Raw genomic sequence first — 288,358 nt, forward strand, 5'->3', positions numbered from 1 at the left:
AGTATGTCAGTTACATTTCCTGATCTCAGAGAAGTGGTCTTATGTAAGAAACATTCTACAAGACCCAGAAGCACACTCCTCTCTATTCCTCAGAGCTATAATCTCCAGAGGTGTCACCTGTGTGGGCCTTTCTGTTGTGGTGAGGCCATAGCTACTGTGAGTGCATTGGTAGGCAGGGCTGCGCTGACTGGTTGGCTACCAGGCCCTGTCTCATGTAGTGGCTGCTGGCTCAGTGGTGAGTGGGGCCAAGCTAAGGAGCTGCTGACTGCATGACCTGGTGTGTCCTGGGATGTGTACCAGTACACTGGTGGTCAAGACTGACTCCTGTTGTTTCCTATGCAAATTGTGGGTTCCCTGGACTGGTGCCAGTTAGCTGCTACTAAGGGTTGGGTCCCAGGGCAGCTGATGTGGGGCCTAGGGCTGGTTCCAGTCCACTGATGGGAGGGACTGGGTCCCAGCTTGGCAGGCAATGGGACCAAAAGGAGTTTGGGTCTGGTGCTGGCCTGACAGCAGACAGGTAAGTCCTTGACCCTTATAGGCTATAAGAAGGAGTTCAAAATGGTACTTACCAGTATCAATGTCCCTGTGGTAGAAGAAGCTCCCCCAAATGGAGCATCTATGTCCTCAAGGGGAGTCCCAGTTGCCACCTTTCTCTTCAGGAGTCTCTCTAAGATCAGCAAGTGGATTTGATTCAGGCTCCTTTCAAATTACTGCCTTTATGCTGGTTATGAGTTTGTGAGATATTCTGTGAACTTTTAAAAGGCACAGTCTCTGTTTCCTATAGCCCTCCAACTCTCCCATACTCAAGCTCTGGTTGCCTTCAAAGCTAGACATTCTGGGGGCCTCTTTTCCTGGTATAGGACCCCTGAGCTGGAATGCCCAATGTGGGACTCAGATCCTTCACTCCTTAGGGAAAACCTCTGCAATTGTGATTATTCTCCCATTTATGAGTCACCTACCCAACTACATGGATTTTGATTATACCATATCTCTGCCTCTCCTATCTATCCTGTTGATATGGAAAATCTATTCTGCTAGTCTTCAGATTGCTCCCATTGATGGCTGCTCTGTAAACAGCTATAATTGTGATGTGTCTGTGGGAGAAGGTAAGCTCAGGGTTTCCTTACTCTGCTATCTTGGCCACACCTCCAGAAACAGTATTTTGTTTAACAATGCTCCAGATGTGTCTTCTCTTACATTTGGTAGACTTCCAGGGTGGCTTTCAGGGTGACCAGGAAGTGCAAGCAGAACAGGCAGGACAGTGGCCAGGAGGCTGTTGCAAATGTCCAGGACCTGCGGGAATAGCATAGCCATATTCCAAAAGATTGGTGTTTAATTTTTAAGTTATGCTACACTTCTTTCAGAATAATTTTATCTAGCAATCTTGGGAAATGCTAGATATGAGGGCATGAACAGTGAAGTCACTGCCTGCCCTGGAGGAGATAGATATATAGGGCAATAATGGCCTTGTTTTTTGGATCCAATTTATCACAGGCAGCATCACTACAGAATGTTCAGTGCGTGCATGCTCTGTTGCTCAGTAGTGTCTGACACTTTGTGACCCCACAGACTGTAGCCCATCAGGCTCCACTGCCCATTAGATATTCCAGGCAAGAATACTGGAGTGGGTTGCCCTTCCCTTTTCCATGGGATCTTTCTGACCCAGGGATTGAACCCACATCTCCTGTGTCTCTGCACTGGCACTCAGATTTTTTACCACTGATACACTTGGGAAGCCTGGAGAATGTTCAGTGCTAAGCCCCAATTCTGGAGACACTTTTAAAGACCAGAATCTGGGTATAGATGGGTTGCCCGAAATGATTATCCCGGGCTCCTTTCAAGCACTAGGTTGGCAAGAAGGGTGGGTTAAGGCAGGTGTTTTAACTGATAGAGGATAAATGTCATTGAGGGAAAACATGTGAGCTGCACAGGCCCCTGAATGCACCAATTATCTGCTGAAGGCTGCTGCTATGCAGACACCTGGAATCTCACACACCTGACAGACCGTCTCTACTGTAAGACACACCCACTGAGACATGAGCTCAGCAGGCACTCAACAGCCATCATAAACTTTTAAGTAATCTTTCAAAAAAATCTCTCTAGTTAAATAATCTTTACCCCATATGAAAGTAAAAAAAAAAGAAATGGAGTGTGTACACACATGTATGTGTGTTTGCATATTTGGGTGCAGATATATCACTGTTATTTATGCTGCAACACATAATGCAGAGTACAAACCACTATATGATCATGGTAATGCTGCTACTGACAGAAGCAAACTTCACTTCATCACAAAAGACAGCATATAGGCACTTGCCTAACCAATCCCCACTGTGATATCGACTCTTCAGTTTTATCGGCTCCACAAAACTGACTTATGAAATGTAGTCATACGTTGTATATTCCTATTATTAATATCCTACATGGGCAGATTATATATATAAACATGTAGGGATAGAAGCACTTCATTTGTTGTTGTTCAGTCGCTTAGTTGTATCCAACTCTCTGTGAGCCCAGGTACTGTGGTACAGCAGTGTTCCCTGTCCTTCGCTATCTCCCAGAGTTTGCTAAAACTCATGGCCATTGAGTCGATGATGCCTCCCAACCATCTCATCCTCTGTCACTCTCTTCTCCTCTTGCCCTCAATCTTTCCCAGCATCAGGGTCTTTTCCAATGAGTCGGCTCTTTGCATCAGGTAGCCAAAGTATTGGAGCTTTAGCAACACTCCTTTCATTGAATATTCATGATTGATTTCCTTTAGGATTAACTGATTTGAACTTCCTGGAGTACAAGGGACTTTCAAGAGTCTTCTCCAGCACTGCAGTTTGAAAGCATCAATTTTTGGTACTCAGCCTTTCTACGGTCCAACTCTCACATCTGTACATGACTACTGGAAAAACCATAGTTTTTAAGATAGGGACTTTGTTGGCAAAGTGATGACCCTACTTTTAAATACACTGTCTAGCTTTGTCATAGCTTTCCTTCCAAGGAACAAATGTCTTTTTATCTTGTGGTGAAGTCACCTTCCATGGTGATTTTGGAGCCCAAGAAAATAAAATCTATCACTGTTTCCACTTTTCCCCGTCTATTTGCCATGAAGTGATGGGACCAGATGCCGTGATCTTAGTTTTTTAAATGTTGAGATTTAAGCCAGCTTTTTCAGTCTCCTCTTTCACCTTCACCAAGAGGCTCTTTGCTTTCAGCCATTAGAGTGGCATCATCTGCATACATCTGAGGTTGTTGATATTTCTGCCAGCAATCTTTATTCTAACTTGTGAGTCATCCAGCCCAACATTTCACATGATATACTCTGCATATAAGTTAAATAAGCAGGGTGACAAATACGCAGCCTTGATGTACTCCTTTCCCATTTTTGAACCATCCAGTGTTCCATGTCCAGTTCTGTTACTTCTTGACCTACATACAGGTTTCAAAGGAGGCAGGCTCCTTTGTTTAGTTCCCACAATGTGGGAGACCCAGGTTCCATCCCTGGGCCAGGAAGATCCCCTGAAGAAGGGTATGGCCACCCACTCCAGTATTCTTGCCTGGAGAATCCCATAGACAGAGGAGCCTGGCGGGTTACAGTAGTTGATGGGGACACAAAGAATTGAACACAGCTGAGTGACTATCACACTAGGGATATTAACAATTTGATCTCTGGTTTCTCTGCCTTGTATAAATCCAGCTTGTACATCTGGAAGCTCTTGGCTTATGTACTGTTGAAGCATAGCTTGAAGGATTTTGAGCATTACCTTGCTAGCATGAGAAATGGGGGTGATTTTACAGTAGTTTGAACATTCTTTGGCATTGCCTTTCTTTGGGATTGGAATGAAAACTGACCTTTTCCAGTCCTATGGCCACTGCTGAGTTTTCCAAATTTGCTGGCATGTTGACTGCAGCACTTTAACAGCATTATCTTTTCAGATTTGTAATAGCTCAGCTGAAATTCCATCACCTCTACTAGCTTTGTTCATAATGAGGCTTCCTAAGGCCCACTTGGCTTCATGCTCCAGGATGTTCTTCTCTAAGTGAGTGATCACACCATCATGATTATCGGGATCATTAAGACCTTCTTTGTATAGTTCTTTTGTGTATTTTTGCAACCTCTTCTTAATCTCTTCCATTTCGGTTAGACCCTTACTGTTTCTGTCATTTACTGTGCTCATCTTTGCATTAAATATTCCTTCGGTACCTCCAGTTTTCTTGAAGTGATCTCTAGTCTTTACCATTTTATTGTTTTCCTCTATTTCTTTGCATTGTTCACTTAAGAAGGCTTTCTTATCTCTCCTTGCTATTCTCTAGAACTCTGCATTCAGTTGGGTATATTTCCCTTTCTCCTTTGCCTTTCATTTCTCTTCTTTTCTCAGTTATTTGTAAGGCCTCTCAGACAACCAGTTTGCCTCCTTGCATTTCTTTTTCTTGGGGATATTTTAGGTCACCACCTCCTATATAAAGTTATGAACCTCCATCCATAGTTCTTCAGGTGCTCTGTCGACTAGATTTAACCCCTTGAATCAATTCGTCACCACTTCTGTATAATCATAGGGGTTTAATTTAGGTCATACCTGAAAGGTCTAGTGGTTTTCCCTACTTTCTTCAATTTAAGCATGAATTTTGCAATAAGGAGCTGATGATTAGAGCCACAGTCTGCTCCTGGTCTTGTTTTTGCTGACTGTATAGAGGGGAGCATACTCAATTTTCATTTGCTTGTATCAGTCATCACTGGGGGAAAAAAACTGAAGGAGAGAGAATTTGTGAATGATTAGGAAATAGTTACTTTGTTCTCTTTTTAGCTGAGAAAGGTGTTACACTCCTTTCCCACCTTTCATTGATATGGAGTGCAGAGATGCTCACAGGTAGGAGGGCACGTGGCCCCACACCCAGCCTGACTTCTTTCTGCATTTCAATGTCCTCTCTTCTGCCATCTCCTGAAACCAAGACAGGGAAAGAGGAGAAAATGGGGAAAGGTTGAAGTTTGACTGTTCTCATTCATAAAGGCCACAATTAAAGTCCATGGGTTACTGTCTCAGAAGCAGGAGGCCTGGAACCAGCCCACAGGCTCTGTGCTCTCTTTGATCAGCCCTCACATTCCTCCAAATTGAAGAGGAAAAATGGAAACAGTGACTACTTTATTTTTTTGTACTCCACTGCAGATGGTGATTGCAGCCATGAAATTAAAAGACACTTGCTGTTTGGATGGAAAGCTATGACAAACCTAGACAGTATATTTAAAAGCAGAGGGATGGCATGGGGAGGGAGGTGGGAAGGGGGTTCAGGATTGGGAACATGTATACACCCATGGCGGATTCATGTTGACGTATGGCAAAACCAATACAATATTATAAAGTAATTAGCCTCCAATTAAAATAAATTAATTTAAATTAAATAAATAAATAAAAGCAGAGACATCATTTTGCCAACAATGATCCAAATAGTCAAAGCTATGGTTTTTCTAGGAGTCATGTATAGGTTTTTCTAGGAGTCATGTACAGATGTGAGATTTGGACCATAAGGAAGGCTGAGAACCAAAGAATTGATGCTTTCAAACTGTAGTGCTAGAGAAGACTCTTGACAGTCTCTTGGATAGCAAGACGCTCAAACCAGTCAATCCTAAAGGAAATCAACCCTGAATATTCACTGGGAGGATTAATGCTAAAGTTGACACTCCAATACTTTGGCCACCTGATGTGAAGAGCTGACTTATTGGAAAAGAACCTGATGCTAGGAAAGATTGAGGGTAGGAGGAGAAGTGAGCGACAGATGATAAGATGGTTGGATGGCATCACTGACTCAATGGCCATGAGTTTTAGCAAACTACAGGAGATAGTGAAGGACAGGGAACACTGGCGTGCTGCAGTCCATAGGATGAAAAATGCTGGACACAACTGAGCAACTGAACAACAACACACCCCTTCACGTGTGCTCTGGCTGTTCAAACCTACTCTCAATCGCCTCACTCCTGGAACTGAACCTCATCAGCTTGGTGTGGAACAAATGCTCCAACACCAGCAAAATCCTTTGAGTACCCTGATATCTTTGCACATCAATGATGATTTCTTGCATCTCTGATGTCAGTTCCCCCATTATTCTTACATGTGCTCAAAGGACTCCAACCAAATAACAAACTTTCTGTGATAATGTTCACATCTTAATGCAGGTGGGATTTCTATAAAGAGACAGAAAGAAACAACCAGAGCCAAGAGCCTCACAGGGTCACCCCTTACACATAGAAAACTCAGGTGAAAGGACGGATTGGGAGCCCCAGTTGGGTCCAGGCATCTTCAGGGGGAGGATGAAGCATCTGCTTAGCAGCCTGAGGCATGCATGAGTAGACTGTGCCCCTGGATGCTGGCAACAGATAAGGAACATGTGAGTTGAGACTCCAGTCAATTCTGTACCTTGGAATCAGTCATCATCCTCAGGAAGCAAAGAATTTCTGGATCACATTGGCAAACAGATCAATACAGAGCTCCTCTCTTGTAGAGGTGACAGAAGGGGTAGGGAGCTCCCAGCTGCCTGCTGCTTCAGTGCAGGCAAAGTGGCTCTGAGGTTCTGATGCCCTGACTATGCAGTGCTTGCTTCTTTGAAAGGGCCTGAGGATCACATTGCTCCCATGTTACTTATAATAGACCAGAGCCCAGATTCCAAGAAGTCCCTCAGGGCTGTGTTCACCCAGTTCCCCATGAGCATGCAACAAAAGTTGCAGGAAGCAGGTCCACTGTCTGTTTACAAAATTGTCTGATTAAAGACCTGCTTCTATTTCCCTATTAAGAAAGTTACCTGCTTACATCCAGGAGGAGGATCGGCTTACACAACTATAATCTTTATCCACAGAAAAAAAACAAAACCACCAGTGTCCAGTTTACCATCAGTTAAGAGTAGAACCAACATTGCAACTCAGGGCTGATTGACTTACCAACTATGTCCTAGTTTCCCTCTAGAAAAGCAGGAATAATAATATCTGTTTGCTCCTGGATACAACAACATGAGATGTGATCAGAAGTGTTTGTGGCTCTTCAGAAGAAAAATTACACAGTGCTACACCTGTCCTCAACCTGGTACTTAGAGACTAACTTATCTGCATCTGAAAGCTCCACACAATTTAGGAGGCCAAATCACCAGTCTTACTTAAGCACTTTAGATAAACCTCTATTTCAGAGTTTAAAAATAAGGTGAAAAAGTCTTTTTATTGGTTTTAAGGCTTGAAGAACTTAACTGGGTATGTATCTGCATCTGTGTCATGTGTGACTCCGTATGTGCATACATGCATACTCGTGTGTGCAGACATATGTATATCTGTACATATATGTATGTGTTCCTGTGTGGGAATTTGCATGTCTTCATGCATGAGTACATGTGTGTGTGAATATGTGTCTGAGTGTATGAATATGTGTCTGAGTGCGTGTATTTAGTCTAACAGTAGTCATTTATGGTGCAGTTTCCTTACCTGTTCAAACCAAGTACTACCTTCCAAGTCATCCACTGAGACCTGATAATCTATTGACTCCAATAGATATCTCTCTCTGCATTTCCTTTTGTTTTGAGGAGATATCTTCAGCTTTCTTCCTATTTTTTTATTTTTTTTTAATTGAAGTATAGATAATACAATGTTGTATTAGTTCTAGGTATACAGCATGGTAATTCAGTTTTATATATACACACACATATGTATATATATATTTTTTCAGATTCTTTTCCATTATTAGCTATTACAAGATATTAAGTGTAGTTCCCTGTGCTATAGAGTAGGTCTTTGTTGTTTATATATTTTATGTATAGCAGTGTGTATATGTTAATTCCAAACATATATGGAATTAATATGCTAGTTTATCCCTCCCCCAAACCCTTTCCCCTTTGGCTAAACATAAACTTGTTTTCTATGTCTGTGAGTCTATTTGTGTTTTGTGAGTTCATTTTTATCATATTTTAGATTCCACATTTAAGCGATGCATGATATTTGTCATTCACTGTCTGACTTCTTTTAATATGCTAATCTCTACATCCATTCATGTTCTGCAAATGATATTATTTTATTCTTTGTCATGGCTAAATAATATACACACACACTGAAATATTATTCAGCCATGACAAAGAATAAAATAATATCATTTGCAGAACATGAATGGATGTAGAGATTAGCATATTAAAAGAAGTCAGACAATATATCAGAGAAGGCAATGGCAACCCACTCCAGTACTCTTGCCTGGAAAATCCCATGGATGGAGGAGCCTGGTAGGCTGCAGTCCATCGGTCGCGAAGAGTTGGACACGACTGGGCGACTTCATTTTCACTTTTCACTTTCATGCATTGGAGGAGGAAATGGCAACCCACTCCAGTGTTCTTGCCTGGAGAATCCCAGGGACGGTGGGGCCTGGCGGGCTGACATCTATGGGGTCGCACAGAGTCGGACACGACTGAAGCAACTTAGCAGCAGCGTGTATATATATATATATGTGTGTGTGTCTCACATCTTTATCCATTCAACACTTTATAAACATCTAGGTTGCTTCCATGTCTTGGCTGTTGTAAATAGTGCTCGAATGTATATTGGGGGCATGTTTCTTTTTGAATTAGAGTTTTCTCTGGATTTTTAAAAACATTTTAATTTCCTTATTATACTTAAAATGTGCAAGAACATTTTATTTTTTCTGCTTTATTGAGGTATAATTGACAAATAAGAATGTAAGAAATTTAAAGTACACTTCCCAAGATTTGATATCTGTATACATTATTAAAGGATTTAGTTAGCTAACACATCCATTACTTTATGCATTTATATTGCCAACATCTGCTGAATCATTGAAAAAGCAAGAGAGTTCCAGAAAAACATCTATTTCTGCTTTATTGACTATGCCAAAGCCTTTGACTGTGTGGATCACAATAAACTGTGGAAAATTCAGAAAGAGATAGGAATACCAGACCACCTGACCTGCCTCTTGAGAAACCTGTATGCAGGTCAGGAAGCAACAGTTAGAACTGGACATGGAACAACAGACTGGTTCCAAATAGAAAAAGGAGTACGTCAAGGCTGTATATTGTCACCCTGCTTATTTAACTTATATCCAGAGTACATCATGAGTAATGCTGGGCTGGAGGAAGCACAAGCTGGAATCAAGATTGCTGGGAGAAATATCAGTCACCTCAGATACACAGATGACAGCACCCTTATGGCAGAAAGTGAAGAGGAACTCAAAAGCCTCTTGATGAAAGTGAAAGAGGAGAGTGAAAAAGTTTGCTTAAAACTCAACATTCAGAAAAACTAAGATCATGGCATCTGGTCCCATCACTTCATGGCAAGTCAATGGGGAAACAATGGAAACATTGAGAGGCTTTATTTTGGGGGGCTCCAAAATCACTGCAGATGGTTACTGCAGCTATGAAATTAAAAGACACTTGCTCCTTGGAAGACAAGCTATGACCAACCTAGACAGCATATTAAAGAACAGAGACATTACTTTACCAACAAAGATCCATCTAGTCAAAGCTACAGTTTTTCCAGTGGTCATGTATGGATGTGAGTTGGACTATAAAGAAAGCTGAGTGCCGAAGAATTGATGCTTCTGAACTGTGGTGTTGGAGAAGACCCTTGAGAGTCCCTTGGACTGCAAGGAGATCCAACCAGTACATCCTAAAGGAAATTAGTCCTGAATATTCATTGGAAGGACTGATGCTGAAACTCCAATACTTTGGCCACCTGATGCGAAGAGCTGACTCACTAGAAAAGACTCGGATGCTGGGAAAGATTGAAGGCGGGAGGAGAAAGGGATGACAGAGGATGAGATGGTTGGATGGCATCATTGACATGATGGACATGAGTTTGAGTAGGCTCCAGGACTTGGTAATGGACAGGGAAGCCTGGCGTGCTGCAGTCCATGGGGTCACAAAGAGTCGGACATGACTGAGCAACTGAATTGAACTGATGTATATATCCAGCCCCTAGCAAACACTTCTGCTCTCTATTTCTATAAATTTGACTTTTTTTATATTCTGCATGTAAATGACATTATACAATATTTGTCTTTCTTTGTCTGGCTTATTTCATTTAATATAATGCCATCAAGTTCCATTCATGCCATTGCAAAAGCAAGATTAATTTCTTTCTGAATAATGTTTCGTTATATATGCTTGTGTGTGTATGTCTTTGTATGTATGTAACATTTTCTTCATTTGTTAACGGTCACAGGTTGTTTCCAATTCTTGACTATTGTGAATGATGTTGCAGTGAACATAGGGTGCATATATGTTTTCGAGTTAGTGTTTTTCTTTTCTTTGGGTAAATACCCAGAAGTGTGATTGTTGGATTATATGATAGTTATCATCTAATTTTTTGATGAATCTCTACTGCTTTCCATTGTGGCTACATCAATTTACATTCCCACCCATAGTGCATCAGGATTCTCTTTACATCTCAAGGAACTAGAAAAAGAAATTAAGCCCAAAGTTTGTAGAATAAATAAAAGAAATAACAAAGATGAGAGTGGAAATAAATAGAAACTAAAAAAAAAGACAATAGAAACGATCAATGTAAATAAGAGCTGCTTTTTTGAAAAAATAAAATAGGCCAGCTTTAGCTATTCTTACCAAGAAAAGGAGAGGGAATTCAAACAAATAAAATTATAAAATCTGGTAGATCCCTTTGCAGCTTTTTGTGCTTTATGCAGAAACACCTTTTATTATTGATGATGCTGAGTTAGTTCTACATGGTGTTTAGAATATAGATCTTCAATGGGAAGCTCCCCACTCCCTCCATTCTCTCTCCTGCAGGTAGCACAGGTGAGCATCTTGGAGCAGAATTACTGGAAGCTTCACAAGTGCTTGGCTCTTCACAAATGTTGCCAGTCCACTAGTCTGCTATGGACCCACACCCTGGCCATTCTGCTTCAGTCTCCAGTTACAGTGATTGAAAACAGAGACATCGGCCGGTAAGGGTTTCTCACTCTGACCTTTAAATCTTCCCTAAAGCCCAGCTGGGAACAGTGACCTGGAGGACATGGGTGAGAGTTCTCCAGTTAAGATAATCAAATTCTGGGGCCTGGAAACACCACTCTCCTTATAGCCTTACAGCACTATAGTAAGAGAAATGCAATTACACTTGAAAATTGAGTGTTGCTTTACGTCAACAAGATATGTGGGATTAACTGAGTCCTTACAAACAGATGCCATTTTGGATTGCAGAAGCTAAGTTAAACCTTTTAAATGAAAGTCAACCTTTATTAAAAGTGGGTAAGGGTGGGATTATTGAATTTTAAAGCAACTGATAGGGATTTTTCAGAAAAGATGTATGAAGGCTATTCTTTGTGATATACAGTTCTTGAAGATGAGTCCAAGAAACCTTATTCTTTATGATTAACTAAGAGGGTGTCAAATAATTGTCATAGAAGGGATTTGTTTAAAACACAAAGGTTGCTCAAATGAATAAATAGCCATAGCTGACTGACCTTTAGTAATCCATGAAATGAAGACAAGCATTAACACAGATTGGGCTTCCCTGGTGGCTCAGATGGTAAGGAATTTGCTGCAATGCAGGAGACCCAGGTTCCATCCCTGAGTCAGGAAGGTCTCCTGGAGAAGGGAATGGCTACCCACTGCAGGATTCTTGCCTGGAGAATTCCATGGACAGAAGAGCCTGGCGGGCTACAGTCCATGGGGTTGCAAAGAGTCAGACATGACTGAGCAACTAACGCTTTCACTAATACAGATGATGGAACAACAGTAACCATCTTTCTTCATGTAACAGTTTAAAATAAAAATGCTTAATAAGCTAATATTATAAAACTTATAGTTTCAGATATTTAGACAACTGCATATTTTATTTCAACCTGCTTGTTTGACTTGCCTTTAAAACTGCATTTGGCAAAACTAATACAGTTATGTAAAGTTTAAAAATAAAATAAAATAAAAAAAAATAAAAATAAAAAAAATAAAACTGCATTTTAAAGATGTGCATTTTAAAGGCACATAACGTGCTGGAGTAAGGAGGAACTTAAAAGTCTGAACACCTGTGTTGTGAACCTGAAAGCCAAGTGACCTTAACCACCTGTGACACTGAGCAAATCACGTCACTTCTCTGAGAATCAGAATCCTCCTCAATACACAAAAACATCACTGTGACACTGTGATGTACCGCTCCCCCCCCCACCCCCGGCCCCATTGAGTTCCCAGTGATCCAGTGAGATAAGGCATGTGAAAATATTGTGTTGTGACTATTATTAGTTGTGATGCTATTAGTCATGGTAATGTTAATAATTACATTTTAAACGTGATATATTTAACTCCCATCAAAAACATCCAATCTCTGTGGTAAACACAGACATGCTAATATCCCACCTTGCTAGCCCTGAAATGAAAACAAAACAAAGCCTGCATTTAGCTGTAAGGTAACCACCTTCACTTGGAGCACTTGACATGTTGACAACAATCAGTTCAGTGAGTTTACAGGAGAAAAAAAAAAAAATCAGTCATGCTATTTGGATTTACCATAAAGTAGCAGGTTGTTTATCTGAACTACACACTTTCTGACATTGCAAAGGCACAAGTCTGGAAAATGTCTTCATTTTAAAAATTCTTAAAGATCTATATTAAAGTATTTATTCAATGTATAGACTTAAATGAGGAGAAATTAATGTTAATAAATTAACATTATTGCAACTTAATGCAATAAAACTGTTGTATGATGTGAAGTTGCCTGGAGGTTTTGATTCTTTTGATTACCTCCTGATGTTCTCTGTTCCTTTTGTCCTTTGTGAATTTTTGCAGGTTTCAACAGCTTAGGTGGGCATCAGAAGTGCCATCCAGCAGGGGGACTTTAGATACCCACTGGGAAGGACAACAAAGCAGACCTAAGTGTGCTTTTCAAGGATATAACATTTCCCATTATGAAGATCCAGCAAAAGATATGAGATAGTAGCTGTTGACAATGGAGAAGGCAATGGCACCCCACTCCAGTACTCTTGCCTGGAAAATCCCATGGACGGAGGAGCCTGGTAGGCTGCAGTCCATCAGTCTCGAAGAGTCTCGGACACGACTGAGCGACTTCACTTTCACTTTCACGCATTGGAGAAGGGAATGGCAACCCACTCCAGTGTTCTTGCCTGGAGAATCCCAGGGACGGGGGAGCCTGGTGGGCTGCCGTCTATGGGGTCGCACAGGGTCGGACACGACTGAAGCGACTTAGCAGCAGCTGTTGACAAAGGAGATATGAAGAGGGAGGGTTTTCTCTTTTAACCCAGAAGTCATCCACTCTTCTAACCCAGGAGGGTGAATGTCCTTTCTATAGGCTGACAATTGTTTCATGTTAGCAGTTTTACTTGTTCATGAGCTTTATATACTGTCTAAGAGGCTGGGCCTTCCAGGCTATGTGGGGCCATGTACTGAGGCCCAGGGGATCATGTGAGTTAGAAGCCTGAGGGTAAAGAAGGATCCAGGATCCATTTACCACTTCTTGGCCCAGCCCTGCTACGCTGAGTCTGACTGTGCATAATCAAATTCAGTCAACACAATGTCAAGATTTGAATTTTAATGAGACAAAAATATACAAAGACAAGGAAACCCTCGGAGACCTGAGTCATATAGACTCAGAAAGAAATTGGCAAGTGTAGTAAAAGGTCAGGGCTTACTGTGTAACTTTGCTCTAAAGCCAGTTCTCCCTGGAGCAGGCCACAGAATCAAGGACTGTTGTCCATATTCAGACATTCAGAAGTTGCATTCTCCAGCATCAGCGTCTCACCTGAAGAAGTCCAGGCGGAACTGGGCCCCTGGCTGCTGGATCCCTGGAGTTCTCACACTGTGTGCCAGGGGCGCTTCAGGGAGAATATTGGCAGCCCTACTTAGTGCCATGGAGGGATACATGGACAGGCAACTTGGATCCTGCTGCCAAATGGCCCATTGCCCAGCCTGACAGCAACCTGTATCCGTCAGAGAAAAACCAATGCATGTCTTGATTAGTTTAAAATCTGGTCTAATTGAGCAAAAAGCAACCTCCCATTGGTCCTGGAGAAAGCTTCTATGATGGAGAATTGCATAATGATATTGGGCAACCCAGCAGTGATGTCACAGTGAGGCCCAGAGGCCAGCATCATGGGGAAGGAACTGAGCTAGCCAAAATCAGGATATAACCCATAGTCAAGGTGCGGTTGCTCACTCATGACAATTTCCCTTTACCTGATGCTTAAAATTCTCCAACCCAGGCTTCAGCAATACGTGAACCATGAACTTCCTGATGTTTAAGCTGGTTTTAGAAAAGGTAGAGGAACCAGAGATCAAATTGCCAACATCCGCTGGATCATTGAAAAAGCAAGAGAGTTCCAGAAAAACATCTATTTCTGCTTTATTGACTATGCCAAAGTCTTTGACTGTGTGGATCACAATAAACTGTGGAAAATTCTGAAAGAGATGGGAATACCAGACCACCTGACCTGCCTCTTGAGAAACCTGTATGCAGGTCAGGAAGCAACAGTTAGAACTGGACATGCAACAAGAGACTGGTTCCAAATAGGAAAAGGAGTACATCAAGGCTGTATATTGTCACCCTGCTTATTTAACTTACATGTAGAGTACATCATGAGAAATGCTAGGCTGGAGGAAGCACAAGCTAGAATCAAGATTTCCGGGAGAAATATCTATAACCTCAGATATGCAGATGACACCACCCTTATGGCAGAAAGTGAAGAAGAACTAAAGAGCCTCTTGATGAAAGTGAAAGAGGAGAGTGAAAAAGTTGGCTTAAAGCTCAACATTCAGAAAACGAAGATCATGGCATCCGGTCCCATCACTTCATGACAGATAGATGGGGAAACAGTGGAAGCAGTGTCAGACTTTATTTTTGGGGGCTCCAAAATCACTGCAGATGGTGATTGCAGCCATGAAATTAAAAGACACTTACTCCTTGGAATGGAAGTTATGACCAACCTAGATAGCATATTCAAAAGCAGAGACACTTTGCCAACAAAGTTCCGTCTAGCCAAGGCTATGGTTTTTCCAGTGGTCATGCATGGTTGTGAGAGTTGGACTATAAAGAAAGCTGAGTGAAGAAGAATTGATGCTTTTGAACTATGGTGTTGGAGAAGACTCTTGAGAGTCCCTTGGACTGCAAGGAGATCCAACCAGTCCATCCTAAAGGAGATCAGTCCTGGGTGTTCATTGGCAGGACTGATGCTGAAGCTGAAACTCCAATACTTTGGCCACCTCATGCAAAGAGCTGACTCATTGGAAAAGACTCTGATGCTGGCAGGAGGAAAAGGGGACGACAGAGGATGAGATGGCTGGATGGCATAATCGAGTCAATGGACATGGGTTTGGGTGGACTCTGGGAGTTGGTGATGGACAGGGAGGCCTGGCACGCTGCAGTTCATGGGGTCGCAAAGAGTCAGACAGGACTGAGCGACTGTACTGAACTGAACAGATGCCCTCTCCCTATCTTGCTTACACTACAGCTTTCAATGGATCCCCCATGTATTTTCATGGGTAACTGAGATGGTATCAGGTTGGCCAAAAAGTTTGTTTGTGTTTACCATCTTATGGGAAAAACTTGAATGAACTTTATGGCCAAACCAATAGATTTGTTTGTATGAGTTAGCTTTAGATTTTTATATTTTGGATAAGCAAGACTTTCTTTGCTCTTCTGCCCAAACAAAAACTGAGTCTTCATATATGAAAAGGTGTATTCCTGAAAAGGAATCACATGAAAAGGAAAGATTTTCAATCATATGAAATTTTCAATCACAGGAAAAGGAAAGATTATTTTGAATAATATTGGCTGACCCTTCACAGGGACTTGGTGTAATGCCCCAGGAACCTTCAGTCCTAATCAGGTTGCTTAGTTAGCTTTCTGCCTGTTGAATTTTCTTGAAGCGGGGCATCCCTGGAACATAACACTCTGAACTGTCAGTGACCTGCTTTAACAGCTCTTCTCAGTGATCCAGCAGAGAAAAGGCAAATGAACAAAAGCTGCTTCCAGGAGCCAGATGTGTCCTCACGTTGGAGATCCCAAGGAAGGGCAGGCCTGGGGAGGGCAAGGCCAGTTGTATGAAGCAACATGGCCTCGACAACCCCAAACAGACTTGCAACTAAACTACACAAACACTGACCTGCATGGCAGAAAGGAGATTTCTATCTCCTTTGAAAACAGGCAAACAGCCAAACACCCTCTGAGCTTTCTGTTTGCAAGACTGCCACCCCAGCAGGTGGCTAATTGGCACTTGGTGGCAATTCTCAGCATTCAGCTCACCATAACACCAAGAATCCCACTCCTGGCTTAGGAGGGTGGTAACCCAAAGGGAGGCTGAACGCCCAGAAAGGGAAGAGAATACCTTTGGACTCCTTCTCACCTCAGAGGAGTGTCACTAGGTTTACTCCCTATGGTGGTTTTCTTTGTTATTAAAAGAAAATAATGATTAAACATAAAAATAAAAACAAAGCCAGCAGCACCTCAGCTGTTGCCACAGCATCTTCCTACAGACATGCAATGTTACTAACCCAGCACAGTTTGCCCCATGGTTCTTTCATTGTGTGGACATTTAACAAATATTTACTACATGCCATGGAGACACAGATAACAAGACATGCTGTCCCTCCTCTGAGGAGCGTGCAGTCTCATGAGAAGACGGACATTGAACACTTTCAACACAGTGTCAATGTGTTGTAATAAACACAAGGACCATGGGAATGCAGTGAGAGCAGGAGTGTTAGAAACACTGCCCAGGGGCTGTGAGAGGGCACATGGGCTTGAGGAGAGACAAGGGGTCCCAAAAGCAGTAATGCTGCAAATGCATGGAGTGGCTTGGGAAACTATGGTCCTGGCATGTTTCAGAACCAGGGCATAAGGTGGCTGGGAGGTGGGAAGGTATGGAAGGCAAGTAGACGTGGGCCCTGACAATGGCAGTTATGCAAAGGCTTTGAGCAGGCAATGCCAACACCATCATCCCAGCCAGCATCTGGAAGAGGTGCAGGCAGCTAAGGGGAGGCAGAGCGCCCAGAAAGGAAGTTAGTCTGAATGAGAAAGGAAAGGTTTGGACTAGGGCCCTCATTCTGTCCAGAACTGCCCTGATTGCCAGACAGAGCACATAAAACATATCTTTAATTGCACATTTTCTAGAAGCCACATTTAAAATGCACAAGGAAACATGTGGAATTCACTTTTATAATAAAAGGCATTTTACCTAATATAGCCAGGATATTATTATTTCAGCATATAACCAGTACTAAAAACACATGAATGAATTTTTTTCATTATTTTTCTTACACTGTCTTCAAAACCTGTATGTATGTATTTTACACATACAATACATCTCTGTGGGACCAAACATAATTCAAGTGCTCAGTAACCACATGTGACTGGTGGCAGCTTTGTGGGCCAGTTCTGGACACTCCAATGTGCGTCAGAGATTCCCTATTTGGGCCACAATTGCTCTGAGTGGCAAGATTGCTGATACTTCTTTCTCACAAGATATATTAAAATGGAACAATTTCCATCGGCAAAAGGCATATAGTACTCCAAGACTTCCAAGGCAAGCCACAGGACTAGATTGATGGGAAAAGTTGTGTTAAAATAAGCATGCACTCCATAATTCTCTTTGATTTCCAAAGCTTAGGGGAGAGAGGGTGCCTAGGACAATTTGCATTTTAATAAACACTGCCTCTTGCAAAATGATTCTCAACGTTCTTAATGAATGCTTCCCAATAACAATAATTAACATCAGAAGATGCTGTGCCAGCATTCAGTAATGAATGCCCTCCCAGGCAGACCCTGTTTGATTGACTTACAGCAAAGCTTTTAAGTAACTCAACTGGCACGGGGCCAGACAGGGAGTTGGGTTTTATGTAACTTGTTTCCCAGAAGAAAAGCAGCTTAAGTAACTTCATATCTAGTCCCAAGTGGGATAGGTATTAGAAGCAAGACTACAGCACAGGAAATTTGTAGCAGTGTTTTCAGTACTTAAGATCTCAGGAGGGGCACTTAGGTGTCCTTTATAAAAGTGCTAAGCAGGCCATGGGGACACTAATAGCCTCACATGGGTGTGTTGGCTCTACCATATCAGCTCCCCTGTCCCATGACTAATGCTCCACCCAGCTCAGGACACGTAAGTTTACTTGAGGATTTGGCCATATCCAAGGGGTTCCTCAATACTTGCTACAACTCATCCCCTCAAAGCTTGGACCTGGCTTGCAGAATTCCCATCTGAAGATCCCTAAGGTCCTTGGCTCCTTTCCAATACCCAGTTTGGACAACAGTGTGGTGGGATTTACATGTATGTGATAACCTTCTTACATATGCTGCCATGGCCCTGCTGTAACTTCAGAATTAACAGTCATGAAAGAAGCTTACTCCCATTGACTTAATACATATGTGCCAAGCACCGAACAAAATGTTTTGTGTGAATGAACTCAGTAGATCTTCTCTACAATCCCATGAAATCAATGTCTTCATTATCTGCATCATATAGAAAGGGAAATCAAGGAAGATGAGTAACTCACTCTGGTAGTTCAATAAAACATGCTGAAGCTGGTCCATTTCAAGGGAAGATGTTTTAAGGTCCACTTCATTTGGCTGTGGTGAATTTCTTGTCTTGTATAGTAATGGGAAACATACATTGTGGTAGACAGAATTCTAAAATGATCCCTAAGATTATCACTCCATCTTATGTACTTTCTGAATAATTCCCTTCATGTGAGTGAGGGCAGAACTTTTAAATATGATGGGGCATCATTCTCATGACTGGATTCCAATCAGTTGATTCTGATTTGTTCAAGAGGGAAATTATTCAGGTGGACCTGACCTAAAGTTAAAGCTTGAGCTCAGGTGGGCTTCCCTCATAGCTCAGTCGGTAAAGAATCCTCCTGCAATGTAGGAGACCCCAGTTTGATTTCTGGGTCAGGAAGATATGCTGGAGAAGGGATAGGCTACCCACTCCAGTATTCTTGGGCTTCTCTGGTGGCTCAGCTGGTAAAGAATCTGCCTGCAATGTGGGAGACCTGGGTTCAGTCCCTGGGTTGGGAAGATCCCCTGGAGAAGGGAAAGGCTATCACTCCAGTATTCTGGCCTGGAGAATTCCATGGACTGTATAGTCCATGGGACTGCAAAGAGTCGGACACGGCTAAGCAAATTTCACTTTCCAGTATAATAATGAAAATGAATGGTGGGAGAGTTCACCCTTGCCTTGTTCTTGATCTTAGGAAAGATTGATGTTTCTCCACCATTAAGCATGATATTAAGTGTAGGTTTTCTGTAGGTAATGAAGATGTTTCCCCTTTGTTAATATGCTGAGAGTTTTTGGCATGAATGGATATTGAATTTTGTCAATTGATTTTTCTTTATATACTGATGTGATTATGTGATTTTTCTTCTTTAGTTTTTGATGTGATGGATTGCATTAATTGATTTTCAGCTGTTGAAACAGATTTGCATACATGGAGTAAATTTCATTTTGTCATAGTACATGATTCTCCTTATACATTGTTGGATTCAATTTGCCTACATTTGTTGAAAATTTTTGCATCTATGTTCATAAGACAGTGGTCTGCAGTCTTCTTTTCTTGACATATCTGGTTTGGGGAGTAATGCTGGTCTCAAAGAATAAGACATATTACTTTTCCTTCTAGCTTCTGGAAGAGATTATAGAGAAATAATTTAATTTCTTCCTTAAATGTTTAGTCGAGGTCACAGGTAAGCTCACACGGCCCTACTGTTTTCTGTTTAGGAAGGTTATTAACAGCAGGTTCAATTTCATTAATAGATATAGGAACACTTTAAATTGCCTATTTCTTCATATGTAAGTGTGTTAAATTGCATCATTCATGGAATTGGTCCATTTCATCAAGGTTATTCAATTTGTGGGCACAGAGTTGCTCATAATGCTCTCTCATTATCCTTTTAAAGTCTATGGTATTCTAATAATTCTTGATAATAGTAATTTATCTCCATTTTTTTTAGCTTTATAAATTTCATTGATCTTTTCAAAGAACCATCTGTTGAATTTTTTTGATTTTCTCAACTGATTTCTTGTTTTCAATTTTGTTGATTTCTCCTCTCATTTTTGTTATTTTTTTAAAATTCTGCTTACTTTGAATTTGGGCTTCCCTAATAGCTCAGTTGGTAAAGAATCCATCTGCAATGCAGGAGATCCTGGTTCAATTCCTGGGTCAGGAAGATCTTGGGCTTCCCTTGTGGCTCAACTGGTAAAGAATCTACCTGCAAAATGGAAAACCTGGTTTTGATCCCTGGATTGGGAAGATACCCTGGAAAAGGGAAAGGCTACCCACTTCAGTATTCTGGCCTGGAGAATTCCATGGACTGTATAGTCCATGGAGTTACAAAGAACTGGATACCACTGAGTGACTTTCACTTTGAATTTAATTTTTTCTTCTTTTTCTAGTTTCCTAAAGTGGAAGCTTAGGTTGTTAATTTTAGAACTTCTTTTCTAATATATGCATTCAATGTTATAAATTTCTGTATTAGGTACTGCTTTTGCTACATCCAACAAGCTTTAATAAGTTATATTTTATTTTCATATAGTCAAAATATTTTTTAAATTCCTGAAGTTTTTTGATCTATATTTTATTTAGAAGTATGTTGTTTAATCTCATCATATTATTGAATCTCCAGCTATTTTTCTGTTATTATTTTACAATTTAATGCCATTATAGTCTGAGAGCATACACTGCATGATTTCTATTCATTTAAATCTGTTCAGGCATGTTTTATGGCCCAGATTGTGGTCTATCTTGGTGAACGTTCAATGTAAGCTTGAGTGGAATGTGTAATCTGCTGTTATGGTCTAGAGTAACTGATGTCTTCTTGCTATATTAACTCTATTATGTAATGCCCCTCTTTATTTCTGATAACTTTCCTTGCTCTGAAGTATGCTCTGTCTGAAATTAATGCAGCCACTTACACTTTGTTTTTTTTTTTTTTTACAATGTTGTGTTCGTTTCTGCCATAACAGCAATGTGAATCAGCCATAATTATATATACATCCCCTCCCTCCTAAGCCTCTGTCCCTTCTCCCCATCCCACCCATCTAGGTCATCACAGAGTGCCAGACTGAGCTCCCTGTTGATACAGCAACTTCTCACCATCCATTTTATTCCTATCAGTGGGTAAAGAATCTTCCTGCAATGTAGGAGACACAGGAGAGACAGATTTGATCCCTGGGTTGGGAAGATCCCTTGGAGAAGGAAATAACAACCCACTCCAGCGTTCTTGTCTGGGCAATCCCATAGACAGAGGAGCCTGATGGGCTATAGTCCAGTGGGTTATAAAGAGTCAGACACAACTGAGTGACTAAACACACACACAGTGTTATATACATTGAAGCTCTTTTCTCCATTTGTCCCTCTCTCTCCCACCAGGGGCAGTTTGGGCCCCCAGAGCAGGCAAGTCAGCTAGGCCAAAGCAGGGGGGAACTTCAGGGATCAGAGGATCCATTCAGGAAGTCCCTGAGGTTACCCTTACACTTGGCCTTGGGGAGCCTCCTGGGGCCCCTGGGACCTGGGTCTCCAACCTCCAGAACCCTCTCTAACCTTCGCCCTAGCCCTCTGCCCTCCAGGGCACCATCCACTCTTCAGTGACCTCATGCTTTTTTTAGATCAGTATTAACAGTGATATGTCTTCCTCCAGAGGCTTCCCTCATAGCTCAGTTGGTAAAGAATCTGCCTGCAATGCAGGAGACCCCGCTTCGATTCCTGGGTTGGGAAGATCTGCTTGAGAAAGGATAGGCTACCAACTCTGGTATTCTTGGGCTTCCCTTGTGGCTCAGCTGGTAAAGAATCCACCTGCAATGTGGGAGACCTGGGTTCGATCCCTGGGTTGGGAAGATCCCCTGGAGAAAGGAAAGGCTGCCCAATCCAGTATTCTGGACTGGAGAATTCCATGGACTGTATAGACTATGGGTTCTCAAAGAGTCGGACATGACTGAGCAACTTTCACTCACTCATCTTCCTCCATTTATTTGCTTTTAATCCATATGTGTCTTTACCTTTAAAGTGGATTTCTTATAGACCTGATGGATAATTAGGTCATGTATTTTGATCCACTCTGACAATTTCTGGTTTTTAATTGGTGCATTTCAATAATTGAAATTCAAAGTTACTATTGATATAGTCAGAGTAATAGCTACTATATTTATTACTGTTGTCTATTTTTTGCCTGTTCCTTGTTCCTATTTTTGTCTTCCACTCATTTTCTTCCTTTTTAATTGAGCATTTTGCATGATTCCATTTTTTCTCATTTTTTAACATATCAGTTATACTTTTTTTAAGCTTCTTTTAGTGGCTGCTCTAGAGATTGCAATATATTTTTACAGCTAATCTAAGTCCAGTTTCACTTCATGGGTAATGTATAACAACAAAATAATCTTAATTCCTTTTTCCTATATCTGGTATCATTGCTCCCATCCATTTTACATATATATAAGCATATATTGGCACCGGGGGGCTTCCCAGGTGATGCTAGTGGTAAAGAACCCACCCGCCAATGCAGGAGATGGCAAGAGATGCAGGTTCCGTCCCTGGACTGGGAAGATCCCCTGCAGGAGAGCATGGCAAGCGACTCCAGTATCCTTGCCTGGAGAATCCCATAGACAGAGGAGCCTGGTAGGCTACAGTTTTTAGGGTTGCAAAAATTCAGACAACACTAAACAGATTTAGCATGCACACACATATATACATATTCAAATACATCATTGCTATTATTATCTTGAACGAACTGTTATATGTTTGTTAGCAAACTGTTATCAGTGAAGAATAAGAAAAATAAAAGTTTTAACTAACTTTTACTTATTCCTTCTTTGATGTTTTTCCCTTATGTTGGCCTGAGTTTTTGACCCAATTATTTTCCTTTTCTCTAAAGAACTCCTTCAAACATTTCTTGCAAGGAAGGTCTACTGGTAAAAAAAAAATTCCCTCAGACTTTGTTTGTCTGAGCGAATCTTTATTTCTCTTTCACTTTTGAAGAATAATTTTGCAGGATTCTAGGTGATTTGTTTTTCTCCCAACACTTTAGATATTTTATCCCACTCTTTGCTTCCAAGCATGGCTTCTAAGATGTTAGATGTGATTCTTGTCTTTGTTCCTCTATAAGCGTAACATTTTTTCTCTCTGACTTCTTTCAGGATTTCTTTTTTTTCCTGTGCTCTGAAAATAATACCCTTAGTTATAGGTTGGTTTTTTTTTTTTTGGCATTTATCTTGATTGATGTTTTCTGAGCTTCCTGTACCTCTGCTTTAATATCTCATATTAATATAAGGAAATTCTTAATCATTGCTTCAAATAATTCTACTATTTTTCCTCTTTTTTCTCCTTTGAGTATTCCCATTACATGTATGTTACAACTTATGTCATTATCTCAAAGTGTTGGTATATTTTATTCAACTATTTTCAGTCTTTTTTCTCTTTACTTTTTTGGTTTTTGGGTTTCTATTGACACATCCTCAAGTTCATAGATTTTTTTCCCCAGCTGTGTCCAGTCCCCTAATAGGTCCATCAAAAGCATTCCTCATTTCTGTAACGGTTTTTTTTTTTTTTTCTTTATAAGGATTTCCATGTCTGCTTTTAAAGTAAATTCTTTTGATGAATAATTTTAGATTCACAGAAAGTTTCAAAGAGAAACACCTGATTTTGTTTGTCAAAACTAAGAGACCATCATTTGTGTATTTCCATTAACTAATGCCTAGATTTTGTTCAGCCTCTATTCAGTTTTCCCATTAATGTCCTTTTCTGTTTCAGGTTCCAAGACAGAGCAGCATATCACACTTAGTCATCACATCTTACATCTGTGATGGTTTCTTAGCCATTCTTTGTCTCTCACACCTTGACAACTTGGAGAAGGTACTGGTCATATATTTTGTAAAATGTCCCTCAATTGGAGTTTGTCTGTTGTTTTTTCTCAAGACTAGACTATGTTTATGGGTTTGAGGAAAAAATATCACAGGAGTGAAGTGTCCTGCTCAGTTTATCAGATCAGGGAATACATGCTGCTGCTGCTGCTAATTCGCTTCAGTCGCATCTGACTCTGTGCAACCCTATAGATGGCAGCCCACCAAACTCCCCCAACCCTGGGATTCTCCAGGCAAGAACACTGGAGTAGGTTGCCATTTCTTTCTCCAATGCATAAAAGTGAAAAATGAAAGTGAAGTCGCTCAGTCATGTCCGACCGTTAGTGACCCCATGGACTGCAGGCCTACCAGGCTCCTCCATCCATGGGATTTTCCAGGCAAGAGGACTGGAGTGGGGTGCCATTGCCTTCTCCAGGGAATACATGACACCCACATAATTGCCTGTTTATCTTAATCTCCATCATTTTCTTAGGGTAATTATAGCAAAAGTTTTATGCTAGACCAATTTTTATGAATTCTGTAATCATATTCTCTACGATTTTGATGTCACTACAATTATTATGACTACTAAACACACAAATCTAATTTTGCCAATTGTCATTACTATAAGAAAGACATTTAAAACAGGGCTGTGAAACACACATAATCAACTGATCCACCAGTTGACTTTGGAACTCACCCCACAGTGTGGTACACAGATTTGGGGTAACTCAATGCTACTAATGGGCGTAGTTGGCCAGACCTTGCTTGAGATGCAGCTGCAATAAGAGTACTCAGTGTTGGAGTATCCCCGGTGCCCCCACTGTGGCTGTAAAACTAGTGGACAGATTGGCCCTGCATGACCTGTCAGCAGTCAGCACCCCCTCAGCCTACCTGATGATAGGATTTACCCTTCATGTAAGTCAGAAAAATATAATGTTGGTCTTCAGAGAAACCCATATCTGCCATTTCTGACTCTCTTTTCTCACCTAAGATACTTCTTATATTTCAACTTCCTGGTAACCAGCACTTCTGGGGTTTCTCCCTCTTTGCAGGAAAGAAAAAGTGAAACCTGGTTCATCTCTCACAAACAGGTTTATTTTAGCCATCTTTCAAACTGGAAAGGAGACTATTTCAAGTATCACAAAGCAGATGAGCCTTTTAGGGGAATGAAGAGTCTTCCAGCTAACCTGTGGTCATCATGACATTGAATGATACTGGAACCTGACGTATAGGAAGCTGACCAGGCTAGTGGACAGCACTGATCTCTCTCAGGTCCTTGCATCTCCTTCAGGTATCTCTTAGTGGGCCATGAGGGGCCCAGGGACTCCATGACCCTGCCCAGCACTCTGCATGGAGTGGCACAAAACCCTTGACAGTATTGGTCTCCTGCACTCATAGCCCTTACCTGCTATGCAGTTTCCCCATTTGCCACTGTGACTTGCTGGCCATGACCATGCAGTGATCTCAGTCCTGGTCTTCAGGGGCCCACTGATCTGCCTAGTCACAGGCTTCCTGAGCAGCTCAGTGCCTGGACTGTGCCAGGATCCATTTTAGCCATCCTTCCTGAGTCAGTATGAAGTCTGAATGAGAAGCAAGGTGCTTGGTTTATTACCCTGGAAGTATCTGCTCTGCCATATTTTCTCTCTACTGTGCTGGCCAGCCTAGCTGATGAGTTTTCCTCAGGTCAGTGTGACTTGGGGACTGAGTCCTTGTGTGGCTGTCTTGCCCTGTGACTGGCGATACACAAGCCAATGTACATGCCATCCCTTGCAGGGCTCAGAGGGTTGGAACCATGCATTTGAACTGTGTGGTCCAGTTTTAATTTACAGGGCCCATGTTTTAAAAGTTCTTTGTGTAGTTAGATCTGAGAATTTAGTGAATTAAATAAATTTTTGATGGTTTCAACCATCCTCAGTGCTTCCCCAAAATATGCCTTTGGCATTTTAATACTCCAACTAACTTGTCTTATTATTTAGTTATTGAAAAAAGAAAAGTACATAATTGGTTCTCAGAAGTATTAACAAAATGCTTTACCCGTAATCAGAAGCAGTCATTTTATCTCACAGAGGGGGAAAGGGGGTTAAATTCAGAGTTTTCTAGTGTTAACGCAGAGCATAAGTAATGTAGGATTAAACATGAATATAATCAGATACATTTATACCCATGTTCACAGCAGCATTATTAATCTGAAGGCAAAAGTACATCAATGGCTGGATAGATAAACAAAAGGTGGTCCAGCCATGCAATACAATGTTATTCAGTCTTGGAAAGGGAGGACATTCTGACACATGCTTCAACATGGAAAAACTTTGAGGGCATTGTGCTAAGTGAAATAAGCCAGTCACAAAAGGACAAATACTGTATAAGTCATTTTATATGAGGTCCCTAGAGTAGACAAATTCATGGAGACAGAAAGCGTAAAGGTGGTTGCCAGGGGAGGGGAATGAGGAATTAGTGCTTCCTGGGTACAGAATTTCAGTTTTGCATGATGAAAGAATTCTGTAGATGGATGGTGGTGATGGTTGCATAATGATGTGAATGTACTTAGAGCCATTGAACTGTACATTTAAAAATGGTCAAAATGGTAAATTTTATGTATAATTTACCACAATTTTGGTCAATAATTTTTTAAAGTTAAACACAGAAAAAATAATGCAGAATTAAACCTATTACCAGAAAGTGTTGCAATTCATCTAATAAACTGAGAAAATCCTCAGCTGAGAGGATAATCAGACCAGATGCCCACTCCCTGAGGGCATGGGTATAGCCCAGAACCTGTCTTGGTGGCAGCGTTGAAAGACTGGGCTTTCCATCTGGAAGATGTGTCCAGACTCAGCCAGAGCTCAGCTAACCCACCAAGAGTTCCTATGATCTCTGCACCAAGTTCAGAACCTCTGTGTGTACACAACCATGGAGGGATTTTAGCAGTGAGATGGTTGTGAGCTCACAATACAAAATACAGGCCCAATTCCATGTTAACTGGCCTCAAAGACACTGAAGTACCCAGTAAAAGAGCTGAGAATGAGTTTCTTAGGTGTTCATCATTTGAAAATCTGCACACCCTGTTCTCCCGGCCCCTCATCCATTGCCCTCCTACAGTCACCATTCTGTTAGTTCATGGCCCACAGGAGGGGGAGCTACCACTGGTGGCAGCCCAGCCCTGGTGGCTGAGCAAAGGTTTGCAGGCGCATTTGTGGCCCAGGGTGGGCACCAGCAGCAGTAAGCACTTATCTTGTGAGAGACACCTGCTGGGTTTCCTCACTAGCTGTTTCCCAAAACTTTTTTAAAAGATACTATAAATAGAAGAAGGCTGAGCACCGAAGAATTGATGCTTTTGAACTGTGGTGTTGGAGAAGACTCTTGAGAGTCCCTTGGACTGCAAGGAGATCCAACCAGTCCATTCTGAAGGAGATCAGCCCTGGGATTCCTTTGGACAGAATGATGCTAAAGCTGAAACTCCAGTACTTTGGCCACCTCATGCGAAGAGTTGACTCATTGGAAAAGACTCTGATGCTGGGAGGGATTGGGGGCAGGAGGAGAAGGGGACGACAGAGGATTAGATGGCTGGAGGCATCACTGACTCAATGGATGTGAGTCTGAGTGAACTCCGGGAGTTGGTGATAGACAGGGAGGCCTGGAGTGCTGCGACTCATGGGGTCGCAAAGAGTCGGACACGACTGAGTGACTGATCTGATCTGATCTGACCTGATTATAAATAGATCTATATATATATATATATATATATATATTGTATATTTGATATTTATATATTGTTGTTTAGTCACTCAGCCATGTCTGACTTTTTTGTGACCCCATGGACTATAGCCTGCCAGGCTCCTTTGTCCATTGGATTTCCCAGGCAAGAATACCAGAATGGGTTGTCACTCCAGTGGCAAGGATCAATGCAGGGATCAAACCCATATATCCTGCATTGGGAGGCAGGTTCTTTACCACTAAGTCACCAGGTAAGCCCTATATATGTGTGAATTACATGCATAATATATATACATATATATCTTTGTTCTACTATATTTGTTTAATTAGAATTTGTGCAAGCCTTTCCATGGAACTGGAACATCCTGACCCTCCTGTCCCTTCACCCATCAGACTCCTCTTGACTTGGGGATTTAACCCAGCTGCCTCTCCAGAGGAATCCTAGAGGACACTCACAAGTCCTGCTGCCAGTGCTCCCAGTGCAAATTTTCATCGCAGTCTGTATCATGGTTCACATGTCAAATGGAGATTCCCTGTAAGACCTTGAGTTCTATGATGACAGAAATAAGAGCCTTCTTTGTTTCTTGGAGACCTAGCATAACACTGGAACGTAAGATATAGTGACTGAGTAAAAGGAGGAGGGAAGGAAGGGAAGAAAGACAAAAAAGAAAAAAGGAGGTGAGGAGGAAGAGAGGAAGGAGAGAATGGGGAGGGAGCATAGGGATAAAAGGAGAAATGGCAAATGGCATACAGGTGGAGAAAAGATGAACTTGGTACCCGAAGCCAGAGTTGACAAATTTATGTTGTTAATAATAGATTTTGAAGCCATACTTTCTGCACATATTCTAGATGCAATGTTTGAAGCCTGTCTCATTATCCAACTCTCATCTAGGTACAAAACAAGAGAGGAAAAGCCACCAGTTCAATTGCTGGTCCGATTTAACAAATTAGTCCCAAATTCTAGAATGGAATACAGATCTCTTGAGTCTTATCTCAGAACCACTTATAGTTGGACATTTGACTAGTGAACTTGGTTTCTTAAAGGAAGTGATGCTGACCTGCATAGATGTCTTCCAGATAATCACATCCTCACCAAGACTGTTTAGAAAAGAAATGGAAAATTAGTGGCTTGTGCTCAAAGACTAAGGGCTCCTTCTGCAAAGTGACTCTGCTTTGAAGATCAGGCTAAACCTGTGAAAAGTTTTGGCAGTGTTGTTGTCCATCTAGAAGGACAACTGCCTGATAGGATGCAGGTTTGCCTTTTGTGCGGCAGTCCTGCCCTGGCATGAATAGTCCTAAAGTGGGTCAGCTGCATGACATTGTGAAATATGTTACCTGTGACCATGTAGGGGAAATGTGGTTCCCATGGCAGTGACCTCTGCTCTCTCATTTCTGCTAAAACCCAGGTGTTGAATTTAAAGTGCCAGAGTGAGAGTGTGTGAGCTGACTTTTCTTGTGTGACGCTTCATCTTGGCAGTCAAGAAGGTTGCCTTGGCAACTTTGATGGATAAAACCCTTCTGGGGCCAAAGCAGAGGCTCCATCTTCCTCATATTTAGCCACAGGGTGTAATTGTTGAAATGAACTGCTGCAGTAAGGCCATGAGACGAGAAGTATGGGTTTGAAGCAGGAAGGAGGAACAGAGCCCCTATGTAAGGGCTGTTTGAAAAGTGTAATGAACAGAATTTTTCAAATCTCAATCATGTTTTAAGAGCCAACAGGGCAGGGCCCTGATGCCCTACCTCTCCTTTCCTTACTCTGAGCCCGGCTCCTGCCACCCCAATTCTGTCTGGGCCCTGGCCCATATGACACCATCATCTGCTCAACTACTACTCACTCAACTCCCCACCAGGATGGAAGCAGGTATTGAGTAAGGCAATGCATCACTCACTCAAGGCAGAAACTTCTACAATCTTCTAGGCTTAAATGAATGAAGTGGTTAAGAAAAAAAGAAAATGCATCACTGAGAGAGAAATCTTCAGATGGGATTTTCTTCCTTTTCATCCCTCAACTCGAATGGCTTAAGTGGCCATGTTACACAGCTTACCACCTTCTTCCAAACACCCAGAGACAGACTTGTGAACCCAGGAGTCTCAAATGATCAGCTTTTACCCAAAGGGTTTTCATAAGCCCTAAATGCTGGAATGAAATAGAAATACAATCTGTCAAAATTATACGAATACAAAGGGGAATGAAATATATAAAATTGTGGCTATGTTCTAGATCTCTGTCTCAACAGATGACACCATATCAACTGGTCTGAACACAGCGTACTGTCTTCATGGTGACATGCAAGATTCCCTATCGATTTTGGCCCAGGACTCACAAAGAATATGGAAAGACAGGCATCCACAACAAGAGGAGAAATGAATAAAAATCTAAGGTGCAATGCCAGGCATATAAGCAAATGATGCCTAAATGACGAACCCAGTATTAAGAGTTATTATAATTATCACTAGTAATCCACCAAACCACATTGAGAGGTATTCTTGCTCAAATAGTGTATTAGGCTTCCATAACAAAAAAACATAGACTGGGTGGCTTAAACAACAAAAATTTATTCCTCATTGTTCTGGAGGCTGAAAGGTAGTTTCCATTTTGAGACCTCTTCCCTTGGCTTTTAGGTCACCACGACCATGCTCTGAGCTTCCATGACCACTTTTCTGTATGTCTGAAGAGTTCTCCAGTGTGTCTCCTTAAAAGGACACTAATCCTGTTGAATCAGGAACCTCCCACCACCCCCACCCCTCACCATAATCTCATTTAACCTTCCTTCAGTTCATTTCAGTTCAGTGGCTCAGTCATGTCCGACTCTTTGCGACCCCATGAATCGCAGCACGCCAGGCCTCCCTGTCCATCACCAACTCCCGGAGTTCACTCAGACTCACATCCATCGAGTCGGTGATGCCATCCAGACATCTAATCCTCTGTCGTCCCCTTCTCCTCCTGCCCCCAATCCCTCCCAGCATCAGAGTCTTTTCCAATGAGTCAACTCTTCGCATGAGGTGGCCAAAGTACTGGAGTTTCAGCTTCAGCATCATTCCTTCAAAAGAAATCCCAGGGCTGATCTCCTTCAGAATGGACTGGTTGGATCTCCTTGCAGTCCAAGGGACTCTCAAGAGTCTGCTCCAGCACCACAGTTCAAAAACATCAATTCTTCGGTGCTCAGCCTTCTTCACAGTCCAACTCTCACATCCATACATGACCACAGGAAAAACCATAGCCTTGACTAGATGAAACTTTGTTAGCAAAGCAATGTCTCTGCTTTTGAATATGCTATCTAGGTTGGTCATAACTTTCCTTCCAAGGAGTAAGTGTCTTTTTAATTTCATGGCTGCAGTCACCATCTGCAGTGATTTTGGAGCCCCATAAAGATAAAGTCTGACACTGTTTCCACTGTTTCCCCATCTATTTCCCAAGAAGTGATGGGACCGGATGCCATGATCTTCGTTTTCTGAATGTTGAGCTTTAAGCCAACTTTTTCACTCTCCTCTTTCACTTTCATCAAGAGGCTTTTGAGTTCCTCTTCACTTTCTGCCGTAAGGGTGGTGTCATCTGCATATCTGAGGTTATTGATATTTCTCCTGGCAATCTTGATTCCAGCTTGTGCTTCTTCCAGCCCAGCATTTCTCATGATGTACTCTGCAAATAAGTTAAATAAGCAGGGTGACAATATACAGCCTTGACGTACTCCTTTTCCTATTTGGAATCAGTCCATTGTTCCATGTCCACTTCTAACTGTTGCTTCCTGACCTGCATACAGATTTCTCAAGAGGCAGGTCAGGTGGTCTGGTATTCCCATCTCTTTCAGAATTTTCCACAGTTTATTGTGATCCATACAGTCAAAGGCTTTGGCATAGTCAATAAAGCAGAAATAGATGTTTTTCTGGAACTCTCTTGCTTTTTCGATGATCCAGCGAATGTTGGCAATTTGATCTCTGGTTCCTCTGCCTTTTCTAAAACCAGCTTGAACATCAGATTCAGATTCAATGGGAGTTGGACTTCAACATATCAATGGGGACACATGGACATTCAATCCATATATGTAGGCGCCGTCCAGGAGCACTGGTCCAAGATTATTTGACGATAGGTGTTTTTGGCTATATGGTGATGTCTTATTCATGACTTATCCCTGGGACTTGAGAACAACTAGGTATGCATTGTTAAAGAAAATCTGTCTTGTTCAAGTAAAATCGTGGATAAGATGGATTCTGTGAAGACTACCAATTAGATTTTGATTCCAGAGTTATCTTTTAAACTTGCAAAAGATAATAAGGAAAAATATATGGGGAAAAAAAATCTTTTAATGAACTCATGGCCCTCTTTGGAGATCCAGATCACAAAGCATGGTTTGTGGACATGACACTCAGATCTTTTTCTACCTGTAGGTATCCTTGGAAGATGGGACATTGGGAGGACTGTCTGTGCACACATTAGAGCACTGAACCCTTGTGACACTCAGTACCTGGCTATCTAGGCCTCTTGTCCCTTACTGATTCAATATACCTAGAAATTTTCCAGGCAAGACAGAATGATTGAGATCTCCACAGTCTCTTTCTTTTTTAATTAATTTATTTTTAATTGGAGGATAATTGCTTTACAATATTATGTTGGTTTCTACAATACATCAATATGAATCAGCCATAGGCATGCATGTGTCGCCTCCCTCTTGAACCTTCCTCCCATCTCCCACCCCCTCCCACCACTCTAGGTTGTCACAGAGCACTGGGTTTGAACTTCCTGCATCATACAGCAAATCTATTTTACATATGGTAAATAAAAACAAAAATAAACAAATGGAACCTAATTAAACTTAAAAGCTTTTGCACAGCAAAGGAAACTATAAACAAGGTGAGAAGACAACCCTCAGAATGGGAAAAAATAATAATTAATAATTTTTAAAAACTATAAAGGAATAATTTCTAAAATATACAAGCAGCTCAACCAATAAAAAAGTGGGCAGAAGACCTAAACAGACATTTCTCCAAAGAAGACATACAGATGGCTAACACATGAAAAGATGCTCAACATCGCTCATGATTAGAGAAATGCCAATCCGCTGGCTCTTTCTGCAAATATATCTTCCAGGGCTCACGCCAGTCTGCTTGAAAACATTTCACCTTTGCTTCTTGGTTATTTCCATCAAGACTGTCTTTCTAGGAGTGACTGCCCACAGACATTCTGTACTTTGTGTTTTGTTGAGATTGCTTTGTAAGTACTAGCTTTCCTCGGCCTTAGCACACAGAGACCTTGAACATGGGACTCCCTGCATGCCAGTCACTGTGAGTTCCCCAAGTACCAGGAAGGGAGCAATGGGCTCAATTTCCCTCCCAACGTGTGCCCTGGAGGTAGGTTTAGATCAACACTAGGACACACAGCACGTGACACCTCAGAGCTTCACATCTAGCTGAATACTTAGAAGGGTAACCTTTAGACCTTTCTTGAAATAATGTCCTAGGAGGAGATCCAGGAAGTGCTTGCAATATATTCAATATATTTAGTGTGTTCTCAGGTCATGAGATGTTTAATATTGATCATGTAGCTTTGAATGCTCTTTGAGGCTATTTCCACAAATTCAATGAGAAACTTCAGTTGGAGACTTGATTTTTTTCTTCCTCCAAGGTATTTTTGCCTCCAGATTACCCTGGCCCTTCTTTCAATAGCACACGCCCACCATGACACCCTGCTTTGTCGTCCTTCCTGATGTTTGTCCTAAAATCCCCCTGCTGGGTGGCACCTTTAATGCCCGCCTAAGCTGCTAAAACCTGCAACAACTCACAAAAATGCAAAAAGGAACAGAAAACATCAGGAGGTAATCAAAAGAAACAACACCTCCAGAAACTGTTCATCATACGACTCGGTTTTTATTGCATTTACTTGTAATAATGTCCACAGTTGATTTCTCCTGATTTAGATGTTTGTCTTGAATAAATATATTATTGCAGGTCTTTAAGAATTTTTAAGAGAAATCTGTTGTTGATTTTTCTTAAGCACTCACCAGTTTACTATGAATATCCTGACTGAATATGCTGCCAAGAAATGAACCCAAGACACACCTAAAATAGAGGCTCTGGCAAAGGTCCCAGCAGCGGGTACTGGTGACCGGGGAGAGCTCACTTCTCAGAGATGACTAATACCAAGGCGACAGCCGGTCCTTCAGCCAGTCACATTCCTCCTTTCCTGTGCAGAGAACTCCAGTAGGCACATAATTTAACAAAAAATCCTTTAATTCTGACTTTGGCAAGGAAAGAGAAACAAACCTCTAGAGCCACAAACTTGCGCAGCAAGACGCACTCAGGCTATGTTTATGTAACACTGGGATTCTCCGAGTCACACGTGACGCGACAAGCAGCCGTGCCATGCACAGCAGTGAGAATAACCTGAACAGCCCACAACAGGCTGGGTGCAAAGTTGCTGAGGCAGCAGCACTTGCAAAACAAGACGGAACACAGCCATCACTGAGAGAGGTGCCCTGAGGTCACCAACAGGTCTCCCAGGGCTGCTTGTGAGACCTGGGGAAAGCGCTGTCAGAAACTCGGTGGAAAAGAAACCAGTGTCTCCTCATTATCCAGCATTCTCAAATATATTTCCTCTCCTTTCATTTTTCTAAATCTCCTATGACATCTTCCAAACTACAGTCCCAGGGTACACACATGGGAATTACAGCTTTGTACCCTTGGAATCCTAATACAATAGTAAAGTTCTCATTAAGGAGGAACCCTGAGTCCTGAGTTCATCTGTGACTCTTTGAAAATGTAATTTAATTCCTTTTAAAAAGGAAAGAACTTAACATTGGAGGTTTACTTTGTTAGAGGGTAACAGGAGCCCTTAGAAATGTGCATATCCCCCCACATATGCTTTGGTGTGGGTGACACACACGGCCAATGCAAACCCTATATTGAATACCAACCATTCTAGCCAGCTGCTCTGACCCTCTGGGAAGCAGGTGCCAGGAAGGCTTGCAACATATTCCCCTGCTCAGAGCCACGGACAATCCAGAAGGGCAGCCGCCATCTACCCCAGCTCTCTGAGGACACAGCTCGGGGGGCAGGGCATCTCTAGGGAGTTTCCTGTACTAATCACTGACTCCACAGCATCCCATGGAGAGTGGTCATTTCACTGACCCCCCTCCCCCTACATCCATTCCAGCCCCAAATGATTGGTTTAATCATGGAATCCCAGTCTTCTTGTTGGTTACAGGTAAAGGAATGGGCATATGACCCAATTCTATCTGGCTGGATTAGGGAGATCTTCACTTATGGATGTGTCTGGGTAGAATTTATGGCTTCCATGGGGTTTCAGAAAAAAAAAGAAAAACCCTCAGAGATGGAGTTTCACGTTCAGGTGATTTCTTGAGGGGTTTTCTTGGGAGTGACAACTATAAGAAAGTGAATAAAGCAAGACTAGGTTGAAAGAGAAGTTCACTGGTAGAGTGGTCTACATGAAGACCTCTGCCAACACAGTGCTCACTGTGGGACTGAGATAGCTGCTCTGAGGCAACCACAAAAGGGACTCAGGAACTGGGGTATTTTCCTCTTGCATCTGCTCACTGTGTGGGCTGTCTGTGGGGAGCAGGCATCACCTGCTATGAGACCCCTTTCCTAGGAGGGATTCAGCGGTGAGCCATCGGAAGCAGGACCAACAGCCAGGAGAAGGAGCGCCTGAGTCCTGAAGGGGTTGTCTGGGCATCACACTGCCATCTACTACAGTATGTCCCTGTGCTGCTCAGAGTCACCAGCTTCATGTTCTAAGTTCACTTCCTGGGGAGCATCTCCTCCAGTATTCTGCTTTGTCTTCTTCCCAGGGAAACAAGCTAAGAAAATTGCTGGAGGGACAACAGCCCCAGTCACTACAACTTGTCTTCAGGCCACAACCAATACCATCTCCCTCCTCCATTATCCAGCCAAGATTCTCCTCACTCTGGGCTAGCACCTCTGCTGGTCACATGTCGTGTGCTGGTCCAGAACCTCCTCCTTGAGGAGCCAGGCTTTCACTCACCAAGCCCTTCTCAGACTATGGTTACAACAAAGTCTATTTACTGTCAAAATCAGCCAAGTACCAACTGGACCACCTGGATGTACACACCCTACTCTTACCAAGTGAAGCAGTCCTGTTTCCTTCTGACAATCAGGACCAATGCCCCTGTCAGGATGCCAACCTCTTGGCAAATAGAATTCAAAGTGACTGGGCAAAAAACTACACTTAAGTTTAATAAGACTCTTGCTATGACTCCTGTTGGAAGCATCTCCACTGGGAATAAGATCTCTAGAGCCACAGAACTTAACACAGACTATTCCCCAAATGAGTCATAGGAGTGATGATAAGCAGGTACATGCCCACTTTCTCCCCTTGTTTCCTAGACTTGCATTCTCAAGCACCATATTGGAGACTCAGTGCCAAGAAATGGCAGAGTCTGTTTCTAAATTGGCACTATACTGGGCCTTCTCAAGTCATTTTTTATTAAACATTTATTTTGTATTGGAGTATGGCCAATTAGCAATGTTACACCAGTTTCAGGTGGACTCAAGTCTTTTTAATGGTCCCATCAGGTCATAGGTTTCTGGTTGATATGATAAGCAATAAGATCAGAGGATCCCGTGGACATGTGTCCACTGCCCCATACCTCTTTTGCTATAAACCGGGTTCCTTTGTCTGAAAGGACATGGTGTGGTATTATTTGTAAGTCATCAGAGGTTGAGGCTTTACAAGCAGGAAAGTCAAACCCTTAACTAGAATTTAAATCAATTTTAGTTACCATAAATTTTTCCCTTCTTGGGTGGAAGGGATCCAATGTAATCAACTCATCATCAAGTGTCTGGTTAGTTTATTGAGGGCTGACTATGTTCATGCATCAGGTTGGTATTCTGACAGCAACGGAAGCTAGGTCAGTCCTGGTTAGTGGAGCCAGTTCCGTGAGACTCATGCATGAGCTCGCTCCTAACACCACTGCTATTCTGTGTACTCACTGTAATAGGGAAGAAACTTTTGTATTCTATTACAAGTTAATCACCAAAGAAAAATTGCCTATAAGCTTAAATTAGACATAATGGTCCATCTTTGGGAACCTTGCTTCCCAGGTAATGAGAATTAAGCTAAAATACCTTTGTTTAGCTTACAGGAAACATCCTAACCAGGCCCACCTATGAATGACTGCAGGGAGGAAGAAATTAACGCATCCCCTCCGGAGGAACCAGGAAGTGCTTGACTTTACTCCCTCCCCTTCTGTACAAAAAGAGCCTGAATTCTAACTCAGGTAAGATGGTTCTTTGGGGCACGAGTTCACCAACCTCTTGGTTTGCTGACTTTCTGAATAAAGTCATTATTCCTTGCCTCGACAACTCATCTCTAGATTGTTGGCCTGTTTGGCAGTGAGCATTACCAGCTCAGGCTCAGTAACACCAGTGTGCAAACACCAAGGTGGCTCATATAAAAGGCTGGTTGATGCCAACTGGCCAATCTTCTAATTGGTCATTTTGTTCTTTGTGTGACAAGTGCTCTTTGGTGGGTGTCAGTGCATAACTCAGAGTTTTTCACACATCATAATCACACCCATAGATCTGTACACATGTCTACCTTCCAGACCTCCTCGTGCCCAGTCTTTTAATCACTCTCTTTAGGCTCCTCATCAAAAGCCAAGTCATATAAAATGGCCCATGATTCCAAATATATTCTCATAAGTTACTTCTTTCTCCTCATAAGGCAAATTTCCAAGGAAACTACTCAAAACTCTGACCTCTTGAAGAACTGCCAATTACCATTTTATTTCCAGGTGAAGCTGTAGTGTAGTAGAAGCCCATTTTGGCCTTGAACCCACAGACCAATCTATTGGTTTCTATTCATAAATCAAATGCTTCTTCCTCCATGAGTTGAATCTCCCATTTGGTGGTAGGTGTGAGCTGAGGGAGAGATATGGGTGCAGAAGTTAGGGGTAACATGAGGACCTGAAATGAATAGTCACGTTGCTTACTTTGCTCTTCATCCAAGCCTGTCTCCAGTTCCAGAAACATCACATTCATGTCATGGTGGAATACTGTTTGGCCCATCCAACCACTGATGTAGTCAATTGGACAGAACCAAGTACATGGGGGACAGTGCTAACCATATAATAAGGCAGCACTTCACCTCTGCCAGGGTCACCCAGCATCTTAGGAGCTGGTTTTTGAATGGCATATTATCCTCTTCTGTAAGATGCATGATCTTGCTCCAACACCCTAGGGAGTCTATGTCTCTCTTGCGACAAGGTGTCTTTTCCCACCACAAATATACCTATATGGAGTGCTATGTGGCATATGCTTCAGCCCATTTTCACCTCATCCTGAACCTGCTGCAGAGATCTTTTCTGCTTTGGACCTCACTCAAAACTGGCAGCCTTGTGTGTCATTCAGCATATGGGCTAGAAAATCCTTCCACCCTATGGCCTATGCTTCTGACAGAATGTCTTGAGGATACCAGATATTGTGCTTCCTTCTTTGTGCTGCAAAGTTCAAGAATCAATGACTTGGCTACTTTAAACAGATGTCTTGGCTTATCCCAGTCTTTCAGAACCCAAAACATCTTACTCTGCAGTGGGCCTTTGAATCCTCACTGTATTTATTTCATCCTGTGGAGTACATGTGTCTTGCTGAGATCTCAGGCATATTTGTCACTTCTTGCTCATCTAGTCTGGTTAACAGGATGCTGCTAATATAGTAGACCAGTGCAAGGTCACAGAATGTTTTGATGGTCTTTGTCACTTTAGACTATATTATGACTGAGAGAAGGAAAGCTAACAGCCATAGGGAAACACTGTTTATGTGTCCTATTGTTCATCCCATGTGAATGGAAATTGCTTCTGACCTTCCTTCCTAATAGGAATGGAAAAGAATGCATCCATCAGAATAGTGGCTGCATACTATGTACCTGAGTCCATTTTAATATACTTTTTCAAATATACTTAGTTTGGCACAGCAGTTTCAACTAAAGCCACTATTTGGTAGATCTTGGAATATTCCTCTGGCATTCCCCAGAAGTAGTTTGATGGTTGTTGGGCATGACTGGTAAATGGGGATGTGATTAGTGATCACCACTTTTGCATCTTCTAGGTATCTGTCATTTTCCCCAGGATGTGATACTGTTTAACTTTACCACTCTCTTCACTGAAACAGGGGATGATTCTACTTGGCCTTCCTCAACGTGATAGGTCTTATACCACAGGCCAAGGACCTATTGTGAAAATTCTTCCAACCATGCATTTCAAAATCATACCTTCAGGGACTTGTGAAATGCCTACCAAATGGATTTGCAGGCCCAGTGGACCCATCGTGAGACTGATTTGGAGCAGGAGTTCATTTGTTTACCAGATATTTCCACTCTGATAGGAAGGTCATAAAGATGCTTCAGATTTTGGTTATTAATGTCAACTCAGGTCTTGGGTCCCAAAGTCTTTAAAATGGCATGGTCTTCTCTTTTCCCATAGAGTTAACTGAATAAAGCATCACAAGTCAGTCTGGGGAAGGATTAGCACAGGGGTCAACAAACTTTTTCTGTAAAGGTCTAGCATGTACGTATTTTTGGCTTTTCAGGTTACGTGATCTCTGTTGCAACTATTCACCTTTGCTGGCATAGCACAAAGCAGACATAGGCAATATGTAAATAATGGGAGTGACTGTGTTCTACTGTTCAAAAACAGACAGTGGGCTGGATTTGGCCCATAGGCCGTAATTTGCCGACCCCATAGCCCTCTGCTGGCCAGATCCCCGTGTCTGCTATCCCGACCTCATTGTTCATTGTGATAATTGCACCCACCTTAACTTGGGCAGTTCAGCACCTCCACCTAGTTTCTGTTATTTCTGGATCCTATTGTTTCCATCTCTATCAGAGAGCTTGATTCTGTAACAGCATCTCCGCTCCTGAGACTCAGATGTCTTTAAAATGTCTCTTCTGTGGGAGTGTGAACTGATGCAGCCACTATGGAAGATGTATAGAGATTCCTTAAAAAACTAGGAATAAAACCACCATATGACCCAGCAATCCCACTCCTAGGCATATACCCTGAGGAAATCAAAATTGAAAAAGACACATGTATCCCAATGTTCATTTCAGCACAATTTACAATAGCTAGAACATGGAAGCAGCCTAGATGCCCTTCAACAGATGAATGGATAAAGAAGCTGTGGTAATATACACAATGGTATATTGCTTAGTCATAAAAAAGGAACACATTTGAGTCAGTTCTAATGAGGTGGTTGAACCTAGAGCCTATTATACACAGTGAAGTAAATCAGAAAGAAAGACAAATAATGTATACTAATGCATATATATGGAATCTAGAAAGATGGTACTGCTGAATTTATCTGTAAGGCAGCAATGGAGAAACAGACATAGAGAACAGACTTATGGATGTGGGGAGAGGAGAGGAGAGGTGGAGATGTATGGAGAGAGTAACATGGAAGCTAACATTACCATATGTAAAATAGATAGGCAATGGGAATTTACTTATGTCTCAGGGAACTCAAACAGGGGCTCTGTATCAACTAGAGGGGTGGGATGCGGAAGGAGATGGGAGGAAGGTTCAAGAGGGAGGGGACATATGTACACCTATGGCTGATTCATGTTGATATTTGACAGAAAACAACAAAATTCTGTAAAGCAATATCCTTCAATTAAAAAATAAATTAATCACCTCTGAGGTCCTTAATGATGCCCTTTCACAAGGCACTTCCTACTGATTTTGAAAGAAGTTCCTTCTGAATTCTTGCATGGATCCTATTTGACTCGTGGATTCCCAGCCTTACTTTATATCCACTCTACCATGTGACTTCTCCCAGCCTGTTGATCTCTTCTGCCACTTCTTGCCAAGGTGGGGCTGGTATTTCCACATCTCTTAGTATGGGCGCTTTTGCAAGCTTCCAAGAAACCTCCATCAGAAGGTCAGCATCATATCCTGGAGTCCTCTGACAAGGTGTTAGGTACTAGATCAGATTTCCCAGGTGGTGCGGTGGTAAAGAATCTGCCTGCCAATGCAGGAGCCACAGGAGACGTCTGTTCAATCCCTGGGTTAGGAAGATCCCCTGGAGTAGGAAATGGCAACCCACTCCAGTATTCTAGCCTGGAAAATCCCATGATCAGAGGAGCCTGGTGGGCTACAGTCCATGGGGTTGCAAAAAGTTGGGCACAACTGAGCATGAGCATAGATCCTAGATCAGGGAGATTATTTCTATACTAATAAACTCTTCTTATCCAACTTTGTGTTCCCCTTTTCTTGAGCCAATACCCTCAGGATCCACCCACTAGATTCTCTTCTGCTTCCTAATGGTTCATGTTGGTGAGATTCCCCCAGCTCTTGAAGGTCATGGTCTCTCTCCTCCTTTGCACTGCTTCCCTGGCCAGATGAGATTGTGACTTGATCTTCATTATTTGCTGGGTATCCAAGAGGATACAGTCCCTTGGACTGCAAGGAGATCAAACCATTTGATCCTAAAGAAATCAATCCTGAATATTCACTGGAAGGACTTATGCTGAAGCTCCAATACTTTGGCCACCTGATGCGAAGACCTGACTCTTTGGAAAAGACCCTTCTGGGAAAGATTGAGGCAAGAGGAGAAGGGTATGATAGGATGAGATGATTGGATGGTGCCATGATGGACTCAATGAACATGAATTTGAGCAAACTCCCAGAGATGGTGAAGGACAGGGAAGTCTGGCATGCTGCAGTCCATGGAACCCCAAAGAGTTGGACATGACTGAGCAGCTGAACAACAACCAGGAGGATAGGAGTGGTAGATCCTGAGAAAGCCATGTGTTATCTTGCATTCTCCTCCCCAGTATCTGATTCTACTTTTCTACTGATAAAAGTTTAACAATTGCAGTGCTACTGATTGCCAAGGGCTATTATCAATGATGATGTCTTATCAACAGCTGAGTGACAAGTGGTCTTTATCCAAAATATCATGTTAGATCAGCTTCCTAGGACCACTCCTCATGCATACTGTCTTGGAGTGAGTTCTTCCGGAGAAATATTCAGTAGCAGAGTTTTAAAGACAAGAGATTTATCAGGGAGTGCCCGCAAGAACACAATCTGTAAAGAATGGAGGGAAACAGCATTGAGCGGAGTGGGAAGTTGAACTGCACTTGTTGCAGCAAGATGTGAGTCTGTCTAGAGGGGAACTGGGACTAGCACTGGTTACGAGGTACCTTGGGGTTCAGATCCCAGGGAAAGAGTGTACCCTTGTGCAAGAAGCCTCGTTTGGATGAGCTCAATTCCTGGGGAGAAACTCAGCAATGAGATATCATCAGTCCTAGAGACTGGGAAGTCAAGTCTCCATAACCAAAAGAAGTGTTCAGATGGCATAGCCCAGTGTCTGCTGCAGATGCCTCATTCTTTAGAGGAAGGTCCAACAAGAGAAGGTCCCTATCTTCCTTTGGAAATTGCCATGCCTGGATAAGGTGCTTACAATGACATAACCTGTATTGTTCCCATGAAGGAAGCTGCTCATGGCAAAGCTGCAGATGTCAGAGACAGAGAAAACCTGATCCCTGTGATTCTGTTGCTGGAGCTGAAAGGTCCTGCTGCTTAAATAGAATTAGGTTTCTCTTTCTTAAAGAGGCAATCATTGTGACTGCTATGGTAAAGAACAGGTCACACTAGTGGTAAAGAACCCGCCTGCCACTACTGGAGACATGAGATGCGGGTTTGATTCCTGGGTCGGGAAGATCCCCTGGAGGAGGGCATGGCAACCCACTCCAGTATTCTTGCCTGGAGAATCCCATGAACAGAGGAGCCTGGCATGTTATAGTCCATAGGGTCGTAAAGAGACAGACGTGACTGAAGCAACTTAACGCCCACACACACCCAGTTTCAAAATTGAATTTACAGAAATGATGGATGGAGGAAATGGAAGAGAGACTAGGCAAAAATGATTGAATTTTTTTCTGATCATGGTCTTGCATTTCAAAAGAAAATACTATAATGAAATAGGGAATGATATTGTTGAAATATATTAATGTTCTTTTCTTTTTTTGCTTTTGATCTCACTTCACTCTGCCAAAGGCATTCATTTGCACCAGCGATTGAATACAAAAAAGAATGATTCAATATCAGACTCTAACATCCAGAAAAGAATTTTCAAATCCACAGAAAAATATTCATTCTGAAAGCCAAGGATTTTCTTTTTTCTTTTTTCTTTTTTTTTTTTTAAGTTTCCATTAAGATCCAGATGTGGGCAATGTGAGATTCAAATTTAGTGTTAGCCAGGGCTGGAGAGACAAGGATGTGATACAAAGTAAAATCTGTTGTTACAGATCTTCATGAAGAGAGATGAGATAGAAACAGAGGAGAAGAGAGAAGGAAGATAGGAAGAGAGACATCTGCATCCCATCTTTTCTCCCAAGTTACTCAAGGACCTAAGGGAGCGTGGTAACTGGATGAAAGGAAAACTCAAATCAAAGACACATTCCCCATTTGGAACCCCTGGTACTGCTCACTCATCTGTGTGCAGGTGATGAAATAAAATAGCTTAAATGTAGTGAGATGAATGAGATTAACATAGTGTCCTTGCTTCCTCATATGCATTCCCTAAGGGACCCAGATGTTCCTTTGTGCTCTGGAAAAGAGATGCCGTTGGCCTCAGGGAGGTTATGGGCCACAGACCCTAGAGATGAGTCAGAGACGTTCAAGGATACCAAGGCCTGGGGATCAATAAGAAAGGCTGGAGATAGGGACTCCAATGAAGGTGTAGACAAAACACCCCAGGGAGCCAGATGAGACTAGAGTTCATTGACAAGCCACAAAGAAGAGAAACCAGGTGAATTTCAAGGACATCAGAACTAATGCTCTATCTTTTCTGTCCATACAATTTTCCAGGCAAGAATACTGGAGTGGGTTGCCATTTCCTCTTCCAAAGGATCTTCCCAACCCAGGAATCAAACCAATCTCCTGCATTGCTTACATTGGCAGGCAGATTCTTTACCACTGAGCTACTTTGGAAGGCTTTTCCTATCACTCAGTCAGTTCAGTTCAGTTCAGTTCAGTGGCTCAGTTGTGTCCCACTCTTTGTGACCCCATGAATCGCAGCATGCCAGGCCTCCCTGTCCATCACCAACTCCCAGAGCTCACTCAAACTCATGTCCATCGAGTGGGTGATGCCATCCAGCCATCTCATCCTCTGTCGTCCCCTTCTCCTCCTGCCCCCAATCCCTCCCAGTATCAGAGTCTTTTCCAATGAGTCAACTCTTCACATGAAGTGGCCAAAGTACTGGAGTTTCAGCTTTTAGCATCATTCCTTCCAAAGAACACCCAGGACTGATCTCCTTTAGAATGGACTGGTTGGATCTCCTTGCAGTCCAAGGGACTCTCAAGAGTCTTCTCTAACACCACAGTTCAAAAACATCAATTCTTCGGTGCTCAGCCTTCTTCACAGTCCAATTCTCACATCCATACATGATTACCGGAAAAACCATAGCCTTGACTAGACGGACCTTTGTTGGCAAAGTAATGTCTCTGCTTTTGAATGTGCTATCTAGGTTGGTCATAACTTTTCTTCCAAGAGTAAGAGTCTTTTAATTTCATGGCTGCAATCACCATCTGCCATGATTTTGGAGCCCCCAAAAATAAAGTCTGACACTGTTTCCACTGTTTGCCCATCTATTTCCCATGAGGTCTCAAAAATATATTGCCTGCTGTTAGATTGGAGACAGGAATGAAAAAGAGGAATTCTTGAAGAAACAGTTTCTCAAAAGAGACTCTACTCTCATCAAAACGATGCAGTTTAAATCTCAAAAGACTATTTTTTAAATTCACTTGAAATTATATTTTATTGTTGTTCACCATTTTAAAATTTTCTTTTTTATTCACAAAAGTAAGATGTAATCATTGCAAAAATTAGTTCATTTGGAAATTAAGAAAAAAGATTAAAGAGGAAAACATGTGGCCTGTCCTCTTATCCCTATTAACATTTTAGCCTCTCTTTTTTCTCTTATGAACATTTTAACTTTTTATTAGTTTTTATTGTTATTGTTATGTAAAATAGTTATTTTACAATGTTGTGTTAATTTCTGCTATACTGCCAAATGAATCAGCTATACTTATATATTATCCCCTCTTTTATTAATTTTCTTCCCATTTAGATCACCATAGAACATTGAGTAGAGTTCCCTGTGCTATATGTTCGATTCTCATTAGTCATCCATTTTGTGAAGTGAAATGAAAGTTGCTCAGTCGTTTCTGACTCTTTGCGATCCTGTGAACTATAGCCCACCAGGCTTCTCTACCCATGGAATTCTCCAGGAAAGAACACTGGAGTGGGTTGCCATTCTCTTCTCCAGGGGACTTTCCCGACCAGGGATCAAACCTGGGTCTCTCACATTGCAGGCAGATTCTTTACCATCTGAGCAACGGGGGAAGCCCCCATGATATCTAGTCAGTTCTCATTAGTTATCTATTTTATACGTAACAGTATACATGTTGATCCACCTTGGTATCCATACATTTGTTCTCTACATCTGTGCCTCTCTTTTTGCTTTGCAAGTAAGTTCATCTGTATAATTTTTCTAGAGTCCATATATAAGCAATTTATATGATATTTGTTTTTCTCTTTCTGAAATACTTTGCTCTGTATGACAGTCTCTAGGTCTATCCACATCTCTGCAAATGGCACAATTCTGTTCCTTTTTATGACCGAGTAATATTCCACTGTATATATGTACCACATCTTCTTTACCCACTCCTCTTTTGATGGACAATTAGGTTGCTTCCCTCTCCTGACTATTGTAAATAGTGCTGCAATGAACATTGGGGTGCATGTATCTTTTTGAATTATTATGGTTTCCTCAGGTTTGCCCAGGAGTGGGATTGCTGTGTCTTACAGTAGCTCTATTTTTAGTTGTTTTTTTTTTTTTTAATGGGAGGATAATTGCTTTACAATATTGTGTTCGTTTCTGCCATACATCAACATGAATCAGTTTTAGGTGTACATATGGAAAGGAGAAGGAGGGACGAATTGAAAGAGTAACACTGAAATATACACATTACCATATTTTTAGTTTTTAAAGGAACCACTATACAGTTTTCCATCCATAGACGGAGATAGACCTCAAATATGCAGATGACATGACCCTTATGGCAGAAAGTGAAGAAGAACTAACGAGCCTCTTGATGAAAGTGAAAGAGGAGAGTGAAAAAGTTGGCTTAAAGCTCAACATTCAGAAAACAAAGATTATGGCATCCAGTCCCATCAGTTCAGTTCAGTTCAGTTCAGTTGCTCAGTTGTGTCTGACTCTTTGCAACCCCATGAATCGCAGCACGCCAGGCCTCCCTGTCCATCACCAACTCCCGGAGTTCACTCAGACTCATATCCATCGAGTCAGTGATGCCATCCAGCCATCTCATCCTCTGTCGTCCCCTTTTCCTCCTGCCCCCAATCCCTCCCAGCATCAGAGTCTTTTCCAATGAGTCAACTCTTAGCATGAGGTGGCAAATATATGGAGAAACAGTGGAAGCAGTGGCAGACTTTATTTTTGGGGGCTCCAAAATCACTGCAGATGGTGACTGCAGCCATGAAATTAAAAGATGCTTACTCCTTGGAAGGAAAGTTATGACCAACCTAGACAGCATATTAAAGAGCAGAGAGGTTACTTTGCCAACAAAGTTCCGTCTAGTCAAGGCTATGGTTTTTCCAGTAGTCATGTATGGATGTGAGAGTTGGACTATAAAGAAAGCTGAGTGCCGAAGAATTGATGTTTTTGAACTGTGGTGTTGGTGAAGACTCTTGAGAGTCCCTTGGACTGCAAGGAAATCCAATCAGTCCATCCTAAAGAAAGTCAGTCCTGAATGTTCATTGGAAGGACTGATGCTGAAGCTGAAACTCCAATACTTTGGCCACCTGATGTGAAGAGTTGACCCACTAGAAAAGACCCTGATGCTGGGAAAGATTGAAGCAAGAAGAGAAGGGGATGACAGAGGATAAGACGGTTGGATGGCATCACTGACCCAATGGACATGAGTTTGAATAAACTCTGGGAGTTGGTGATGGACAGGGAGGCCTGGCATGCTGCAGTCCATGGAGTCTCAAAGAGTCAGACACGACTGAGCGACTGAACTGAACTGAACTATACAGTTCACAGTGTCTGTATCAATTTGCATTAAGACAGTGATATTTTAAATGTGCATTGTACTGTCTGAATGCAAGGGAGTCAGGCAGCACCCTGCTTATATCCCCTCAGGCTGTATCCACATCCTGCAGAATCCCCTCCAGCAGGAGTAGGTTTGAAATGCCAGAAAACCAAAAGGTCTCAGGAGCAGCCCTCAGCGGGATGGTCAGGAATCAACATGTTAACACCCAGCTCCTCCCTCAGGTTGGGGTAGTTCTCAGCACACATGCTACACAGGCTCCCAGAACTCCCCAGGCTCCTGTCCCCTTGGTGGTTAATGTGCTCATAACACACATCTCAGTAGCTGCCTGCCCCTCTCAGCTTCTTGGGATTTCCCCTCTCACATAAACTGCTTGCACTTACATTTTCTGAGTTTTCCTCTGGGAAGCCTAGGCTAAGATACTTGAAAGCCATCACTCCTTTACCTAATGATATGGGAGCCCATTAGGACCATTAGATCTGCTACTATCAAAAGAAGCTATATTGGTTTTGCACACCCAAGGCAACGAGAATAAATCTTCACAGCATTTTTTAAAGCATTTTTTTTTGTATTGCAAAAGCATCATTCATTTAGGCAACAAAGATTGATTTAGTTAAAATTCATTTCAGTTCAGTTCATTCGCTCAGTCGTGTCCACCTCTTTGCGACTCCATGGACTGCAGCACACCAGGCCTCCCTGTCCATTACCAACTCTTGGAGCTTACTCAAACTCATGTCCATTGAGTCTGTGGTACTATCCAACCATCTCATCCTCTGTTGTCCCCTTCTCCTCCTGCATTCAATCTTTCCCAACATCAGCGTCTTTTCAAATGAGTCAGCTCTTCACATCGGGTGGTCAAAGTATTGGAATTTCAGCTTCAGCATCAGTCCATCCAACGAATATTCAGGACTGATTTGCTTTAGGATGGACTGATTGGATCTCCTTGCAGTCCAAGGGACTCTCAAGAGTCTTCTCCAACACCACAGTTCAAAAACATCAATTCTTCAAATTAGGTATAACCAGTTATGTAGGTCAATTTGGAATGTTCTGTAGTAATATGAAATTAGAATACACAAAATTCTCATGACTATATTCAGTCTTCTTCTCCATCACTGTCTTCTGACCTGATCATTTGAGCCCATGTGCTCTTGCTTTTCTATTCACGTCTGGTAAAGAATCCAACAAAATAGTCAATATTAAGTATAGAAGTTCTTTAATGAATAACACAATCATGCAGGACTTCCCTGGTGGTCCATTGGTTAAGAATGCATTGCAGGGGATGTGGGTTTGATCTCTGGTTGGGGAACTAAGATCTCACATGGCTCTGGGTAACTAAGCCCATGTACCACACCTGGAGAGTCCATGCACTCACCGCAGGCCACAACTAAGGTCTGACAGAGCTAAATATATACATAAATAAATAAAAATACAATCATACAATGCACAGTCATTTATTACAGATCCACCCTGTGACAAATTCTCTGTGAATGAATGAATGAATATATGAATGGTGGGGTCTCTGCTCTAAGGACTGTCATCCTAAAATAGATGTAAGCATTAACTTAAATTAATTCAGTGTGACAAGTGCTCTAATGGGGGACCACAGCAGAGAGAGAGAACTTCCCCTTGAGGCATAAAGGTTTGTTAAGGAAAAGAAGACATCAGTCAGTTATTTCCCCAGTTTCACTAGAAAGAGTTATTCCAAACGCAGTGGCCTAGACAGTAGGCATTTATTTTTCACCGGTAAGTAGACAACAGTTTGCTGGCTTTGGCTCAAGGCTATGGCTTGATTCCAGGTCTGTTACATTTCTCCTGCTCAATGAAGCATTGTCTCACTGTGAAAAAAAGAGTACAGTATCCAAAAGAGCACATATAAACCTGCAGTGCCTCTCCAAGCATCAGAGCTGGCACTCTGTCACTTCTGCCTGTATTTCACTGGCCACAGCACACATTTGGCCAGTCTTAAGGTCCCTAAGATAGGAATGTAAACTGCACACCAAGGGTAGAAGGAGGGCTGGATATCTGTGCGCATAATCCAATATATCCCAAGGACTGATGGAAGGAAAAAAGCTCCAGACAGAAACAACAATGAAACACCATTCCTCTCACATGTCCAGGTCATTTGTTTAGTGGAAACAGGTGTAGACACATATCAGCAAGTTTCAGTCATCCTTTCAGATCAGATCAGATCAGATCAGTGGCTCAGTCATGTCCGACTCTTTGCGACCCCATGAATCGCAGCACACCAGGCCTCCCTGTCCATCACCAACTCCCAGAGTTCACCCAGACTCATGTCCATTGAGTCAGTGATGCCATCCAGCCATCTCATCCTCTGTCGTCCCCTTCTCCTCTTGCCCCCAATCCCTCCCAGCATCAGAGTCTTTTCCAATGAGTCAACTCGTCGCATGAGGTGGCCAAAGTACTGGAGTTTCAGCTTTAGCATCATTCCTTCCAAAGAGATCCCAGGACTGATCTCCTTCAGAATGGAGTGCTTGGATCTCCTTGCAGTCCAAGGGACTCTCAAGAGTCTTCTCCAACACCACAGTTCAAAAGCATCAATTCTTCAGTGCTCAGCCTTCTTCACAGTCCAACTCTCACATCCATACATGACCATAGGAAAAACCATAGCCTTGACTAGACAAACCTTTCTTGGCAAAGTAATGTCTCTGCTTTTCAATATGCTATCTAGGTTGGTCATAACTTTCCTTCAATCTACTGCAAACCAATGAGCACCACATCAGTAGCCCCCAAAAGATGCTGAAGTAGCTTCAAAAGCCACCTGGAGAGTCACGGTAGAAGAAATAGGGGCCCATCCCTACTGTGCTCTAACTTAATTTGCAAACCTTGAAGACCTCAGGATTTTCAGAGAATCCCAATGTGGTACAATAAAAAAAAAAAAACACATTTGCTTGTTCTTCTGCCTCCTGGAACACAACTCCTAAAACACTTGAAATCTCCAGGGTGATAAGAGTGGGTGCAATGACTGGGGCCCCTGTGTAGCTTCAAGATGGGGCCTATTTTCCATAAATACCAAAGTATAATCCAAGGGTTAGAATTTTTGACTCCAACCCCTGACTTCTCCCTCTCCAGGGAGGGGAGATTGAGTTCAATCACCAATGTCTGAAGATTTAATCAATGCTGCCTAAATTATGAAATCTACATGGTGGTTGCTGGTTTAGTTGCTAAGTCATGTCTGACTCTTGTGACCCCATGGACTGTAGCCCAGCAGGTACTTCTGTCCATGGGATTTCCTAGGCAAGAATACTGGAGTGAGTTGCCATTTCCTTCTCCCGGAGATCTCCCCAACCCAGGGATTGAACCCAGTCTCCTGCATTGCAGGCAGATTCTTTACCAACTGAGCCACCTGGAGCAATGAGGTTCAGGAAGCTTCCAAGTTAGTGAATACATCAAGATGCTGAGAAGTCATGGGTGCCCTGAGCCCCTTCTGCATGCCCTGACCTACATATCTCTTCCTTCTGGCCATTCCAGAGTTGTATCTTTTATCACAAGCTGATAAAAGTAAGTAAAATACTTTCCTGAGTTCTGCAAGTTGTTCTAGCAAATTATCACATCTAAGGAGATGGTTTTAGGAACTCCCAGATTTTAGCCAGTTGGTCAATTTAGGTGATAACCTGGCATTTGCAGCCAGCATCTGACAGGAAGCACTCTTGTTGGACTAAACCCTTAATCTGTAGGGTCTGCACTAGTTCCAGGTAGTTAGTGTCAGAATTGAATTAAATTGTTACACGCCCAGTTGTATCCACAGAGAACTGGAGAACTACTTGGCCTGAGAAAAAACCCACACATTTGGTGTCAGAAGTGTGAGTAAAAACAACTAAGAGTTACTTTATGAAGGTGAGACTTATGAATGAGGCCTAGGAGAGAAGTGGGTGCAGCAAGACAGAGGGTGTCCCTGATGGAGACAGCTCATGGCAAACAGCCTTCTCATTTTCCTACACCAGCCAATGAAATTCCATGAGCCAAGCAGCCAAATCCCGGATATGGAACACAGAGTCATGTTAGCCAAGACAACAGACTCGAAAACTTTCAGTAAACAGGGTGTTTTCTCTAGAAGTATCTAAGGGGCTGACATCTCAGCTTCCCAGCTCCTACCTCTGTGCCCCTGCAGCCATCAGCCACCTCACAGGACAGCAGTCGCTGCAGATTGACAGTCAGTGAGTGAAGGAGACAGGCTCATATCTTGGCTCACTGAGTGCAAAATAGTGTGATTTTGACAGCTTCTTGTCAATCTCTCAGCACCTGAACTCTGAGGACTGGATCATTCAATGTGTAACTTGTGTTTTAATAGCCCAACCATTTTTACTGGACATTTCATATGGGGGCTTCAAATAGACCACAGACAAAAGCTTAGCTACTGCAATTTGAAGAGGGTTTGAGAACGCAGAAGTCCTGAGCATTTCATCTCGCTCCTCTCTCCAGAGTGATGCGTATAGAATTCCAGGGAACTCTGGGCAGGACACATGCAAAGATGCATGGGAAATCTGGTGCTTACTCCCCCTCCTATTCCCACCCTGGGCCAGGAGTTCTGATGGATGGAAGCTAAGATGGCTAGAGCTGAGGAGATGGGTGCCTTCAGTGTAGGGGTCTCCCTGCTTCCCAGGCCAAGGCAGCACATTGTGATTTATTGACTCAGTTCATGTCAAAATATTACCATGGTTCCTCTAAATACATGATTTCCTATCTGAGTCTTACGTAGATATCTCTAATCACAGGGATTTTAACTATCATCAATATGATTTAAATATTTTTAAAGTATTTCCCTAATGTAAGTGTTTCTTTCAACTCACTGAATATCTATTGAGTGCTTACTATAAAAATGTGAAATAAATGCTAGCAGATATGATGCTCCTAAGTATGATATGCATGTTATCACATCAGAAGTGCATTTATTGAGCACTTGTTGAATACTAGACACTCTCGGAGGGGCTTGCCATCAGTATTAGCCCTCATCCTCATGAAACATTTGCTAGTTCCCTCTCACCTTTGCTTACAACATGAAATGAGAGTTGATGCAAAGTATGCATCATTGCAGGCTTCCCTGGTGTCTCAGCAGCAAAGATTCTGTCTCCAATGCAGGAACCACAGGAGATGCGGGTTTAATCCCTGGGTTTGAAAGATCCCCTGGAGGAGCACATGGCAACCCACTCCAGTATTCTTGCCTGGAGAATCCCATAGACAGAGGAGCTCGGAAAGTCTTCTGTCATCGGGTCACAAAGAGTCAGACATGACTGCAGCGGCTTAGCAGACAGGCACACATGCATGATTACAGAGCGGGAAAACTTGAACACAGTTCTTTTGATTTGTAAGTGGAGGATTTCTCTCTACATACATGAAACTTAGCACATAAAATAATGCATAAATGCAGGGCTGAATGTATGGAAGGTCCAGTCCACATCCACGCAGGTGTGGCTGGAAGCATTAGGAAGGTCTCCAGGCAGCAGCCTTTGCTAAAGCAAGACAGTCACAGATGCTGAGGGGCAAAATGTGTCCACGTTTTTCCCCCAGAATGGGGGAATTTCTTCATTCTTTCAATGAAGAAATGAGTAAGGGAAAGTAAGACCACCCCACACCTGATTCTCTGAAATACTGGTTTCCATTTTCTGCTGCCTTGGAGGTAACTTAGCTAACTTAAAGAAGTCTTGTGATATCTGTGATAAACCATAATAGAAAAGAATATTTAAATAGCATGTATGCTTATGTATAACTGAATAGTTTCTGTATAGCAGAAACTAATACAAAATCGTAAAACAACTATATGTCAATTAAAACATATACATCAGCTGGTAAAAAGTCCAAGTCACAGGACTGGGATTCCCATTATCAAATGATACCCTGGAAACAGGGCTGTGTGCTACAAAATGAGTTCCCAAAGGCTCTAAAAAATGATACATGTTCTATTATTTGGAAACACTGTCTAATAAATACGTCACTTTCTCAAATAATCACATTTGCACATGTTACATTAAACATAGAAGTCTTATAATTGCAGACAGCTTTTTATGTTATTGTACTTGTTCCCAGGTAATGGAAAGAATGGAGCATCTTTCTAGACTAGAAGGCTAAACAGACGGTGTCCTTGTGTGCCTTAAGCAGCTAAGAAAGTATCCTTCCATCTCAAATTCAATCGTCATTAAACAGTGAAGAATCTGTGTGAGCACATGCCAGGCTCTTATGTTTCACCAGACTATGAACTCTCTGGAAGCTCATGGCTACTCTAGAGGATCTGGGATTTTCTTCCAGTTCCTCCTTTAACTTTGTGCTCTCTTGCTGTGGTATCAGCTTCTCTCCCTCACGTTTCCTCATTCCAGGCTGGCATCTTGCAGACTCCCCTCTAAAGTGAAACCTTAATGGGACTTGATTTCCAATTTGCATTTTTATTCTTGGTGCCACTTCCTGGATTGCCCTCAGCCCTGTGCCCTGAATCCTACTATCTCACCCTGCTGAATTATCCCCAGACTTCCAGCCTGTGGCTCACATCTCTCTGTACCTGATAGGAGCCTGTAAATGTTGGTTATTGATAGTGGCCACCAAAGATGCTTTTTTTAATCATCTTGAGACAGGACTGGGACCTAGGACCTTTTGCTGCAGTGCTGCATGGCTTGCACCTGGAAGAACCTCTCCTCTAGCAAGAAAATACAAAGAAACTATAAGGAACTAAAAACAGCCATATGCATGCACAGTTGGGGAAAATTCTGGACAAAAGATACAAACAGAAAAAAAAACAAAACCCAAATGCCATTTTTGAAGAGCCTGAAGCAAAAGCAGGGTACTGCGTGTGCCCCCTGCACACCACCACCTAAGGGTGGGAAAATGACCTAAGCATCATCTCCAGCCCCACCCCTGGACACATCCCTACCTTCACCCCATATGGGGAACAAGTTTGCCCCCTCAGAGAATGAGTGAGCAAGGGAACCCATGTTTGTTTCTGCTCCCCACTGCTGCAGAAGGGACCCCAATAAAGCCTTGCCTGAATTTCTTGTCTGGCTTCTGGTCGATTTCTATTGATAGGAGAAGATCAAGAACCCTGGTTGATACCAATCTTGTCTTCTGGAAGGACTGCCTATCTCAGCCTTCGGGAGAAGAAGGTATTTTTAGCTTGTATTTTCCCCCTTTAATAATTATAAAATATCACCTCTTTTTTAAATTATTTTTGGAGTTTTAAAATTAATCAAATGCCATGACTGAAAAGAAGATAACTTATGTCTGCAACTTACTCTGAAATTTAACAACAAATAAGACACATTGATGAATGGATAGTGGAACTGATAGAGAATAAAGCACACACTGTATAGCAAAACATTGTTTTAGGGTGCAGGGAAATGGGTCTTCACTATAATATTATTTCAGCTGTCAATAGCATTAGTCGCTCCTTCAAGTCTGACTCTTTGGGGCCCCATGGACTGGAACCTACCAGGTTCCGCATCCATGGATTTCTCCAGGCAAGAATATTGGAGTGGGTTGCCTTCCCTTCTCCAGGTTATCTCCCTGACCCAGGGATCAACCCCAGGTCTTCTGCATCACAGGCAGATTCTTTACCATCTGATCCACCAGGGAAGCCCTCAACTGTCAATATTTTTGAAATTTTTCATAATAAAGTGTTGTGGAGAAATCTGAGCAGTAGTCATTTCAGAATATGTCTTACAAAATGACACCAGCACCCCTGCTGCTCAGAGAGGAAGGAGATGAGCTTCAGGGAGAAAGGATCTTGGGCACCCACTCAGCTGGGAGATACGGCTGCCACTCTTCATTCTGCTTGACTTAACACTTCTGCTTTGGGGAAAGGATTGCTCATGCCTTTGCCTGAAGCTCTAAGCCTCTCTTGATCTTCTGTGTGGGGGTAGGGGGCAGTCACAGCATATTTTCTGGACTTATCTCCTGGGATCTATGCTCAGAGCCTCATCCCTCTGGGCAGCTTGTCTGCCTGTGTTCCTAGCTCCACATCCCCTCTGTTGGAAATCTATCCTTCCAAACTCTCCTGGATCATGCTTCAGCCCCCAGGGTAGAGGCCAGGGGCTGTTTCTCCATGGGACAACTTTAAAATTCATTTCCCATCCATCTGCCCCTGGAACAGACAGTCACATCAATATTCCGACTCTGAGGAAAGGCTGGTCCCTGTGAAATGAATGTGTTCAGAAAAACAAATGGTGTCCGATTGATGCCTGGGTTAACATTGGTACCATAGGGAGATGTACATAAAATTGACTATGAGGAGTATTGAACTAGTTCTTTCTGTTCCTCCCTCTGTGTGAAGAGTGTGACCTGTGGTATATGTGGATGAGGTGGGGCAGGACCTCAAGGGGCAGAATAGAAAGAGCCTGCCATTTATACCAAAGCATCTTTGAAACCAAGACACCAGTTCTGTAGGTTCCGAAGTAAAAGGAACCTCAAGGGTCGTGAGAAGTAACTGTACTCTGAAAAGTAACAACTCTGGTAATGACTCCAGACCCTTGCAAAGTGAAGGGTCTATATTAAGGGAAACAAAATGTCTCAAATGCCCATCCGTATAGCCCTGGGTTCGGAGAAGGCAATGGCACCCCACTCCAGTATTCTTGCCTGGAAAATCCCATGGACGGAGGAGCCTGGTAGGCTGCATTCCGTGGGGTCGCTAGGAGTTGGACACGGCTGAGCGACTTCACTTTTACTTTTTACTTTCATGCACTGGAAAAGGAAATGGCAACCCACTCCAATGTTCTTGCCTGGAGAATCCCAGGGACCGGGGAGCCTGGTGGGCTGCCGTCTATGGGGTCACACAGAGTTGGACACGACTGAAGTGACTTAGCATTTAAAGCCCTGGGTTAAAAGTAAGTCTAAGTGGATTGGGAAATAGTCAAGGAAGCCAAGGGGACAACCAGCTCACCAAGAAAGTGAGTAGGATAATGATTAGAAGGCTGAAGTCCCATATGGCTTTGAATGTCCAAATGGGTATGTATTAAATTAAGACTTAACTCGACAGCCAAGGACAGCAATTAGAGCTTTCTGAACCATGCAGTACCCAAGAGAAGCTTCTGGAATCTGAAAGGAAAGGATCTATTTGGAGGAAGAATGGGCCCCTAGGGGTTCTTCATGGCCAGAAAGCACTATGTGGTCTGGGGAGCTCTCCATCCTGGCCAATCTGGTGGTTGCCGACTGCAGGAATCATGTTACCTAGCCTGGGTGTGTTTGTCCAGGGACAGATGGTAGGACCAGAAACCCAGAAACCAGCGTGGGAGAGTCAGCAGGGCCTGGTCTCCAAAGAGTCAGAGCATAAATCCCCATGGAACGTGAGAGATGAAAGGGAGGCTGCTCAGTTAGCTTCAGAGTGATATGATAAGCAACAGGAGATAAACAGCTACTGGATCCACCAAAGCTCCCTTCCAAGCACCACAGCCTCACAGTAGTCTGAACAACAGACCCCTGGCCTCCGGTGAGTGCTGGAGACCTGTGAGCAGCACGTGTGATGTTGCATGTGAGCACTCCTCAGCAAGGAACTGCAGATGCCTAACAAACACAGCACTTCCAGTGCGAATAAGATACAAACAAACAACATAAACACAGCTGAAGGAGAAAAAGGGCAGGGTGATGGGGGAGCAAGGAATGAGGCAGGATTTAAAGCATCAGAAGCACAAGATCCTTGTTACAAATTTACATTCCCATTCTAGTGCCCTTGCCTGCCATTCTAAAATCTGAGGTCCACTTCCCTGGGGAAGGAACCAGGAACTTACTCAGCTCTTGGGTATTAGTGTAGACTTTTGTCTTCTGAAATGATTTGGAAGTTAGTATTTACCTTCACTTTCATTTTCTAGTTAGAGAACTTGAACGATCATCTGATTATCGAAACATCCCAGGGCCCAAAACCTACTAACCTTTAACACCATTGCTCACCTTTCTGCAAAGCCAAGGGAAAATGGAACCATGCTCAGATGATATCAGATTTGAAACTTATCAACAGCTGCTAAATACTTACAAAAGATCAGTGTCTGGGCTAAGCCTGCCCCATGGACTATCTCATTAGTCCTAGAGGCAGGCACTATAACCACTGACATTAACAGATGAAGAAGCAAAGCTTGGGAGATGAATTTCCCCCAGGTAGTGCAAGTAGTCTATTGCAAAATTAATTCCCAGACAGTCTGGCTCTAAAGTAGTAAATGTAAGAACTAAATCCATCTCAGCCACATTGCAGGTTTTTCTAAACGTAAAAACACACTAGGATCTCAGAGGAAGCTCCACTGCTCCTTACCAGGAAACCAAAAAGGCAAGGGGAACTTCTGATTCATGTAGTATCTGCACAGTTCTTTGTATAAAATGGGCCTTATTAGTTTTATAGCAGCTGGTATATTTTTAACATTTCTTAAAAATCATCTTCAAGGAAAGGCTTATTTTCAGAACAACTCATTCAAGGAAATGTCAAAGTTGCAGATCTGTAAATCACTGGCAGCATGACTCTGGCAAGCAACTCAGGTTTTTTGTCCCTTTTAGTATTGTTTGTATTATTACAAATATTAACATATACACATACTGATACTATGTATATGTATTTTCCACAGTATAAAAGAAATCATATCACTTCACTTTATGAAGCATGTAAAACCCTCAAAACAGTTTTGTTTTTTTTTAATGGGAGGTGGACTCTTTACCAACTGGGCCATCAGGGAAGCCCTAAATATAGACAGACTTCTTTAAATACAAATTGTACAGTAAGATGCCTACCAAAAAAAAATCAAGTTATACAGTTCATTATAAGAGTAATCCCTGGAGACTAAGTCAGATATATAACAGAAACACAGGATTAAGAATTGCATTAATATAGTGCCCCACATCAATAAATAAAATGATACATTGACATAAATTCTGAAAAAAAGTCTTACTTTTTAAAAAATGAATAAATTATGACTATAGGAATTGTTCCTTAAAATAGCAACAGCAACAAAAAAATAAGCTCAAACCTACAGTTTATTCATTTGTCTACATGCCCTCCTTCAGGGATTCTTCCTAACCCAGTGATCAAACCCATGTCTCTTGTGTTATATCTCCTGCATTGCAGACAGCTTCTTTACCACTGAACCACTGTGAAGCCCCTAAATTAATGCATATTTATTCATTTGTTCCATAAATGTATATTAAGCTCCATGTATTGTTGTGGGTGCTTAGGATACATTTGTGAGCAAAACAAAGATCTCTGCCCCATGGAGATTCATTCTTGCTATGAGGGGAGTCAAAGAGAACAGATGATAGCTAATAGTATAATATGCACATAAATTATATAATATCCATGCTAGTAGAGAAGGCGATGGCACCCCACTGCAGTACTCTTGCCTGGAAAATCCCATGGGCGGAGGAGCCTGGTGGGCTGCAGTCCATGGAGTCTCGAAGAGTCGGACATGACTGAATGACTTCCCTTTCACTTTTCACTTTCATGCGTTGGAGAAGGAAATGGCAACCTACTCCAGTGTTCTTGCCTGGAGAATCCCAAGGACAGGGGAGCCTGGTGGGCTGCCGTCTATGGGGTCACACAGAGTCAGACACGACTGAAGTGACTTAGCAGCAGCAGCAGTAATCTATTGCTATGTAATAAAACCCCTCAAACTGGGGGGCTTAACAAAAGCAATATTGTTACCACTCATGATTCAGTGGGTCAGCTGTGCTCAGCTGAGCAGTTCTTCTGCTCCACATACTGTCACTGGTGCCACGGGTATTTGGGAGCTCCTGGAAATCCATGTCCAAGGTGGCCCACTCTTATGGATGCTGGTGGATGTAAGCTAGCAGGCAGAGCTAAGCTGGGCTGTTGAGTAGAGGTATATGTTGGGTGAGACTGGAGCTCCCCAGGGAAAGGAGTCTGGGTTCCAGTGGAGATCATCTCTCAGCAAGTTTTCCATGAGGGAGGAAGCTAAAGCTGCCAGTTCTCTTCAAGGTTTAGCCTGACTGAAAGTTGCATGACATCACCTCTGTCATAATCTATAAGACATAGAGTCACAGACTTATCCCTGAATCAAGAAGTAGAGAAATGGGCTGTCTCTGGATAGGACTCATGACACCTATGGGATCAATTGGTGGTGCAGCAGAGAGAAAGGAAAAGAAAACATTGTCAGAGGAATCAAGATGGAGCAGTGATTTAAATAAAGTGGTCAGAGCAGGTCCCATTGGGAGGTAATGTTTTGAGTAAAAGACAAGAGGCAGTAATCTAGGGAGGGTGGGGCTCTTGATATATTCTGGAGGTAGAACTGAAAGGATTCATCATCAGTTGGGGATAAGGGTGGTGAGATGGCATCAACAAGAAGCAGTCTGCAGAATATAGAGGGGGTGGGTTGGTGTGGAGACCCAGTGATTAGCCTTTACCGGGTAGTTAGACACTGAAAGGATTTGACCACAGTTTCCTGAAGGCCTGGAGTGGAACCAGGCTGCAGCTGTAGACCAGGGATCTTTAAGCCACGAAGCTGGTGAGCTCATCATGTGCTTTCAGGTCCCACCCCACCCTCGTCCTCTGTAAGGAGAAAAAACCGGAAGTTCAGAGGAGCTGCTTTTCTGAAAACTGGACCCCAAGGCCCCTCCCAGCTGATGGCCCCCACCAGGCCACTGGTGGTCACTCCTGAATCCACAGGGTGCTCTAGCCATGCCTTCCATCTGCCCGTGGGGTAGATAGAGGTGTGTGTCACTGTCCACCTGAGGGTCCTCCTGCCTTCCCCGTATCCACCTCGTAAGACATGGGAGGATGCTGAGGATGACTGCTTGTTTCTGGTGGGATCCAGAAGCTTTTGAGCTCTAAGGCAAAGAGTGGCCTCCGAGGGGGATGGAGGTTCTCTGACTCAGTATGGAGTCCCGTGGGTTTTCTCTGCACTTCCCTGAGAACCAGATACTCTTCCCAGGCAAGCACTAAGTTATGATTTTTTTCTGCTCTCCTCTGATAAAAGCAGATTCTTCAAGCACTTGATGTCACCAAGAGACTTCATCAGTGGCCTCACCCTCTGTTCATGAAGTACCTAGCCAAACCATCCTCTCTTTTTTCTTTTGGTTATGACATCCACTTTACTATTTTGTTAATTTTTATTTTATATTGGAGTATAGCTGATTTACAAAGTTGTATTACTTTCAGGTGTACAGAAAAGTAATTCAGTTATACATATATATGTATATATTCTTTTTCAGTTCTTTTTCTATGTGAGTCACTACAGACTATTGAGTAGAGTCCTCTGTGCTATACAGTAGGTCTTTGTTGATTATCTCTCTTTTTCCAGACCCTAGCCATCATCACAGCTTGGCCAGGAGGTTCTTTGTGATCCCTCTGAGAGGAGTCTTTGCAACCCCATGGAATTCTCCAAGCCAGAATGCCGAAGTGGGTAGCCTTTCTCTTCTCTAGGGAATCATCTTCCCAACCCAGGGATTGAACCCAGGTATCTCAAATCACAGGCAGATTCTTTATCAGCTGAGCCACAAGGGAAGCCCAATACTGGAGTGGGTAGCCTATCCCTTCTCCAGTGGATCTTCCTGATCTTGGAATCGAACTCAGGTCTCCTGCATTGCAGGCAGATTCTTTACCAACTGAGCTACTAGGGAAGCCCGAGAGGAGTGAACACCCCAAAATATATTAACACCCCAGAATCATAATTTTTAGGTTGGGATATTATATGTATCAATTATGTATATTCTTTACTTAGTTATTTTCCTATGCTTTCCTAGTTTTCCATGCATTTGTGTCATTTTTACTTTTGGAAATTAAAAACAGCTTTCCGCATAAATAGCCCCTTGCCAAAAAAAATCCCCATGCACAAGAAAGCCTGGGTCAAGACTTTGTGGGAGAATCTAAACTTTGAGCTGGTATAAATATTATAAAATGCCGCTTGTTTGCTGTTAAAACATCTCTCTTGACATAAATAGCAGGATGAGTAGCACCCAAATGAGGTTTTTCTTCACCAGAACTTTCTCCCAGAATAGAAACTGCCCACAGTATTTTTCTTGAGAATAGATGTGTATGGCAATGTTCACTGTGGACATTTTGAAGCTAACCCACCGTATCATGCAAAACTGAATAGAAACAGCAAGGTTCTATTTGCCACTTTCATTGTTACTCAAACTCTGCCGACTGGGGTAGGCATGCAGTAAACACTTGAATTCTTTGCATGTGCATTCCTGAAATGCCAGCAGCTCTCATGCTGGCCTGGTTGGCTCAGCATTTTGGTCTCAAAGCTGAAGCAAGTGGCCCAAATCCTTTTCTTATCCTTCTCTGTGGCACTTGAGGCCCACAGCAAAAGGAAAATTTTGGTAGTGGTCTTTAGGTGAGGATAAGGTTTCAAATGCACCAATCTCTCCAGAGGACTGCCGCTCCATAGATGAAAAACAGCCAACCAACAATTAAGCAGCTGGCCCCCCTGTAAATCCAGATTCTGGGGTTTGGGTCTTAAAAAGCAGCACCTGTTGCAAGTAAGCAGGTGTTATGGGGCTGCAGTTGTGGGGTGCTGTTATGTAGCTAGCTTGTATCAACAAACAGGGGGCCTTGTCAGTCTGTCACGTGAGGGTAGGGTGATAAATGAATTTTGTTACAGCTCCTGCCACTTCAGCAGAGAGAAACTAGGCAGAATTAAACAGGATCACTGCAAGTAATAAGGAAAAACATTCGTTTGCCTGGGTAGACCAGACTCTTGGTTGTCTTTTTGCTCGTTTCTATGGTAATGATGTTCATTGTACATGCAGAATGGTTACCAATTCAATCTCTGGACTGCATTCCCATCAGCTGCAAGCCCACTCTTCCCACTTTCCTTTGGCATCATCGAATCACAAGGAAAGGAATGCATCCTGGAATGAAATATTTAGGCACTTGGCCTTTGTAGTCCCTCCCAGAGAGAAGCGTGCAAACTGAAGGTTTCTAAGGAAGTAGGGGAGAAGAGGAGATTGGTATTGGATCCAAACCAATGGTAATAATCCAGATGTTCAGCTTGTCTTGGGATACAGAGTAATTATTTTAATCCTTTCCACCATTATTGAAATTCTGGCTAGATGCATTTCCTAATGAAAAAGTTTTCCTAAAGAATTTCTTTTATAGCAGAAGCTTGGAGCTGCTTCCATGCATGTTTGCAAACAAACCCAGGGCAGTTGTGCAGACAGACCATGAATCTCTGTGAAAGATATGTGCTTGTATTATCAGCGTCTCATCTACTACTTAAATACAGATATGGAAAACCCTGCAAAGTGGCCCTAGGGTCAGAAAGAACCACTAGGCACAACACTGCAGAAAAGGCTCCTGATCATAACTCCACAGGTTCACAGCTGATGCAAAATAACATGCCAGCAGGAATTCACCCTACTGCCTAGGGCCCTCCAGACATTGTCCATTCCTCTGGCTCCTACATTGTCAGACACGTGTCATCTGACCAAGTGACAGGGCAGACTCGTCATTCTTACACAGGCCTATCTTTGTTATTGATACTACTATTTTTCTCGTATTAACACTAAAAGAGGGCTTCCCCGGTGGCTCAGTGGTAAACAATCTGTCTGCCAATGCAGGAGAGACAGGAGACATGGGTTCAATCCCACATTCATCCAGTCGGGAAGATCCCCTGGAGAAGGAGATGACAACCCACACCAGCATTCTTGCCTGGAAAACATCATGGACAGAGGTGGAAGTGACAACCCACTCCAGTGTTCTTGACTGGAAAACGCCATGAACAGAGGAACCTGGCCAGCTACAGTCCATGGGTTCGCAAAGCGTCAGACATGACTTGGTGACTAAATGAGAGCAATACCACCACCACTGAAAGAATTATGACTTTTTAATTAACTTGTTCTATCTGCCCTGTGTATCTTTAGTTCCATATAGGAAAATGAGATATTTTACTATTTGTAAGCCTGTATTTTGGTTTACTGTAGTAAAGTCAGACTCAAGCAAAACTCAGAACATCACCCTATCAGAACATCCAGGGGAGAAGGTGTCTTGTACCAGCATCATAAAGGTAGAATAACCTAGGGATTGCACCCACTCCTCTTCAGACATAAGCCATGGTTGGCCCAGGGCCTCTGCTGATAACAGAGAACTGTGACAAGCTGGAGGATTACAAGATGAAGGTTGTATTTGCTACAATGTTTGATCTTTGAAGGTCAGGCTGTGTGTATGAGGAGGCAGAGGTCAAACTAATATTTCTGGAGCTTTTCTTGACAGTTCTGAGCAAGCATGTTCCAGGAAGCTGTTTTGTTATTTTGGTTAGTGACTGTTTATCATGATGCATTTGGGGGTCAGGTTTTCGGTTGCAGGGAGTTCTGACAGATCTTCATATTTACATAAATAAGCCTTCAAATATTGACTAAAGGTGTAATGTGGGAAAGAGGATTTCAACCTGCTGGGATTGAAAGACAGAAAATAATTATGAGGACACAAAGTTGAGGACAGTGAAGTTCATAATCTGTGACACTTCTTGGAATCCACAAGTAAGAATTTGCCACCTGAATTTTTCTTCTATGCAAAAGACTTAAAGTTCCAAAAGCCAGCTAAAATGTTTAGAGATGACCCCTAAGTTCAGACTCAGTTTAATTGTTCTAATACAGTCTGTAACCACAAATCAAATAAGAGACTACTTTTTCCTTCAAAAAGATAAATTAAGAACCATTTATCCTTCATTATTTTTACAGACATTCTCATGTCGAGTGATTAAACACAATGTAGGCATAACCCCTAAGTCAGCATGTGTCTATAGGTGCCACTCTTTAAAAATCAGTTCCCTTTTCTTGCATTTAAAAACCAAACCAAGCTAAACGAAAACTCTGGCCAAAATTATGGTGAAATAGAAACTTACCTTCAGAACTGCAGATGAAATAAACCAGCCAAAATAATAATAATAAAATAATTCAAAGAAAAGAACCTGTAAATAGTGTGATCTATTAGAACACCAAAATGTTGCTCACTTCACCTTTAAAAAATGTCAAAATAACACTATCTTGCTCTTTACAGGAACCCTGAAAAACTGGCAATACAGATACAATCCCTTTTACAGGAATAGTCAGAAAAAGCGAAACAGCCTTTTTTAAGTTTACACGTGGCTTAAAATAGATCCAGAAGCCCTGGCACTGACCGATGCTCAGGCACAGCTCCACCCCCACCTTTTTGCTGAGAGACCATTACTGGCATGTCACCCATGGGTCACGAACCGGGCAGGACCTCCCAAGGGCACTCAGGTTGGCGTCGCCAACGTCCTTCCTTTGGCGAGCTAACAGGATTTCTTGATCTGATGCTTACTTGATTTTCCAGTGACTTGAAGCCCCTTCTCAATCATTTTCACTTTCTGGACAGGACAACAGGAATGTTTTTTCAGGCCCCAGACACAGCTGTCCCGGTCAGGTCTAGAAAGTGAAAGCTTGCTCCTGAGAATGACTGCCTGCCCTTCAGGAAGGAGCCCTGCTTTCCTTGACCCTAGACCCCTTTATAGGATAGTGGCTGCAGATGCTGGGGTATGTCTGGAGCACTGTTCCTCCAGCCCTTCCCTTGGGAAAGATCAGAAACCCCTGCAGCCCACGGGAAGCTCCTGCCCCCTCCCACACCCTGCTCCCTGGCACATCCTAGAAGAAGGTCTGCTTCCAGGCAGGGCAGTCCATCCTCAGATTTGCTAGGTCAGAAACCCATCAGGGCCACGTTTGATAGCTCTACATGGCAGGAGGCCGGCGGGGGCAATTCTAAGCTAATTCTGTTTCTGAGATGTCTGCTCTCTCTGCCCCAGCAGCTGCCAGGTGCCTATTGAAAGGGGAGCATTTGTACCATGCAAGTAGGTCAGAACCCTGCAAGGCATCTTAGGGCCCCTAATTCACAGAAAGCACTTAGGCAATGCCTGCAAGCCTCCGAAACTCTTGGACAAACTGGTTATCCCAGCTGGACCCCACAGTAAAACCTTCTGCCAACTCCAATTAAATAGAGACAGTATATATCTATACTGTGTGTATATGTATATGTGTATGTATATGTATATGTATGTTTACACATACATATACATATACACACACACACACATATATATATGTGTGCCTGTTAAGTCGCTTCAGTCTTGTCTGATTCTTTGAGACCTCATGGACTATAGCCCACCAGACTTCTCTGTCCATGGGATACTCCAGGCAAGAATACTGGAGTGGGTTGCCATTTTCTTCTCCGGGGGATCTTCCCGACCCAGGGACTGAACCAGTGTCTCCTACATTTCCTGCATTACAGGTGAATTCTTTACCACTGAGCCATGGGGAAGCCCCTAAACATTTTGACACCATAGTTTTAAAAAATGAAACCGCACATGGGACCTCAAGTATAAGCCCCGGAGAACAATTCCTCGGAGAAATTCTAAGCCACACCCAAAGCCACTAGGATCCTCTTGTGTGCCCCATTACTCTTTTGCAAAATTCACCTGAGAGGACCCTAGTGAAATAGTCAGCGTCTCCAAAAACTCTCCTTTTCCTTAGGACAGAGGTCTGTCTCAGGGTGGGAAGGACCTCATCATACCACAGAGCAGGCCAGCCAGAGAGACCCAGGGGCATAAACAATAGACAAGCATGTTAATAGCCACAGTTTGTTAGTATAAACTAATATAAGCCACACAGCTGGCTTATGTCTGTTTTTTGGAACTGATTACCAAATGTTCATGAATTTGAAAACCAGTTGTTAGGCATGTCTGTTATTAAAAATTAAAATGTATGCACTGATAAATACATAAAAGATATTAAAATCCAAGGTATTAATAATAAATGCTGATAGTTCATCCCCTCTATTTCACCAGGCTGTATCATCTGTGATCTTCAGGTTATTCGTGTCTGTGGCATCTGTCTGGTGGAAAGACTTAATGATGGTGACTATGGCAGGCCTTGTTCTGGCTCTGTTTGGTGACATCATGCTGGTAGCTGGAACTCTGACAGGAGGATTTAACATTGTGGAAACTGGCAAATGCTACAAACTAAAAGCCCACTACTCTTTGCGACCCCATGGACTGTAGCCTGCCAGGCTTTTCTGTCTATGCAATTCTCCAGGCAAGAATACTTGAGTGGGTATTCCCAACCCAGGGATCGAACCAAGGTCTCGTACATTGAAGGTGGATTCATTACTATGAGCTTCCCTGGTAGCTCAGCTGGTAAATAATCTGCCTGAAATGCAGGAGACCCTGGTTCAATACCTAGGTTGGGAAGATCCCCTAGAGATGAGATAGGCTATCCACTCTAGTATTCTTGGGCTTCCCTTGTGGCTCAGACGGTAAAGAATCTGCCTGCAATGCGGGAGACCTGGGTTTGATCTCTGGGTTGGGAAGATCCCCTCGAGGAGGGCATGACACCCACTCCAGTATTCTGGCCTGGAGAATCCCCATGGACAGAGGAGCCTAGTGGGCTACAGTCCATGGGGTCACAAAGAGTCGGACACGACTGAGCGACTAAGCACAGCACAGGAGCCCACTACACACACACACACACGCACACACACACACACAAACACACATTCAAAGAATTCCAGTTTGTCCTTCAAAGCCCCCAAATATCAAGGACTAGAAACCAAGCATTTTCTAAATTAGCCTTCCCAACATGAAGCCACTCCAGAGAGGAGAAGGTGCAAGCCATCCCAGAGCCAGAAGCAGGACTAATGGAGGCCAAGGTGTGACCAGACCTACCTGGTGGGGGTATGAGAACAGCTTAGAGAAAGTCAGGAAGGCAGAAGCTCACCTCCTGGCTCCCTCTGGCAGGCAACAGGGACTCAGAATCCTCTCTGGCCCTTCCTCCCCCTTGCAACCTCTGTCACCCCTGGAAATGAGAGTGGGCCTGTCCAGCCACCAGCCATGCAGCCCCCTTGGTCAACCTGGTGTTGGGGCTAAAATCAAGAAACTTTCTCCTGCTTCTGATATAGTGCTATGCTATAATAAGAAATAAAATAAAGAAAGGGACTGGATATAGAGTTACCTGACAATGGCCAATGACGTAATCAATCTTGCCTATGTGATTAAACCTCCAAAAAAGCCTCTGAACTACAGGGTTCAATGAGTTTCAGGGCTGGAAATGCATTGATGTGCTGGGAGGGGATGCACCTGGAGAGAGTACAGAAGTTCCATGCCACCCCACACTTATGCCTTACTCTATGCCTCTCTTTCATCAGGCTTTTCCCACATTTATCCTTTATAATGAACCAGTAATAGTAAGAAAAGCACTTTTTTGAATTTTGTGAGTAGTTCTTGTGAACTATTGAACCTGGATAGGGTCTTGGGAGCCTCCAAGCTTATAACTGGCAAGTCAAAATTGTGGGTGATTCCTGGGATTTGCATCCAGCATCTGAAATGAGCACACTCTTGTAGCTCTGAGCCCTCAGCCTGTAGAGCCTGTGCTAACTCTAATTTGTTGTTGTTGTTCAGTTGTTAAGTCATGTCTGACTCTTTATGATCCCATGGACTGCAGCACGCCAGGGTTCCCTGTCCATCACCAACTCCCTGAGCTCACTCAAACTCATGTCCATCTAGTCGGTGGTGCCATCCAACCATCTCATCCTCTGTCGTCCCCTTCTCCTCCTGCTTTCAGTCTTTCTCAGCATCAGGGTCTTTTCCAATAAGTCAGCTCTTCACATCAGATGGCCAAAGTATTGGAGTTTCAGCTTCAGCATCAGTTCTTCCAATGAATATTCAGGTTTGATTTCCTTTAGGATTGACTAGTTTGATCTCCTTGCAGCCCAAGAGTCTAGAGTCTTCTTCAGCACCACAATTTGAAGGCATCAATTCTTTGGTGCCCAGCCTTCTTTATGGTTCAACTCTCACATCTCTACATGACTACTGGAAAAATCTCCATTTGTGTGGGAAGAGGGAAGAGACAGCTAGTAAACCAAATAACTGAAGTGAAAAGAGAATAACAGCAAGATAAAAGCAAGATTCTGAGCCAACGTGATCTAGGGTAGGGATTGAGCTCAGCTACTAAATAGCTCTGTAGCCATAGGCAAGTTGTTTACTTGATTTCATAGATTCTCTTTAAAACAAAGCCAATATAAAATACTGATTGTGTGATAAAGTGAGGAGACCCCCAAGAAAGACCCTTGTAGATGTGATGAACACACAATGACAGGAAAGACAAGATCCATAATGGATGGCTGAGGCTGCCCAATGCCCAGGGCCACCCCAGACCCTCAAAGCTCCAGCTAGCCATGCTCCAAGTGAAGACCCCTGCTGCTGCTGCTAAGTCGCTTCAGTCATGTCTGACTCTGTGCGACCCCATAAACGGCAGCCCACCAGGCTCCCCCATCCCTGGGATTCTCCAGGCAAGAACACTGGAGTGGGTTGCCATTTCCTTCTCCAATACATGAAAGTGAAAAGTGAAAATGAAGTCACTCAGTCGTGTCCGACTCTTAGCGACCCCATGGACTGTAGCCCACCAGGCTCCTCCATCCATGGGATTTTCCAGGCAAGAGTACTGGAGTGGGGTGCCATTACCTTCTCCTAGTGAAGACCCCAGGGGTGGTCAAAGATGCCTGTCAGAAGCAGTGGCCAGAAGTTGCTGGGAGAGAGAATTGGAAATGAAACAGAACAAAAAAAAATTGAAAACAAAACAAATGAAGGGCAAAGGGGACATGAGACTACAGAGGCATCTTGTGTTCACTAAAGTGATGAAGCTTCAATCAAAGAGAAGGGGATGCAGCCCAGTGACACCAAGACCTGGTGTCAGATGCCTGACCTTCTGTAAAGTAAGGATAAATATATGTATTTAAAATACATTTTCTCCAATGGACAGGAGAGAGGAGGGAGGTGGGATGAATTGGGATGGCGGATGAATTGGGAGATTGGGATTGGCATATATACACCACTGATACCATGTATAAAATAGATAACTAAGGGGAACCTACTATATAGCTCAAGGAACTCTACTCAGTGCTCTGTGGTGACCTGAATGGGAAGGAAATCCAAACAAGAGGGGATACATGTATACATATAACTGATTCACTTTGCTGTACAGTAGAAACTAACAACATTGTAAAGCAACTATACTCCAATAAAAATTAATTTTTAAAAAAATATGTTTTCTCCCCTCATCTCGACTGTTCCCTCACCCGGGGAAAGCAAGCTTGAAGACATGTTTTCAATTCAGGGAAAGGGACTTTAACAAACAGAATGAGAACAAAATATTTGAGTGTGTCAGAAACAGCTTGTTTTTGTCTGAAAGGACATGGCTGCCCCTGCAGGTCTATCCACCTATATGTTCTGTTCCTTTCACTTTGGGAACAAAACAATGATGTGATCAGCACTTAACAGTTTTCCACTGAGTGTTCTATGTGCCAGGTCCAAACAGAGTGGCTGTCACAACTTAGCCCAGGTTCACCATAATTGATTCTGGACAGCTGGAAACATGTTCAAGGGCATGTTATTTCATCAAGGTTTTCTCGCAACCAAGCAGCCTGTGTGAGACAAACATTCAGACAACGGAATCCAGGGGAGGCTGAAGAGGGCCTGAGTGTACCCCAAAGGTGCTGCAGGCAAGGGGCTGGTGGATGCCACGTCTGGATCAGGTGACAGGTGGATGCCACGTCTGGGTCACATAGAATCTCAAAAGCATGCATCCTTTAGAAATCACATGCAGACAATATATGTAAAAATTAAGTCAGGTTTCACAATATAGTGATCAGGCTCTCTAAGTAAAGCTATGGTTCTCCAACCAAGGTGCATAACCCTCTAGTGGTGGGGGGAGGGGGCGACTAGTTAAAATGCAGATTCCCATGCCCCTACCCCAGAGGTGACTCTGGATTGGGACAACACTCAGAATTCCTGCCTCTCTCACTGACTAGCTTGTTACTTTGTCACCTTGTGTGCCTGAGGGTACTAAGTTAATGGCATCATTTAGACCCCAGGGATACTAATGGCTTTCTATAGCTTTCCAGAGACCGTAATGGTTTGATGATGTGATGTCACTTGTTTGGCACACAAAAAGAGCTCAGAGCACATTGCTTTTTATGATATGATAAGGCATCATGTGGTTCTCAGATTCCATGGAATTCTTGTTCTAAGTACCCATCCCTTTCCATCATCGCCCTCTTTCTTGGATTGGTCCAGTACACAGATTCGGGGAAGAAATCTTGTTGTCAGTGTCCTTGCAGTTTCCGTCTCTTAGCAACAGCCCATACTCCTGTTTCTCTGCCAGTCCCAACTGAGCGACTGAGACCTAACCTGCCCTTTGCCTGCAGGACACAACCAGGGGTGTGTTCTGAGATGGAACAGCAGAGGCCAGTCTACAACACAGTTTCTTAACTGAGCCTGTATTTGCAAACAATCCTCCTTGCCCTATGTCTTCAAGAGAAGACTTTTGAGAGTCCCTTGGACTGTAAGGAGATCAAACCAGTCAATCCTAAAGGAAATCAAACCTGAATATTCATTGGAAGGGCTGATGCTGAAGCTGAAGCTCCAATACTTTGGCCTCCTGATGTGAAGAGCCAACTCATTTGAAAAGAACTTGACGCTGGGAAAAATTGAAGTCAGGAGGAGACAGGGGGCGGGGGCGGGGGGCAGGTACAGAGGATGAGATGGTTGGATGGCATCACTAAATCAATGGAAATGAGTTTGAGCAAGTTCCAGAAGACATTAAAGGACAGGGAAACCTGGCGTGCTGCAGTCTATGGGGTCACAAAGAGTTGGAGATGACTGAGCGATGGAACGACAACTCCTTGCCCTCGCTGAGTCAAGCAGGAAAGGCATTTATAAAACAGCAAAAGAAAGCATGCATCTCAGGAAAGGCCTGAGGACCAGGTAGGGTAGCTCTGAGCCATGACAGTACAGGTGGTACAGGGGGCTCGGGTACAGGACAGGATGCCCCTCTGTGGCCTCTGTCACCCCTGCCCTTCAAAGCCGCATGCCTCCTGGCAGCCTGCCAGAGGGAAGGTGCAGAGGATCCTTGATCACAACACCTACATCTTCTGAAGCCAGGTTGGTGGACCACAGGCACGGTAGGGAGAATCTGCCCCTTTGTTGCAGGGAGCTGTGAAACTAGCTTTCAGCTCCCTTGGGGTCATGGCTAGTAATCCTGAGCATGGACAGAATATAGAATACATCCGACATCCAAGGCAGCTTAGGCATGGGAGCATTGGGGAGGCACCCCGAATCTGTTTTATCTTGTTCCCATCTCATCCCTGCTGTGCCTCTTCCCAGGCAGGAAGTCAGTAACTCTTCTAGGGGTACAATTCCTTGACCTTTAGCTCTCTCAGATCCTGATCACAACCATGTCTCACAGGGCAAGTAGTTGTATGAGCCCAGGTTCTGGGGGAACCCCAAAGACCTTGGAAAGCACCTGATTCATCCTAATGCCCCTAATGATACAGCCATCCTCATAACTGCTCTACCCTTATCTCCCTCCCTCAATCCCCTCACCTAGCACAGCATCACTGCTCGCTTTGCCAGACAAACAGGTGCTAAGCAGCTCCCAACCATACCCCTACTCTTCCCTCCCCTGAGCAGCAAGTTCCACAACGATACTCTCTATTTTACAGCCCCTCCATATGAGACTCCCAGAAACCTTGTTCATGCCTCCTGTTCTCCTGATCAGTCACTGTGGCTAAGAATAGGGGTACTGGTCAGCTCTCCCAGCCCCGGTGCCCCTTCTCTTCTTTCTCTGCCCATGTGGGGTCAGGCCACCCAAACTGGCAGCTCTGAAGGGACCACATGGGGCTTGAGGGTGGTGCCCCAAAGAAAAACAGCATGCAGCTTGCTGCTAGAGGAAGAGGCAAGAGGTGCTGATACCACACATGCTCACTCATGCATGCACTCATACACATTCATAAATACCCACATTCTTCTCACACGCTCACACAAAACACACATGCTAATACACCTGCACACAGTTACACAAATACACATGTTTAAACACACACCCTAACACGAAAGTGTTAGTCACTCAGTCATGTCCAACTCCTCACGATGCTATGGACAGCATCCCACCAGGCTCCTCTGTCCATGGGGTTCTCCAGGCAAGAATACTGGAGTGGGTTGCCATTTCCTCCTCCAGGGGATCTTCCCCACCAAGGGATCGAATCCAAGTCTCCCACTTTGCAGGCAGGCTCTTTACCATCTGAGCCACCAGGGAAGCCAGCTCATACACAAACATGCACTCAAACACAGATGGTTGCTCAAACACACATGTGCTCACATACAACTCATATATAGTCACACACAACTTATCCTGACAAATATACACACACACTCACATGCACATTTACACATATACAATTGTGCACATTCTCTTATACATGCTTACACGTTTATACACTTCTCTACACATGCATACACATGTATTACCCTCTGACATCGCCCAGATGCAGGGCACTCGTAACTAGAAGCAGGGTTCCCCAGAGTGGTACCCAGCCCATCAGGCTGACAGAGGCGCCTCATGTTTCTAGGAAGAAGAAACAGAGCAAGAGAGCAGGGCTGGGTCCTGCCTGCTTTGTCCCAGGAGATGAGAGGAGTCACACAAGGGACTGTGGAAAGTCCCAGCAGAAGAAAACAGGAATCTGGGGTCGAGGACCAAGTCTGTGGTCAGCTTGACCTAAGTGTAGATGAAGCAGCCACAAGGGCTCATTTTCTTTAGGAGGATTTCTTCTTCCCCCTAGAGTAGGGTGCCAATGTGAGTCATTAACTGAGGAAGCAGCCCCTGGAGGCAGAAGGGAGTGAAGACAGACAGGGGAGGGGAAGGAAGCAGGGAGCCAGCTTGTTAAATTTTCAGGGTTTTGCAAGCTAGTTGTTAAGGCCAGCTATGATTAAAAATTGTGATATCAACATGCAATTACATCAACTATATCAAAAACAAAAAGCGCTGCTAACACTCCTGGCTCCCTAACTATTTTAGCACGTTTTCCTATCAGCTAGCTCCCAAAGCTGCCAACCCCCTAGGGTGGCGTTGACACAGCTGACACTTTGAATTCAGCTGGGTGGGAGTGTTTGTGTGGTGGGAACCAGCAAAGTCTATGAATGCCAACACTTGTGCTTTTCTGGAGAGCCAGCTGTTAAGGCTTTCTCAGCACATGCCTGGGTGGAAGGTGTATTACTGACTAGGTTACCTGGGGAACGCTCTAAAACACTTGCTTCTGAGTCATTGCAATATGAGCAATTGTCCACCGGATCCTGTCTCTCAGTACAGTAAAGTGTTAGTTGTTCAGTCATGTTTGACTCTTTGCGACCCCTTGGACTAGGCCCGCCAAGCTCCTCTGACCATGGCATTCTCTGAGCAAGAATACTGGAGTGGATTGCCATTTCCTTCCCCAAATTTTATGCCACTCAACATTGGGCTAGAACCCATGACTCTGAGGTTAAGAGTCTTATGATCTACTGACTGATCTAGCTGGGTGTTCATTGGCTAAAGCCAGTTTTTGGGGTATTGGAGGGGGCTTACTAACTCCAGAGAAGTTCTGCCCCACTTCTTGCAGCGGCCCAGTGCCATAGCATCCAGAGAAAGTCAAGCCTGAGACAAGGGCTGTGGGCAGAGCACCGACAGCTTCCGCTACCTCTCAATGCTCCTTTTTATTCCGTCTGCATCCACCTACTGCTTGACATGGTAAACATGTACGATTTGCCTACTCATAAGTCAGTCAGGTCCTCTCACCCCTCATTCACATCTTGCAGCTCCCTGGCCAGGCTGGCCCAGCTGTCTTCCAGCACAGCCCTTTTCACGGAGGGAAATAAATACCCCCTGTCCCAAGAAAGGAAGACCTCATGTGGTGCAGGTGTAATGGGAAGAATGAAGCTCGGGATCCACCAAGTAGTTTACAGATCGCAGGAGACCAGAGCCCAGAGAAGATAGCTCTTTCTCCAATTTCTTATCCATTCATGTTAAATGCTCTGCAGCTCAGTGCACTCTGGGACTCTGCCTTTGGACAAGTTCCTGTGGTCAGGAGACAGCAGACACCACGATGAAAGACTGTCTAGGTGAGGAGGTGGGGACATTCCTGGCAGCTCCTGGCCCTTTGCAACCCATCACACCTCTTGTCATATCATCTCAGGATCTGGGGACTCAACCATCCTCTGAGTTTGACAACTCAGACTCAGTAGAGATCAATGGTGTGCTCTTTGAATGCATCTCTCCCTCATCTAAAAACACAAGTCTAAGATGATTTCCTGACTCACCGATGACTTCCCTTGCAATCTGTGTACTGTGTTAGCAAACCTATTCAGTTGACTAATTTTCTTTCTTGTAAAGGAGTACAGTAGGCTGAAAAGAAATAAAGGGATGAAGTGGTTGACTCAGAAGGACCCCACTGGGGCTTTCTTTCAATGTGACCATAGGTAGCATTTAGAGAAAATAAGGCCATTGGACAGCTTTGCTGGGGGAAAAAAAAAAAAATAGTGATTCAAGTTCCTTGTGTTCAGACTTGGTTCTCGGCTCTCCAGGCAGGGGAATGAGTCAGAAGGGCAAATTAATCAGATGTGAACGCCCAAACTCCAGCTCTGAATGCAACAACACAACCTCCTCTGAAACTATCATTACCTGCTGCAAACCCAAGCAAGCTTGAACTCCATAACCTGTTCCCTGGGCAGGTGCAAGTGCCAGGCAAAAAGTGCCAGGGAGCCAGCCTGGCAGAATGTGACCTCTGTGAGTTCACACACAGCCGGGCCCCAGACAGTCATCAGTACTGTAACAGCAGTGACAACTGGTCTCTGTGGCTGTCTTGCTCCACCAAGCCTAATATGCATTAAGTCACTGATGCTAATCAGGCCTCTTTAGGGGTGGAGGTGAATGCCTCTGCGACCATTATACAGATGGGAAAACAGAGGCAGAATCCTCTGAACATCTGCTGAATGATTAGAAATTGGGACTGGTACCCCCCCTCCGCACCATGTGTGGTTTTAAATATTGGGGGAGTAAACATCTTACTTAATTTCAAGTGAGAGGCCAGTGCTAGATTTGTATATGGGCTGTCATACACGTATTACTTACATCAAACTCTTTTTCATCCTTGACTTCAGATGGCAAGAGGTCAGATATCTGTCTTATCTGCTATGTCTGCCTTTTTTATGTAACTATGATGTAGTAAAATCCATAATAGTTTCAACTTACTTAAAAGACAATCACTAGCATAAGCTGTCTTTTCATGGAGACCATTTTTCTCATAAGTCATGCTCCTGTTGTCGAATACATCAATGCATTAGCTACACCCCCATCTAGTAGCCTCTGATTGCCTTCTTCCTCCCAAAACAAGACCAAAATCCTTCCATTTCATACCAGTTTGGTTTTCCACTTTACCTTCCATTCTACAGACAAGGTAGCAGCCACCCTGATGAGCCAAATACCAGATGCTTTCCACCACATTTTCTGGGCATATCCAGAGATATGTGTTATACTTCCCTGCATCCATTAATAGCTGAATTTCTTACCAAAGGCTCAGTGGGACTTGAAATTCATTTCTTATTGATTTCAAAATATAATGTGATAGTTCCTGCATTTGAGAGCAGTGGAACATATCAGCTAGTATTAGATTAAACTCCAAAAAACAGAAGTCATATGTCAGAAGCTTAAAGATAGGGATTGCTTTTATCCTGCATAAACAACTTTAAAGAAATCCCAGACTCCTTCTGAAGTTCCGTTTCACCATCCCTGGTGAATGGCTTCCAACTTCAACCCTACCTCCTTGTCATCTAATATGACTGCCAGAAGGTAGCCATCATGTCTGCATCCCAGGCAGGAAGAAGTACAAAGGTGAAAGGGTAAGAGGAAATGTGACAGTCATTCTTCCTTCTTTTAATGTGCTTTCCTGGAAGCCCCATCCAACATCTCCTGCTTAAATCTGTGTCCAAAATTCAGGCATAGCCCTACCAACAAGCAGTGAAGGTTCAGAAATTTGGATTTTACAGTTGGATTTGTTATGCCCAATAAAATAAGGATTCTATGGCTAAGGAAGAAAAGAGAGGTGATTATTGACTGAGAAAATTGCAATCGTTGCTCCACGAAGTAAAATTAATGATTAATGTGTGTGTCTACACTCCAATTTTTACTTACAAATTTCTCAGATACCAGAAAGTCTATTTTCAAAACTCCTGATGTAGCGACTGATAGTATTTCTTTATCTTACTTGTATTGTTATTTCGAATCCCCTTACATTAAGAGTACATTAAAGTGATACTATAAAAAAGAATTATAATATTTACTTAGTTATTGACTTGTGGAACTTGTAGAATATCCCCAGGACTCGATGTGCTTCTCAATAAAATGAAGTTGCATTTAACAAGCACAGAGTAAGCCATGGAGAACAAGATCAAGACACATTTTGTACCAAATACATAAAAGAAGATATTTTCCATTCTTAACATTCTTCAAAGGGGTGCACTTCTGCTTCAACTATGATAGAAGTCAATTTTTGATCCACAAATAGAACAGAAAGAGAAAAAGAAGAAAGGTTTTGCAGAAACATTTGGATGAGATTTCAAAGAGAAAACAAGAGAGAATAAAAAGGTGACAGAGGTTGCTTTTGAGCAAATGAATTTTTGGAAGTGAAATTAATTTAGCTGTGATAAATGTACCACAAGTAAAATAGGAACTCATTCATTACTTATGTCTCATAGCTCAGTTGGTAAAGAATCTGCCTGCAATGCAGGAGACCCCAGTTTGATTCCTGGGTTGGGAAGATCCCCTGGAGAAAGGCAAGGCTACCCACTCCAGTATTCTGGCCTGGAGAATTCCATGGATTATACAGTCTGTGGGGTCGCAAAGAGTTGGCCACGACTGAGTCACTTTCACTTTCATTTTGTCCCTGAGGGGGAAGGGAAGACATGGGCCGGGGGGAGTCTTCAGGCAGGATGCCTATGGAAACCAGAAGGTGGCATGAATCACCAGAAAGACTCGGCTGCCCTCCCAGCTGAGAGGACAACACTGGGGCAGGAGAAAAGAAAAGCCACAGTCTCCTCCCACGTCCAGAAAGGAAAAACCAAGATGCTTTTATATCTGACCAAATGACTTCTGTCAATAATTTTCAATAATTTGCATTAATTTTCAGGCATGTTGTCTACCTTTGAAAATTTCCAGATAGATTCAGGGTAGTTTCAAAATCACGGCAGATGGTGATTGCAGCCATGAAATTAAAAGACGCTTACTCCTTGGAAGAAAAGTTATGACCAACCTAGATAGCATATTGAAAAGCAGAGACATTACTTTGGCAACAAAGGTCCGTCTAGTCAAGGCTATGGTTTTTCCAGTAGTCATGTATGGATGCGAGAGTTGACAAAGAAGAAAGCTGAGAGCCGAAGAATTGATGCTTTTGAACTGTGGTGTTGGAGAAGACTCTTGAGAGTCCCTTGGACTGCAAGGAGATCCAACCAGTCCATTCTAAAGGAGATCAGTCCTGGGTGTTCATTGGAAGGACTGATGCTAAAGCTGAAACTCCAGTACTTTGGCCACCTCATGTGAAAGGTTGACTCATTGGAAAAGACTCTGATGCTGGGAGGGATTGGGGGCAGGAGGAGAAGGGGATGACAGAGGATGAGATGGCTGGATGGCATCACTGACTCAATGGACGTGAGTCTGAGTGAACTCTGGGAGTTGGTGATGGACAGGGAGCCCTGGCATGCTGCTATTCATGGGGTCACAAAGAGTTGGACACAACTGAGCAACTGAACTGAACTGAACTAAGTGATATCCCTGCTCATTGGGCAATCCTTTCTTCTACTCACACAAGAATAGAAATAGCTTCTTGTCACTGGGACCATGTGAGGCATTTCCTAACTATACCCCATCAACATCAAATCTTTCAGTGAGAGCCATGTATGGGAAGGCACAGACATCTATTGCCACACCAAGCACAAGCGGGTGTGTATGAGGAGACTGAAGCCTCGCCATGGAGAGACACTATCAGCCCTCACCCCACTAAGCCCTTTGCCTGAACCCACACTTCCTCTTCCCTTGTCAGGAGATATTTTGACTGTGGAAGTGTGTTTTGGATCCATGATCCTTGTCCCACTGGTTCATTCTAAGTCTTTTCATTAGGATGACTCTCTATCCCAGTGGAGACATTTTATTAGCAGCAGCACAAAATAGGAGAGCAGAAGCATGGTTATATCAAAACCAAACAGGAACATCTAAAAAGAATGCTCAAGGGTCAGGAAGGACCAACTTTGGCTTGCCCTCATCATAAAAAGAACAGGTGGAAATTCACAATCAGACACAGAGTGAAAAGGTTGCATGGAGCACACCCACTCCTAAGTTTTGCTGGAACCCCCTGAGCAAAATTACAAATGGAAGCCCATGTATAATAGGCTAAATATTTTAAAGGTATCGATCACACTTGCAAATTGTTAAATAGAATATGCTCTATTCTTCTGCCTTGACAATTGTACCCCCATAATGACTTAGAAGCCAAACTGAAATCTAAAGTTCTCCTTTTCTTTGGAGGCATTGACACAAGAAGATCCAGCTTCCAGCCCTGGAGTGTGATCATGTCCATGTCCCTCCTTTCCCCTTGGCTGCTCTGTCCCCTCCTCTCTGAGGTCCTTCTGTGTGCATCTATACAGCCTGCACAGTCATGCTCTGTCCACCACCTCCAGCATCCCTTGGCCACCCTCAGGTCTGGGGCAGAGACCAGATGGTGTGGTCCACCTTCAGGAGGATGGTGCACAGTGGGTCCTGGGAGCAGGCTGAGGGCTCTTTGGGTCAGGAAGAATACTCTAGAAGGTGATGCAGTCTCTGGGTAGGCTTGTTCTCTTGGCTTTATGGATCTCTCATCCCACAGGGACCCAGAGCAAAGGTCTTTCTTGCCCATGAAAGAGCTGTAGAGCCCTGCAAGACAGAAGAATTGCAGCAAAGTCTGTGGATAGTTCCCTAAACTGTAGTACCTGCAAAAAGCAAGTTTAATAAGTTCACATATATTACCAAGGGTTGGAAGAATCTAGGAAAACCTCTATAAAAGTGATATATGCGTGCTAAGTCACTTCAGTCATTTTGACTCTTTGTGAACTTATGGGCTGTAGCCCACCAGGCTTCCCTGTCCATGGGATTCTCCAGGCAAGAATACTGGGGTGGATTGCCATGCCCTCCTCCAGGGGATCTTCACAACCCAGGGATCGAACTCTCGTCTCTTTAGTCTCCTGCATTGGAAGGGGGTGGTAGGCTCTTTACTACTGATGACACCTGGGAAACCCCAGATTATTGTTGTTCAGTTGCTCAGTCATGTCCAATTCTTTGCGACCCCATGGACTGCAGCATGCCAGATTTCCCTGTCCTTCACCATCTCCCGCAGCTTGCTCAAACTCATGTCCAATGAGTCAGTGATGCCACCCAGCCATCTCATTCTCTGTCATCCCCTTTTCCTTTACCACTAGTGCCTCCTGGGAAGCCCCAAACGTAGTTGGGTCTTAAAAGATGGATAGACCTGAGAGGGAAGATAGAGCCTCTCAGTCAAGGTGGTATTTGAGCAGTCTGTCTAGAACAGGCACAGTCAGAAAGGAACTCAAAATTTGGAAAACAAGACAGTAAAGAAAGGATAGAAAAGATGCCTTGACTGGGTGACTAGGACAGTGTCTTGAGCTGGACCCTGTCCCCTCCAAAAGATATGTTGAAGTCCTAGTCCCTGATACCTCCGAACATGACCTTACTTGGAATCAGGGTTTTTGCTAATGTTGTCAATTTACAATGAGGTCATTAGAGTGGGCCTTAATTCAACATTACTTGTGTCCTTATACAAAAGATAAACTTGGGCACAGAGACAAACACACACAAAGAGAAGCCTATGTGATGCTGAAAGCAGAGGTCAGGGTGATGCTTCTATAAGACAAAGAATGCCAACGTTCACCAGCAAACCATCAGAAACTGGGAGAGGGGCCGGCAATGGACTCTCCCTCATTCTGAGACTCATCCTGCAATGGACTCTCCCTCATTCTTTTGAAAAGTCTCAGAAGAAACTCAGAAGAAAGAGGTCTCAGAAGAAACTAAAACTGCTGACACCTTGATCTTAGACTTCCAGCCTTCACACCTGGGGTGGGGAGGAGGGACAGTAAGGCTCTATTATTTAAGCCACATGGCCTGTGTTTACTCAGAGTAGCAGTTTGCCTATGTTCTGCAGAGCGTGGAGAGCCATGGAATATTTTGGAGCCAGGATGTAACACCATCAAAGCCATGTTCTAGGAAGATGAATATAGCAGATGTGAAACGTGGCAGGTGATAGGAGGAGGACAATTCGTGTTGGCAGTGGCATTCGGCTGCTCTCTTCACAGTCAGCTGTGGCAGGGTCCTTCAGTCCTTTCAGGCTTATGAATGTGTGTACCAGCCATGGCCAGCGTGGTTCCGATTTGCTTGTTGTCCTCTATCATGACTGTAAGCTCCCTAGGACTGAAAGAACTGGCATAGATGATTCATAAAGAAAGATGAGAAGAGCTTACCACACTCCAGCAAGACAGCCATCCATCTGCTCAGTGCATACATCATTCTTTCTGTGGATTTGGTGATAGGAAGTGGTCCAAACTCATCCATTATGACAATCACCAAGAAGGGTCCCAAGTTTTCAGAGGGAGTGTCCCATGACTTGAATGACAGAGAATCTGGGACTGCTTTATTGTAAGGTTAGTGAAATGAGAACAGATATAGGGAACAGGAGGGACCCATCCACAATCATATTTTACCAGAATGTGCATTGTCACTGGCTTACCACAAGGGTTTAATATCTCCATCCAATAACCAGATTACTTCTGTTGAACTCAGCTCCTATCAGAAAGTTAGTTTTGTTCTCTGTCCTCACATGAGCTTGAGTCTACTATACACTTCAAGAGAGGAAGGTACCTAAGAGAAGATGGAATTGTAAGACAGTTTGCAGCACTCTCTAAAACACAGAGGAGAATCAACTTCACAACAAAAGCAACATTAACATGTGTGTTCTCCTCTCCCAAAAGCCCCCTGACCTCTGACTGTCTTATGCATCTGACACAACAGAGACTTGGCTATGCCATGACAATGCATAACTGAAAGTCTCAGAGCTTGGAATATCCAAGGTTTAATTTCAGCTCACTGACATGGTGGCTCAGATGGTAAAGAACAGGCCAGCAATGTGGGAGACCCAGGTTTGATCCCTGGGTTGGGAGATACCCTGGAGAAGAGAAGGGCAACCCACTCTGGTATTCTTGCCTGGAGAATTCCAAGGACAGAGGAAACTGGCAGGCCACAGTCCATGGGGTCACAAAGAGTCAGACACAATTGAATGGCTAACACTTTCACTGACCTAAACAGCTCAGAGAGCAAATGTCTGTGCTCATCTCTGCTGCTCAGAGGCCAGGCCACTGGGGCAGCTACCGACTTAAAAGCTGCCAGGTGCCATGTGGAACGTCAAAGAGCTCTGAGAACTTGAACTGAAAATCCAGTGTTCAACATGGCAGTGACATGGTTCACAGGTTCTAACTCACAGCACACCCAGACCATGAAGACCTGTTCTTTGATTCTTTGACATGGAGATCAAGGAAAGCAAGCCTTAGTTCTAGGACAGTCAGTGTTAGTGACTATCACAGCCCCATAACCCTAGAACTTATTCTCCCATTTCACAGATGAGGCTCAGAAATTCTGTGTAACTTGCCCCAGGTTACACAGTGAAGCTTGGAACTCATGCTAATGGATTCCAAAGATTCACTCTCATTTGCCTGCTTACCATTCTCCTTGTCCCTGTCTCAGTCTCTCCTTCTCCCTCATACCACACACACACACACACACACTTCATACACATATATCCTCACTTCTACCTCCTTTTATTTTTCAACTTAAAAAAAAAAAATGAGTGCTTGGTACAAACAGAATTCCTGAGGATAACCTTCATTCAACTGGAGGTTGTTCTGTGCTCACTTGTACATCTTTACAAATTAAAACTGAACTCAAAATACTCAAAGTTCAGTTCAAAATGCTGTCAACATAAGAATAAATTAAAGGACTAATTTTTGCCCCACGTTTAGGGTTGCCATTATTTTGCATAACATCAAAAAATTTCAGTGGGAAGATAGGACAAAGCTTAATTCTTGTAAGAGTTCATTCCATGCACAGTGAGAATTTGGAGTTTTGTTCTTTGCCTTGGGAATGTAAAGGGCAGCGCTGTCATTCCCCACACTACTGTGGGATTCCAGCAACCTGTCAAAGCTGAGACTCCAGTAGACGTGAGCAGGTTTTAATTGCAAGTGTTTCAACTGTTTTAACAAATAGTTACAGATGATAAAATGCCAGCTGGGGTATGAGATATTAGGAGTGTTTGTGCTTTAATGTGTTAAGCTATTATAGCTCTATTGTCAAGGCACCAAAGGCAACGAAGGAGGATGACTCAGAAAATAAATATTCTGAATAATCCTGACATCAGAGACAGCTGACAGGAAAATGTCTTTGATTACAGGAGACACTTTGGGAAAGTATCAGTTGTTGTCAGCTCTTGCCAGAATTGCAAGTGACCTTGAAAAGACCAATTTTGATGGAGCCGTGTGAGGGGAAAGAAAATTGCAGTGGGTTGATGAAAGTCTCTTAAGAAGTGCGGCTGTGAAATGACAAACAGAATTGGAGCAATAATGAAGGGAATGTGGCCTTGAGAAAGGAGGTTTGTTGTTTTTTTTTTTAATCGGTGAACATTAGACCTATCTTACTCCTTCATGTGAACTGTTGACGCCTCGTTCCATTTATATCCTTTTACCCTCTCCAGTTTTATCTTTGTCCTGAGAATAAGACGGTGTCATAATGTTTGCTTCACGCACTATATATGATTTTAAAAACTCATGAACACATGAACATGAGATGTCTTCATTTAACATTTAGTAAAATTTTCTTGTTATAACCATAAGTTCTTGCATATTTTCATTAGATTTATTCTTTGTTGCCACACTAAATGGCATTTTTAAAGTATATTTTATAATCATTTGTAGCTGAATATTAAAGGAACATGATTTCTGAATATTCATTTGTATCCAGCATCCTTGCTGAACTATCGTAAAAGTTATAAAGAGGTATCAGTAGATTATTTTCATTCCATTTGTAACTGCATCATCTATGAAAAGTGAGAGTTTTGCTTTTTTCTTTTCAGTCCTATATTCTGATGTATTCTTCCTGTCTTATTGAACTGAATAGAACATCCAGGAACATAACAAAAGCAATGATAATGGACATTATTGTCTTATTTATGATTTTAAAAGGACTGTCGTTGGCATTTCACCTCTAAGTATGTTTCCTATAGATTTTTGGTAGACACCTTTTATCAAGTTAAGGAAGTTCTCTGCTATTCCTGCTTTGAAAAGATTTATCATAAATGAATGTTGACTTATATAGGAAAAAGAGGAAAAAACGCAAGCAAAAGTACAGTCTAGTTTGTGTGCTCCTATTTTTGCTCCCTCCACTTTTCCTTCCACCATCCTAATGCTCCAAGATTCTTTTACTTAGCGTTTCCTTTCTGTTTGAAGAATTGCATTTAGCATCTTTCAGGGTGGGTCTTCTAGAAAAAATTCTTTCAGGTTCCCTTTATAGGAAAAGGTCCTTGATTTTCCCTTCATTCCTAAAGGGTAGCTTTGCTGGATTTAGGCTTCACAGTTGACAGTTCTTTTCTCTTGACCCTTGAAAAACATTGTGGCTCATCCCTCTGGCCTCTGTGGTTTCTGATGAGAAACCTACTCTCACCTGAATCAATGTTACCCTATAGGGAATGTGTGTGTTTAGGTCTCAGAAACTTAATCATGATGTGTCTTGCCATGGATTTCTTTTTGCTTATCCTAATTGGAATTTGTACAGCTTCTTGAATCCACAAGTTTGTGTCATTTGCAAAATATTGGGTATTTTAAGCCATTATTTCTTAGAGTATCTTTGTACCTGCATGCTCTCCTCTCCTTCTTGGATTCCAATAAGATGAATGTCGGATCTTTGTTATGTAGTCCTGTCCTACAGATCATTGAGGCTCTATTCTTTGGTTTTATTTATTTTATATTTTTTCTGTTATTCAGATGGGGCAAATTTTATTGATCTGTCTTCAAGCTAGGCCTGCACACTGGCAAACTGCTGGTGAAAGAAACTAGCCAGTATTGATTCATAGATTAGTGTCTATTTGGGATCATGGCATGATTTAAAATGAAACCAGTCAGTCCAGCTGAATAATGGTTTTATGATCAAGTTCTGCTTAGATATAGATTGAAAGAAGAATGGTACTTCAGCTGAAGGAGATTAGGGTTTTGGCAGGTAACAATAAATGTTGTTCAATTGCTTAGTCGTGTCCAGCTCCCTACAGCCCCATAGACTGCAGCACACCAGGCTTCCCTATCTATCACCAAATCCCAGAACTTGCTCAAACTCATGTCCATTTAGTCGATGATGCCAACTAATGATAGTCGATGATGCCAACTAACGATCTCATCCTCTGTTGTCCCTTTCTCCTCCTGCCCTCAATCTTTCCCAGCCTCAGGATCTTTTCCAATGAGTCAGCTCTTCCCATCAGGTGGCCAAATTATTGGAGCTTCAGCTTCAGCATCAGTCCTTCCAATGACTATTCATGGTTGATTTCCTTTAGGATTGAGAGGTTTGATTTCCTTGCAGTCCAAGGACTCTCAAGAGTCTTCTCGAGCATCACAGTTCAAAAGCATCAGTTCTTCGGCACTAATGGGAGACAGAATATCAAGGGTATTGATTGTAATGAGAACTCATGGAGGGAGATGAAAAGATCAGGATTGCAGGATCTTACGGTAACTCTATTTTTAGTTTCTTATGGAGTCTTCATACTGTTTTTTGTAGTGATTGCATCAATTTACATCCCCACCAACAGTGTAGGAGGTTTCCCTTGTCTCCAGTATTTACTGTTTGTGGATATTTTGATGATAGCCATGCTGATTGGTGTGAGGTGATATCTCATTATGGTTTGGAATTGCATTTCTCTAGCAATGTTGAAAATGTTTGATAGATTCACCTGTGAAATCACCTGGTCCTGAACTTTTGTTTGTTGGTTTAAATCACAGTTTCAATTTTAGTATTTCTGGTTGGTCCGTTTTCATATTTTCTATTTATTCCTGGTACAGTCTTTGGGAATTGTACCTTTCTAAGAATTCATCCATTTCTTCAAGATTGTTTTATTGGCGTAAAGTTGTTTGTAGTACACTCTTATGGTCCTTTGTAGTTCTGTGATGTCAGTTGTAACTTCTTTTTCATTTCTAATTTTATAGATTTGTGTCTTCTCCCTTTTTTTCTTGATGAGTCTGGCTAAAGTTTTATCAAAGTTTTATCGTATCAAAGAATCAGCTTTTCGTTTCATTCATCTTTGATGTTTCTTTCTTCATCTCTAGTTAATGTATTTCTGCTCTAGTCTTTATGATTTCTTTCCTTCTACTAACTTTAGGTTTTACCTAGCTATTGTATAAAACAAATCTTCCTTTCCCTGAAGCTTTATTTTCCTAGAATTTTGAGATTTAGGAACCACATTATAGCAATTTAACAACAACAAAAATTAAATAAGACTCAGTTCAGTTCAGTCGCTCAGTCGTGTCCGACTTTTTGTGACCCTATGAATCGCAGCACGCCAGGCCTCCCTGTCCATCACCAACTCCCGGGGTTCACCCAGACTCACGTCCATCGAGTCAGTGATGCCATCCAGCCATCTCATCCTCTGTCGTTTCCTTCTCCTCCTGCCCCCAAGCCCTCCCAGCATCAGAGTCTTTTCCAATGAGTCAACTCTACGCATGAGGTGGCCAAAGTACTGGAGTTTCAGCTTTAGCATCATTCCTTCCAAAGAAATCCCAGGGCTAATCTTCAGAATGGACTGGCTGGATCTCCTTGCAGTCCAAGGGACTCTCAAGAGTCTTCTCCAACACCACAGTTCAAAAGCATAAATTCTTTGGCGCTCAGCTTTCTTCACAGTCCAACTCTCACATCCATACATGACCACTGGAAAAACCATAGCCTTGACTAGACTGACCTTTGTTGGCAAAGTAATGTCTCTGCTTTTGAATATGCTATCTAGATTGGTCATAACTTTCCTTCCAAGGAGTAAGCGTCTTTTAATTTCATGGCTGCAGTCACCATCTGCAGTGATTTTGGAGCCCAAAAAAATAAGGTCTGACACTGTTTCCACTGTTTCCCCATCTATTTCCCATGAAGTCATGGGACCAAACTACTGGATGACAATTGTCTGGTTTACTAAATAAACAGTAAGCATCCTGAGAAAACTTTACTTAGTCTCATGCATAAGACTGCTATAGAGAAATTGGAAAATGAGAAAGTGTTGATTAAAAAGAGTTTCAATTCAGTTCAGTTCAGTCGCTCAGTCGTGTCCGACTCTTTGCAACCCCATGAATCGCAGCACGCCAGGCCTCCCTGTCCATCACCAACTCCCGGAGTTCATTCAGACTCACATCCATCAAGTCAGTGATGCCATCCAGCCATCTCATCCTCTGTCATCCCCTTCTCCTCCTTCCCCCAATCCCTCCCAGCATCAGGGTCTTTTCCAATGAGTCAACTCTTCTCATCAGGTGGCCAAAGTATTGGAGTTTCAGCTTTAGCATCAGTCCTTCCAATGAACACCCAGGACTGATCTCCTTTAGGATGGACTGGTTAGATCTCCTTGCAGTCCAAGGGACTCTCAAGAGACTTCTCCAAAACCACAGTTCAAAAGCATCAATTCTTGGTGCTCATCCACATAATAAAATGGAATATGGATATTCTCCAACTTAGTGCATTTTCCTGAGAGAAATAAGAATTTCTCTTATTGGCTAGAGGTAAAAATTCCCGAGTCAAGTTTAAAGAGTCAAGAAACAGTAGACTAAGTTCTGCTGGTCCATATAACAGGACATAGTGAGTGGTTTGAAGGAAGGGAGCGCAGTGTGCTGGAGGTAAATCTAAGATCCTTATCCCCTATGTTCAGCCTGTGTGTATGGCAGACTCTCAGGTAGTGGTCATGAGAAAACCTAGCTTATGAACCCATGTTGATTTCAAAATTAATTGCTTTCTACCTCCTGGTCCTTTTGAGTCACTGAGAACAGTTGCTAATAGACAGTTTCCAATACTTCAATGGTCTGTTTTCACTCACAACACATCTGACACAAATGTGTGAGGTTTTTCACAGCAAAATCAGTTTTCAAACTCTTCAGTCACCCACTGGGTGTCCTAAAATTCAATTCACTTCTGACACTACCTAGACTAGCCTAGATCCCACAGGTGTATGGGCCCATTCAGTCCCACAGGACTTTCCTGACTTCAGATGCCAATCACAAGTATTGGTTGCCTGGGTACCCTCACTCCTGTCGGACTTGGCTACAATGTCAGCTATTCCCACAACTACCTTCCTTTCAAGCTTGGTGATTGGCTAGAGTGGCTCCAGAACTCAGAAAGATATTTTATTATGAAGGATGCAAATCAGGAGCAGCCAAGTGAAGAGATGTGTGGGACAAGGCTATGGGGGGAAGGGAGGCAGTGCTCAATTCTCCCAGCATTTCTACACATTCACCAACTCAGAAGCTCCCTGAACCCCACTGTGTAAGGATTTTAATAGGGGTTTCATTCCATGGGCATGACTGATTAAATCATTGGCCACTGATGATTAAGTCAATCTCTACCTTCTCTCTCTTCTCCAGAGGGAGGTCAGGGGTCGGGGCTGAAAGCTCCCACCCACTAATTAAGGCTTGGACTTTCCGGAGATGAGCCCTCATTTTAGAGCAATCTCAGTGTCCCCAGCCACCAGTCTTCTCATTAGCAAATATGACACTCATCACTCTGGAGATTCCAAGCGTTTTAGTAACTGTGTGCCAGGGAGCAGAGACAACAATCAAGCATGTATTTCTTATTATGCCACAGTTTCTTAAACCTGAATGCTCTTTTACCAACTACATTAAAAATATTCAGAGAAACTGGAAAATTGAATATTTAAGCTTACAAAAATTATTTTGGAATTCCCTGCTGGTCCAGGGTTTAGGACCCTGAACTTCCACTACAGGACCATAGGTTGGATCCCTGGTGGGGGGAACTAAGATCCCACAAGCCACACAGTGTGGCCAATAAATAAATAATAATAAATAAAATAAGCTATTTTGGCTATCCTTTCTTTTTCTTTATGTTTATTTGATTTAAAAGGCTCTCCATTATTGGTTTCATTTCCAGTCAACTCCAAGATGCAAACTGTTGAGATCTGTTTGGCCCATTCACTTAGGACCTCTACAGTATTTTTAAGTAGAAGAATTACAAAATTAGTTGCCAACTTTTAAAAGCTAGAAAAATCTCACATTTAAAATATCCCAGCATCTGAATGGGGAAAATAATAGTAAATGAAACAACAAAGTTTAACCTCCAAAATATACAAGAAGCTCATGCAACTCAATACCAGAAAAACAAATAACCCAACCAAAAAGTGGGCAGAAGACCTAAACGGGCATTTCTCCAAAGAAGACATACAGATGGCTAAAACCAAATGAAAAGATGCTCAACATTGCTCATTGTTAGAGAAATGCAAATCAAAATACAATGAGATATCACCTCACATCAGTCACAATCAGTTCAGTTCAGTCACTCAGTCATGTCTGACTCTTTGTGGCCCCATGGACTGCAGCACGTCAGGCCTCCTTGTCCATCACCAACTCCCGGAGTTTACTGAAACTCATGCCCATTGAGTTGGTGATGCCATCCAACCATCTCATCCTCTGTTGTCCCCTTCTCCCAACTTCAACCTTTCCCAGCATCAGGGTCTTTTCAAAAGAGTCAGCTCTTCCCATCAGGTGGCCAAAGTATTGGAGCTTCAGCTTCAGCATCAGTCCTTCCAATGAATATGTCACAATGGTCATCATCAAAAAATCTACAAACAACAAATGCTGAAGTGGGTGTGCAGAAAAGAAAACCCTCTTACACTGTTGGTGGGAATATAAATTGATACAGTCACTATGGAAGACAGTATGGAGATTTCTTAAAAAACTAGGAATAAAACTACCATATGACCCAACAATCCCACTACTGGCCATATATCCTGAGAAAACCATAATTGAAAATGACATATGTACCCCGATGTTCATTGCAGCACTATTTACAATAGCTAGGACATGGAAGCAACCTAGATGTTCATTGACAGGTGAATGGATAAAGAAGATGTGGTATATATGTACAATGGAATATTACTCAGCCTAAAAAGGAGTGCATTTGAGTCAGTTTTAATGAGGTAGATGAACCTAGAGCCTATTATGCAGAATGAAGTAAGTCAGAAAGAGAAAAACAAATATTGTATTGTATATTAATGCATAAATATGATCATGCATCTATATGTGGGGCAGAGGAAGAGATCCAGACACAGAGAACAGGCTTATGGACATAGTGGGGCAAGAAGAGGTGGGACAAATGGAGAGACTAGCATGGAAACATATACACTACCTTATGTAAAATAGATAGCCAGTGGGAATATGCTGTATAACACAGGGAGCTCAGACTGGTGCTCTGTGACAACCTAGAGGGGTGGGATGGGGTGGGAGGTGGGAGAAAGGTTGAGAAGGGAAGGGGGCATATGTATACCTATGGCTGATTCATGTTGATGTATGGCAGAAACCAACACAGCATTGTAAAAATGCAGTATTATTAAAAATACAGTTCTACTAAACACAATATTATTATTACTAAATACAGTATTACAACACAGTATTATTAAAAATAAATTTTTAAAAATCCAAGCATCTGCTTTTCTCTTGGAAACCTATATAATTTGGCAACTGTGTGCTCCCCATTTACAGAAGGCAGGAGTTATCCTTGTCACCAGAGGCCAGCCAGTGCCTCATACCTCCTCCCCTTGGTCAGTCTTACTAATTTGTGTTGACAGTTTGCCCCTGCAGACAAGTGACTTAGGAATTACAGTTTGCAGATAACACTCATCCGTCCAAATGATTCATTGAGTCTAACATACATAACCTAAATCAAATCCCTTACAATTATACAGTGGGAGTGGGAAATAGATTCAAGGGATTAGATGTGATAGACAGAGTGCCTCATGAATGATGGACAAAAGTTCATGACATTGTACAGGAGACAGTGGTCAAGAGCATCCCCAAGAAAAAGAAAGCAAAATGGCTGTCTGAGGAGGCTTTACAAATAGCTGTGAAAAAAGAGAAGCAAAAAGCAAGGGAGAAAAGGAAAGATATACCCATTTGAATGTAGAGTTTCAAAGAATAGCAAGGAGAGATAAGAAAGCCTTCCTCAGTGATCAATGCAAAGAAATAGAGGAAAACAATAGAATGGGAAAGACTAGAGACCTCTTCATGAAAATTAGAGATACCAAGGGAACATTTCATGAAAAGATGGGCACAATAAAGGACAGAAATGGTATGGGCCTAACAGAAAGACAAGATATTAAGAAGAATGTGGCAAGAATACACAAAAGAACTATACAAAAAAGATCTTCACAACCCAGATAACCACAATGATATGATCACTCACCTAGAGCCAGACATCCTAAAATGTGAAGTCAAGTGGGCCTTAGGAAGGATTACTTGAACAAAGCTAGTGCAGGTGATGGAATTCCAGTTGAGCTATTTCAAATCCTGAAAGATGATGCTGTGAAAGTGCTGCACACAATATGTCAGCAAATTTGGAAAACTCAGCAGTGGCCACAGGACTGGAAAAGGTCAGTTTTCATTCCAATCCCAAAGAAAGGCAATGCCAAAGAATGCTCAAACTACTGCACAATTGCACTCATCTCACATACTAATAAAGTAATGCTCAAAATTCTCCAAGCCAGGCTTCAACAGTATGTGAACCATGAACTTCCAGATGTTCAAGCTTGTTTTAGAAAAGGCAGAAGAAACAGAGATCAAATTGCCAACATCCATTGGATTATCGAAAAAGCAAGAGAGTTCCAGAAAAGCATCTACATCTGCTTTATTGACTATGCCAAAGCCTTTGACTGTGTGGATCACAATAAACTGTGGAAAATTCTGAAAGAGATGGGAATACCAGACCACTGACCTGCCTCTTAAGAAATCTGTATGCAGGTCAGGAAGCAACAGTTAGAACTGGACATGGAACAACAGACTGGTTCCAAATAGGAAAAGGAGTACGTCAAGGCTGTAGATTGTCACCCTGCTTATTTAACTTATATTCAGAGTACATTGTGAGAAATGCTGGGCCAGATGAAGCTGGAATCAAGATTGCCGGGAGAAATATCAATAACCTCAGATATGCAAATGACACCACCCTTATAGCAAAAAAACGAAGAACTCAAGAGCCTCTTGATGAAAGTGAAAGAGGAGAGTGAAAAAGTTGGCTTAAAGCTCAACATTCATAAAAGTAAGATCATGACATCTGGTCCCATCATTTCATGGCAAATAGATGGGGAAACAGAGGAAACAGAGACAGACTTTATTTTGGGGGGCTCCAAACTCATTGAAGCCCAAATCACTGGGCTCCAATTTTTGTTCTGCAGATGGTGATTGCAGCTGTGAAATTAAAAGACACTTGCTCCTTGGAAGAAAAGTTATGAACAACCTAGACAACATATTAAAAAGCAGAGACATTACTTTTCCAACAAAAGTCCATCTAGTCAAGGCTATGGTTTTTCCAGTAGCCATGTATGGATATGAGAGTTGGACTATAAAGAAAGCTGAGTGCAGAAGAATTGATGCTTTTGAACTGTGGTATTGGAGAAGACTGTTGAGAGTCCCTTAGACTGCAAGGAGAACCAACCAGTCCATCCTCAAGGAAATCAGTCCTGAATATTCATTGGAAGGACTGACGTTGAAGCTGAAACTCCAATACTTTGGCAACCTGATGCAAAGAACTGACTTACTAGAAAAGACCCTGATGTTGGGAAAGATTGAAGGCAGGAGGAGAAGGGGACGATAGAGGATGAGATGGTTGAATAGCATCAATGACTCAATGGACATGAGTCTGAGTAAACTCTGGGAGGTGGTGATGGACAGGGAGGCCTGGTAGTGTCTGACACGACTGAGCAACTGGAATGAACTGAACTGAACATACATTCTGTTTTCATTCTAAAATGCATGAATAAGGTTGCAGTTCCCAAAGGTGACTAATTCTTTAAGTATCCACTCCCACATCCACCTGAAGAAAGGAGGTCCCAGACACTGGGGATGCAGAGATGAAATATACAACCCCTACCCTTACTGTAGGGCTTCCCTGGTGGCTCAGATGGTAAAGCATCTGCCTGCAATGTGGGAGACCTGGGTTCGACCCCTGGGTCAGGAAGATCCTCTGGAGAAGGAAATGGCCACTCCAGTACTCTTGCCTGGAAAATTCCATGGACGGAGGAGCCTGGTAGGCTACAGTCCATGGGGTTGCAAAGAGTCAGACATGACTGAGCAACTTCACTTTCTTTACCCTTACTGTATGGTGGAGAAAGCATTTATCTACTTTGTGGTCTCTGATCCTCAGTATATATAGGGGCCCAATTTTAAGGACCATATGGAATTCCCTAGCCTGCATATCTCATTTCCAATGCCCCCTCTTTATCATGTAGTCTAGCTACACTTTGCTTTATTGTGATTTTTATCTACTTACAGCTCTATTTTTATTGTATTTTATCTATACAATCGTTTTGCATAAGAAGGCAGGATATGAATAAATAAAATGTAAACAGACACTTCTAACGTAGCTCAGTGGCCACAACGATAAATGTACAATCAGTGTAATTTCAGAATGCTGGGGACATGAACTGAACTCAGGCTGGGAATGAGGGAATGATCTCCTAGGGGATTTTATTTAAATGAAAAACTACATGTAAAGGGCCAGATATTGATGAGAACCTGTTGTGTTTCAGTATCTGCAAGCACTTCTGTGTGGACGACAGGTGGAGTTGAGGGCTGCAAATGGCAGAACTGAAGTCTAGAGAGGTGGGCAGACGTCTGACCACAATGCCATTGTCAGAGAATTTAGATTTGTCTAAGACCAAGAGGAGCCATGGAAAAATGCTAAGTAGAAAAAGAACATCAATAGATCTGCTTCTTGAAAAGTTCCTTGGTATGAAAGGGAAAAGAAAGGAAGTCATTTGGAAAAAAAAAGAAAAATCGATCAGCTATTCAAAATCACTTCCGGATTCATGTTGTACTTACACTCCAGGTTAACCGTGAGCTGAGTAGTTGGGTCTAACACTCACACCACCCCAAGGAAGATACCCTGGGACCCTCGGGCATGCACACCAAGGGAGGGACACTGAATGTTAGTAGTGAGGTCACTATGATCAGCTCAAAACTAGGACCTTCCAAATATCCGCCAAGTGAACAGCCAGGAGAAGTACTCCATGTATCTGTCATGCAGTACCACATAGCACTGAGCATGACCAACAGCATGGGTAAAACCCAAGCTCGTATTGGTAAATGAACAAGTAAAATAAAATAAAAATCACAGAATGAAGAATATACACAGCTCACAAACAGGAATGTTGCACTCAGCAGTTTAGAGATAATAGATATTCATGATAAAACTGAGGAGAAAATCAAGGAGTGATCCCCCTAAAATGAGCTCAGTGGTTGCCCCACAAGGAAGTAGGAAGGAGGAAGTGGATTATCCAGAAAAGACAAGTCAGGGGCTTCTGGAATTTTAGCATGTTCTTTTCCTTGACCCAAATGCTGGTTACATGGCTTTTAAAAAATGTATGGTTTATTTGAATTTTATGCTATTTCTTATAAGTTGTATTCCACAATTATTATAAACAGTTTTTAAACACAGGTGAAGGCATGAGCTAAGTCAATGATTTATGAGGTAGAACCTGAGGGTTGGATGATCAATGGAAGGGGGATGCTAGGAGCAGATAGCATCCAGGATGATCCTTAGATGTTGGGTGAGAATTGACTCCATGCACAAACATGGGTTCCAGAAGGGGCAGGTTTAGCTTGGAAGAGTGGAAATTAAGTTAAGTTTTAGACTCGTTTAAATGAAGATGCTCAGATCCATTAAGAAACTGGATACTAGGCTAGGGCTCAAATTAAATATAGTTTGAAATTTCAGAATCAAGAATTATCAGCATTAGCAACTAACATAGGATGTCAAGTAATGCAAATATGTAAAATTGTGTGTGTGTGTGTGTGTAGATTAAGCAAAAAATAAACTAGGCCTTTGGAGAACTTCTAGAATCTAACTTTCTAGTTTTAAGAGACTTCCCTCATGGTCCAGTTGTTAAGACTCCATGCTCCCAATGCAGGGGGCACGGGTTCAATCCCTGGTCTGGGAACTAAGATCCCAAATACCACATGGCACAGCCAAAAAAGAAAATAAAAATAACCTTCTAGTTTTAGTGAAGTGGTGGGGATGGAAGCCTTGTATCAGAGTTAGAAATAAATGATAAAAATGAAAGAGGAAAATGAAGCAGTTTGGCTTCTTTCAAAGAAGGTTTATAAAGAGAAAAAGGGAGCTCAGTAGTTCTCTAAGGAGGGGCTTGTACTCACAGAGAGGTGTTTCTTCCTTCATGTCTCTTTGTCACTATGATGGATGCTCCTTCTATGAAGCACAGGAGATACTGACGCAACTATGCCTGTGAGAAAAGATAGGATATAGCACTCAAATGCGGGGGCCTGTCTGGAATAGAAAGAGAAATACCCTCCCACAGTGAAGGGAGGGATGACCAGTAATGAAATGGTGGATATAAGGGCAGGAAATGGAAACTTAAGCCTTTCTAATTTATTTTAGACTGCTATAAAAATACAGAACTTAGAAGTTCCAGGAGGCAAGTTAAGTGACTTAAATAACCTCCAATCTAGGGTGTGTGAGCTTCCATTACAAACTTATGCAGAATTTACACTTTTAAGGGGATAAAGTATCTGAGAAAGAAACAGTGCCGCATCATCTGATCTCTTAACTAGCTTCTGTCATTCAGCTTAAACTTTGCAAAGGACCACAGGTTAGTTAAAGAGCAAATATCCACTATAAAAGGCAGCAAGGTTCATGTTGAAAGATGAAACACTAAAGGAAGGAATGCCCAGAACTATACCTTCTTCTCTGTCTCTCTCTCTTTTTTTTTTTTTTTTTTTTGAAGAAAGTGGGCATGTTTCCAAGTTTTCCTTTGAAGTCTATCCTCAGGTTAGTAGTTGGAGCATATAGAGAATTAATAGATAACCTGATGAGACCACAGAAAAAGAAAATAAATGCTTATTACTGTCTTATAAGCACTGCAATACCAGATTCATTAGACTAGGCAGGTTGTAGTCACACAACTTTACTACCTTTCAATGTTTGACCGGGGCAATAATCAAATTTCCTTGTATCGATGTTGCTGCAAGTATTAGAACTCCTCTCAGAAAACATGAGTAAGCATACCATGAAACAGATTTCTTATAATCTGCCATTTAATATTACCAAAAACACCTTGCAGTATTTGATGAGCCTAAAATAAAGTGTGTTGCAGATAGAATACATAAATTTAACTGTTAAAGCCTCCATGAGATTTGAGGCTAATATTTCATTAATCATCTGCAGTGATTTAGAAAAACAAAAATAAAAAACTCTAGTTCCAAATGCAGTCTGAAAACCAAAATGGATCAAATTTTCAAAAAGCACATCCACTGGGAGAATTAAAGGTAATTTTAACTTTTTTCTTTAAGCCTTTCTGTAATATTTGATTTTATTTTACAACAATCATGTTCTACATGTATAATGCAAAGAAAGAAAATGAAACAGCTACAGTAGACATGCTCTTGATGGCCTTCCAGTAACCAGTCATTGAGATAATTACACTGATTCTCCAAAATGACCACATTTGTGTTCCAACCATCTGGGATGTTGACATGCATCCAAATTGTTAGGCTCACACTTGCATGAATTTAAGCAGCTAAATGGTTTGCTTAGTGTGAAAGATGTCAGTCCAGAGGTGCAATGGGTGCCAGGAAGAGCCATGGTCAAAACTACAACCTCCTGTCAGCTGACGACATCAGATAAGTTGGCACTGAAGCCAAAGTCACGCAAAAAGACCCAATGGTCATAGGATGATATTCTCCAGGACTTGCCACCTGCCTTTCAAGCATCTGATTGGAATAGAGAGATCACGTATCTGACTGGAGACCACGTCTGAACACATACAGCTTATATCCATAAAGGGCTATTTTAAGAGTGTCACAGTGTGACCATATTTCCACAACAGTGCCCCATAAGCCCTTATTTTAGCCCTTACCATGAGTCAGCTATGTTTTTGACAACTTTGTTTATGCCAGTTCTATTTCTTATCTTAATTAATTCAGATAAGCCAATCATAATGATAATGAGTATCTCTTGAGATCTTACAGTATGACAAGCAGAGCAAAGCTCATTTAACGCTTATAGCAGTTCAATCATTAGAATACTGTTATTTTATATACACTAATGCACGCTGCTAAGTCACCTCAGTCATGTCTGACTCTGTGCGACCCCATAGACGGCAGCCCACCAGGCTCCACCTTCCCTGGGATTCTCCAGGCAAGAACACTGGAGTGGGTTGCCATTTCCTTCTCCAATGCATGAAAGTGAAAAGTCAAAGTGAAGTTGCTCAGTCATGTCCGACTCTCAGCGACCCCATGGACTGCAGCCCACCAGCCTCCTCCATCCATGAGATTTTCCAGGCAAGAATACTGGAGTGGGGTGCCATTCACTTCAGTTATGTCTGACTCTTTGAGACCCTATGAACTGTAGCCCACAAGGCTCCTCTCTCCATGGGATTCTCTAGGCAAGAATACTGGAGTGGGTTGCCATTTCCTTTTCCAGGGGAATTTCCTGACCCAGAGGTTGAACCTGAGTCTTTCACATCGTCTTCATTGGCAGGCAGGTTCTTTACCACTTAGCACCACCTGGGAAGCCCTTATATACTAATAGAAGGATTAATTAGGAGTTTGGGATTAGCAGATACAAACTGCTGCTGCTGCTAAGTCGCTTCAGTCCTGTCCAACTCTGTGCGACCCCAGAGATGGCAGCCCACTAGGCTCCCCTGTCCCTGGGATTCTCCAGGCAAGAACACTGGAGTGGGTTGCCATTTCCTTCTCCAATGCATGCAAGTGAAATGTGAAAGTGAAGTCGCTCAGTCGTGTCTGACTCTTAGCAATCCCATGGACTGCAGCCCACCAGACTTCTCCATCCATGGGATTTTCCAGGCAAGAGTACTAGAGTGGGGTGCCATTGCCTTCTCCAAGATACAAACTACTATATATAAAATAAACAAACCACAAGATCCTACTGTATAGCACAGGGAACTATCTTCTATAGAGCACAAAAACTAACACATTGTGAATTAACTATGCTTTAATTTTTAAAACTGTTAAAGATTAACACCAAAGAGATAAGTCATGGCAATAGTAGGTATATGTGGTTTAATGTGATGAGAGTGTCACTTTAGCTCTATAATCTTCTTTCCCAAAAACCATAATTCTCATAATTATGAGAAGATCAGACAAGCCAAAATTGAGAGATATTCTCCAAAATACCTGATCCATACTCTCCAGAACTGTTGAAGTCATACAAACCAAGGAAAGTCTGAGAAATTAACACAGCCTAGAGGAAACTAAGAAAACACAATGACCAAATGTCAAGTGCTAACTTGGATAAGGATCTTAGAACAGAAAAAGAATGCTTTGTAAAAACAAATATATTAAAAAACATGTATACACTTGAGTAATTATATCAAGTAGGTTTAAGTATTGTGACAAATGTACCATAATAATGTGAGATGTTAACCAAGTAGGCACCTGAGTACGGGACATACTGGAACCCTCTGTACTATCCTCAAAATTGTTCTGTAAATCTAAAACTTCTAAAATTAAAAGCTTACTTAAAAATACTATTACTACTTCAATTTTTTCAGAAGTATCATAGATAGATTCACATACCAAAACTTACTCAAATTCAAGTTTAGAACCCCTAGAAGCATGGTTTTGAGTTTTCCCATTTAATCACCAAAGAGAAGGGATCAAAACAGTTAGTCTGTGACACATTTTTATTTCAGTTATTGGGAGTGGAGAGACGCTCCTAGAGGAAAGACAATAAAGCAAAATACTAGACTTCCAAGTAAATACTCCCAAGGTAGTCCCTGACTTATAATGGTTCCATCTACAATTTTTCAGCTTCACAGTGGTTCAAAAGTGATATGCATGTCAACTATGTGATTACGAGGCAAAATAAGGAATGCACTTGCAACCGTTCTGTACTCAGATCTCCACTCTGTTTTCGACTTTCGGTATAGGGTCTTAGAAAGCATCATTACGAACAAAGCTAGTGGAGGTGATGGAATTCTAGTTGAGCTATTTCAAATCCATAGAGAGAATGCTGTGAAAGTGCTGCACTCAATATGCCAGCAAATTTGGAAAACTCAGCAGTGGCCACAGGACTGGAAAAGGTCAGTTTTCATTCTGATCCCAAAGAAAGGCAATGCCAAAGAATGCTCAAACTACCACACAATTGCACTCATCTCACATGCTAGTAAAGTAATGCTCAAAATTCTCCAAGCCAGGCTTCAGCAATATGTGAACCATGAACTTCCAGAAGTTCAAGCTGAATTTAGAAAAGGCAGAGGAACCAGAGATCAAATTGCCAACATCTGCTGGATCATGGAAAAGGCAAGAGAGTTCCAGAAAAACATCTATTTCTGCTTTATTGACTATGCCAAAGCCTTTGACTGTGTGGATCACAATAAACTGTGGGAAATTCTGAAAGAGATGGGAATACCAGACCACCTGACCTGCCTCTTGAGAAACCTGTATGCAGGTCAGGAAGCAACAGTTAGAACTGGACATGGAACAACAGACTGGTTCCAAATAGGAAAAGGAGTAGGTCAAGGCTGTATATTGTCACCCTGCTTATTTAACTTACATGCAGAGTACATCATGAGAAGCGCTGGGCTGGAGGAAGCACAAGCTGGAATCAAGATTGCCGGGAGAAATATCAATCACCTCAAATATGCAAATGACACCACCCTTGTGGCAGAAACTAAAGAGGAACTCAAAAGCCTCTTGATGAAAGTGAAAGAGGAGAGTGAAAAAGTTGGCTTAAAGCTCAACATTCAGAAAACGAAGATCATGGCATCTGGTCCCATCACTTCATGGGAATTAGATGGGGAAACAGTGGAAGCAGTGTCAGACTTTATTTTTGGGGGCTCCAAAATCACTGCAGATGGTGATTGCAGCCATGAAATTGAAAGACGCTTACTCCTTGGAAGGAAAGTTATGACCAACCTAGATAGCATATTCAAAGGCAGAAACATTACATTGCCAGCCAAGGTCCATCTAGTCAAGGCTATGGTTTTTCCAGTGGTCATGTATGGATGTGAGAGTTGGACTTAGAAGAAAGCTGAGCACCAAAGAGTTGATGCTTTTGAACTGTGATGTTGGAGAAGACTCTTGAGAGTCCCTTGGACTGCAAGGAGATCCAACCAGTCCATTCTAAAGGAGATCAGTCCTGGGAGATCAGTTCTTTGGAAGGACTGATGCTAAAGCTGATGGTAACAATAACCCTGTGTATGAGACAGCAAAAGAGACACTGATGTATAGAACAGTCTTATGGACTCTGTGGGAGAGGGAGAGGGTGGGAAGATTTGGGAGAATGGCATTGAAACATGTAAAATATCATGTATGAAACGAAAAAAAAAAAAAAAAAGCTGAAACTCCAATACTTTGGCTACCTCACGCGAAGAACTGACTCACTAGAAAAGACCCTGCTGCTGGGAGAGACTGGAGGCAAGAGGAGAAGGGGATGACAGAGGATGAGATGGCTGGATGGCATCACCGACTCGATAGACATGAGTTTGGGTGAACTCAGGGAGTTGGTGATGGACAGGGAGGCCTGGCGTGATGCAATTCATGGGGTCACAAAGAGTCGGACATGACTGAGCGACTGAACTGAACTGAACTGATAGTATTCAATATATCAGAGCTATTCAACACTTTTTGTTATTAAATAGGCTTTATGTGAGATGATTTTGCCCAACTGTAGGCTACTCCAAGTGTTGAGAGCACATTTAAGATAGGCTAGTCTAAGCTAGATTGCTCAGTAGGTTAGGAGTATTAAATACATTTTTCACTTATGGTATTTTCAATTTACAATGGGTCTATTGGGACATAACAGCAACATAAGTGGGGGAAGATCAGTCATATTTGTTTAGAGGAAAATTCCTATGGATGGACCATTTTGAGCAAGATGTCCATGGCTTACAATTGCTCATATGAACAATTTACATTTGTGAAGCATGCTGCTGGGGAAATATTGCATACATATCTGACTAGAGACTATTGGATGGAGCTAGTTTATAAATTCAGTGCCCCCTGCTATGTGCCAAACTCTGTTTTATCTTTCAGCAGCTTCCTGCTATTTATCTTAGTCTTCTTCCCAAGGAGTTTAACAGTTTGGGGAGTGCTATACTTCACCATACACCATACCTTCCCACACAGCAGCCTCCTCAGATTCTTTCTGCCTTCATAGTCCTGACTTCCAATGTCTCAGGTCCGTGAGATTTCTAAACCCTCTGCTGGTTTCTCTCATGCCAAATCAAGAGTTGGAAGATACTCCAGGGTAATAAGCAATGGAAAATTGCCTTCCTTATCTGTATTTGTCTTCTTGCCAGGATTTTGGCCCTTAGGGAATATGGTTCCTCCCAGCTCAAATCTGTAGTCTGTGACAACCTAGAGAGATGGGGTGTGAGGTGGGAGAGAGGTTCAAGAAGAAGGAAATGTATGTATACCTATGGCTGGTTCAAGTTGATGTATGGCAGAAACCAATACAATATTGTAAAACAATTATCCTCCAATTAAAAATAAATAAAAAAATTCAAATCCAAAAACAAGAAACATATCCATTTTAGAATAAATTAATAATGTATAATAGACATTTGGCTTACAATTTTGAATAATGTTATCCAAAATTTAAGGCAACCATCCTGTCTTAAATTAAAATTTTGTATATTTTAATAATAATTAAAAAAAGAATACCGTTCCCTTGAGGTGCCTTCCTGACTCTCCCGTACATTCAACAGACTTACATTTTATCTAGTTTCGTAGTGGTTCTTGGCAAGAACACTAGTCTGCTCTAAACTATCCCATCATATCCAGAAGTTGAACTATACTTCAATTTTGAAAAGAAAATAAATGCCTTTACAGTTATAATCATTATAAGTTCCACACATGCAAAGGTATTTAAATTTCAGTTTCATATTTTTGTTGATAAAAGGACATTGTTTGTGTTTTGGAAAGTGGATGTTATTTTATTGTGCCCAGAAGTAGATAATTATTGGGTTGGCTCAAAAGTTCCTTTGGGTCTTTTCATATGATTTTAGGAAAACTCAAACAAACAAACTTTTTGGCCAACTCGATACTATAAGTGCAAAATTTGTGAGGCTGAAAGGTAACTTGGAAATTTGATTAAAATCTTCTATTTTCAACACAAGGAATTACGTCCCTATCAAAGAAAGACAGATGTAGTCAGGACTAGAATTTTTCTCTTACTTCTCTAGTTTTTACTTTGTTTCTCCCTCTTCATAGCTTATGAATTAAAATATTTGAAAAAACAGTTTATATGAATAATAGATAAAGTCTGTGATATAGCTTAGAAAAGGGGAAGCAATATAAATACAAGGTCCCTGTGCTTGTAGATTGCTTGCATGCTCTGATCAAAGCAGCTTCTTGCTGGTCAAGCAGAGTTGTCACTGAGCCCACCAGCCCAGCAACAGCTGCTTAAATGAGAGAGAGGGTGAGGGGAAATTAAAGATGTTGAATTGGACCTGCGTTCTGCAGCTGTTGAAAGTGGGAGCAAGAGGAGGGCTCCAGTCCATAAAAAACACGTTGTCAAATGCACTGAGTATTCTAGGTCTACCAAGCCTACTATGCTCAGGGACACTGACCAAGCATTCAAGATCAAAGAAACCAAAAAGAAAGGCTTTATCTTCACATTTTTCCTCTCTCATCTCTTACAGCTAATCCACCCACAAGCCCCTTTGGTTTAATTCCAAAATACATATCAAAGTCATCCACATTTCCCTGATCCCACAGCTGCCACCCTAGGTCCAGCTCCCTTTATCTCATGCTTGGACTATTGCAGTAGCCACTGCAATATCCATGGCCTTCCTACTTCCCTTTCTATTTTCCTTTAAACTTTCCTCCTGCCAGTGGCCATATCATTATTTCTTTTCTAACGTAACTACAGTCACACCACATCCCGACTTAATGCCTTTGGAAGTTTCCCTTTACACATAGAGTATATTTCAAAGTCACACCTTCATCCAGTCCTCTCCATTCTTATCTCCTGCCACCATCTCTCCAGCTCACTGTGTACCTGTCCTACCAGCCTCCTCACTGTGCCATCTCTTGCCAAACTCTTTTCTGCTCTAAGGCATTTTCAAATGATAAACTTCCCTTTCCCTCAGTTCACCCATTTTCAAGTCTGACTCTGAATCCCAGTGGTCTCAGCTTTGCCATCAGTCTCTCAGACATACCATCCTGACCTTCACAGTTGACCCCTCCCTTGGTCTCTTTCATTGACTTGACTTGTTTTTTTCATAACCCATTTCACAGTTCTATTCACGTCCCTCATATACTGTCTGAGCTGCTCAAGCATATACTTCTTTAGAGCAAACTCATTTCCATTTTATCTTGGACTGTGTAATCAACATCTTGTGGGATCGCCTGGAAAATTCTGGGCACTTAGTAAAGAAATGTATATATGGGCAAATAAATTCATGAATAAATAAATGAGAATCAGTTCATTTCCAAAGTTAAGTGAGTTGGGTAGAAGTTTTCTTCCAGAAATAGTGTTCAAATTAGAAGCAACTCAACTGTCTGTAAATGGATGAGTGGATAACCACATTACCTGTGGTATATGCATGCAATGGAATACTGTGCTGTGTGCTCAGTCGCTTCAGTTGTGTCTGACTCTTTGCCACCCTATGGACTACAGCCCGCCAGGTTCCTCTGTCAATGGGATTCTCCAGACAAGAATACTAGAGTGGGTTGCCATGCCCTCCTCCAGGGGATCTTCCCGACCCAGAGATGGACCCATATCTCTTATGTCTCCTGCATTGGCAGGTGGGTTCTTTACCACTTGTGCCACCTGCAATGGAATATTGCCCAGCCTTTGAAAGGAAGGAAATGCTATAACATAGATGAACCTTGAGGAAATTACATTAAACAAAATAAGCCAGTCACAAAAAGACAAATACTGAAAGATTCCACTTATTTGAGGTCCCTAGAGTTTTCAGATTTCTAGGCATAGAAGGTAAAATGTGGTCTCTAGGGACTGTGGGGCTGGTAATGGCTAGTTAGTCTGTAATGGAGACAGAATTTCAGTTAACAGGAATAAAAGGTTCTGGAGGTAGATGCTGGTTATGGTTGTACAACAGTGTGAATATACTCAACACTACTGAACTCTACACTTAAAATGGTAGAAGTGGTAAATTTTTTGTTATGTGTCAGTTCAGTTCAGTCACTCAGTCGTGTCCGACTCTTCCCGACCTGATGAATCACAGCATGCCAGGCCTCTCTGTCCATCACCAACTCCTGGAGTTCACTCAGACTCACGTCCATCAAGTCGGTGATGCCATCCAGCCATCTCATCCTCTGTCGTCCCCTTCTCCTCCTGCCCCCAATCCCTCCCAGCATCAGAGTCTTTTCCAATGAGTCAACTCTTCGCATGAGGTGGCCAAAGTACTGGAGTTTCAGCTTTAGCATCATTCCCTCCAAAGAAATCCTAGGGCTGATCTCCTTCAGAATGGACTGGTTGGATCTCTTTGCAGTCCAAGGGACTCTCAAGAGTCTTCTCCAACACCACAGTTCAAAGGCATCAAGTCTTCGGCGCTCAGCCTTCTTCACAGTCCAACTCTCACATCCATACATGACCACAGGAAAAACCATAGCCTTGACTAGACGGACCTTTGTTGGCAAAGTAATGTCTCTGCTTTTCAATATGCTATGTAGGTTGGACATAACTTTCCTTCCAAGGAGTAAGCGTCTTTTAATTTCATGGCTGCAGTCACCATCTGCAGTGATTTTGGAGCCCCAATGTCTTAGACTCTGTCACTTACTAGTGGCATGTATCACTTTCAGTGCCTCACTCAGAGTCTGAGCTCAGTTTCAGGTTCTCAGAGGATAAATAAAAATATATATGAAAGCACTTTGCACACTCTAAAAACTATAAATCAAGACTGGGACTATCAGCGACAATAAAAGCCACTGTGACTGCAGTCGTGATGAATTATGTATAACCTGCCAATCCTACATTTTCATATTTCACCAAATAACTGAAAATCAGGGAAATCATGGGAAGCCTCTACAATTCAATAAAGTGAAAAATTAGAACTCTGTACATGGAGAACATTGAGTTTGGGTTTTGTTTTGTTTTTTTTTTTTTAATTTCAGGTGACATCATTATATAAAAATGTTGGCATGTAGGCAAGCCTATCTAGCTTGTTTCTAATAAATGTTAACCTAGCACATACCAGAAACATAATCCATACTCGTATATGTGGAATTTTGGCATTTATTTATCTGAGATAATGAAAGGAATTGGATTACTTCACAGATAATCGGACTTAAGCATATAACAGCATCAATGCCAGAAACTCAGAGACTAATCAATATCATCTATGGACAGCATATGTGCAATGCAAAACCTTATAGCAAATTTCCCATTTAACAAAGGAAAATCTTGCATTGAGAGAAATAAGGATGTGCCATTTCCTCAACATTTAAAATATTCTTCAATTTCATGAATTCTTGGTTCAAAGGAGTGGAGAAAGACTTGGGCTCTCACAGGTCAAAATGTAATGAGAAAACTGTTAATGGATTACTGAATTAATTGTCTGTTTAAATAAGAAGAAACTGAAAAATCTAATTTCAAAACTTGTAATACCTGTGTTCTTCCCTAAGTTTCATAAGATACTAAACTAATACAACTACAAAATAAATAAATAAATAAAGTCTGACACTGTTTCCACTGTTTCCCCATCTATTTCCCAGGAAGTGATGGGACAGGATGCCATGATCTTCGTTTTATGAATGTTGAGCTTTAAGCCAACTTTTTCACTCTCTACTTTCACTTTCATCAAGAAGCTTTTTAGTTCCTCTTCACTTTCTGCCATAAGGGTGGTGTCATCTGCATATCTGAGGTGATTGATATTTCTCCCAGCAATCTTGATTCCAGCTTGTGTTTCTTCCAGTCCAGCATTTCTCATGATGTACTCTGCATATAAGTTAAACAAGCAGGGTGATAATATACAGCCTTGACGTACTCCTTTTCCTATTTGGAACCAGTCTGTTGTTCCATGTCTAGTTCTAACTGTTGCTTCCTGACCTGCACACAGATTTCTCTAGAGGCAGATCAGGTGGTCTGGTATTCCCATCTCTTTCAGAATTTTCCACAGTTTACTGTGATCCACACAGTCAAAGGCTTTGGCATAGTCAATAAAGCAGATGTAGATGTTTTTCTGGAACTCTCTTGCTTTTTCGTTAATCCAGAGGATGTTGGCAATTTGATCTCTGGTTCCTCTGCCTTTCCTAAAACCAGCTTGAATATCAGGAAGTTCACGGTTCACGTATTGCTGAAGCCTGGCTTGGAGAATTTTGAGCATTACTTTACTAGCATGTGAGATGAGTGCAATTGTGTGGTAGTTTGAGCATTCTTTGGCATTGCCTTTCTTTCAGATTGTAATGAAAATTGACCTTTTCCAGTCCTGTGGCCACTGCCGAGTTTTCCAAATTTGTTATGTGTATTTTACCACAATTAAAAATTTAAAAAAAAATTAAGTACTGAATGGGATAGGAAGATACATTCTATATATGATTTATTTGTACAAACAAAGTGAAAGACACTGATCTCATTTCCTGGAGAAATAAGATTGGAGATAAGCAGGATAAGTCATCCACATTTTTTATAGTTGTCTATATTGTCAGACTGATTACATTTTTTTTACATTCCTTTTGTGGTAAGGAAAATCTTCAGAAAGAGTTTTAAAAAGAAGCAAAAGTTTGACTTAAATCCTGCCATAAGGTTTTCTGTGAGTGAGGAGAGCAGACCAATCTTCAGGGAAATCTGACAAGAGTTTACATGAAGAGTGTCTATCTCTTCCTGGGGTTATAGGATCAAATACATAGGGTTCTTGTTGCTTAAAACAAGTCCTCTATGGGGGCGGGGTGGGGGGAGGAATTAATTAGGAGTTTGGGTTAACATATACTCACTACTATATATAAAATAGATAAACAACAAAGAACTATTGCATAACAGAGGGAACTATATTCAAAATTTTGTAATAACCTATAAGCAAAAGGAATCTGAAAAACAATATGAATCGCTATGCTCTACACCTGAAACTAAAACAATGTTGTAAATCAACTATACTTCAGTTAAAAAAAGATAATAGTATACCCCGCCACCACCACCACCAAAACAAAGTCCTTGCCAAACCACAGATCCCATGAGTAGGTGGGAGAGCCACAGAGGAAGCAAAAATGTGGGGGATTAAGCATCCTCCTTTAACACCCTCACCAACAGAACTCCTCAAACCTAATATTTCCTAACAGAAGTACCTCATAACTCTGAATAGGATTCTCTGGCCTGAATGCCTATTTTGGCTGAATATTTCAAGATGCCCTCTAGTGAAGAACAGGGACTACCATCCTTGTAGGGAGAAGTATATACATCAGATCTTTGGTTATCAGTTTCCATTCCGAAGAGTCACTCTGGGGAGGAACTTTGACTGCAGGCTTTTTTTGCCCCATTTTCTGATGAGAACCCAATGCCCATGAAAGATGCTCAAATGCCACTTCACCAAATGAATAAATCTCATTCTTCCAGAGAGGAATGTTACCTCAAACGCAGAAGCTCTAGAGCAAATGGACGGTAGACTTTTGCAGCCTGCCAGATGAGTTTATATTTCCTTGACCAGCAGTTGGAAAATGCACATCCCACACTACTGTTTCAAAGGCAGTTTCAGGATGGGTGGATTCTCCTGTTAAACTGCTTGACGCAATCTACATACAGGCTGCTGCCTGCCTGCACGTAGCTCCAATGTAGAGACAATAGCTGTGGGTCTGCCTGAGATCACGCTCGCTGCATGATTAGGGTGAAAGATTCATTAACTGGCAGGCATCTATCGCATTTTTGATAGTCTGTGGGGTGTGGGTGGGGCTCTGAATTAACCAGGGACAAGAGGCATAAACTGGGACTCCCCAGGGCAAAATGGTCCATTTAAGGTATGTGGGTGTATCATTTTTTCCATGAAAGAGAGAGAATGCTAAAATAATATAAGCTGAACTAAGTAATCAGCTAGTGCCACCAAACCACGTGTACCAAGTAAGGATGTTAGGGAAGGCATAGGCTTCAGTATAGATAATTATTAAGATCTTTTAAGGAATCTAGTAGCATAAAATAATTGTTGCCTAGCATAAGAAATGTGGTAAAAGAGAAAATAAATGAGAATTTTAGACCCATGGGGCACACATGAAGTACAAATTTGGTGGAAGCCTGTTTTGAAAATGACGAAAGAATAACTTGCAAAATTTAGGCAAATGAAAGCAATTTGGAGTCTGAACTGTGAATCAGCAATTGTTTTATCTAATTAGGTAAAAATTGGAAATTATAAGTAAATTTTTATCCATAGTTTTTTAGGTCCAATTAAGTGCCATTAATTCTTAAATCAATACTGAGAATTTGTATTTTCCAAGAAATGTGTTTGAGCTTGTCCAGTTTTAAGATAGATTGTATTTTATTATTTTTCTACAAAATTTTTATGATATTTAAAATAATAGAACACAAGTTTCCAGTTTTAGATATAATTAACTTAAAATACTGTATTAAGGTATACATTCTAGCAATTTGATATATTGTATATATTGCAAAATAATTACCACAATGAGTTTAGTTTATATCCAGCATCTCACATACTTACACTTTTTCTTGTGATGAGAACTTTTAAGATCTACTGTCTTAGCAGGTCTCAAATATAGAAAGCAATATTGTTAATTATAGTCATCATGCTGTACATTATATCTCCAGAACTTATTTATCTTTTGATAAATAATGATGGACATTTGTATCTTTTGATCACCTTCACCCATTTCCCCCCTCTACCTCCTGCTTCTGGCAACCATCAATCTGTTCTTTGTTTCTATGAATTCATTCTTTTTAGATTTCACAAATAAGTGGTTTGTGAATCTTACTGACTACAATGCCCTCCAGGTCGACTCATGCCACAAGCAGCAGGATTTCCTTCTTTTTCATGGCTGAATAATATTCTATTGTATACATATACCATATTTTTTTATTCACTCATCCACTGATGGACTCTTAGGTTGTTTCCATGTCTTAGCTATGAAAAATAACACTATAATCAACATGAAAGTGCTGATATCTCTTTGAAATAGTGATTTTGTTTCTTTACTATAAATACCCAGAGGTAGAATTGCTGGATATTATAGTAGTTATATTTCAAATTTGTTGAGGACTCTTCATGTTTACTTGCCCAACCACAGTGCCAAAGGATTCTCTTTCCTCCACATCCTTGCCAGTGTTTGTTATCTCTCTTATCTTTTTGATGATAGCTATTCTAACAGGTATAAGGTAATATTTCATTGTGGTTTTGATTTACAGTTCCCTGCAGATGGTGATTGCAGCCATGAAATTAAAAGACGCTTACTCCTTGGAAGGGAAGTTATGACCAACCTAGATAGCATATTCAAAAGCAGAGACATTACTTTGCCAACAAAGGTCCGTCTAGTCAAAGCTATGGTTTTTCCAGTGGTCATGTATGGATGTGAGAGCTGGACTATGAAGAAAGCTGAGTGCTGAAGAATTGATGCTTTTGAACTGTGGTGTTGGAGAAGACTCTTGAGAGTCCCTTGGACTGCAAGGAGATCCAACCCATCCATTCTATATGAGATCAGTCCTGGGTGTTCATTGGAAGGACTGATGTTGAAGCTGAAACTCTAATACTTTGGCCATCTGATGTGAAGAGTTGACTCATTGGAAAAGACCCTGATGTTGGGAGGGACTGGGGGCAGGGCGAGAAGGGGACGACAGAGGATGAGATGGCTGGATGGCATCACTGACTCAATGGACATGAATTTGAGTAAACTCAGGGAGTTGGTGACGGACAAGGAGGCCTGGCATACTGCAATTCATGGGGTTGCAGAGTTGGACACAACTGAGTGACTGAACTGAACTGAACTGATGATAAGTAACGTTGAGCACCTTCTCACGTACCTATTGTCCATGTCCATGTGTATGTCTTCTTTGGAAAAATGTCTATTCAATTCCTCTGACCACTTGAAGTTGGACTTTTTTTTTGTTGTTATTGAGTTTTATAAATCCTTTGTATATTTTGAATATTAACCCTTCACCATATAAATGGTTCAAAAATATATAAATGGTTCCAGTTTCATAGTTCACTTTTCCATTTGTTGATGTTTTTCCTGTCAGATGCTTTCACATTTGATGTGTCTCACTTATTTATTTCACTTTTGTTGCTTTTGTTTTTTGGTGTCAAGTCAAAAAAAAAAAAAATCATTGCCAAGATTGAATATCAAGGAGCTCACCCTGCTATGTTTTCTTATAGGAGTTTTATTGTTTCAGTTTAATGGTTTTAAGTTGATTTTTGTATAGGGTATAAGATGGGATTTAGTTTTATTTTCCTGATTGTGGGCTGTCTAGTTATCTCAGCACCAGTTATTAAAGAAACTATTCTTTCCCCATCATATATGCTTGGATCCTATGTCAAAAGTTAGTTCACCATATAAGCAATGGTTTTTTTTCCTGAAATCTCTCTTTTCTTCCATTGATCTACATGTCTCTTCTTATGCCACTAGCATACTGTTTTAATTACTATAACTTTGTAATATAGCTTGAATCAGGAAATATGGTGTCCCCAGCTTTGTTATTACTTCTCAAGATTGCTTCTGTTATTCTGGGTTCTCTGTGGTTTCCTACAAATTTTAGGGTTATTTTTCATATTTCTGTAAAAAGTCATTAGAATTTTGATAGGAATTACATTAAGATTATGGACATCTTACCAGTACTAATCTTCTAATTCATGAGCACAAATATCTGCCCCAGTCTTTGGTATTTCCTTCATTTTCCTAATGTTGGGCTTAATTTGTTCTTCTTTTTCTAGTTCCTTGAGGTATGTCTGGTTTACTTGAGCTCTTTCATTTTTCTTAACATACGTGTTTATTCCTATGAAATACCCTCATAGGACTGCTTTTGTTGCATCATTTAAATTACAATATGTTGTCTTTCTATTTTAATTCATGTGAAGATTTCATTTTGATTTCTCTTTTGATTTCTTCTTTCAACATTGGTTATTCAGTAGCTTGTTGTTTAATCTCTGCTGCTGCTGCTAAGTCACTTCAGTCGTGTCCGACTCTGTGCGATCCCATAGATGGCAGCCCATCAGGTTCCCCTATCCCTGGGATTCTCCAAGCAAGACTCTACATATTTGTAAATTTTCTAGTTTTTTGTCTTCAGTTGAATTTTAGTTTCATACTATTGTGGTCAGAAAGGATGCCTGATACTGTTTCAATTTTCCTAAATGCATAAAAACTTGTTTTGTGCTTAATGTATAGTATATCCCTGAGAATGTTGAATATGTGTTTACAAATAATGTGTATTCTGTTGCTATTGGATGGAATGTTCCTGTTTCAGTCCATATGGCCTTAAAGCTGGAGTGAGTCTCTTGTAGACAACAAATGGGTCTTGGGGTTTTTTGTCCATTAATCCACTCTATGTCTTTTGATTAGAGCATATAGACCATTACATTTAAAGTAATTATTAAAACTAGAAATAAATCTACCACATGACCCAGTAATCCCTCTACTGGGTATATGCATGTACCCGATGTTCACTGAAGTACTATTTACAATAGCCAGGACATGAAAACAACGAAGGTGTTCATCAACAGCTGAATAAAGGATGTGGTATATATATACAATAAAATTTACTCAACTGTAAAAGAAATGAATTTGAGTCCGTTCTAGTGAACTGGATGAACCTAGAGCCTATTATACACAGTGAAGTAGGTCATAAAGAGAAAAATAAATATTGCATATTAATGCATATATATGGAATCTAGAGAAATGGTATTGATGAACCTATTTGCAGGAAAGGAATGGAGATGCAGATGTAGAGAAGAGACTTGTGGACACAGTGGGGGAAGGAGAGGGTGGAATGGATTGAGAAAGTAGCATTGATACATATATACTGCTATATGTAAACTAGTCAGCTTGGTGGACTGCCATCTATGGGGTCATACAGAGTCGGACACGACTGAAGCGACTTAGCAGCAGCAGCAGCAGCTAGTGGGAAGTTGCTGTATAACACAGGGATTTCAGCCTGATGCTCTGTGATAACCTAGAGGGGTGTGATGGCGGGAGGGGAGGGAGGATCAAGAAAGAGAGGATACATATATAATATGATCGTTTTGCTTTGTTATACAGCGGAAACCAATACAACATTGCAAAGCAATTTTCCTCCAATTAAAAAAATAAGGTAATTATTGATAAGCATGGGCTTACCATTATTTTGTTCATGGTCTTTTAGCTGCTTTGTAATTCCTTTGTTCTTTTCTTCTTTTTGTTTCCTCTTTTGTGACTTGATGATTTTTTATAGTGTTACATTAGATAACTTTATCTTTTGTATAACTACTATATGCTTTTTTTTGTGGTTACCATGAGGCTTATATACATCTTATAGTTATAATAGTTTATTTTAAGCTGACAACAATTTAAGTTCAAACACATACTAAAGCCCTCTATTTTTATTCTTCCCCAACAAGTTTCTACATATTTGATGTTATAATTTACATCTTTTAATTTTGCATACCCATTAATATATTATTGTAGTTACATTTCTTTTTATTAATTTTATCTTTTAACCTTCATGCTATACTTTAGGTAATTTACCCACTATCATTACTCTGAATATAACAATATATTTACCTTTATCAGTGAGATTTATACTTTTCTATGTTTTCCTATTACTCATTCAGTTCAGTTCAGTCACTCAGTCATGTCCTACTATTTGCGACCCCATGGACTGAAGCATGCCAGGCTTCCCTGTTCATCACCAAGTCCTGAAGGTTGATCAAACCATGTTCATCAAGTTGGTGATGCCATCCAACCATCTCATCCTCTGTTGGCCCCTTCTCCTCCTGCTTTCAATCTTCACCACAATCAGGGTCTTTTCCATTGACTCAGCTCTTTGCATCAGGTGGCCAAAGTATTGGCGTTTCAGCTTCAACATCAGTCCTTCCAATGAACACCCAGGACTGATCTGCTTTAGGATGGACTTGTTGGATCTCTTTTCAGTCCAACAGACTCGCAAGAGTCTTCTCCAACACCACAGTTCAAAAGCATCAATTTTTTGGCACTCAACTTTCTTTATAGTTCAACTCTCACATCCATACATGACTACTGGAAAAACCATAGCTTTGACTAGACGGATCTTTGTCAGCAAAGTAATGTCTCTACTTTTTAACATGCTGTCTAGGTTTGTCATAGCTTTTCTTCCAAGGAGCAAGCATCTTTTAATTTCATGGCTGCAGTCACCATCTGCAGTGATTTTGGAGCCCAAGAAAATAAAGTCTGTTACTGTTTCCATTGTTTCCCCATCTCTTTGCCATGAAGTGGGGGGACCGGATGCCATGATCTTGGTTTTTTGAATGTTGAGTTTTAAGCCAACTTTTTCACTCTCTTCTTTCACTTTCATCAAGAGGCTCTTTAGTTCTTCTTCACTTTCTGCCATAAGGGTAGTGTCATCTGCATATCTGAGGCTATTGATATTTCTCCTGGCAATCTTGATTCCAGCTTATGCTTCATCCAGCCTGGCATTTCACATGATTACTCATTAGCATGCTTTTATTATAGCTAGATTAAATCCCTTTAACATTTTTTATAAGGCCAGTCTTTTTCTTTCTCTAGAAAATTCTTTATCCTAGTTATAATTCTGAAGGACTACTTTTCTGGGTAGAGGATTTTTGGCAGCAGTTTTTTGTTTTTTCTTCAGCACTCTGAATATGGATGCCATTCTTTTCTGTCTGTCAGAAAGATTGAGGGCAGGAGGAGAAAGGGACAACAGAGGATGAGATGGTTGGATGGTATCACCGACTTGATGGACATGAGTTTGAGTCAGCTCAGGGAGTTGGTGATGGACTGGAAAGCCTGGAGTGCTGCAGTCCATGGGGTTGCAAAGGGCTGGACACAACCAAGTGACTGAACTGAATTATCTCTTGGTTGTTTCAAACCTTCGTGATTGTTGAAGTAGTTTTGTTTTTTTGTTTGTTTTTTAATCTTTGGCTACCAGTAGCTGAGACTGTGCCAAGACCTGTTTCAATGTGTGTGTATTTTTTTCCTCATTTTCCTATTGCCTAGGAGTTGCTCATCTAGTTTATGAGTTTCCTTCAGAGGAAATTGTTTCACATGTAACTGTAGATCTGATGTGAAAGGAGGTGAGTTCAGGAGTCTCCTATGTTGCCATTGTGAAAATTAATAAGTAATAAATTAATAATCCTCATATAAAATGAGTTGGGGGTCAGAAGGAGGAGTTCTCATGCCCTACCCTCCACATCAATTGTAGAACCAACATGAAGAGATGTATCTCCTATCTCCAAAAGAAAGAAGGTTACTACTTTACTACTCAGCAGAAGAGAAGTTTTTTCCTTGCCTGGCCACAGCCCACCCAATGAGAGACTGTTACAACTCAGATGAGGAAAAATCTTGATATCTGTGGAGACTTCCACTTGTTTCCTGGGTACTTGAACGAAGACATATTCTTTAAGAGTTCAGCATTTCAGCCTTACTCAATCCTAGCCTTTTCCGTGGGCACTGTGCTATTTTCCCACTCAGATGCCTCATCAGGACCAAGTATTTTAGTGATATCCCTGGTCATTGGGCTTCCCAGGTGCCGCTAATGGTAAAGAACCCCACCTGTCAATGCAGGAGATGTAAGAGACCCAGGTTTGATCCCTGGATTGGGAAGATTCCCTGGAGAAGGTCAAGGCAACCCACTCCAGTATTCTTGTCTAGAGAATCCCTTAGACAGAGAAGCCTGGTGGGCTAGAGTCCATAGGGTCACAAAGAGTTGGATATGACTGAAGTGATCTGGCACATACTGGTCCACTGGGCAGAGGTTTTCACTTCCATCACTGAGAAGGCAGCCATCCATTGTCCCTTGTTTAGGGAGATGCATCTCCCCTTATTAGACAAGGTGGGTCTCTTCCCTCTTGAAGTTATTTTATCCACCTTTTAATTTGTTTGTAAGAAAAAAAAGAAAGCCCATGTGAGTTCCACATGCCCTATTTTCCTGGAAACCAAAGTCCTAAGGGTCAGCTTCTTTTGCCTGTCTGCTCATGATTTCAGTAATTTTGATAATATCTCCTTACTGGGAACAGACTTTCCAAATTGCTGATGTCTTTGAAAGATGAAAAGAAAAAGATCATAATATGTGTATATGTGTATGTTTGTGTAAGACACAAAAGAGCAACACTAAATCCCAATATGTGTCTAGGGAGAAGGAACACTGGAGGCACAGAGCAACGAGGTTTGATTTTGTATCTCTCTTTTTAAAACAGTTTTATTGATCCATAATTGACATACCATAAAGTTTACCCATTTAAAATATACGGTCGGATAAGTTTTAGTATATTTACAAGGCTGAACAACAATGGCTGTACTCTAATTTTAGAACATTTTCATCACCCCCAAAAGAAACTTTGTACCCATTAGGAGTCCCTTCCTCTAATTCCCCATCTGTGACCTGCTCTCAGCCCTGGCAACCACTAATCCACATTCTGTCTGCATAAATTTGTCTATTCTTGACATCCATATAAATGGAATCAGAATGAGTGAACTTTGCAACTGACTTTCTGGCTATAATAGATAATGATTCTATTAATATTCATTCACAGGCTCTTATGTGAATATATATTCTCATTTTTCTTGCGTATATGAGATGAGCCAAAAAGTTCATTTGGCTTTTTCCATCAGATGACTCTAGTAGCACTCAGTTGTCTTAAACGTCATTTGAAACAATTGTACTAGATTGTGTGTGATGGCTGCCTCATCAGCATTAATTTAAAGGACATTTATCAAAATTGGTGACTTTTAATATTGAAGATGGAAAAAATGCAACATTTTCAGCATATTATTCTTTATGATTTCAGGAAAGGTAAAAATGCAAATGCAAAAAAAGATTTGTGCAGTGTATGGAGAAGGTGCTGTGACTGATCAAACATGTCAAAAGTGGTTTTCAGGGTTTCCCTGCTGGTCCAGTGGTAAAGAATCCACCTTGCAATGCAAGGGACCCCGGTTTCATCCTTGATCCTGAAAGATTCCACACACTGCTGAGCAAATAAGCCCCTGTGCCGCAACTGCTGAGCGCGTATAGGGCAACCACTAAATTACGTATGCTTGTGCTCTGCAACAAGAGAAGCTACCAAAATGAGTAGTCCACTGCCACAAAGTATATGCCCCATTCGCCACAACTAGAGTAGGTCCATGTGCAGCAGCAAAGACCCATTGCAGCCAAAAAACAAAGTAAAAGAAATAAATAAATCTTTTTTAAAAGAGAAAAAAATGGTTCATAATTTTTTACAGTGATTTGCAAAGTTTATGCTAGAGATTTCTTGCTGGACGGTGCTCCATGGTCAGGAAGACATGTTGAAGTTGATAGAAATCAAATAGAGACATTCATTGAGAATAATCAATGTTATGCATGAGGTAGTTGACATACTCAAAACATTCAAATCAAGCATTGAAAATTATTTTCACTAATTTTGTTTTTATGCTTGGGTTTCATATAAATTAAGCAAAAAAAAAAAAACCCTTCTTTGCTGTATTTACATGCTTGTATTTATTTACATGCAACTCTTTACTTAAACATAATGGAAAAACTCAGTTTTTAAAGCAAACTGTGATGGGTAATCGGAGAAGGCAATGGCACCCCACTCCAGTACTCTTGCCTGGAAAATCCCATGGACGGAGGAGCCTAGTAGGCTGCAGTCCATGAGGTCGCTAAGAGTCGGACACGACTGAGCGACTTCACTTTCACTTTTCACTTTCATGCATTGGAGAAGGAAATGGCAACCCACTCCAGTGTTCTTGCCTGGAGAATCCCAGGGACGGGGGAGCCTTGTGGGCTGCCATCTATGGGGTCGCACAGAGTCAGACACGACTGAAGTGACTTAGCAGTAGCAGCAGTGATGGGCAATGAAAAGGAGATACTGAATAATATGGAATGGAACAAATTGAGAGGCAGGCAAAATGAACCACCAATGGCAGGTCTTCATCCCAAGAAGGTGATATTGTGTATATTGTAGATTGAAAGGGAGTCCTCTATTACAACTCCTTCTGTAAAATCAAGTGATTAATTTTAAGTACCACTCCCAATTAGACCAAGTGAAAACAGCACTCAACAAAAAGTGTCCAGATGAGGCATCTGAGTGGAAAAAAATGTTGTGCAAACATCACCACTGTTTACTTCCAAACTTTTTCATCACCTCAAACAGTAAGTCTGTAACCATTAAGCAATCATTCCCCATTCCCTCCTCCTCCCAAGCCCTGGTAACCTATAATCTATTTTCTGTCTGTATGAGTTTGCTTATTCTAGACATTACATATAAGTAGAATCTTATTTGTTTATTTTGTGCCTGGCTTACTTCACTTATTATCTCTTAAGATTCATCCATGCTGTCAAATATATCAGAATTTCCTTCCTTTCACAACAGAATCATACTCCATGGTATGTGTGTAGCACATTTTGTTTATTCTTCATCCAACCACTGACACTCAGGTTGTCTCCACCATTTGGAGCTATTATAAATAGGGCCATAATGGTCATTGGTGTAAAAGTCCCTGCTTTCAATTCCTTTGTGTATATTCCTAGAAGTGGGATTTGCATGATACAGTATGTCTGTGTTTAACATTTTCAATTCAGTTCAGATCAGTTGCTCAGTTGTGTCCAATTCTTTGCGACCCCATGGACTGCAGCACACCAGGCTTCCCTGTCCAACACCACCTCCTGGAGCTTACTCAAACTCATGTCCATTGAGTCAGTGATGCCATCCACCATCTCATTCTCTGTCATCCCCTTCTCCTGCCTTCAATCTTTCCCAGCATCAGGGTCTTTTCTAGTGATTCAGTTCTTTGCATCAGGTGGCCAAAGCACTGGAGTTTCAGCTTCAGGATCAGTCCTTCCAATGGATATTCAGGACTAATTTCCTTTAGGATTGACTGGTTAGATCTCCTTGCAGGCCAAGGGACTCTCAAGAGTCTTCTCCAACACCACAGTTCAAAAGTATCAATTCTTTGGCGCTCAGCTTTCTTTATAGTTCAACTCTCACGTCCATACATGACTACTGGAAAAACCTTAGCTTTGACTAGACAGACCTTTGTTGGCAAAGTAATGTCTCTGCTTTTTAATATGCTGTCTAGTTTTGATCATAGCTCTACTTCCAAGGAACAACCATCTTTTAATTTCAAGGCTGCAGTCACCATCTGCAGTAATTTTGGAGCACAAAAAAAAAATAGTCTCTCACTGTTTCCATTGTTTCCCCATCTCTTTGCCATGAAATGATGGGACCAGATGCCATGATCTTACTTTTCTTCAGAAAAGTTTTAAGCCGGCTTTTTCACTCTCCTCTTTCATTTTCATCAAGAGGCTCTTTAGTTTTTCACTTTCTGCCATAAGGGTGGTGTCATCTGTTTATCTGAGGTTACTGATATTTCCCCTGGAAATCTTGATTCCAGCTTGTGCTTCATCCAGCCTGGCATTTCACATTATGTACTCTACATGTAAGTGAAATAAGCAGGGTGACAATCTACAGCCTTGACATACTCGTTTCCCGATTTGGAACCAGTCTGTTGTTCCATGTCCAGTTCTAACTGTTGCTTCTTGACCTGCATACAGATTTCTCAGGAGGCAGGTAAGGTGGTCTGGTATTCCCATCTCTTTCAGAATTTTTCAGTTTGCTGTGATCCACATAGTCAAAGGCTTTGGCCTAGTCAATAAAACAGAAGCAAATGTTTTTCTGGAACTCCCTTGCTTTTTCTTTGAGGAACTGCCAAATTGCTTTCATGGCAGCTGCCTTATTTTACAATCCCACAAGCAGTGAACCTTCATGGTCACCCTGGTAAGTGTGAAATGGTTTCTCACTGTGATTCGATTTGAATTTCCCCCGTGTCTAGTGATGTTGAGTGCTTTTTCATGTACTTATTTGTCATTCGTATATCCTCTTTGGAAAAATGCCTGTTTGCATTCTTTTTGCTGTTGAATTTTAGAAGTGCTTTGTAAATTCTAGATAGCAATTCCTTATTATATTTACAATTTTCAAATATTTTCCCACTCTGTGGGAAAAAAATTTTTTTTCTTGATAATGTTTTCAATGCACACAATTTTTTTTTAATTTTGATGAAGTGCTGCTGCTGCTGCTGCTGCTAAGTCGATTCAGTCATGTCCGACTCTGTGCGACCCCATAGACAGCAGCCTACCAAGCTCCCCTGTCCTTGGGATTCTCCAGGCAAGAACACTGGAGTGGGTTGCCATTTCCTTCTCCAATGCATGAAAGTGAAAAGTGAAAGTGAAGTCGCTCAGTCATGCCCGACTCTTAGCGACCCCATGGACTGCAGCCCACCAGGCTCCTCCGTCCATGGGATTTTTCCAGGCAAAAGTACTGGAGTGGGGTGCCATTGCCTTCTCCGTGATTAAGTGCAATTCATCTATTTTGTTTTCTTTTGCTACTTATGCTTTTAGTGTCATATCTAAAAAATCTATTGCTAAATCCAAAGTCATGAAGATTTACCCCATGCTTTCATCTAAGAGTTATGATTTTAGCTCATGTTTAGGACATTAATCCATTTAGTTACTTTTTGTATATGGTATGGGGTAGGGGTGCAACTCCATTCTTTTGCATGTAAATATGTAGTTGTCTCAGCACCATCTTTTGAATCAAATATTCTTTTACCTTTGAATGGACTTGGTGCTCTTTTTGGAAATTAATTGATCATAGTTGTGTCTGTTTACTTCTGAACTCACAATCCTATTACATTGGTCTCTATGTCTCTCTTAATGCCAGTAACACATTATTTTTATTACCAAAGTTTGCACTGAATTTTGAAATTGAGAGTATACCAACTTAACTTTTTTAAATTGCTTTGATTCTCCAGGGGACTCTTGCCATTCCATATTAATTTGAAAATCAGCTTTTCCATTTCTACCAAAAAAAAGCCATTGGAATTTTGAGAAGTATTGCACTGAGTCTGTAGATTTCTTTGGATAGTATTGACATCTTAAAATATTGTCTTCCTATCCATTAACATGGACTGTCTTTACATTTGTTTACATCTCCTTTAATTTCCAGCAATTACTTTCAAACATATTCTATGAACTTTGAAATCAGATAGAACATTTTCTCTAATATAGAATTTGAAGCCATTGTTTGTCTCAATGATCTTTGTTTTTAAGCCTGTCATTTTAGATCAGTAGTCAGTAATCATTAAAGAGTAGTGTATTGGAGTGTTAATTAAAAGGCAGTTTTTCTGGCATTGGAAGAGGATTAATTGGACAATGAGCCTAAAAGCAAGTTCTCCTATCATTAAAATCAGCACCTCTAAACAAAAGATTATGCAAAATATTTTTTTTAATTTAGACTATGTAAAAAAATTAAATTCCATGTAGAAAAACAAAGTTTAAAAGATGATGATCTGGAAAGAAGTATCTGGCATATTTGACAAGTGACTAATTTTTTTTTCCCCCAGAGGGCTTACATGGATCCCTATGACAAAGATGAACAATGATATAGAAAATTAAGCAGAGATAGTTTGCTAATAAGATGTAAAATTGCCTAATAAACAAATAAAGAGATTGTAAACCTTATTCATGATTTAATACAAGCACATGTTAACAACAAAATCCCTTTTTTTAACCAGCAGATGGGCCTTGATTAAAAAGTTGAGTAACACCCACTATATGGGTGCAGCCATAGGGAATTAAGCGGATGCTTAACCTGATTGTGGGAATATAAATTAGTGTGATTCTTTGGAAAGTGATTTGGCAACATCCATTAAAGTTTTAAAAGAAAATCTCCTCTGACTCAGCAGTTTCTCTGTTGGGAATTTTTCCTGCAAGTATACTCACAAAAACTATGCCTAATAGATTTGGAAGGATAGTTTTCCATTACTGTCTGTAAGAGCAAAAACAAACAAACAAAAAAGATGAGAAACAACCTAAATAGCCATCAATAAGGAACCATTAACTGTTAATCCATTCCAGAAAACATTCCACATTTTATATGATAACAATTAAGCCATTTATCAACATATTTATTGAACATGTTGGTCAGTCTGAATGTAGGAATGTAGATGGAGGTCAACGATATTTTTATTGAAAAAATAAACAAAGGCCTAAGGCATATGAATAATGGTATAAAATGATTCAATGTGCACAGATTTTAAAGGCATTTACACACAGCCATGTGTACAGCATTCTTCTGGAAGTTTTCCTCAAAGACTCACTCTGAATGTAGGCCTTAGAACTGAGGGGGAAGGAAGTGTGCCCAACAGGCTCCTCTGTCCATAGAGTTCTCCAGGCTAGAATAGTAATGTGGGTAGCCATTCCCTTCTCCAGGAGATCTTGCTGACCCAGGAATCGAACCCAGGTCTCCTGTATTACAGATGGATTCTTTACCATCTGAGCCACCGGGGAAGCCTGAGAGAAACTTATACACTTCATTTAATTTCCTTCCATACACTCTGCTATTTCACATATTCACCTAGGATACTTTTATGAAATAAAACTTTGCTTTAAAAAAGCCAGAAACTCAGTTTAAACTGAGTAAGTTTTAAATTTTTTTGCTATATAAATATCCTTTGGGTTAATTAGCTCACTTCTTTATATACAAAGTGTTAGTCACTTAGTCGTGTCCGACTCTTTGTGACTCCATGGACTATAGTCTGCCAGACTCCTCTGTCTATGGAATTCTCCAGGCAAGAACACTGGAGTGGTTAGCCATTCCCTTCTCCAGGGGATCTTCCCAACCCCAGGATCGAATCCAATTCTCCTGCATCACAGGCAGATTCTTTACCATTTGAGCCACCAGGGAAGCCTTTATATACAAAAGCCTCTGAAATAATTAAGCCCTTTTATATGAATCATTTCAATTATTAAAAGACACATAAATGCCTACATACACATACACACACATTTATTATTTTCTGGCTGTGTTTGATCTATGGCAAGAAGGTATCCACACATGTGTGTGAGTATGTGTGTGTATGTCTGTGTGTGTGTGTTGCTATGGTTATAGGTGGGGAAGACCAGGGCTCAAGTCATACCCGGAGAGAGGCTTGAAGGACCCAAGTAGCATTATTAGGATTACTAGCAATCCAGGCACAAGGGCTCCCAGCAAAAAGAGAGCATTCAGAGAGGAAGGAGGGGATCTGGGAATATGCCCCTAGCATCCAGGTTGGCCTGAGGATCTTGGCTCAGCTACCACTGTGTTCACCACTAAAACTGATCTCTGTGTCATTGTTGGACCTCTGGTGGAGATGTCAGATGCAAAGGAAAGCAGTGTGCTGTAAGATGCTGAAAGAGAGTGCTGTAAGATCATGCGTGGCTTGGCTGTAAAAGATAAGTAAGTTATCTACCAGATCTTTCTTCTGCCAAAACAAAGAAGTAGAGCATAAGAATGTGGGCCTTTATAGAGAATGTTATAGTAAGAGTCCGATATTGGTTTCCAAGAGCAAATTCATGGTAAGGGTCCTATATTGGTTTCCAACCTGTTTTTTTTTTTTTTGTTTTTTTTTTTTTTAATTTAATTTTATTTTTAAACTTTACATAACTGTATTAGATTTGCCAAATATCAAAATGAATCCGCCACAGGTATACATGTGTTCCCCATCCTGAACCCTCCTCCCTCGTCCCTCCCCATTCCATCCCTCTGGGTCGTCCCAGTGCACCAGCCCCAAGCATCCAGTATCGTGCATCGAACCTGGACTGGCATCTCATTTCATACATGATATTTTACATGTTTCAATGCCATTCTCTCCAACCTGTTTATTAAAGGAGTTGGACAAGATGGTTTTTAAAGTGCCTTTTAAATATAAGGACAGACAGGCATATAGCATCAACTGGAACTTTCTTAGGAGCACAGTGACCACTCTATAGTCAGCAAACACTTGGGGAAGGGACAACAGAGGGTAACCTGGGGAACCTGTGTTTATTTGGCAGCAACTTGGCCCTGGAGTCTGAAGGGAGCTGGACAGGTACTGTGACTCCTTGAGCTTGCTCCTCCAGGAGATCCCAGCCTTTCCCACTTCGGCTGTCACCTCACCCAGAGCCCACATGGTACAAAAACTGATTACCATGCAGTAAAGGAGTGTTGAGGTTGCTATGGCTGCTATAACAAAGTACCACAGTCTGGGGAATGAACAACAGAGATACATCCTTTCACAATTCTGGAGTATAGAAGATCACAGCATGGGCAGGACTGAGTCCTCCTGAGTCTTCTCTCCTCCGTCTGTAGATGGTCATATTTCTGCTGCCTTGACGTGGTGCTCCCTCTGTGTGAATATCTATGTCTACATTTCCTCTTTACGTAAGGACATCATATTGGACTAGGGCCCATCCTAATGATCTCATTTTAACTCAGTTACCTCTTTAAAGAAACTGTCTCCAAATAGTCACATTCTGAGGTGCCAGGGAACAGAACTCCTGCAAGCCCTTTTTGTAAAGACATAGTTCAACCCGTGATGGAATGACAGATGCATCTAGAAGCAATTAATAATTATAGATGCTAATATTTGGAATGAGCATGGATAGAACAGGGGGAAGGAGACTTCCTGCAGATTAAATACCCTGCTCATACCCATCCCAGGGATATAGCCAGGTGTGTTTGGGGGTCTGAATTCCTCCACCACTGCAGTTCTGTGGGCCTGAGCCCAGGTACAGGAAGGAGTGAAACTGGCTCAGCAGGGGCGTCTGGGGGAAGAGAATGGGGACCATGCTAAAACACAACTGGCTAATGTCTTCAGGGTTTCAGGAGACCCAAGAGCATAGGAGCAGAGGTTGCCAGGAGCCCTGCCATGTGGAGCTGATGATTTCAGACAAACCTGAGTGCTTCATCCCTTCTTCATCTTCAATCCTGAAGAATTGGTCAGGATTTTTCCTAACACTCTTTTCAGTCGAGTCTGTTGTGAATCTATGAAATTGTCTATGAATCTATGAAACTGTCACCAACAGTGACAGTTGGTGTCACTGTGTTCAGTTCCATCTTTAGGCTGGACAATGTGAGATGACAGTTTTTCTCTTATCTTCAGATACCCATGAAGACAGAGCCATTACATCATCCTCTTTGCATAAACTCTCAGCTGCTGGAGAGGGGTGGAAACACAATTGGTCCTGAAAGTGAAATTGTATTTCAGCTCCGCTGCTTGGCACCAAACACTTGTTCTTTAAGATTTTTTCCCCTTATAATTTCCAATCTAGTTGCCTATTTTAGGGAGAAAAAAAAAATCGGACCTAGAATGTCATCCAAGGATTCAGTTCAGTTCAATTCATTTCATTCTCTCAGTCGTGTCCGACTCTTTGCGACCCCATGAATCGCAGCACACCAGTCTTCCCTGTCCATCACCAACTCCCGGAGTTTACTCAAACTCATGTCCATCTAGTCGGTGATGCCATCCACCCATCTCATCTTCTGTCATCCCCTTCTCCTCCTTCCCCCATCCCTCCCAGCGTCAGGGTCTTTTCCAATGAGTCAACAGTTCACATGAGGTGGTCAAAGTATTGGAGTTTCAGCTTTAGCATCAGCCCTTCCAATGAACACCCAGGGCTGATCTCCTTTAGGATGAACTGGTTGGATCTCCTTGCAGTCCAAGGGACTCTCAAGAGTCTTCTCCAACACCACAGTTCAAAAGCATCAATTCTTCGGCACTCAGCTTTCTTCACAGTCCAACTCTCACATCCGTACATGACCACTGGAAAAACCATAGCCTTCACTAGACGAAACTTTGTTGGCAAAGTAATATCTCTGCTTTTCAACATGCTATCTAGTTTGGTCATAACTTTCCTTCCAAGGAGTAAGCGTCTTTTAATTTCATGGCTGCAATCACCATCTGCAGTGATTTTGGAGCCCAGAAAAATAAAGTCTGACACTATTTCCACTGTTTCCCCATCTATTTCCCATGAAGTGATGGGACCAGATGCCATGATCTTTGTTTTCTGAATGTTGAGCTTTAAGCCAACTTTTTCACTCTCCTCTTTCACTTTCATCAAGAGGCTTTTTAGTTCCTCTTCATTTTCTGCCATAAGGGTGGTGTCATCTGCATATCTGAGGTGATTGATATTTCTCCCAGCAATCTTGATTCCAGCTTGTGCTTCCTCCAGCCCAGTGTTTCTCATGATGTACTCTGCATATAAGTTAAATAAGCAGGGTGACAATATACAGTCTTGATGTATTCCTTTTCCTATTTGGAACCAGTCTGTTGTTCCATGTCCAGTTCTAACTATTGCTTCCTGACCTGCATACAGGTTTCTCAAGAGGCAGGTCAAGTGGTCTGGTATTCCTGTCTCTTTCAGAATTTTCCAGTTTATTGTGATCCACACAGTCAAAGGCTTTGGCATAGCCAATAAAGCAGAAATAGATGTTTTTCTGGAACTCTCTTGCTTTTTTGATGATCCAGAGGATGTTGGCAATTTGATCTCTGGTTCCTCTGCCTTTTATAAAACCAGCTTGAACTTCGGATTACCTTCAGTTAAATTTGTGGTTTAGTCAACTATCTTTAAATGAAATATGACCACAAAGTATTCAAATAGACACGAGGCAGGTCAGATCCTGGATATGTGAGGTGCTGGACAAAGGGCACATCCAGTCCTGACTCTAGATGCACTGGTTTGGGGTTCAGAGGTCAGAGCACATCCTTTTAGACTCTGACACCTTATCAGCAGCCTTTCTTAACTTTGGTAGCCCTGGCCCTTCGAACATCCAAAGCTTAATACAGATGTACACATATTCATTTCATATCCTACTTTAGACAGTATGGGATGTTCTGTTGGAGATGGTGTGATACCCACATGTGCCAAACCAAGAACTCTTGATGTAAAGATGACCTTTGCTCCCTCTGCTCCTCCCTTCCTCCTCTCTACCTTCCATGGGGACCAGTCTCAGTTCAAAGTCAACCAAGATCCACACCTGCCACTGCTCAGAGTGGCACAAATGTGCTTTTGCCTCAGGATTTCAGAAAACACAATAAAATCACTCTGGTCATTCCTAGAGCCAGAAGCAGCCAGTACTGAGAGATGTCAGGGGATTAAAGCAGGCAGGAGTTGGATACTCACACACTGCCTGGTTGAGACATGGGCATGTTCATTTTGCATTGGCCCCATTCACATTCATGAATAGGTGGGTTGGGAGCTGCATTGCAGCATCACTGATGTGCTTCACCTTGTCTCCCGAGTCTCCAGATCTTCCAAGGTTCCCCCCACCTCAGGTTGAGGGTCCACTTGGTCCTACGTGGCCTCTGACAACAGCCCCATACAGAATGCTCCAGGCACTCTGGGGTAAGGGCCAAGCATGGGTGTTATTAAGCTTTCCAGCTGACTCAAGTGGAAGCCAAGTTTGAGAGCCAGTGTCCCAAAGGGATACTAACCATGCCCACATTCCACAAAGAGTCATTCAGGAATTTTTGAAAATAACAGGAATATGAGAAACATCTTTAATATCCCTCAGTAGGGGAAACTATGGACAAAAATTTTATTGTTGCATGATGGAATATTTGTATCAGTCAAAATAAAAAACAATATGCCAACATGGAGAAATCTCTGTGTAAGCTTAGTGGAAAGAGCAAGCTGAGCAAGACTTACACTTAGGTACCATTTGTGTAACACGTAAAGAACATGCTACAGTACTGTTACATGTGGGGGATAAAAACTTGGCAAGAGGCACATTACACCCATGGAGGAGAGGTGGGGTCAGTTTTGCCTGCTACATTTCATTTCTCAAAAGGAAAACATCTGAAAGTAAAAACGGCCAAGTATGAGTTCATATGAAACCAAGTGGTGGGCAGACTAGTGCTGATTATATTCTGAGTTTTTAATGACAATCTTTTCAAGACACGGTGTCATTTACAAACCTAGGTGGAGGAACAGCTATTCAGTTTTCAGATCTATACAACAGAAGCAGCCCCACCTGACCCCAGGAGCTCATCGTATATGTCTTTGCACAACTTTTACCCCTGGGCTCTCCCAAAGGATCCAGCCATCACAAAAGAATACCTCCTGAGTGCTATGATTTAATTGAGAATTGGATAATTTCAGAATTCCTTACACTCAAGCACACATGTTCACGTGTATGCACACACACACACACACACACACTTTCTGCTCCAACATCCTGAACCTGGTAATACCTACATCTTCTGATCTTGTGCCTTTGATCCAGGGCCCTCCCCTGCTCCCTTCCCATTTTCCCTCTGAGTTCCTCGCCAGCTGACTCTTGCAAATTCTTCTTAGAAATGGCAAAAGTCAGATATCCTCTCCTCTATGAGGCCTGAATGATCTGAAAGCAAGGTCCTTTCTGAGTGGTTTCGCCGTTGTTGATAATGACCTATAAAGATGTCTGTCACCATTGTATCTGAGCCCTTGGCAGAGTGCTTGAAGTGAGTGCATATTCACAACAGCGCGTGTGTGTTAAATATACGGACTGCCCTATGCTTTGTCTCCTGCTCCAACGTCTGTAAACTGGATATGTGTCTGTTGATCAGCACATTTCAAATACATCTGTGGTCTGTACTGAGTGACAGCTGACACTGTCACCCAGTCTCTAGCAAATGTCACCTTCTCCTCCAAGGAGCAGAATTCCTGAGCAGCTGTTTGCTGGGACCCAATAGATCCTTCTAATTTCAGGCAACCTCACATTACAAGACCCCATTCGGCCCCAGAAGCTGTGGTATTGCCATTACTTCTTGTCATTTCAGATTCTGCTCAGCAAAAGGTAGGAACCCGTCTGTGCTTGCAGCACCCAGGAGCCCCACCCACACTTTCATGCTAATCTACACGATCCATCCACACGTCTACTTTTCTACTGGTTTCTCTGGTGGTTTCTACCCGAGACAAGCAAAGTCTAGCTGCTATGTCTCCCTGCAGACACCTGTCTTCAGAATGATGTTTGTCCTGTGACCTCAGTTCTCTGATGTGTCCACAGAAAGTTGTTGCTACATGCCCAGCTTCTGTCTTGTTGTAAGGAAGAAACTCACTGTATATGAAATCAAAACTCTACCTACATTCAATCATGATTTAGATCACATTAAATAATCTACATGAAAGGTCTTTGAACATCACACAGCTCTTCATAAGTGTAATATGATAGTATTCTGTGTAAAAGCAACAAGAATCCCCTTTGGTTCTATAGACATTCACCCTTGACATCTGTGCTCACAGACATGAGAGTTGTCATGAGACAACTCTCAGACAAATCATGCGGCTGGTGGAGGGATGTTGCAAATGTCAGCAGGTGCCTGCCATGCACACACAATCCATCTACTTTGGAAAATAATTTGACAGTTTTTAAAAAAATTAAATATATACCTACCATGTGATTCAGCCATTCTTCTCCCATATATTTACCCAGGAGAATTGGAAGCTGTGTTCACAGGAAGACTTTCACACAGATGTTCACAGCAGCTTGATTTGAGAGTCCCAAACTGGAAGCCACCAAGATGTCCAGACACAGGAGAGTGGATGACCAGATTGTGGCATGTTCACGCAATGGAATACAGCTCAGCAATCAAAAGGAAATAGAAGCGCATGGACTACTGACACACCAAACAAAGTGAGTGTATCCCAAAGTGGTGACATTGAGTAAAGGAGCCAGATAAAAGGATATGTATTAAATGGTTTTAGTTCCCTAAAATTCTAGAGAAAATGAAATAATCTGCAGTGTCCAAAATTACACAAGTTGTTGCCTCAGGGTGGGAGGGAAAGACACAAAAGGGCATAGGACAGTTTGGGGATGGTGGTTGTATTTGTTATCTTGGTGGAGTTGATAATTTTACAGATGTATTTGTAGTTCAGTTGCTAAGTCATGTCCAACTCTTTGCAATCCCATGGACTGCAGCATGCCAGGATTCCCTGTCCTTCACTATCTCCCGGAGTTTGCTCAAACTCATGTCCATTGCATTGACTATGCCACACATATTTCAAAACCCACCAAAATTTATCTTTAAAAATGTGTTATTATTCATATGTCAACTGTAACTCTAAAATGCTGTAAAAGAAGAGAGACAACAGGAGAAATGTATGAGTGACTAGGGGTACAGAAGAAGGGAACACACCAGTTAAAGGCACCCTTGAGCCACAATTCCACCAGGAAAGGAGGACATAGGAGTGCCAGAGATGCCTATGTTTTAAGAAAACCTGGAAGTGAGAAAAATTATACATGCCTCGTTAAAATATTGCTTTTTATCCCAAAATGTTTTAGACCAAGAAATGAAAAGAAAAAAAAATGATGGCAGTGGGCTACCAGTTTATGATTTCTGATATAAACATGAAAACACATAAAACCTACTAGTATAAACACTGCTCACTGAGTGAGGCACCTGTCTACCAACACGTCTCTCAGAAAAGTGAACACCTTCCAGGCATTCTGAGGGACAGAAGATGAAAATTCAGGCAATGGAGCAGGAGGACAAGTGTTCAAGCTCCAGAGTCCAAACCTACATTTGAATCCAGTTCTGTTTCTCAGTGGCTGTGTGACCTCAGGCAAGTTACCTAACCTGTCTGTTTCAGTCACCCCATTGTAGAAGAGAGGTAGTAGCCATACCTACCCCAGGGAGTTGCTGTCAGTTTTGGATGCATAAATACACGTCTATTATTTGGAAATGGGCCTGACATATTTTACTCACTTCATAATTATGGTTTGTTTTTGCTATATTATTATTGTTATTGCTGTCCTTTGTCCCTTCTGCCTCTCTCCTCTCTTCCTCTTCAAGGAAGTGCTATGCACCCCCTTTCTCTCTACTTCATAGGAGGCAACATTTTCACACATTTGCAATTTGAGTAATTGTGCAAAATATTCAATACCAAAATGAATGGTAAATCACCTTCCTGATCATTTAAACCATGTTTCTTTTTTGTCATTGGGAGATGTGAGGTGGAAGTTGTTTGGTTTTTTGTTTTGGTGGAAGGACTCCCCTATACCCCTACCACCACTAGAATCACCACCACGGCCTCACTCCCTTCTGGAAAGGTCCTTTGACAGTCCACCTCCTTGAAATGGGTCAGGATGCAGAACAGGATTCTCTTGTGGGCAGGAGTCCACGTGGAATATTCCATTACTGTGAGGCGTTCTTATATATCTGTGTTCTGAGCTCTGCTTGTGGAACTGAACCACTGAGATTGGAATTAAAGTCCATTTTGCAAAAAAAAAAAAATGAAGAAGAAGAAATGACTTTATATTTGACCCACTGTTATGAATTAAATCCCAATAATACAAGCCAGCAAGTGAGATAGACTTGTTTTATGTCAGAGGATCCATCTCACTTCTCAAGCCCAATCCCTTCTTCTCATGGCTGGTGCTAATTCATGTCAATGGAAACACCGACAGACTTTACTTTCTTGAGCTCCAAAATTACTGCAGATGGTGACTGCAGCCATGAAATTAAACATCACTTGCTCCTTGGAAGAAAAGTTATGACCAACCTAGACAGCATATTAAAAAGCAGAGACATTACTTTGCCAACAAAGGTCTGTCTAGTCAAAGCTATGGTTTTTCCAGTAGTCATGTATGGATGTGAGAGTTGGACCATAAAGAAGGCTGAGTGCCAAAGAATTGATGGTTTTGAACTGTGGTGTTGGAGAAGACTCTTGAGAGTCCCTTGTACTGCGAGGAGATCAAATTAGTCCATCCTAAAGGAAATCAGTCCTGAATATTCATTGGAAGGACTGATGCTGAAGCTAAAGCTCCAATACTTTGGCCACCTGATGCAAAGAACTGATTCATTGGAAAAGACCCTGATGCTGGGAAAGATTGAAGGCAGGAGGAGAAGGGGATGACAGAGGATGAGATGGTTGGATAGCATCACCGACTTGATGGACATGAGTTTGAGCAAGCTCCAGGAGATGGTGAAGGACAGGGAAGCCTGGTGTGCTGCAGTCCATGGGGCCACAAAGAGTTCAACACGACTGAGCAACTGAACAACAACTGCATGTCAGCTGGCTCCCTACTGTGCTCCCCAAAATTGGCTCAGAACTTGGCAAGGGCACATCAAGCATCAGTCTCCAATTTATTGGCGTTTGGCAGGGGGCTCCTCCTCCTCTGTGACCATATGGCGGAGATAGTTATACCCCCGTGGCCCCTGATGTGTCCTGGAAACGCTCTCCCTCTGACTCAGGTGAGCAGGCAGATAAGCAACATGTCCTTGTCCATTAACTTCTGACTAGGTCATCGCTTTTCAACAGAACTTTCTGCAAAGATGGAAATGCTCTGTATTGGTGACAGGCAGCATAGTAGCCACTGATACATGTGACTATTGAACATGGAGGAAATTAATTTTCAGGCTGCTTTCACTTTAACAAATATAAATTTAATACAAGTGGCCACATGCAGCCAGTGACTGGGGTGCTGGACAGTGTAGGTCTAGGGGCACATGTGCAGGCAGCTCACACGGAGACAGGGCTGGGGTGACTAGGCACAGCAGGTTGTACATGAAGTCTCGTTCAGGAAGTTACACAACTGATGGGCATCCATGAGAGCCCACATGTGTAAGATCTGTCCAGGCATTTTACACAGCTCACTTAGTCCTCCTAACAGTCCTCTGGATGATTATCTCCCTTTGATGGGGGAAGAAACTGAGGCAGAAATCAGCCACTTTCCCAGAACTCTAGCTTATCAAGGTGGAGTGGGAAAATGCCAGTGTAGACAGCCCTGCCTCAGCATTGCAACCACTGCTCTCTGTCATTCATCTGGAGGGAAGCCAGCCAGCCTCAGTTTTCTTTGCCAGGCTCCTGCTTTATACACAAAGCTGCTGCTCTCTCCAAGCTGGTCTCCCCTGGGCACAGCCCAGGCTTATCTGGACATCATCTGAACGCATCTTCTGCAGGTCACTTTGTCCCCTTGGAAACCATGGCTTTCACCCAGAGGGTCCCTGCAGAGCTTTCGGAGGACAAGCCTTTGGCTCCCAACTTAGCCTCAGGATGTCCACAGACCTCGCACAGAGACAGCCTGGCCGTGGCAGCCAGAAGCATTTGGAAGCATCCTCTCTTCTATTGTTATGGGAAAGCAAGGAGAGGAGACTGCCGGGCTGTGAGCCCGACCCCAAGGGCTTCTCAAAAGAGCAGATGTCCAATCTGGGACTTCCCAGTCAGCTCTCTCTGGCTTGGGGCCTGTCCCCCACACTTGGTGGGGTGGCGGGGGGGTGATGCTTAGGTGGCCACGTCCCTCCAGCAGATGGGCCTGACTCAAGGGAAGCCAGCAACTGCACTTTGTGACTAAGTGCCTTGCTGTGGGCACCACGTCCCAATGGCAGAGTGAAACAGCTGTAGTTCCATAGCTGGGCTGACCACTGTCTTGGGAGTGTGGCCACAACTTATCCTGACTAATACAGATTAGCTTGAAAAATCCCTTTTGAAATTGAGTTTTCTTTCTGCAAACAGTTTTGGCTTTGGACTGCGCTGCTGCTGCTAAGTCACTTCAGTCGTGTTTGACTCTGTGTGACCCCACAGACAGCAGCCCATCAGCTCCCCCATCCCTGGGATTCTCTAGGCAAGAACACTGGAGGGGTTGCCATTTCCTTCTCCAATGCCTGAAAGTGAAAAGTGAAAGGGAAGTCGCTCAGTCTTGTCCAACTCTTAGCGACCCCATGGACTGCAGCCTACCAGGCTCCTCTGTCCATGGGATTTTCCAGGCAAGAATACTGGAGTGGGATGCCATCGCCTTCTCCATTGGCTTTGCACTATTTGCTTATATTTGCCTTTCTTTCCTTGTCTGTTTATTGACACATCTGAACCATAGATGTTTTCTGGATTTGAGAGACTAGGCAGATGAGGCAAAACTGGCTAATTCTTACCAATACCTGTGCTCTTCTTCTTTCTGGCACATACCTGTACAGTGTTTATCAGCTTCACTTGGAGTCACATAACTAAGTTCCAGACAGTAGAGTGTAAGCAGAAGTGATGTTCACCCCCTCCCAGACCTGTCTACAAAATCTACATGTAATCTTAGCTATTCTCCCATCTGCCAGATGAATGGAGAAAACTCTGGTAAATAAGATAGGAGGACCCTGGGATCCTGAATGACCCTGTGGAGCAGAGAATCCCCTCCAACTCACACAGGACTGCAATGTGAGAAATACATTTGTATTGCATTAAGAGCCTACAGTTTGGGGTTGACTGTTATAGCAATTAGCCACCAACTAAGAAGAGCTCATTACAGACAATCAATAACAATGTCAGATCAATGTTGATTAATTTTACTCTTCTTACACTAAGTTTCTTTACACATGATCTTAACAGCAGCCAGAATGTTGAAGAACTGTAAAGCACCTCAGTGGTAAGTAACAAGGAAGCATTTGGATGCCAGCCAAAGCCAGGAAAAGATGGTACTTCCAAGTACTTCATCCAGCTCCCACTTGATCTCTGGCAAAAGACCAAATGTCTTTCTGTTGACATGGTTTTAGGTAAACACTATGCAGGGATCTATATAAATGGGTTTGAGTGGCCCTCCATTTTATCAGAGTGTCATAGTTATAATATCCCTACAAACAGAATGAAGAAGGTAATTTCTGCAGAGCAAATACATGCAAGTTTCCTACAGCAGAAAGGACTTGGGGTCTTCATGCCATCAGGAGGATCAGGGCTGGAATGTAGTAATGCATGAAAGGGGCACTAAAATGGGGCAGGGCAGATGGAATAGGTTATGCCAAGTTTCCAAAGTTAGTCTTAGAAGTTCAGATGATTTATCTGAAGGTCAAAGAGAAAAGCTGTTGTTCAGTCGCTTCAGTTCAGCTCGGTTCAGTCGCTCAGTCATGTCCGACTCTTCGACCCCATGAATCGCAGCATGCCAGGCCTCCCTGTCCATCACCAACTCCTAGAGTTCACTCAGACTCACGTCCATCGAGTCAGCGATGCCATCCAGCCATCTCATCCTCTGTCATCCCCTTCTCTTCCTGCCCCCAATCCCTCCCAGCATCAGAGTCTTTTCCAATGAGTCAACTCTTCGCATGAGGTGGCCAAAGTACTGGAGTTTCAGCTTTAGCATCATTCCTTCCAAAGAAATCCCAGGGCTGATCTCCTTCAGAATGGTTGGATCTCCTTGCAGTCCAAGGGACTCTCAAGAGTCTTCTCCAACACCACAGTTCAAAAGCATCAATTCTTCGATGCTCAGCCTTCTTTACAGTCCAACTCTTTGTGACCCCATGGACTGCAGCACACCAGCCTTCCCTGTCCTTCACTGTCTCATAGAGTTTTCTCAAATTCATGTCCATTGAGTCAGTGATGCCATTCAATTATTTCATCCTCTCTCAGCCCCTTCTCCTCCTGCCCTCAATCTTTCCCAGCATTAAAGTCTTTCACAATGAGTTTGCTCTTCTCATCAGATGGCCAAAGGATTGGAGCTTCAGTTTCAGCAACAGTCCTTCCAATAAATATTCAGGGTTGATTTGCTTTATGACTGACCGGTTTGATCTCTTTGCAGTCCAAGAGACTCTCAAGAGTATTATCCAGAACCACAGTTCAAAAGTGTCAATTCTTTGGTGCTCAGCCTTCCTTATGGCCCAACTCTCACATGCCAACATGACTACTAGAAAAATCATAGCTTTGACTATACAAACCTTTGTCAGCAAAGAGATGCCTCTGCTTCTTAGGTTTGTCATAGCTTTTCTTCCAAGAAGCAAGCATCTTTTCATTTCATAGTTGTAGTCACCATGAGCAGTGATTTGGGAGCTCAAGAAAATAAAATCTGTCACTGTTTCCACTTTTTTCCCCTCTGTTTACCTTGAAGTAAGGGGAACTGGATGCAACAACAGAAAGGTTTTAAACATGACTGGTTTACAGTTCATGTGGTGGTACAGGTATAGAATAAACTGAGTACTATAGAAAGTATCCCATACAAAAGGCTCTTGGACTAGAAAAGAGCAGCTGGAGAAGTCATTGGCTGGGGATGATTGTTATTTTTAGTGGTGAGAGATACTATAGTGCTTCTAAGGGGAATGATCTCATGGAGAGAGAAAATCTGAAATGAGAGAAAAGGTAAGAAAAGACAGGACCTAGGAAACACACTGAAGAACTGCACTTTGATAAGAGACAGGGAAAGTTAGTTTCCCCAGGAAAGAAAAAAGAGAAGGTATGTGCAAAAGAATTCAGCATTGAGGCTTTGGTGATGCAGAGATGAGGGAACGGGAAAGTCATGGACTAATAAGGCAGGAGGTGGGGATGGGAAGATGGTTTGAAGGGGAGAAAGGTGCAAAGTAATCAAGAGACTAGGAAATGTAGCTCAACCAGATAACTCCCCAGGCTGGCTTGCAGGGTTACTGTAATAGAATCCATGACCCCTTCCTTCCTTTACCACTTGGCTCACCCAGGCTCCTGGTGTGGACCCCAGTGCCCATATGAGTTTCTGCTGCCTGTGCAACTCTGCCGGATTCCTGCAGGCTGGAGGTGCCAGAGTGATTGGGTGGGCCTTTCCTCACACCAGTGAGGCAGGCCCCACCTCCTGCCCCATCATGGGAACAACTCTCAGGCTGGAAGAGCTCTCGCTGGGGCTCGCTGGTGCCACAGCCTTACTGTTCTGACCCCACTGCTTCTTTCATCTTATGGGTAAAATGGGAGGATGGGTGAGTAAACACAGATGAGTGTGTGACTCAGACAGGAAGAGCAAAGCACAAAGGTCAAAGTTTCTATTGGGTTCAAATTCACTAGAAGGAATTTCAATTGCCACCTAGTGTGCAAGGAAGTATTCAGGAGTGGAAATGACTTATACAGTTTATGAAATTCTGAGTTTGTCAAGGCATTATTTTGGAGTTTTTTAGGGAAAAGAAAGTCACCTTCAGAAGCTAATTTCACAAAGTCACAAAATACTTGCAAAGACATGCAGAGAAACCAAGAGCACATGCAAAGATCTCATCTTCCTGCACCTGTCAAGCTGTAGAAATGAAGAATCATTTTTTGAACCATTTCTTGCATTCACAGCCTGGAGTCACAATGTCTAGAGAGAGAGAGGATCCAACTAAGGCAGGAGTCAGCAGCCAAAATGGCAGAACTTCACAGAAATAGGGAGTTGTTCATTGTTCAGTCACTAAGCCATGTTCAACTCTTTGTGACCCTACGGACTGCAGCACACCAGGCTTCCCTGTCCTTCACTATCTCCTAGAGTTTGCTCCAAGTTATACCTGTTGAGTCAGTGATGCTGTCCAACTATCTCATCCTCTCTCGTCCCCTTCTCATTTTGCCTCCAATTGTTTCCAGCATCGAGGTCTTCTCCAGTGAGCTGGCTGTTTGCGTCAAGTGGCCAAAGTATTGGCGCTTCAGCTTGACCATCAGTCCTTTCAGTGAATAATCAGGACTGATTTCTTTAGGACTGACTTATTTGATCTCCTTGCAGTCCAAGGCGGAGAAGGCAATGGCACCCCACTCCAGTACTTTTGCCTAGAAAATCCCATGGACAGAGGAGCCTGGTAGGCTGCAGTCCATGGGGTCGCTAGAGTCGGACACGACTGAGTGACTTCACTTTCACTTTTCACTTTCATGCATTGGAGAAGGAAATGGCAACCCACTCCAGTGTTCTTGCCTGGAGAATCCCAGGGATGGGGGAGCCTGGTGGGCTGCCATTTCTGGGGTCGCACAGAGTTGGACACAACTGAAGCGACTTAGCAGCAGCAGCAGTCCAAGAGACTCTCAAGAGTCTTCTCCAGCACCCCAATTCGAAAGCATCAATTCTTTTGTGCTCAGCCTTCTTTTTGGTCCAACTCTCACATCCATACATGACTATTGGAAAAACTATAGCTTTGACTAGACAGACCTTTGTTGGCAAAATGATGTCTCTACTTTTTACACACTGTTTGAGTTTGTCATAGCTTTTCTTCCAAGGAGCAAGTGTCTTTTCATTTTGTGGGTGCATCCAGTGTCCACAGTGATTTTGGAGACCAAGAAAATAAAATGTGTCACTGTTTCCGTTTTTTCCCCACCTATTTGCCATGGAGTGATGGGACTGGATGTCATGATCTTAGCTTTTTTAATTGAGTTTTAAGTCAGCTTCTTCTTGGCTCTAATTCATGAAAAAAAAAGGGGGGGTTTACACAGCTATCTTCCATGTATTAATCATGTCCCACATTCTGAGAGCACAGAAAATTATATACCCATTTTATAGACATGCAGGGGAGGAGGACTTTCTCAAAGTCCAGACAGGCCTCATGAGAGCAGCTAGGGGCAGAACAATCATGGCATACTCACCATACTAGATTGTCCATGAGTCCACCTCCCCAGCTAACCTGTGAGCTTCCTGGGCAACGATCATCTCCATCCATTCTCAAACACTCTAGGACCCAACCTGAAAAGCTGTAAGACCTCACAAGGAGTCCCTGAGAGGCTGCATCCACGTATGGTGACATTCCCTTCTTTGTCACATGGTCCTCCTGGATGCTCCAAGGCAGAGCTCAAACCACCACATTCTAGGATATGACACCATATATGTTTAATTGTGAACTATACTGACATGAACATCTTTGGATTTATTGCAGTTGCCAAATTTGGGAAGCTTTCAGCCATTATTTCTTCAAACACTTGTTTTAGTCCTACTCTCTCTCCCCTCTTGGGACTCTAACGATACCAGTGTTAGGTTTTGGCTTCATGTCTCATGGGTCCCTGAGACAGTTTCTGTCCTTTTTTCCCCAGCCTATTTTGTCTCTGCTTGGGTAAATGCCTGGACTCTGTCAAGTTCGTTGATCTTTTCTTTGTCATCTCCCTGCTTCCACTGAACCCATCCTATAAGTTTTGCTGCTTGTTTGTTGATTGTTTTTGTTTGATTTTTATTTATTTTTGTGCTTTTAATATAGTTCTATAATTCTCATAGGGTTCTTTTTTGTATCATCTATTTATTTACAAAATATTTTCATTTTTTACAAAAGAGTTCACAGTTGCTTGCTTAAGCACTCTGATGATGGTTGCTTTAAAATCCTGTCAGTGATACCAACATCAACCTTATCTTAATGCTGGTGTCTGTTGATTGTCTCTTCTCTTTCTTCTGTTCTTGGTGTGACAAGGGGTTTTCAATTTTTTTTTAACATAAAAAAACTGTTGAGCTTTTCTCATTATAATAAAAATTGAAATCCTATATGCATCAAATAGTAAATACACAAACCTTATTTTTTCTTTCCACTTGAAGAGTTATATTTCAGTTGAATGTTAGCAAAAAACAGTTTTGATTTTTACTTTTTTCAGTGTAAAATATTTGCCTTGATGGCATATGATGACATAAAGCTAATTGGTTGTAGGACAGTTAAATATCAGTATTGAAACCCAGTCTTTGCCAGCTGTCTTGTAGACAGAAATGAATGTTCGCCAACCATATATTTGATGTTCTGTTACCTTGTTCACTGCAACAAAAAGATAAGAAATCAACATATATTAGGTGTGTGTGGTAAAAACCACAAACTGAGAATCACAAATTCTCAATAGAGTTTAGTATTTTCTATTTACTACACTCTTTTGTGTTGTATATTCAGGGAAGCCATAGCAATTATAAATTCAATTAGAGTGGCACTTAAAAGCATATATTTTAATGTAAAGGCCTTTACGTTGAGATGGTTAGAATATTGGCAGTGTATATTCACTGTAAAGAGGATTACTTCTAAGAGTTTTATTTTTCTGATATTAAGTTACTTAATAAAAATCTGTTTCCATTAACTCAATCAAAACAATGTTGTGACCCTGGACACTTGAGGTGTTATGAGATTCTGAATCTCCTTTTATCTTCTAGTAGCAGGGAGCCCCCTGTTGAAGTATGGTGTAAGGACCAGGGCTGTGTAAGTGCAGCTTCCCTCTGGACCTTCTCCTTGTGCGTGGGGAAGGAGGGAATTCAGCTCCCTCCTCAGTCTACTGACAACTTCCTGAGAAAATGCGGCACAGGTAACAGCCTAGCTCACTCCCCCTTGGGATGTTGCCAACACCGTGGGAGAGGCCAGAATGCCAACCAGTGCACCCTCTCACCACCGTGTCCTGGCTCATCATCTATGTCAGATCACAGGAAAGGGTCAGCTCCCTCTGGGAGACCAACTGCTGAATCCAGCCTGGGACCTGCTCCTATAGAACCATAGACAAATTCCTTAAAGTTCCTGTGTCTGTTTCCTTATCTGAAAAATAAAAGAGGGTAATAGTATTTAATCTCTAGTTCTGTTACTGCTACTGCTACTGCTACTGCTAAGTCACTTCAGTCGTGTCCGACTCTGTGTGACCCCTTAGATGGCAGCCCACCAGGCTTCCCCATCCCTGGGATTCTCCAGACAAGAACACTGGAGTGGGTTGCCATTTCCTCCTCCAATGCACGGAAGTGAAAAGTGAAAGTGAAGTCGCTCAGTCGTGTCCGACTCTAGCAACCCCATGGACTGCAGCCTACCAGGCTCCTCCATCCATGGGATTTTCTAGGCAAAAGTACTCGAGTGGGGTGCCATTGCCTTCTCTGAGTTCTGTTAGGATTATATGAATTAAGCATAGTCCATGGATCCTGGGAACTTCTTAGAAATGCAGAATCTCAGACTGGTCCCCAGACCTCGGAAATAATTTTCTGTGTTTTGACAAGATACTCAGAGGATTGAAGTGCATAGTATAGTCAGAATGCCCTGATCCAAAACACTGGCAACTGCAAGTGAAAAGCAAAGATCTAGGTTGAAATACCCACAGTTGCCATGGTTTTTCTTCTTTTTCTTTTTTTTTTTTTTTTGTCATGCCATACCCTTACAGGATCTTAGTTCCTGACCAAGGATTGAACCCAGGGCCATGTCAGTGAAAGTGCTGAGTGGTTAGGACCACTGGACAACCAGGGAAGTCCCATGTCATGACTTTTTTTCTTGTAAAGAATACAAGGAAGCCCCAATCTCAGACATTGCGCTTACCTAAAGCAGTGTCTCAACTGAGAATGTTGGAATAGCTGAATTCGACCTAGAAGCCATTGAGTATTATAGACAGTGGTGGGGCTCTGTCCTCACCCATTCTTTCAAGTCATTGCATTTTTATTAAAGGTGACATTTCTTCAAGAACACTTTCTGTGAGGTTTAGTGTTTACTCTTTTCATTAACCTCCTATCTGATAATGAATGAAAAAATGTACTTCAACATGAGTAAGGATTTGTCAGACCCTGGAGCCCGGATTAAAATACACATCACCATCAGGGCATTCATGGCAGACCTTCCATGTACGGTTAGAACTGGAATTACGCATGCCCCCCAGTTCCTCTGTGATCCTTGGATTCAAGAACTGCTGTCAAACAGCATCCTTCCTGTCTTACACAAAGAAATCTGCTTCACATTAAGCTCTCTGTGAGAGTATTTTGAATGATCATAGAAACGCTCCGTGACGTGCAGAGAAAAGATGGTACAGAACACAAATAATTCTGTTCTTAGCTACCTAGTTCCTCTTTGCTCTTGCGCTTTCACTTGCTTTCAAAGCCAAGTGATGTGGGTCAGGAAAGTTCACACTAAATAAGCCTCAGGAGCCAATGCCCTTTACCCTCTCTTTCCTGCTCAAAGGACTGAAACAGTGTCAGATAAAATTCAGAGCTCAGAGAGCAAGAAAGAAGAGCAGCACCTTGGGTTTGGGTGCTAAAGATTAAATCTATTAGTACTACTCTGTGACCTGTTTGCTGCCGCATAGCACCAGGAAAGCTGTGCAAAGGAGATCTGAACAGCAGAACCCATAATAAAACCAATGCCTTAACACGGTCCGAGGTGAGTGAGGGTGTACACACAGCTTTCTCCTACAAGTAATGGGAGTGGTGTGCCAGAGGGCATCAGGCAAGGCTGAAGCTAGAGCAACAAGAGGCCACTTGCTCCATCTTTCATCAGCCCCTGCCCCATCTAATGGGCAGCCCTCTTGTCTATGGGCCTCTAGAAAGAGTATCCTCACAACCTCCCCCAGCAAACCCTTGGCAAGCTCTCAAAGTCTCTCAAGTGTGTAAGCCTTGGGTTGGTTGATTGGTTTGTTTCCCCTGGCAGAAAACTCTAATAATTCTGCCATAATTTGAGTATTTTCTTTTTGTTCTTTCTTTTGTGATGTCCAATCATATACCACCCATCTATGGAGGGCTTGCAGACGCAGGTCAGCTTTCCAGCAGAGGCAGACAGCATCACTTCTCTTGGTGTCCTGTTGGCTTTTGGAGGAAAGAAGACTATGTTCACTGTGTCTTGGGTTTCCCATCGCCCACCTCTGCTTTCTCTTAGGACACAAATGCCATATTTTAGCTTTCAAGCCTAGTTTTTCATTTGTCAAATATTCTCTATACAAATGTTGTATGTACTTCCCAGAACTGGTCTACCTTTTCAAACAAAAATAGAATAATGGGCTCTAGGCTGTAGGGTAGTACATCAAAGGATGTGACTGGATAAAGGCAGGCGGTTACTTGAGGACATGACTAAAGAATCCTACGTCATCAGGAAGAGGAAGAAGAAAAATGGAATAGAGAGGGCTTGGGTGTGGTCCCTGCTATTTTGCCTGTGTGCAATTTCAGGCTTTTCAGAAGGTTGTCCACTGAATATGCACCCCCACCCCCCACTCCCTGAGCTTAGGAAAGGCATGATCGCCATTGCTGCCTCTAGGTGAAGACTTACAGCATGCACGGACTGCACGTTTGATCCCTGGGTTGGGGAAACTCCCCTGGGAAAGGGAATGACAACCAGTCATACTTTTAAAGATGTGGTACATAAAATGCCTTTGGAATATTTCACACTTTTGTTTAGATCAGTATCCAGATAACAAGAAGTATTGCAAAAAAGAAGTATCAATAGGTGTCAGAAGCCAAATATTGAATAAACATTGAGCTATAAAATAAACATTTAAAAACCCTCTGCTGAGTCTACAAATGTCACACGCTCAAAAGATCACCTGAAACACTACCCCCCCCAAAAAAAAAAAACAGAAAAGGTCATCTTCAGTTGCCTCCAAGGGGAGTGAGAGGGTCAGGGGACAAATTAAGACCCACCAGCGTAATGGGTCTGATTCCTCAGGATGCATGGGAAAGGCAAGTGATATGTGCATCCCCAGGGGACACAGAGCACTGAACACAGCACCAGGGGGGTGCCCTGGGGTCAGGCCTCTCCCCCTGTCACAGGTGAGGAAAGGAGACAAGAGAGGCGGAGTGCCCGACTCCCACCTCACAGAGACTAACAGTCTTGAGCACCAGATACCAAAGGGAAAACAGTCAGCATGGACTGACAGTCAGGGAGAACGACCTCTGACCTCCTCACAGCCTTCTTTCTGTAATAAGTGCCCTTGGAGATTAATCAAGAAGGAAAGTCATACACTTAGTTTCATCTGAAAAACAATAGCAACAATTTACGCACACCTTCTCCACATGTGATGGAAAGGGAAAAGGTGCATAGAAATGTCTTGGAGAAGAGAGGTTATAGAAAATAAGGTATTTCTCCATCTGTCTGTTTATTCATCCCATATTTATGGGCCACCTACTATGTGCCAGGCACTGGGACAAATGCCAAAGACACTATACTGACCACAAACCCACCTAGTTTATGCCCTCCTGAAGCTTATGATCCAAGAGGGTAAACATCAACAAGTCAAGTAATTTATGCAAGCAGATATGAAGTTGTAAAGAAGACAAGCGCCAGGAAGAGGAGGAATGGGGCTGCTGCTGCTAAGTCACTTCAGTCGTGTCCAACTCTGTGTGACCCCATGGACGACAGCCTACCAGGCTCCCCCGTCCCTGGGATTCTCCAGGCAAGAACACTGGAGTGGGTTGCCATTTCATTCTCCAATGCATGAAAAGTGAAAAGTGAAAGTGAAGTCGTTCAGTCATGTCTGACTCTCAGCGACCCCACGGACTGCAGCCTACCAGGCTCCTCCGTCCATGGGATTTTCCAGGCAAGAATACTGGAGTGGGGTGCCATTGCCTTCTCCAGAGGAGGAATATTCTTCCTTAATTAACTGTAGTTGGGGTGGCAGGAGTGATCTCAGATGGGAGGTGGCAGAAGGCTCACCAATAGCCAATATGGCAGCTAGCAATTCCAGCCAAGCTGTGGGGCTGTGGTGGGGGACACGGGTGTTCTCGCAGATTACCTAAGAGAGGGAAAAGGAGGCTACCCCTGGCCCCACCTCCAGAGACCCTGACATAGTTGGTATAGGTGGGCAGGGGCTCCCCATTATTTCAACATGCAGCCAAGCTTGGAAGCACTGCACTGGCTGGAGGAAGGGCATGAACCCCAGTGTGGGTGGATTCACACGAGGGTTCAGGGCCTCAGGGGAGTGAGCCCATAGGGCTGCCATCCTCTCACTTGGGACAGGAAGGAGGCATGTAATCAGAGGAGTATTTTCCAAAGATCAGATGAGCCTTCTGAAATCTAGACTGCCGGGGTAAACCACAGCCAGAGTCCAAGTGAGTTTTCAGTCCCAGAACCATCAGCCAAGGATTTCCAAGTAAGAAGGGGAAAGAGACACACCCCCAAGGGATAGTCCCCCACAAAGTTTGTGTCCAGTTCTCTTTTCCATATTCAGTCCAGTGCATTTAGCTGGGTGCAGAGGTATACAACAAAATCTTCGGATTCCTTAAGGGGTGTTTGTTTTGCAAAGGGTGTTGGACTGACTCGGGAGGTTTTAGAGGTGGGGACAAATGGAAATGCTGCTATAAGTCTGGCAGGTGTTTGAAACCAGGTCATGGCAGGAGTAGGGCTTCCCAGATGGTGATAGTGGTAAAGAATCTGCCTGCTAATGCAGGAGACATAGAGATGTGGGTTCGAAGATCCCCTGGAGAAGGGCATGACAACCCACTCCAGTATTCTTGCCTGGGGAATCCCACAGACAGAGGAGCCTGGTAGTCTACAGTCCATGGGGTTGCAGAGAGTCGGACACAACTGAAGTGACTTAGCACAGCACACATAGCACACAGCACATGGCAAGAGCATCTATAGGGCCCTCCAGACAGCCACTGTCTTGTCACACATTAGTCTCACTGGCCAGCTCTAACTGCTTCTAACTTGTCCTCTGAGCCCCTCCTACACACACACACTGAATTCTATCACCAGGCAGCCACACCAGTGGCCTCCTCCTAGAACATCGGGTTTTTCACCTCACTGCTTAGACATGTCTGCTGCATCCGCACTTTCAAACAGTAAGATCCTACCCCCTGATCTAAAGGTTATTCTGCGAAAATGTCCAGCTTCTGAGCTTGGGAGAGGCTGGCTGCCACCCTGCCATTCCAAACCCTCCTCCTTGACTTCCATTTTTCCACACCCAGCTCAGCCTCTCTCTGCTCTCAAACTTCCTGCCAGCATCCTCTGATCTCTGCCACTTCCCACCAGTTTGCTATCACTCCATCCTTTCCTGCTCATCTCTCCACATGGCATCACTTGCTTCTGGATGTCTACACACAATGGATTGGCTTTTATTGTTGCTCCCTCCAAGGAGTGTGGGGATTTCCTTCATGACCAGCCCGTATCCTGTTTTGTGTTATCTCTGGCTCTTCAGCCATTTCCGAATCAGCTTCCTACTTTCTCTGGGGCCAAATACCTATCTTTATTTTTCCTTTATTTAGAAGTTTCAGGCTTCTGAACCCTTGGGTTTGCTAGAAAGCTGACTCCCAGGAGGCTGGGGGAATGATAATAGTATCTTGAATGTATCTGGTTTCTTTCTCTTAGAAACTTGCATACATTCCATATATGTGATCTCATTAACCTCCCAGCATCTCTGCAAACCAGGGAAGTGACAGGTGTTTACAGGGAGGGCACCAGCCTTAAGTAATCTCTGCTCAATCACAGGGTGAGTAACAAGGACTTAAATAGAAACTGCTTGAGTTGCAATTCAGTTCTTCTTCCACTCAGTTGATTGGCAAAGAGTTATAGCTGGGTTTTTTGGGTGTTTTTTTGTTTTGTTTTGTTTTGCTTTTTTTTATGAAGAAATGGATGTTTACACTACCCAGATAAGCATGTTCCAAATTCTCTGGTGGCTCATCCACTGGGACCAGATTAAATCAGCATTCTTTTACCTGGTATAGTAGATTCCCCATGTAGTAGCTGCTTTGTCCATGACAGCATGCTCACTTTTCTTGGCTCTTTATCCTCTCTTGAATTGTGTGTAATGTTTAGGGGTTGTTGATGCATCTACAGGTGCTGCCCCTGGACTTGGGGTATGGCAAACCTCAGCTCAAGTGCTCAGTATGACTTTTCTCTTTCAGATTCATTCTTCTTTGCTCCCTCTATCTCTGTACATGGTCCCCTGGAAGTCACAATCATTTTATTTGATTTTAAGTCTGTCTTTCTGTAGTTCTAGTTATTAAGCTGAGAGCAGAGAACAGCTTTTTAATCTGTATTTCCAGCTTGAGTAGTATTCAGCTATAGCTGTGTGACAAAGTAATTACCTGCTTAAAGCCACCATGATTTCCGAGTCAGAAGTTTGGAAAGATAAGGTCTCTTTGGGGCCAGAGTCAAGTGTCATCCAAAGGCTTCCTGAGCTGGCCATTCATGAAGGCTCATTCACATGGCTGGCAGGTGATGTTGGCTATTGAGTGACAGCTGAACTGGGCTGTCAACTAAAGTGTGCACTCATGGCCTGTCTGGCATGGTGGTCTTGGCATAATCATACTTCTTTCACGGAGTCTGACTTCCTGTAGAGCTTGAGTCCCCAAGGAACCGGACAGAAGGCATGGCTTTGCTGGCCTCACCTTGGAAGTCACACAGCCTCACTTCCATCATATTCCATTGGTCACAAGAGAGTCATGAGACCAGCCTAGATCAAGAGTGAGAATCAGACTCAGCCTCTGGACAGGAGAAGAGTCAAGTTCACCTTGTAGAAGAGCATGTGTGACAGAAGACATTGTTGCAGCCTCCTTTAAAAATATAACCTATGACAGTGACATGGTACTTTTGCTAGGAACTACTTCATAGATCACATTGAATGACCATAAATGAAGCTGATCTCTACCCTTGGTACTCAGAACAATCACAGCAGTTCCAGAAGGCATTTGGGCACCATTTCTCAATGTTGCTGTTTTCAGTAGCCCCAGGAAACTTGTTAAAAAGAGAGATTTCAGGGACCCCATCCAAATGGAGTCTCTGAGGGTGGCAACAAATGTGTGTATTTTAAGCAAGCCCCTGCTCCAAGACACTGTTATCAAGAACTGTTCAGGAAAGTTGAAGAAAAGGATCTATAGGGGGTTCTATTAGTTATCCTGCATAAAACAATGCCTCCAGAACTCAGTGATCAAAAACAACAACATTTATTATCTTGCTGTGCCTGTGGGGCAGGATTCAGGGCATGGCTGTTGGGGTGTCTCTGATGCAGGGTCTCACACAGGCTGCAGTCCCTGCAAGGCTCACTTTAGGAAGGATCAGCACCCGAGATTACTCATGTGGATGCTGGCATGTCTAACAAGCAAGTTATGAAGACTGAGAGGGAGAACAAGATGTAAGTCACTGTTTTTACAAGCTAATCTCAGAAGACATCCCAATTTGCCACATTCTATTTGTTAGAAGCAAACCACAGGTTCTGCCCACACTCAAATGGAAAAATATTGAGAAGTGTGAATACCAGATAGTGAAGGTTATTGGATCACCCTAGTGTCTTCCCCGATGGCTCAGTGGGTAATGAATCCATCTGCAAAGCAGAAGAGACACAGGAAATGCAGGTTTGATCTCCTGGAGAAGGAAATGATAGCCCACTCCAGTATTCTTGCCGAAAAATTCCCATGGACAGAGGAGCCCAGCAGGCTACAGTCCAGGGGGTCATAAAGAGGCAGACATGATTGAGCGACTGAGCAGGAAGAGACTGTCTGTCACAGGTTGCAGACGTGGGGATTGAAAGCAGACCATCAGGGAGTTGTTCAAAGAAGACTAGAGGGATGAGCCAAGCACTTGATCAGATCTGATAACAAAGTGCTAAGGACCATAGCAACTGCCCCATCCCAGAGCTTTCCACAGCTTCAAGTTACAGAGCTGTCTTGACTGTTTTTGAGAAGAGGAGAGGACTTTAATAGGCTGAGAGAAGAAAAAGGAGAAGTCCCATGCATTTTATGAGGTCTGCATTGCATTTATTCTTCTCTTCCTCCAGGAGACACTCCTATAAATGGAGAGAACTCTTAGTTGCTCAGCTGTGTCTGACTCTTTGCAACCCCATGTGCTGTAGCCTGCCAGTCTCCTCTGTCTGTGGGATTCTCCAGGCAAGAACACTGGAGTGGGTAACCATTTCCTTCTCCAGGGAATCTTCCCAACCCAGGGATCGAAACCAAGTCTCCTGCATTGCAGTCAGATTCTTTACCATCTGAGCCAACAGGGAAGCCCTGTGTTCCAGATCATGGGTGGGAAGATTATTAAAACAGAAACATGAGTATTTAGATATATGACCCAGTAGCTCCTTTGCCAGGTGAAGGCCATTGTATACTAAAATTTGTGGTCCAATTACCCCATCCTTCACATTCTAAAATAGATCCCATGAGGGCTTTGCTGTTATAAGGTAGGATAGTAAACTGTAGTCAATCACAAATTTAACCCAATCTCCTACCCTAGAACTATGAACAACAAATGGCTTGAGAAAGAGATGAGAGTCAGAGAGGGAGAGAGAGCAAAGAGAAATGTCCTTTTCCAACCTTCCCAGCCTTGATTTGTAGAGTTTAATGTAGTTCTCCACTTTTTTCTCAATATTTTTCCTCAACATCATGAAAAATATTATAATCCCCAATTGACATGCCATGTATTCAAACTTTCTATAGAAGAAGATGGAAAAAAAGCAGAGGGAAAGTAAAATGCACGCCCCCCCCCCCCCAAAAAAAAAGGCCCAAATAATCTAATCTGGAAGAAAAGACAAACTGAAGACAGGTTATCATGAATGTTCTGGACCGCACTGACACACTTAGTTCCCAACAAAAATTCAGAGAACAAGGGCACACACCTGGCACCAGGATTATGCCAAACACTGAGGGGAACAAAAATTGCACAACATTAATCTTTGCCCACAATGCTAAAACTCCGATTGACCTGCCCCCACAGAGCACTGACCAAGGGCAGAGTCTGACTGCTGACTGCCACTCACCTCCTTCTTGAGCTCATCCAAGAGAAGAAACTGCTCCATGACTGAACAAACCCTTGCAGACAGAAGAACTGGAAGCCACAGATCATGGAGGTGCTTCAAACAAATCCTTCTCAAGCTTGGGTCCCTTGGTCCTCCATCCTGTACGCCTTGACCTCAGAAAGAATCAGTGAGTAAATGTAGGGCAAGACAAGGACCTCAATGACATTCCTAAACTTCCCAATCTTTAAAAATGACCATATTTCATCAAAGGAAGAGCAGACCTCATCCCTCTATCCACAGTCCCCCCTTCGTTCCCATCTTTCTTGAAGATCTAGAAGAGATTGCAAGCTTCTCAAATGTTCTCAATTAATATTCAGTATTAGGATCATTCAGAACCCCAGATGTGTTCTTAGAATGTGCCTTTCTCTTTGCACACAGGTCATCCAGAATGGACACACCTGCCCAGTGCTTACCCTCAGGGTCCGAGATGCTCACCCCAGGTTGGGAGCAGCCTCGGTGGCAGGTGTATGATGAACAGAGGAAAACTGCTGGGTGGCCCAGCTTCCTGAGCTTCCTTCAAGGACAGGCAAGGTCCTGGCTCCCTGTTCCCTCTGCTGCCGTCCTCTGCACTCTGAATCCAGGCCACCTGCTTTCGTAAGAGCCTGGAGGGATCTTTCCACATGTCGGCCTATTTAGTGATAAATTATACTCAATTTCCATTTGTTATTTTCATCATAGTACTTGACTTCCTCCAAAGTAAGACACTGAAGTTCACTTCAGCTTGGAGCTGATGGAAAATTATTTCCAAACACACATCGTCCTTTATCCAACAAGTCACAACCAAGATTCAGGAATAAAAGTTCCTTCTTTGGTGAGAATGGGTCAATTGAGATGTGCTGCTTGTCTCACGGATGGTGTTGATTTATGCTGGAGATACCTTTGGGTTGGTTAGGATGAGCACTGTTTCAGAAAAGAGCAAACAGTATGTGGTTTCTAGTGCCCAGAAATAGAGAAATGCCTATTTTTCTTCAACTCCATATTCTGATACACATGTGCTTTGCACAGAACTGTTGTTGCCTATGATGTTGGTCCCCAAGAGTAAGATTTTAGGAAACAGAACAGTTTTCCACACATCTTAGGGACCTGTCCCATCTGTTTCATCTCTTGTATAGAATGGAGACATCTTAAAGTGCTTCCACTGCTCCAAAGACAAGTAAAAGGAAGAAACATGAACTGGGAGTATAAGACTTTGTATAAACTACAGTAAGCATATCTGTGGACACCTTACTATTTGTGTTACTATGAGGATCAAATGAGGTGACTGGGCAAACTTGCCAGGGAATGATAAAGCACCACACAAACGCAAGCTAATGTGGAAACTGCCTGGGTTTCGAAAGAACTGGGCTCAGTCCTAGTTCTGTCTCATTATGTGATCTTAAGCAAGTGAAGTACATTCTCCAGTTTTCTCAGAGCATGGTTCTCCTAGTCACAAGATACCCACCACCCTGGTCTTGCTGGGCTCTCAAAGCATCTTGATCTCGGCTTTGGCACTTGACTCTGATCCGCCCTCCATTTCCCAGCTGTAGATTTCATGCGAATATGTGTTGCCATCTCTGGACACCAGCACTGATAATGAAATATACTGGATGCTTGGGGCTGGTGCCCTGGGATGACTCAGAGGGATGGTATGGCGAGGGAGGAGTGAGGAGGGTTCAGGATGGGGAACACGTGTATACCTGTGGCGGATTCATGTTGATATATGGCAAACCAATACAATATTGTAAAGTTAAAAAATAAAAAAATAAAATAAAAGTCAGAAAGTAAATGAAAAAAAAAAAAGAAAGAAATACTGCTCCAGCCCCAGTGTCCTTGACTATCTTCACAAGGCCACAAAATGAAGTGACATAGGAGAAAGTGTCTGTTTAAAGAGCCATTGCTACTGATCGGAACGGGTCCTTGTGGTAGATGCTGAGCATCATCTAATGCACATTTCACTTGAACCTACTAGATCTCTTGCCTCTACAACTAATTGTTTTGTTTTGTTTTGTTTTGTTTTTGCTTTCTTGGGCAGCTGCCAACTCTGAAAACACGTGGCTCTCTGCTAGATGTGATGAAAGACAGTCCACTTGTTTCAGTGAGAGATGAGGGTGAAACATCAGCTCCCACTAGATTCCAACCAGTGCAACCGGCACCTAAAGAATGAAGACTTCTCAATCCAGTGGGATCCAATGGGTCATTGTGGCCAAAAGAACAGCTGGGACTAGGGCATTCTCAGAGTAGGCTGTGGACACAAGAGGGCCAGCAGGGAATGGCTCCATGATATGCAAGCTGACAAAGATCCGTAGCTTCAAAGCTATAGTTTTTCCAGTAGTCATATAGGGAGGTGAGAGTTGGACCATAAAGAAGGCTGAGCATGGAAGAACTGATGCTTTCAAACTATGGTTCTGGAGAAGACTCTTGAGAGTCCCTTGGACTGCAAGGAGATCAAACCAGTCAATCTAAAAGGAAATCAACCATGCATATTCATTGGAAGGACTGACGCTAAAGCTGAAGCACCAATACTTTGGCCGCATAATGTGAAGGCTGACTCATTGGAAAAGATCCTGATACTGAGAAAGATAGAAGGCAGGAGGAGAAGAGGACAACAGAGGACAAGATGGTTGGATGGCATCACCAACTCAATGGACATGAGTTTGAGCAAGCTCTATAAGATGGTGAAGGACAGGGAAGCCTAGTATGCTGCAGTCCATGGGATTGCAAACAGGACACAACTGAGTGACTGAACAACAACAAAGTCAGAGTTCAGGTTTGTGGGCTCTAAAACCCTGACTATGGTGACTTGGTGATGTGACTGTAGATCTGGGGTTTGGAAGATGTTGTTCAGTCACTAAGTCATAGCTGACTATTTGCAACCCCATGGACTACAGCATGCCAGGCTTCCCTGTCCTTCACTATCTCCCATTGTATGCTAAGTTGCTTCAGTCCTGTTTGACTCTTTGTGATCCTATGGACTGGTAGCCCACCAGGCACCTCTGTCCATGGTATTCTCCAGGCAAGAATACTGGAGTGGGTTGCCACGTCCTTCTCCAGGGTATCTTTCCGACCTAGAGATCGAACCTGCATCTCTTATGTCTCTTGCATTGGCAGGAGAATTCTTTACCACTAGCGCCACCTGGAAAGCGCCACTATTTCCCAGAGTTTGCTCAAATTGATGTCCATTGAGTCGGCGATACTATCTAACCATCTAATTCTCTACCACCAAAGACATTCCTGCACTATCTCACAGAGATATGCCTCCTTGTATTAGCATCACTCTACCTCTCTCCCTTTCTCTCTCTTCAAATGCTACCTGTTTCTTGTATGCTTAGAGCATCAGGGTTCCCCACAATGTGGACAGTCCCTGGAGCAAAGGATCGGGGATGTCCAGACTTAGCACTGAAACAGCCCGGTGGCAGGGGGATGGAATGGGGGGTGTGATGCAGCAACTAATGCAGAGCTAAGCAGGGGGGTACAAGCCCAGAGGGTGTGGGGTTACCGTGTTTATACTTGACTCAGTGCTCCTCTGCAGAGCCAGGTTACGTGGAGGAGTGCACTGAGCACTGAGTAGAGGGAGTGGATAATTGCATTTCCTTGGATTTCTCAAGGTCTCATGCATCTGCTTTCTCCTGAGGGTGATTTATGCTGCATTTCTGTGTGTAAACTGGAGTTCTGAGATTGGAGGAGTTCTCCATCACCAGCCACCCGTGTGCCTCACAACGTCTTCCCCCGTCCACAGAGAAGATTCTGCAGGCAACAATTCCCAATCCCAGTCAGTTCACTGTGCAATAAGAATGTGACTTCTTCATTCTGATTTTACATAAAACGTTCCAGAGTCATTTCCCCCTATTGTCATAACCTTTTAGAAATGTTTCTCCACACTTGGCTAATAGTACAGAAAGTGAGCTTCAAACTCAGACAAGAAGATGTTCTAAGTGCCAAAGTCTTTTTAAATTTAGACAGCAATAAACAAACATGCTAAATCAATTTAGTCATGTCCAACTCTGTGCAACCCTAAGAACTGTAGCCCACCAGGCTCCTCTGTTCATGGGATTCTCCAGGCAAGAATACTGGAGTGGGTTGCCATGCCCTCCTCCAGGGAATCTTCCTGACCCAGGGATCAAACCTGCATCTCTTATGTCTACTGCATTGGTAGGTGGGTTCTTTACCACCAGTGTTACCTGGGAAGCCCAAATAAACACAAATAAGTAAATAAATAAAGTAACTAGTACTATGAGTTGCGATAAGAGCAAATTGCATCTCAGCCAGCATGAACTCAGGCACTTGCAGTCAGTGACCCGAGTTCTTAGTCAACAGAAACACTTTGTACCAGCATGTGCTCAGGCCAGCTCAGTCGACTCACTCTTTCTGAGGACTATTCAGTCAGAGAGCAAACCCTGGGGCTCTGGGTGCCGCTTCACTAGAAACATGCCTTGGCTTGAAACCAATGAATGTGCTTGTCAAAGCTCTACAAAGCCTGAAAAAGGAAAGAACTGTCTTTGCTCTGGGGCCCAACTTCCCTTCCCTCTGCAAAGTCCCTGTTTCCCCTTCTGATCACCCGCAAACTACCCCATACCCTGGGGCACTTCTTTATTCTGTGAACTGCCCTCCTCCCTTTCTTAAAGTGGCTGTTTCCTGAGAACACCACTCCCTGCAGTCCCCTAGATGTCAGTGCACATTCTCTTCTTTTCCACACTCATCCCATCTGACTCCAGGCTTACCATGAAGGTTGACTCCGAAATGTGCCTACTGGTAGGATAAATAAATATTCTGCATTATTGACTACAGCTCTCTATAGTAGAATGGATGGTTGTATGGAGCAATGTTGACAAAGCTACTTACCACTGCCCTTAACCCATGTCTGTTTAGAGAGAGAACACTTGTTCCTGGTCAGTCTGTCCATCATGATTCCATGAACCAAAACAAAGGTAGGGCAGGTGATGACAGGAATTGCAGGCACATGAGCAGCATATGCAGGACAGTCTGTAAGCCCAGCCCCCACCTCATCACAGGGTCAGTAATGCTGCTGCCTTGGCCACCTCCTATTTCCAAAACAGAAAGCTGCACACAGGCTCCTCATGATGCCGTGATCTGCTGCCCTCTGACTTTTGTACTCTGACCTCCAATTGCCTTTTGTGTGCAATCACAAGACCAAACTGTCTGAAAAGATACTTTCCCCGTCTTTGCCCTTGATGCACGCCTTCATAGTTTTGCACAGAATTCCTCTTCCCACTCTCCCTGTTGACTGTTTTGTCTTCTCCTGTCTGAGAAACACAGATTGACTCCCACTGCCTTGTTATGTGTCTCCAGGTAGAGGACTGAGTTCATCTTTTCAGGCATCGGAATCCCATCCACCTGTGATAGGAGCATCTATGAAATTTTCCCTCTCCTTAATACCAGAGTGTCTGTTCTCTGGCTGTGGTGTGCTAAGTCACTTCAGTTGTGTCCAACCCTTTGCAACCCTATGGACTGTAGCCCACCAGGCTCCTTTGTCCATGGGATTCTTCAGGCAAGAATACTGGAGTGGGTTGCTGTGCCCTCCTCCAGGGGATCTTCCTGACCCAGGGATCCAACTGTGTCTTATGTCTCCTGCATTGGCAAGCAGGTTCTTTCCCACTAGAGCCACCTGGGAAGCCCTGCATACTATCTAGTAGGCACCCAATGGGTAAGTAATTGGACAAGATACTGAATGCATCAAAAAAACAGTCTTTCCAGTTGTGGAAGAAACAGACACAAAATAATTAGGCCATGTTCTGGTATTAACTTCCTGGGAGGCTTCTGCCCCAGGTGCACTCATTATGGAAGGGGACAGTTCTGAGATGTCTGGCAAGACTTTATCAGTACTTCCCAGGGGGAAAGTACAGTATTGGAGACATAATAGTGGATGACAGCCAGTCTGGTCAGGGGGTCATGGGGATTATTGTCTAGGAGGAAAGACTGGCATTAATAAGAAACATTAGATCAAGGAGCAGTAAAAGTGCCAGAAGGAAGGAAGCAATAGCATATACCAGTTAACAGGCAGTGAGGAGAGAAGTTGAACTAGAGGGACATTGACTGGGATGAAGAGAGAAGGAAAAGGAGATGACAAGGAGAGATCTAGGTTTCTATTTGCATACTTGCTAGGTAGAGACACCACTCACTGCAGGACAGAAGGTGGAAGAATAAGAGGAAACCAGTCAGTTGACACCAGCTGCCCCTAACCCTAGAAGACTACCCTGATAGCTCAGTTGGTAAAGAATCTGCCTGCAATGCTGGAGATCCTGGTTCAATTCCTAGGTCAGAAACATCTGCTGGAGAAGGGATAGGCTACCTATTCCAGTATTCTGGCTTCCCTTACTCCAGTATTCTTGGGCTTCCCTTGTGGCTCATCTGGTAAAGAATCTGCCCACAATGTGGGAGACCTGGGTTTGATCCCTGGGTTGGGAAGATCCCCTGGAGAAGGGAAAGGCTACCTACTCCAGTATTCTGGCCTGGAGAATTCCATGAACAGGGGAGCTTGGCAGGCTACAGTCCATGGGGTCCCAAAGAGTTGGACACGACTGAGTGATGACTTTCACTTTCACTTTGCCCCTAACCCTGTGCGCCTGGATCTAATTGGGAGAAATCTCTCAGCAAACAGTTAATTTTGGCACACATTTATCACATCTTGGAGAAAAATTCGCCTGTGTGAAAGTTGTAGCTGGCGTTCTAGCTGTGCTCCCTGTGATCTTTACTGTGTATGTTTATATTATAGTTTCCTCCCACAATAAGTCGGGGCTGACCTATGTAACAAAGAGAATATTTGAAGAAGTGGTGGTATGTGAGTGATGGTGAGTATTGGACTTCTGAGTCTAGATTATAAAAGACATTGCAACTTCTGCTTGACCTCTTGGGTTAATTGCTCTGGGGGAAGCTAGCTATCATATCTACTAAAATAGCTGAAATCCAAAAAAAAATGAATCTCTGACATGCTAGTAGGGATGTTGTGCAACAAGAGCTTTTATTCATAGGCTGGCAGAAGATAACCATAGAAATATGGTATTACTGGGTAGGATTTTATTCATTAATATTGAGATATCATTTCCATGGAGTAAGATGGACAACACTTAAGAGTACAGTTCCAGAAGCTTTTAATTTTAATTAGGTCCCATTTGTTTATTTTTGCTTTTATTTCCAATATTCTGGGAGGTGGGTCAGAAGATCCTGCTGTGATTTATGTCAGAAAGTGTTTTGCTTATGTTCTCCTCTAGGAGTTTTATAGTTTCTGGTCTTAACGTTTAGATCTTTAATCCATTTTGAGTTTGTTTTTGTGTATGGTGTTAGAAAGTGTTCTAGTTTCATTCTTTTACAAGTGACTGACCAGTTTCCCCAGCACCACTTGTTAAAAAGATTGTCTTTTCTCTATTATATATTCTTGCCTCCTTTGTCAAAGATAAGGTGTCCATGCTGCTGCTACTGCTGCTAAGTCGCTTCAGTCATGTCTGACTCTGTGCGACCCCATAGACGGCAGCCCACCAGGCTCCCCCATCCCTGGGATTCTCCAGGCAAGAACACTGGAGTGGGTTGCCATTTCCTTCTCCAATGCATGAAAGTGAAAAGTGAAAGTGAATTCGCTCAGTCGTATCCAACTCTTAGCGATCCCATGGACTGCAGTCCACCAGGCTCCTCTGTCCATGGGATTTTCCAGGCAAGAGTACTGGAGTGGGGTGCCATTGCCTTCTCCAAAGGTGTCCATAGGTGCATGGATTTATCTCTGGGCTTTCTGTTTTGTTCCATTGATCTATATTTCTGTCTTTGTGCCAGTACCATACTGTCTTGATGACTGTGGCTTTGTAGTAGAGCCTAAAGTCAAGCAGGTTGATTCCTCCAGTTCCATTCTTCTTTCTCAAGATTGCTTTGGCTATTTGAGGTTTTTTGTATTTCCATACAAATTATGAAATTATTTGTTCTAGCTCTGTGAAAAAATACCGTTGGTAGCTTGATAGGATTCCATTGAATCTATAGATTACTTTGGGTAAGTATACTCATTTTCACTATATTGATTTTTCCAATTCATGAACACAGTATATTTCTCCATCTATTAGTGTCCTCTTTGATTTCTTTCACCAGTTTTTTATAGTTTTCTATATATATATATATAGGTCTTTTGTTTCTTTAGGTAGATATATTCCTAAGTATTTTATTCTTTTCATTGCAATGGTGAATGGAATTATTTCCTTAATTTCTCTTTCTATTTTATCATTATTAGTGTATAGGAATGCAAGGGATTTCTGTGTGTTGATTTTATATCCTGCAACTTTACTAAAAGCTTCTGCACAACAAAGGAAACTATAAGCAAGGTGAAAAGACAGCCTTCAGAATGGGAGAAAATAATAGCAAATGAAGCAATGGACAAAGAATTAATCTCAAAAATATACAAGCGACTCCTGCAGCTCAATTCCAGAAAAATAAAAGACCCAATCAAAAAATGGGCCAAAGAACTAAATAGACATTTCTCCAAAGAAGACATACAGATGGCTAACAAACACATGAAAAGATGCTCAACATCACTCATTATCAGAGAAATACAAATCAAAACCACAGTGAGGTACTGTTTCATGCCAGTCAGAATGGCTGCTACCCAAAAGTCTACAAGCAATAAATGCTGGAGAGAGTGTGGAGAAAAGGGAACCCTCTTACACTGTTGGTGGGAATGCAAACTAGTACAGCCACTATGGAGAACAGTGTGGAGATTCCTTTAAAAACTGGAAATAGAACTGCCATATGACTGAGCAATCCCACTTCTGGGTGTACACACCTAGGAAACTAGAATTGAAAGATATATGTGTACCCCGATGTTCACTGCAGCACTGTTTATAATAGCCAGGACATGGAAGCAACCTAGATGTCCATCAGCAGATGAATGGATAAGAAAGCTGTGGTACATATACACAATGGAGTATTACTTAGCCATTAAAAAGAATACATTTGAATCAGTTCTAAGGAGGTGGATGAAACTGGAGCCTATTATACAGAGTGAAGTAAGCCAGAAAGAAAAACACCAATACAGCATGCTAACGCATATATATGGAATTTAGAAAGATGGTAACGATAACCCTGTATGCAAGACAGCAAAACAGACACAGATGTATAGAACAGTCTTTGGGACTCTGTGGGAGAGGGAGAGGATGGGATAATTTGGGAGAATGGCATTGAAACATATATATTATCATATGTGAAACGAGTCCAGGTTCAATGCATGATACAGGATGCTCAGGGCTGGTGCACTGGGATGACCCAGAGGGATCATGGGGAGGGAGGTGGGAGGGGGGTTCAGGATGGGGAACATATGTACACCTGTGGTGGATTCATGTCAATGTATAGCAAAACCAATACAATATTGTAAAATAACTAGCTTCCAATTAAAATAAATAAATTTATACCTGTGGCAGATTCATTTTGATATTTGGCAAATCTAATACAGTTATGTAAAGTTTAAAAATAAAATAAAATTTTAAAAAAATTTAAAAAAAGAGTACAGTTCCATAAATTTTGACAACTGTATACACCCATGTAAGTACCAGCTCAACATTTGTTGCCCAGCTCAACGTTTCTTCTACCTAGGAAGTTCTCATGGCTCTGCCCATTCGACACACACCCCATCCCCTCTCCAGCAGTAACCATCACTCTGAGCTGTCAATCAATTCATTTACCTATTCTGAACCTTCACACAATGGACTTATAAAGGGCACCCTCTTTTTTGTTTGGCCTCCTTCATTTATAGATTCCTCTTGTTTCTATTGCATATATCAGTAGCTTATTTTTTTTCTTTTTATCTTTGTGTTGTGTTCCATGCAGTGAATTAGTTTATCTGTTCTCCTGTTAATGGATGAGTTCTTTTCAGTTTTTAATGAATAAAACTCTGTGAATATTTTGAACAAGTTTTCTTGAAGATACATATTCTTTTCTCCTAAGAATACACCTTGTAGTCAGTCGCTGTTTGCCAGGATACACACGTGCTGAATTTTGCTGGAAACTGCCAGAAAGTTTTCCAAAGTGGATCTAGTGTGTTCAGATTCCCCATGTGAGAGATCTGTTTTCCACTCTCACCAGCACTTGGTACCAAAGACTGCTTGCTTTATTCTAGCTGCACCGGTAGGCCTGTAATGGGAACCACTAGGGCTTCATTTGTCTTTCCCTGATGAATAAAAATGATGAGCACCTGTTCTTATGTTTGTTGTCCATTTGGATAAATGACTAAGTCTGTTTTTTGCCCATTTTATAATTGGATTGTTGTCTTTCATTTATGGAAATGTGAAAGTGTCTTGTCTGTTCTGGCTATGACCCCTTGTCAAATACATGGCATAGTGGATTGAACTTCCCCTTTGGGGAGCAGCCACAGAAAGGTGGAGGTGGGTGAAATTTACCTCCCTCCAAGGCATGAGTGTGGTCCTAAATCTGCAAGGAGAAAAAGGACATTGCCCCCTCTTGTCTCACTTGCCCCAATTTTCATCCACTCTATCTCTGGTCATCCTGGCACAGGCCTGGTATGGGGACAAGCTACCTGTGGGGAGCCTGTGTGAAGCTGGGGTCTCTACTTTGTCCCAGATGGCCGGCTTCACCCATTGTCCTGGTTGCAAGTGGAGTCAAAACAGGTTTATTCCCCAAAGCAGTCTTAGTCCTTCTCCAAAGCAGATTTTAAGCAATCATGCTGATCACTGATGATGGTGATGGTGGTTTAGTCACTTGTTTAGCCAGTCAGTTGTGTCACTGGTTTAGCCAGTCAGTTGCATCTGGCACTTGCAACCTCATGAACTGTAGCCCACCAGGCTCCTCTGTCACAGGATTTCCCAGGCAAGAAAACTAGAGTGGGTAGCCGTTTCCTTCTTCAGGGGATCTTCCCCACCCAGGAATTTAAGCCGGGTCTCCTGCATTTCAGGTGGATTCTTTACTGAATGAGCCACCAGGGAAGTCCTAGATACTTGGTGGGAAAACTGGCAATTTATTCAGAAGAGCTATAGAGAAATGGCTCACATTCAGACTCCTTCTAGAAGTCCTTAGTCCCCAGAACAGGAGCAGGGGAGCCCAGCCTTTATCAAACTTAGCTTTTGAACATCTTCAGCACAGTGAAAGTCAGCACAGTGAATAGTAGGGGTGAAGGATTTGGGAGTAGGGGGTAAGCAGGCCCAGTCTCAAACATCAGTTCCCCATGGGGTCTGAGACCACCTATTTTCTCCAAGCCCTCATTTTCTTCTCTATGTAAGGTAAGTCATAGCCATAGTGTTAGTCATTCAATCGTGTCTGACTCTTTGTGACGCCATGGATTGTAGTCCACCAAGCTCCTCTGTCCATAGGATTCTCCAGGCAAGAATACTGGAGTGGATTGCCATTCCCTTCTCCAGGGCATCCTCCTGACCCAGAGATCAAATTTGGGTCTCCTGCATTGCAGGCAGATTCTTTACCATCTGAGCCACCAGGGAAGCCCAGGGGAACAATAACTATGCCTAGTGATGAAGTCGTTGGGACACTTCCATGAAATTAACAAGGTCCTATGTGTATCAGGCATCTTGATATAGAAGCAGAAGGGCCATTCTGCTGCTTCTCCTGGTTCACGCAGGTGTGGTCTCTCTCCATCAGCTCTCAGCAGAGTTCTCATCTGAGCTGAGTGAAGGTGGTGCCAGCCTGAACCCATGGTCACTCCAGCTGTAAATTCTCAAAACAACAGCAGCCTCCACACCCTGTGCCCTCTCCTCTGACCCTAGGACCACGTGGAACTCACTGCCTCTTACCCTGACCATAGACTTCTTGGGACTGACAGATTTTGAGCACTGCCTTTGCATTGCTGGATAGAGTGGCAGACAGGACAGCTGCTGTGATATGGTGGTTTATAATAAGAAATACATACCTTTGTCTTCATCTTTGTTTCTGGTACAGAGCTTCTCATATCCTAGGATTTCCAAAATGATGAAAGCATAAAGGTGTCTTTTGTTATGTTAATGAGGTTGTGTTCTGGACCTCAGTTAAGGAATATGATGGTCACCAGAGGAACCTGATAAGAGCTGAAGATGAATATTTCCACCTGAGGGCTGGGACACAAATGAGTCTCTGGTCTGAAGTGGAGCAGGGAGATGGGTGTTCCTGGGAGGGGTGGACAGTGGTTGGAGGACCAGTCAGCAGGGCCAGACTTCAGAGTTTGGATTTTATACTAAGTGTGAGGTTGAGCAGGGGAGGGCTTAGAGAAAGACGAGGCCTCCCAGGCTTCAGAGTGGACTTAGGAGGACTGGGAGGAGTCATTGCAGCGGTTAGGGGGTCAAGAGGAAGACATGGTGTTAGGGTGATTGATTGGGGTCTCACAGCAATGACAGCCGCAGCACCTCTATAGCAGCGACAAGGTTCACTTGCTGTCCACACCCTGTCTATTGCCATCAGCAGGGGAGCCACCCTGTATCCTCTGTTCTCTAGGGCATAGTTGACAGCAGCTAGAATCTGGAACATGCCCGGTCACCAGGCAAGGGGTCCACTCTCTTATTCCCTGGACACTGGCCAGAGCCAATGGTCCCACCACCCCGATGCACAGGAGGTCCCTGGGACTGGAACTGAATTCAAGCAATCCAGGAGTCAGTGCTGAAGCTAGAATTAGGGGAAGTTGAGGCCCCCAGTGAAGGCAGAGGGACAGCATCAGCTGGGTCTGGAGTCAAGCGCTGGACTCTGAGACACAAATGTGGATGTCCGGGAGGTTTGTGCTACCTTCCTAGTCAGGCACTCGTAGATCCACACACAGGCAGAAAGCACTCAAATGTGGCAGGTGTGACTGCCATGTGACACACTACTGCATCCCAGGAACACCGGGCTGGTAAAGAACCCTCGCTCAGCAGGTCAGGCACTAGTTTTTGTGTGTGATCATCCCCATTCAAATGAGACTCCTTTAGCAAAAGCAGCCTTGCCCAGGATCATGGACCCCTGAGCAGGTTTCACCAGCTCCCTGGAGGCACCTGCTGACACTGCCAACACTGTGCTCCTCCCGGTGGTTTCAAGCCACTTGAAGTGAACCGTGGTTTCCCTCTGAAGACACTGTTTTTAAATTGTAGTTTACCCTTTCTAGCTGGAGACCCATCCCTTGCTTGATTCTCTGAGAACTTCTGTGGGCTAAATTTTCCGAAGAGGAGACTTGGCCCCAAATTCTATTGTTTCAGAAAAACTGTGACTTCCTTTGCCTGTTTGGAAATCAGCAACAAGCCCATTGGAACTTCTGATGTCCTCTGTGATTCCCTGAACCCGTCTTCAGACAGCTCTCCTGTCTACACAGCTACAGCATGCAGAGTGAGCATTTCCAGGGGAGCCCCACGGTCGTCCTTTGAAAAGCATTTCTGTTGAAGCTGTGTGTTGGGATGGAGGTAGCAGGTGGGGAGTGCAGAGCATGACTTGATGAATTTTCACAAAACTGGACACACTTGTGAAGCCAGCATCAGCTAAAAAACTCAACATTCAGAGCCCCTACCCCCCACCCCCTGCCTGCTCCCTTCGAGGCACCAAGCCCAGAATAACAGCTCTCCTGACTTTGAACAGCATGGATCAGCTTTGCCTGTTTTGTAGTTTATATAAGTAGACTCATACAGTATGTGCTCTTTCCTATCTGGCTTCCAAGAATTACCTTTCAATGCCATCTGTTGTCGTTTCATTCTTAAAGCAACCCAAACCTTGAATCAGAGTGGCTGTGTGTAACAGTCTTGCTGTCCAGGTACTCAGGCTCTGGCGGCACAACCTGCAACCGCATCCCCTGGATTGCAGTCTATCGCTTCTCAGAGTAGTGTCCTGGGGTGACCCTCTTGCTTCCTTACAGGCAAATTGGGGCAGATTCTCAGAGCCAGCATGGCTTCACCATTGTTCCAAGACCCTAACCAGAGGTGAGACCTTAGAGCACTGTGGGAGTTGGAACCCAGAGAGGAAGAAGTGTGAATTTAAAGGACCATGACCAGGACCCCAACAGCTCCCTGAACCCCAAGTTTAGAACAACCTGGAGCCACAAACTGATGAAGACTCACCTCTTTCACTCCCTCTTCCCAGCTCAATCCAGTTCCCTCCTGCACGGTCACCACACTCTTGCTCTGTCCCTTTTCCCTCCTGACTCCCTTCATCTCCCTCCACTCTCAGTGACCTCCCACTCTGGCCTCGCTGCCAGAAGCCCTACATACAGGCTACCCCACTCCAGACCTGTCCATCTCTGGTCCTTTCTTCACAGTGTGCCCAGATAGTTTCCTTTTTAGAATGAACATGTGTAAAATACACAATTAAATTCACCAATTAAAGAGGGAACCAATAAGAAGACAAAGCTTGTTCAAAGAGCATTTAAAGGACTGAGATTTTAAGGAGTGTTAGTTGTTCAGTTGTGTCCCACTCTTTGGGACCCCACAGACAGCAGCTAACCAGGCTCCTCAGTCCATGGAATTCTCCAGGCAAGAATACTGGAGTGGGTTCCCTTCCCTAGGGGATCTAAGTTTTTAAGTTAGAGACAAATCAGGTAGATATACCACAGGGTAATAAAACAGAAACTATCTCTCCTTCTAGGTGGAAATCATTTGAATCTCTACCAGCAATTATCTACAAGTTAACATGTATTTCAGTGTTCGAGCTCTTCATTACTAAAAGCAAACAATAAAGTCAGACAATTGACTTGTTTTCTAGAGAAGTGCTATCTGATAGTATGCAACATGAGTCAGGTGCGTGATTTAAGTTTTTCTAGTAGCCACATTGAAAATTAAAAACAAATAGATGAAACTAATTTTGAGAGTACATTTTATTTAATCCAATACATTTAAGATACAGTCAGTTTGACATGTGGCATTAGACACATATCAAGGGCTCAACAGCCACGTGTTGATAGCACAGTTCTAGTGTGGATCACAGCAAACTGTGAAGAGATGGGAATACCACATCACATTATCTGGCTCCTGAGAAACCTGTATATGGTCAAGAAGTAACAGTTAGAATGCTACATGGAACAACTGGGTTACTCCCATGATTCAAAATTGGGAAAGGAGTACAAAAAGTCTGTATATTGTTACCCTGCTTATTTAACTTATATGCAGAGTATTTCATGTGAAATTCTGGGCTGGATGAAACACAGGCAGGAATCAAGATTGCTGAGAGAAATATCAACAACCTCAGACAAGCAGATGATACCACTCTAATGGCATAAAGGGAAGAGGAACTAAAGAGCCTCTTGATGAAGGTTTAAAAGGAGAGTGAAAAAGCAAGCTTGAAACTCAACATTAAAAAACTAAGATCATGGCACCTGATCCCATCACTTCATGGCAAATAGAAAGAGAAAAAGTGGAAGCATATATATTTTATTTTCTTGGGCTTCAAAATCACTGCAGATGGTGACGGCAGCTATGAAATTAAAAGATCTATGACAAACCTAGACAGTGTATTTAAAAGCAGAGATATCACTTTGCTGACAAAGGTCCATATAGTCAAAGCTATGGTTTTTCTAGTAGTCATGTAGGGATGTGAGAGTTGGACCATAAAGAAGGCTGAGTATGGAAGAATTGATGTTTTCAAGCTGTGGTGCTGGAGAAGACTCTTGAGAATATTTTGGACTTCAAGGAGATCAAACCAGTCAATCCTAAAGGAAATCAACCCTGAATATTCATTTGAAGGACTGATGCTCAAACTGAAGCTCCAATACTTTGGCCCCCTGATGCAAAGAGCCAACTCCTGGAAAAGACCCTGATGCTGGGAAAGACTGAAGGCAAAAGGAGAACGGGGCAGCAGAGGATGAGATGGTTAGATAGCATCACTGACTCAGTGGACATGAATTTAAGCAAACTCTGGTAGATCATGGAGGACCGAGGATCCTGATGTGCTGCAGTCTATTAGGTTCACAAAGAGTCAGATACAACTTAGAGACTGGACAATAATAACAAAAGAGAAATAATAATCTTCTTTAGGTCAATTAAACAAAGCTTCAGCATGACACTGAAAGAAAATACAGTCATGCTCTTGGCCTTATCTAAATTTTGGATAATTTTTCCTAACATACCTATTTAGGTCCCTGTGATCTGGTTGGCCAGGGTACAGGAAAGATGAGTCCAAACAGTGGCCCTAAAAGGCAGCCATATAGCCTTCCAGTTCCACAAATGGTCTTGGATAGGTTATGGGGTCCATGAGAGCCCAAAATTTTGTGGGTAGAATGGATGGATCAGAAAAGACTGCACAAAGGATGAGTGGGTTTCACCCCAAGCAAAGGGAAGAGTGTAACCAAAGCAGGATAGTGTACAAGGTCAAAGAATTGCTTGGCTGTGTGGGCAGGAAGGGCAGGGACTGAGCCTCAAAGTTAGGCTGGGACCAGATAGTCAAGAACCAGATTTTTTTAAGACAAAAATCTTACCATGCTACTTTAAGGGTTATCCTGGCCCTTAGCTGTGACCTCACCATCTTTAAGTGACTGGGTCATCGCAGCCTCTGTGTGTGTCTCCTGCTTCTTCCCCTCCCAGAACCCCCTCATACTCTACCTTCGGCTGAACTGGACTCCTCGGTCCTCACCACGGGCCTTGGAGAAACCATTCCTCTGCCCAGCCTAGCCTCTCCTCCCTCAGCTCCTCCCTGGGAAACTCCCTGCCCATCTCACCAGCCTCTAGAAGGATGTTCCCACAGCATCTTGGGAGCCCAGAGTTCATTATGAGGTCCTATACCTGCTAGTCTCACAGACTGGCTACCCTAATGGACCACATACTCTGTCAGGGCAGGAATCAGCTCATGGCCTTTTTCTTCAAGAGAATTTCTGATGTATATTAGACAGGAAAGAAACATTGCTTAAATGAATGACTGAATGAACTACAGCAATGCATTGTGGTAGATTAGTACCAGTCTATGCCCAATCAGTCAGACCTAACTTCACAGGCCCTCTGCCTACAAAGGAGTCTGTAATATGTACCTAATTGCATCAAAAGTTGTAAGAGTGAAATCAGGGCTTCAGTAACAGAAAAAGAAGTAGTCTTGAGATACCTGCTGGTTCCCAAGAGGCAGAGAGGTCCTGGGTGCAGAGATACATAGAGGAAGATTTGTTTCATGACTTCCAAGATGAACATCCACTCTGCGTCTCTGGGCACCCTTTCTGGGCAGTGGTACCATAGATAAACAAAGAAAGTAAATCACGTGGGATGACTCACAGGGACAGGAAGTGTGTATAAAAATAGCTCCGAGGGGGTTAACTGCCCCTATTTTGTGCAGCAGGTGGGTGTGAACCCAGAAAGCCTTCAGGGAAGAAAGGACGAGAACAAATGGGCATTTCTACAGTGGCATATTTGTGACCAATGGTAGGTGTCTGGCCCTCACCCTTTCCTAAGAGTTCCTCTCATTTTCTCCAGTTTTCTCCATCCCAGGAAGCAAGACTTAACAGCCAGACGTGGTGACACCTAAGCCTTGCTTCTACCCAGCTCTTTTTTGCCCAGGAAGGGCAAGAAAGAAGTGACTATTTCAGCAAATAAACCAATGTCATAAGTCAGGCAAGTGTTGCAAATTCATGAGCAAATTCAGAGATCACTCATCCCAGAGGAGCATTGCAGAAATCACACACATGCAGCGGAAGGCTGAGCACTGACTGACTTCTGTGCTAAGGCTGCTCTCCTCCCTTCTCCAACCCTACTCAGTTTGACCCTTGCTGGCATGAGAGACCTGGATGTAATGAATCAGTCGCTTTTGTAGACAACAATCTTGGAGTCTATGCTTGTGATCAAAGCTCGCCTGTTGACCTCACCAGTACAACAAATTTCCTTAAGATCGGAAGCCTGGAGTTTATGGCAACCCCTGATCTCCTTTCCCCAGACTCACTTCCATAAACACCAAGGCCCCCAGGCCCCTGCCCTTACTGCCTATACAAACACTTGGCAGCTGGTTCTGTCTTTCCTGGGAGTCTTCACCCCTTGAGTGAAAAAGTTGGGAAACATTCCAAAGGGTTGGCCTGTGTCACTGGGGCATCTTTCTTTCTTGGCTGGATTTGCATTTTCAGAGCCTTAGAGTTTTGGCCTGGTGACCCTCCACGGTGGCAGTCACATTAATGTAGACCTGTCAGAGACATCTACACAGCCCAGCCACTCTCATCAGTGGTGACATGTGAGAGGAGAAGAGCACCCACACTTTGGCCTCATCTCTTAAGGAATGGCCCCAAAGGATACTCAGGAGCAACAGTCTAATGGTGCAGGAGTCAGAGACAAGTTCTGGGAAGCTGTCATTCTAGCTTACACCCCTGTTCACTGTGCAAACAGGAAATGCCAGTTAAGGACAAGGCAGGAAGACTGCATGGCCTGCAAGGGAAGACTGGCACCAAGCCCAGTCCCCTACACTGAGTGCCATGATGCTATGCTGCTTTGTGCTCAGCTTGGTCAAGTTGGAGTGTTATGTCTCAGATTACCCTTCCCTGCATGGTTTGGAGGAGAAGGCAATGGCAACCCATTCCAGTACTCTTGCCTGGAAAATCCCATGGATGGAGGAGCCTGGTAGGCTGCAGTCCATGGGGTCTCTAGGAGTCGGGCATGACTGAGCGACTTTCATTTCACTTTTCACTTTCATGCATTGGAGAAGGAAATAGCAACCCACTCCAATATTCTTGCCTGGAGAATCCTAGGGACAGAGGAGCCTAGTGGGCGGCCGTCTATGGGGTCACACAGAGTTGGACACGACTGAAGTGACTTAGCAGCAGCAGCATGGTTTGGAGTGAACTGGCCACAAGTGTTCCTTGGTCTGATATCTGGGAAGCCAAGGGCAGCACACAACTCTGGTAGACAGATGGAGAATATTCTTACCTTCCTTGGGTCTGTATCCGGCAGCCCCAGGGGACCACCAGATATCCACTGCTCCAGCGTGGTGGCTACACAGAAGCAGATGCTTCCATGACCTCCCCACCAGTGCACCTCTGTGGACACACCCAGAGTTCTCTGCAAGCTCAGATGTGGCCAGAAGTTTGAAAGATCTAACTGGTGATCTCCTAATCTTCTTCTCCACTGTGCATCCAGGTCCTATGAGCATCCTTTATGCATAGTTCTATGGTTCCTTTTTCCCCAGAGTGAGCTCCAGTTACCAGGAATACTTTCTGAGCATGGTCCACTTCTCTCCAATGAGAGCTCCAGCTCCTACATATATGATTTGCTTCAGGCTCAACTTCTTATAGTGCACCTTGATGAAACAGATCCTCACCAATGGTTGGAGATGAACAAGTGGGAACTTTGGGGAATTGTTTGGGCTATCTTGAATCTGCCCTGCAGAGTGGGCATGCTCCACCACCTTCCAGTGCTCACTCTGGTCCACTTCTCCCAAAGCTCACTTTCCAAACCTCAGGCTTTTTGCAGGGGTGGCTCTCTGAACTTAGGCTTCTCTTGACCAGGCACTTGTGGGGCCCGCACTCTCACACTGACAAATCTCTGCTCAAACACAGCTGACTAGGGCGGGACCAAAAGTGTCCATGAAAGCAGAAGATCAGTGGAAGTCGGGGGTGGGCACAGAGCTGCCCACATCATTATCAGTCCAGAAGCCCTGGACATTCTACCCTGCCCATAGGCTGTACCCATACCTTCTGTCAGCTCCCTTCCTGGGACCCCATGTCCCATGTATTCCCTCTAACCTGCTAGAGTAGCCAACCCCCATAGACTCTACAGCCTTTAAGAATGTTTTGTGTTATTATTTTCACTAAATAGGCTTGAATTTGGAAAATCTGAATGTTCCAAAAGTCTGGGATTTATTTTATTTGATACAACATGGTCTGCACACAAGAACTCTACACATGAGTGCTCTGAAAGGCCATTCAAAGAAATTGTTCACTTTGCCTGAAGTTCCATCATTTAATGTTGTTCTTAGGCTCTGCCCCATCCTTAGCCTTCCCATCCCAGACTGCAGAGTTACTCTGGTAAGAGCAAAGTGCGTTGGCCACTAGTTGTCTCTGAAAAGGAGGAAAGGTGGCCAGGATCTGGAATCCCCAAACGCTTAAGGAGCCAGAACACAGAAATCACAGGAAAGTGTGCTCATTGCTGGTAGACGAGGTCTCAGGATTCCTTACTGACCCCTCACCTGGTTGGCTGCAGTGATGGCTCTGGACCTGCTCGATTCCTCCAGCCGGAGCAGGAGCATCCAGTCTTGCTACTCCAACCAATGAAAGGTTGTTGCTGAACCACAAAAGATGTTGGGATTCTTGGCCTCTGTAGGAGAAAAATTCAGTCCAGGGCCATTCAGAGATTTTGTGTAATAAAGTTTTATCAAAGTATAAAAGAGACAGAGAAAGTTTCTGATATAGACATCAGAAGAGGGCAGAAAGAGTTCTCCCCTGCTAGTCTTTAGCTGGATGTTATATAGCTACTAGCAAGCTGTTCGGAGAAGGCAATGGCACCCCACTCCAGTACTTTTGCCTAGAAAATCCCATGGACAGAGCAGCCTGGTAGGCTGCATTCCATGGGGTCACTAGAGTCGGACACGACTGAGAGACTTCACTTTCACGTTTCACTTTCATGCGTTGGAGAAGGAAATGGCAACCCACTCCAGTGTTCTTGCCTGGAGAATCCCAGGGACAGGGGAGACTGGTGGGCTGCCGTCTATGGAGTCGCACAGAGTCGGACATGACTAAAGCGACATAGCAGCAGCAGCAGCAAGCTGTTAATTACAGAAAGGAGATGTATCAAAACTCAGAGTGGCACCAGGCCCTCATCCACAACATGAGTTTTGAGATAACATTGGCACCAGGTGAGTCATCCCAGGATAAAACGATTGACATGAATCTTGAAGAAAGGCAGGTTTCCGAGTAAATATATAGTTTCATTAACATAGATTAGGAGAACAATGTATGAGTGAAATATACAGGTTTGTCAAGTCCTTTCTGAGTCTTAGGCAGAACCTACTTAAAGACAGACTCTAAGATAAATACATAGTTCATTAACATAGCTTAAGACAAACATTTCCATAAGAAAAACGCATTGGTTAGCTCAAGATTTTTTTTTTTTTAAACTTTACAAAATTGTATTAGTTTTGCCAAATATCAAAATGAATCCGCCACAGGTATACATGTGTTCCCCATCCTGAACCCTCCTCCCTCCTCTCTCCCCATCCCCATACCATCCCTCTGGGTCATCCCAGTGCACTAGCCCCAAGCATCCAGTATCATGCATCGAACCTGGACTGGCAACTCATTTCATACATAATATTTTACATGTTTCAATGCCATTCTCCCAAATCTTCCCACCCTCTTCCTCTCCCAAAGAGTCCATAAGACTGTTCTATACATCAGTGTCTCTTTTGCTGTCTCGTACACAGGGTTATTGTTACCATCTTTCTAAATTCCATATATATGCGTTAGTATACTGTATTGGTGTTTTTCTTTCTGGCTTACTTCACTCTGTATAATAGGCTCCAGTTTCATCCACCTCCTTAGAACTGATTCAAATGTATTCTTCGTAATGGCTGAGTAATATTTGTGTATTGTCCATTGTGTATATGTACCACAGCTTTCTTATCCATTCATCTGCTGACGGACATCTAGGTTGCTTCCATGTCCTGGCCATTATAAACAGTGCTGCGATGAACATTGGGGTACATGTGTCTCTTTCCCTTCTGGTTTCCTCAGTGTGTATGCCCAGCAGTGGGATTGCTGGATCATAAGGCAGTTCTATTTCCAGTTTTTTAAGGAATCTCCACCCTGTTCTCCATAGTGGCTGTACTAGTTTGCATTCCCACCAACAGTGTAAGAGGGTTCCCTTTTCTCCACACCCTCTCCAGCAGTTAAGTTCAGGTAGAACCAGATGTCCTCATGGCAACACAGAATTTTAAAAGAAACCTCTTTTTAAATTTGCATGTTCAGAAGTTCAGTTGTGTTCCACTGTTTGTGACTCCATGGACTGCAGCATGCCAGGCTTCCTGTCCATCATCAATTCCCGGAGCTTACTCAAACTCATGTCCATTGAGTTGGTGAATGCCATCCAACCATCTCATCCTCCGTCATCCCCTTCTCCTCCAGCCTTCAATCGTTCCCAGCATCAGGGTGCTTTCAAATGAGTCAGTTCTTCGCATCAGGTGGCCAAAGTATTGGAGTTCCAGCTTCAACATCAGTCCTTCCAATAAATATTCAGGACTGATTTCCTTTAGGATGAACTAGTTGGATCTCCTTGCAGTCCAAGGGACTCTCAAAAGTCTCCTCCAACACCACAGTTCAAAAACCAATTCTTCAATGCTCAGCTTTCTTTATAGTCCAACTCTCACATCCATACATGACTACTGGAAAAAACATAGCCTTGACTAGACCAAACTTTGTTGACAATGTCTCTGCTTTTTAATATGCTGTCTAGGTTGGTCATAACTTTCCTTCCAAGGAGTAAGTGTCTTTTAATTTCATGGCTGCAGTCACCATCTGCAGTGATTTAGGAGCCCAAAAAAATAAAGTCTCTGACTGTTTCCCCATCTATTTGCCATGAAGTGATGGGACCAGATGCCATCATCCTAGTTTTCTGAATGTTGAGTTTTAAGCCAACTTTTTCACTCTCCTCTTTCACTTGCATCAAAAGGCTCTTTAGTTCTTCTTCACTTTCTGCCATAAGGGTGGTGTTATCTGCATATCTAAGGTTATTGATATTTCTCCCAGCCATCTTGATTCCAGCTTGTGCTTTATCCAGCATTTCTCATGATGTACTCTGCATATAAGTTAAATAAGCACAGTGACAATATACAGCCTTGATGTACTCCTTTTCCTATTTGGAACCAGTCTGTTGTTCCAAGTCCAGTTCTAATTGTTGTTTCCTAACCTGCATTTCTCAGGACGCAGGCCAGGTGGTCTGGTATTCCTTTTCTTGAAGAATTTTCCACAGTTTGTTGTGATCCACACAATCAAAGGCTTTGGCATAGTTAATAAAGCAGAAGTACATGTTTTTTTGGAACTCTCTTGCTTTTTGATGATCCAACGGATGTTGTCAATTTGATCTCTGGTTCCTCTGCCTTTTCTAAATCCAGCTTGAACATCTGGAATTTCACAGTTCATGTACTATTGAAGCCTGGCTTGGAGAATTTAGAGCATTACTTTAATAGCATGTGAGATGAGTGCAATTGTGTGGTAGCATTCTTTGTCATTGCCTTTCCTTGGGATTGTAATGAAAACTGACCTTTTCCAGTCCTGTGGCCACTGCTGAGTTTTCCAATTTTGCTGGCATATTGAGTGCCACACTTTCGCAGCATCATCTTTTAGGATTTGAAACAGCTGAACTGGAATTCTATCACCTCTACTAGCTTTGTTCGTGGTGATGCTTCCTAAGGCCTACTTGACTTCACATTCCAGGATGTCTGGCTCTAGGTGACTGCTCACAACATCATGGTTATTTGGGTCATTAAGATCTTTTTTTTGTATAGTTCTTCTCTGTATTCTTGCCACCTCTTCTTGATATATTCTGCTTCTGTTAGGTCCAAACCATTTCTGTCCTTTATTGGGCCCATCTTTGCATGAAATGTTTTCTTGACGTCTCTGATTTTCTTGAAGAGATCACTAGTCTGTCCCATTCTATTGTTTTCCTCTATTTCTTGGCACTAATCACTGAAGAAGGCTTTCTTATCTCTCCTTGCTCTTCTTTGGAACTCTGCATTCAAATGGATATAATCTTTCCTTTTCTCCCTTGCCTTTAGGTTCTCTTCTTTTCATAGCTATTTGTAAGGCCTCCTCAGTCAACCAGTTTGGCTTTTTGCACTTCTTTTTCTTTGGGATGGTCTTGATCCCTGCCTCCTGTACAATGTCACAAACCTCATCCATAGTTCATCAGGCACTCTGTCTATCACATCTAATCCCTTGAATCTATTTCTCACTTCTACTGTATAATTGTAAGGGATTTGACTTAGGTCATACCTGAATGGTCTAATGGTTTTCCCTACTTTCTTCAATTTAAGTCTGAATTTGGCAATAAGGAGCTCATGATCTGAGCCACAGTCAGCTTCCCGTCTTGTTTTTGCTGACTATATAGAGCTTCTCCATCTTTAGCTGCAAAGAATATAATCAATCTGATTTCAGTATTGACCATCTAGTGATGTCCATGTGTAGAGTCTTCTCTTGCGTCGTTGGAAGAGGGATTTTGCTATGACTCAGCTTTCTTTATAGTCCAACTCTCACATTCATACATGACTACTGGAAGGAGGACACAAACAGAACCTTGTGCACACCAGGACCCAGGAGAAAGAAGCAGGGACCCCACAAGAGACAAGGACTCCACAAGTGCCCAGAAGTCTCCAACAGAGATGTGGAAAGGTGGTGGCCTGCTGCAGGGTTGGGGGCACTGAGTGTAGCAGTGCGTGCATGGGACCTTTTGAAGGAGGTTGCCATTATCTTTATTACCTTCATCATAGTTTGAGTGAGTGAGAGAGTGAGTGAGTGAAGTCGCTCAGTCGTGTCCGACTCTTTGTGACCCCATGGACTGTAGCCTACCAGGCTCCTCTGTCCATGGGATTTTCCAGGCAATAGTCCTGGAGTGGATTGCCATTTCCTTCTCCAGGGCATCTTCCCAACCCAGGCATCAAACCTGGGTCTCCCACATTGTAGACAGATGCTTTACCATCTGAGTCACCAGGGAAGTCAAAGGAGAGGGGAGGCAAAAAGCCTACAGCACCTGGTATTCCCAGGCGGTCTCCCATCCAAGTCCTAAGCAGGCCCGACCCTGGTTAGCTTCCCAGATCAGAGGAGATCGGGCACGGGCACGTTCAGGGTGCTATAGCTGTAAATAACAAGGAGGGGAACACAGCCCTACCCATCAATAGAAAATTGGATTAAAGATTTACTGAGCATGGCCCCGCCCATCAGAACAAGATCCAGTTTTCCCTTCAGTCAGTCTCTCCTATCAAGAAGCTTCCATAAGCCTCTTATTCTTCTCCATCAGAGGGCAGACAGACTGAAAACCACAATCACAGAAAACTAACTAATCTGATCACATGGACCATGAAAGTGAAAGTGAAAGTGAAGTTGGTCAGTCGTGTCCGACTCTTTGCGACCCCATGGACACCAGGCTCCACCGTCCATGGGATTTTCTAGGCAAGAGTACTAGAGTGGGTTGCCTTTTCCTTCTCCAGGGAACTTCCTGACCCAGGGATCAAACCCAGGTCTCACACATTGTAGACAGACACTTTACCATCTGAGCAATCTGATCACATGGACCATAGCCTTGTGTAACTCAATGAAACCATGAGCCGTGTGGTGTAGGGCCACCCAAGAAGGACAGGTCATGGTGGAGAATTCTGACAAAATGTGGTCCACTGGAGAAGGGAATGGCAAACCACTTCAGTATTCTTGCCTTGAGAACCCCATGAACAACAGTTGTTAAATTTGTATGGAGAAGGTAAAAAAATAGAACACTAGTAGTTTATTTCCTCCTGGCACTTAAGAGAGAGATTAAAAAATGTCTGACACTTACAGCCTATTTCCTCCATTTGGAGACCCCTGGCCTTCCTGCGTGTTACCCTCTCACCAACCAGCATCAGCATTCATCTTCCATTTACTCTTTCTCCCCAAAGTGGAGCCCATGTGTGTTATGGGTCTCCCCTCTTTACAAGGCAAGTTCGGGATGGGGCAGTTTGTGGGTTGGGGGCTACAGACTCGATGTTGCCATAAAGATCCCTCTCCCCTGAACTGGCATTGGCTCTGCTCCTATGGGAGGAGAGTCAGAGGACATCATGATGAGAATAACAAGAAGGAGGATGTGGGAAAAGCTGTTCCAAGAAGCCCAATGTGAGCAAAATATGGGGTATAGACTCCAAGATGCACAAACATGGAGGTTGGGACTGGGTCGGGGGGCGGGGGGGGGGGGGTGGCTGATGAAATTAGGAGTCTCTCAGTAGATATCGAAAATAATGGCCAAACAGTTCATGGCCTGGGTTTTCTAACAGCCTGCAATCTCTTACCAATTAAGTTCCTCAGTGGAGAATGGCAGCTCTATCAGAACTAACAGAAAGCTGCTGTTTTCTTTCTCACCATCTGATAAGGGCTCCCAGGCCTTCTGAGCTGCCCGCCCCTGCAGGGAACGGCAAAGTTGTGACCCACATCAGGAATGATCAGGGCAAGGTGCCAGAACTGTAAGCATCCTGTCACAAAAGCATGTTCAAGGAGAGGGTGACAGATGGAGTGGAATGGCCCCAAGGAACAAGAAGGGCTTCCTCCCAGTTCTGGCAGCATAAATATACAGCTCAATCGGCCTGTCTCACTAAGAAAAAGACAACACAGAATCCTGCCAGAAACCTTTTACTGTGTCTAAGCCTCTGGGAGCTGTGTGTACACATTTTTCTACTTGCCTTTCTGCTGTAAAATCATGTCTCTATTTTTAGCAAAGTACATCCACAGAGTGAAATCAAAGTGTTCTAAGTAGCTTTTATTAAAAAAATAAAAAGGTTGGGCCTAGTGCCCAAAACACTATTACTGCTTAAAGGAAGGCATTTTCAACTTCCAAAGATTTTTTTCTGATATTTATTTCCATATTTTTATGTGACATACAATCCTGCTATTTCTTGATTAATCAATACTCTAGAGTATCGTATTAGCTAAGGAAGGTGAGAACTCATTCTCTCCATCACCCCCATGTGCCACCTCCCCAGGTCCTCCCCTCCCAACAGAGTTTACATTATCTACATGGGGCGCAAATGTTCCCCAGGCCTGGATTGAGAGTGCCTCACTTCTCACACAACCTTTATGGGGTTTTTCCCAGAAACTAAAAATTGTCTTCTGTTTTCACTTGCTTAATGTTCCAAGTACTTCTTAGCAAAAGTTTTTAAGAATTTGAACACATGTGTTAAATACTTGAAAACTTTTCCCAGTATTCAGAGTTTTTTCTCCTAGAGACTTTTGAGACTTCCCCACTTCTCTCCTGTTTTGGGTCCTCTGTTTCAAGAATTCCATTTCATCTGGTTTTCTTCCTTTTTTTACTGAAGTGCATTATCCAGTAATTTTCAAAGACAGAGTTCAGGGGAAAGATAGATAGATAGATAGATAATAGATTATAGATACAGAGATATATGATAGATGAGCAGACTATATAGATAGATGAATATATAGATAATAGAGCTTTCCTGGTAATTCAGATGGTAAAGAATCTGCCTACAATACAGGGGACCCAGGTGTGACCTCTGGGTCAGGAACAGACTATATAGAGAGGTAAGTAGATAGGTAATTACTGGCTTTCTGGATGATGGATGGATGGATGGATAGGTTGACAATTGATTGATCAGTAGATGAGAGGTGGATGTACAGATAGGTCTTGCTTTCATGTCTAAAATAGCTATATTCTATCTTTCCTCTTGACCAATAGTAATGATTTTTTCATGCTGTTTTTTTAATCTATGGATGCAATTCCATCTTTAATTTATAAGAATATTAACTCTTATTCTTCAGTCCTCTTTTAGCTCCCTGGTAATTTTTTCTTCTGCATATTTGCTTTCTGGTTTTTCTCTCTTAGTCTCAGGCTTTGATGTGGACAATCTCTCTCCAATATCTGTGACGCTTGGCTCTCTGTTCATATCTCAAAGGAAAGCATTAAAGGGCTGCATGTGATTTGGGAAGATGGGAGCTGGACAGGGGGCTTGCAGACTGATGCCGTGAGATGATCCAGATGCAACTGCGAGACAGTCACGTGCCAATACCTGGTGGCATTTTGTCTGAGAATGTCTCACCTCCCCGGGTGAGCACACGTGGGCCTGGCTGCTCTCTCTGTGAAAGCAAAACCAGGAAAGGAAGCTGAGGACGCAGAGTCCCGTAGGCTGATATTTACTAGATATCAGCCTCATAGCACTCTCCAGCCCTCTGCCAGGGCTGGTGTCCCTGACATGGGGACTCTCCGTACTTTCAGCTGGAGAACTCTTCACCACATTATAAGCTGAATTGTGTATCCCTCGAATTCATACATTGAAGTCCTAAACCCCAGCACCTCAGGATGTGACACTATTTGGAGACAGTCTCCTTGCGAATGCAATTAGTTAAAATGGGGAATTAAGATGGGCCCCAATTCTGTATGACTAATGTTCTTATAAAAACTTGGTCACAGACATTCTCATGAGGAACATACCCTGTGAAGTTTGGAGTTATGCTACCACAAGCCAAGGAACTACCAGCAGTTGGAGAGAGGCCTGGGACAGATTCTTCCTGTGCTTTGGGAGGGATCCTGGCCCTGCCAACACATGGTGTCATCATTTGGCCTCCTGAGTTGTGAAAAAGCACATTTTTGTTGTTCTCAGCTACCTGCTCTGTGGCCCTCTGTTATATAGCAGCCCCAGGAAACTAATACCTCCTCATTTGGGTGATGGTGGGCAGAGTAACCCCTTGCTGTACAGACTGGGAGAGGAACACGAAATGCTAGAGGCTCTCTGTGTAGATGCTCACCCCACCCCTGCTGGGGGCCGTTCCAATTCCCTCCGCCCCCCCAGCCTCTCCAGCTCCCAGCCCCTCCAGTTCTCCCAGTCCTTCCAGGCCCTCCAGTTCCCCCAGTCCCTCCAGCCCCTCCAACTCCAGCCCCTTCAGTTCCCCCAGTCGCTCCAGCCCCTCCAGCTCCTGCAGCCCCTCCAGTCATCCAACCCCTCCAGCCCTGTGCCCCATTGGCCTTCAGACTGCTTGGCTCTTCCCAGTAGGGTGGCCAGAAAGACAACCACTTTTTGTCAGTACCCACTCAGCTGAGTCATCACAACATATGTGAGGACAGTTAATCCCTGGCTTCAACCTGCTCTCTTTTTCCCTATGAGGTGATAGGGTTTCCTTTCCTGTCATTTTAGCGGAGCAAGGGGACAGAAGGGAGGCCTGAGTATGGTCAGCTTTCTATCCTGACCGCAAGCCCCTCTGGGTCTTTGTACACCATAGCATTCCACAGCTATTCGTGAGTAGTTCTTCTAGTTCTCTATCTGGATGGGCCAGACGTCTTCCCTGAGACTGCCAAAAGTGTTATGAATAACAATGTCACCTTCTTATAGAAGGAAATGCAATCTCTTAACTAATAATAATAATAATACTGTGGACAACACTTTCTGGTTACTGTAGTGAAATTTAACATAACCCCACAAATTCTGGGACAGTTGTACCTCCAGAACTTAGCACCTCTCTCCTCTGGACCCTGGGCTGGACTGAGTGACTCTCTTGTAAGAAAAATACGGAAAAGGAAAAACAGTCACTTAACCATTGAGAGACTTGGGAGACGCTGACTTAACCAACAGACCCAGGTGAGCATCACCAGAGAGGAAGCTATCTGAGGCCCTACATGCCCTGATGATGAGAACAGCACAGCAGCTCGGGATATTCCGCACAGAAATCCCTAACTACAACCTAATCTCAGAAAAGCATCAAACTTGGTGAGTGGGGGAGGGAAATTCTATAAAATAACTGGCCAGCACTCTTCAAAATTTATCAAAATTATAAAAGATAAGGATTCACGGAGGGATCATTGCAGACTGGAGGCAACCAAGGAGACAGGACATCTTACTGTACCCTGGGGCCCTGGATTGAGTCTCAGTGGAAAAGGGGTTCTGTGGTTTAATCAGCAGTATTTTACCAATGATCATTTCTCGGTTTGGACCAATGTTTCTAAGTTTCGACCAATGGACTCTGGTTTTGTAAGGTGTTAACACAAAAGGAAACCAAGTGGACTGTATATGCAAATTTTATCCTTGCAGCTATTCTGGAAATCCAAAATTCTTTCAAAGCAAAAGTTTAGAAAAGAGAAATGAAAAGCAGAGCATGACCCTGACTGTATCTTTCACAGTTGCTTGTCCCTGGACAGACCCAGTATGGTCCCCTTCCTTGCTCCCTCTTCCAGCCACCCCTCCATCCCCATGGTGGGCTCCTCTCCTCTGGGGTCCAGCATCCCCGACTTTCCTGCTCCTTCCAGTGCTTCCAGCCACACCCTCCATACCTCGTCACCACTTCTACACCCAGGAAAGGAATGTTTGCATACATGACCCCTGGGCTTCTCACACTATACTGACCAGCCCTCAGGCCTCCACATCCCGGACACACTGCATTGTTCTCACTGCCGTCCTTCCAGCTGCCCTCTGCCCTCTGCAGTGGGCACAGTCACAGGTTAGCGTTCCTCTTGTCACCATCTTTCCCCCACAGCTCCTGCTTCAGGGTCCCAGGTATTCACTCGTCCCTGTGTTCATGGGTGTGACCGTCCTCCTCGCTGACATGTTCTCAGCATCCCCTTTACCCAGACCCCAAGCCTCATGGAAACAGGGCTGTGCCCACTCTCCCCATCCTCATTCCACCCCTACTTCCTTGCAAGACTCAGAAGAGCTCCTGGTGCATCATGGAAGACAGAAATGTAGGGAATGAATGACTGGCCGGAAGAAGAGACTGACACATTCCCTCATTCTCGGTGTGCTCAGATGGGCCCTTCCTGAGGAGGAAACCTCGCAGGCTTTGCTTCGGGAATCCCTTTCATGGTAAGGGTCAGGGAAGATGCTAAGAAAACAGTGGTTGGACCTCAGATGTGGGAGTGTCGGATATGTTGGAGAAGGGAAGTTGGGGGGGGTGTGTTTGTGTATGGTGTGTGTGGTGTGGATGGTGTATGCTGTGTGTACATGTGCATATGGCATGACAAGTGTACATTGGTATATGTGGGGTGTGGGGGTGGGGTGGTGTTTGTGTGTGATGTGTATGTGTGTGAGTGTGAGCATGGTATGGTGTGTGTGTATGCAGTATGGTATGTAAGATGTGTGTGATGTGTGTGTATGTGTGTGTGTGTGTGTGTGGTATGCTGTGTGTGCACATGTGGCACAGTGTTTGTACATGTGATCTGGTGTGATGTGTGTGTGGTGTGATATGTAGGGTGTGTGTGATGTGTGTGTGTGTGTGTGGTGTGATATGTAGGGTGTGTGTGTGTGTGTGTGGTGTGTAGGGTGTGCTGTGTGTGCACATGTGGCACAGTGTACATGTGATCTGGTGTGATTTGTGTGTGGTGTGATATGTAGGGTGTCTGTGATGTGTGTGTGTGTGTGTGCATGTGTGCACAGTGTTTGCACACGGGGTTTGGTGTGATGCGTGTGTGATATGACATGTAGGGTGTAATGAGTATGTGTGTGGCACAGTGTTTGTACATGTGGTATGGTGTGTGGGATCTGGCAAGGTAAGGATGCAGAGCCAGGACAGTGTCCCCCAGTGTGGTTGCCTGCAGCCTCCAGGGACTCAGTCAAGGAAGTGTTAATCAGAAATTCAAGGACACTGCAGCCTCCCCAAAGACCTGCAAGGAACAGGCCAGTCTGGCTTCAAGAGCAAACAGACATGGGATGAGCTCAGGCCCAGCAAACATTTCTGTCCTCATTTCTAGCTGGACTTGGGATTACCCAGCGAGGGGTGAAGCATGCAGGTTTCAGCTGGACTGAGGGGCCTGAGAGGATAAACAGCCCGGCCATCTGCTCAGTCTGCACCAGCACTCGAAGCCCATCCCGTCGGGAGGGGAAAGAGCCGAAGACACCCAGACACAAAGCTGCAGCCTGCTCATTAGTTGAGAACCGCCTTTGTGGAATGGTCTGGAAAGTGACTACTTGGATTAATCAAAAGATAGTACAGCTACTGAATGTGTTGGCCATACATCATTTATTTATTTTACTAAAAGGTAAGAAAAAGAAAATGCCAATTATGTTGAACAATATCATGATGATAATTGGATCTTTTTATCATGTGGAGGTATATTCATACCTGCAATGCCCTGAGTGTGTTATTGTGGATGTCATGTCCAAAGATAAGCAACAATTCCCAGATGAATGGGAGGCAAAGAGTATAACTAAAGGGTCCTCGAAATGTCAATGCATTTGCAAGGCAGGTTTTAAAAAATGAAGTCTATTACTTGCAAATAAAATATTGCTTTGCTATTACTCCCTTTAAGGCTCAATTCTCAAGGAAAATATTTGTTTTCATTTTAAAAAGTAAACTCCAAAAAAAGGAAGGGGAGTAGTGTTTCCATATGTGAAAGCTTTTGTATCTGGTCAGAAATAAATGTCCTTGGTTCTTCCCACTTTAACTGAAGCACCTTTAAAAAAAAAAAAAAAGAGCATGAAGGATGCCAAGATGCCACATCCCTGAAGGACCCCACTTTTTCACCAGGACACAGGTTACGATCCCGAACTCTGCCTGATTGGAGAGACTGAACTCACCTTGCAGTGTCTGTTGCTAGTGGTGGGGTGCCACTTGCTGCATTATTACGATGGTGGTCTTTCTTCTGTTGACATTCAGAAGGGAATGTAAACTCCACGGACAAGGTCTGAGAACAAGAGGACACACACCGGCACCTCCAGTGTGGCCTCTCAGAGAGGCTGTTGGTTGAGGAGTAAATCAAACCCATGTATCTTCACCCCTCATCCTTGAAAACAAAGCACCTTCTGCACCCCAGCCCTGCCTTCTAAACTTAGTGTCCTCAAACACCCTCTGTACTTACCTGCTTCCAAAAGCAAAGATCAGCTACAAAGGCCATGTTGTAGTTTCACTGGCCTCATGCTTTGGAAGGACTGAAAGTGCTCCATCCCCAAGCGGTATAGCATTTGTTCTTAAAAGTAAGACAGAACTCCATTGGGAAGACCTGTTTTTGGGACACCACCCAGAAGGGTCTGGGAGCATGGTTGCCACATCAGCAGAGGTGCAGCCATCAGCGGGACGACTTTGACGAATGTAGTCTAGGTACTTTCATACTGCTTGCATCTGATCAGGTCACAAAAGTTGTTTCACGAATGGGTGTTGGGACAGTGGAAGTTCAAATAGGAGGCTCTGGGCCATCTGTTCCCCAGGGATACTTCCACGGTTCCTGGAATTTGTCTGCTCAGGCTGCCCTAACAAATACTACAAATGCAGGGCTTAAGCAACAGAAGTGTACTTCTCATAGTTCTGGAGGCTGCAAGTCCAAAATCAAGGTGTGCCCAGGGTCAGCTTCTGGTGACGGCGGTTTTTCTGGCCTGCTAATGGCTGTCTTCCAGCTGTGCACTCATATGGTGGAGACAGCTTTGCTGTCTTTTCCTCTTCTTTAAGGTACCAGCCCTAGTGAATCAGGGCTCCACCCTTATAACCTCATTTAACCTTTGTCATTGTTGTTCAGTCATTCAGTTGTATCTGACTCTTTGCAACCCTATGGACTACAGCACGCCAGGCTTCCCTGTCCTTCACTGTCTCATGGAGTTTGCTCAAACTCCATTGATTCAGTGACACCATCCAACCATCTCATCCTCTGTAGCCCCCCTACTCCTCCTGCCCTCAATCTTTCCCAGTATCAGGGTATTTTCCAGTGAGTTGACTCTTCACATCAGGTGGCCAAAGTATTGGAGCTTCAGCTTCAGCATCAGTCCTTCCAATGAATATTCAGGGTTGATTTCCAATTACATCCAAAAATCTTGCCTTCAGATATAGTCATATTGGGGATTACACTTCAACAGATGAATCAGAGAGTCACAGTCAGTCTCTAGCTGTGGTCCTATGATCTGCTCCATTCAACACTATTAACCACACCCCTTTTCTGTACTCACTCAACATAGGCTTCTCAAACTACATTCTCCCCAGGTCTCCTTCCTATCTCTTCAGTCCCTCCGAATTTCCATCCTAGGCACTGATCACCCTTCTTGCCCTCTGCACCCCACTGTCTCCATTGTCTCATTCTTCACTCTATCCCAGATGAACTCATCCTTATGCATGGCTTTACTGATGACTAGTTTCCAGTTCCCAGAATGAATGATGATCCTGGGAGTCAGATAAACATCAGCTTGAGTCCCAGATATGTATCTTCCTAACTGTACAGTCTCTGGCACGTCTCACCCCTACATCCAGTGTCTGTAACCTATAGATGGGTAGAATTTACCCACCAGTCATCGGCCCATTTTCTGTCCTCACCATTTCACCTGCCACCTGCCCAATCCCTGGGCTGCTGCTTTCTTTCTATTTGATATCCTGGATGCTTGGCTTTGCTGTCATTCCTTTGCTTTGCTTTTCTATTTTTTACTAAAAACATATGCATTCCTAAAAGTGTATATTGTTTACTTTTCACACTTTTGAACTTGAAAAAATCGTATTATGAAATATACGTTCTTCTATGATACTGCAGGGCTGGGCTGGATGGATAGCATGTCCATTCAGGAAAGGGATTAGAGTGAAGGATGTGTGCTGAAGGGTGGGGAAAAGGCAAGACTCATGTGATAGCCCAGGATGATGGGAAGTGAGGGGCCCAAGTGCACTGGGCTGGATTTCAGACTAACTACAGAGGTGATAAGACCCCAGGAGAGTTGTGGTGCAATCCTGTTCATTTTGGAACTCTCCTCTGTACTCTGACTACTGCATGGCATGTAGGCTTGATGGGGGGTCGGAGGTGTGCAGAGGAAGTCTTCCCTTCCCGCTCTGAACCCCGTTAGGATAGCTGGACCCTGATCCAAATACTTACTCCTTGCTGTTGATGGAGCTCTTCTGCGTGCTGGACACACACTCATATCAGTCAATCCCCTTTGGAAGTCTCCGCATTCAGTATAGAACTCTCCCTCTCTCCACTGTAACAATGAGTTGGGGAGGGGTGCTGAGTCTGACAGTTATTTCATCTGTAACCCAGATGTAGTGGGGGACTAGGACCTAGTTCTAAAGCTTGAATTCTGAACTTCTCCTGAATGATCCCCTCTGGTTAAGGAAAGAGGAGTGGATATGTGAGATATGAGGGGCTGACACAGATGGGCTCTGCAGCTGATAGAGAAAGGAGAAGGAGGGGTCTCCCTGGCCTTGTGCGGCTGATGGTGATTTATTAGGGGAGTGAAGGGGTGGTTAGGGAATGAGATGATGAATGAGAGGGGCCTGAAGAGCTTCTCCATTAAAAATGTCTCAGACCTACTGTATATGGCACCAGGAACTATACTCAATACTTTGTAATAATGTATAAGGAAAAGAATACATACTGTATATACATTCTTTTTCAGATACCTTGTATATCAGTTCAGTTCAGTTCAGTCGCTCAGCTGTGTCCGACTCTTTGCAACCCCATGAATTGCAGCACGCCAGGCCCCCCTGTCCATCACCAACTCCCAGAGTCCACCCAAACTCACGTCCATCGAGTCAGTGATGCCATCCAGCCATCTCATCCTCTGTCGTCCCCTTCTCCTCCTGCCCCCAATCCCTCCCAGCATCAGAGTCTTTTCCAATGAGTCAACTCTTCCCATGAGGTGGCCAAAGTACTGGAGTTTCAGCTTTAGTATCATTCGTTCCAAAGAACACCCTTTAGGTGTTCCACCTTAGGTTCCAAAGAACATCTCCTTTAGGATGGACTGGTAGGATCTCCTTGCAGTCCAAGGGACTGTCAAGAGTCTTCTCCAACACCACAGTTCAAAAGCATCAATTCTTCAGTGCTCAGCTTTCTTCACAGTCCAACTCTCACATCCATCCATATATATATATATATAAAACTGAATCACCATGCTGAATACATGAAACTAATACAACATTGTTAATCAACTATATTTCAACAAAAAAAGAAATTTAAATAAATAGTTGAAAAAATCAAAAGAATAGCAATATTTTATGAAAATAAAAATTAGAATAAATTGATATATCTATGTATGACTGAGTCACTATGCTATATGCCTGAAACTAGCATGACATTGTAAATCAATTACACTTCAGTTTTTAAAAATTAAAGTAAATTGAATTTTCAGTGACAATTAAAAAATAATAATAAGTCTGGACATGAGAACTGTGACCTCTGTGGCCTCTTTCTCCATCAACATTGTGTGATGCTCAGATGCACTCCACCCAGGCCGATGCTGGACTCTTGCAGGGAGATGCTGGACTTTTCACAGGTGTCACTTTGCTGAACCTCACATTCTGTGAGAGAGGCCTTACCCACCCTTCTTCAGTCATTCATGCCATAGTACGTGTTGGCCAACCACCATGTGACAGGCACTGCTCTAGGATTAGGGCACAGAGCTAACAGGACCCAAACTTCGAGCTTGTACGTTGTGAGGGTTCTGCCAAGAGAATACCTGCTCCATTGCAGCATGGACTCGAAAGCCAATGTGTCACTGTAGATCATATGACAGCAAGTTAACAGGAGATTTCCATTCCAAAACAATCTGAAATATTGACCCTCATATTTTTTTCTGAGCCTAAAATAGTGGAAAATTGTGCAGGCTTCCTACCTCAAAACACATGACCCTAAAAGGAAAGCACCCAATCTCTGTTCTGGCGAAGTCACCTTTGAAGATGGGAGTGGGGCCCGGGGTGGATCAGCCAATGGGAGATAGTCCTGGTGCCATGGCACAGAGGATGTGGCAGGGGCCACTAGGAGCCACCCACATGGGGCAGGATGCAGAGGAGATCCAGACTTATATTCATGCTATCACCAAACTCCACCATCCTACTGCAGAAAAGGAAAAAGTTGAAAGAGGGAATCTGCATATTGTGTGAGAATCTCGCCTGGATTAATAATTCTGGCATTTTGTTTTCCTTATTTAGAAAAAGAAAAGCATGCTAAAATGCCTTCCCAAAAAAGTCCATAAAATTTTCCAAACATTCTCAGTACAGGAACCTGTTCTGTGAACTCTTTTATTTGTGCAATGCCTGGAAGAGTTCAACAGTGGAAGGAGCAGGCACACCCAGTGACTTGGTCCTGTGGAAAGAAAATTCAAAGGAAGAATGAGGTCACACACTGATTTGGCCCTTGTAGGTGCAGCTACAGAAAACAGTCTTCTAGGTGTATGCCCCTGTCCTGAGCTCCATCATCCTCGTGTGGATCACGCAGATGTTACTGAGAAGCTGGACAGCTGAATGCCTAGAGCACAGCAGGAACTCAGAATCAGCTTGGGCATTACAAGCTAAGATCAAAAAATACATGATGGGAGAGCAAGGAAACACAGGAACCATGTAGGAAAAACTTGACAATTTTTTAAATTTAAAATTTTAATAACTAAAGATTCGGCATTTTCATAATTCTTTATACCAAAAAACACGATCAATAAAATATATTTTTTAACTGGCCTGAAAACTCTTGCACATTGAACAGAGGGTTGGTGCTGTGATAATTCACTCCTACAATATTAATAAGAAAAAGTGGATGAAGAACAGTCAGCAGAGTCTCTGAGGCAGTACAAATGCTCCATTAACTACATTAGCCATCATGAATGCAAGGATGATCTTGCAACACCTAAATGGCCATTGATAGAAAGAAGGTTGAAGGAATTAATGACAACTCATGATGTGAGATTATTTAATCAGGAAAAAGGAGTAAAGAAGGCTTTTTCTGTACTGGTTAGAAATAGTTTGCACCAACCTAAAAACTTTTGCAATAGTCTTCACTTGCTGCAGCACATTTGGGCTGACTAAAGATTGAGCTGGCTTAGGGAACCTTGTCTGAGATTAGAAAATTAGCAGATTTTTGAAAAGCAGTCCTGCTACCAAGACAGAATGCTTATAAAGAAAGGAATAAGGAAGGAAACTAAAGGCTTTCCCATCCAGTTCTTTGTATTCAGTAGCCCAAGAAATAAGACTTGGAGAGATATAGTTATCCTAAAAGTCTCCTGCCACCAGACCTATGTCCTTCTGCTGTACCTGGCCAGACCACCCTCCCAGGCCCCTTTTGCAGTCTGAAATATGAATAGGGGTGTAATTGCTACTCTTAGGACTGGCCCAGTGAGAGCCTCTACACAGATTTCTCTTGTACGTCTTCTGACATGTCCTTGGAAGGCAAGTGTTCAAGATGGTAGAGCACAACTTCATGTGAGCAAGAAATAAACTTATGTGGGGTCAAGGCTGATCCTGGAGAGTTCTTCAGGAGTTAGCCCATAGTGACTGCAGTAAATCCTTCCATGCTTCCCCAGCCTACACCAGGTCCTTTCCTATATGGCAATCCCTTTGAGGAATTTGCTGCATGTTGTCAGTGCCCACTTTCTTCAAATACATGCTTTATACATGAGCCATCAACACCAGTAAAAGGTGGGATGGCAAGTCAAGAAGAAGTCTTGACTGTGAGGACAGAAATGATTCTGACTATAGAGTCAAAGAATGTCAACTGAGCCATTCTAGAGAGGTGGAGTCAGTCTCCTTGGCAACCATATAACCACTGACATTGACAGGATGAAGGAATATGGTGGCCAGATAGGCCAAATTGAGACTATTCACCTGATGCGAAGAACTGGCTCATTGGGAAAGACCCTGATGCTGGGAAAGATTGAAGGCGGGAGGAGAAGGGGACGACAGAGGATGAGATGGTTGGATGGCATCACCAACTCAATGGGCAGAAGTTTGAGCAAATTCTGGGAGATGGTGAAGGACAGGGAAGCCTGGCATATTGCAGTCCATGGGGTCTCAAAGAGTCAGACACAACTGAGTGACTGAACAGCAACAAGATACAATTATAAAGAAGGGACATGAGGGGAATTTGGTGGGAAAATCCTCACCAAACAAACAATGCTGAATATTAGAATAAATACCATAGCACATAAAATTAAAAAACAACCAAACAGGGCTTCTCTGGTGGCTGAGTGGTAAAGATTCTGTTTGCCAATGTAGGAGACTCCAGTTTGATTCCTTGTCTCTGCTCCAGGAAGATCCCACATGACCCGGGACAGCTAAGCCAGTACACCACAACTACTGAGCCTGTGCTCTAGAGCCCAGAAGCTGCAACTGCTGTATACCCTAGAGCTCATGCTCTGCAGCAAGAGAAGCCACCACAATAAATCCAATCACTACAACTAGAGAGTAGCCCCCACTCACCGCAACTAGAGAAAAGCCTGTACAGCAACAAAGACCTTACACAGCCATAAATAAATAAAAATTTTAAAAAAAGAAAAGAAACAACCAAATAAACAGTCTGCTTACCTAGGAAATCCCCACATTCCACGATTACAAGTCATTTCAGAAGGTGGGAAATGAGGTCAGAGCAGCAGAGTGGTCCTGCCCTCCCAGAGGGCACACAGACAGGCTCCAGCAAGCACACAGAGTCCCCAGGAGGATAGCCTATTTCCTCCTCTTTTCTCAGTCTGATAACACCAACAGGGAGAAATTAAGCTCCTCTCTTCTTGCTTCCTGAATCTCCAGCTTCCCTGCTGTGGGGTCCTCCTGACTGCCAGCCATGGAAGTCTCTTCCTTCCCAGCAGAATGTAAAGTGAGAGTCAATGAGCTGAGAAAAGTCCTTATTTCCAGAGCTGGGCAAGATAAAGATAAAAAATGAAAACAGGAACTAAAAATGACGGGGGGTGACCCCAACAGGAAGAGGTGTTGGATGGACCGGGAGTAAACCCCAGGAAGGGGACCTGATGTGACCTGTTGAACTGTGACCTGGTTATTGGTGACCCCAGTGTCACAGAGGGGAGAAGGGACTGTGTCCCCAGGGTGAGATCTGCTCCCATGTTCAGCTCTCACACAGTTGTGGGTCAAACTTCCTAAGCAGTACTGGTTACCTAGGCATATGTGACTTGCAGAGGTCCTGTCCAGCACCTCCAGTCTACTTAAACTCCACAGGAAGAATGATCAAGTGCTCGGTGGTTGTTGGCTGTGAGATCTGGTCTACAGCAGCAGACAAAAGTGGCAGAAGCAACTCATGCTTGTATCAAAGTAATCATCTCCAGTGGCTGCAGGGCTGCTCCCCTCCGGGTCCCTAACCAGTCTCCTCCTTCCTTCTTCCCCATGGGACAACTAGACTTAATGAAAGGCTTTCCCATCACTTGAAAGTGAAAGTGAAAGTTGCTCAGTCGTGTCTGACTCCGTGAGACCCCATGGACTGTATAAGGCTGAATTCGTGGGTAGCTTTCCCTTCTCCAGGGGATCTTCCCAACCCAGAAATGGAACCCAGGTCTCCGGCATTGCAGGCAGATTATTTACCAACTGACCCATCACTTCAGTTCAGTTCAGTTCAGTTCAGTCGCTCAGTAGTGTCCGACTCTTTGTGACCCCATGAACTGCAGCACTCCAGGCCTCCCTGTCCATCACCAACTCCCGGAGTTCACCCAAACCCACGTCCATCGAGTTGGTGATGCCATTCAGCCATCTCATCCTCTGTCGTCCCCTTCTCCTCCTGCCCCCAATCCCTCCCAGCATCAGAGTCTTTTCCAATGAGTCAACTCTTCTCATGAGGTGGCCAAAGTACTGAAGTTTCAGCTTTAGCATCATTCCTTCCAAAGAACACCCAGGACTGATCTCCTTTAGAATGGACTGGTTGGATCTCCCTGCAGTCTATGGGACTCTCAAGAATCTTCTCCAACACCACAGTACAAAAGCATCAATTCTTATCTAACAGTTATTTCAAGTTTCTCCTTCCCCCACCCTACATGGTTCTCCAGGAAACCGTGAAGAGGATCATTTGGAGAGAAGCAAGAAGGGTGTTTCTCGGGACCCCACACCAGGCAACAGGGAAACCAAGGGTGACAGGGTTACCAGCTTGGCTCAGAATAGTACTCCATTCAGATTTCTCACCTGGGGCCCCACTGGCCCAGAGCACCAACCCTCTGTTCAGCTTTGCATTGGAAAGCTATGTCAAAGTCACTGTTCACTGTTCTTTCATCAAGAACATTTTCCAGTATTATCGAGAATATATCCTTCTACCACCATATTGAAAATCCCAGGCAGACACTGAAATGGATAAGACAGATGTGCTTGAAGAGACTAGGAAGATATTAAAGGTCCATTGTTTGTTGACAAAAGAGGTTTGTTGAACAGCATGGGTACTATCGTTTTGTTTGAGGATAGATAGGTAGTCATGTACAAATGTGAGAGCTGGACCATAAAGAAGGCTGAGTGCTGAAAAATTGATGCATTTGAAATGTGGTGCTAGAGAAGACTCTAGAGAGTCCCTTGGACTGTAAGGAGATCAAACCAGTCAATCCTAGAGGAAATCAACCCTGAATATTCATTGAAAGGACTGATGCTCAACCTAAAGCTCCAATACTTTGGCCACCTGATGTGAAGAGTGGAAACATTGGAAAAGACCCTGATGCTCGGAAAGACTGAAGATAGGAGGAGAAGGGGGTGATAAAGGATAAGATGGTTGGATGGCATTATGGACTCAAAGCACATGAGTTTGAGCAAACTCCAGGGAAGAGAAGGACAGGGAAGCCTGGCGTGCTGCAGTCCATGGAATTGCAAAGAGTAGGACATGACTAGTAACTGAAGAACAAGATAGGTAGATAAAGAGACAGATTGATAGGTAAGTGATAGCTTGATGATGGTTATATATGGTCAATCAATAGATAGATAGTTTTTAGTGTGCAAAAAAGCTGTGGAAGGAAAATGCATCACACTTTTCATGGTATGCAGCTGGAAAGACACTTGTCATAGATTGAAAATATCACTTATGTCAATCACTTCCAAACCCATTATGTTTTCTACTATTTTTGCTATCATGGCTTTTAAAAGCAGTAAATACTGGTTGTCAAAAATTCAAAAGGTACACATTGTAAAGTGAAAGATTAAACTCTTCTTTCCTCTTAGGTAAAAACATCATTAATATTTTCCTGTGAGTCTTTTTATAAAAAACACATTATGCAATCCTTATATGCACATCCTTTAAAATATTACGTATTTGGTTAAATATAATCCATACTGTTCAACTTCCCATTTTAATTAATATTACATCTTACGTATTTTCCAAATCAACACAAAAAGATCTATGCTACTTTTTAAAAATTGCTAATATTTCACTTTATGGATGTAATAATTTATTTCATCAATCCCTTACACATGGACATTTTGACAGTTTCCAGAATCTAATTTTCCAAAAAAAATTATGAAAAAAACCATCCTTATCCTTAAACAAAGTTTCAGGAGGAGAAAGATTTGCACAGTCATACTTTTCAAATGTATTTTAACTCATGGAATCTGCAGGATTAAAGTAGCACATATTCTTAAATTTGATAGCTATTGAAGAATGCTCTTCCAAAAATGTTACACTGAATTATATCCCACCCGCACAACAGCATATGTCTTTGATTTCCAGTTGTTTAGATTTAAATGTAGATCTGTGCCTCTTTAGACATACAATGGCTACATGCATTACTGTTTCAATAGTATTTTGGCACCCCAAAAGAAAATCCAGGTGAGATGTGATTCAGTATTATCCAATGGCCATGTGTGCCTGTATGTGTCTGAGAGTCTGCTCAAATTTTACACGTAGTTTTACTCTTATCTGGAGAAGGAATTGGCAACCCACTCCATTATTTTTGCCTGAAGAATTCCATAGACAGAGGAGCCTGGTGACTAAAGTCCATGGGGTCACAAAAAGTCAGACATGACTGAGTGACTAATACACACTTACTCTTATCTGTGGTCACATCTATAACTAAATAATCTCCTACAAGCTCTCTCTTGATTTGTAAAATATGAGAGGACTGGGCTAGGTAGGTCAGTAGGCTCACAGCAAAGGACTGCAGTGCCTTCTGTGGGTCACCTTGATCCTTGGGGTCAGATGTAATAAAAGAGAGGCATAGGTGTCCACTTTGCCCTCGTGGGTCTCAGTGTTTTCCCAAGGGGTCCCTGAGTTTCCCCTCATAGGTTCCAATGTGTCTTCTTCTCCCTCTAACTATGTTTTAAGCTGTTCCTTCAAAAGACCTGTGACTAGCAATCTGAGCCACAGAAGTGACGTGGGAGCACAGACTTCTTTCCTGTGGTCCCCATCTAGTTTTCTGATCCTCAAACTGGACTCTCCTAGACTATTATTCTTTCCTCAGTGTCTCCTTCAGCTGCCTAACATCCAATGCTCACATACAAACACACATACTTCTTATTCCATATCACTCCAAGCAGTTTTGTTTGTCTGATCAAACCTAACTAATAAAGGTCATATATGATTGGGACTTCCCTGGTAGACCAGTGGCTAAAATTCCATGCTCGCAATGCAGGGGGCCCGGGTTCGATCTCTGGTCAGGGTAGTAGATCCCAAATGCCACAACTAAGAGTTCACATGCCACAGCTAAAGACTATGCATGCTGCAACTAAGACTTTTCCAGCCAAATAAATTTCTGTAGAAGATTATATATTATTACTCACAAAATGCATCACATTAAATCACAGCTCTGTCCTCTCTCTCATGGTGCCTTCCCACTCATATTGTGAACAGCGGACACACTCGTATTTACAACAGCCATAGTAACCCCAATTTCCTGCGTCGCTGTGCTGTGAAGCTGGGTGACTTCACACTTCAAGGGGCCCACCTGAATGCCTCCCAGAGCAAAGGGATGAGGGAGTGGGAAGGGGTGAGTCACGCCCCACCCCACACTCTCTCTCCATCCTTTCCGGCCCACCCTCTTCTCCCACCACTCCCACCACTGCTCTCAATGCCTCCTCCCATGCTCCTCCACATCGCCCAGAGCCAGACAAGGGCTCTCCATCCCCAGCTGGACAGGAAAAACAGAAAACTCAGCCCTGCTCTAAAAAGAGTTCAGCCCCAGGGCTCGTAGGACAGTGTGATTCTTCCTGGGTAACACCGATTTCTATTCTACACTCACCTTTCTTTTTCCCATTTATTGTTAAGCCTCTAAACATTTAGTGAGGAAATAAAAGTGAAAAAGAACAAATGAGCAGAGGGAGGGAGACTAACACCAGGGTGAGGTAATTGCAGGTCAGCAATCATTAATCACATGTCACTCTCACCTAAAGACCTCAGCCTATTTCCAAGAACATTTTCTCAGGCTGTTAGTTTCCTTGAATTGTAATTTTGGTCATGTGACCTGAATACTTGAGTAGAACCATATCTTTCCCAACTAGGAAATGTCACCACATCTCATAAAATAAGTAAGGGATCAAGAAGCACATGATACAGCCCCAGAACAGGGCTAGGGGTGGGGGAGGGGATGGGAGGGATGGGGGGATATGGGGGGTGCATAATTCTGAGTTTCCACTTTCTAAGCTTTAGGAAAGACAATGACACCATTACATAGAATTATATGGAGGAAGTTTTAACAACATTGGAAAATATACACTATGTACTAAGTTTAAAAAACCCAACAAAAGTATTATAAAAATGTATAAAGTGTACAATGTATATATGTTTATAAGACCTCAAATATTATTATTTACTATTTATGGGTAGTTGGATTTGAGTTATTTTTTTCTTTTTTTGGATTTTTCAAATGTTTTGTGATAATTATGTATTGTTTCTAAGACTAGAAAAATAATACATGCTCTTTTGTAAAAGAGAGAGAGAGATGTAGAAATAAGACCTCACCCCTAGTCTGGGCTTAGTACCACAATAATGGACAACTCCTGAAAGTGCTAGAAGACATGTTTTGAACTCAACTTGCCCAAAGTCAATATCATCTTTGCTCTTCCCAATCGTGACTCTCTTCAAGTCTTTCCGACTTCAGTGATTATCCTTCCACCCACTAAGTTAAGCCAAAACACCTCATTTTCCCTACTGCCCCTTAGCCCATGCAACAGGCATTCTGAAAGTTGATATCTTAACATAGCTCACAACTCTATCCCCTTCTCTTTGTACCTCCCACCAGCACACTCCTCCACCTCTCCTGCAAGTCCAACCCACACCATTCCTCTAACCTAGACCACTCCAGGACCTTAAAAGATTTGCTTCCCTCATTGAGGCCAGTCCTGAAAACTCTTCTCTACTGAAAGACACATCAAGTACAATCCAGAATTGAAACTGGATTTCCACCCATCTAATCTGTTACTTCCTGACCTTCACCATCCTAGGAAATAATAAGCTCATTCATTTAGCTCATCGCCAAACCCTGAAGGCGTCCAGTTTATTCATCAATGGAAAAGCTCATCAACTTCATCTCCACAGCATAGTTTGAATTCCTCATTCCACCTACATTGCTATAGCCAGAGCCCAGCTACTGTCATCTCTTGTATACAGTACTGCAATCACCTCCTAATTGATCTCCCTATGTTTATTCTTCACCCTATAATCTATAATCTGCAATAATCCAGAGAGGTTTTAAAATCAAAGCAGAAAAAACATCTGGTTAAATCCCCAGAGGATTTTTCCCGCCCATGGGAACAAAGTGAACACTTTCTCTTGCGTGGCTTATGGCTGCCCACTTGTCATTGCTCATCTCTTAATCTCTGTTTTGCTCACCAGCTTCCTAACACACTGGCCCTTCTCTACTAGGCAAGTAGACCTAGCCTAATCACAACTCAGGAACTTGGTGCTTTCTCTTCCCACTGCCAAGAGTGCTTCACTCTGGCTATTTCACAGTCTGTCCTTCCTTATCTTGCAAAGCTCAGAACATACATAAATTTCTAACATAGGCATTCCTGATGACTGGTATTGACAAGTTAACCAATCCAGTTTGGTATCCCTTCAATCTGCTTTTATTTCCTCCTTTGCATTTGTCTGAAATAGTCATTTTATTAACAGCCTTGGATGTTAATTATCAATCTCCCTCCACTAGAAAGTAAATCTCATTGTCTGTTTGTTTCTTACTGCTGTTTTCCAGTGTCTAAGAATGAGCTTATGATTATTACATTTTTGCTAACTGGATAAACGAAGGACTCTTCAGGACTTACTCATAGTTTTTACATGAGTATATCTCATTGTCTCTGTGAGATTAAGTCTGCCACAATCTGAGTTGTCAAAGTTCACACTTAACTATAGATAAGACCATGCCAAATTTGCTGGAAATTAAACTGCCTCTGTGCTGTGGGAATGAGTGAAGGTACTCAAAGCACGATGGTGCATTCATGAAAGCAAGCTCAGTCTCCATGAGAACATCAGAGCTGGGGATTCCTCACTCTGAGTGGCCTGAGGACACCATTTGCCACTCTCTGGCATCTCTGGTATGTGCTGGAGGAAGCAAGCAGCTGCCACATGATAGATGAGGAAGCAAAGGCCTCACTCTCTGCTAATATGCTTCTGCCCTGCTCTGGGAGAGGCTTGATCCCTCAGCAAAGAAAAATTCAAAGGCATTCCAAAATATATGAGGAAAATATAGATAGATGGGAGTCAGGACAGAAGTACATTGCTTCTCTTCTATCTGATCCATAAAGTATTCATATTAGTGTTGATATGGTATACCCTGCAAAGAGCTCTACTTTGGCCCACACTCAGAGTATACAGAAAGTGAAAGTTAAGTTGCTCAGTCGTGTCTGACTCTTTGCGACCCTGTGGACTGTAGCCCACCAGGCTCCTCCATCCATGGGATTCTCCAGGAAAGAATACTGGAGTGGGTTGCCATTTCCTTCTCCAGGGGATCTTCCTGACCCAGGAATCGAACCCAGGTCTCCCACATTCCAGGTAGACTCTTTAACCTCCGAGCCACCAGGGAAGCCCCAGAGTAGATAAACCCTGTACAACTGGGACTCAGGGACACTGACTTCCCATGTCCTGTCTGTCCTCAGGGAGCAGCCCTTAGACAGGTACTCTCAACAGCAATGACCACTGTTCAACTGCAGCCTATTGAGCTGACATGGATAATCATGATTCAAACAGCCCAAATGAACAAAGCCCATCTTCTAAAATCATTTTCCTCCAATGCCTTACAGTACAGTTTGGAACCCCAGGTCATCTGGGCTCTGCATCCGTCTGACAGTGAGATATTCTAATGTGAAAACTGGGAGAAAGTCCTAGGGATTTAAAGGTGGCAGTGGTCTGATGTGCGAGAACAGATCATCCATGACAAAGAACCAGGCACCAAGGTCAGAGAATCATCCGGGTGACAAACTTACCTCACTGTCCAGAGTGAATCAGATCTTGCCTTGTTCATGCTGCAAACCATTAATAATCATAATATCTCTCCTTGCACACCATTGTAGGATAGAAGCTAATCTTAAGGCAGCATCAGATACTATGGAGTAAGAGTTTATGGCTAGAAGCACAAGTACAAGGGAGTCAGGTGACACCAAGTGACTTTCTTTTCCCTGTTCTACCTAGTATGTTTCAAGGATCACAGTCAAAATACAGAGAATATCTTTTGGAAAAAGTAGATCCAGGAGCAAGGTCAGAGGCAGTTTTCCTTGGTAGGCAGTGTTACCTAAACTCAGGTCCAGCCTTGGAGGCCAGATCTTCTCCCCACAAGAGAATGTTAGCTCCTTTTTTAAATCCCCAGGACAGGCAGAAACTAAAACCTGGGCCTCATCTCATTCTCTAAGCCAAATACTCTCAGTCAGGGTAGTTGGTCCCTCAAAATCTGAGCTCACAAGGCTGGGGAGAGGAGACAACTGAGGAGAATAGCAATAATAAAAGTAATAAATTGTACAATCTACATCAGATGGAGGCATATTAATAGACTAAGGCAGATAGTAAAAGTTAAGTGTCAGTCACTCAGTCATGCCCAACTTTTTGCGAACCCATGGTCTGTGCATGGAATTCTCTAGGCAAGAATACTGGAGTAGGCTGCCATTTCCTTCTCCAGGGGACCTTCCAGACCCAGGGGCTGAACTGGGGTCTCCTGCATTGCAAGTAGATTTTTTTTACCATCTGAGCTATAATAAATATCCTTGAAGAGATAAAAGACGAAATTGCTGTCATGAAACAGAGAGAGAAATTTCTAAGAAGAAGCAAGTAAAAATATTGGGCATGAAAAGATAATTTTTTTGAAAGTCATATATGGGATTAATTGTTGAATGGGTATAGCCAGAGAAGGAATGTGTGAGCTGAAAGATCAGGTGAAGAACTTCTCCCAGGGCCATCAAGAAGGAATAAAAGGATGGAAAATCTAAAGAGGAAGTTAATAAGTGTGATGGTTACATAATATTCACAAAACAGAGAGGAAGAATTATTAGCAGAAATAGGAAATTAAATTTCACTAAATTAAGAAAAAGATGAAAGTCTTCAAATTGACATGCCTAACCAGGTACCAAAAAGGTAGATGAGGAAAAATCTAGAGTTGAAACACTATAGAGATATCTAAAAATATCAGAGCCAAATAAACCTCCAAAATGTTTGGCTAATAAGGGATTAAAAATTTCCAAAAGAAAAAAGTCAGAACTGAATGTCATTTGTGTTTTAATAATAACATGAAGAATAAGAAGAGAGTAGAGTGACATTCTAATAAATGGAAGAAAAGAATTTCAAAACTAGAATTTTATGTTCAGCTACATTATTGTTAAATGAAGAATGAATCCAGGAAGAAACGAGGTGGTAAAGAGAAGTAACACTGAGGAAACAGCAATGAAATTGTTGTTTCCTAATAAACTGGGCACACAAGAAAAGATTACCTTCGATATTCCCAAACTACAGTCAAGAGATACTTGATTGTAGGCTGTCACTGCAACAGGCCACAGTCCCTGTGGTTTCAGCAGGTCAAACTGGGAGCCAGTCTTCCACCTTGCCTCACTTCCATCATACAGAAGCATGAGGCAGCAACCCAGCTCTCCCGCTCAGCAGTGTCTAGAGGGCTGGGCCTATAGTCCATTTCCTGCTCAGCAGAAGCAGGTGGTGGCACTTTGATTTCCCTAGAGGGTGGAAGCAGCGGGACAGAGAGGCAGCTGATCTTTCATCTCACACAGGGCAAAAGCAGGTGATGCTCTGACTCCCTCACCAGAATGGTGGGGTGGGGCAGGAAGAAGACAAGAGTCCAGCAAGTTGAACCTCCACCCCTAGCATCAGCCAGACCAAGTGGGGCCCAGCCAGCATACTGTTTTCTCCCACCCACTGTGGTCTCAGTAGGCCCAAGTGGAGACGTGGGTCTCTGCCCTCATCCAGCTCCATTGAGGTGAAATGAAGGGGCGGAGAGTGGAGCTGGTTGTTAGCCCCTGGGGTCTGCAGAGTCTATCAAGGAGCTGAGCTGAGTCCATCAAGGATCGAGCTTCTGCTTTGCCTGTGCAGCAGCAAAATGGTGGCACTCAGCTCTCCATGTACCCCTATACCTGGTGTCAGCAGAGTCCAGTGGGAGCTGAGCACTTAAGAGGTGGTGCCAGTCAGTGTGCACATTGGTCAGTGGGGCCCAAAGAAAAGATGAGCTTGCAGCCCATCATTCTACAAAGAAAAAGTATAAATTAGCACCCCATTTTTGCCAGAATGGTGTTAGCTGAACCCTGCAGGAAGCTGGAAATACGCATCTACCCAGTCCTCACGCATACCTCACCATGGGGCTAGCTCCAGATTACCCAGGTCCCAGAGTCTCATCATAAAATATCTAAAATATCTAGGATACAACTGAAAACCACTCATTATGCCAAAACCCAGGAAAATCACAACTTGAATAAGAAAAATCAATCAATAGATGTAGAGGTCCTTTAACAGACCGGAACCTGGTAGTCTGGGGTCGACGATAAGAAAGTAAAGGAGAGAAAGAGGCTGATATTCCTTGGTTTACACAGAAAGCCAATAAAGCCCCTGCACAGGGCTTGCTCTGTTCACAAAGGCCTCAGGCGCCCTCTCGATGGGGTGAAGGCGCAGAGCACCTTCTCCAGACGGTCTTAGAAGCCCGGGCAGGAAAGTGAACTCAGAGAGCCTCTGCGCTCCAGGGGATCAGCCTGAAAAAGAGAGAGAGGGAGAGAGAGAGAGAAAGACACAGGGACCAGAGCTCTGATGGAGCAAAGGTGTTTTAATCAACATGGTGTGGGCATATATATTGTCTTACAAGGTAGTCATTCTCAGCAAAGATAAAGATTAAAATTCCAGACTTAGAAAACATAGGCAATCCATATTAAAGAGAGAGAGAGTTGTAAACAATCACTTTTACAGTATGGTTCACAAGAAGGAAGAGAGTACTTATCGCCATATAGAAACACTAATGAAGGAAATGCCTGGATTCCTCAGTCCCGGGAGAGGCTTGCCTCTCCTCTTAATTCCTGAGTGTTTAGGAATCAGTAAGGAACAGAGAATCCCTGACAGATCCAAAACAGCACACAGGAAGCCCCCTGTTAAATGCTTCCTGACAAACAGACACTAGCACTAAAATGAATCTCCTGTTTATTTTACTGAAATTCTGACAAAGATTTTAAATCAGCCATCCTAAAAATATTGCAATAAGAAATTATGAGTTCTCTTAAAACAAATGAGAAAACAGAAAATATCAACAAAGATTCGAAGATACAAAGAACCGAGTAGAATTTATAGATCTGAAAGAGGCAATCACCAAAATAAAAAACTCAGCTGAAGGGTTCTAATAGCAGGGTGAAAAGTGAAAGTGAAAGTCGTGTCTGACTCTTTGCGACCCCATGGACTGTAACCTACCAGGCTTTTCCGTCCATGGGATTCTCCAGGCAAGAATACTGGAGTGGGTTGCCATTTCCTTCTCCAGGGGATCTTCCCAACCCAGGGATTGAACCCGGGTCTCCCGTGTTGGAGGCAGACGCTTTAACCTCTGAGCCACCAGGGAAGCCCAATAGCAGGGTAGATATGACAAAGAATTGAATCAGGGAACTTGATGATAGATCAATAGAATTTACTCAGTCTCCACAACAGAAAGTAAATAGACTCAAAATAGTATGATACTTGGACAAAAACAGACACACAGATCAATGGAAAAGGATAGGAAGCCCAGAAATAAGCCCATGCACTTATGGTCAATTAATCTGTGACATAGGAGATAAGAATACACGGTGGAGAAAAGACATTCTCTTCAATAAATGATTTGGGGAAAACTAGACAGCTATATGTAAAATAATTAAATTAGAACATTCCTTAACACCACACACAAAAACAAACTCAAAATGGATTAAAGACTTAAATGTAATACAGAATACTATAAAGTTCCTAGAACAAGCTTTAACACAGGGAGAACACTTTTTGACATAAATCACAGCAATACTTTTAAATTTATCTCCTATGGTAAAGAAAATAAAAGCAAAAATAAACAAATTAGACCTAATTAAACTTAAAAGCTTTTGCCCAGCAAAGGAAACCATCAACAAAACAAAAAGACAACCTACTAACTCAGAGAAAATATTTTCAAATGATATGACCAATACAGATAAATATCCAACATATATAAACAGTTCATACAGCCCAACCTCAGGAAAACTCAAGTAAAAAATGAACAGAAGAACTGAATAAACATTTCTACAAAGAGGAAATGCAGATAACCAACACGCACATGGCTGTTGCTGAACATTGCCAATCATCAGGGAAATGCAAATCAAAACCATGATGAGATATCACATGACACCTGTTAGAATGCTTATCAACAAAAAGAACACAAAAAACAAATGTTGGCAAGGATGTGGAGGAAAGGGAATGTAAAGTGTTGCAGCCCTTGGTAAAAACAATATGGGGGTTTCTCAAAAAACTGAAAATAAAACTACCACATGACCCAGTATTTCCACCCTTGAGTATATATCCAAAGAGACCCCACTAATTTGAAGTGATACATACACCCCAATATTCATAGCAGCACTATTTACAATTGCCAAGATATGGAAGAAACCAAAGTGTTCATCATAAGATGAATGGATCAGATCAGATCAGATCAGTCGCTCAGTCGTGTCCGACTCTTTGCGACCCCATGAATTGCAGCACACCAGGTGTATATATGATGTAATACTATTCATCCATTACATAAATGGAAATTTTGCCGTTTGCATTAACATGGGTGCACTCGAAGAGTATTATATGTCAGACAGAGAGAGATAAATACTGTATGATATCACTTACATGTGGAATCTAAAAAATAAAACAAACTAGTGAATATAGCAAAAAAGCAATAGACTTACAGATATAGAGAACAAAACTAGTATGCAGAGGCAGAGGAGTAAGAAATACAAACTATTAGGTATGAAGTAAGCTATAAAGATGTGTTGTGCAACACGGGAATATAGACTATTTTATAACAACGTAAGTAGAATAAGGAATTCCCAGCAGCTCAAAGATAAAGAATCCACCTGCCAAGCAGAAAATGTAGGTACAATCCCTGGGTCATGAAGATCCCCTGGAGGAGGAAATGGCAAATCACTTCCCTGTTCTTGCCTGGAGAATCCCAGGGACAGAGGAGCCTGATGGGCTACAGTCCACAGGAGTTGCAAATAGACACTGCTGAACAACTGACCATGCACACCTATGACATACATTTTACAGTAACTCTATTTCCATTTTAAAAAGGAAATTTAAAAATAGACTGAAAAAATCAAGAATTTCAAAGATCTAGAGGTCAAAAATAAAATAACTAATGATATAATCAGAATCCCAGAAAGAAAGAAAGAAGACAAAGAATGGAACTGAAAAAGGTTTTGAAAAATACTGACTAAAAATTTCCCAATTTACTGAATGATGCAAGTCTACAAATTCAAGAAGATTAAGATTAGATCAGATCAGATCAGTCACTCAGTCGTGTCCGACTCTTTGCAACCCCATGAATCGCAGCACGCCAGGCCTCCCTGTCCATCACCAACTCCCGGAGTTCTCTCAGACTCACGTCCATCAAGTCAGTGATGCCATCCAGCCATCTCATCCTGTTGTCCCCTTCTCCTCCTGCCCCCAATCCCTCCCAGTATCAGAGTCTTTTCCAATAAGTCTAACCCCAAGCAGAATAAACCCCCCAAACTACACATTAATACACACTATAATTAAACTTGGGGCAACTAGAGACAAAAGTCTTTAAAACCAGAGGAAAACAGCACATTTCTTCTAGGAAAACACCAATTAACTGATAGTGGATTTTTCATCTGAAACCATAGAAGCAAAAGGGAAGTGACATCATGTTTCTTAAGAACTAAAAGGAAATTTTAAAAACGTGTCAACCCCCAATTCTCTGTCTGGTGAAAATATCTTATAGTAATGAAGAATATTCATAAGCATAGGAAAACTAAAGGAATTTTTTACTGGGATCCCTACATTTAAAGAATGATTAAAGGAATTTTCTAAACAAAAAGGAAATAATAACAGAGAAAAGCTTGGAACTTAAGAAAAAATAAAAACATCAGAGTGGGTAAAAGTAAGTACAAATAAAGAGTCTATTTTTCTTGTAAGTTTCTTAAATTATATTTGGTAGTGGAAGCAAACATAGAGTTCACATTAGATTATTCATGCAATATATAAGAGAATTATACTAAAAAGGGGGCAGAGTAAGTGGTCATACATCAACACAAGCAGATTATGTTATTAATGTATATTGTAATACATGGAGCCATCACCAAGAGATGATACAACTATATATAGAGATATACTCAAAAACACCTTAAATGAATCAAGATTAAATCCTAGAAAAATGTTCGGGTAACCCAAAGGAAAGTAAATAAAGACAGACAAAGGATAAATAGAGGAAACAAACAGAAAGTAAATAATAAAATAAAATGGCAATCCTAACACATCAATAGTTCCTTAAATATAAATGAACTAAATAACAACAATGAAAACACAATGAAATGAAATGAAAACACAATGAAAAACTCAGCAGAGTAGAGTGAAAAAGAAAAAAAAACGTTAATGCTATCTACAAGAAACTCACTTCAAACACAAACATATAGATTTAAAAAGCCAGGAGTGTTCATATTAATATCAGATAAGGCATATTAAAGGAAACAAAATTACTAGAGACAAATAGAGATGTTACAAAATGATAAAAGGATCGATCCACTATTAATTGACATATGATTCTAAGTATGTACCTGCCAAAAATCAGAGTCTCAAAATACAAGAAGCAAAAACTGATATTAGTACTAGGCCTTAGGGAAATGCAAGTTAAAACTGCAATAAGAGAGCCCTCCACATTCAACAGGACAGATATTTTAAAATGGTGATCAACACCAAATGCTGGTGAGGCTGTGGAAAAGTGGGATCATTCACATAAGTAAATACCACCACTCTGAAAAAGAGCACAGCAATTTCTTATAAAACTAAACGTGCACTTACTGCTCACCAATTATGTTCTTGGACATTTACCCCTGACAAGCAAAAAGCTAGGTTCATGCTAAAACCTGTACACAAACAACAGTTTTATTTATAATAGCCCCAAACTGGAAACAACTCAAATGCCCCTGAGTGGGTGAAATGGTGGTCCATCCACACAATGGAGTATTAGAAGAGAAAGAACACAAAAATATTTGGATGGATCTCAAGGGATTTCGGAGAAGGCAATGGCACCCAACTCCAGTACTCTTGCCTGGAAAATCCCATGGACGGAGAAGCCTGGTGGGCTGCAGTCCATGGGGTCGCTAAGAGTCGGACGTGACTGAGTGACTTCCCTTTCATTTTTCTCTTTCATGCATTGGAGAAGGAAATGGCAACCCACTCCAGTGTTCTTGCCTGGAGAATCCCAGGGACGGGGGAGCCTGGTGGGCTGCCGTCTATGGGGTCGCACAGAGTCGGACACGACTGAAGCGACTTAGCAGCAGCAGCAGCAGCAAGGGATTTATGTTAATTGAAAAAAAAAAAAAAAACAATGTCAAAAGCATACATTTTATCTGATTCAATTAGATATCAATCTTGACTCGACAAAATTACAGAAATGAAGAACAGATTAGGGTTGCCGGGGAAACATGAAGGCAGGAAGGGAGAAAGGTGTGTGCTCAGTCATGTCCGACTTTATGCAACCCTATGAACTACAGCCCGCCAGACTACTCTGTCCATGGGATTTCCCAGACAACAATACTGGAGTGGATTGCCATTTCCTTCTTCAGGGGATCTCTTGATCCAGGGATCAAACCTGAGTCTCCTGTGTCTCCTGCATTGCAGGAGGATTCTTTACCAACTGAGCTATCAGGGAAGCTGTAAAAGTATATGGAATCTTTATTAACTCTTATAACTGCTTGTCAATCTACAATTATCTCAAAATAATATGTTAAAGAAACGAGAATATAGGCATTTAAAGAAATTGGAATGTAGCCTTAAAAATATGTGGCTATATAATTAAATTAATATAATACCCTTCTCATAACAGAATTATGATTCATAAAAAAAGCAAAGATATATGAGTTGAATTGTGTAGTAGTCTGAACATTCTTTGGCATTGCCTTTCTTTGGGATTGGAATGAAAACTGACCTTTTCCAGTCCTGTGGCCACTGCTGAGCTTTCCAAATTTGTTGGCAGCACTTTCACAACATTATCTTTTCAGATTTGTAATAGCTCAGCTGGAATTCCATCACCTCCACTAGCTTTGTTTGTAGTGATGCTTCCTAAGGCCCACTTGACTTCACACTCCAGGATGTCTGGCTCTAGGTGACTGATCACACCATCAGGGTTATCTGAGTCATTAAGATCTTTTTCTGCATAGTTCTTCTGTGTATTCTTGCCACCTCTGCTTGATTGATATATTCTGCTCTCTTAGGTCCATACAGTTTCTCTCCTTTATTGCGCCCATCTTTGCATGAAATGTTCCCTTGGTATCTCTAATTTTCTTGAAGAGATCTCCAGTCTTCCCTGTTCTATTGTTTTCCTCTATTTCTTTGCATTGATCACTGAGGAAGGTTTTCTTATCTCTCCTTGCTATTCTTTGGAACTCTGCATTCAGATGGGTATCTTTCCTTTTCTCCTTTGCCTATAGTTTGTCTTTTCTCAACTATTTTTATAAGGCCTCCTCACACAACCATTTTGCCTTTTTGCATTTTTTCTTCTTGTAGATGGTTTTGATTACCGCCTCCTATACAATGTTATGAACCTCTGTCCATAGTTCTTCAGGCACCCTGTCTATCAGCTCTAATCCCTTGAATCTATTTGTCACTTCCACTGTATAATTGTAAGGGATTTGATTTAGGGCGTATCTGAATGGTCTTCACATGAGTCAACTCTTTGCATGAGGTGGCCAAAGTACTGGAGTTTCAGCTTTAGCATCATTTCTTCCAAAGAAATCCCAGGGCTGATCTCCTTCAGAATGGACTGGTTGGATCTCCTTGCAGTCCAAGGGACTTTCAAGAGTCTTCTCCAACACCACAGTTCAAAAGCATCAATTCTTTGGCACTCAGCTTTCTTCACAGTCCAACTCTCACATCCATACACGACCATAGGAAAAATCATAGCCTTGACTAGATGGACTTTTGTTGGCAAAGTAATGTCTCTGCTTTTCAATATGCTATCTAGGTTGGTCATAACTTTTTTTCTCAAGGAGTAAGTGTCTTTTAATTTCATGGCTGCAGTCACCATCTGCAGTTATTTTGGAGCCCAACAAAATAAAGTCTGAGACTGTTTCCACTGTTTCCCCATTGGAAAAGACTCTGAGGCTGGGAGGGATTGGGGGCAGGAGGAGAAGGGGACGACAGAGGATAAGATGGCTGGATGGCATCACTGACTCGATGGACGTGAGTCTGAGTGAACTCCGGGAGTCGGTGATGGACAGGGAGGCCTGGTGTGCTGAGATTCATGGGGTCGCAAAGAGTCAGACATGACTGAGCGACTGAACTGAACTGAACTGAATGGTCTAGTGGTTTTCCCTACTTTCTTCAATTTTAGTCTGAATTTTGCAATAAGGAGTGCATGATCTGATCCACAGTCAGCTCCCAATCTTGTTTTGGCTGACTGTATATAGCTTCTCCATCTTTGGCTACAAAGAACATAATCAATTTGATTTTGGTATTGATCATGTGGTGATGTCCATGTGTAGAGTCGTCTTTTGTGTTGTTGGAAGAGGATGTTTGCTATGACTAGTGCGTTCTCTTGTCAAAACTCTGTTAGCCTTTGCCCTGCTTCCTTTTGTACTCCAAGGCCAAATTTGTCTGTTACTCCAGGTATCTCTTGGTGATGGACAGGGAAGCCTGGCATGTTGCAGTCTATGGAGTCACAAAGAGTTGGACATGACTGAGTGACTGAAATGAACTGAGATGAGTTGAATAACACAATAACTAGCTCAAGCTTGTAGTTACATATAGAATGCATACTAATGGCAACAAAAAAAAGGTATTTTTTGTTCACTTTTATCCACCTGGTATTCAGTGCCCTCATGTAGTTTATTTACTTTAATTGTCTATCTGTGGGTAACAGATGGCAGAAGGTATTAGCAAAATGTAACACTGACCATGTGTACCTGAATATACAATGGCCTTTTACAAATGAGTGAAAGATACAAGTAGGCAGTTCATAAATGGATGAACACATGATAAACAATATATGGAGGCCAGAATACTGGAGTGGGCAGCCTTTCCCTTCTCCAGGGAATCTTCCCAACCCAGAGATCGAACCCAGGTCTCCTGCATTGCAGGTGAATTCTATACCAACTGAGCCACAAGGGAAGCCCAAGAATACTGGAATGGGTATCTTATTCCTTCTCCAGTAGGTCTTCCCAACCCAGGAATTAAACCAAGGTCTCCTGCATTGCAGGTCGACTCTTTACCAACTGAGCTATCAGGGAAGCCCAGCCAATATATGCAGAGATGCTCAGATTTGCTATTAATCAGACATATACAAATTATAATAGTGGTGAGAGCTATATATACCCCTGTCTATCTATCCATATATATACACATACATATACCTGTGTGTGTGTGTGTACATATATATTCTTTTTATATATATGTACCTCGGATTGGCAGACTAGCAAACTGAGTGACACCGATAAAAGATCTGGGGAGATAGGAACCATCATACTTTTGTGCAAAGCCCACTAGTGACCTTGCCCAAATGTGCTGAAAGCATCCAAGCATTGTTTAGTAAAGTCCAGCTTTTTTATAACCGACAAGCCATCAATTCCACTTCTAAGGATATACCCCAGAGATGTCACCAGAGGTGACATCCGGAGGTCCGAGTATTTTCATGACTGGGTTTTCTATGATCAGTGATGTTATAGGGTGTGGAAGGTGCAGAGTCTACAGCTGGTAGCGTTAAGGCAGATGTGCAGCCTGGGGGAGAGAGCTCTCCCCAACACTGACTGCCTAGAAAGTGAGAGGGAATAAGAATCTAGCCCACACATTTGACGTGGATTAAAAGCAAATGTAAAAACACAAAACATTGTACAAGCACACCTCTGTTTTTCAGGCATGAGGCATACAAGAACCTATGACTCTCGAGGGGGGCTTGAAATAGAAGTAAGGAGTTAGAGATAAATAGGGTAAAATATGAAACCAGAAAAAACCTCTTAATGAACTGATGAAAAATATATCTTAGCCTACAGATAAAGAGAAAACAAGTGACTATCTTGTGGCTGCAGGGCAGTGAGAGAAATAAAGCCAGAAGCCTTCCTAGAGGTCACTTCTGGGTGGAGCTGAGGTAACGGGTCAGGCAGGAAAGACACTGCTTCCACTTTAAGATCCTTTTCCCCTTTCTTGCTTTCCATCCTTCCTTCTTTATTTTTATTTTTTGGGGGTTTTGTTTTGTTTTGTTTGTCTGTACCACCTAGATTGTTGTCATTGTTACATCATGAAATCCTATCCCACTCCTGTGGCCCCATGGACTGTAGTCCGCCGGTCTCCTCTGTCCATGGGGGTTTTCCAAGCAAGAATACTGGAGTGGGTTGCCATTTCTTTCTCCAGGAGATCTTTCTGACCTAGACATCAAACCTAGATCTCTTGCATTAACAGGCGGATTCTCTACCAGGAGCCACCAGGGTATCCCACACCACGTAGTTTGTGGGATCTTAATTCCCTGACCAGGATTGAACTCATGCTGCCTGCAGCAGAAGCATGGAGTCTTAACCACTAGACTGCCAGGGAATTCCCCTCTTTTCTCTTTTTTTAAAACCGTGAGCATGTATCACTTTGGTAAAAATAGAGAAAAGAAACAGAGACTGGTGGATCCAAATAAATTGAGGACCAGCTTCTTTCTGCCTTGACTGCCCATCTGCTGTCAGGCGCCTACTATCTCGTGATCTTGATCCTGCCAACTCCCAGGAATGAGGAGTGCGGGCACTGTGTGCTCTTCCCAGTCTGCTCCTTACTCTGGTGCTTCCCATTTGGTCCTGGCAACAGTGTTTCCTCTTGGGGATTTCTGGCAGTTAGAGAAAGGCTAAGATGCTGAGTGGTTTCTGACCCTGCACCCCAGCCTCTTTCTCGATGCTGATGCTGCTCACTCTTAGGGGCTCAGAGGACCTGCTGTCTCCAGGGAGTGGAGCCAGGCAGCCCGGGTCTGCAGCTTGGGTCACAGCCTTCACTGTGGATCCATACACAGTGGGCAGGCAGGCCTGCCTCACGGTCTTACCCTTCCTCACTGTCTGCTGGACAGACAGCCCGGTGCGAAACCAGGCATGTGGGCACAACTGCCCATGGACGGGGGCCCTGCCAGAGCTAAGCTGCCTGGGATCCCCATGTTGTTTCCAGGGGAAAATGTAGTCATTGTTCCTACACAAAACAGACCTCTGTCCCTGGCCAGGCCTGTCCATAGAAACTTATTTCCACAAAACTCTGAAGGAAAAAGCTACAAAAAAAAAATGTGTTCTGGCTCCGTCTCCCTGTACACAGCTCTTAGCCAAGTACAGTGACACGCTTTAGCATAACAGCTAAAGGGGCCTTGGGAGGCATGGACAACACGAGCTGCCCACTGCGTCCTGGTCCTCAGGCTCTGGAGCCATCCCTTGTCACAAACCCATCCAAAACCTTGGCAGACACCATCACCTGAGCTTGCTTTTCCCCAGGAGCCAGACAATCATAATCAAACCTTTGGGCCAATGGATCATGCCTTCTCCAACCCCAAGCTTCTCCAAAGATTTCCAAGGCCTTGAGGCCCCATTCAACCCCTGACCACAGCCCTCTCTCCAACTATGTGAACAGACTATGGCCTCCACCCAATCTCCCAAGAGGCTGGAACCTTGCCTGTCTCCCCTGGCCAGCTTGGTGGTAGGAGCAAGTCATAGGGCAACGCTTCTCAGGCCAGGCCTGTAGCTCCACTCCACCTTCCTCCCCATCCCTGTGGGCCCCTAACAAAGCAGAGCCTGTGAACAATCCAGTGCTGAAACCCTCCTGCTATCATGACAAGCCAAAGAAAGTAACTATTATCGAATTCCACTAATAATTTTTACTTAAAATACCAAATCTTAAAATAAGAAAGCTTGCATTTCAGTTTGGACTCCGATTTTCTAGTAACATTTTGTAGAGGTGCTTGGCATTTGACAGTCACTCCCTTCCCTAACAACCATCAAGGCCACTTACCACTGTGCAGGTCATGCCTCTAATGGGGCACCATGCCTCTAATAATCCACCATGACTGTGGATGCCATTCCCTAACACGTAGTGTACCTAACACGTGGGTACAAGCTGCACGCGCTGTCCTGCCATTCCTAGAGCCATGGAACCCACAGAACTCCAAATGCCAGGATAGACTGAGAGGTTGAACCTGGAGTCATGTGGTCTCTAAGCCTCGGGATGTACATTAACCAGATGGAAGTAGTTTGTTGTTCAGTCGCTAATTCATGTCCGACTCTTTGTGACTCCATGGTCTAAAAGTACACCAGCTTCCTCTGTCCTCCATTATCTCCCAAAGCTTGCTCAAATTTATGTCCATTGAGTCGATGATGTTATCTAATCATCTCATCCTCTGCCACTCGCTTCTCCTTTTATCCTCAATCTTTCTCAGCATTAGGGTCTTTTCCAATAAGTTGTCTCTTCACATTTGGTGGCCAAAGTATTAGAGTTGCAGCTTCAATAACAGGCTTTCCAAAGAATATTCAATGTAGATTTCCTTTAGGATTGACTGGTTTGATTTCTTTGCAGTCCAAGGGATTCTCAAGAGTCTTCTCCAACACCACAATTTGAAAGCATCAATTCTTCAGCATTCAGGCTTCTTTGTGGCCCAACACTCACATCCATACATGACTACTGAAAAAAACCACAGCTTTGACTATAGACCTTTGTTGACAAAATGATGTCTCTGCTTTTTAATGAGCTGTCTAGGTTTGTCATAGCTTTTCTTTCCAGGAGCAAGCATCTGTTTATTTCATGGCGGCAGTCACCACTGGCAGTGATTTTGGAGCCCAAGAAAATGAAGTCTGTCACTATTTCCATGTTTTCCCCATCTATTTGCTGTGAAGTGATGGGACTGAATGCCATGATCTTAGTTTTTTGAATGTTGAGTTTTAAGCCAGGCTTTTCACTCTCCTCTTTCACCCTCATCAAGAGGCTCTTTAGTTCCTCTTCACTTTCTGCCATTAGAGTGTTATCATTTACACATCTGAGGTTGTTGATATTTCTCCTGGCCATCTTGATTCTAGCCTGTGATTTATCCAGCCCAGCATTTCACATGATGTACTCTGCATATAAGTTAAATAAGCAAGGTCACAATATACAGCCTTGCCGTATTCCAGTTTATGATTGATTAAATATGACCAACTTGTTCTTTACCACTGCATAGTCATCTCGGAGGGGCATTCAAGCCATCCTGCCTAGATATGGCCAAAGGCTTGGCTGAAGCTTTAGCAGGGGTTGGGGTATTGGGAAGGACCATGCTGTGGCTGGCAGGGCTCTCCACTTGGAATGGAGCAGACACTCTGGCCTGGGCCCCGGTAGCCTCAGAGACACCCAGAGGGGCCCCTGTTTGGGAATTGGGCCTTTCAGAGGGTCTTGATCCTCTGCTTGCAAGAGCAGCTTGTATGTTTGATTCTCAAAAACATCATGATCCTGGAGCACTGATTGGGTTATTTTACTCTTGAACTGGCTACACTGCTCACAAGAATGCCTAGGCTGGAGGTCTGCACAGCAGATACCTCAGTGGTCTGCTGTTTGCTTTTCTAATGATTCCAGTTTAGACAATCAGATTCTCTGATGCCAAGACCCAGCTCCAGTGCTTCTCCTGCAGGACACCTGCCACCCAAGCCAATGACCAAGTCTCTCACCCAGCTTGGGGCATTCCTTGAGAAAGCAACTCCAGTGAAAGATGAAAGTGTTTCCTTTTACCTGATGGTTTTAATGCATATTTCCCATCTTGTGGAGGCTGGGAAGGGTGTTTTCCTCGGTTTCATCTCTACAAACTCTTATCCTCTCTCTGAATTGTTTATTTTCACCACCCAGGCATCACCTGTTCAGAAGGAGCTGATAAGACAGTATGGCAGCTGCCCATTCAAGGCCAGGAAAGAAAAAGGAAGAGGAAGGAGGGTTGGGGTGTCCTCAGCTCTTGTAAGAGCATCTGGTGATGAGCATCCATCCCTTCCTCTGCCCTGACAGTTTGGAGTCTCCTACACGTGGGGCAGGGCAAGTCTACCAGCTTGTTTGAGCTGCCACATCAATGCCCCAGATGGGTGGTTTCAACAGCACTGATCTGTGTTCTCACAGTGCTAGAGGCTAGATGTCCAAGATCAAGGTGTTACTTAGGAGGGTTGGTTCCTCTGGAGGCCTGGTTTGTAGTTGGCCATCTCTTCCCTCTGTCCTCACATGCTCTTCCTTTCATGCATGTCTGTGCCCTAATCTCTGTCTTATAAGGACACCAGGCCCACCCTAATGATTTCATTTTATTTTAATCGCTTCTTTGAAGGCCCTGTCTCCCAATACAGTCACATTCTGAGGTCCTGGTGATTAAGACTTCAACATGTGAATTTGGGGGGACATGACTCAGGCCATAACAGAAGGTGTCTTCCAGCAGCACCTCTGCTGTCTTGACCTCTCCAGCAAGGTGACGAGGTGCCAGGGACTGGCACAGGATGCTCTGAAACCAACCCAAGTGTAGAGCAGCCTACAAAGGCATTGAGAGGAAAATGAATTTGGAAGAACTTAACCCTAAAGAGATGGTTGGGTGGCATCACCGATTCAATGGAGATGAGTTTGAGTAGACTCTGGGAGTTGGTGATGGACAGGGAGGTCTGGTGTACTGTGGTCCATGGGGTCGAGAAGAGTCGGACACAACTGAGCGACGGAACTGAACCCTAAAGAGCCTTTTCTAATCTTCTTCACTAGAGCAGGGATCAACAAGCTACTACTTGGGCCAAATCCCCCAGGCAGGCTGGGCACCTGGTTTTGTAGATGACTCTGTACTGGGGTGTGGCCACCCCACTGCATGAGTGTTGTGTCTGTGGATGTTTTGCAGGGTTGAATAGATGCAACAGAGATCACATGTAGCCCAAAGCTTAAAATGTGTATGAAAACATGTGCCAACCCTGCAGTAGAAGTCAGCTCCCTCTGGCAGGGACTTTTGTCCTCTGCTTGGAGCTGTATCCTCAGCACCCACAGCTCTGTGTGTTACCCAGTAGGGCTGAAGCAATGCTTCTTGGATGATCGGGTGAACCCATGCTCAAGGAACTGAAGTTGTGATGAAGTCAAGCCCTGGAAAGTGAAAGTATTAGTTACTCAGTCATGTCTGCCTCTTTGCAGTGCGCAAACTATAGCATTCCAGGCTCTCCTGTTCATGGGATTTCCCAGGCAAGAATACTGGAGTGAGTAGCCATTCCCTTCTCCAGGGGATCTTCCTGCCCAAGAGATCAAACCTGGGTCTTCTACATTGCAGGCAGATTCTTTATTGTCTGAGCCACCAGGATAGTCCAGCCCTGGAAAGCCCTGGAACAACCCAATACAATGCATCAGGCTGACATTCATCCTTTGTGTCCAGCAAGACCACAGCAAGAATGGGTTGCTCTTTCAGTCAGGAAGGACTAAGTCATTGCCTCCCTTTTCCCAACTGCTCTCAGGGGCTTTGCCACAGCATCTTCTGTTGAAACTTTCTATTCCACTTAGCGTAGAGGACCCTCTACTCCCATGATCGTCAGCACACTCCCCACTGCCTTTTTGGCCTCTGACACACAGTAATATTGGCTATGTTCAGTATGTCCTAAGACACAGCTTAGAACCCAGATCAAAGTGTGAAAGATGTTGGCCACATCATCGATCTGATCAAGCACTTGCAACAAGGTGCCTGACTAAACCTTCTTCCTACCTAAGAGTAAGATCCCCCTGTTTTCTTCCTAAAATCACAGTCTCCCAGTGTTCTTAGAACTTGTTACCACTCCCACTGTGCCTGGGAAATGCAGGTCTCTGCCCTCCCTCACCCACAGCCATCTCTAGGTTTGAGTGGACCTGACCCTTCTTGATCCCAGGTGGGCTCAGAATTCCTAAGGATGCCTTTCCATTTCTAGGGAGCCTGGGACACCCCACTGCTATATCAACATCCCCCCAACACACATCCATTCACTGGCACAGCTGTGCAGCTGCAAATCAATTCCCAGGAACAGCCTCGAGCAGCCCATAATTCCCCAAAGTGCAATTGCAAAATAAACTCTAATGTCCTCTAGTTCCAGGAGCCTTTGGGCACACTCTTGAGAGACAAGAGGAAGAGGAGAGAGTGGGCAGAAGCAGTTCCCCTGACTGGTGTCGACACTCAGCCTCCAGGAAGTGGGACGTAGATGTGGTCCAGACAGGCTGCCTGGGTTCTGCAGAGTTTCCCATCACTTCCCTAGGAAGTGGTTCTATAGAAGTGAGGCTGCAAGTGGGCCTTCCAACATTGGAGATCTGAGTAGGAACATTTGTTCTCATTCTTCCATAGGAAGAAGACCCACAGGAAAACCTCACTGTCCACATTTGTAAAATGAACTTGATAATACAGACTTCATAGACTCTTGAGAGAATTAGCAGCAACAGAACATGTAAGCATTTGGCACAGGTGCCTGGCACACAGGATCAATCAATACCAAACATATGCGAAACCTGGGGAACAGGACAAGAGGGGCAAACAGGCAAAAAATACTTCAGCATAAAAGAAAGAAGTTTATTTTCTAAATGCCTTAGAAACTTTTCCCCCAAAAGTTCTAACAAGGCAAAGTAGAAATAAATAGTTGAGTTTTGTCCTACCAGCTGACACACAGACAGAAATATGCATGGACCCTGTAGGTCCATATGCATGATCGTTCTCATAGTAACAGGATGTAGGCAATATATTGGTTGACATGCAGTCTACCTTGATACACTGCCACACACCCTGTCTGCCACACACATTCAAGAGAGCAACCTGAGAAATGTTTTCTGTCTCAACTCTCAGACTGACCTCATTTAGCTCAGAGAACCACACAATAAGCTTATTTTAGGACATGGTTTGGCCTGGTGATGCATGGTACCAAATGTTCCTGAAAAGAGTGCCAGGAGTGTGCTGGGGCACCTCTAATGCATTCCTCAGATATCTTTGTTTCTACCCAGCTCCTTCACAGGTAAAATGCCTCATCTTTAGAGACCGAGTCATGACTGCATAGTTAAGTTTAGCATGAACGTGTGAATGAAAAGTACTTCTATTATTAAACCATCACAAGAGAGAAATATTTCTCTGATGACATCTAGCAGCTCCTGGCATCCAGGGACTCCTTTCCCCAAATCCTTTCCAAATAGGGAACTAGCAGCACTCTAAAATTGAGCCACGGGGACCCCAAAGAATGTGTGGATTTGGAAATATTCAATGCATACTCGAAATACCTTTGGCCTTCAGTATTCAGAAAGAACTGTGAACTCTGAAATATGAAGCTCTCATGACCGCTGAACGTGCAGAAGTGCCAACTGCGCTGAAATCCCCCTTGGGATACTGGCCGTGATGCTTTTGGAAACTGCATGAACACCTTCCATCAACTCGTGTATTCTCAGGACACTTAACATTTTCAATTTCAGCTTTTAAAAGAACCGTGTTTTCATCTCAGAAACTCTCAGTCATTGGGGAATACAGGATATATTTCTTTTCCAGGGACACATATTTTAAAATGTCAAGAGTAATGAATGGCCTGAAAATGCAGAGAAAGTAAAACAGTATAATGCGTAGCATTTATTGAGCGCTAACTATGTTAGGGTTATGTTGGTAACTATGTTAGGGGCATTGGGTTTGTATTCTTTTATTTGATCTCATCACAACTGAATGACATAAGGATGGCAATCCATTTCATTTTTCATTCTTTCCTTCAAAAATAACAAATATTTATGGAGTATCCACTGTATCCCAGGATTCGTTCTAGCTGCTGGGAAAATGGTAGGGAGCTAGACAATGTCCCTTCACGATGGAGTTGATAATCTAAAGACAGAAACAGACCACAGTGAAAATCACATAGCTATACCATGACATCAGATAGTGATGAGATCTCAAAGAAGGATGAAGCAGGGTTAAGGGCCAGATGAAAGGAGCAGGGTCAGAAGTGACATTTAAGATAAACTGATATCTGGGCATTAATCTGAGTGAAGGAAAAGTTCCCCACACATAGAAAACAAAGCAAGGGGGTCAGGGTAGATGGAGGGCAGGGAGGGAGGTGTGACGGGCTATTGACATTGGAAGAGGCAGACAGGGCCTGAGCATCAGGACCTGATGTGAATGCATCACATCTTGGGTGTGATGTTGGAAAGAAAACAAATAGAGGATTCAGTGTTCTCTGCTGTCTCCTATTCCATTCCTATTTCACATTTTTTTTTAAATGCTAATCACACTTCAAACTGTACTTAATTGATTTCACAATCCATTGAGTTTGAAAGCCATACTCCAGTGGATATCCTTTGCTTCTGAATTATCCTTACCAAAATAGAAGCATTAAAAAAAGGACCTATCATCAGAAGAAAAGAAAATGTATGTGGTCATGGTTGCCACTAAATTTATTGTGGTGATCACTTCACATTATATACATGTATCCAATTATTTTTGTACACCTGAAAGTAATATAAAGTTAATGTAAAATATATCTCAATATAAACCCTCTCTCAAAAGAAAACGAGAAGATCTAGCAAATTTGACTGTACTATCCACACAATCAGAAGAATTAACTAATTCTGTAAACGGGACCAAATAACAACCCTTCTGTATTTAACCTTTTGTTTATTTTATCTTGTAGTTAAGGAAGCCAAAACACCAATGAAGAGTAATGCAGGCCGCCGGGTTCCCCAGGAAGCCATGAGCTGTTGGATCCCCCAGCCCCATCCCTGAAGGCAGCTGATTCCAGAACTTCTGCCCCCTTGGCTCCCAGCTGACGGACAATGCTGGGCATGTGTCGGCACCAGCCCACAACAGCAGGGCAGAGGAATTCAGACCCACAAGGCTCTAATGGGCAAAGGTTCCCTTGAGTTTTACATGTCCAATTCTGGTTGGGTTTGTGGCTGCTCTTCTTATCTCAAGTTGGCACTCCTGTACGTGACTTTTAATCACAGAATTCCCGAGTATCAAAAGCACATGAGAAGTCACATCCTGGGTCCCCAAGCTGCCACAGAGGATCGTGCCTCCATCCCCCAAGGGCAGGCAGACTGACACCATCTCCAGACAGGGTCACACCCATCAAGGCACAGTTCCGTTGTCTCACCTCCCTGGCATAAAGTCTTTTCTAGAAACAGAAGCTGATTCTGCCACCCATTCCTACTTCTGAAAACCAGGCAGTCATCAGCTCCCACCTTCCCCTTTCCAGAACGACCTGGTCCTCCCTCCCCACATCAGCAACAGGCAGGGCTTCACTTCAGACCTGCAGGTTCCAGCCCCCAGGCTCAGGACCTTGATGTTGCAGGACTGGTCCAGCAGGCCCTGGTTGGGAGAGGAGCCTGGGGCCTGAGGTGTCAGTTGCTGGCTGTCACAGAGTGCTCTCCCTTGTCTGGAGGGATGGTGACCAGAGCTGGGAAAAGCCAGGGAACAGGCTGCTGGCAGAACTGGCTCTTCTTCAGATTCTTCAGCCGTTACTGCATCAGGCGAAGCAGCCAGAAGGCCTCAGGGACACGTCCAGTTTGGTATTTTCAGACACAGCTTCCACTAGGCCTGCTCACACTCAGGCTCAGCCTTTATTCAGCGTCACTATTAACCCCACTGTGGGTGTAGCCCCCTTTCTCTGTCAACTGCATCCAGAGCACAAGAGGTTTCCAAGCTGCTGTTCCACTCACCTCCCTGTGAGAGTCTGTGTCTTAGCAGTTCACAAAGAACCAAATGTCCTGGGTATGTCTTTAATCCCACATGAGTGACTGGCAGTGGAGGCCTTCAGGGCCCTCCGGAGCCTCCCAGGTGCACAAGGCTTCCATGAGGAATCGGGACTTTGTCAGGACCATGACTGCATTCCCATTCTGTCCTTGCAACCCACAGCAGTCTTCTATGTGTAAGGACCCAGTGAAAAATATAGAGCATCAGTTAAGATACCAAGTAAAGGAGCAGAAATGCATGCTGCCCATCTATTCCTGAGGTGGGAGGGATCAATCGCCTGCCTGCCCACAGGGAGCAGGGCCAGGAGGAAGGCTGTTTTTCCGATTGGCAGGGCTTTGCTCCTGCTTTCTCTGGGCAATGCTGTTCAGGACTTCCCAAGTTACAATAAGTCCCCTACATGTGCTGTGCTTAGTCATTCAGTCGTGTCTGATTCTTTGCAACCCCATGGACTGTAGCCCACCAGGCTTCTCTGTCCATGAGGATTCTCCAGGCAAGAATACTGAAGTGGGTTGCCATGCCCTCCTCCAGGGAACCTTCCCAACGTTGGGAAGATCTTCTACATCGCAGGCAGATTCTTTACCGTCTGAGCCACCAGTGCATATCTTACAAAGGTGGGTGTGCCTACAGTATCAGTATCGTCACTCTTTCAATATCTACATGCACACAGGCACATGAAATGCGGGGCAGAATTTGTATGTTATGCCCCATCTCTCACACGTCATAGTCTAATGAAAACTTCCTATGCGTGTGTATGTCTGTGTGTTGGTAAATCAATTGCTAAGCCTCTTTTCTGAACACATTGGATGACTCCAGCAGTTCTTGAATTGGAAAAAGTTAATTCAAGCGCTGAAGGGGGAGCAGTTCTTCCGTCCCATCCTCAAAATCATCTCTGTTATCCATCCCAAAGGATACCTTCCTCTGGCAGAGCCAGGCCATCTCCTAGCTTGTGGTACTGCTGCTCTGGTTACAGCTGCTTTCACAGACCTCCTCAGTCACTCCCTGCAAGCCTTTGACTTTATGTTCTCATGGTCAAGAATGTGGGGAATTGATCATAACTTCAAAAACGTTTCCCTTGTAAACAGATTATCTCTCTTAAGGATGGTACCTCGGGCTCCTACTTTAAACTCCCTCTTCTTCACCAACTACACTGACACACTGTTTAAATAAATTTTATATATATATATAATATATATCATTTATTTGTGCTTGTGCTCTGAACACATTTCTGATTCCCCATGTTGTCAAAACGGGCTTTGTGCAAATCTATGCTAAGGATTTCAAGGACAGTCTGGAAACCCCTGCTCCCCTATCCCAGCTCTCTGACCACAGGCTACTGCATCATGTGTCCTAGTCCAAGGAACCCTGCCCAAGCCCCAGGCCATACCCTCCAAACAGAACTCCTGTGTGCTGGGACTAGAGTCTGAGCTTCAACAAACCCCTGGCAGGTTTTGAGGGCCACACTCAAGCTCCAAAGCCCCCCACTGCAGCCTGAGGCAAATGTCACAGTCCCCCCCGGGAACCTCAGTGAACCACAGAGATGGGAGAGAGTCTTGTTTCTCACTTTCCGTAAACCTGAAGGAGAGCGGTCCCCTGCTTGTGCTTCAGAGGGCCCCACTCAGTCTGCATAAATGCTCTCTGGCTGCTTCCTAGCCTTATCTCTGTTCAAATGTGCCTTGGGCATGTACAATTGTAGACCCACTGGGTGATCTAAGAGAAGCTATTTCCAGGGGTATAGTCAGAGTTTGGATGTGCCCATAATGTCCCCCATGGTGAGGGCTGCAGAGATCAGATCCAAGCCCCAAATCTAGAGACAGGAAGTCCCTATGCCACCATGTTCCAGTAGAATGACTGGGGGTCTGAGGAATCCAAGCATAACAACTTCCAGACCATATTTACAGTGGGTTATTGCTGTGGACTGAATGTTTGTGTCCCTGCCAAATTCATATGCTGGAGCCCTAACCCCTTATGTGATGATATTTGGAGCTGGGGTTTTGGGGAGGTGATTAGGTTTAGATGGGGAATTCCCAGTTGGTTCACTGGTAAAGAATCTGCATGCCAATGCAAGAGATGTAGGTTCCCTCCCTGGATGGGGAAGATCCCCTGGAGGAGGAAATGGCAACCCGCTCCAGTATTCTTGCCTGGGAAATCCCATGGACAGAGGAGCCTGGTGGGCTACAGTCCGTGGGATTGCAAATAGTAGGACATGACTGAGCATACCTGCATGTACTAGGTTTAGATGAGGTCATGTGTGTGGGGTCTTATGATGGGATTAGTGCCCTTATAAGCAGAAGAAAGGACTTTCCAGGTGACACTACTGATAAAGAATCCACCTGCCACTTCAAGAGGCGTGGATTCAATACCTGGGCCAGGAAGAGCCCCTGGAGGAGGGCATGACAACCCAATCCAGTATTCTTGCCTGGAGAATCCCATGGACAGAGAAGCCTGGCAGGTTACAGCCCATAGGGTCTCAAAGAGTCAGACACAACTGAAGCGACTTAGCACACATGCATGCAAGGAGAGGAAAAGAGTTCAATCTCTTTCCACCACATGCAAACACAGTGAGAAGGTGTCCTCTACAAGCCAGAAAGTGAACTTTCAGGTGGGACCAGTTCAGTGAGCAACTTGATCTTGGACTTCCAGCCTCCAGAACTGCCAGAAATAAATATCTGGGGTTGAAGTCACCCTGTCAGTGGTGTTCTGTTATAGCAGCCTGAGCAGATGACTATAGCGCTCAAGGTGGGAAGACAGAGCCCGTCTCATCTATCAGGTTATGAGGTCATTGTATCACCTGGATACAATATTATTGAGCACATGGGTCTATGCTGTGAGAGCTCTGTTTGCTCTCTTGCACAGGACCTGTTTGGGAATCTACACTCCTCACCCTTGGACTCCTTGAAAAATATAGCTCTATGTTTGTCTTGACTCTTCCCAGATGGTTAATGCCCTTAGGGTCCTGAAATGTTCCTACATTGCTTCCTGGTCTGCAGAGCAGCTAGGTGGCACCCTCCCTTTAATATTTGTAGACAATGAACAGCCTGCACTGGATTTTTGGAGGTCTCAATTGGGAGAATCCCAGGGACGGGGGAGCCTGGTGGGCTGCCGTCTATGGGGTCATACAGAGTCGGACATGACTGAAGCGAGTTAGCAGCAGCAGCAGCAACTCAGGAAGGTGTGGCCACTGCTGAGGCTTCAAAGGCAGCAGAAAAAAAAAAAAAAAAAGAATCTTCTTCATCTTCTGAGGAGTGAGTGTCTGTAGGAATAGGCTAAGGTGTAGCATAACGGGGAGAATTTGTTGGGTTTACTTTCAGCCCAATGCTGTGTCTAGACCCAGCTGTGGATGTGAACATGACCTGACTGTTCCCAAGGGTATGGCTACAGGTTGATTAGGTTCAAGTCCTAATGCCCAGCACCTCATAATGTGGCTTTATTTAGATGTACTTTTTTTTACAGAGGTAATTAAGGTTAAAGTTGAGAACATGAGGGTGGGCCATGATTCAAAATAACCAGTGCCCTTATAAAAAGGGGAGATTTGAACTCAGACAGACAGGCACAGAGGGAAGACAATGAGAAGACAGGAAGGAGGCAGCCTCATGAACGGAGTGATGCTCCCACAAGCCAAGGAACACCAAGGCTTGCTGACAACACCAGAAGTTAGAAGAGGAGAGGAAGGATTTCCTCATTGAAACAACGGAGGGAGCATGGCCCTGTGCACACCTTGATTTAGAATGTCTGGCCTTCAGAACTGGAGAGAATAAGTTTTTGTTGCTTTCTGCTGCCCACTGTGTGATAGTCTGTTACAACAGCCTGAGGCCAACCCTGGTGCACAGGTTCTTCTGCTGTTTTACATGAATTGTCCTGCTCCACAACAATGGTTCTGCAAAACATGGTCCCATACCAGCACCATCATCATCACCTGGAAGTCTCTCTCTCTCTCTCTGTGCAAAGTAAAATGCAGGCTCCATTCAAAGCTACTAACTCAGAAATTAGATGGATGGGGCCAGAACCTATCTTTTAACCAGCCATCTGGGGGTTCTGATGTCTGGTTCAGTTGGAGCATCCCTGGAGGGAAGACACAGATGGGAGGACTGAGAACCAGAGGATGGGCCTGAAATGGGTCCACTGCTCCTCCCAGCCAGCATCCCTGAACAGCCCTGGTTGGTAGGATTGTTGGCAAATGCATGGTGGGAGAGCTCAAAGGGGTGTGTACATACCCCCCACAATGTGTGACCCACAGTGTGTCTTGGGCCCAGAAAGCTGGAGGCCCCAAAGACTGCAGGGCTCCTGTGCTCTGTCTGCTGTGAAGGCACTCGAGAATAACCATAGCCCATGGCTGCTTTGCAGGGAAGGCAAAGTGGTGTCTCAGCCAAGGATCATCCATGCCCCTCCTAGATGTCCCTGTAGGATAAATCCTTAAAGTTCCTGCAATCCCAAAGGCACACCCGGGCAGGCATCATGCCAGCCTGCTCCCAGGACGCAATGTTCCTGCACACGCTGTCCCTGTCCCCTGAAATGACTCTTCCTGTGAAACAGGGCTCCCATGTCACCTCCTGATCCTCTCCTCTCTCTCCACACCCATTGCCTTGAGTCCTCATTCTATCAGCCTCCAGCACATGGCCCTCTACTGACCACTGACACTTGGGCCTCATTCCCAGGCCATGATCCTCCTGACTCCCCCAGCTCTGTTCTCCCTGGAGCCCCATCTCCTCCTAAATCAGAGCTTCGGCTCCATAGACTATTGAATCACTTGGCAATCAGGACAGCTCTTGGTACATAGGCACAGCAAAAAGGGAAACTAATTATTGTTCTTAGAATCCTTGGCTTGCTTTCCTACAGTGGTAAAACTCACCAAACAATTCCTCAAACCCAATTCCTTGTCTGCTGTAGAGACGCAACCCTGTGGCAGTGAATTTCCCTTCGGGTGGATTTGCCTCATCACCACCACTTACTTTCCTTCTCCTCCCTGGCTTCTCAGGGGTGTGACACACACTTGCCCCCATGGAAGACTGGACACGGGTTTATAATGCATCAGGGTGCAGAGAAGCCGAGAACCCCACTGCCTCAAAGCAATGACAAGCCAGTAGCTGGCCCAGTGAGGCCTTGGCTCCATTCCCATTTTCCCTGCAAGGGCATTTGAAACTTACTCTGGCTCTTTATGAAATAATTTATTGATAAGGAAGAAATGGATCAACCATCCAAGAGGGATGCTGAGGTGGGACCTGAGGTGAAGGGGCAGGACCATGGAGGGGCCTTCTCCCTGAGGAATCCTGACAGCAGATGAAGGCCCACCTAAATGAGGGCAAACTAGGGAAGGGGCCCCAGTTACCCAGATGAGGCAGCCTCGACATGAGTGGCTCAGGCCTATGGAGGAACTGTCTACTGCTTCTTCATTTTCCCAGCATGTGGCAAAGGCTGATAGGGAACCATTTCCCCCAAAGAAGAAAAGCATCCTGTTTGTATTGGTTTGTTTGAACTGCCATAGCACAGTGGCAAAGACCAACAGACCTAAAGACATAAATGCATTTCCTCACAGTGCTGGAGGCCAGAAGTCCAAGCTCAAGGTGTCAGGAGTTGGTTCCTTCCAATGCCTCTCCCCTTGCCTTGCAGACAGCCATCTTCTCCCTGTGTCTTCACACGGCCATCCCTCTGTGCCTGTCTGTGTCCTAATCTCCTCTTCCTGTAAGGGCACCATTCAGACTGGATTAAGGTTGACCCAAATAATTTCATCTTAGATAATTATATCTGTCATGACTCTCTCTCCAAATACAGTTGCATTCTGAGGTTCCAGGGGATAGGGCTTCAGCAGAGGAATTTGGGGAGGACTCAGTTCAGCTCATAACACAATCTCAAATCTGCCATTTGAGAGTCACTTGTCTATCTGACTCTGAGGCCACCATGCTTTCATGTGTGAGAAACACAGGTGGTTTTGGAGAAGAACCCTGATTTCTAACAGAGCTCTTGAGAGTCAACATTTCCTGGGTGATAGGAGTCTCTTTTGTTCTCATGAGGTGACTCTGGGTGTCTCCTGGATGGCTTCTGGATAGGAACTGGTCACATGGAAAGACCATGATGATAAACTTGAAATTTTTTTAATTGGCTCATGATTTTTTTTCTTTCTTTTTTTAATCTTTATTATATATATATATATATATATATATATATATATATATACACATACACACACATCCCCTGCATCTTGAACCTTCCTCTTGTTCCCCCACATCCCACTCATCTAGGTCATCACGGAGCACCGAGCAGAGCTCTCTGTACTATGCAGCAGGTTCCCACTGGCTGTCTATTTTACACATGATAGTGTATATACGTCAATGCTACTCTCCCAATTGGTCCTACCTAGAAGCTTGAAATTTTTAACCCCCATCCCCACTCTCTTGAGAAGGGAGAATGGCTGAAAATAGAGTTAATGATCAATCATGCCTACATGATGAAACTTGCATAAAATCTCCTAAAGGAAAGGGATTCAGAGAGCTTCCTGGTTAGTCAACACGTGATCATGTCAGGCAATGAGCCTGGAGAGAGCATGGAAACTCCGCCCCCTTCCCCATGATCAGTCTTCTGCATCTCTTCCATCTGGCTATTCCTGAGTTGGGTTCTTTAATAATAAACCAGTAATCTAGTAAGTAAAATGTTCCTCTGAGTTCTGTAAGGGGTTCTTACAAATTAACTGAACTCAAGAAGGAGGTTACTGGAACCTCCAATGGGTAGCTAGTCAGTCAGACATACAGGTGATAACTTGGACTTTCAATTGGCATCTAAAGTCCTGGGAGGGGGCAGTCTTGTATGACTGAGCCCTTGACCTGTGGGATCTGATGCTATCTGAGGAGTATCAGAATCGAGCTAAATTCTTGGACACACTGCTGATGCCTGAGAATGGCTTGTCGGTGCAGAGAAAAACCTCTACACATTTGGTGACCAAAAGTGAAGACCTCAGTGTGAGTAATAAAGGAGACTATGCCAAAACCTTTGACTGTGTGGACCACAACAAACTCTGGAAAATTCTCAAAGAGATGGGAATACCAGACCACCTGACCTGCCTCTTGACAAATCTGTATGCAGATCAGGAAGCAAGAGTTAGAATTGGATATGGAACAACAGACTGGTTCCAAATAGGGAAAGGAATATGTCAAGGCTGTATATTGTCACCCTGCTTATTTAACTTCTATGCAGAGTACATCATGAGAAATGCTGGGCTGGAGGAAGCACAAGCTGAACTCAAGGTGGTGTCATCTGCATATCTGAGAAATATCAATAACCTCAGATAATGCAGATGACGCCACCCTTACGGCAAAAAGTGAAGAGGAACTAAAAAGCCTCTTGATGAAAGTGAAAGAGGAGAGTGAAAAAGTTGGCTTAAAACTCAACATTCAGAAAACTAAGATGATGGCATCTGGTCCCATCACTTCATGGCAAATAGATAGGGAAACAATGGAAATAGTGACAGACTTTATTTTGGGGGGCTCCAAAATCACTGCAGATGAATCACTTCATCCATGAAAATAAAAGACATTTACTCCTTGGAAGGAAAGTTATGACCAACCTAGACAGCACATTAAAAAGCAGAGACATTACTTTGCCAACAAAGGTCCGTCTAGTCAAGGCTATGGTTTTTCCAGTAGTCATGTATGGATGTGAGACTTGGACTATAAAGAAAGCTGAGCACCCAAGAATTGATGCTTTTGAACTGTGGTGTTGGAGAAGACTCTTGAGAATCCCTTGGACTGCAAGGAGATCCAACCAGTCCATCATAAAGGAAATCAGTCCTGAATATTCATTGGAAGAACTGATCCTGAAGCTGAAACTCCAATACTTTGGCCACCTGATGCAAAGAACTAACTCATTTGAAAAGACCCTGATGCTGGGAAAGATTGAAGATGGGAGGAGAAGGGGAAGACAGAGGATGAGATGGCTGGATGGCATCACCAACTCAATGGACATGAGTCTGAGTAAACTCCTGGGGTTGGTGACATACAGGGAGGCCTGGCGTGCTGCAGTCCATGGGGTCGCAAAGAGTCAGACGTGACTGAGCAACTGAACTGACTGACTGACTGAATAAAGGAGACAGGCTTCCCAGGTGGCGCTAGTGGTAAAGAACCCGCTGGCCAGTGCAGGAGATGTAAGAGACACAGGTTTGATCCCTGGGTCAGGAAGATCCCCTGGAGGAGGGCATGGGTACCTACTCCAGTATTCTTGCCTGGAGAATCTCATGGACAGAGGAGCCTGGTGGGCTACAGTCCACGGGGTCGCAATGAGTCAGAAACAACTGAAGCAGAGCACAGCACAGCACAGTAAAGAAGACTCCAAGGGAAGAGACAAAGTACAGAAGAGCTGGGTTGTTCCCTACATATAGGAAGGAAAACCTGAGTTTTTTCCCTGTATAACTTTACAGAGTCTGCCCTGACTCATAGCATCCAGACAATTGAGCCAATGGGCTTGCAAATCAGAGAGGTAGGTCAGGGGCAGGCAAAGTATGTGTACACCTGCCCAGGTCTGAGAGCCACTTCAAAAGCAAGTGCCAGTCTCACCCTGTGAGGGCCCTGCCTGAACAAACAGGGCAGACTTCACAGGCTCCTCAGTGATATTCCATCTCCCTGGTTTCCAGGTCTTGTAAGCCTTCTGCTTCCCTGATGGGTACATGGCCACTGAGTGCTTCTGCTGCCACAAGGGGCATGTTAAACACAACACGGAGACCCAGAGGAGGGCTGTGCAGGTGGAAAGCCACAGGGATGGATCTGGGAAAGAATCTGGGCTCTTGGACACTTCCCTTGCTGTACACTGCTCTCAGATACATGTGCAAATCGACACCCTGGCTGCAGACATGCAGACATATGGCACTGTTCAGGCCTCAAGTTCTAGAACTCCAGAGAAGACAAGGGACTACAGACTTCAGTGCAGTGTTTCCAGGGGCTGCCCTAGTACAGGGCTTCAAAGCTTGGAGAACGCAGGATTAAATAAAGTAAACCAGTTTCTTCACTGCAGGATATTTCAGAACATTTAATGGCTAATGCATTAAAGAAGGCTGTCCAGGCTGGCCGCCCAGAGCTTTCTGAGCAGATAAACACCTTTGTATGGAGCACCATCTGGGTTAGCATTCCGAGACTCCCTGCAGATAAATGCTAATCTAGTCTAACCCCTTGTTTCTTTCAGGTAACAGCTTTGTGAAAGTGTGTGAAAATGTTAGATGCTCAGTCCAACTCTTTGCGACCCCAGAGACTTAGCCCACCAAGCTTCTCTGTCCATGGAATTCTCCAGGCCAGAATACTGGAGGGGGTTGCCATTCCCTTCTCCAGGGGATCTTCCTGATGCAGGGATAGAACCAGGGTCTTCTGCATTGCATAATAGCTTTATCAAGATTTAATTCACATGCCATACAATTCACCTTTATGAAGTGTACCAAGCTATGGTTTTCAGCATATTCACAGAGATGTGAAACCTCCACCACTACCTAATTTTAGAACATTTTCATCACCCCAAAGAGAAAACACATATCTCTTAGGCATCATTCTTAATAATCTCCCCCTCTCAGCCCTGGGCAGCCACTAATCTCTTTTCTATCTTTACAGGTTTGCCTAGGCTGGACTTTCCCTATAAATAGAATCGTGTGATACTTGTCCTTTTGTGTCCGGCTTTTTTCACTTGGCATAGTGTTTTCAAGGTACTTCCATGTTTGAAAAATGCTGCATTGCTGAATATCCTTGCGTGTTCCATTGTATGGATATACCACACTTTGTTTATCTGTGGGCATTTAAGATGTTTCCACTTTGGGGCTATTGTGAAGAATGCTGCTGCAGACGTGGCTGCAAGAGGTTACAATGAGGAGTCGGACTTTTTTGATATTTGATCACTGGCAACTTTTAAGCCTACCCCTAATCTCTGCTTTAGAGTAAACACCAGGTTTTTAAATAAACCAGTAATCTAGTAAGTAAAATGTTTTCTGTGTGTGCTATTTCTGTGTGTGCTAAGTCACTTCAGTCAGGTCCAACTCTGTGAGACTCTATGGACTATACCCCTTCAGGCTCCTCTGTCCATGGGATTCTCCAGGCAAGAATACTGGAGTGGGGTGCATGTATTCCTCCAGGGGATGTTCCCAACCCAGGGATACAACCCACATCTCTTATGTCTCCTGCATTGGCAGGCGGGTTCTTTATGACTAGTGCCATCTTCTAGCCCCTCACCATTCAAGTAGCCCTCTTCTCTGTCATAAATGATATTTTACATCACAAGTTCCATTTTTTCCCCTTTCTCTGTGACTTACTGGAAGAACAGGGGCCTATAAGGAAAGGCTGTCTGAAATTTAAGATGATCACACCAATCAGCCAGGTCAAGGCTGTGAAAGGCCATCACCCCTGGGAGTCCTGTGCAGATGTGCTACCCACAACCCCCCGATGACCCATCGCTTGGGGCACAGGCAGCAGGTACTAACCATCCAGACTGTGTGCCACTTTGAGGAGGAGGGTGTGGACAGCTTTAGTGTAGTGACAAAAGTGATACTAAATGCCCTCTAGCTTCTTCCAACTTTAGACTGAAGAGTCTAAGGACACTGTATGGGGTATGAGACCAGTTTTACAAGAAAAAAAAAAAAAAAAGCCCTTTAATTGTGAAGCTATTTCATGAAGAGACTCACACAAGAGGATAGTCATTGAAACCTTTGGTGGCCAGTGGTGGCAGAAGAAGGGGACAGACGGCCCTGTGATACTTCCTGCAGAAGCCTGGAGGGAGTGTCTCCTCTCTCACAGGCACTGCTATCAAATGTGGGGGAGGACTCAATCAGGAGTTTGGGATGAACACAGAACGGCTTCCCTAGTGGCCTGGATGGTAAGGAAGCTGCCTGCAATGCAGGAGACCTGGGTTTGATCCCTGGATTGGGAAGATCTCCCGGAGAAAGAAATGGCTACCCACTCCAGGATTCTTGTCTGGAGACTTCCACGGATAGAGGAGCCTGGAGGGCTACAATCCATGGGGTCACAAAGAGTCAGATATGACTGCGCAACTAATATTTTCACATGAACACAGACACAATACTATATTGAAAATAGATAACTCATAAGGACCTACTGTATAGCCTAGGGAACTTTACTCAGTATCTTGTAATAACCTATGTGGGTAAAGAATCTGAAAAAGAATAAGTATATATATATATAATTGAATTACTTTACTGTATACTTGAAACTAACACAACATTGTAAATCAACTATACTCTAATTTTTAAAAAAGAACAGTCGGTAACAGAGCCAAGAGTCGCTGGGCCCCAGGATGTGCTGGACCCTGTCAAGACCAAGCAATCAAGTGTTCTTGGCACCTCGGGTTCAGTTCAGTTCAGTTCTGTCACTCAGTCATGTCTGACTCTTTGTGACCCCATGAACTTCAGGTCGCCAGGCTTCCCTGTCCATCACCAACTCCCAGAGCTTACTCAAACTCATGTCCATCAAGTCGGTGATACCATCCAACTATCTAATCCTCTATCATTCCCTTCTCCTCCTGCCTTCAATCTTCCCCAACATCAGGGTCTTTTCAAATGAGTCAGTTCTTCGCATCAGGTGGCCAAAGTATTGGAGTTTCAGCTTCAACATCAGTCCTTCCATTGAACACCCAGGACTGATCTCCTTTAGGATGGACTGGTTGGATCTCCTTGCAGTCCAAGGGACTCTCAAGAGTCTTCTCCAACACCACAGTTCAAAAGCATCAATTCTTTGGCACTCAGCTTTCTTTATAGTCCAAGTCTCACATCCATACATGATTACTGGAAGAACCATAGCTTTGACTAGATGGACCTTTGTTGGCAAAGTAATGTATCTGCTTTTTAATATGCTGTCTAGGTTTTCTTCCAAGGAGCAAGCATCTTTTAATTTCATGGCTGCAGTCACCATCTGCATTGATTTTGGAGCCCCCAAAATAAAGTCTGTCACTGTTTCCATTGTTTCCCCCTCTATTTGCCATGAAGTGATGGGACCGGCACCTCGGTGCTAACCACTATACTGATCTCCATTTTAAAGGTAGGGAAACTGAAGCAGAAAAGTGTGAGCTGACTAGAGAGAGGAGCTGGGTAGCACCTGTGTAGGGCTGCAGTCAAGCAGGGAGCGTCCCTCCTGATATGACTGCAGACCCCACCAGAACACGTGTGCTTCCCTGGAGGGCTTGGTCCCAAACTGCCAAAGAGGGAAAGAGAGTTCACTCCCAAGGGACTTGACTTTCCATTGCAGGAGCCCGTGGTTTTCTATTTGTTTTTTTCACTTGTGTTTATTGTTGTTGTTGTCGTTGTGTTGTTGTTTATTGTTATTATTTTAATCTTGTGCCACATTGCTGCTTCCCTCTGGGTATTGTTGTACTAGTACTCAGGGGCCCTGCTGGCGCCCTGGTCAGTTGGCCTGAGAGCCTTTTGATCCTCTCTGGTTCCAGGGCTTCTAGGCTGTCACCTCACCCAGGTGCCAGCCATCCTCGCTCCACACCCATTATAACAGCATGGGTGCCCAGGTGCCCAGCAGCCCAGCACTGAACCTCCAAGCACGCACTGCAGCACCCTAACATGCCCACTGTCCTCAGTCAAACCAGAGGGAGGTGTCCCCCAAGGGGTGTTTCCTGCTGTGAAGTTGGCTGAACCCCTTAGAAACAGAGACCATAAAACATAAGCATGGGAAGACCCTGACCTCCCTTCACAGAAGCACCAATTATGACACTGCTCTGGGGGACTCGAGGCTGAATTTCTCTGTCTGCCATCAGACAGGAAATCCAGTCAGCTGAGGTTCTTAAACCAAAATCTGATGTCTCTTGGAGGTAATAGCTCTGCAGACAGCTTGACTCTCAGGGCTGCTGGCTGCTTCTTAATGGAAAGAGATTAAAGAAATAAAAGGAGTATGCATGCATGCTAAGTCACTTCAGCCCTGTCTGACTCTTTCACTACCCTGTGGACTGTAGCCTGCCAGGCTCCTCTGTCCATGGGATTCCCCAGGCAAAAGTACTGGAGTGGGTCGTCATGCCCTCCTCCAGGGGATCTTTCCCACCCAGAGATCAAACCCATGTCTCATGTCTCCTGCACTGGCAGGCAGGTTCTTTACCACTCTTAATGGAAAAAGATGAAAGAAATAAAAGGAGTGGAGCCCCCAAAAAGATCTGTGTAGAAGCTGCTCGGCAGCTTTTCTCCATGTTTGAACATAGAAGAGGGAAAAGTTTCTATTATAAGCTGGATTTAGAGCACAGGGAAGGCATCTTCAGTCACCACGATGCTCTCGCTGGGCTGGGAGCAGGTGCTTCACGCAGCAAAGCAGTTGGGCCTAGGCTTCAAGCAGCAAAGAGGGGCTGGGCGCCCAGGGCTGGGAGCTGGCCCGCCCACATCCCTCTACCCAGGTGGCTCCAGGAGGCCCCTGCTGGCAACGATCCCCAAGTAAACCTAAACAAGCCTGGGGTTGAGGGAGGTCATGCCCAAATCCTAACAGAAACTTGGCAGTCACAAGTTGGAGCTCTGGGCCCTGGGAACTCAGACCCCGGGATTTACACAACAAAGGGGCATGCCCCAACCTGGCTGGCTGCTGTGTCTCTTGAATTGTAGAATTCGGGCTGCAAACACCCGGAGGAGACACCACCACCCATCCTGGCTTCACTTTCTCCCCACGCCGATGCTTCCTGCCTTTGCAACACGTCGTGCCCTTTGCTCTCTCCAGGTCTGCCCGGAGCTGGCTGACTCCAGGATCCGAGGATCCGGCCGGCCTCGCCGCCCGCATCCCTCTGCCAGCCGCTTCCCGGAGGGGAGAGGCGCGGGGGGAGGAGACAGTTCCGGGAAAGCCCTCAACAGAAGGCAGGAGAGGGTAGGAGGTGCGGACTTTGCACTGCACTCAGCCTCTGTTCCTCCTGCACTTGGTTAGCGGAAGAGGGTGTCGGAACGGCAGGGGATGTGCCCTGGGAGAAGCAGTCCCGGCTCTCCGGCTGTTTGCACAGGAGTGGGAGAAAGGAGGAAGGCGGTGCCAGGCCGGAAGTGCCCCGTTTCAGAGGAGGGAGGCGTTAGCAACCACGAGGAGCCCAGAGGAGGCAAGGCAAACCCAGGCAGCCCCCGTGCCAAGGCAAATTCAAGTAGTTCTTCTGAACTGGCAGCTCCGGGTCAGCATTCAGGCCAATGAATTCTGCAGAATTCACTCCCAGAGGCCTGGGGAGCGTGCAGGCAGGACTGGGGTGGCCTGAGTTCAGCTGGTTTGTCAGAGCATCGGACCTCTAGAGCCTTCGCAGTATTAAAGCCGTGGGGTCCCAGAGAACTGCTCCCTACCCACCCAGGCATTCACTCAATTAACCACCTGAAATTGCCTCTGAGAGGCAAGATAAGCACCGAAGAGAGGTATTCTCTCATTTCACAGACAGAAGCCTGGTTCACAATGGTCCAGGCAAAGCTCAGGGGCACACAATCAAGGGCTCACAGCCAGTGCCCGTGAGAGCTCGTCCCCAAGAAGCCACTCTCAGCCCACCCTGGGGTCAAGTTGAAGCTCCAGAAAACACACTGGGAGGCCCTCTGGTCCCTACCAGGCCACACCCCTATGAGATAAGAGATGTCAACCCATTTTACAGATTGGAAAACTAAGCTTTAGTGGAATTAAATGACCTGTTTTCATCTCCCAGAAAAGGATACTTAAGAGACTGGAACCCAGGTGTCTTGGGGACCGCAGTCCGCACTCTGCCCTCTCAGAAGCCCACAGCTGCCAGGAGACTTTGCATTTCCCCAACAGCCTCTGACACCTTTGGCACAGGCCCATAGTTCTCAAAGCCTGGTATCCAGACCTGCAACACCTGATGAGATGTGTAAGCCCCAGGCTCCACACCAGATCTACTCAGTTTGAGACTCTAGGGTGGGCCCATTGGTCTGTGTGGTCATAAGTCCTCCAGAGTCTATTACACTCCTCCAGGTGAGAAGGGCAGGTGCTCTGGAAGAATAGTCCATGAGGCTGGTGCAGAGCATGCCTAAAAAGGAAAGATATGCCTGTGCAATAGCCACACAGAGCCTACCCTCAGCCTCAGCTTGGGTTGCAGTGAGAACGGGGCAGCATCTGTGTCCACCTCAGGGTCTGCATGCCTGCCGGGTCAGCACAGGTGGAAGGTGAAAGAGACACCCGGAACTGACCTGCATCTGAGCTGGCCCGGGGGCCGGGCTCCACCGCCACCTCGCCTGTACCCTAGAGGGGATGGATGCCGCCAGCATGTGGCCCCAACCAGGGATATTTGATCATTTCCGCTCTGCACTATCCACAGGGTGGAGCGCACAACAGACAATTCCAGGGAGGTGACCTTTTCAATTAGGCGGTGAAGTCAATGTGAACTTCAGACAATTTAAAAATAGAATTCTAAAAATAGCTCTGTGGAAATGGGAGGTGTGGCAGAAGTTCCTGGACGCCAGGCAGGGTGGTTCCCACACAGCCTCCCCGCCAGAGTAAGCTGCATCTGACCCCCAGCAGGCATCCAGACAGAGAAAGATGCAAAAAATCCCGGTGGAGTGTAAAGGGGTGTTGTGATGGGAAAGGACTCAGAGCTTGGGGGTGGGAGCTTACCTCATTTATGTTACCCATGGGTTCACAGATTGATGGTCCTTTAAATTCCATCTTTAGGTCTGGATATGCTGCTGTGAGTAGGAGCTGGCTAGTACGTATATAAGCATATATGTTCATCATTTTTTACCAAGTTTTATTTCCCCTCCGGACTTTCCAGACCTCTGAGTCAGAGTCTGCTTGTTCCCAGGGCCCTGATGTCTCAGTGTCCGGCAAAGTCTGAGAAGCTCTGCTCCAAGCTCCTGGAGGCCTGCCTCAAATGCCAAGGCAGGGCTGAGGGTTCTGTGGGAGTCCTCCTGCGGTTGAGATCTCAGCACACAGGGCTGCTGTTCGGTGATGGGACTTCCTGCAGCCACAGAGGACTGTGAGTTGGCTGAGTGAGACCCGGAAGTAGCTCTCCTTGGATAGAGCACTGAGAATCTGGTCCAGACACCTCCTCGGGGCTCCTGTCCAGATGTGAGCAGGTGCCAGGCAGAACTATGGATGCCTGCCATCGGCGCTGGGACACCTAAGGTCACTGTGAGCATGGGGTCTCCTTCTGCCTCTCTGCCCCTGTACCCCCAGGTAACGAGCATCTAGCTCATGGGTCCCTCCACAGCACTTCATAAAACTCCTACCTGGCTCCATGCCAGGCTCCCCGTGGGGAGTGAGACCTGCTAGGGATGGATGCACAAAGCAGGAAATGACAGTGTGAAAGCAGAGGGGCCAAGCTGGCCTCAGGTGTTGCCACACACAGAGAAGGACCAGACAGGTGACCAGTCTCCTGTGAACAATCTGGCAAGCCTGGAGTTGGTGAGTTCCATATACAAAGGTTAATGTTTCTATTTCCCTAAATTGATTTTTCTCTTCTCTTGGAATTATTATTTATATTGAAGTACATTTACATTGGAACTGAGCACTAATCTGAAGGGCGCAGTTTAGTCTTGACAATTGTATACACTTGGGTCACAGCCCCCACATCAAAGTACAGAACATTTTGCCACCCCAGAAATTCCTTCCAGAGATGACCACTGTTCTGACTTCCACCACCAGTGGTTGTTCATGCATGTTCTTGACCTTCACGTGAATGTACTTAAACTGTGTGAGCATCCTATGTCCCAGCACAAGGTTGGTGAGATGAGCCCATGTTTGAATTTATATCCATTGTCCTTGCTGAGAAGGATGCTAGCATGCAGATAAAAACACTTTATTCAGAGAGTGGTGGATATTTGGGTTATTTCCAGTGTGAGACTAATATCAATATTAGTAAAGCTGATACTGACAGTTTTTTTAATTTACATTTTTTTAAATTTATTAAAGTGCAATTCACGTTATGAAATACACATTATGTATTTTAAAATGAACAATTCAGTAACATTTAGTATCATCATAAAACTTTGCATTCTTCAACCTTGTCTAGTGCCAAAACATTTCCATCACTCTGAAGTAGAACCCCTTACTTGTTAAGCAGTTTCTCCCTACCCTCCTCACCCTCTTTGGAAACCACCAATCTCAATTCTGTCTCTGTGAATTTACCTAGTCTAGGAGGTTCACATCAATGCAGTCATAGAACATGGCATTTTGTGTCAGCTTCTTTCACTGAGCATCGTGCTGTCCAGATCCATCCATGCGGTAGTGTCAGCACTTCACTCCTTTTATGGCCAGAGTCTATTCCACTGTGTGGAAGGACCACAGTTTGTGCTACAGACACGTGAATTCATGTGTTGTGGACTCAAGCGCTCATTTCTCTATGGAGTAGGTATCAAGGAGCTGGATGGCTGGGTCATGGAGCATTTGTAGCAGGTGTTTGGTTAACCATCACTGGACACTACCAAGGGCTCTTCTGGTGGCTCAGATGGTAAAGAATCTGCCTGAAATGCAGGAGACCTGCGTTCAATCCTTGGATTGGGAAAATCCCCTGGAAGAGGGCATGGAAACCCACTCCAGCACTGTTGCCTGGAGAATCTCATGGGCAGAGGAGCCTGGCAGGTTACAGTCCAAAGGGTCACAAAGAGGTGGACGTGGCTGAGCGACCAATAGCTTTGCCCTGAGAAGGTCACAGTTCCTGGGTTTCTAAGCAATGGGGAATATCCTATGAGGGCTGGTCAGCCCTTGAGGTCAGCACAGACCTCATGTTCCACTGACCAAGCCTACATGGGGTCAAACGTGGGCCCAGACTGGGAACCTGTTATCCAACCTCCCAAGGTCAGGATTGAATATAATGTGGTGATCCTAATGGTAAAGAACCTGCCTGCCAATACAGGTTAGATGTAAGAGACTCCGGTTCAATCCCTGGGTCAGGAAGATTCCGCTGGAGGAGGGCATGGCAACGCATTCCAGAATTCTTGCCTAGGGAATCCCATGGACAGCAGAGACTGGCAGGCAGCAGTCCATAGGGTCACACAGAGTCAGACATGATTGACTGAAGTGACTTAGCACTCAAGGCTTAGACTCACTGGACTCCCCACCTCACTCAGCTTGCTGGCATATCCTGCAAGCATCCTCACATTAATGCCTTCTCAGAGAGCTGGTCCCTCCATATAAGCATGGTGACCAAAGAGACATCGCCAGCCTCACTGCCACTGAAGCCTTGAAGGGTCAACACTTAATTCCTTGCCCTCAGTCAGGGGCCCACTTGCCAGGCCCACCTCAGGGGCCTCTCCTGGGTCACTGCCCTTCACCGGAGGACCTTGAAGCAGGAGACCGTTCACAGAGCAAAGGTGATCGAAAGGTGCCCCTGCGAGGCCTGGCCAGATATTCTCGGCTCCTGTTGCATTTCCCTGGTTGTGCATCGCTTTCTGGTGCGGCTCCAAGGCAGGTGATGGAGAGCCTGGCACCCACCCAAGCAGTAAGTGTATCCGGGCCAGTAGAGCCTAATGCCTGACTACTCAAGTAAGCAGGCACTGGGACCCTCACCGAGCAGGTCCTGCAGAACAAGAACACCCCTCTCATTGTGCAGGTCTGAGAATACACACAGTCTTCCAATTCCTTGTATTCCCCGAGGGTGTGGTTCGTGGATTTCCTTTTCAGTAGAATATACATTCCAAGGAAACAGACACAAGATCTCACGCAATGCAAGGTGTTTTCTGCATGATTTCTGTGGTAGCCCTTAAGTAAATAAATCAGTGACTTTTGATGTGCTTTCTGCTGAGGGGAAAATAGCTAAGTAAATACAGCACCTGCCACAATACAGGAGGAAGGCAGGGACGTCTGGTGCATGGTTCTCTGCAAAGTTATTTATCTCTGACCCTTGGGAAGGCTCCCATTCTGAACAATTCAAGGGGCTGTGACCTGCATGAGAAGCCAGCAGGATTTGGGTTGATTTTTAAGGTCCTATAGAGAGCTGTTTTCTTCTTCTTCTTTGATGTTTTCAAATATGTAGGATGATGCCTACACATTCATAAAACAGAACACAAGCACAACTGGGATAATTTATCCCCTGCAGAAATGCAAAGGGTTGGAAGGAGGTGGGCGATCCCAGACCAACACCACCAGCCCCTTCTTCCTGTGAAGGAGTTGGTATCTCAACTAACATTTTCTGAGCATCTGAATGACACAGAGAGGGAATTAGATGTTCAGGGTACCATGGCCCAGGGTTCCTACCTTCCAAGATGAATCAAAGCCAAAAGGAAAAAAAATCAATTTACTTATTACTTTATACATGGTGGCTCAGACTGTAAAGAGTCTGCCTGCAATACCAGAGACCCAAGTTCAATCCTTGGGTTGGGAAGATCCCCTGGAGAAGGAAATGGCAATCCACTGCAGTATTCTTGCCTAAAAAATCTCATGGATGGAGGAGCCTGCCAGGCTATAGTCCATGGGGTTGCAAAGAGTTGCACACGACTGAGCAACTTCACTAAAGGATAATTCAAGTTTTGCTTCAAAAGCAGAAAGATGTCCTGTCATTACCATCTCACTTTTATTAAATATCTTTAGCCACAGACATTTTCATACAGGTTACCTACTGGAATGCCAGGGAAGGGGGCCTTTCTTAATAGATTGTATGTGCAATGCAGAAGTCTGAACCATAGTCACCACCTGGATGGACAGGACATAAAGTTACTATTACGTTACTGATTGAGAAAATTATTCTGAAATGCAATTATTAAAAAAAAACATAAAGTAGTTTTTTTTTTAAGTAGCTAAAATTCATCAAATGTTTTCTCTGTGTGAGGCACTTTGCCTTACCAGTATCACATTTGAAATAACATCTGGAAGGATGCCTTTCTTCCAACCATCCCCAGTATATCCTAAACATCTGTTAATAACTGGGAGCTTTGACTAGCTCTGCAGGCATCTTCACATCTTTGTGCTGCTTCTCTTCACCTCTAATCTCTCTTCAGAAGATGGTCATTGGCCTAATGGGAAGTGACTTAAATAACCAGAAACAGGTTCATTTCCAAGATCGGTCTTTAGGGAGAGTGCAGTTCACCTGGGAGCCCAAGCATATTGGGGTAGAGGAGGAAGAGAGAAGAGAGATGACCCCCAAGGCAGAGACTAAAGTCACCAGCAGAGTCCTAAGAGCTCTTCATGCTCAGGAGAAACAGGAAGGCAACAGGCTCCTCTTTGAAGGGGCATCTGATATCAACACACCTCAAATCGTCACATACGTTTAACACAAGGGGTTAAGCAGGAACCGTGGGCCTTCCTGCCTGCATTTACTGGCTTCCTCATTTGGCCTGTGTAGTCCCCATGGGTTTTCTCAACTGTCCTGTTTCCATGAAATGCCAAGGATCCCTCATGAGCAAGCAGGAGCTGCCCGTGCAAAGTTGCTTGTTCTAGAAAATTCTCCCTCCCTCCATGCTCCCCACTGGGAACTCAGGCAGAATTGTTCTTCCCAAATCAACATGTGGTAAAAATAATCTGAGCCGGGGAGCCACGTTACCATGGACTCTGAGGACCAGCTCCTGCTCTGCCATCTATTCTGTAGTCAGGATATCTGTGCATTAATGTGGGGCAAGGGACAGAGGGTGGTTGCCAGGAAGAAAGGAACAGTGAGGCCACCTGCCATGGAAAAGGGACTGCCGTGGAGCTGGACCAGTCACCAACATCATGATCTTCATCTCCAGGTCATTCCTACACTGCTGACATCCTGGCCCTGCTTCCCTTGGAATTTGGCTGTCCTCAAAGAGGAGGGCGGCACATCTGGCTCAGTGTCTGGGCTTTATCACCTCTAACATGCCTCACATATCCTCCAGGATGAAGCTGGAGTGGGAGCGATTAAAGGTGGTCGCCATTTTTTTGACACCCACACACCCCATAGAAGGCGGGTTGCCTATGTCCCCTCCCTCTTGAATGCAACTGGATCTGGGTCTCCTTTCACCAATAAAGTATAGCAGACAGGACAGAACATGGCGCCAAATTCTGGGCTCAGGCATTATGAAAGAGCTGCAATCTTTTCCCAACTCATGATCCCTCTTGGGTAACCCTGAAGCACCATTAGGCAGCCAGCCACCCCTGGGTGCTCTGAGGAAGCCCTCTGAACCATCACCCCAGCCAGGTTCAGCGTGCAACCACCCCTGCCAATGTGCCAGATATGGGAGCCAAGAGCTTGGACCACTAGACACCCATCTGCCAGTGGAGAGCCACCAACTGAACTCAGCCCATGCTACCTAGAGCTGGAAAATCATCCAGCCATGCCTGGCCAGGATCCCTGACCCACAATATCCATAAGATCTAATAAACTGTCTCTAGTCTCTGAGTTCTGCAGATGTCATTCAGGAGATAACCAGGAGCACCCTTGCTGTCTTCCTCACACTATTTCTAGCTCATGTCAAACTGACATCAAGGTCCTCCTTCATCCCGTTAAACCAGAACAGAGCCCCGCTCACAGCTTCCAGAGCAGACCCACACACTTACTGTGCCTGGAGCTTTCTGACATGTGAGGTTCCATCTCCAGGGACACAGGGAACTACACAGGAAGGAAGGGCAGCAGCTGGGAGCAATGAGCCAATCCTAGGAGGCTTGGTGGGACACCTCTCCTCCTCAGAACCTCAATGCACTGGCCACATGGAAGCTCTCAGTCTACTAAGTAGAACCAGTTCTCCAGGCAGTCACGCAGAATGGAGTTTCTCAACCTCAGCACCACAGGCTTTTGAGATCGGATGATTTTCATGGGGTTGCTTCTTTGTACCATAGAACACTTGGCAGCTTCCTGGCTCCCTACGAGTTGTGACAACCAGATGTGTCTCCAGCATCATCTAATGTTCTCTGATGGCAAAATGTCTCCTGGTCCAGAACTTCTGCCCTCCAGTGTTTTGACATGGCCAGGTAGAAGCGATGCCTGACCCCATGAGACCTTGCAACCCCAGCGGGCCACATCACAGAGCTTATTGCTTCAGATGTCACCTTGGGAAATCTCTGCCTTGTTTGGATCACTCGGCAGATACTGATTTCCTCTTTTGTATGTGGTCCTGAAGGGAGAAGGATCCCATGTGGTTGCCTCCCCTGGAGGCACCATCAGGACCAGGAGGTCATGTGCACTCACCCACTGCAGACTCTCTCCTTCCACCGGCACCTTTGAGCTGGGAGTGAGGTTGCGGATGCCGGAAGAGGAATGTCCAGAAACCAGTGCCCCATCCCAGACATTGCCCAGGACTCTGCACACCTGCCACCAGCCCCCAGGCAGCTCTGCTTCCAGGAAGGTTGCTCCAGCTTCCACTTGAGGCTCTGCCAGCAAGTCCCCTGGGAAGCACCCCTCCTTGGAAGGGGAAAGGCAGACACGGTCCATCTCCTGCCATTTAAGTTTGTAGCTGTAATAATACTCCAACCCAACCTGAGTAGATAAATGTTGTGAAAAATGGATCCTTCCTGCCACAAAAAAAAGAGAATAACCTGTTGGCCTTTGGAATGATTCAATTGTTTGGCAAATATATAACCACTACACCTTTAAAGCCAGGGTGGTGGCCAGAAGGGTTCCTAAGAGAAAGTGCACAGTCAAGGCAGGGGAACGCAGGGATGCCCTGAAGGTGCCTGTTTGGCAGATGCATGCAGCCCCAGGTGGCTGAGTGTGTCTTCTCTTGAGGGTGAGAGTGGGGTGGGGAGGGGGCACTGAGAAAGTCCATTCTCTCACGCATCTCACGAGAATGAGAGAGAAGAGATAGGAAGTACATGTGGGGCAGACTGGGTGAAGGTGAGTAGTTGTTTAAAAGGAGACTCTTGATTGTATTTAGAAACAGTGGGAAAGACCCATTGGTAGGGAAGGTGGAGTGTCTTGCTGAGAGGAGGCACCTTGGAGATGGAAGGGCCTGAAGACACAAGTGGATGGATGGATGAGTGGGTGGGTGGGTAGATGGATAGCCAGACTTGGTGATGAACTGCCGTTCAGAGCATACTCACCCATCCCAGAACTGACCTCAGATCCAAGCTAACATCTCCGTCTCCACCCCTCATGAGGAATATGGTGGCCCCTGGATCGGAGTCCAAGACGTCTGCCCCACCTAGCCATGGTGATGCATTTTACTTGCCTCTTGATGGTGGAAATGAATCTTTGCATCCAGTACTTCTTCATCTGAAGCTCAGTGCCCCAAGCAGAGTAACCATTGCTAACCCCAGCTGGAGGAAGGACAATGCACACCTTTCATATTCATAAAATGCATGTCCGGGAGGAGAGGCAGGAGGCATCCAACTCAGAGCCAGAAGAAACGAGCACGCGAAGGATAGGCTTGTGCAGGCAGGGACTTCAACAGGAAGTTCCGGGGCCGTATGCAAGCACATCTGTGGGGCATCTGTGGAAGAAACTGAGGGCGTGTGAGCCAGATCCCCTACTTTGTCCAGAGGGTCAGGGAAATACCTAAGCCACATTCCTAAAGGATGACATGGATGGCCAGCGAAAGCCTGGGTACTCACTTGCCAGTTCACTCCCAGTTTTGTCCTTGCTGGTGTTCCCGTAAAGGAAGGCTGCCTGAACCCTTGTCACAGGCTCCGCTGCAGCCTTCTCAGCACATCAGTGTCACAAAGCTCTTAATAGCCAGACTGGGTGCTTCCTGCCCAACTCTGGGGCAATTTCCTCTCAGTCTGTTTTGTTATCTTACTTTCTCTTATTGCCATTTGCGGCACAGAACTTGATCCCTGACTTGCAGCTGTTATTGAAGGAGGAATTTTGTAAACTGTGACATCACAGCATGATATGGTGCCATAGTTTTCTACATACAGGTTCTCTGGACAGATTTATATAAACTCAAGCCCTCTGCTTTCCTCTGAAGGTCATTTACAACTCCAGAAATAAATGCATAACCAATTTTAAAATCTAAAATTTACTTACAAAGTGATACTTAAAATGATCCATCATAAACTGTGAAATCTCAAATAAAAATTGTGCCTTGAACAATAACCTAAAATTGTCAGAAGAATTTTTCACAGCTTCATTTTATGATATTGTCCCCTAAGACCAAAGTACATTTATTTTTTTCATGTATTCAGGATTTAAATATAGAGCAATTCCAAGGTATAAGTTTACTGAAAATGCATTTCCACACATATTTGAATATTTACACATTGGTGCATTGAAACAGCATCCCCAAGTATTCAATTTCTTTGCTTTTCATAAATACAAAGCTAAGATTCTATTTGTACTTTTTTATACTCCAAATATGCATTTGAGTGGAGCTTCCCAGAAGAACCTGCCTGCCAATGCCAGAAATGTAAGGGACGTAGGTTTGATCCCTAGGTCAGGAAGATCCCCTGGAGGAGGAAATGGCAACCCCACTCTAGTATTCTTGCCTGGAGAATCCCACAGACAGAGGACCCTGGAGGGCTACAATCCATAGGGTCTCAAAGAGTCGGACATGCCTGAAGGAACTTAGCACTCAAGTTCCTTTGAGTAGTTTCCGTCCTAATGAAGACAGAAGACTGAATTTACCAAGCACCTTCCTCTCACCGTGCATGTTCTACTACTTTACACAGCCCTATACGGCTCCCCAGATGCACACACACATACCAATCTCCTGTGCAGTGGAAGGAGACGGGTGGAGGGCATGCTCCCTTGATCTGACGCAACCACCCAGTCGTGGTGGCAACTCTTGCAGGGCCCTGGGCTCCATCCTCCCCGCTCTGGAGATGGCCTTGCCCTTAGCACCCGCCTCCCACTCAGGCAGGTCTGTCCAGAGGTGGGGCCATGCGTGACACCCTGCACAGAGACACTTGGCAGTCAGGAGCCATCTGTCACAGCACCTGAGGCCATGCGCCACCCAGGCACCTCCTTTTCCCTGTGGAGACTTGCACGTTGAGAGACAATCCAGAATTTGTGACACCTTAGTCCTCTTTCCACAGCTTTGTCATGCATTTTCCATCTCCCCCGAGGCAGGGCAGTTTCCATAAGAGACAGTGCCAGACGCATTGTATTTCATCACGTTTGATTCACTGTTGGCCAAGAAAGCCTGTTCTTTTCAAAGAGCAATTTAGAGCAGTCACCCTCTCTCCAAACCATCTTTCCCAGGGCTCATAGTTATTTGTTTATTGTCAAGAAGTATTCATACTGTTTTCCTGGTGCCACCACGAAGTGGAAAACTCTGCCCCACCCTCCCACCCCCAGGAAACAAAGTCACACTCTCCTCTGCTGACCCCTAACTTCACTCATATTCATCCCACTTGAGTGTCTCGGGTACTCCCAAGAGAAAACAGGTGATTATTTCTTCCAGTGAGCTCCCCAAAGGCATGGATGCAACTTTTAGCCTTGCAAGGAGCTCAGAGGAGCCTGGGGAAGAGCCAGGGAGCTCCTAGGCCATGGTGTCATAAGAGTGATGATAATAGACGTTTCTTGAGAGCCTGCAGTATGCCAGGCACTGGGTGCTCTTCTGTGATGACACACCTCTCCCTAGAGGGGTGATTCTGTCCAGAGGAGGAGAGTCATGTAACCGAGATGTTCTCTGGATCTGGGTTCATTCACATGCTGCTAGACCCAGATCTTACAGGCTTAACATCCTTTCTTTTTCTTCGTGAGAGTCCACACCCTGCAGAGGACCATGGGGAAACACACACATCAGGCCAAGATAGTGCCATTAGGAATAGAAAGACTCATCCTCACAGCTTTGGCACAAAGGGCAGCAACAGTGGGAGAACAAGAAGGAAACCAGGGAGGAGGTACCCTTGGCTCCCCAGAAGCTCAAGGCCAACTCCATAGGGACTCGGATGTACCTGCTGGTAAGAGGCAGAGTCAAAAAGTCAAAACTTCACACTGCTCTCTGGATACCCATGGGTTCATGATCAGCTACTGATAAGACAGTCTTATTTGAGAAGGTGGAGTGTATCTGCAAGCTCCCCAGTACTGAGAGCCAAAGGGAACTGCTACACACAAACTGGGAGCCAGAATCTCCCCAACTTGATAGAGGCCCAGAGAATGCCCAGATCTGGGTACCAGATCCAAGGCCAGAAAAGACTAGCCCTAGAATCCCAGTCCCAATATTCTGTCCAGAGCATGCTGTGACACTAGAAGACCCCAGAACACACTCTGCTATCTTCCCAGCCACTGTGGAGGTGGTTGCAATCGCATTTTTTCCCAGGTGGGAAAAAAGGAAGCAGCAACTGCCTGCATCTCCTGGAGACCCTGCCAAGGGGCAGATGTTGAAGCAGACTTCCCAACACAAAGCCAACGCTCTCCAGGGTGCGAATCCTGGCTTCCGGCTTGGAGAATTATTAACTCTGTGTTTTTAAAAGCAGCCGCTTGCCTTCGGCCCTAAAGAGCATCAAAGCATGGAGCTCAGAGTGTGCAGACCGCTATCTTGCCAGGCCACGTGATAAATGAGAACACGATCACTGATGTCAGAACTCATATCACGGAGCCCATAAAAGTGGGTAATAAAGTATAAGGAAGCTTTTCCAGAAAGGCAGGTGGTTTCAGTTTTGCTGAACTTGGGGCACGCGGGGAGGGAATGGCCAGGAAATGGATCGTTTGGGGTTGTTTACTCAGTGAGACTGTTCTTATGAGTAGGTAGTAAATCCACCTCAGGTGGCTTCTTGTAAACCCTGCAGCATGAGTGTAAACAGATCAGACCAGGTGTCCAGACCCCACGATGGTCTCAGTCATCACCCTGCCAGCAGTGGGCTGGCTGCTCACTTTGCTTTTAGTACTTCTTGATAGCCCCCTCTGCCTCTTTCCTATAACAGATGCTTAAAGGAGGGTCCTAGACCAGCCCCACCAGTATAACCTGTGAGCTTGTTAGAAACGTACAGTCTCAGTTTCTCCCTGCTGCTGCTAAGTTGCTTCACTTGTGTCCAACTCTTAGCGACCCCATGGACTGCAGCCTACCAGGCTCCTCTGTCCATGGGATTTCCCAGGCAAGAGTACTGGAGTGGGTTGCCATTGCCTTCTCCACAGGTTCTCCCTAGACCCACTGAATATGAGTGTGTGAGGACAGCCTATGCCTATGCCCTAAATAAGCTCTCCAGCTAGTCTGTAGTTCCCTGGTGGCTCAGACGGTAAAGCATATGTCTACAAAGCAGGAGACCCGGGTTCAATCCCTGGGTCGGGAAGATCCCCTGGAGAAGGAAATGGCAATCCATTCCAGTACTATTGCCTGGAAAATCCCATGGAGAGGAGCCTGGTAGGCTACAGTCCATGGGGTTGCAAAGAGTAGGACATAACTGAGCGACTTCACTTTCCAGCCAGTCTGATGTCCTTAAACAGTTAAAAATAATGGATCTCTAGGCTAACTCCTAACTGCTTCTCTGACCCCAAAGAGTCCTTCCTTTAGACCAGGCTGTCTACATACAAAGATGGGTGGATGGGTAGGATTACCACTCCCAAAGGCTTCCCAGGTGGCACTAGTAGTAAAGAACACATCTGCTAATGCAGGAGACATAGGAGAAGCAGGTTTGATCCCTGGGTCAGGAAGATCCCCTGGAGGAAAGCATGGCAACCCGCTCCAGTATTCTTGCAGGGAGAATTCCAAGGGCAGAGGAGCCTAGTGGGCTACAGGCCATGGGTCTCAAAGAATCGGACATGACCAAAGCAGCTTAACACACACCCACATGCACCGATTGCAAACCTCAGTGACCAAATCATTCCCTCACTTGGGTTCTGGAGGCCTTTCCACTGCCTCCTTGATAAATTCCCTCACCCCAGGGATTTTCATGGCCCTTCATTTTTTTTCTTAATGGCGGTAAAGATATAAGCATCTGAACGCAGAGTTCCAAAGAATAGCAAGAAGAGATAAGAAAGCCTTCCTCAGTGATCAATGCAAAGAAATAGAGGAAAACAACAGAATGGGAAAGACTAGAGATCTCTTCAAGAAAATTAGAGATACCAAGGGAACATTTCATGCCAAGATGGGCTCAATAAAGGACAGAAATAGTATGGACCTAACAGAAGCAGAAGATATTAAGAAGAGGTGGCCAGAATACACAGAAGAACTGTACAAAAAAGATCTTCACCACCCAGATAATCACGATGGTGTGATCACTCACCTAGAGCCAGACATCCTGAAATGTGAAGTCAAGTGGGCCTTAGAAAGCATCACTACGAACAAAGTTAGTGGAGGTGATGGAATTCCAGTTGAGCTCTTTCAAATCCTGGAAGATGATGCTGTGAAAGTGCTGCACTCAATATGCCAGCAAATTTGGAAAACTCAGCAGTGGCCACAGGACTGGAAAAGGTCAGTTTTCATTCTGATCCCAAAGAAAGGCAATGCCAAAGAATGCTCAAACTACCGCACAATTGCACTTATCTCACACACTAGTAAAGTAATGCTCAAAATTCTCCAAGCCAGGCTTCAGCAATACGTGAACTGTGAACTTCCTGATGTTCAAGCTGGTTTTAGAAAAGGCAGAGGAACCAGAGACCAAATTGCCAACGTCCGCTGGATCATCCAAAAAGCAAGAGAGTTCCAGAAAAGCATCTATTTCTGCTTTATTGACTATGCTAAAGCCTTTGACTGTGTGGATCACAATAAACTGTGGAAAATTCTGAAAGAGATGGGAATATCAGACCACCTGACCTGCCTCTTGAGAAATCTGTATGCAGGTCAGGAAGCAACAGTTAGAACTGGACATGGAACAACAGACTGGTTCCAAATAGGAAAAGAGTTCATCAAGGCTGTATATTGTCACCCTGCTTATTTAACTTCTATGCAGAGTACATTATGAGAAACACTGGACTGGAAGAAGCACAAGCTGGAATCAAGATTGCCGGGAGAAATATCAATCACCTCAGATATGCAAATGACACCATCCTTATGGCAGAAAGTGAAGAGGAACTCAAAAGCCTCTTGATGAAGGTGAAAGTGGAGAGTGAAAAAGTTGGCTTAAAGCTCAACATTCAGAAAACATTCATGGCATCCGGTCCCATCACTTCATGGGAAATAGATGGGGAAACAGTGGAAACGATGTCAGACTTTATTTTTTGGGGGGCTCCAAAATCACTGCAGATGGTGATTGCAGCCATGAAATTAAAAGACACTTACTCCTTGGAAGGAAAGTTATGACCAACCTAGATAGCATATTCAAAAGCAGAGACATTACCAACATTGCCAACAAAGGTTCGTCTAGTCAAGGCTATGGTTTTTCCATTGGTCATCTTTGGATGTGAGAGTTGGACTGTGAAGAAAGCTGAGCACCAAAGAATTGATGCTTTTGAACTGTGGTGTTGGAGAAGACTCTTGAGAGTCCCTTGGACTGCAAGGAGATCCAACCAGTCCTTTCTGAAGGAGATCAGCCCTGGGATTTCTTTGGAAGGAAAGATGCTAAAGCTGAAACTCCAGTACTTTGGCCACCTCATGCAAAGAGTTGACTCATTGGAAAAGACTCTGATGCTGGGAGGGATTGGGGGCAGGAGGAGAAGGGGACGACAGAGGATGAGATGGCTGGGTGGCATCACTGACTAGATGGACGTGAGTCTGAGTGAACTCCAGGAGTTGGTGATGGACAGGGAGGCCTGGCATGCTGTGATTCATGGGGTCAGAAAGAGTCAGACAGGCTGAGCGACTGGACTGAACTTAACTGAACTGAAAATGCACATAACAAAATTTACTTTTCTGACCATTTGTAAGTGTAAGATTCAGTAGTATTAAGTATTAATACATTCATATTGTTGTGTAAGAGTCGCCATCATTTATCTCTAGAACTCTTTTTCCTCTCAGAAAACTGAAAGTCTGTATGCCTTTAGCAATTCTCCATTCTCCTCTCTCTGCAAAATCTGGCAACGACCATGCCACTTTCTACTAATATCTCTATGAATTTGACTACTCTAAGTCCCTCATATGAGCAGAATTATACAGTGCATGTCTTTTATGGCTGGTTTATTTCACTTAGCATGTCTTCAGATTCATCTATGCATGTCATAGCATGGGTCAGATTTCTGTCTGGAGTTTCATAATATTCCATTGCATGCACATGCATTGCATGTGAGTACCGCATTTTGTTTTGTTTATCCATTCAGTCAGTGATAGACACTGAGTTGCTTTCTACCTTTTGACTATTGTGAATAGTGCTGTTATGAACATGAATGTTACAAATATCACAATGATATTCAATATCATTGAATTGAGAATTCTTTTTTTTTAATTATATACTCCAAAGTAGAATTGCTGGATCATATGGTAATTCTCTTTAAATTTTTTTAAGAACTGCCATACTGTTTTCCACTGGAATTGTACCACTTTACATTCTTGCCCTCAATGTACAAAGGTTCCAATATTCCCATATTCTACCAACACTTACTGTCTATTTTTGAATAGTAGCCATTCTAGCTGATATGAAGTAGCATCTCATTGTGGATTAGATTTGCATTTCCCTAATGATTAAAGATGATAAGCATCATTTTGTACTATGTAACTTCCTTGAAGAAATGTCTGTTCAAGTCCTTTGCCCATTTTAAATCAAGTTGTTTGTTTTTGTGTCCTTGGGTTATAGAGTTCTTCATATATTCTAGATATTAATCTCTTTTCAGAAATATGATTGGCAAATATTTTCCTCCCTTCTTTAGTTTACTTTTTCACCTGTCAGTTGTGTTCTTTGGTGCATATAAGTTTTTATTTTGATGTAGTCTAGTTTTTCCATTTTTCTTTTATTGCCTATTCTTTTGGTGTCATACTTGAGAAATCATTGTCAAATCCAATGTTGTGACATTTTTCCCCTGTGTTTTCCTCTAGCATTTTTATAGCTTTAAGTCTCACATTTAGGTCTTTGATCTACTTGGAGTTTATTTTTGGTATGGTGTAAGGTAAGGTCCCACCCAGCATTCAAAAAACTAAGATCCTGGCATCCAGTCCCATCACTTCATGGCAAATAGATGGCAAAACAATGGAAACAGTGAGAGACTTTATTTTCTTGCTCCAGAATCACTGCAGATGATGACTGCAGCCATGGAATTAAAGGACTCTTGCTCTTTGAAGCTATGACAAACTTAGACAGCATATTAAAAAGCAGAGACATTACTTTGCAGACAAAAGTCCATCTAGTCAAAGCTATGGTTTCTCCAATAGTCACGTATGGATGTGAAAGTTGGACCATAAAGAAAGCTGAGTGCCAAAGAAGTGAAGATTTTGAACTGTGGTATTGGAGAAGACTCTTGAGAATCCCTTGGACTACAAGGAGATCAAACCAGTCAATCCTAAAGGAAATCGAAACAGTGAGATTTCCTTGAGATTTATTCCATATGAATTTCGGGATGGATTTTTCTATTTCTGCAAAAAGTGTCATTGGAATTTTTCATACATATTGCTCTAAATCTGTAGATAGTTTTGGATAGTGTTGATATTTTATTGAGATTGCATCTTGCAATCCATGAACAAAGGATATCTTTCTGTTTATTGGTGTCTTCTTTAGATTTATTCAACAGTATTTTGTGGGTTTTAATGTACATGTCTTTTACCTCCTTGGTTAAGTTTATTCCTAAGTAGTTTTTTCTTTTTAATGCTTTTGTAAAAGGGATGGTTTTCTTAATTTCCTTTTGGATGGTTTGTTGTATGGAAGTACAACTGGTTTTTGTAGGCCAATTTTACATTTGTAAACTTTGTTGAATTTATTTATTAGTTCTAAGAGTTTTGTGGTATTTTTAAGATTTTCTATGTATAAGTGCAAAGTTTTCTACATGTATGATTATTTCTACATTATGAACGGGTGTTGAATTTTATCAGATGCTATTTCTGTATCAATTGAGATGACCATATTTCTTCCTTCATTCTATTAATACAGTGTCTTATATTGATTGATTTTCATTCATTAAAATCGTTCTTGCATTTCAAGACTAAATTCTACATTTTGTGGTGTATACTTATTTTTATTGTGCTTTTGAATAGGTTTGCTAGTTTTGTTGAGAATTTTTGCATCAATTTCCATATAGGATATTGTGGTTTTCTTTTCTTGTAGTGTTTGCATCTGGCTGTGATAACAGGGTAATTCTGGCCTCACAGATTGAATTTGGAAATCTTCCTTCCTCTTGAATATTTCAGAAGAATTTGAAGAGGATTGATGTTCATTCTTCCTCAGAAGTTCGGTAGACTTCATCAGTAGAGCCATCTGGTCCTGGGCTTTTTTGTTGTTGGAAGATTTGTGATTACTGATTCACTCTCCTTACTAGATATAGGTCTGCTCAGATTTTCTATCTCTTTATGATTCAGTCTTGGTAAGTTTTGTGTTCTAGAAATTTGTCCATTTCATCTAGGTTATCCAGTTTGTTGGCATACAGTTGTTTACAATTTTCCCACATAATCCTTTTTAGTTCTATTAGATTAATTGTAAAGTGTATGTTGTTATTTCCATTTTTAGTTATTTGAGTCTTCTTTTTTCTTTAGTCAATCTAGCTAAAAGTTTCTCAAATTCATTGATCTCTTTGAAGACTCTTGGTTTCATTGAGCTCTCTACTGTTTTCCTATTTTCTATTTTATCTTTGCTCTAATCTTTATTATTTTCTTCTTTCTGCTAACTGTAGATTTAGCTTGTCCTTCTTATTCTAGTTCCTTAAAGTGTAAATTTAGATTGTTGGTTTGAGATTTTTCTCTTTTAAACTGTAAGCCTTTGCAGCTATAAATTTCCCTTTAGCAGTGTTTTCGCCGCATCCCATAAGTTTTGGATGCTGCCCTTTCATTTTTATTTGTCTCAATGTATTTTCTAATTTCTACTATGATTTCTTCTTTGATTCATTAGTATTTTCAGAGTGTACTGCCTAACTTCCCTGTATTTGTGATTTTCTAATTTTCCTTCTGCTATTGATGTCTAGGGCTTCTGTGGTGGCTCGGTGGTAAAGAACCCACCTGCCAATGCAGGAGGAGATGTGGGTTCAATCCCTGGGTCTGGAAGATCCCTTGGAGAAGGAAATGGCAATTCACTCCAGCATTCTTGCCCAGGAAATCTCATGGACAGAGGAGAGTGGTGGGCTATAGTCCATGGAGTTTCAAAAGAGTCAGACATGACTTAGTGACTAGACAACAAAATTGATGTTTTGTTTTACTCCGTTGTAGTTGGAAAAAATAGTTTGTAAGAGTTTAACCCTTTTAAATGTATTAAGACTTATTTTATGATCTAACATATGGTCTATTATAAAGAATGTTCCATATACACTTGAGAAAAACTACATATATCCGGCTACTTTTGATGAAGTATTCTGTATGTGTCTGTGAGATCCAATTGTTTTATATTATTGTCATGTCTTCTCTCCCTTATTGATCTTCTGTTTGGTTCTTCTATCCAGCACTGAAAGTGAGATATTGATGTTTTCTACTATTATTGTGATCTGTTTCTCCATTCAATTCTGTCAATGGTTGCTTCATATATTTAGGAAATCTGATGTGTGGTGCATATATATTTATAATTGTTTTGTTGTGATGAATTGACTTTTTGTCATTATATAATACACTTCTTTGTCTCCTATAACAGTTTTTGACTTGAAGACAGTTTTGTCTGATCTCATTTGGGTAATATTTACATGAAGTATTTTTTTCCAACCTTTCACTTCCAAGCTATGTATGTCCTTAAATCTAAAGTGAGTCTTTAACTGGTTTCTAGAGTTCCCTCAAAGTTGCTTTTGGTCTGCATGTTATTTACTTCATATTTCTATAGAAGAGTGAGGACTTACAACTTTCTAGTCTGCCATCATGCTGACATTGCTCCCACATAACCCTCCATTTTTATTAAATCAATATTGCCCTATTTCTCCCTTGGCATTTAACCTGTACCCTCTGATCCCAGATGGCTCAGTGATAAGGAAGCTGCCTGCCAATGAAGGAGATGCAGGAAGACCCTGGTTTGATCCCTGAGTCAAGAAGATCCACCTGGAATAGGAAATGGCAATTAATTCCAGTATTCTTGCCTGGAGAACCCCCATGGACAGAAGAGCCTGGTGGGCTATGGCCCATGGGGTCACAAAGAGACGGACATGACTGAACACACAGAGACAAACACATACACACACATACATTTGATCCCTAGAGCCCTGTGACCACATCTTTTTCTTAACACATGCCTCATTTTGTTTGAGAATACTTTTTCTTCCTTACCTAAGTTTGAGAATCCCTGTGGACTTGCTGGAAATTGATTTCCAGGATTATCTCCTTGTGAATCTGGGTCAGGCTATTTCAGGTGGAGCCCAGATATCTTTATTTTTAACTAGCGCCCTAGGTGATGCTTAACCAGACAACTCTGAAAAATAATGTAGTACAGGCTGCCATTGATATGTGAGCTGCCACTAAAGTTTTCAAGAAATAGAGCCTTGAGATTATGTTGGCATTGTCCACACTTGATGAAATGCTAGATAAGAGTAGTGTCTAACATCTTTTCTCACTTACTTCATGCCAGACACTCCAAAACTCTGCTCAGATCTCCCCTCCTCTACAGATGGCTACATGGCCCCTACATCAAAGTGGTGAGCTATCAAACAGGGCAATGGGAACCACTTTGCTGAGCTGCTGGGATTTTATGGGGAAAAAATGGCTGTACATCCCCATCATGTTGCTCCTTGATATGTGTACTTCCTTTCCCTTTGTTTCACCTGTACCAACAGTCCACATTCACAGCCCTGACCCTTCACAACAAAAATCAGTGTATTTGCCACCCTGCCAAGACTGTGAAATTTTCAAAGTCAAGGAATTTGTCTCTATAGCGCCTAGCATAATGCTTCTGCCATGTGGAAGCTTAATAAATATGCATTCAAAGATTAAATGCAAAGGATAGAATGAGAAAAATGGAAGTAATCCTAGGTCAATTGTTCTCAAACTTTAGTGTGCATCAAATCCCCTAGAGAGTGTGTGGCAAGGCAGAGTTATGATTCAGTATGTCCTGTGGGGCCATCGGCTGCTCATCCTCTCACCTCACTTCAAGAGTCTGAGAATGGCCTCTTCCAAGCCATCTGTTTGATAGATGCTCAAGTAGAAAGTATGAGATAAAGAAATCATCTTTAAAATATCTGAGTCACTTTTTATCACCCACCCAATTTCACCTACAGCTGCTGTAGCTAGTTCCAGGACAAGCCCCATCCAAGCACCACACAACTTCCAGTTTCCTAATGGCCTCCAACAATGGACAGTCATCATTACTAACCTCTAGAAGGGTCAACCAACACCCACAGTAATGACTGTAACATGGAAAGATGGAAACAAAAATAGAATATCTCTAGGGAAAAATGAAATCTTGAATTGGTTTGGTGTGTGGGTGCCAACTATATAAAAGCACTGAAGTAAGTGTTAAGGGACCAGAGAGGAGTCTGATGTTCTGAGGACCACCCAGCTCCAAGTCTACAAGGGAGGGAGAACATAAGTAGATGTGTTCAGGAAACCACGAGAAGCACAGTGGTAAAAGTGTGAGCAAGACACAGGAATGAGAAGTTAACATTTGTTTCCACAAAGATGTGAAATCAGAGAGAAGTTCTGGACAACACAGCTTCCAGCCTAGATCAGATGCATGAAGATGCTGGGGATGCTGGTCACAAAGACACCTGGACCACCCCAGGGCAGCTCAGACCCACCCCATCACTCCCTGCCATGGACAGTCTGGCTCCAGGCATACAGAGACAGCATCTGCCCATTTGCTTTGCTGTCTTCTCAGAAATACACTGCATCCTGAGGTGCCTGCTAGATCATGGGATTTAATAAAAATATATTTGTTCAAAGCCAGGAAGGTGAATTTCCTATTTCCTGTCTGTTTTATAATTTCTTATATTGCATTTTCCCTTTCCTATTCCTCAGTCAAAACACATGCTGTGGGGAGACTGCGGTCTCTGTTTTATGACGTAATTTCCAGGGGGTGTCCAGCATTCCTCCTGTTCCAACATGTGGCTATCTGTTGACTTTTACATCGTCTGTCCATCTTTCCCAAAGCATCTGACTAGCATTGATGAGACGTGTTCACCAACCAGATCACAGTTCCAGATGGTTCTGCGTTCTAGCCTGACTGTGCATTCCCATCATCTAGTTAAGTTTCTAATCCACCAGTGCCCAGGCTGGGTCTCAATGAGTTAAATCTGTATCCATAGGTTTAGTATCTAGACCTTGACATTCTGTAAACTCCCCCGATGATGGGCAGTCACGTGCAGACAGTGTGGGAGTCACAGCTCTTTCCCAGGAGAACCGCCATCCTACAAGTGTGATGCACATGTGGAGATGTCCCCATGGAGACAGGGCAGGTGATGGGCATGTCACTTAGCAGAATCCCCTCCTTCCATATGCAGAGACCAACTTGGCCATCTTTGTGTACCCACCACAGACTCACACAGCATTTTTCAGCAGGTCACCCAAGCAGTGTTTACTAAACCTGACCAAAACAACATTCCCTTTAAAAGAAAAACATTTATCATGGATCTCCTGTCTGGACTTTATTATTCTTATCGTAATATGAATTAAATGTGTATACATTTAGGTATACATTTCGTGAGCTTTTCAGCTTTTATATAACTATAAAACAAAATAATTTTCAAATCTTTTACTATAAAACTGCAGACCCAATAAAATAAAAATAGGTCACATTAATGTAATTTGGCAAGTGATGTCATTTTGCAGAAACTAATTTGCCAGTATTAGGCTTAGAACAGGAGGTTGTCTCTTCAGGGCTCATTTTATAGATAATATTTCTGGATTTTAATTTGAATAAAACAAATACAGGTGATGTCTCTCCCATAACAATGCTGTTTTGAGGATATTAATAACTCCTAGGCTTTGTTTGCTGGCTCAGGATGGCCCATTCTTCCAGGCCCAGGCTCAGTCTCTCTGGAAACACTTCTTAGGTCTTCAGTCAATGATCTAGGTAGGGCTGTTGATTCATCTCTGCCCTCATTTAATACTAGGCAAATCCCAACAGCTCCCTTTTCAAAATACATCCCAACATCTCCACGTCCATCTTCTGTCATCCTTTGGCTGGACCACGGCCCTGTCTGCCCCACTGTCCACCCACACCTCCCTCACATGTGTACACAGAACACTGCCCTGCAGTTCTATTCCTGTGGGAGCCCCATGGGATCTGGCCCTACCTACCTTCTCCCTGGCTCTCTGCCTTCCACCATCTTCTAGTTTCTTAGACACATAAAGCTCGGTCCCACCTCAGGGTCTTTGCCCATGCAGTTCCCCCTGACAGGAGTTCCTCCCTATCCCCAGGCTTCATGATTCATCTTTCAGCACTCAGCTTTCCTGATTTCCTTATCCCCGGATCTGAAGAAGTTCTCCCTAGTATTGGCTCCCAACACTCCATGTTCTTTTCCTTCATGGCCCGCGTTGAAGATGTCTTTCTCAGTTTACTTGGGGACATTTACCGAAAGCTTGTCTCTCATTAGGCTGTCAGCTTCATGGAGGGAGATGCTCCATCTCTTTTGTTCACCCCTGAACATCTACCCCATGACATTAGCACTGAGTACAGTAAGCATTCAATACATGTTGTCTGAATAAGAAGTAAATGAATGCATTGTTTAGCCATTTGAGTAGGCAGGCAATAAATGTTTGTTAAGTGGATAACTCTTTTTCCGAAAAGGTGCAGTTCAGTTCAGTCATGTCCGACTCTTTGCGACCCCATGAATCGCAGCACACCAGGCCTCCCTGTCCATCACCAATAAAAAGAACACTGACCTGCAGCAGGCTGTAGGATTCCCATTGTGCACTTGGAATAAAATCCACTCTCTTCTTCATTCTACCTAGCCCCCATACTCTGACCACTGCCAACTACTCCATCATCATCAGGTACTGCTCTGTCCACTTTGGCTGATGCAGCACAACCCTGGCCTCTTTCTACTTCTCAAACTCTCTAGGCACCTCAGGCCTCGAACCCTTATTCCAGCCCAAGTCTCTACATGGAAGGCTTTCCTCAAACTTGCATTAGCTTCAGGCCCTCTCCTAGAAGAGGTGACAGTAACACCCACATGGCTAGCCACTCCCCAGCTCACCGAGGTCTATGTAGCACTTGGTGCTCTCTGCTACTATGTGTCTTCATTTCTTTGTGTTTGGGGGAAGGTAGCCATGTAGGTGGGGCTTCCCAGGTGGCACAGTTGTAAAGAACCCTCCTGCTAATGCAGGAGATGCAAGAGATGCAGGTTGATCCTTGGATCAGGAAGATTCCCTGGAAATCCCTGGAAATGACAACCCACTCCTGTATTCTTACCTGGAAAATTCTATGGACAGAGGAGCCTGGCAGGCTACAGTCCATAGGGTTGCAAAGAGTCGGACCTGACTAAGCAACTGATCACACACACATTCATTTAGGCAATGCAAGTTTCTGTAACAAGCCCCAGAATCTCATGGCTTAATCAGATGCAATTAAAGTTTACTTTGTTGTTGTCCAGTTGCCAAATTGTGTCTGACTTTTTGTAACCCTATGGACTGCAGCATGCCAGGCTTCCCTGTCCCTCACCATCTCCCAGGGTTTGCCCAAGTTCATGTCCTTTGACTCAGTGATGGCATCTAACCATCTCATCCTCTGGCACCCACTTCTCTTGCTCTCAATCTTTCCCAGCATCAGGGTCCTTTCCAATAAGACTGTTCACATCAGATGACCAAAGTATTAGAGTTTCAGCTTCAGCCTCAGTCCTTCCAAAGAATATTCAGGGTTGATTTCCTTTAGGACTCACTGGTTTGTTCTCAAAATCAAAAACGATTGTTCCAATGGGCAGGTAGACCTCCTCCATACAGTGGTTTAGGGACCCAACCTTGCCCATTTTGAACTTCCTCTGCCTTGACCACCTGCCAGAGATGGGGAAGTAGACCCAGCTTCAACCCTTGGACAGCAGCCTCTGATCTAGTTATTCCCACCTCAGCATGTGCCATGTGCAGAATCCATTCCCCACCACTCTTCTTGCTAAATTCTTATCAACTATTCACTTCCCTGGCCTTTGGCCTTTATTTAGTGCGACAAATGCCATGAGTCAACATGCAAATCCAGATAAAGAAGTCACAGTGCCTGTCTGTGTGATGGACATCTGGGTCATTCTTGATATGCCTCTATTAACCTTTGTAAGTTATCATTAAAACCAATGCCCAAAATGTATGTGTTTGTGTCTATCAAATAAATGAAGTCCACCCAAATGAGAAGGACCAAATGCAATCATTCAAAGCTTGCTGTAGCCAGGGAATCAACCACCATTCCTTTCCTTTACCAGAGACTCAAACCTTCACAGAGAACAAGAGGTGTTAAGCATGCTGAGTGGAGGTGGTGGGCCTGGGGAAGCAGGAGATGGGCCAAGAAGGAGGCAACCCATCTGATTGGTTAGGGAGCACATTTTACTTTCTCTGGTTGGTCCAGTGTTGGAAACAGAACAAGAAAAAGGGCAGCCAGTGTTCATCGACTAAGTTTTGACAGTCCAGAACTGGTTACTATGGAAATTCTGAGTCAGAATTCTGTTGCCAGATGTGGTCTGGCCATTGTTTGCATACTCAATATGTCACTGCATATAAAGTGTATCAGTGTGTGTGTGTGTGTATGTGCTTAGTCACTCAGTTGTGTCTGACTCTCTGTGTCCCCATGGAAATTACTCAGGCAAAAATACTGGAGTGGGTTGCCACGCCCTTCTCCAGGGGATCTTCCCAATTCAGGGATCGAACCCAGGTCTCCTGCATGGCAGGTGGATTCTTTACCATCTGAGCCACCAGGGAAGCCCTCAATGTATCAATCAGATCAGATGGGATCCGTCGCTCAGTCGTGTCCAACTCTTTGCGACCCCATGAATCATAGCAAGCCAGGCCTCCCTGTCCCTCATCAACTCCCAGAGTTCACTCAGACTCACGTCCATCGAGTCACTGATTCCATCCAGCCATCTCATCCTCTGTCGTCCCCTTCTCCTCCTGCCCCCAATCCCTCCCAGCATCAGAGTCTTTTCCAATGAGTCAACTCTTCGCATGAGGTGGCCAAAGTACTGGAGTTTCAGCTTTAGCATCTTTCCTTCCAAAGAAATCCCAGGGCTGATCTCCTTCAGAAAGGACTGGTTGGATCTCCTTGCAATCCAAGGGACTCTCAAGAGTCTTCTCCAACACCACAATTCAAAAGCATCAATTCTTCGGCACTCAGCCTTCTTCACAGTCCAACTCTCACATCCATACATGACCACAGGAAAAACCATAGCCTTGACTAGACGGACCTTTGTTGGCAAAGTGATGTCTCTGCTTTTCAATATGCTATCTAGGTTGGTCATAACTTTCCTTCCAAGGAGTAAGCGTCTTTTAATTTCATGGCTGCAGTCACCATCTGCAGTGATTTTGGAGCCCAGAAAAATAAAGTCTGACACTGTTTCCACTGTTTCCCCATCTATTTCCCATGAAGTGATGGGACCGGATGCCATGATCTTGGGTTTCTGAATGTTGAGCTTTAAGCCAACTTTTTCACTCTCCACTTTCACCTTCATCAAGAGGCTTTTGAGTTCCTCTTCACTTTCTGCCATAAGGGTGGTGTCATCTGCATATCTGAGGTGATTGATATTTCCCCTGGCAATCTTGATTCCAGCTTGTGTTTCTTCCAGTCCAGCATTTCTCATGATGTACTCTGCATAGAAGTTAAATAAACAGGGTGACAATATACAGCCTTGATGAACTCTTTTCCTATTTGGAACCAGTCTGTTTTTCCATGTCCAGTTCTAACTGTTGCTTCCTGACCTGCATACAAATTTCTCAAGAGGCAAATCAGGTGGTCTGGTATTCCCATCTCTTTCAGAATTTTCCACAGTTTATTGTGATCCACACAGTCAAAGGCTTTGGCATTGTCAATAAAGCAGAAATAGATGTTTTTCTGGAACTCCCTTGCTTTTTTGATGATCCAGCAGATGTTGGCAATTTGATCTCTGGTTCCTCTGCCTTTTCTAAAACCAGCTTGAACATCAGGAAGTTCACGGTCCACATATTGCTGAAGCCTGGCTTGGAGAATTTTGAGCATTACTTTACTAGTGTGTGAGATGAGTGCAATTGTGCAGTAGTTTGAGCATTCTTTGGCATTGCCTTTCCTTGGGATTGGAATGAAAACACCTTTTCCAGTCCTGTGGCCACTGCTGAGTTTTCCAAAGTTGCTGGCATATTGAGTGCAGCACTTTCACAGCATCATCTTTCAGGATTTGGAATAGCTCAACTGGAATTCCATCACCTCCACTAGCTTTGTTCGTAGTGATGCTTTCTAAGGCCCACTTGACTTCACATTCCAGGATGTCTGGCTCTAGGTCAGTGATCACACCATTGTGATTATCTGGGTCGTGAAGATCTTTTTCGTACAGTTCTTCTGTGTATTTTTGCCATCTCTTCTTAATATCTTCTGCTTCTATTAGGTCCATACCATTTCTGTCCTTTATCGAGCTCATCTTTGCATGAAATGTTCCTTTGGTATCTCTGGTTTTCTTGAAGAGATCCCTAGTATTTCCCATTCTGTTGTTTCCCTCTATTTCTTTGCATTGATCGCTGAAGAAGGCTTTCTTATTTCTTCTTGCTATTCTTTGGAACTCTGCATTCAGATGTTTATATCTTTCCTTTTCTCCTTTGCTTTTCGCTTCTCTTCTTTTCACAGCTATTTGTAAGGCCTCCCCAGACAGCCATTTTGCTAATTTGCATATCTTTTCTATGGGAATGGTCTTGATCCCTGTCTCCTGTACAATGTCACGAACCTCATTCCATAGTTCATCAGGCACTCTATCTATCAGATCTAGGCACTTAAAATCTATTTCTCACTTCCACTGTATAATCATAAGGGATTTGATTTAGGTCATACCTGAATGGTCTAGTGGCTTTCCCTACTTTCTTCAATTTAAGTCTGAATTTGGCAATAAGGAGTTCACGGTCTGAGCCACAGTCAGCTCCTGGTCTTGTTTTTGCTGACTGTATAGAGCTTCTCCATCTCAAAAGTAGGAAGTCAAGAAACACCTGGAGTAACAGGCAAATTTGGCCTTGGAATACGGAATGAAGCAGGGCAAAGGCTAATAGAGTTTTGCTAAGAAAATGCACTGGTCATAACAAACACCCTCTTCCAACAAATGTATCAATACCTATACACATATACATTACATATGCACACATCTTGTCCTCAATTTGATGGAGACCCTCTATTCAAAAAACTTTGTATAGAAAAAAGTCATATTTCTCAACACTTATAATATTGTATTCATTCAACAGGTATTTATTGAAGATCAAGAATATAAGGATAGAAAGGAATTGGGCTGTCCTCTAAGGGTACAGCAGCAAATGAGACACACATTGTCTCCAACCTCAATTAGCATGTGGTCCTATGGAAAACTCTGATTGCTTCGATTGTAACGACTTTATGATTTCACAGTGCAGCCACCTGGTCCTCCAGGAGGGCACGTGTAGTCTGCTAAGAAAGCACTGCAAGTGGGGGGTGAGGGGTGGGGTGCAGGAACGGAACAGAACCAAGCCTCCTGAAGGAGCAGGTCTGGGTGGGTGCAGAGCCCAGAGATGACCATCCAGAACCACTAGGGGAGCCTCATGAGTGCAGATGCAAGGAGGGAAGCCTTCTAATGAAAAGGTATCAAAACAGCCTGAAAAAGAGAGAAAGCAAATAGTTCACACTGACCTCTGAATAGAGGCTTCCTTCCTGTCCACTGGGTCATGCATGCACAATATAATTTGTTCCTTTGGGCTTCCCACATGCATGGCTGCTGGTGGTAAAAGAAACTGCCTGCCATTGAAGGAGAAACTAGAGACATAGGTTCGATCCCTGGGTCGGAAGATCCCCTGGAGGAGGGCATGGCAACCCACTTCAGTATTGTTGCCTGGAGAATCCCATGGACTGAGGAGCCTGGTGGGCTACAGTCCATGGGGTCACAAAGAATCGGACACAATTGAGCAACTGAGCACTCAATATCCTGAGTCAGGGCCCAGGGGTTGAGGACCAGCCATGGCCAAGAGACAAGTGATCTCAACTCTTATAGAAGGAATAACCTTAGGGTGAAACTGACAGCCAACCAGTACATTTTAAACACACACATTCACATGCACTCACGTACACTCATACATCCTCAGACACACACTGTTGTTGTTATTGTTCAGTTCCTAAGTCATGTCCAAATCTTTCATCCCCATGGACTGCCGCCTGCCAGGCCTCCCTGTGTTTAACTATCTGCCTCAGTTTGCTCAAACTCATGTCCATCAAGTCGGTGATGCCATCCAACCATCTCATCTTCTGTTGTCCCCTTCTCCTCCTGCCCTCAATATTTCCTAGCATCAGGGTATTTTCCAGTGAATCAACTCTTAGCATCAGATGACCGAAGTACTGGAGGTTCAACTTCAGCATCAGTCCTTCCAATGAATATTCAGGGTTGATTTCCTTTAGGATTGACTGGTTTGATCTCCTTGCAGTACAGTGGAGTCTCATGAGTTTTCTCCAGCACCACAGTTCAAAATCATTCATTCTTTGGCACTCAGCTTTCTTTACAGTCCAACTTTCACATCTGTACATGACTGCTGGAAAAATCATAGCTTTGACTATACAGAAGTTTGTCAGCAAAGTGGTGTCTCTGTTTTTTAATATGCTATCTTGGTTGGTCATAGCTTTTCTTCCAAGGAGCAAGCATCTTTTAATTTCATGGCTGCAGTCACCATCCAAAGTGATTTTGGAGCCCAATAAAATAAAATCTGCCATTGTTCCCACTTTTTCTCCATCTATTTGCCACGAAATGATGGGATCAGATGCCATGATCTTAATAACAGTATTTATTAAGATTGTAAAAGGGCATATATTTTTAAACATGCATATATTTTGATAGCAATTCTACATCTGTGTGTGTGTGTGTGTGCGCGCGCACGTGCACACGCATGCATTCTCAGTCATGTCTAACTCTTTGTGACACCATGAACTGTAGCCTGTCAGGCTTTTCTGTCCCTGGGATTTTCCAGGCAAGAATACTGGAGCGGATTGCCATTTCCTACTGCAGGGAATCTTCCCGACCCAGGAATGGAACCCATGCCTCCTGCATCACCTGTGTTTGACATGTCAATTCTTTACCACTAGTGCCACCTGGGTCCCCTATGTCTATTAACTCATCCTAAAAAAAGATTGAATGAATAACTTTACAGTTAAAATAAAGTTAATATAATCTTTTATATGTAAAACAAGCCATTAAAGCAATATTCACCAATATATTTTTTTACTGTGAATGAAATGGTTTGTTTAAACAAATGAAAATACAAATAAACCAAAAAGAGGTGAACTTGGTCTTGCTTATTCCAAATAAAATAATGGTTGCATCCAATGACTATCACTTCCTTCCTTCACCCCCCAAAAATCATTCAAAATCATCTGTTTGTGCCATGGACAATTGTCAAACTTACAAATTGTGGATTTCCAGAATCAATTTTTTATTTGCTTAAAATTAAATATATTAGCCCACAAAAATAGCTTTGAAATATTCACATTACCAATCTTCCAAATTTTAAAATTAGAATATCTCTATCAAGATAGAGAAAATAATAAAGTATTAATAAATATTATGATTCAAATAATAAAAAATAACCTCATCATTGTTTCCAGATTTTATGACCACCAAGCAGATATCCAAGTAGTCAGGTGACTTTGGATTCTAATTTCACACTCATTCCAAACAATGGAAATCAGCTAATACCCTCTGTTTCTACTGGGGAAAGGACATAAATGCTTAATCTGGCCAAGTGTCAAAATCAGCCTAGATGAAACTAAGAACAGGGGTATAGGATGGCATAGAGTGGTGAATTCTATGAGAATACATAGTTAAATGTTCAACCCATGCAATTAGGTGATTGCAGAACTGATGTGCTAGGCATCTTAAGTTCCTCTTGATACTGTAACAAATTATCATAAGCTATGTGACTTTAAACAACATGAATGTATTATCCTGGAGGTTCAAAGCCCTAAGTCTATTTCTCTGGGTGAGTCTCAAGGCGCACACCAGCCTGCCTGCCTTCTGAAGGCTCCAGGGGAATACCCGTTTCCTTGCCTTTTCCAGCTTCAGGGATTCTTGCATTCATTGGCTCATGGCCCTTCCTCCACCATCAAATCACATTGCTTCAGCCTCTGCTTCCATCCTTATAACTTTTCTCTCCAGCTCCACCTCTGACCCTCTTGCTTCTCTCTGATAAGAAACCTGGTGATGACATTGGATTAACCTGGATATTCCAGGATAATCTCTCCATCTCAAGATTCTTAAGTTAATTCCATCCTCAGAGGAGCTTTTGCTGTGTAAAGTAACACAGCTGCAGGCTCTGGGTATTAGGAATGTGAACATCTTTGGGGAGCCATTATTCAGCCAACTGTACTAAATAAGTACCAAGTAAAATGGTGATTTGGATCAATCTACACATTTACTGGGGAATCACTATTTCCTTAAAACCCTTCAGGAATTCCAGCTAGAGGTAAAAGTGAGCACTTTAATCTCCTGACAATTTGACTTTCCACATGCAGAGTTAAGAGCAAGAAAGAGACTGGGAAAGGCTTGAGTAGGTCCATGGAGCACTCCTCTCCTGGACAACAGCTGAGCTGGCTGGCAGGCACTGTGGAAACACTCTTTCTCTGCAGCTGCTTGGAAGGCACCTGCTCAATGGATTAAGGAATGACTAGATTTCCTTGGACTTGGAAGCCTCTCAAGCTCTCCTTAAAATAGATATTTCCAGAAAAGTAAAATGGAAATAAAAAGTGTGTATCTATTAATATTTTATAATGGCTCTGAGACATGGATCAATGCCTGGATCATTGTGAGCAATGAGAGGAGACACCAGAAAGATGAATCAACACCGTGGTTCACCTTTTGCCCTTCAAAGTGACCCTCTTCCCGTATCTCCCCACTAGCTTCCATTCCAACAAATGTTTTAATTAAATACCTCAGTTTTGAGTTCTCTGAGTTCAAGGGAAGCCCCTGCAATCATTATTCAAGGAACTTTTATGCACATCTGTTGCGATATTTCGGAGAAGGCAATGGCAACCCACTCTAGTACTCTTGCCTGGAGAATCCCATGGACAAAGGAGCCTTGTGGGCTGCAGTCCATGGGGTCGCTAGGAGTCGGACACGACTGAGCGACTTCACTTTCACTTTTCACTTTCATGCACTGGAGAAGGAAATGACAACCCACCCCAGTATTCTTGCCTGGAGAATCCCATGGATGGAGGAGCCTGGTGGGCTGCCGTCTATGGGGTCACACAGAGTCGGACACAACTGAAGCGACTTAGCAGCAGCAGCAGCAGTTGTGATCTTTGAGATGCTCTGGCCGTTGTTCACAAGAATCTTCACCAAGAGTCAAATATGGGCCACTCCAATGCCAGGTTTTCCCTGGTTCTTACCTGTCCCTTTTCCATATGCAAAGTCCGTCAGTGAAGCAGCCAACTCTACCTTCAAACCATGTCTCAGACCTGCCCCCAGCTCTCCAATCCCATTGCCAAAATGCGAACTCCACTGCCCCTCCCAGACCACGTGACAGCACCCTGACTGGCCTCCCCCAGCTCCCTCCCTCCTGGCCTCTTCTCCCCCAGTTCCACTTGGGATGAGCCTGCTCCATCTCGCCAGCCTCTCCTCCATCCTTCCCTCATTCACTCTGCTATGATCTTGGCTTGCTTTCTGTTTCCAGCACATGCCCCACTCTGCCACACTGCAAGGCTCTGCACATGTTGTTCCCTGCCCCTCATCACCTTTCCTTTTCAGTGATGGGTCCCGAGCCATCAGCCTAAATGTCTCCTGGACTCTCCCGGAGAAGCACAGGCTCTCCGATGACTCTCCTTCTCCCCTGTGTACTGTTTGCTTCCTTCACACTGCTTATCACTAGCTGTAATTGCCTTGATTGATTCGCTCTTTCACTTGTTTCCTTTCTGTGTCCTTAATTAGACTGTGCAGGGAAACTGGTGCTGTTTCCTTTTCCTGAAGCTTCCTCCCACGGGAAGGGAGCTGCACCCAGGCTGACACTCTTGGCGACTCTCCATCTCTCCTGACTCACACCTTCAAAGGGAGGGTGAGGGATTTTACTGGGAGAGAAACTAGGAATACTTTGTGTCAAAACCCCTGTTGGCAGAGAGCAATGATCTGATCTGTGCCCCCTTCACAATCACTGGGGGGACAGCTGGTGCCCAGTGAGGCCTGGTCACAGGTGAGTGAGTCCAATTCCTGAGTGTCCAGACCAGCATCTCTTGCCTCATTTATTACTTAGACTTGTTATTTGTTGTTGTTCAGTCCTTAAGTTGTATCCAACTCTTCGAGCCCATGGACTGTAGCACAGCAGTCTTCCCTGCCCTTCACCTTCTCCTGGAGTTTGCTCAGACTCGTGCCCATTGAGCTGGTGATGCTATCTAATCAACTCATCCCCTGCTGACCCCTTCTCCTTTTGCCTTTCATCTTTTCCAGCATCGGGGTATTTTCCAATGAGTCAGTTCTTCACATCAGGTGGCCAAAGTAGTGGATGGAGCATTAGCATCAATCCTTCCAATGAATATTGAGGGTTGATTTCACTTAGGATTGACTGGTTTGATTTCCTTGCAGTCCAAGGGATGCTCAAGAGCCTTCTCCAGCACGACAATTGAAAGCATCAATTCTTCAGCACTCAGCCTTCTTTATGGTCCAACTCTCACATCCATACATGACTGCTGGAAAAACCATAGTTTTGACCTTTGTTGGCAAAGTAATGTCTCTGCTTTTTAATGCACTGTCTGGGTTTGTCATAACTTTTCTTTCAAGGAGCAAATGTCTTTTAATTTCATGGCTGCAATCACTATCTGCATGGATTTTGGAGCCCAAGAAAATAAAAACTATCACTTATGATGCCAATATTCTGACTATTGTATGTGTGACCTTTTGTCTTATTTGTCAAATAGTTGAGCTATGATCCCTAAAATGTTTTTTGTCATCCACTCCCCATGCCAAACCAACAACTGTGTCCTCAGTGAGAGCTCAGCACATGCTCACCACAGGGCTTGGCCCCTGTGGTGATCCACAAGTTGGCACTGCATCACTGGTCTGAATGGACTCGTAGGTGATGTGCTGAGTGAGTAAATGGAAAGTGATGGGAAGAAATGCTTCGTGAACAGGACAAAAGCCTTGATGACAGAGAGAACATCCAGCTCCTGCTCAAGAGGATGACAGCCCACAGGGTCCTGGCCTGCTCAGCCAGGGCTGGCTCAACTGGCCATGGGCCTGCATCATGTGGATGTGAGCCCAGTGTTGGTGGTCAGTGGGAGCTGAGAAACAGCCTCACTGCCCCTCACCCCTTTATCCACTTGGTCTTGCATTAGCGTTTAATTCCACGTCTTAGTCAACTCTGGCAGCCTTAAGAAATGCCACAGTGTAAGACGATTTAACCAGCAAACATTCACTTCTCACAATTCTGAAAGCTGGAAGTCTGAGATCAAGGTACCAGCAGATCCAGTGTGAGCCCTGTTTCTGGTTTGCAGATGGCCACCTTCCCGCTGTCCTCACATGGCCATGCCTCTTGCACAGGCACAGAGGGAGAGAGCTGGCTGACTCGGTCTCTTCTCAGAGGGCTATCATTCCTCATGGATTAGGGCCCCACCCTTATAACCTCATTTAACCCTAATTACATCCTTAAAGCCCTGTATCTAAATACAGTCAGTCACGTTGAAGGTTAGGGCTTCACCAGATGAGGTTGTATGTGCCTGCATGCTAAGTCGCTTCAGTTGTGTCCAACTGTTTGTGACCCATGGACTGTAGCCTGCCAGGCTGCTCCATCCATGGGATTCTCCAGGCAAGAATACTGGAGTGGATTGCCATGCCCTTCTCCAGGGGATCTTCCCAACCCAGGGGTTGAGCCCGCATCTCCTACGGCTCCTGCATTACAAGCAGATTCTTTACTGCCGAGCCACCAGGGGTGCCCAGATGAGTTTGGGGGGCACACAGCTCAGTTCCTTATAGCACAAGAGATGCCCTCACCGCCTTTCCTTAACCCAAGTCAAATGAAGTGCAGCCCAGTAGAGAGTCCATTGCATCAGAGGAATGTGATGACAAAGGAAGGACAGCTCTCTCCCTGGACACCAATCAGAGCATTCTCTGAAGATGACATTTTAGATTCTTTTGAATTACCCTTGTCCTGCTCCTTGAGATCCACTTGAGCCCAAATTGGAAAACGGGCCCATCTGCTCCTCCCTTCATTTCTTTGTCTAATTTAATTTCACCACAAGGAACCAGGGAGCTTCCATAGAAACCTACATGGATGATGATTTACTTTTAAATACCACATCCTCAGATGAAAATCCAATTTAAAATCGAGAGCAACAACAATATTCTCAGTAACTGGGGACTGACTTCTGATGAAAGCATCTTTTTCAAATCATTCTTTTGCTCTGAAACCTTAGATTCCTGTCTCTGTCTTCCCAAGGGACTAGAATTGAGCTGTGGGTACTCAGCCTTCAAACAGTAAAGGGAGTTTCCCTCTTGCCAGGGGTCAACTGAACAGGCCAGCAGTCTCAGGGGCCGGAAAACAGCCCTGAAGTTCTGGTGCTCATAGCATATGCCGACTTCTGTAACAAGGCTCCCATGAGTGTGCCAGAACTAAAGGCAAACTCTCAAAACCGATTTCCTTAAGCAAACCCATTCCAGGAAGTCAGAGATGAAAAAACATTTCAAGAGAACAGCTCAACCCATGTGGAGCAGGAACTAGGAGATCCTGGATGCTTTAAGAAGACCAAAAAAAAAAAAAAAAAAATTTATTTGAATCTCTAAACTCTGTTTAAATATTTAAGGACATGAAATAAAGCTGTGTGACTCTTAAGACACTTACAAAGAGAGGAGGCTTTTTCTCCATTTTTACCCAGTATTTTATTGATGTTTGTATTACAAACATTTTTAAAGAACCACTCAATTCTTTTCCTTCAGAGTGCAACCTGCAGTCGGCCTCCTGTGCCTACAAGGTCAGGAAAGTGTAAGGGCATCCATGGTGCAATGTTCACAGGATGAGCTGTAAATCTAAGTCCAAACAGGGGCCCCCAGCCTCTTCCTGCCTCCTGCCACTCCACCACCCATCATGCTCCAGAGTCCCAGAGAATCTCTGCTGTTTTTCCAACATTCCAAGAAGTTTCCATCTCAAGGCCTTTGCATTCTCAAGCCTTTGCCTGGAACACTCTCTTCCTAGAGACCCACCTGGCTGTCTCACTCATGTTACTCATGGTATCTATGCAAATATCTCCTTTCATGAGGCATCTCTGACCAAACACTGATCCCCTTCCCCCTTTTGTCACTCTTCCTCATAGCTCTTTTCACCATATGCCAGGTAATGTTGACTGTCCCATATCCCACCCAGGAGGTGAGAGCTTCAGGACAGAGACCTCATTCAATCAATTCTGTTGCCTGCTATATCCCACATGCCCAGAATGGAGCCCGAACATAGCAGATTGTCAGTAAAAACATGCTGAGTGAATGACCAACCATATCACAGGCCCCGCTGTATCAGGGACTTCAAGAAAGCAGACAATGTCTCATTTATATTCACATGCCCAACCTGTGCATCAGTATTCAACAAATGCTAGGATCTGATTGCCTGCAGCTCTTCCCTAACTGCATATGTGATGACTTTGTCTTATCTCAGCTAGAGACAGGGCTGTACTCTGCTTTGGACCTCCATAATCGTGTTCATAGGTGAGACAATTGTCAGATATGTGATAGACACCTGCAGACAGAGATCAAATGTAAGTGAATCTTTAATGCTTTAGAGGTCACATCCAGAATGTTTAGGAACTCAGGATCTTCATTTTCTATTGTTTTAAATTTGGGCAGCTGGAGGTTTGGGAGTGTGGAGAGGTTCTTATCTGCTTAGATAGAGGGGGAAAAAAAAGAAATACCCCCTATTTTTCTGGAAAGCTCTGCTGCTATTCATGCATCATAACAGACCAATTACATTGTGATAATGGCCCAGCTTATGTCTCAGTGGTTTAGCATAGCCAGCATTCATCTTGCAGTCATCTCAAGTCTACCAGGGAACCAGTTATCCCTTTGCCTATTGGATTGGCATTCTGAGTCACCTATAATGTGTCCATATAGATATACTCTTCCTCAGTCAGGGAGGCAGGAAAGGAAGAAAGACAAGCACCAGTAAATAAGTACTTCCTGGCCTAGAAGGGACACATCAATGCCCCCTCATGTTCCACTGATAACAGTAAATTCAGGAGGCCAGGGGTACCACTCTCTCAGGCAAGTACAATGTGGAGCTCATGTTTGGGCACAGCAGAGAGACCTGCCATGGGGTCATTCCACTGTTCTTTAACTTTAGAGAGACAACCCTGGGGTGCAGACCCCTATGAAATCCTTCAGGGAAGGAGCCCCATCCATATGAAGCACAGAACAGTTACTTATGGGTGTATCCACCATAGCATCACCCCATGGCAACTATGACCCCAGGTTCACAACACTCTGAGTCATGGTACTAGACAGATGATCAAGAAAAGGGCTGAACAAAAATGGGCAAAGATGATGCCCTGGGAAGTGCCAATGTGTGGAAGTGGAAAGATCCAGGAAAGGTGCTGAGAATAAGCAGCTAGTGAGATGAGAGATGCAGAAAGTGCCTCCAGGAAGACACTGAAGACCATGTTTGAAGGGGGAGGGAGGGAGCCCCTGTGCCAAAGGCTGTTCTGCAATGTGACTTTGTCACTCCCTCGATGGGGCCAAACTTCATTTCTCGAGCTCCCTGTTGAGTCCATTACACTTTGACCATCACAACCCAGAAGAAAGAGCCCACACCTGCTCTAGATGGAGATGTAAGTGACCTGGTAGTTTCTGCTTTTTGCCTCCTGAATGCTTACCTTTGAAATGCTCTTTCTTGGAACCCAACATCACTCAATGAGAAGTCCAAGCCACATGGCGAGGCCATGGGCAGGTTCTGTGGTCAAGGTCATGCCAAGCTCCCAGCCCATGGGCAACACCAACTGCTGGTTGGGTGAGTGCACCATCTTGGATGCACAGCCCAGTGTTGCCTTCAGGTGACTCCAGCCCCAGAAACCATGTGACAGCAACGACATGAGAAGCCCAGCTAGAACCATCCAGCTGGGCCCAGTCAACCAACGAAATCATGATTCATCACAATACATTGTTATTTAAATTGGGGGGCACCTTTGTCATGCAGTGATGGATAGCTGGAGCCAGGACTGACCCCTGGATTTAGCTTTGTCAAGGTCAACAGTGACCTTGGAGGGGAGAAAAATTGGACTGGAATGGACTCAAAGGAGAAAAAGGAGAGAAATGAAAACAGAATTGTTCAAGGAGTTTTGCTATAAAGAAGAGCAGAGAAATGAGGCAGCAGCTGGAAGGAGTGGATAGAGATTTATTACAGCATGTGTAAATCCTAATGAGAATGATTCTGTAGATAGAAGAATTGATGGTGCAAAAGAATAGCAGAAATTGCTACAACAAAGTTAAGGAGAGCCGATGAGTGTGGGGATGAAGGAGACTCTAGCTTTCTGTAGGAGTGCTGATGGCTCACCCAGTGGTGAAGGCTGTCTTCACCCTGCGGGAGGCTGACACACCACCAGGAGACAGGGCAGTGCCCACGGCTGCACATGGAGGCTGACTGATGTGGAGGAGAGCAGGTTCATATCTGGAGGCTTGTACTTTCTCTGTGGAAGATGTAAGTCATGTCTTCAGTAAAGAGTGGGAAGGGAAAGGATGGGTGGATGGTGTGAGGAGAGAGAAGGGATGATGCAGAAACTTCAGGGAGCCAGGCAGGGAAGCGGAGGCAGGAACTGTGTGTGCTCTGAGTGCTGGAGGAACATGGGCGAGTGCTCCCTGCCCAGGAGGATGCTGGAAGGCTTCACAAGGAGGTGACATGTATAGGGAATTTTAGACAAAGAGGGAGAATTTGCTGAGTGGATGTAGGTGGAGGTGTTGGGTTCATATTTAAGAAAAGAAAATGTAGGGAAACATGGAAACAGGAAGAAAGGAAAGTGCTTTAATGCAAAGACCATGGACGTGTGCTGGGTCAAGGCTGTCCCCAGCCTTAGGGACAGGCAGGATTCACACAGGTGCAGAGGACAAACACTGGTGTCAAATACACTGCAATAAACCTACTATTTTGGATATATGACAAGCATTAATCAACCAGGACATTTATTCGTTCATCCAACAAACTGTTATCACGTGCTACAGTAGTTAAAACTTGTTTTGCCTTTAAATACAAAGAAATATGTTAGTCTCTCTGTCGTGTCCAACTCTTCGTGAACACATGGACTGTAGCCTGTAGGCTCCTCTGTCCATGGAGTTCTCCAGGCAAGAATACTGGAATGGATAGTCATCCCCTTCTCCAATGATCTTCCTGACCCAGGGATCAACCCCAAGTCTCTGGCACTGCAGGCAGATTCTTTACCAGCTGAGTCAACAGGGAAGCCCATTAGCTTTAACAAAATAGAAGTCTGTGTCTCTTTTTTTGTAAAAGACAGCAAGACCTGTACAAGAAGTATGGAGGTCACCAGTTTGGTTAACTAGCAGGGTAAATTCAAAATACTATCAGGAGCATGAGCTTTATCCTAGATTATACCCAATCATTATAAGCATTTTGCCTCTTCCTTGAGCTTCCAAATGGCTGCCAGAGCTCCAGCCATCACATCTGCATTTCAGTGCACACCCACTCCTTTTAAGGACATGTACTAAACCCAGTTTTTGTCCTTCCCTAGATTGCTAGGGCTCAGCTGCTTCTCTGTCACCTCCTCTCCTAGACTGGCTATCTCAGCATCTCTGGGGTGAAGGCAGGCTGCATCACAGACTCTTGCTTCCAACAGACAGCATGATAGCAACTCTGGTACCCATGAAGGGTCTGACACTTCCCCTCACTCCTGGGCTCAGATGAAGCCCCACATCATTGGGGGTGGGACTTGGCCTTCCCCAAGGCTACCTCAGAAGTGATACAAACAGGAGAAGAAGTGGGGAGGTCATACCCTATGGTTTAAAATTTGAAAAACAAGAGGTTTGAGACAGGATGCTGGCATATACACTGGTTTCCCTTCCCCTCTCCCCCAGATGGACTGTTATGTTGGAGAGGAGTTCCGGATGACCGAGTAAACTGCCACGTTTCTCTGGGAAGCTTTGAACAGCTCAGTGAGGCATCTCTGTCTCTCCTGCCAGAGTCCCTTTTCCTGACCCTCACTGTTCTGGGATGACACCTCCCAATGAAGTCTCTGTACATCCACTTTTCAGGCTGTTGCCCAGGGAAGCACATGATGCTTCCAGAGTCCACACAATGCTCAGGGCCACATCTCAAGGAGGGGGATGCAGGAGCATGGCTATAGCTAGCCATAAAGGAGCAGGGATATGTGGCACTGACTGCCATAACAGTCCCAGCTAAAACTTGGAGCTCTTGTTACTAAGGAGGAGGAGAGAATGGCCATCGGGGAGATAAACTGTAGGCTTGAGCAAGGCACACGTTCAGGGAGTGGGCCTGCCTCACTTAGAAATTTAAAGCAGTACAAGGAATTACTGCTATGTACTGCTAACACAATGAGCTTGTGTCGGTAAGCAGGTAGCTGGGCTTTTCAGTGTAAAGCAGCATGGAGACAAATCTTCCTGTAGCCTTGAGTGGTGGATGCCAGAGTGACCCGGGTAATTTCCGAGGAACCAGTGAAGGAGAGAGAGCTGTAAACAGATACAGCAGCTCCACACCCATACTGGGAATGACACATTTCCAAAGAAAGCTTAAGGTACAAATTCCTCGTATTTGCTGGCATTTAAAACCCACACTACTATCAATCCTTTTTGTAAGAAAAGCAGTCCTGCCTGGGTGACAGGAAGGAGGAATTTGTAAGTTCCTGCAGCTCTGCACAAACACCGTGGAAATGTGGAAGTGTTAGTCTCTCAGTCATGTCCAACTCTGCAACCCCATGGACTGTAGCTCGCCAGGCTCCTCTGTCCACAGGATTTCCCAGGCAGGAATACTGGAGTGGGTTGCCATTCCCTTCTCCAGGGGATCTTCCCCACCCAAGGACTGAACCAAGCCTCCTGCTTTGCAGGCGGATTCCTTATCATCTGAGCCATCACAGGGTGCCCTCCAAATGCATGGTGCCCCTTCAGATACTCTGCCCACCCCCAACTGCAGGGCGCCCCCAGAACTTCTGCACACTCCCAAACACAGGGTACCCCATGGGAACCTCTGAGACACTCACTGTTTCTGGGAAGAAAAACATTCCAGTTAATAGACAATTGAAATGCATTTAGAAGAATGAAAGAGAAAAAGATTGAAGCAATTAACCAGCATTTCCACTCCTCTGCTGACCTAATTACATACCACTTGCAGACAAACTCTGTGACATTCAACATTCTGGGACAGAGTGCGGTTATCACATTGGCTAATTTAACTGTTTCTGGATTTGAAGCTAAAATCTCTCAAGTTTTCACTAAAGGTCCTTATTTGGGACTTGGAGGTTTTCTAATCAGAGATAAAAAATGCATGAAGTCTCCATTCACGGAAAACTGGGAGCCTGTGAAATGGGAATTGAACAAAATGACTTTCCATGTATCAGGACCTAACTTCAGAGGAACATACATTAAGATGGTCCCAGCTTTCTGTCCCACGGGAAATGGCATTTCAGGGAAGCGGGACAACTGTGGTGAAACAAATCCATCTGGTGTCAACCCAATAATGTGGAACAGATGAGCAATCCTGTCATTCCAGTATGTCATTTCAGCCAGCCCAGCAAGCAACCTTGTCACGGTAGGTTTCCATCCCTAATTCACAGATGAAGAAACTGAGGCTCGGGAGATGCAAGGAGCTTGTTTGGGCTAAGCAAACACGAATTTGCCGTTTGGTTTTTTTGAGTTGAAATCCAACGGTATTTCCACCATGATCCAGAAACAAGCGTTTGGCAAAATAAATTCATTTGTGTTCATCTCTTTCCAAAGGGAACCACTGACCCACATTCCTGCAAGATTCCTGGAGTGTAGTTAGAAATTTCAAGCTGCAGCCCTGGGAGAGTTCGAACTTGTCTTTTATGTTTCCATTTCCAGCAGCAGAAAAGTAGTCTGGCAAGAGTAAGTGATCAGGACACAGTATCCCTTGCCATCCAAACTGCAGTATCAAAGCAGGAACCGAATATTATTGGCCCCTGAAGGACAAAACTGTCCACCCTGAGTGAAAGGCACAGCTGTAGATGCTGAGGAAGAAAGAAGAGAACTTCCCATGCACAGAGAGATCTGGTTTGCTTGCCTGCATTGATCAACACATCATCAGTTTCAACACAGTATGATTCTTGTATTGGACAAAAAGGAACAAAGTCATGCTGGTCACATTCATATTTTTCATCAGACCCCCTACTTGCCCATGAATCAGCCTTTACTGAGAACTAGAAAGTGGGATGGAAATAGAGGTGACTCCTAAAGAGCCCAGCACGGAGGAGAGCTGTTAGTCCAAGGACCTTGGTTGGTCTGCTTGGGAGCACAGAGCATGCCGTAAACAAATATTCCGAGTCTTACCTGCTGTCAGGTTCATTGTCGGCCTCAAGTGTTGGATGCTAAGCAGATGCCCATCTCTTCTCCTGGTGGTATCCTTGGATCCACAGCATTTCCCACAATGTAGGTATCCCTGGATCCTGAGCTGGCCTGCTGATGAGACAAGCTGTGATAAATTCAAAGAAATGTACCAAGGTCACATCCTACTACTGGGACTAGGATTTTCACTTGCAGCTTTTGTATCTAGGTCTAGAGTTTGTTCCCTTTCACCAATGCCCTTTCCTGAATTCTAGGTTTTGTGGACAACAGTTTCTAAGCAACAGTTACTAGGTCAGAAAATCTCACATTTTTTCTTGCAAATGCACCATTTATACAAACCTGTGCTGAATGCATCACCAGCTGGCTCCTTAGAAACCTTACACTGGGGGAGGCCACAGGACACAGCAGCATCCACTATGGGTATGCATAGGCCCTTGATACCTGATAACTGCCTTTGAGAAGACCTTTGTACTATTAAAATTAGAGGAAATGTGAGCTGCAAAAGTCCCACGTAAGTGGCCCTTGCTTTCAGGAGGAAGTATGGACTGTGATACAACATTCTGAGTCTGTCTTCTTGGGCCTCTGCCTTTTTAAGTTTGAGGGAAAACAAAATAGAAAGGTAGAATATTTACAGACAACCACTTTTAATTAAGAACAAAGGGACCCACCGGTCCCCAATCAGTACTAAAACATGTCAGGGGAAACAGCACAGAATGAGAGAAAAGAATACCGGCCTTTGTGTTCATGTCTGGGAAGGTTCCCAGACAGCATCATTGCTCCATCCACCCGGGCTCACTAGTGGGTCAAGTGTTATCCCAAATGCCTTCCAGGCACCACTTGGCACTGATATCTCTCAAGACAGTGCCTGTGATTCCTTCAGAGGAAAACAGTCCAATGATAAGAAAATGTGAGGTATTTAGTGACAATGTTCTTAAAAAACATCTTTTTTATTTTTTTTTTGGTAAGTTTATTTTCCTTAACTTTTTTTAATATAAATTTATTTATTTTAATTGGAGGCTAATTACTTTACAATATTGTATTGGTTTTGTCATACATCAACATGAATCTGCCACGGGTATACACGTGTTCCCCATCCTGAACCCCCCTCCCACCTCTCTCCCCATACCATCCCTCTGGGTCGTCTCAGTGCACCAGCCCCAAGCATGCAGTATCATGCATCAAACCTGGACTGGCGATTCATTTCATATATGATATTATATATGTTTCAATGCCATTCTCCCAAATCATCCCACCCTCTCCCTCTCCCACAGAGTCCAAAAGACTGTTCTCTGTGTCTCTTTTGTTATCTCGCATACAGGGTTATCATTACCACCTTTCTACATTCCATATATATGCATTAGTATACTGTATTGGTGTTTTTCTTTCTGGCTTACTTCACTCTGTATAATAGGCTCCAGTTTCATCCACCTCATTAGAACTGATTCAAATGTATTCTTTTTAATGGCTGAGTAATACTCCATTGTGTATATGTACCACAGCTTTCTTATCCATTCATCTGCTGATGGACATCTAGGTTGCTTCCATGTCCTGGCTATTATAAACAGTGCTGCAATGAACATTGGGGTACACGTGTCTCTTTCAGTTCTGGTTTCCTCGGTGTGTATGCCCAGCAGTGGGATTGCTGGATCATAAGGCAGGTCTATTTCCAGTTTTTTAAGGAATCTCCACACTGTTCTCCATAGTGGCTGTACTAGTTTGCATTCCCACGAACAGTGTAAGAGGGTTCCCTTTTCTCCACACCCTCTCCAGCATTTATTGCTTGTAAAAAACATCTTTTTTAAAAAGCGACCTGGTAAAGAATGGGAAGATGGCAGAGGAGGCTTTGGCCAAGACACCTGGAAAGCACCCAGGAGACATAGCTCTCCACCTATGAGGGCAACACCATACACCAGGAGCCCACATCACTCTGAGACAGGTGTTTGAGCAATGGACACATGTCACCCACCCAGCCTCCAAGAGGCAGGAGAAGGTCCATGCAGGTGACTGCACTGATATGTTAAATATCACAAACGTCAAAACCTCCAGCTATGGGTGTCTTCCCCCCACCCCACCCCCCAACACAGAGAATCCAGCTGGGAGCCAGCATCCCGAGAGAAAGAGCTGTTCCCCATGACCTGCTCTCATGGATAAAATGCAACCCCACCAGAGATGGAAAAAGAGAACATACAATTTTATGGTGCCCAGGTTAACAAGAAGGCGGAAAAGGGAACAGATTTTATATGCTGAATATGACTGTCTTAAGGCTTCCCTGCCTGGAGAATCCCAGGGACGGGGGAGCCTGGTGGGCTGCCGTCTATGGGGTCGCACAGAGTCGGACACGACTGAAGCAACTTAGCAGCAGCAGCAGCAGCAGGGCTTCCCTGGTAGCTCAGCTGGTAAAAAAAAATCTGCCTGCAAAGCAGGAGACCCGGTTTGATTTCTGGGCCAGAAAGATCCACTGGAGAAGGGATAAGCTACCCACTCCAGTATCCTTAGGCTTCCCTGGTGGCTCAGATGGTAAAGAATCCACCTGCAATGCGGGAGACCTGGGTTCGATCCCTGGGTTGGGAAGATCCCCTGGAGAAGAGAACAGCTACCCACTCCAGTATTCTGGCCTGGAGAATTCCATAGACTATTTATTCATGGAGTCACAAAGAGTCGGACATGACTAAGCAACTTTCACTTCACATGACTGTCTTAAAAACCTTTAACCAGGCTCTGAAGAGAAAAGAGTCAGTTACTAGATACCAGAAATGAAGCAAAACTGGAACAAAAAGCTATGCTCCCCAAGGCCCCACCACCTGGAAATAGGCACCCAGTGATATTCTGGGTGGGAGGCGGCACTCGGACCCACTCAGGCCACTGAGATCCCAGTGCCCAACTGTGAGAACGGAAGGGCTGACAATAAACGACCATCCCTCCCTGTGAAAAGAGGAGGCTAGAGGAATTCCAGCTGCCAGTCCTGGGATGTGTCAGACAGGATTGCCATCTGCCTGGGGCCCTGAATGAGAAGAAAAAGGTTTCCCATGAGAAATCAAAACCTCAGGCTGTACCACATGCACGTAAGGATTCCAAATCTGCACTGTTCATATGGTTTGGGGGATCTTAAGCCAAGAAATGAATGTGAAAACTTGTCCTGGATGGGTGAAACCTCTGGGCCCCTCAGCAGAAGAAAAACAAAGTCATTCCATGGGAATATTTTCACAATTCAGGATACTCGTGACTCAGTCCTCCCACACGTGATTTGGGCCCCCAGTCTGCTCAAGGCTTGGTCTCCACACGCCATTTCCAATTTCTTGTTAAAACTCTGCTAAGTGTGCAGATTGCAATCTCTGAATTTCCCACAAAAAGGGACCAAGGCTCCTTGAGGAATGGCTGACTCTGCACCGAGAGCCGAAAGTGTACAAGACACAAAGGGAACAATTGCTCTGATCTGAAAGCAAGGACACTAATAAAACATGAGCTTACTGCAAAAAGGAAGTAAGGAGCCACTGAAAATGGGATCTAATCACCATTTAAGGAACAGTAAGAGCAACACCAAAGATCATAAGGACAGAGCAGCAGACTGAAACACAGGAAGATATTTAAATCATTGAGTACATAATAGTACTTATTTTCTTCAAAAGTTATTATAGGAATGATCTCATTATTTTGAAAACTGGCAAATAAAGAGAAAGCATCAAAGATTTATCCTGGTTTCCCTAAATAAACTCTTTCACTAGGTTGCCTGGAAAATCCCATGGACGGCGGAGCCTGGAAGGCTGCAGTCCATGGGGTCACTGAGGGTCGGACACAACTGAGCGACTTCACTTTCACTTTTCACTTTCATGCATTGGAGAAGGAAATGGCAACCCATTCCAATGTTCTTGCCTGGAGAATCCGAGGGACAGGGGAGCCTGGTGGGCTGCCATCTATGGGGTCACACAGAGTCGGACACGACTGAAGCAACTTAGCAGCAGCAGGTAGCTAATGAGAGAAAATTTTCTCTTCATAGCAATATTCCAGCTACTAAATGATGAAAAAATGCTGGAACTGGAAATCTAAATTTTGTACTGTTAATGAGACTATGTATTAGGAAAATGAACATCAGTGGCTTTTGACATTGCAAAGACAGACAAGCAGATATTATATACTGTCTGATGGAAGTACATCCCATCCGTGAAATAGTCTTGCCCCCAAACAAATCAATCAATCAATTCAATCTAAATGCAAAATAAGTCTCTGAATTCGACTAATAGTTTGTAAGAAATACCGAAGACAGAGGAACAAGTAAGTTAAATAAAAATATGGGAGGAAATCAACAAGATCCAAACAGCTGGGAATTCTATAAGGCAAATGACTGAATTTGCGAAAATAAGCCAGAAAGATAAAGAGGGAAGTCACAGATTAAAAGAGAGTTATAAGGCATAGCAATCTTTTCCAACATAAGAATCTTATCTAAATGTTGTTGTTCAGTTGACAGTCATGTCCAACTCTGCGATCACACGGACTGCAGCACGCCAGGCTTCACTCTCCTTCACCATTTCCCAGCGCTTACTCAAACTCATGCCATCCAACCATCTCATCCTCTGTCATTCCCTTCTCCTGCCTTCAATCTTTCCCAGCATCAGGATCTTTTCTAATGAGTCGGCTCTTCGCATCAGGTGGCCAAAGTATTGGAGCTTTAGCTTCAGCATCAGTCCTTCCAATGAATATTCAGGATTGATTTCCTTTAGGATTGACTGGTTTGATCTCCTTGCAGTCCAAGGGATTCTCTAGAGTCTTCTCCAACACCACAGTTCAAAAGCGTCAATTCTTCAGTACTTAGCCTTCTTTATGGTCCAGCTCTCACATCCAAACATGACTACTGGAAAAACCATAGCTTTAACTATACGGATCTTATCTAAATAGTCATTCAAATAATTAATAAAAAATTTAATTATACATCATGAGTAAGTGGGATTGTGAGGTAACAGGACTTATTCAATATTTGAAAATCAATTAACATAATCTACCACATCAACAGGCAAAGGAAGAAAAGTCATACCATCGTATCAATTGATGTAGAAAAAGCATTTTAAAAAATACCTATCTGTGATATCACCTATCTATGATAAAAAAAAAAAAAATTGGCTAGTAGAAATAGAGTAGAACTTCTTCACCTTGAGAAGAACATATACCCCCTTACATACACACACAAAACAAACTGAAGCAGAAAGCTGCTATGGCTAATATCATAGTTAATTAATAGTAAGAAAGTAGATGCTTTCCCCCTAAGATGTGAGATAAGGCAAAGATGTCTCCTCTTACCACTCCTACTCAGCATTGTATTAGAAGTGCCAACTAGTACAAGAGGAGAAGAAATGAAATAAAAGAATGAATTAGGAAAGAAGAAATAACACTGATTTTACTCACAGATAACATGATTGACTACATAGAAAATCCCAAAAAATGAACAACAACATCAAAACACATCTTGGTAATGAGCAATTAAAATTTGAAATAAAAAACACAGTGTCATTTACAATAGCACCAAAAATGAATTTATGTATAAATCTAACCAAAAATACATAGGATGTATATGCAGAAAATGACAAATTTTTAGGGATAAAAATCAAAGATTATGATTGGAAAACTCAATATTGTTAAGAAATCGGTTCTTCTCAACTTGATTAAAGATTCAATGAAATTTCAATAAAATATCAGCAAACTGTATTTTCTGAGTTTATTTTTTTTTTAATTTTATTTTATTTTTAAACTTTACATAATTGTATTAGTTTTGCCAAATATCAAAATGAATCCGCCACAGGTATACATGTGTTCCCCATCCTGAACCCTCCTCCCTCCTCCCTCCCCATTCCATCCCTCTGGGTCGTCCCAGTGCACCAGCCCCAAGCATCCAGTATCGTGCATCGAACCTGGACTGGCAACTCATTTCATACATGATATTTTACATGTTTCAAAGTTTATATGGAATAGTCAAAGATCTAAAATATCCAAAACAGTATTGAAAAAATAAGAGGAGAAAGAAGCAGAAGAGGAGGAGCAGAAGAACAAAGGTGAAGAACTGATACTATTTCACTTAAACACGTACTATGGAGCTACAGTAATCAAGGCAACATGGCAGTGATGAAAGATTAGACAAAAACAATGGAACAGAATAGAGCTTAGAATTACCTGACATGAATATAGTCAACTCATCTTCTGTAAATTGTTGTTGGTTTATTGTTTAGTCACTAAGTCATGTCTGACTGTTTCACGACCCCATGGACTATAGCCATCCAGGCTCCTCTGTCCATGGGATTCTCCAGGCAAGAACACTGGAGTGGGTTGCCATTCCCTTCTCCAGAGGATCTTCCCAACCCAAGGATCGAACCCAGGTCTCCTACATTGCTGGTATCTTTACCTTCTGAGTCACCAGGAAAGCCATGCAAGAAAACTGGAGTGGGTTATTCCCAACCCAGGGATCAAATTTATGTCTCTTGAACACATCTCCTGAGTTGCAGGCAGATTCTTTATCACTGAGCAGCTTGTATATCCAAAAATACTCTGAAAATTCACTATTAATTAAAAAACTACTTGTTTTAAAATAACTACAAAATCTGGATAGACATCTCATAAAGAAATATATATAAATGACAAATAAGCACATGAAAAGATGGTGAGCATAATTTGTTGTTAAAGAATTACAAATTAAAATAACAATGATGAACTTCCCTAGTCCACTGGCTAAGACTCCATGCTCCCAATGCAGGGGACCTGGGTTCTATCCCTGGTCAGGGAACCAGATTTCACATGCAGCAACTAAGACCCAGCACAGCCAAATGGAAAAAAAAAAAAAAACAATTAAAAAAAAATAGCAATGAGGTATGACAACATACCTATTAAAATAGCAAAAATCCAAAAACAGACTGCACCAAATGCTGGTGAGGATGTGGAACAACAGAAACTCTCATCCATTGCTGGTGGGAATGCAAAACGGCACAGCCACTTTGGGAGACAGTTTAGCAGTTTCTTACAAAGTTAAGCATAGTTATATAAGACTGCTTTGGCTTCCATAACAGAATACCACACGCTGAGTAGCTCAGACACAATAGATATCAAGACAAAAGAGTAACAAAGAAAATCATAACTTAATGATAGAATGAATAACTTTCTAAGAATTTATAAAACTATTATCTTTGGGAAGAACTAACAGTGTAGCATCAAAAGAATTAAAACAAATCTAACATAATTTCCCAGAGAAAGTGAAAAATATACAATCATACTAAGAGATTATATTACTCTCCAAGAAAATGCAAAAAGAAAAACTTAGGATTTTGTTTTGAATCCTGTTGAGTATATCTATCTAGGAGTCATATGCAAAACCCTGCACCCAACAAATGGAAATTGCAACTGTGCATTTCCAGTATGCCTGGAATGTTTTCTAAAAGAGACCACCCACTGGGCCACAAAAGAAGTCTCAATCCATGCTCCAAAATCAATATCATGTAAACCACATTCTTTATCAGATGGCAAAGTCAGAAATCAATAACAATAATAAAACAGGAAATAGCCTAAAATAGCTAAAATTTTTAAAGCATATTTCAAAAACACGTGTGTATCACCAGATCATCTTGCCTTTCACTATGTCACTCCATGGCTGCTGACTTCCGGTTCTAAGCTGCTCGCTCTGTTCTCAGTGAGATGAATGAGAAACTTCTACAACTCACTCATGATGCTGGGATCAAGGGTACAGTGGGCAGGAGAGGGTGGGTGGGATGTGGTGCAGCTGACACATCTAAATATGCATCACTGACATTTCCCTTGTGGAGGGGAGCTTTCCCAGCTTTATGCAAGGCCCTCATTGAGTGGTATCCGCCAAGAGACCCAAAAGGAATTGGATTCCACCCTTCTGGGAGTCTCTCACATGCATCAGTTTTGTCTGGAGAGAACAGAGGCAGAAAACACACAGCAGACCAACCGCCTTCCCTTTTCCCTCAGAAATCAAGTCTATCTGGACTCCGGTCTATCTGATTCTTCTTTCTGGCATCTGGAAACTTGTCTATGCCACGCTCTCAAAGCAATTCTCTTCTTTCCCAGTGAAAAAGATGTGGGTTGAAATTCATGTGTAAAGGCTTCAAAAGAAAATGATTAATAAGAACTATTAGTTTTACTAATATTAACTAGTAGATATTTTTAAATCTCATTCATGCTTTCAAAATTTATCCCTATTGTTCCTACCCATACTGGAACAGGGTGAAAAGTCCACACATGATGGAGGAAGGAAAGATGAGAGGAGGTAAAGGTGAGCTAACTTGCTCATGCTTTTTAGTGAGATTTCAATAAATAGTGTTGCTGTTCTTATTGATGTTTCTAACAATGATAATTCAAAATTTGGACATTTGGACATTATTTAAAGAAAACCAAAATAAGAAAAAAAGTATCTAAATTACCAAAGTAAACAAAAAGGAAAAGACTACAGAACAAAAGAGAGAAAGCAAGAGAAATATTTTTAAATAAACAGTAGATACCAGTTAAAAAGACCAAATTGATTTGATATGTTCATAAATGTGGTATAACCTTATTTGCTTAAAATAGAAAGAAGTTCAGAATAGGTTAATAAATAAAATCCAACTATATGTTACAAAAAGAAACATACAAAATAAAAACTTGTTGGCCATTCATATTTATATTACTAAACAAGAAATAATTTTAATGAGATGGCTCAGTTTAATCTAAAATAGAATATTATATAAGTAAACATATATTTTGGAGAAGGAAATGGCAACCCACTCCAGTATTCTTGCCTGGAAAATCCTATAAACAGAGGAGCCTAGCAGGCTCCTTGGGATGGAGAAGTTGGACACAACTTAGCGACTGAACAGCAACAACAACAAATATATATTTGACAAATCGACCTAAAAAGAACTAGGAAATCTAACAAATCAATAACAATGGAAGAATTTGCAGAAATAAAAGCTACTTTGATCACAAAATGCCTCATCTAGATAGTTTTATGTGGAAAATCTTCAAAATTTTCGAGGAATAAATAACTACTAACACAACTTATTCAAGAATACAGCAAAGAAAGAAATCATCCAGATTCTTTTTTTTTCCCCAAGGTCAGCAAGACACTAATAACTTAACTAATATGAAATAGAAGTAGACCAGCCTTACATGAGAAAGCAATGTCAACATCTTCGTAAAGAATTAGCAAATATAACTTTAGTAGTGTTTTAGAAGAACACACTCTACCCAAGTTGAGTTCATTCCAGTAATGCAAAATTGTTCGGTGTTAAGAAATCCATTGATGTAATTCACTGTATCGGTCAGGGTTCAGTTACAAAAACCAGAATCCTCTTTAGCTGGTTTAGAACAGAAAGAGGTTCATTGTGGACTGTTGAGTGGCTCACAGAAGTCCAGGCAGGGCCAGAGAAACAGACACCAGGATGGGCTTTTGCGAACAGCTCCCAAAGCAGCCAGGAAGGGGCTGCTTCTCCCTCTTCAGTCAGAAACCCATTGGCTCTCCAGCACCACCCTGACACTGCCAATACGGAGAACGCCACGACCAAGAAACTGCCTCCATCAGAAAGCCACTAGAATCAGGAAAGTCTGACTGGAAAGACCACGGCCAGCTCCAGGGTCACACCACCCTGCTGTGACCCATCGAATGGGTGCCCTGTGTCCTGCTGGTTAGGCTTTGCAACCCCAGAAACTGGACCTTGCTCTGCCCTGCTCATCCCTTTGCCAGCAAGTCACCATCTCCACTGCCATGTTTGTTGGCAGAAACAATAGTTGTGGCCAAAGTGCAGCCCTCTTGGCCCTCTGCCTTGCAAATCTCAGGCCAAGTCACCTGACTTTTAAACCTAAATGGAATATAGAAGCCCCGACTTGAAAGGGGTCTCAGAATCATACATTTGAGCTTTCATGTCACTGCAATGCAGGAAGGCTGTCTAGGAGGGAAGAGCTGAGCCATCATATCCTCTGAGCCCTCCTGCGGGTTCTCAACATCCTTCCATGCCGTTCTCACAGTAATCACGCCCCAAATGACAGCCCCAATCCGCTCCTCCTTCAAAATGCAACCCTCCCCACCTCAAGGGAACACACCCATCTCTTCCAGAAATGAAGACCCAGGTCTCATCTGTTACTGGATCTACAGCTGAGAGCTGTTTTCTCCTCACCTAGCTCCATAAAAACCCCTGCTCAGTATCCTGGAATAATCTAAGAACTAAAATGTAGTGTTAACATCAATAGCACACCCTAAATAAAACAGTAGTGGGAAAATAGCAGAGGAAAATTGGTTAACATGCTTAAATATAAACCATCCAAACAGTCCTAGTTTCACCAATCCGTCACGAGGCCAAAGTTGACATGAGAGGAGTAGATAGAAGACTGATAGGCAGAAATAGATAAATGGTAGATCAGTTTATTATTATTAGTTATATACGTCTAACCAGTCAAGCCAGTGTGAATGCTCAGTCATGTCTTACTGTTAGGGACCCAGTGGACTGTAGTCGGGCAGGCTCCTCTGTCAATGGGATTTTTCAGGTGAGAATACTGGAGTGAATTGTCATTTCCTCCCCCAGGTGACCTTCCCGACTCAGGGATTGAACCCTTGTCTCCTGTATTGCTGGAAGACTCTTTACCCTCTGAGCCAACTTGTTGTAAATCATGCATTTTAACTGGACATATTTATAATTAGTGCATTTTAACTGAACAGTTCAGTAGTTTTTAGTATATTCACAGACTTGTGTAAACATAATCACAACCAATTTTAGAATGTTTTCATTATCCCAAAAAGAAATCCCACATCCATCAGCAGTCATTGCCCATATTGCCCTAAATTCTCCCAGCCCAGCCCTAGACAACCATTATTCTATATTCTGACTCTTTAGAGTCACCTGTCCTGGATATTTCATATAAACTGAATTGTCTATGTGGGCTTTTTGGACTAATTTCTTTCACTTACCATATTTTCAGGGCTTATCCATGCTATAGTGTGTATTAGAGTTTCATTAATTTTCATTTCTGAATAATACTCCATTGTATGTGTGTACCACATTTTACTTATCCATTCATTAGTTCCCATTTTTGTCTATTCTGAACAATTCTGCTACCAACTTGGGTTTGTCCGTTTTTGTGTGGACATGTGCTTCTTTATTCTTGCTTGTAGCCTCAGAAATGAAATTGACTAGTCATGTATTAACCTATGTTCAACCCTTTGAAGAACTCTCAGACTGTTTTCCAGTTCCACTAGCAGGGAATGAGGATTCCATTTCTCTTCTGTTTGGTGTTTGTCCTCACCAATATTTATTATTGTTTGTCTTTATGATGACAGTCATCCTTCTGGGTGTGAAGGATAGCTGATTGTAATTTTGATTTGTATTTCCCTGTTAGCTAATGAAGTTGAGCATCTTTTCATGTGTTTATTGGCCATTTTTATATCTTCCCTGGAGAAACATTTTGCCAGATCCTTTGCTGTTTTTTAAATTTTATTGCTTAATGCCTTTATAAGAAGAAAGGAGAGCACATATACAGTAATGGAGTTATTAACCTTCCAGTTCTCATTTCAGATTTCTGCATTTGTTCCTGTGGGTCTGAGTTACCATCTGGTGGCATTTCCTTGCTTCAATACAATTTTGTGATCTTATTTTCAAATATATTACATTTCTGCTGGAGACAAGTAGACAGACATCCTTCCAGGAAAAACTGGTTAAATAAGTCCCAATCCATACTATGGAATACACTGTGGTCTCTTAAAAAAAAATCAGGCGAATCAACATGTGCTGACACGGAATCGTGTCCAGAATATAATGTGATGTAAAACACACATACACTGAAAGCAAAACAGTACCCACTTATAGCTTCCATCTGTGCAAAAGTGCATAACACATACAAATTGAGGCGTCCCCCAAGTGCTGTATACTAAACAGTGACTTCCTCTGGCAATGGCATATGTGAGCTTAGGGAGTGACAAAGATGCTCACGTATCCTTCATGGGAATTACGGCTGCTTCTGGGGTTATAAGGAGCATGAAATTTATTTTGTCTTTTAAAACCTGATAGTGACTAAGAGAGCCATGTCCTGAAAGGCAGGCATTCTCTGTGAGGAGAAAAGGACCACACAGCCAGACTGTACTGAGCTCATGAGGGGCCATTCAGAGTCTCAGCAGGAAGAAAGTCTTCAGGTTTATTGTCCTGATGAGAAATGACCAGTCTCCTAGGGAGCCTTGGGCTTCCCATCCCAGAACTTGGGCTATTTTAGTCATAAGGACTAAAGGTCAGTAAGAAAAGAGAACCAAAGTCCTTTTACCCACAGGGAAAGGCTCAAAGGTAGGGGATGACCCTGAAGAGCCCCCTCCCCTGCCCCTGTAACTGCCCAGGGGACAACTCTTGCTTCTGACAGGATGCCATGCCCTTCTTCAGGTCCCTCAACCCAGGTCCCTGAATCCATCTGCTCTCCTTCTATACCATCCCATATACTTTGGGGAAAGCTGCACTTGGGAGAAACAATCAGCTCATTCATTAGGGCCATTCACAACCTGTGATAATGAGAGACCCAACTCTTCCAGGAAATTTTGTTGCTGTTGTTGTTCAGTCGCTAAGTCATGTCTAACTCTTTGCAACTTCATGGACTACAGCACACCAGGCTTCCCTATCCTTCACGGTCTCCTAGAGTTTGCTCAAACTCATGTCCATTGAGTCAGTGATGCCATCCAGCCATCTCATCCTCTGTCGCCTCTTTCTCCTCCTGTCCTCAATCTTTCCCAACATCAGGATCTTTTCCAAACAGTTGGCTGTTAGCATCAGGTGGCCATAGTATTTGAGCTTCAGCTTCAGTCCTTCTAATGAATACTCAGTGTTAATTCCTATAGGATGAACTGGTTTGATCTCTTTGCTGTCCAAGAGACTCTCAAGAGTCTTTTCCAGCACCACAATTCAAAAGCATTGATTCTTCTGCTTTCTTTATTGGTGCAACTCTCACATCCATACATGACTACTGGAAAAACCATAGCTTGGACTATCCAGACCTTAGTCAGCAAAGTGATGTCTCTGCTTTTTAATACACTGTCTAGGTTGTCATAGCTTTTCTTCTAAAGAGCAAGCATCTTTTCATTTCATGGCTGCAGTTACTGTCTACAGTGCTATTGGAGCCCAAAAAACAAAACCAAAAAAACTTATTTTTTTTATTTTTTAGGAAATATATTTTACTTAAAAAAAAAAAAAAAACTCAACTCAGAAACTACACCAAGATGGTAAAATGAGAATTGTGAGACCACACACACACACACCCTTGGACAACATGTAGAGGGTCCTCCAGTTGGACTTGCATTGTGAGAAATTTCCCAGAGGATGAGGGACAGAGGGTTGAGTGTGCTGAGCAAGGGATGCCCCACACGGGAGCATAGGCAGGCCACAGAAGCTGTTGTCACTGAAAGGACAACCACCACACCATCAGCAAAACAGAGGCACGTCCTCGCTGCACCGCATCACAGGCAGGCTGAAGCCCTGGACTAAAACCCCAGACCTTCACTGGGAAGAAAACGAACCCGGTACCTGAGAGGACAGCTGGGCTTCAGTTAGCTGTCAGTTGATGTGAGGGACACAGAGGGCAAGATGGACATCCTGTCTTCTCTGCACCTGGCCCTGGAGTCGAGGGTGAGGGGATATAACAGGGGGGCACATGCAGGCCAGGCCCTCTGCATCCCACCTCGATCCAGGTGGGGCCTGCCTGCTGCACAGGGAGCCCTGGCCCCACCCACAGGAGCCCAGCAGGTTTGCCCAAGGCTAGGGCCCATTGGCATTTCAGTACTCTTGCCTGGAAAATCCCATGGATAGAGGAGCCTTGTGGGCTACAGTCCATGGGGTCGCTAAGTCAGACACGACTGAGCGACTTCACTTTCACTTTTCACTTTCATGCATTGGAGAAGAAAATGGCAACCCACTCCAGTGTTCTTGCCTGGAGAATCCCAGGGATGGGGGAGCCTGGTGGGCTGCCGTCTATGGGGTCGCACAGAGTCGGACACTACTGAAGCAACTTAGCAGCAGCAGCAGCAGGGCCCATTGGAGGCTCCCAGGCTGACACCCCATGCCGTGTCCCTATCGTAGCCTCTGTCAGGAGGAAAATGGCAGTGAGGTTCCCATTCAACTGTGTGCCTTCTCAATTTCAGAACTTGAATAGAGAGGAGGGTGGGCCCCTCACTTTCACTACCTCCCAAGTGGGCGGAGTCTGGCCCTGCTCTGCAGAGTGCAGGGAGCTGGCGGGACCTACGCCCTGTCTGCAGTGGGAGAGGCCCTTGTCCTAACCCCCAAGATACCTCCTGAGAAACAGGAAGCACTGGCCTGAGTCTGCAGTGCTCAAGTGCGGCCTGGGAGCCCCTGGGAGTTCCCCAAGCCCCTGTCAGGGCCACGTAAAGTCAAGACTGTTTTCATAATAATAGTACATGATATTCCCCTTTCATTCTCATTCCCCAGTGAGTATGAAGAGGTGGGCAGTGGACATTTCTGGAGGCCGCGTGAAGCGTTGGCAAGCCCATCACTCCAGCAACCACATCCATGTGAAAGAACTTGTGTTTTAAGACTGTTTCCGTTTTGATAGCTCATGTAGTAGATACTGTTCGATGCACCTACACAAACAAAAGTCTCAAGGGGCTCTGCATGATTTTTAAGAGTGAGCCCGAAGTTTGACAGTCAGACATGCAGATGCCTCTCCCTGAGCACCCCCACTTCCTCAGTGTTCACTCCTTGAGTAGATGAGGAAGTCCAATGCGGGGTCCCCGTGACCCCTGCTTCAGCTCAACAAGAGACACTGTGAACATCTGAGTCAGAGCACATCCCACTAAAATCCATTCAGAATAAGATTCAGAATCTGACGTGGCTGAGAAGTTCTTGGGGGGAACTATTGATCCATTAGCAGGAGGCTGGGGCTCCTCTGCCTGGATCTCTAAGAAGTGCCTGGGATTGATGTCACCAGTCTGCTCCTGTGGTCTCAACTGGGGACTCTGCCCACAACTCCCACCTCCTCATACCACCTTCCTTCTCACCTTCTCTAAGCCACCATGCTGGCTCTGTTGGCACAGCCAAATTCAGGCGGGGCCTGGACTCCATGGCTCCCCAACTGCACCCTTGCTCAGAGTACCCGTTGCCTGAGAGGACCTGTTGAGAGGTCACCTCCCCAGGGGGCCTGGCCTAAATCCTCACAACAATCCAACAGTCCATGTCACTTCACACATTCCTGGGCCTCATCACAGCAGCATATTCACTTGAGTCTCAGGGGCCCCAACAAAGGGGTCTGCATGATCTGGTATGTGCTAAACAAAGGGATGGTCCCATGATGAGGATGCATTTCGTATGAGCAGAACTAAATAGTGGAGTATCTTCTACAGGGACTGCTGAGCTTTTCCAGCAAATTAATCTCATCCAATTGTCTGGAGAATCCCCATGGACAGAGGAGCCTGGTGGGCTACCATCCCTGGGGTCGAGACACGACTGAGTGACTGAGCACTCAAGTTACCTCTTTCAAACACTATTTTAAAATTTTACTTTATAAAATTAAAACATATCCATTGTATTTTGAAAAGGAAACTAAAAGCAATCAAGTATTACTGAAAGAAATTGAAGAAAATCTAAATAAACAAGAAATATGTCAGATTCTCAGGACACGGTTACTACAATGATTCCCCCTCAAACTGAAGTGCAGACTCAATCAATGCAAGAGACTCCAGAATTCTCTATCATGAACCCTGATTTCTTCTTGTAAGTCAAATCCAGTTTTACCATTGTCTGCATTCAGCCCACACCAGCGCAGAACCACCCTGACCTCAACACAAGTTCCCACTGCTCCCACATCAGCTCCAACTCACCGTCACCCTGTGGTCCCGAGGTCACCCTCTGGGCTCTTCCTTGTGGGAAGCCCTGGGGCACTCCTGAAGCTGTCCCTCCTACTCCTGTTTCCACAAATGCTAAGGTCTGTCCTTTATTTTCCTGAAAGCTCACTCCAAGAACATTCCCTCAGTATTCCCACTGCTTCACCAAGACCACGTCTGCCCGATTGAACCACCCTCCCCACCAGAGCTCTCCCTAGCACACCTGCCCTGTCTGCCAACAGCCTGAATCACTAACTTCTGAGAACTCTGCTGTATCATTTAAGCAAGGCACAAAGTGTGGTCCCAGTGTCCCTCCAAGAGCCCTGTCTTCCCATCAACCCTGACGCACGCCCTGTCCTCCAGAAACGACGGTGCCTCTATAGCCCAATCAGCCCATAGCATGCTTTCACCCAAATTCTTGCTTAGTGTAGGAATTTCCTCCTATCATTTTCAGGTCCTTTTTCCTCTTCACGGTCCTCCTTATACAAAGCTTCCTTGGCCTTCAAGGGCTATCTTGTATGTTAGCCTATGCGTGCATGTATGCTAAGTTGGTTCAGTCTTGTCCAACTCTTTGCGACCCCATAGACTGTAGTCTGCCAGGCTCCTCTGGCCATGGGATTCTCCAGGCAAGAATACTGGAGCGGGTTGCCATTCCCTTTTCCAGGGGATCTTCCTGGCCCAGGGATCAAACCTGGGTCTCCCGCATTGCATGAAGATTCTTTAGCATCTGAGTCACCATAGGTCTTTCCGTTTCTGGAATCCTGATCCAGTTTCCTTCTGTATCACATGCTTTGGAGTCAACCTCCCTTTAATGACAACACACATGGAGCCTTTGACATAAGATTTTCTTACCTGTCATGATGGCCAAGGGCACTGAGGAGCAGCCCCTGGGAGAGGTTTTCATTTGCAAAGGAAAATGCAAACTGTGCCCCTCAAGTGATTACACATGAAAATTAAGGATCGCAATGAATGATATTCAGTAAATACAAGGCATATCATTTCAACTCATTATCATACCTCACCTTCTTTCTTAAGAATTATTTATCTAAATGTATAGATCATAGCATAGAGCCAGACCTTAGCAAGCAGCTGGTGTCAGTATTTTCCAAACTTGCCAGAAGAATCCACTGGGGTGCTTGATTTAAAGATACAATTCCAGACTCCCCCCATCTCTAATCCAGGAAGGGGCCTGGAAATGTGAATCTGTATGAGATTTTTAAATGCTTTTTAATTTTTATTGGCATATCCTTGCTTTACAATGTTGTGTTAGTTTCTACTATAACTACTGTTTCTACTGTTCTACTGTAGTCGTGTCCAACCCTTTGAGACCTGCTGAACTATAGCCTACCAGACTCTTCTGACCATGGAATTCTCAAAACAAGAGTACTGGAGTGGGTTGCCATTCCCTTCTCCAGGGGATCTTCCCAACCCAGGGATCGAACCCAGGTCTCCTACATTGCAGGCAGATTCTTAACCATTTGAGCCACCAGGGAAGACCGTGTATACATATATCCCCTCTTTTTTGGATTTCCTTTCCAATTAGATCAACATAGAGCAATGAAGACAGTTCCCTGTATTATGCAGTTCCAGTCTCCCAATTCATCCCATTTCCCCTTCCCCCTTGGTATCCATGTGTTTATTCTCTGTGTATGAAATTTTTTTTATGGGAAACATTTCTTATTACCCTGTTTTACTGATAAGGAAATTAATTGAAGGTCAGAGTGGCTCAGTGAAACACCCAAGGGGCAACCTTGGAAATGGTGGGTTAGGGATCCAAACTGTAGTCTCTGAACTTGCAAGTCTAGCACTTTTCAGTAATCCAGTGTTTGCATCTGCAATTCCCCAGGGACAGAGCAAGAACTACTACCCAGCAGGCTGCTGTCTGCCCTTTATCCCACTCATTTTTTTTCCCCTTGCCTGTGTGATATAAAGGAAGGTCACTAGCATTTATTAGAGGTCATTAATAGGAGGAACGTAGGCTAGGTAAGTTACAGGTGCTGCCTGCCCTTATCCTAGCCACAGATCTTTGAAGCAGAATCTACCTCCAAATTGTGAATGAGAAGCTAAAAAAATTCACACACACATTCATACTCAAAATATAAGCCTACGCTCTGCTCCTGGCAGGGTGTAACACTGGCAACTGAAAAACAGCCCTGCTG

Source organism: Bubalus kerabau, chromosome 4 (assembly GCF_029407905.1).
Source record: "Bubalus kerabau isolate K-KA32 ecotype Philippines breed swamp buffalo chromosome 4, PCC_UOA_SB_1v2, whole genome shotgun sequence".
Lineage (NCBI taxonomy): Eukaryota > Metazoa > Chordata > Mammalia > Artiodactyla > Bovidae > Bubalus > Bubalus kerabau.